This window comes from Periophthalmus magnuspinnatus, chromosome 13 (genome assembly GCF_009829125.3).
Source record: "Periophthalmus magnuspinnatus isolate fPerMag1 chromosome 13, fPerMag1.2.pri, whole genome shotgun sequence".
Lineage (NCBI taxonomy): Eukaryota > Metazoa > Chordata > Actinopteri > Gobiiformes > Gobiidae > Periophthalmus > Periophthalmus magnuspinnatus.
The window spans coordinates 12,001,192-12,289,549 of record NC_047138.1 but is presented as its reverse complement, the minus strand read 5'-3'; the positions used below and the strand labels follow the sequence as shown (position 1 = coordinate 12,289,549).

Below are 288,358 nucleotides of genomic sequence, written 5' to 3'. Positions count from 1 at the left end.
AGTGTGCTAGACGTCGCGTTCTAAATAAGAAGTGGTCATGGGCGCACTTCCAGCTTCATCGTCTCTGGCTCCAATTCACTTTACATTGAAAAATGATCACCCCTCTTTTTATAACTCCTGCAGTGAGCCTAGTCATTTTGGTCTTAAAATGTCAGTTTTAACCAGTGCTACATGATCCTGGTCTTTTTATTTTGCTATCGTGCCGATAAATCTACATATGAACATTAAAAACAGATAACTTTAGATACCTTCTTTCCCCGAGGTCACTCCTGCTAGCATTAGTACCAGGTTTGATCGACAGTATTGCTAATTGTCTGCCCCGTGCTAAACCAGTGGTGTGGGTGGGAAGGAGCGTTACCTTCAATAGCTTTGCTCTGGATTGATTCTTTGGTTGCTATGATACTCGCAGTCAGAATTCCAAATATGGAACTCGGCTACAAATTCGCCCCTATAACTGCTGGCCATGATGAGCTTCACTTGATTGTAACTGAACGCTACAGGTGACGTCACACTCCCGTAGTCCACTTCTTTATATAGTCTAGGAGTGAACCCCTGCGGTGATGTAATGTAACTAGTCCATTACATAGCCCTAACCTTAACGCTAACAGGTAAAAAGGACAATACACAAAGAAGTTTAAAATGTTTATTGATTGACTTAAGTGGTTGTGTAGCTAAAGTTGGCTTGTAACAAAAAACATGAGTAATTGCATCAGCTAATTAATTGCAATTGAATTGTTGGAATTTCTGCTTACCTATGTTGTCTGCCATCTTAGGTGTTCTGGCCAAATGAGTCCCCGGAGAGCCGGAGCACCTTAAGAAGGTTCCTGGGCAGACACCTGTGAGCTGAGGAGGAGGGGTGTCCATTGTATTTTAGCTTGTTGTGGCTTGTTTTGTTTTCCACAGTTGACACTAGTAAAATAATATAGAGCTCTACTTTAATAACAGGTTTGATTGAATAAAGATTAACACTGTTTTGCTGAAGATAAATTTTAACAATATTATTGGATTTGCTGGAACTTACCTGTGCTGCTGTGTGGGAGTAACCATTTAAAGGAGGGTTGGCTCTATAAAAGGAGCCAACCTCAGTCTGCTCCAAGAGGTTGCTGCAATGCTGATTTTTAAATTGTGCTATTTTTGTAAATATTTGTTGGTATTGGAACTAAATGCACTTGGGTCTGCACTGGACAAATCGTCTCATCTCTGCTCCGTTCCTTGTCAAAATCACTAAGGTTGCTATCTGGGTACGTGAGTTATAAAAAATATGTAATTATTTTCAATTGTAGTCTCATTTTGAGCACTCTGCCATTTGCACATATTTATTTGAGATTGGATGTTCTATGAAAATGAGAGAAAAATCTTTTGGGGAGCTATAGGGGTACATTGGCCATTTTAATAAAGGATAGTGCCCCCTCAAGCCCCCACCCTGGCACCGCCCCTGCTCTCACCTCACAGCTAAAAGGTTCAAGGCTGTTTGCAGATGCTTTCATGTTTGTCTATCTGATTTACCATCGGGTGTTCTAGTTTCTACCCTGTTCCCAAAATATGCTACACCTGACCATGGACTGTGCTCAGGATGTGGAGGAGGGTCCCCGGGCATTGCACTGTTGTTGCTCACTGCTCGTAGCTGATGTTACCCCAGATGCACTGGATGTCTTGAATATATTTTACAATTACGATTTATTGCTATGTGTTGCACCATATCACCCAAGCAAGTTCTGTGAATGACAATTGTTTTTGTGATTGTGACCATTTAGGATAGTTTAAACACCTCAAACCAACCCAACTTGTGCCATTTTGTCCCCAAAGCATGACTCAGCATTTTAGATTTACATGATAAACGATAATATTCAAACTAATTTAAGCCACATTTAAACCACAAAAAACATTCTAAATCTGCAATATTGTTAAAAAATCACAAGCTGCAATAAATAAACAGCAGAATGAAACACTTAAGTACTTAGTTTGCGTCTGTAATGAGTCATAGAAGTTATTAATTCAACCTTAAATCTTATCGTAGAGCCAAAAAATAACCAAAAACGTCCCAGTAGTGCAAACAAAAAGTACACACGATAAATATTGATTCCAAAAATATTGTTCCAACTTTCATGTATCCAGTAGAAGTACTCAGTTTTGTAAGTAAAAGTACAGATAGTGGAGAGAAAAAAAAAAAGTCCTCAAGTAAAGTATCACATGAAAAATCTACTTAAATAAAAGTATTAAAGTACCTGTTTTAAAAATGCACTTAAAGAGTAAAAAGTAAAAGTATTTTGGACAGATTTTGAGGTCTATAATAAAGCTTCTAATGTGACTTTGATAAAGATTTGTGCTGCATTTTGTTCAACAGAAACAACTGAATCAATATTTTTTTCTAACTGGTTTTATTTGTATATTTTGTTTGCTCAAATTATAAAGTTGGCAAAAATAAACTCCTCAGCCTTTTCAGCACGTCTCAAACTGTAATAAAATATACTTTTGCTTTTTAGTCCAGTTAAAATGTAGTGGAGTAGAAAGCGCATATACTTGCTCTCAAATGTAGTGAAGTAAAAGTAAAAAGTATTCAGTGAAGTACATATACTATATATATTAGATCGCTTCCTGCTTCTGAAGAGTGCAGACGCAAACCTTGCTTGCTCCTGCTGCTTCCTCCTTACTTTGCTTTTTTAATAATTTTACCTCTTCCATTGCTGGGAGATTTGTTTAGTTATGATTTTCTCTTAAGTAAACCAAGATTTTTAAACCATTTTCACTTTTTTTTTTTTTTTACAAAATTTTTGACGAGCCAACAACATGTCCGGAGGAAGAAACAAAAGGAATTCTTTCTGCGAACGCTGTCAGAACTATCAACAATAAATTATTGAGCTACAAGCACGGATATTTGTTTTAGAATCTGAAAAAGGACTTCACAGAATGCTCCCTGTGACCTCCAGTGGTAAGCAGCCTACAGTTACTTTCAGAGAAGAGAGTGAAAAAACTGCTACTTTCAACTTAAACCTGAGTGATACGGTGTCTTTTCCAAAACTTTGTAAAGACAAGAATTTCAAGCCAACGCGACAAGTGATAAGAGGCAATGCTAATATGGTTACATCACCCAAAATACAGCTTACAAACAGATTTTTACCACTGTCACAGACTGATGTTGATGTTAATATACAAACAGAAAATGGATTTTTGTCGCAAAACAAGAGCAATGAAGTTGGCAAAAGAGCGGTGGCAGACAGGCGGTCTGTGCCAAACGTCAAGGTCAGAGATACGCTGCTGCTAGGAGATGGTGCTATCAGAGATGTGACTCACAGAGGAATCCAAACTTGCTCGTACCCCAGTCACACTGTCTCTGAGATTACAAAACTCCTCCCAAAAGTTTTGTCAACACACCAAGGAGCTAAACAGCTGATTGTGCACGTGGGTGCAGTTGACACCAGAATGAATGAGACTGAAATCTTGAAAAAGCATTTCATTGAATTATTTGAGGAGCTTGATAAAGTGGAGGTTAAGACTTTCATCAGTGGACCTCTTCCTACCATAGACAGAAGGAAGATGAACAAATTTACCCGGCTGCTTCAGCTGAACACATGGCTGTTCAATGAATGTGCAGCCAGAGGACTGCACTACATTGAGAACTTTGATCTTTTCTGGAAATGAGAGGACCTGTTCAAGGGAAATGGCCCACACCTGAGCAGAGGTGGAGTAAGAGTGTTGACGGATAACCCCCCCCCCCAACGCTCTGAGAATCCGGCCTGGACAGGGTCCTGGACCAGTGAGAGAAAAGAGGAATGAGAGAAGCATTCCTGCTGCACCAACCACAGACCGAGCCAATGTGTCAGCACCACCAGCAGCACCACAACTACAACCACCACCTCCCCCAGTGAAGGAGTCACCACCAGCAGCACAACCATCTCCCCCAGCGAAGGATTCAGCAGCACCACCACCTCCCCAAGAGAACAAATCAGCATCACCACCACCTTCAAAAGTGAAGGATGCATCTCCAGCGTCACTTCCCTCAGGGCCCACATCAAGGCCTTGAACCTGTCTGTGACAGCCCCAGCAGAGGTTTCAGTCGCAACAGCACCCACGTCACCTCCCCTGCCCACAGACCAGCCCTGGGTCCCCTTTGCTACATCTACTCCCTCTAGGGACTCCTCACTCTCCTTTTCCTCCCCACCTTCACCTATGGCCCTTCCCGACCATCTAGAAAGTCTCATCAGATCAGGAATTAAGATGGCTCCCCTCACACCTAATATAGAGCGATCGAGAGTTCTGGCATCAACTATGCTGAACTCTTCCCTGTACCCACTTATCCCCCCTCGTCTTTCACCCAAACTCCCCCCTGCTCCGCCTCCTCGGCCCTCACCTGGTCCCTCACCCAAACTCCCCCCTGCTCATTCACCTGGTCCCTCACCCAAACTCCCCCCTCCTGGCCCTTCCCTGCCTTCCCCCAGAACTGTTATCAACAAGAGCTAGGACACACAGGGCCTCTGCTGTCTCAGGACATACAGTCATGATAAAGATAATATCATGCTGAGGCCCTGTGATGGAGCTACAGTTACACCACGTAGAGTGATTAACAGAAGGACAGTGAGACTGTCCAATCAGACATTTAGTTCACATTCCCTGTAAGAAGATAACATCCAGTCCTACTGAAACTAATCTGAAACTTGTTGTGCTCAATGTCAGATCTTTATGTAACAAGTCCTTTTTAATTAATGATTTTATTTGTTCTTTTAGTCTTGACTTTATGTTTTTAACTGAAACATGGCTCGACAAAAACACAGGTAATGCAATTCTAGTGGAATCAACTCCACCCAACTTCAAATTTGAATCTGAAACACGAGTAAACAAAAAGGGTGGAGGTGTGTGTGCATTTTTTTTAGATAATTTAGTTACTCACAGATTGTCATTTGGAGTGTTTTCATCTTTTGAGTATGTTTCATTCAAAATGGAGCTAAAACAATCCCTCTCCATACTCTACTTAGTCATATACAAACCTCCCCAGCACTGTCTGAGTTTTATTGATGATTTTACTGAGATGTTTTCAGTCGTATGCACAGACTTTGATGGTTTAGTCATTACAGGTGATTTTAATGTACATGTGGATAATGTGTTTGACAGAAATGCTAAAGAGCTCAGTTCTGTCCTTGAAACCTTTGGTCTGACTCAGCATGTCAGCGAGCCCACCCACAACAGAGGACACACTCTGGACCTGCTCATTACAAAAGGAGTAAATATTTCAAATGTCAATGTGGTGGATGTTGCTCTGTCTGATCATTTCTGTGTCTTCTTTGACCTGTCTGTTATTCCCAAACCAGCAGCTGGTCCTGCAGTTGTTCGAAGGAGACACATAAATGATAGAACAGGTGCAATGTTCATGGAAATGATACACTTTGAAAATGCCTCATGTTCTGATGTTGATGATTTGTTGAACTCTGTAACTTCGAGTGTTTTGAATGTTCTGGACACCATTGCCCCGATGAAGGTTAAAATGGTTAAAGATAAGCAGAAAGCGCCATGGAGGAATGATGACTTGGTCAGGGCACAGAAAAGGGAGTGCCGGAGGGCCGAGCGGGAATGGCGCAAGTCAAAGCTCCAGGTTCATTATGAAATTTACAGAGAAAAGATGCACATGTACAACCACAGTTTATGTAGAACAAGGCAAAGGTATTTTTCTGACATTATTGGAAGTTGTAGTAACAACTCTCGTATCCTGTTTGCAACTGTAAACAGATTAACAAACCCCCCAGCTCCACTGCCGTTAGAACTAATTTCCACATCTAAGTGCAATGAGCAAGCAGTATTCTTTAATGACAAGGTTCAGGGCATTAAAAATGCCATAAATTCCACAACGCAAATAACAACCCAGCACCCACCTAGACACTTAGAGCTGACTCACTTTGCACCTGTAACTGATAAAACTGTCCAAGAGATTGTCACCAGTCTGAGTTCATCTACATGCTGCCTCGATGTGTTACCCACTAAATTTTTAAAGTCTGTGCTCAACAGTTTGCTGTCACCACTCACTCTCATAGTTAATATGTCACTTCAATCTGGAACATTCCCAAGCGCTTTGAAAACTGTGGTTATCAAGCCTCTCCTAAAGAAGAGCAGTCTTGATGCCACAATATTGAACAATTATCGACCGATCTCAAATCTGCCGTTTTTAGGCAAAGTCCTTGAAAAAGTTGTTTACCAACAACTTATTAACTTCCTTGAAATGAACAACTCCTTTGATGTCTTCCAATCAGGTTTTAAACCCCACCACAGCACTGAGACTGCTCTTATCAAGGTGACAAATGACATCCGCCTGAACACTGATGCAGGCAAAGTCTCAGTCTTGATCCTGTTAGATCTGAGTACTGCTTTTGACACTGTGGATCATGGGATTCTCTTACAGAGACTAGGGGACTGGGTGGGCATCTCTGGTACGGCACTAAACTGGTTCAAGTCCTATTTAGAAAACAGGGAGTATTTTGTTGAAATTGGAAAATGTATATCAGATAAAATGTCCCTGACCTGTGGGGTGCCCCAGGGTTCAATCCTGGGACCCCTGCTGTTCAATCTCTACATGCTGCCATTAGGCCAGTTAATACACAGCAATAAAGTGTCTTACCACAACTATGCAGATGACACTCAGATCTATGTCTCACTAGCAGCAGGTGAATATGGACCAGTGGATTCACTCTGCCACTGCATCCAACAGATCAGTGTGTGGATGCAAAACAACTTTCTTCTGCTAAACTCAGACAAGACTGAAGTCATCATCTTTGGCCCACAGAAACATAGAGAAAGTGTCAGCAGTCACCTCCAGTCTCTCTCTCTAAAACCTTCAAATCAGGCTAGAAATCTAGGCGTAACAATGGACTCAGACTTGAACTTAACAGCCACATCAAATCAATAACATCTGCAGCTTTTTACCACCTAAAAAACATTGCAAAAATCAAAGGTATACTGTCAAAGCCAGACTTAGAGAGACTTATCCATGCATTTGTCTCCAGTAGGTTAGACTACTGTAACGTCCTGCTCACTGGCCTCTCCAAACGAGCCTTAACACAGCTGCAATACATCCAGAACGCTGCTGCTCGGGTCCTGACTAGAACCAGGAAGTATGAGCACATAAGTCCTGTGCTCAGGTCTCTGCACTGGCTTCCTGTAGCTTAAAGAATAGACTTTAAAGCAGCTCTGCTTGTGTATAAGTCTCTCCATGGCCTAGGTCCAAAGTATATCTCTGACATGTTAGTGCCATATGAACCATCTCGCAATTTGAGGACTTCAGGGATCGGCCTCCTGCTGGTGCCCAGAGTCAGGACTAAACATGGGGAATCAGCGTTTAAGTTTTATGCAGCTAAAACTTGGAACAGTCTTCCTGAAGATGTGAGACAGGCCTCTACTTTGACAATGTTTAAATCCAGGCTCAAAACGGTTCTGTTTAGCTGTGCATATGACTAAAAGGTTTTTATTCTGCACTCTTCTCTTTTAATGTTAATTTTATGATGATTATTTGTGATTATTTATGTTTTGATTTGTGTGATTTTAATGTCTTTCTTATTCTGTAAAGCACTTTGAATTACCTTGTGTACGAATTGTGCTATACAAATAAACTTGCCTTGCCTTGCCTTGCCTACTCAAAAATTTTACTTACCGTATAAGTTGCACCCGAGTATAAGTCGCACCAGACATTAAATACATAATAATGAAGAAAAAAACATATATTTGACATATAAATTGCATCTGAGTACAAGTCACACCCCTGGCCAAACTATGAAAAAAAAGTGCTACTTATAGTCCAGAAAATACGTTAACTACTTTACTACTTGTACTTTGTTTTGCTGCACCATCACACATTGAACGACAAGTCAATATAGTAATTATTATGACAGGTCTACTCACAGCCCTGAAAGTACTGCATTTTGATTGGTAGTTCAGTGTACTCTTTACTACTTTACAACATATCTTTCAAAAAAATTACATTTTAAGATCAAACAAAACCAATGTAATTCAGAGTTCATTTTATGGCTCGGCTCTTATAATGTGCTCTGCAGAAGTTCCCCGCGGCTGACGGAATATCTGACTGCTGCGCTGGTGGAACAATCTGTTACACTGTGCAGTAAACCTGATTGTATCCACTACACCACAGACGAATTTTCAGTTTGTTTTCTGGGCGCGTAGAAATTATATTACTCTGTGCATGTGAATACTGCATACTGCGCTTCTATGCAATACTTTTCCAAGCAGTCAAAATAGTGATGTGGCATTCGTGAACGAGCCGGCTCTCTTGAACAGTTCCTTAATGTGAACGGTTCTCATTTTATAAAAGAGCCAAATCTTTTTCTTTCTAATTTGTATGCAGTTTTATACTGAACCGACAAGAGGATCATATTTGGCATCATAATGAGTTCATAAGGACTTTTTTCAAATTTCAGAGACCAGAGTGGAGTTTTGCCATCATGATAATGCTAACAACTACCATGCTAACCGTGCTCTTCCTGATTCTCTGACCAAAAAAATTAAAAAATGCTTTATGATTAGATGCAGACAAGGCAAAACATGAAAAAAAAAAACATATTTGGCATCATATTAACAGTTAGTTTTAAAATTATTATCATTATAGTGCAACATTTTATTTAGAATATGCATAATTTGAAAGAGTAAACACTTCCACTCTCAGTTTGAACCAGTTTAAACACATTTAAGCCTTGGTCATTTCTCTCTTTGATTAGTTTGTTCTTAAATGAGTCTCACGTTGGTTTCTGTCACATAAATATATAGTAAAAGAGCCAGTCTTTTGAACGGCTCTTTGAAATGAACTGATCCAAAAGATTCGGATCCCATAAAAGAGGCAAATATTCCATAACTAGTACAAAATAGTTTATAATTATGTAGAATTTTGACCCTCAACTTGCTTGCTTGTCGGCTGGAAGATGATGCTAAACATAATCTCTTCGAAATGTTGCACAGATAGATTTGATAAATATAAAGATTGGAATTGTGATCAACTGCAGATTTTTTATTATTAGAAACATCTATTCTGTTGTTTCAGTTCTACAGTCATTACTTTTAAGTACACAACATCAAAAACGCATAAACAGAAAAAACACACTTAAGACTATTGTTCCAGCACAATGTCTTCATTCTTGGATCCTCTGAAATAATAATTGAAAAGTCTTATTCTTTTTAGCTTGATTTCACTCCGTTAGACTCATCCTGACTGAACGCAGCTCAACAATCCTCAATTTTTTCCATTTTTGTCGGAGAATTTTGACAAAGAGTTCTAGGATTATTCATTTACTATTATTTTTTTCTACAGCAGTTTCAATCTTCTTGTCTTGTCCACAAAAATGATAGCATTGATTCCAATTCATTTTTCTTAGCAGACTTTGTCCCTCCCACACACTTCCATAATGTCTTGCAAATTATACACGCTGTTAGCCCTTGCTGGTAGTTGTTGCCATAAATGGTATTTCTGCTTACTTACTGTAATCTGCAGTGCATTATGGGGAATTATCATAGACTGCATAGAGATTAAGTGAATGTGACGTCACCCATAGCGTTTGGCTCCAGTCAAATGAAGCTCATCGAGGGTAAGGAGTTATGGAGCAAATTTGGAGCTCCATATTTGGAATTACAATTGTGAGTATCATAGCAACCAAAGAGCCAATCTCGAGCGAGGCTGTTGAAGGTAACGCCCCTTCCCGTTGCACCTCTAGTTTGGCAGGGGGTGGCCGCTTAGCAACCCTGTCAATCAAATTTGTTGTAAACGCTAGCGGCAGTGTCCTCACATATCTTCAGTTACAGACACAATAGCGAAATAAAAACACCAGGGTCATGTAGAGCGGGTTAATACGAACATTTAAGACCAAAAGGACGAGCCTGACAGCAGCAGTTACAGAGAGGGAGGGGCAACAGTTTTCTAATGTAAAGTGAATTGGAGCCAGAGTTGATGGAGCTGGAAGTGCGCCCATGCTCGCTTCCTATTTGAAATGCGGTGGCTAGCAGGTTAGCTATGTCCATTTATACAGTCTATGCAAATAATACACAGATTGTTTTCAAATTTGTGGTAAATTACCAGTACCTTACAGTAAATTCCCACCATTGCAATAGCTCTAGCACGTCTACATTAGGTAACTTACAGTCAGTTTCTTCTGAGTATATTCATTTTACAGTAATATTTCTATTTTTTTCTGCCTTCCACCTCCCCTACCGCCTCCCTCTGTCTCTGGGCCACGGTTGGAGGTGAAAATTGAATGCAAGAGAAAACCCAGTGGAAATCCCATCAGGGCTGTTGGGTCTCCAGAGTTATTAATTAGCACAAATTTGTATCAGCAATAACCATATGGAAGGTGAAGTTTAGAATGTTCTGCTCTATACTGGTGAAATGTATATGGGCCTTATGTGCTGTGTGTTTTCCCTAAAGTAAATCAACTGCATCATTTCAGCTCTTAGTTCAGATTCTGTCATTTATGGTCTATTTCATTACATATTTAAATGGATTCTTGGTCCAACCTCAGCTTCACTCTACGGTTCAACTGATTACCGTAATAGAAAGCAAGTCAAACGAACCGGATCTTTAGTTTGGCATTAAAGTTTCATAGCAATACGTGAAACAGTTTTACCAGCCATTCAAAATAATATAACCTTTAGGTCACATGTGTCAAACTCAAGGGGCCAAATGTGGCTCTCCACATCATTTTATGTGGCCCTTGACAATTAAAAGGTATGATGGTCTTAAAAGCTAATTTTATCAGGAGATACGCAATTACACAACCATATTTTTACATCTAGACAAATGCATATGCAGTATTTGTGACTTCAATAAGTACTAATTCAGAGACAGTTAATTAACAAGTTAAAACATTAGTTAGATTTATTTGTCTTTTGAGAGCAGCCTATTTGTTGATATGACCCTTGGTGAAAATGTGTTTGACCCCCCTGCCCTAAAGCCCAAAATAAAATAATGATCCATGGCTGGCAGATTATAACTAACTAACCAAAGTATAATATGTCTTCTTTAAAGGGTTCATGTTACACCATTTTCCAATGTGTTATAATGTTTCCTCATCACAGACATACGCTGAGTTGGTTTTGTTTCATTCACACACATTTACCACACAAACCATGCATATTTAGACTAGACTTTAGAGTTTTTTTTCTTAAACTTAAAACACTCTGTTCCACCTTGTGATGTCACATGGTAATACAGGAAGTGCTCCACTGTGTTTTTAAACTCCATACACCTTCACTAGAATCATTTGGATAATTTCAGCCCTGGAATTGCCAATGTCTACAGAACTTAAGGTAAAAGGTAGCTGTTAACTTGAAACTACCACTACATGACATCACAAGGTGGTACAGACAGTTTTGAGATTTGGAGATGTAGACAGATTAATAATAAAGGGTTACTCAAATGTGTGAATGAAACAAAACACAACTCCGAGGATGTTTTTGGACCTTTTAGCTTAAGTGAATGTGGGGTGCCCTCTGAGTATACATAGTCTGCTTGTAGCTAGAACCGGCTCTGTTTACTGAAAAATACCATTATACCATTGTAAACATCTATTGCTGTCTTGTCGGATTGCCGCTATCCGCGCTCTACCAAATGTGAGGGGCTGGTTCTTAAGGCTATTGCTTTTGCCGATCAACTTAGCATACACACACAAACACTGCACCTGCATTTTCTTTTCCCTGTTAGCTTACCGCTCCATTGGTGCTGCTAACGTTAATTCCTTCCATTTCCAGCGCATACCTCCATCACGCTAGATTACTGCAGAGCATAATTAACCTCCCTCACCTGCAAATCCAGCTTGGTAGGACAGACCCTGGTATAATTTGTCGATCATTTCCACTGATATGAGTAATGCGTTTTGGTTAGTGCTGCTGCGAAATGCAAAAGCGTCCTGTAAAATGCTCTCTTCCTCCTTTTATGGCGTATCAAACTGCCAATGTTGTTATTACGCCCGAAAATGACGAACCTATCCAAAGATCGATGTCCTGTTTGACATAATTATCGCCGATGACGAAGGAGAGGTTGAAATTTTGGAGGTAATTGGATGAGCTATGGCTAGTGTCTACCGCGCTGATCTGTTTAAGCTAATCAACGCAATACATCATAAGGTGTTGACGAATGATTGATGGAGTCATTGTGGCTGTAGGCAGTATTCGCTAAACTTTCATGTTGAACTTTTGCAAGCCCGTCATTCAAAATGGAACTTAAAGGCCATGTACCCAATTTCTTCTCTTGTATTTATTTATTTTTTAGCTTAATTTGCACCAATAAAAAATATGCTAAATGTTTTTTTATATAGCGGTTTTCCACCTACAAGGCATTCTCAGACACACATTCATACACCAGTGTACACAGACACAGGAGGTGAGGTGGGTTAAGTGTCTTGCTCAAGAACACAACAACAGCATTTGTCTGTGGGAGCTGGAAAAAAAAATTAATTATACTGACACAAATTTTTGCCACTGACACAAAAGTGGAAGTAGAAGTATGAGAAAAAAACTATACTAAATGTACAATATGGTTAAAAAACAAAGTACAATAAATAAACAGCAGAATGAAACTCTTAGTAGTAAGTTTGCCATTTATTCAACCTTCTACAGCTCAAATCTTATTGTAGAACAGAAAAATAACAAAGCATTCTACATTAGTACAAATGAAAAGCCCCCACAACAATTATTGACCCAAAAAATGATTTTTCCACCAATCTTGTATTGAACGATAACTCAATATAGTAGTTATTGTGTCAGACCTTTGCTCTGGTCTCTGAGAGTTGTGAAAAGTGCTTATAAACTCATCGCTGGGAGTAATTAGGATGGTTGGAATGAATAAGTAAGTGAGGAATAACTTTGGACCAGTTCAGACAGTAAAAGTCATGTACTTTATCATTAAGTAAGGCACATTTGTAAAACAGTAGGATATACACGTTTTCCATGTGAAGTCATTAAACACTATTATTGGTTTGATGTTCGCTAACTACTGTTACAAAAATGCCCGGAGCTTCTTTAAGGTGAGCACATTAAAACTGATCAGAGAACAATAAAATATTTAGGTATTCTTTTCTGAAGTCAAGCGCATGATCAAAGCAGCAGGTTGCGGCGGGAGACAGCAAAGGCAAATGAGGATGTAAGTGCGAGAATGTGCAGGATTTTGAGTGAGAAGATCTGTTTTAAACCAAAAGGTTTATGTTGCCAGGTAAGGGAAGAATCCACCAGGTGCAGAGATAAACAATATGAGTGTTTTGCCCCCAGCATGTACAGTATGTGTATGTATAATCATCATCGTTTTTACTTCGTTCTGACAGGCAAGGCAAAGCTAGTTTATTTGTATAGCACAGTTCGCACTCAAAGTAATTCAAAGTGCTTTACACAATAAGAAAGACATTAAAATCACACTCCAAAAAAAATCAAAACATAAATAATCATCATACAATTAAAATTACAAGGGAAAAGTGCAGAATTATAACCTTTCAGTCATATTTTTTTTATTTATTTATTTAATTTATCTTTATGTATACAGAGAACCTAATGAGAGCACTTGGGCTAAACTTAGGCTTAAAAAATAAGTGCAGGTGTCTGTATTGTGGAATTTCTAATAATAAAAACCTTTAAATCAGCAGAGACGTTATCTTGAATCAAAAAGTCTGACGATTGTGCACAATTGATTCAATAAACAAAGATCTGTTGTCCCTAATAAAAGGGTTGTCTCACCCTCACCTGACAAATGAATGTACATACAGTGTATTTATACCATTATATATATATTATACCAGTTTTAGTCTAATCTAAGTGGCTCGAGACCGCTGCACACATAATCTCATAGGCTAACAGACAAGAGATACACCCGTGCGTAATAAGATAGTATCACAAAGGATGGGTCAAAGAGATCCATAACAATACCAGTAAAGATTTAGGATAAAAAAATGACATAACGGTATAAAAGTTTGATTATTAAATTGTGACTGTGGCACTATCATATCCTGTTTTGCTTTTCTTTGAAGTGTATTCCATTTTTCTGAAGCAAAACAGCTAAAAGCCCTCGTTCCCGTCTCAGTTTTGGTACGGCTGGTCCTTAGCCTTGTGCCGTCATGTGATCTGGTATTAAATGTTCCGGTATCAGTGATTGACAAGCAGGTGAGGTACTGTGGCAGTTTTTGAAGTCTCTTATAGATACATTTCATGCAGCGCTGTTCTCTTCTAACAGACAGTGATGGCTAACCCACCTTTCCAAAGAGAATACAGTGATAGGTTTCAAATCCATCACCTGTAATAAAACGAAGGGCAGAGTGAAAGAAAGGATCCAGCAGTTTCGAAGTAGAGGCTGAAGTCTGTATGTACACGACATCCCCATAATCCAATACGGAGATGAAGGTCGTTTGCACTTTTTCTTTTCTGTAATTTATTGGGACACAGTATTTGTTTCTGTAATAAACTGATAATTTAGATTTTAAACTGTTACATAGTTATGTGATATGCATTTAGGAAGTAGGATTTTTTTTTTTTTTTTTGAAGCCTACATTTAGGAAGTAGGATTTTTGAGGTATTTATTTGTTATTTTAGAAATATGACAAAACTAGCTCAAGAATCAAGACTTACAAATTCAGTTCACATTCTCTGATTTTGTTTTGCTTTGCATCCAGTTTGGTCCTGATGTGACTTGGTTTGGCTCTGGTCTAGTCTGGTTTAATCATAATATTAAAGTGGTGTTTGGCAAAAAAAAAGTGTCAAAAAAATCCCAAGAACATCTATCTATCTAGATTAATTTCCGAGTTCAAGTGATTTTAACTCGCTAATTGTGTTCCTGTAGTGTAGCATGTGATGTATGGCCCACTCACTTGAAGACATACTAGCATAATTATTTTTCCGCGGCTAACCTGATTTATGTCTGAACATTGCCAGGAGATTATGAGCCAGAGCAGACAGATAGGTGGGTTTGGATTACTGTTTAGTGAGTATAAATCCGTCATGGTTCATTGGTTGAGCTCATCTAATCCATGTAAGGCACTGCAGAGTCACCTTAGCCTCCCCACAGCCCCTCTCTGCTCTGTCGCTCACAGCTAGGTGCACTCCAGACCGGCCCACATGTCATCCCATTAGAGAGCGATATCCATGCATATTCACCAGTCCACACAGGGAAGAGGTACTGTGAAATATATGCCATAAAGTAAAATAGGATATGATCAAGTGGTGCTGGATGTTGAAAAACTCAAATATTGTTGGTACATTAATGATATTCTTATTACAATTGGTTTTCTTCTTACACACTTCAGAAAAAAATAACTGTTTCCCTAAATGCTACATGGTCAGATCTTGTTTTATTTTGGTTCTCAATTCTGGTATCTGACGCATTACCTGGCAGTATCTAGTATTTGGCGTGTTACTTGGCAGTATTTGTGGTACCCGATGTGTTACCTAGCAGTATTTGTAATATTTGGCGTGTTACCTGGCAGTACTTCTGGCACCTGGTGTGTCACCTGGCAGTATCTGTGGCACCCAATGTGTTACCAGGCAGTATTTGTAGTATCTGGCATGTTACCTGGAAGTATTTGTAGTATTTGGGGGTTACCTGGCAGTATTTGTGGCACCCAATGTGTTACCAGGCAGTATTTGTAGTATCTGGCATGTTACCTGGCAGTATTTGTAGTATTTGGGGGTTACCTGGCAGTATTTGTGGCACCCGATGTGTTACCGGGTAGTATTTGTAATATCTGGCATGTTACCTGGCAGTATTTGTAGTATTTGGGGGTTACCTGGCAGTATTTGTGGCACCCGATGTGTTACCGGGTAGTATTTGTAATATCTGGCATGTTACCTGGCAGTATTTGTAGTATTTGGGGGTTACCTGGCAGTATTTGTGGCACCCGATGTGTTACCAGGCAGTATTTGTAGTATCTGGCATGTTACCTGGCAGTATTTGTAGTATTTGGGGGTTATCTGGCAATATTTGCAGCACCCGACGTGTCACCTGGCAGTATTTGTGGCACCCAATGTGTTACCGGGCAGTATTTGTAGTATTTGGCATGTTATCTGGCAGTATTTCTTGTCTGGCTGTGTTACCAGGCAGTATTTTTGGCACCTGATGCGTTACCTGGCAGTATTTGTAGTATTTGCCATGTTACCTGGCAGTATTTGTAGTATTTGCCGTGTTACCTGGTAGTATTTGTACATGACATCTGCCAGTATTTGTGGAGCTCTGTAGTCTTGAATTAAAACTGAACATAAAACTGAACTGAAAGAATAAAACAGAACCTTAACATGGCCATTCATTTGTACTATGTCCTTTTTGTGACTTGTGTCTATGTGTAATATTTTGCATACCACGTCTTATTGTATTTACTTTACCACCTTAAGTGTATTCCTCTTCCTGCTACCATACCACGTTATGCAAACCATTCCCTAGTCCCCCTCTGACCCCACCCCCCTGCGGTCAATATTAGCATGACGATTACCTAACATGTCTGCAAACCTATACAATCTGTCAACAGGAATAATCATTTGCACTTAAACCCAAGTGGACGCTGTATTCCACTAAAGTACACTGTCCCATTTAACTTAAACTGTGTGGTTGTGGTAGTCAAACCCGATATCTGAAATATTCATATGGAGCCCATTTGCACATAGGCCTTACCAGATGTCAGTAAATTTGCTCTCTGGATGAATAGTCATTGGTGTGAAGCGGCTGTATCGACTTGGGGAGCGGTGCATATTGATAAGGCCATAAAGGAGAAGGCATCCTGGTATTAATAACTGCCTACAAAGCGGGGGCCCCTTTATAACACAGATATCATTAAGTGTTGCACCGCTGTCACACGGTAATAGCTATAATCAAGCTCCCAGCAGCGGGGAAAGTTGTGTTGTTGCGGGTGTTTATTCATCGCATCGTGGGGACTGAAATGTGTGTACATGCTAAATTCATGGGGACCTTATTCGCTTATGGGTCCCCATGAGGTAAATTCTTTATTATAGCAACATGTTTGAAAAATATGGCTTAGAATAGGTTAAAGTTGGGGTTTAGGTCAGAGGTGTCCAAAATTTTCTCATTAAGGGCCACATTTAAAAAAACAGACAAAGCTGAGGGCCAATTCAGGGCCATAGACTGGTCGCCGATACAGTGAATACTTCAAATCTGTGCGTTTATTACAAGTTAGACTGAACCGCTAGACCTTTATTCATGCTTACGTCCTCAATTGGACACATTTAATATTTGATATGGGCTTGTTAAATTCGATTTTCAGAAATGTAAGTAAAAAGTACAGTTTAAGGTAATATGGGCCAATTCACCTTGAAGCTTGAGGGCCAAGAAAAAATGATCGGAGGACCGCATTCGGGCCGCGGGCCACAGTTTGGGCATGCCTGGTTTAGGTTATGGTTAGGAAAGTAGCAACTATGGTTAATGTTACGAACAGACTGGGAAATGAACGTGTAAATTAGTGGGTATATGCTTTGCCTAGGATTCAGAATACACACTTTTTCAATACTACATCTCCCAGAGTTCAGATAGGCATGAGTGACACGTGAATCAGCCAATCAGGGACAAGTTGGTATCAAAACAAATGACAGCTTACAAAGGAAAAAAAAACAACGGCAAAAATACAGTATATACTACAGGAGACTGAAACAATGTATTTCTGCAGAATCAAAGAGCGAAGCACTGTTTTCTGTTAATCTTATGTGTGAGAAATTTGCTTTTATTCAAAATGATGGGCGACCAATAAGCTCTTCTCTTTCATATGCTTCACTAAAATAAAAAAGCTGATTTCCGGCTCGATACGCGACAAAGAGGTGCTTTTTATGATCAGATTTCTTTAACGCATGTAAACACACACCAAAAATCACACCCGAGGCAAAGTCCCCAGAAAGCACGGAAACTCAGGCGACGTGAGTGAGTGTGTCTGTGTGTGTGTGTGTGAGAGAGAGCGGATTGCGCCTTTGAGCCTTGTTTTGACACAGAATGGATAAAGCAGGCTTGTATGCGTGAAACGGAGGGCTAATTTTGTCTGATATGGCAACGAGTGACTTGAGTGTAATTCTACATTGGCGCCTGTAAGCTCTCATTAAAGTGCCTTCAAATACGGCCGCATAAGTCAGGGCTGTTTGTGCTTGTCTGCCTGTATCTAAGTGTACACAGTATATTAGCGAGTGGAGCCGTGTGCCCTGGATGCATGCCTTTTTATCTGAGGGTAAATAACAGTTATGAAAATACATGCAGGAGTGATGTGACTTCACATTGCATCAGGCTGTACCACAGATCATAATTTATGCATGCAACAATTAGGTGGGATCACGAGGAATACATGCCAAGAATAACATGCATACAGAGCAGTTGAACACATACTGATAGTGACTTCAGTAAGGTCACTTGCACATGTTTTTTTTTTTTTTCTTTTCTTATTAGTTTTTTATTTGTGACAATGGTGACAAAACCACGTCGTCCAAGCATTATTTCACATGCAATCTGCAGACTCTCACACTCCAAATTCCTAAAATGCTTCAAAAAAAATCACAAAACTAGCTGTAAAACATATGTTTGCATATTTTTCCACATACTAATAGATAAAGTACTCTATCCACAAAATTATTTCAGATTTTTTTAACCCCGAGAAAAAAAAAGAAAGAAAGATGTTTCTACATGTCGTACTTTTTATGATTGGGATGTTGTTGTTTTTTATAAATAGTAACAAAAAAAAAAACATTTTAACATCACTACATCACTAGAAAACCATCAGAAAAACAAATAGCATTGCCAGTACTCCCATAGATGGCAGAGGGATACATTATTTACATTAAAGGGTTAATTTGCAAGGAGTTGTTTGTGTATTGTTTTTCAAATGTCTTTAAATCAGTCCTATACAACCATCTACCCTACATGCGTCAAACTCAAGGCCCGTGAGCCAAATGTGGCCCTCCACATCATTTTATGTGGCCCTCGACAGGGTAAATTAAAAGGTATGATGGTCTTAAAATCTCAGTTTATTAGGAGATACAGTTACACAGACATATTTTTACTAGGCAAATGCATATGCAATATTTTTTAACTTGAATAAGTAATAAATACAGAAACAGTACAACTTATAAAATTAGTTAGATTTATTTTACATTTGGCCCTTTGAGAGCAGCCATTTTGCTGATGTGGCCCTTGGTGAAAATGTGTTTGACACCCCTGATCTACCCAATATTGCTCCCTCCCAACCAATTTAGAATCACATCTTAAGAGAATAGTGATATTTCAGTAACTACCATAGACTGTATATATAAATGGACATGGCTAAACTGCGAGCCAATGTGTTCATAAATAGAAGTGACCACGGGCACATTTCTGGCTCCATTGACTCTGGCTCCAATTCACTTTTTAGTGAAAAACTATCACCTCTCTCTTTAACTGCTGCTGTCAGACTCGTCATTTTCGTCGTAAAATTTTCGTAGTAGCCCGCTTATAAGAATGTCCGTTTCTGGTGTAAGAGTCTGAAACATAAAGTCAGAAGGTTTTTAATGAGTTCCACACAGGTAAAGTGTACAATAAAGCAACGGACTCTACGGAAAGGAGAGGATGAGAGTTCTGAAATGTGCATGTTGACAGTTTTCATAGTGTCTCTCGGTGTATTTGTCTATGTAAGTGTGTGTGTGTATAAGGCGGATCATCTTCTTCTGCATAGCGTCCTCATAAGTCTCCACGCTGGTCTGCATAGCGTCTTTGTGAGCACCCACGCATTCCATATGTCTGCGCTCCACTGGTGGGCACGTGTTTACTTCGGCATTAGTAAATCATGTTGTTTTATGCAGTGATAACGTGGGACAGTCTTCTCGAAGATGTGAGACAGGCCTCTACTTTGACAATGCTTAAATCCAGGCTCAAAACAGTTCTGTTTAGCTGTGAATATGAATGAAAGATTTTTATTCTGCATTCTTCTGTCTTAATGTTAATTTTATGATGATTATTTGTGATTATGTTTTACTTTGTTGTATTGTGATTTTAATGTCTTTCTTATTCTGTAAAGCACTTTGAATTACTTTGTGTACGAATTGTGCTCTACAAACAAACCTTGCCTAAATCAAGATACCAGTTTGATGTAGTGCTGCACTGCTAGATGTAGATACCGTACACGCTCTACACGATCCTCGTATTTTTACTTTGCTATCGTGTCCGTAAATCAAGATATGAACATTAATAATAGACAAATCAGATACCTTCTTTCCCTGAGGTCACTCCTGCTAGTGTTGGCAACAGCATAACCAGCATTATGGGTGGGAAGGGGCGTTACTTTCAACAGCCTCGCTTCGGATTGGCTCTTTGGTTGCTATGATACTCATGGTCAGAATTACAAATATTGAACTCGGCTACAAAATCGCCCCATAACGGTTAGCTTCGGTGAGCTTTATATGACTGGAGCCGAACGCTATGGGTGATGTCGCACTCACTTAGTCCACTTCTTTACACAGACTATGGTAACTACTCAACAATTCAAGCTGTTTTTCTCTAAGCAGTCCATTTAAGCCCTAACATCTAAATGCGCTTCAGGGTTTGGTGCTAAAGATGGACTTTTAGCTTTCACTGTTTCCCTTGGATTAAAAATGCAGAGATGACCACCCCATACTCAGAACATGGTTAGTGCATTAGTGTGAGCGTGTGTAAAACATATGACAGTTTCTATGTTTAGACAGGGATGTAGCTGAATAGTCTCTCACAATATGGCCTCACCTGACTGACTGCTGTTCTTAATACTCATCTGATTCATTCCATGCTGCAAAATGGAAAATAATTGTTAGTTTGGTTTCATCATTGGTAAAAAAAAAAAAAAAAATACCAGGAAAAGCAGGAGGAACTACAATAGCAAGACATAGGAGTGTTTTACAGTACAGTTGCTAAAAACACATGAAACTATATTAAAAAAAGCTTAACTTAAAACACTTTTAGCTGCATCTTTGACTGTTTTTCTATGCTAAATCAACACAACAGTTTGCGCAACAGGAAAACACAATATTTAAGTTCGTATTGCTAAAAATAAGACTTGGTTTGAGAGGTCTGTGTAAGCCCTTAGTCATTCAGGTATGATCCATAGTAAAAGAAAATGCAAATTTGTCAACTGGACAAAAAGTTGTAGGAGTGAAGACGTTTGGCTTCTCATCTTCAGTTCTCGTCTGACTGTAAATGAAGAAGCGGCTTGGATGAGCAGCCAAACCTCTTCAATCCTACAACTTTTTGTCCAAGTGATAGGTTTGAGAGATTAATTTGAGTGAAATTCATCCATCCATCCATTTTCTTCCGCTTATCTGGGGCTGGGTCGCGGAGGCAGCAGTCTAAGCGGGGACTCCCAGACTTCCCGCACCCCAGACACGTCCTCCAGCTCCTGCAGTGGGACCTCAAGGCGTTCCCACTCCACCTGAGAGACACAGTCCCTCTAGCGTGTCCTGGGTCTTCCCCGGGGCCTCCTCCTGGTGGGACATACTTCTTCTTATACTACTTATTTCATGATTAATCTTGTTTAAATTCTACTCAAACCAGGATAAAAACAAATCAGGCTCTTACCCCTTTTATCCCTAACTGTATTCACACGAGTGCCTCCGCTTGCAAGCGTGAGAGCAGCTTGTTACAGATGTATAGGCCAGGCCGCAGTGTCTTTAGCTGTAGAAAAGCAGCTTATTCATAATGTATGATCAGAAGCATTTGTTATGTCTAATTGTGTTTTGTTTTGAAAGCCGCTGCATCAAAGAGCATTTACTGGACAAAGTGCCTTTCACAATGGGAGTGCTGGCGTTTGTGTCGCAGTGTGTTTAAGCACATTGTTTCTGTTCCTTTTGATTAAAGTTTAAAAAGAGTTGAGGAGACGGTATGAAACTCCCTGTGGGATTTGGGGGGGTCCTGGGTCATGCTGTAGTTTTGTTGCTGTAGCTCTAATCCCACTAGGGACGATGGGATTTTAGACTCATTTTGCTCTGGCGTTATCAAATATCTGTTCATGCTTCATTAAGGCTTATTAAAGGGAGATGTTACACTTCTATGGGGTATTAAGCGGTAACACATAACATATTTAGTTCACCATACCTTTTTTGGTGCCAGGGAGAGATTGCTAGATTACTTAAACATGCATGGATGGTTCAGAAAACAACTTCAGGCATGTTTTTGATGAGGGAACAATGTTATAACATGGTAGAAAGCTGAAAGCTTGGCATAATATCCCCTCTTTAAGGTTTTAATTTTACCAGTACATGGGCATAAATAAATGGACTAAGGTTTTTTTATTGTGTTATTTTTATTTATTTATTTTTTTGTGTGAAAGACCAAATTGATAATTCGTAAAACATGTATTTATTTTCAAACTTTATTAAAGATACCAAAACAATGTTTTTTTGTTTTTTGTTTTATTAATGAAGACTACATCTTTATCTGACCTACACGTTTCTATTGCAGAACTTGTATGTGTAATTACAAACAAAGCACATTATACTTAAATACTTTGGCTGCTTCCTGCCTGTCTTCCAGTGCGGCTCTGTGGAGCAGAGGGTGCACGGTCCACCACTTACTTGTTTCCATGGAGAAGTTAATGAATTGTCTGGAATGTTACACAGTTAAGTTGTGCTTTGTTTGAGTAAGTAATCTCAGTGTATTTAGTGTATTTACTGTATTTTACGTACTATAAGTCACTCAGGAGTATAAGTCGCACCAGCCAAAAAATGCATAATAATGAAGGAAAAAATCCGGCACCAAGAACAGACATTTCATCTTTAAAGGCAAGTTAAAATAAAAACAATAAACTAGAGAATAACAGGTTGAATAGCAGTACAGCACGCTAACGTAACACTTATTCATTCAGCTACATGAAGCATAGACAACAAACTGAATTCATGTCTGGTATTAACAGTTAATCAGATAACTAAAGCATAAAAAACAAGCTAACAACTTTACTCTCGCTCTCACTCCAAATCACTAAATACATTCAATTCTTATAGTGATTAACAATTCAAAACAAAACATATCTTTTGAATCAAAAACACAGGAAAAGCGGGAAGATGAAACAATTGCAATTCAGTTTTATTTCTATTGAACATTTAAAAACTTCACCTGAACAAAGTGCTTCACAAAGGGAAAAGGTCAACAAAAAAGAAAAATATACAGATAACATGGTATATGCATGGAAAAATAAAACATAAATATATTCTGTCTAGTTAGTATTAAATGCCAGGGAGAAGAGGTGGCTTTTCAGTCTAGTCTTAAACTGCTTTAACTGCTTTAACTACTTTTCTATAGTCTGGGTGCTGCCAGAGAAAACCCTCTATCACCTCTGATCTTGGGCACAGCCTGCAGGAGGTGGTTAGCCGACCTCAGGACTCTGGCATGTGCAGACATTTAAACACAATCAAGAACATTTTAAATTGCACCTGATATGAGGCAGGCTGCACAGCACAGGCGTGATGTGCTCTCATTCTGTAAGCGCTGCAGGGAGTTCTGGCCCAGCCCCACATACAAACAGTTACAATAATCCAGACGTGACGTTACAAATGCGTGAATTGCTATTTCAAAATCCATATGTGGAAGGTAGAGCTTTAATTTAGCAAAAACATCAGCTGAAAGAAGCTGGACATCAATGAACCAACAGATGCAGTTCCAGCACTTTGTACATAATCATCATGCCATCTATGGTACCTATTACAGTACATTCTATCCAAATACATACTGTGCATTACTTACAGATACTACTGAGTCTAATTTTCCCAGTAGTACCATATACCAACAGGGTAGCTAATGTTGCCTCTATGACATTCTAATGCTTTTTGTTACATGTACGTATGGAATAAGACCTGCTCAGATCTGCCCAAACAGCAATAAGTGTCAATTGACTCCAGCCTTCACCCCTCACACTGCAGCTGACATATGGGTGTTTGATACAGTGGTTTGTGTTTGTGTGAGCATAACTCCTGGTGCCGTGGCATTGGGATATAAATAGAGTGAGTGTCACGCAGGTTAAAGGGAAGTAAACCTTAGCACATTTATTATGAATGACATGCCTGACCACCTGCTGACACCAGGAGCGTGCAGCCTTACAGACCAAAAAGAGGGAAAAGAATGGTGAGCATATCTGATGAATGCACTTCAGGGTTAGGGCTTGTAATATAAATGAGTATAATTTGCTCACAATCTGTAGATAATGAACAGTAATTTGTGTCCAAGTTTGATGCCTGTTAGTGTATGATAGGACTAAAAGGTAAAAAGTAGTTTTGATGGTATTTCCACCAACAAGTCATCTTTGCGGGTTTTTTTTTTTTTTTATATATAAATACAACTTAGAAGGGCTATTTTGGGTAATTCAGATAAAAATGTGATGATAATTCCAGATCAAGAGCCAGTTTCCTGATTACATTGTACTTTGGCATTAAATATCCAGATCATTTATATTATTTACTGTCGAAACCTACTGTATTACAACCATAGACTGTATATATAAATGGACGTAGCTAACCTGCTAGCCGCCACGTTCCAAATAGGAAGTGAGCATGGATGCACTTTCGGCTCCAATTCACTTTCTATCAAAAATCTGTCGTCCCGCTCTCCGTAACTGCTGCCGTCAGACTCATCATTTTGGTCTTAAAATGTTCATATCAACCCGCCCTACATGATCCTAGTATTTTTATTTTGCTATTGTGTCCGTAAATTAAGATATAACAGACAAATCAGGCACCTTCTTTCCCGCAGGGTCGCTCCCGCTAGCGTTAACAACAGGTTTGATTGACAACATTGCTTAGCGCCCACTTCCTGCTAAACGAGGGGTGCGGGTGGGAAAGTACATTGCCTTCAGCAGCCACCCTCCTGATTGGCTCTTTGGTTGCTATGATACTCAGGGTCGCAATTCCAAATATGGAACTTGACTCCAAATTCACCCCTATAGCTGCTAGCCTCGATGAGCTTCACTTGACTGGAGCCGAACGCTATGGCTATGGGTCCAGACAGGGATAAATGATTTGTTTTTGGTAGCGGGGTTAAAAAAAATACTGAAAATCAAAATGTGTTATTAGAAAAAATGCTTGTGCAGATGAATATTAGTCACCCACAATATCACCCATTTGTTTTATTGCGATTACTGGTCTGTGTGTGTGTGTGCAATCGTGTGTGTGTATGGGGAGCTTGGCAATGTGAGCGCTAATGTGATTCTGACCCACTGTATATTTATGCAGGGTGGGAGTTAGTGGCTTAGTAACTCATGCAACAGCATAATGCGGGGGGACCCTAGACCTTTGGGTGCCCCACCAATCCCTGTATCAGTCATACTGTTTACACACCATTACACGACAGCCTGTAATTGGCTATGCGGATAACAAGCGGACAACTTTTAATAGGTGCTTCCTGAGGACACGTCGGGCTTGGTGGCTTGAGCAATTACGTGCCTACACAATTCCACACAGCTATCCCACAGCAACACAGTGTACGCTCATTCGGGCATGGAAGGGTTCGACAATGACCTGATATCTATAAGGCAGCGTGTATCGATAGTGTTTTTTTTTTTTTTTAACAGTGTAACCTTTGAGGAAAGAGCAGAGGTCCCACCAGCCGAGGGGCCATCATTTATTTATAGCAGAGAGGGCGTGCAGAAGGCCACGTCCCGCATGACAACACCTAATGATCACATGCTCAGCTCCGAAACACTCACACAAATGGGCTCTTTACTTCAGGACTAAATCAGGGCCAATGCATCACTGTTGAGTAATGCATGGGTGAAACTGTGTGTACACTATCTTCAGTCTTTTATATAAGTGCGCAATTTATAATACCAACATCTGTCTTGCCTCAGTACAGATATATTTGCCCCAGTACAGATATATTTTAGAAGCAGCTCTTGAGGTCAAAATAAGTCCACTGTCCTCTCTGCAGCTAATCATAAAGCATGTTTTTAGTGTCAGAAAAACAGGAACTGCACAATTTCCCATGTTAGTAACTCCGCTCTGGTCTCTGACATTCGTGAAAGGTGCTTATAAACTCATCATGGTGAGTAATTAGGATGCTCAGAATGCATAAGGTAGGTGAGAAATAACTTTGGACCACAGCGAACTGTTTAAAATGTAAAAATCAGATACAGCGCCTTTAAAACTGTTGGGTATTGGCTGAGCAACTGCAGGATTGAGAGAATTTGATATTTTTGATGTTTACAAATTCGGTTGACTGTTAAAGAGCCATTTTCTCTATTTCTGATCTATGTTATAATGTTGTTTCCTCATCAAAAACACGCCTGAAGTTTGGTTTTGTTTCATTCACACATGTTTAACACACAAACCCTGCATAGTTAGACTAAGTTCTCCTTTCAAACTGAAAACACTCCATGTTCCACCTTGTGATGTCGTGTGGTAATACAGGAAGTGCCCCACCGTGTCACATCATTTGGATAATTTCACTCTGGGAATTTCCAAATTGGACTTAACAAAAGGTAAAAAGTAGCTGATAGCTTGAAAACTACCGCTTCGTGACATCACAAGGTGGAACGGAGCATTTTGAGCTTAAAAGATGCAGGCTAATAACAATAATACAACATTCTAACACGGCTTTAAGCTCACAGGAATGAATTTTGCGAAATATAGGACCCTTAACAACTAATATGATGCCAAATATGTTTTTTTCCACTGTCCTGTCTGCATTGAATCATGAAGCACTTATTTTTTGGTTAGCGAATCAGGAAGAGCACGATTAGCACGGTTGTGGTGGTTGTTATTAGCATTACTATGATGGCAAAAGTCCGCTCTGGTCTCTGAAATTTGAGAAACATACTTATAAACTCACTCAATCATGGTGCCTAATAAGTTTTTTGTGCTCAAAGTTCATTCGTCAGTTCAGCTTTAACCAGTATAAAAATGCATACAAATTAGAAAAGGATTCAAAAACGAGATCCGGATCCACCCGTTATCCACACGTTAAGGACCCCTTCCAGAGAGCCGACTCGTTCATGAAGTCTCTTTCCCGTCACTTCCATATGCACGGGGGTGAAGCGGAGCGAGCCGTCACTGTTTTAATTGAAAGATGTAATGGTGCAAATGGAGGCATGAAACATTGACGAGTGAGTGTGCATATAGACAGTGTACTTCTGAGCTTAAGCCGTCCCAGAGCCTCTGAATACTCAAACACACGCCCGGCCACTTCAAACCTCTCCAACCCGCCATTCACATGTTGTATTGTAAACAGTGTCCACCCCCACCGCCTCCTCTCAGTCTGTCCTCTGCATAGTTTTTACATTTGAGTCTTATACAACTAGTAGCAACGATATGTGTGATAAAGGGAATTCCAGTATTTTATTTTATTTTATTATGTTTTTTATTTAGTTAAACAAAGCAGAAGGAACTACACTGGTCTGTCTTTGTAGTGGAGTTAAATAGATCCCTTATATGTAGAAAGTTGTTTTTGTGATCACATTTTTATTCAAGTATTTATCTCATCTGCAGCTATACAGGTTACAGTCTGATTACATTTTTTCCCCCGCCTTTTTAAACCCCACATATCCCACCCGTGCACCGCCACCCCGTCATGGGCTTATACACAAAAATAAAATAATAATGATAATTGTTGTTTATTATCATGATTAATATTATACACAAAAAGGACAAAAAAGTAAAATAAATAACTATTATTATTACTACATTGTATTATTGCTATATGCATTTTAATTAAAGTAGATCTATTGTGCAAAATTGACCTTTCAGAACTTTTAACCATGCTATAGCTGTTTTCCTTTATTTTCCCTCTCGAAGTTGTTTCTTGAGTGATTCGTGCATGTTTGAGCAATCTTTAATCATCTATTTTCAAGACGCCATTTTGTCGATCAACTCCCATTTTCACCTCCACCGGCATAGGCCCACTGTGATGTGCTTACTTCGTTTTCCAGTTTTATTTTCTTAATCGGCGATGTGCATAGGATTTGCTAGCATTGCGTAGTCGTTTTGGTACAATTTTTTTTTTTTTTTAAATCCATTGGAGGTGCCAACTCTTTATTGTGATGAGGTTTATGGTGACGTCAGCTTCCATTTCTAACGTGAAAATCAATGGACTTGTTTCTTTTATTAAATAATTTTAGATGAACACCGTTGTCCCTTGCTATATCGCGCTTCACCTTTCCCGGCCTCACTGTTTCGCGGATTTTTGGGGTTTTTTTTGCTGAATTTTGCATGCCTTTTTTTACACCGTATGAACATGCATTGTGTTGTGCATCCTGATTGGCTAAGGGACTGTAGACTATTGTCAATCAGTCTCCTCCGTGCCGTGTCTCCTTTACAGTACAGAATGTGTTCAGCCAAGTTTACATAACTGTTTGATCGCAGTGACTCTGACGTGCTGTAGGTTTGCAAGTTTCACGACTAAACTCACCATGTCGATGAAACGCTCTGCACCGACAAAGGCACCTACAAAGGTTTGAACTTTGAGAGTGTTTAAACAAGAGAAATGAGAAAGAGAAATGTAAGAAAATGTTAATACCTGTCTGAGAAAAGTGTATAAAGTGTGTGGTGAGGGGTTTTACAGCCTTAAAACATGTATAATAATTGTAAAAAATAAAGCTGACTACTTTGTGGATTTCACCTATTGCGGGTTATTTTTAGAACGTAACCCCCGCAATAAACGAGGGACCACTGTATTGTGACTTAAAATATGCAAATTATAACATAATGATCCATGGGTGTCATAGATTATAAGTATATAGCAGACACAAGCACAATAGGTCTTCTTTAAACACATTTTGAATTTCAGTTATGAATGCACTAAAGGCTTGTAAGGGCATTTTGAGAGACCCTCATATAGAGCAACATATATTGTACCATAAAGTGAAAGCTGCTATAATATAGTGAGAAATTTGTGTCATTTTTATAACACACAACCGCATTAGACGCATGCATGTAAAAAGTACTATTATTCAACTTCAGATGATTTTATTCCTCAAAAGTACCTTGAAAAAACCTGCATTCTCACTGTAAGTGGGTTCGCCTCTCCAAAGATCTGACCTGTATCTTGATGAGGATAAGTTTGATGTCATACTGTGGAACTTTCCAGCAAAAATGACAGGCAACATACCCAAAAAAAACTTTCCTTCACTTTTTAAATTTTTTCACATTTTTAAGTTTTAAGTCACTCATATTTGGGCTCTTCTCTGTAAACCCAAGACATTTTTGTTTTATAGTCATAACTCTTAAATCTCTCTATTTTGAAGCCTGAACTCCCTGAGCGTGCTGGAACAGAGACCCAGGTGTACCCAATAAAATGGCTTATACTCGGTTCCAAGTATATATTTGTTTTCTTTTCTCTTACAAATCCCTTACATCGCCATCTCCCCTCCACTCCTCCATCATTATACACACTTTACTTCGATCACTATCATTTCCACCCTTTCTGTTACACTTGCTCTGAGCCAGCCTCTCTCAGCTCGGCCCTGTAGTAAGACTATTTTATGTCCATATGCTCCCCTGTGTACCATCTGTCTGCTCCCACAACTTTCACTTGTTCTCTGCTTGTTTGGAGCTGTTGTATACTGCCAAACTCGGAGGCATATGTCACCAAATCGCATGGGGCTAGTTAACACGTTGTATAGCTCTGTTAATATAATGACAGCACCAAAAGGCATACCTAAATATTAGTTTTCGCAAAAGTCAAAAAGTAATTGAGCTGAAGTGAAGCTGTCTTATACAACTTTTCCAGGGCGTTGCCACGGGCGATGCCAGAAATTGCACAAATAAGTTACCCAGAGAAACGGTTTATTGTTGATGTGTTGGCGTACAGGAAAATTGAACTTTTTGCTGACTTTATAACATATTTTAACTTTAGTTTCAATGGATAAGTAAAGAAACTAATGGGATTTCTGCTAAACAGGAAGTGCACAGCCAGATGGAAAAGTGGGCGGGGCAGAATAAGCTGTATGTTATTACATCAAAGTGAATCTGAAACAAAGTAGTTGCATAAGTAGCATTGAACCCATTACAAATCATTGCATTGCAGCTGTTAACCCTCTTTTTTGCATTTTATTTACACCAATACTTGAAAGTTGGCCTTCCTTACAGAAATGAAGGTCGTTTACTGTGACTCAAAAGCACCACTTCGGGTCAGGTTGTTGATTTCTCAAGAAGAACGAGTATACAGATGTTGTCCTTGTAGCTCTAGGCCCTCCAGCTTACTGCATATATGTAAGATAAAAATGTTCTGTACGATTTGTTTCCATGCTTAATACAGCTGCCTTTTTTATCTAGATTTCAGACTGGCACAAAGACTCAGCTGCAGTTTGAAGATGCTGTGACTGATTTTGAATTTTCTTAAAGCCATAGCATAGAACCCTTTTGAAATAAAATCATAAATTAAAATAAAAGCATTTTTTTTGCACTGAAAACTAGGAAAACTGTAAGTGGACTTGCATCTCCTTAAGCCTGACTGGTCTGGAAGATGCCTCAATTCAATTTATTTTTGCAAAGCCCATAATCACAACAGCAGCTGCCTCTTAGGGCTTAACATGAGAATTGATTTAACCAACAGAAAGTTAGAAAATCAACAATGAAAGAGCAAGCAAATTAATCAAGAGAAAACAAGCAAATGGATAACTGTCCCAGAACATCCCCTGTCCTTAGACCCTCCTTCTCGGCAAGGAAAAAAAAAAAAAAAAAAACCAAAATAAAAATAACAGTGGGGAAAAAGAGAAACCTCGAGGAGAACCGCAATGAGGGAGAGATCCACTCCCATGGACGGACAGGCTGCAGATGTGTCCAGGACAAATCCGCTTCCATTTGCAGAGTTCAACCTATAGGACCAGAGCCCACTCAACTAAGGGACAGAGAGGGGCCCACCCATGGCACAGGTCCACAGAACAGGATCTGGGCGGGGGGCGTCCAGGGGTCCAGCCATCACCGGGCGGTTAGCGGCCAGGCCTCCTCCAGCTTATTTCTATGGAAATGTTTCTTTGGCGATAATCAGATGTAGATTGGCAAAAAAAACCTATGTATCTTCATGGAGATTTTCCATTTTCTGTATTATGGTTTTAACTTTTTATTTCTATGGAATTATGCAGGTGACAAGCCACCTCCAGAAAGTTACATACATACTTTAACGATGTGAAAAACTCAACCTGTTCATTTCAAATAGTTTGCAATGATCCAGACTTATTCCTCTCTTTGGAAACATTCCTGTCATCCTGATTATATGAGATTATAAGCACTAATCTAACAGTTTTGTTGCCACATTAATACTAACACGTTTGCGGATGATAAAAATGCTTCAGAATTAGATGCTGACAACACACAGCGGTCTCATTTTGACCCAAAAACTGTCAAAGATTCAAAAAAAGTCAAAAGTCGCCAACCCAAAAGTGATCCTAAGGTTTACAGACAAGCTTTCATTCCGGCGTTACGGAGCAGACAGGTAGAGCTTCTGTTTACCAGCAAGGGGAAAAAGAGAAAAATCAAACTTTTTGCTGTTATTTGGTAGAAAAACAATTATCAAAGAGGCAGGTTCAGAGGCAGGTTCAGAAGCAGGCGGAGGTCCTGACTCCGGCTCTGTGGGCTGCTGTACACTGTGTTCATCTTTCAGGGTGAATGCTGTGTGCTGTCTGTCAGGATGTAGCACTGCTCATGAACAAAACCTACTGTTGTACAGAGCAAAGGGAACCAAGACCAAATGGACAAACTTTGATTCAGATGTCAGACATAGTAATACGAAATATACACAAAAGGGAGCAGTTTTTTTGCATTCTTAATATAAACTGGATCACCTTTCTCCAAATCCGTCTTGTAACTTTTCCTTGTGGTGACCCCTGATTGTCCCGTGGAAATAGATGCTTAATGCTTTAGTGTCGAACATTCCAGTCACAACATCTTCAAGGAGAACCACCTATTAGAAAGGTTACACGAGCATCTTTAAAGTGCACATAGAGACCAACGTTGCTTCATTTGTAAATCAGACGTTGCCGGAACAAAAAGTGGCTTCGGTGTCCAAACAAGGTCAGAACTTTACCAAAACACACATAGAAGGTGAGTGTAAGTTCTCAGAAATGGCAAAATACAATGCGATTGACCATCTTGCACAATTCGAATCCAAAAAAATGGTTTGTTTGTCCAAGCACATTTCATTCATTCTGACTCAAGTCACAGGGGCATCTGCCATTATAACCACGTCATCCGGATGCCCTCCCAAGCGCTCAATCCCTGTACAGTCATCCCATTCTCTCGCCCTCACCATGAATCTGCTCAGTCTAACTCTACAGTGCTACAGTTTGGAACAGCTCTTGATCGGTACAAAAGCTGCTCATTCACACAAGGATGTTTAAAACGCAGCAACAGTCTCAGTCTGATGGATGCCCTCCCATGCTGGCTCCCCGACCCCGCCTCAGAGCGCAGCCCTCCCCATGTTCGCTCCTTGTATCGGCTCAATCTGACACTGATCTACAGTAATTGGAACCAAAAGTTGTACAAAAGCTGCTAATTCACACGAGGCTGTTCACATCATCAGCCTAAAGCGTGTGACTTTACCTGTATTTAGTCCTAATGCTGCCATATTGGATTTCCTCACATCCTCGTCTGCATTTAATATTGTGAACAAATGAATCTGTCAAAACATTTACAGTGGAAACTTTTAAATAAATACATTTTAAATAAGAGCAGGTATCTGTACTTTCTACTCCACTACATTTTGAGCTGGACTGAAAATTAAAAAGTACTTTTCATATGATTTGAGGGGCTATTTTTACCGTGTTCATGGCAACATCCTGACTGAAGTTTTTGAGTTCAAGGTTTGGCTTTGACCAAACAAAAGTAAATACACAAAATGCATAAGAAAATTGAAGAAACTAATTCATATTGTTACTTTGACCAAAACGTGTATCTGTTTTTTATCTATATCACTAGATTTACACTTCAACAAATGAACAACACTTGTGTGAAATACTTTTACTTTTTACTCTTAAACTACCTGTTTAAAAATGTACTGAAATACTTTTACTTACGACGATTTTTTCATGTGAGACTTTTACTTTTACTTGAGTAACTTTTTGCCTCGGTATCTGTACTTTTACTTAAGTAACAAAATGCAGTACTTCATCCACCACTGTTCTCAGCACTGACTACTCCCTGATCGTCGTCTTTTGTAAGTCCATGAGACGTGCTCAGAACACCAAACTCACAGGAACTAGTCTTGTGACATTTGTAAATGAGTCATCTCTTTTGAACGGTTCCATAACGTGAACCGTTGCATCCGGATCTAATTTTTTTTGCATTTTTATACTGACTAACACTGAACCGACACAAGAATCAGCACAAAAGCAGAGCAGGCAACACGAGTGACAGCTTTGTGTGCAAAAAACATATTTGACATCATAATAACAGTTAGTTTTGAAATCATTTTTATTGTTTTATTTCGATGATGCATAATTTGAAAGGGTAAACACACTCCCACTCTCAGTTTGAACCGGTTTAAACGCATTTAAGCCTTGGTTGGTCCTCTTTGTGAGTAGATAAAATGAGCTCTCACATTGGCTTCTGTCATATAAATACAGTAAAAGAGCCAGTCTTTTGAAGAGCCCTTTGAAATTAACAGATCCAAAAGATTCGGATCCCATAAAAGAGCCAAAAGTCCTACCACAACATTTTCAACCATTAAGACCAGTTAGCCATAATAACTGCTTTTGTTAAAGTTTGCCATATACTGTCTAAAATTAACCTCTATAGACACAACTTTACTTGGCCTACAGAAAACTGCTTAGACCTCACAGCCAGCTCTCATAGATTCTGAATCGCTTTTCTCAGAGTACACACTGAGTAAGATCCAGTCCGGGAGTTTCCCAATAGTAATGACAAAAGTTTCCCTAAAGTGGCACTGAAGGATGGGTCAAAAACACAAGACAAACCTCACAATATCAACAATTTGAGTCGCTACCCATTTGTTTTAATGGAACGCATAAAGTCATTGTTTCACACGTGCCTATATTCACCTCCGTGCCTTTTATTAAACCTCTAACCCAAGTGTCTACGAGTAAAATGGTAAACGGTCAGAATTTTATATAGCGCTTTTCCACCTTCAAGGCATTCAAAGTGCTTTACATCCAGGAAACACTCATCCATTCATACACCAGTGTACACAGACAGTGGGGGGTTAAGTGCCTTGTCAAAGAACGCAGCAACATTCATCTGTGGGAACGGGATTCGAACCGCCACCCTCCGGATCAGCGACGGACACTCTACAAACTGAACAACTATAAAAAAGCTCCTTCCCTTCATCTGCAAATGCCCCAATAACATCTTAACTGCGTCTTCCTCTATGTGTTGTCATGATGTAACAAGCCATTTAATCTAAAGCATAATAAACATAATAACATAATTCCTCAAAAACTAACTAGACCTTTAGAGCTCCATAAATGATCTAAAAAGAAAGTATGTGAAAGGAAAGGGCATAAGACGCAGGGAGGATGAAAGAGTCCGAAGATAAAAGAAATGGGGCTGAGAGTGCAGAGAAATGTTGGCTGGGAAAAGCGTAATGATAATCCATAAAGGAGAAAAAGATTCCTGCAGGGAAGACTCCTTGGAGGGACCCACAGCTCGAGCGAGAGAGAGGCTTCTGAGAGGGAAGCGTCATTAAGGCAAGACGAGTAGATTTGGAAGAGACGCAAATGAAATAGGAGCAGGACAAGAGCTATTAAGTAATGGGCCGATAGCGAGCCAACAGAGTTCTTTCACGGAGGAGCGGTGGGGGAGACAGAGGGTCCAGACGCAGACTTGGGGAGTGGGTGTTTGGAAGAGGGGTGTTGCGGGGTGGGCTTCCGCTCAGCTGCACGCCTTGGCCCTCTCTGAAAAGCCTGTGTCTTCCTGTGAACGAAGGAAGTGCACAGGGACACATTGTACCGGGATCAAGACGGAGGACAGGGACTGCATGTGGAGGGGTTTCTGATGAAAGTAGGAATCATAACAAGGTCTAGCGTATTTTTTGGAATCTGAGACAATGAGTCTTGTTTGGGATATTCAACGATTCCTTGGATTTTGGTTTCAAACGCAGTGGGAAAAAGATTCTGTCTATGCAAATTTGTGTTTCACTGAGACTGTCAACTTAAAGCTTTTGTACCTGATATCCCATTTTCAAATCATAGCAGGCTTTGGAGGTTGAGTTTGAACTGTTAAATGTAGCCTCAACGTGTTACTAGCTCTTGCTAAAATTCTCCAAAACCTAATTTGTCGACGCATTCACAACTCTTTCAGATATCGAAGAATAGGGAGAGAACCATTTCTATGACAAAATGTGTATTGCTGCTTTGAACAGTCTTTGCAGCTGTTTTATTGCTTTTACTTAATACTTTCCTTGTGTTTTCTGATCATTTCCAGGCTTCATGTTAGATTGGGATTAGTTTTACCTGTTCACATTAGAATATGCCTTGTAATGACTGTAATTACAATGTTAGTAACCAGGTCTACCTTAGCTGGAGGATGTTGCCTATTGTGCAGGCTCGAGGTTGATGGGGGAACCAAACTGTTCAGAGGAAGCCCATCCAGACACGGGAAGAAACATGCAAAATAAATTCCTGCACCACACCAGGAATCTGTGATGAGAGAACGCTTAACCTCACTCCCCGTGCAATTAAAATAGTTTGTACCCCAATCAAATCAATACGTGTGCAATGCCCAATACGTAACTTGAAGAAACAACTGAATAACGAGTAGTTTTGTCATGATACAAACATTTTAAACACAATTTTGATACTAAGAAATAGAAAAACACACTCTCTTTAAACAATAGAATGTGGCTTTCCAAATTAAATAATAGTACTTTCTTTTATATTTCGATATGGGCTTATATCTGTGTAATCCTTCAGTTGTACAGGTATGTTACATCGTGGTCCATGGGCGTATATACCGTAGACTGTATATATAAATGGACATAGCTAATCTGCCCGGCATTTCAAATAGGAAGTGATCATGGGCACATTTCTGGCTTCATTGACTCTGGCTCCAATTTACTTTCCATTGAAGAACTCAACTCTGTCACCCCCTCTTTGTGACTGCTGCTTAAAATGTTCATATTAATCAGCACTACATGATCCTGAGGTTTTTAATTCTGATATTTTTGTCTGTAAATCCTCATATGAACATTAATAACACACTAATCAGGTAGGACTCTGGTTGCTATGATACTCGTGGTCGAAATTCCAAATATGCTCCAAATTCGCCCGTATAACGAGCTTCATTTGACTGGAGCTGAACGCTATGGGTGACACTCACTTAGTCCACATTTTTATACAATCTGTGGCGTATACGAGTCTGTGTAGTCTTATACTTGTTCTGATACAGTTCAAAGCTATTCAGAAAAGATCCATTTTGGTCCTGTTGATGTGACTTTTTTTAGCTGCTCAAATGAGTATCTAGTTTCAGTTTTAGGTTTAGTTTCAGGTTTAGGATCAATTAGTATCAGATTTTTGATACTTTTGATATCCCTAAAAGGAGGGGTGATAAGTAATACCTTCAGTGTCTGGTTGCAAACACTCAGCCTTTTTCCTTTTATTCTATTCTATTCTAGCCCTCACTCATTAGTCGCCAAGTCTCCGTAACCATGAGTGGTCTTCAGTCCGAGAAAACAAGCCCTTCTAGCTCTTCAGTCAAATGAGAAAATCTTTCATTTCACTTGTTTTTGAAAAGCAATGGAGCAAGAGTTACTTAAACAAAAAGAACTGCTCGCCATCGACTAGCACAGCTGCGAGCGCCCTGGTACGAGCGGACGTGTGAATCATCTCCCCTGACTCATTCCCACACCACCATATTAATTGCCCCAAATTGAGCATTATATGACAGACAGAATTCTTGTCATGTTTTGGTCTAACATAAGGATACGTTTTCATCAAGTAAAAGCCAAGATTTTATATGTATGTGTATGTATTTATACACATGCAATTTATACATGCATATATATATATATATATATATATATATATATATATATATATCTCAGTCAGCCAGTGGTGTGGACAGTTATGTGTTTACACCGCTGAGAAGAACCCCTTTCCATATCGGTGCATCACAATTCATTAATATGCACATTTATGCAAAATCTCCACTCATTTCGTATGCAAATGTATATCTTGTAACTCAACTCTGCATCCAAAGGCTAACAATAAATATCAATAATGCGGTCTTAAAACTCTCTTTTTGTGTCTGTTCTTTGAAGTGACCAGATTTTGTGCATCATTTAATGTAAATCTGATGTTACGTCCAGACTGTTTCTCTTATGCAACTCTAACTTGGATCACTACTTTGCACTTCTTGAGTAATTTGATTTTGAAGTAAGTGTATGCTTGCTTAAGTGTACACTTTTGGCTACTCTATCCAGTTCTGCATTTTATGACATAAAGAATTGATGAATATAATCCCACTTTAGTCAACTGAAACACATTGGAATGCACCAGAAATCTGTTATACTTGTGGCTATTGCTGTGGTGAGCCTTTGGAAATTTCTGTCTTTTTACAACTGGTTGAGCTGAATCTTAAGTTTGTCAAATATGAATATGTTGTGAGGGCCTCAACAGCAAATTCTGTGTTAGGGCCCCCTAAAGGCTAGGGCTGGCCCTGTGTACTGGATTATGGAGATATAATACACATGCAGACTGCAGCCTCACCTTTGAAACCTTTAGATTTACTCTTTCACTCAGTCCTTCACTTCATAACAGATGATGAATTTAAAGCCCATCACTGTACATTTTATGAAAAAGTAGGTTGGCCATCGCTATCTGTCAGAAGAGACACTGAATAAACTAATTTATAAGGGACTACTTGACAGATTGCCTGAATATAATATATTGTTTGTTGAAATTTGATATGAATAAATTACTTCTTTCACTCATTAGACACAAACTAATACTAAAGGATTATGCTGCTGTTTATTGCACCTCATTGTGCAATAAACAGAATAATGCATTTAGAATAATTTATTGGGGGAATAATCAATTAGTTTCAATATTATAATTTCTCATCTATATTTTATTCAGTAATATGTCGAACTTCAAAATGTGTTACAGGCCCAATCACATGATTGTATACGCACAAGGACTGACTGCACCAGAACTGAGATGGGGGGAAAAAAATCTTTTTTTAATACATTTCAAGGACACGTGAAGTTGGATACATTGGTGTCACAAATGCACTTTACCTGGTGATAAACATTTAGAATTACACCTGCTCCTGTTTTTAATATTTGAAATGGATTTGTCTACTTTTTTGTTTTGTTTGTTTTCTTGTTTGTATTATGTATTTTAACAGGGTGCCCATGAAAAGAGTCTGAGTGTGCTCACTGGGCTCTCTATGTAGAAATAAAGATAAATAAAACTTAAAAAATTTTTTAAAATTAAATATTATACAAAATTGACTTTTTGGAGGTTTTAATTCTATATAATTGTCCCCTCATCAAAAACAAATTACTGCAGTTGTATTGTGTCATGTTGTTTGTGTAATCCAGTTCTGTAATTCCAAATCCCAAATCACAGATAAAACTCCGGACTCCTCCTGTGCATTTTTTAAGTCCATAAGCCTTTACTGGACACGTTCTGTGGTCAAACTGTGTTCTATTAGCATTAATATCATTTACATAGCCTAAGGGCTTCATTTGTTTACTTTCTCATTTTGCACTGACAGCAGAGGGAGATCCAGCACCTAAACACCTCATTGGAAATGGAGGTATAGTTCAGAAAATGTGAAATGAAATAATAATAAATAACCAAAAGCACGTTTATCAAATGATTAAAGCCACAATAATGCATATGTGTCCTTTTAATGCCTTGTAGATTGGTTTTATTTGATCTAAACAAACAAAGCATTCTATAGGTGGATTCTGTCATAGTCCATTTCACATATACGCATCTTATCTCATACACTGCCATTAGACACATGCTGCGGTGACATGACTGCAGATATTATAGTAATTGGTAGCGGTGTGTGTTAAGGACAAGGGGAATCAAAATATGGGAAAATATTGCACAAACAAGTGGGTAAGTGAAGCTCCAAGCCTGCGAGCGCCCACAAACACATGAAGAGCTGATAAGCAGAAGAGGAAGAGGCAACACAGGCAGGAAGAAAGTGGAGGCGAGGATGAATTAAACATGTCTCAGCTAAGAAGAAGTGGGCCACGCAGTCTACCTCTGTCCAAGTCTGTCCAACACCACGGTAATTACACCTCTGAAGATGTGTTAGCAACATTTCAGCTCAAAATCATTAAAAGTAAGATTTTCTATTCAGGAAGTAGCAACAGTTATAATCATCCATGGTACAGATTCACAGATGTAACCTTTTCTGATCTCTCCACAGATCTGACCTGTAACTCCTGGTGGTCTGGTGGAGTTGCCTGCTTGTCTCCATGGTGATACATACATTTAATGCCGTACTGCAGAACATTCAAGATAAAGTCACAACATCTCCATGGAGACAAGCTGATGTTGCCTTTATCAGAAATTTTCATGATGCGCTTTTAATTAGGGCTGTAAATCTTAAAATAAACAGTTAAACTTAGCATATACTGGGAATAATATGGACAATAATAGAAGATCCAAAGTGAAAGTACTTAAAAGAGGAAAAATAAGGTAGGGTTAGCAGGGCCGGCTCAGCATATAAGCAGACTAAGCAGCTGTTTAGGGCCCCGAGGCCAGCAGAGGGCCCCTAAGAGCCCATACATTTATACTGAAAACAATATAATACATCACGTTTTATTGGACACAGGGCTTGTGTGTTTACAGCAGCCTAAATATCACTCTCAAACGATTACATTTGTTTTATATCTATGGTAGCAAAATATCTACTGCTGCCGACATTTGTTTTTGAGTCGGGCAGAGGTGAGGGCAGCTATCTGGTATAAGGACTGTTTATAATGTAAATTTAAGCCCTCTGTCGCCAACTGGAACACATTAAAATCCACTAGAAACAAAGAAAAAATGTGTAGAATTTAAAAAATCTTGACCCCTCCTTATATCTTTGTGTACTGTTCTTGTGTCTATTGTAGTTGTGACATTCTGGATGTTTTCAGTCTGATGTTGGTCATATAAATACAAATACAATTGATCAAGGTGATGAGAGCAGAGTTATAATATTGTCAAATGTGAATCACCAATAGCTGAGCCAAGTACATCCGCTGTCGGGGGCCCCAGAGACAAAGTCAGCTTAGGGCCCTCTGTAAGCTTGGACCGGCCGTAAGGGTTAGGTCCAACACTTCACAAACTTCACACAAAATTTATATAGTGCATCTTAAATATACAGAAGTAGATTAACACATTCTAACACATCTGACACATTATGATCTTTGAAGATAACAATAGAATGTAACTGGTTCAAAAATAGGACCAACTTGACTATATTACACAAAATGGATTCTTGTGAGCTTTAAACCATGTTATAATGTTGCAATTATTCAATTAATTCATATTTTTACTACTAATGAATGTGTCGTTTGGGCTCTCCTCCACATTTTCCAGGCTTCAAATCTTTGTCATGTTCAAAATTGCAATCAAATCCAAAAAAATAGACCCATTCCTAAGTTTTATAGATATCAATCACATGACTTCTATCTGTTTTGACTGACTTTCAGTACTTATACATGCACATACACTAATACATATTTAAAATTGTTAAGTGCTATGGTAACATCCCCAATTGGTGGTTTTCATACTCTGGAATGTGATGATGTCATAGTCCCGATTGGGGCGCAAGAGCCACTTTTTCCAACTGATTACATTGCACTTTGCCATGAAATATCCAAAAGGTAAATGCGCAAATGCTGAACCTGTTCATTTTAATTACTGAGTAGATTAGAGAACTCATTATATTTAATTCTGCATTTTAACAATATACATTATAGCTGCCTCCCATCTGTATTAAATATTACTGGCCTATAGAACTTCGGAAACGCAGCAATTCTTCATCACTCTAAAACCCATAGACATTTTATGCACAACCATTTGTATAAGTTATAAAAACTCATTCTGTGAACCCAAATTGAAAAAGCGTCCATATGTTTTCGCATTCCAAATTTTGTAGCTTCATCCGTAAAAAGAAAGAGGATCAGTTGTGAAGAAAATAGTATCAACAAAAAGAAGCCACCAGCACAATGTATTTTGGGGCAGGTTCCTGATTACAGATTTGTCTTATCTGCTCCGGCAGGCTGTCTCACACCCGAGCAGCTCCCATTCTCTCTCTGCACACTGGATCAGCGAACAGGGACCAGCCTAAGGATCAGAGTCCCATATATAGTCAATAACTCTTGTCGTATGGCACAGTCAAATCACAAAATCAATTCGAAAAGTCGCAGGGGGCCATGCTAGGAGGCCCGAGATAGTTTGTACTTCTGTAGCATAAAGAATTGGCAGCGTTGTCCTGCATGGCCTCACTGTTCATTTCTGAGCCAGCTCCTGTTCTTAGTTCCCACACTCCCAGGTCGGCTCTTGTCTTCCTCGCTATAGCTTCCTCCTTTAGTGGATTCTGTTCTTTTTCCATTTCACTTTTTTATGTGTGTCTTTTGTTCTCTTCTAAGCTGCTCTCTCCTTTCATCTCATCTTTCCATATTCCCCCGTGCTTCATCTCATTTTTGGTCTTGGCTGACCCATCCCACCCCTCCCCCCTGCCTGACGACGTTCCTTTTATAAACCCCCAGCTCCTCTATTTACTACTTTTTTCTTCACCGGGCATGGCTTCTCCTTTCATCTTGGATCCCCTCTTCCCCTGTCATGAACCATTGCTACCGTTGCTCCGCCCCCAACAAATGTCAGCATGAATCATTTGAAAGCAGCCCGTATAGCGCCTGTACGCCTTCATGGCTCTACACTGTACCAAGGATGCTTACAGTGTGTTCAAGCACAGCACCCCAGGCAAGGCAGTGAAAACATTTTTAAATGCTAATTTTGTGTAGCCGCCGGTGACTTCGGGCGCTAACCCTGCTGTGTATTGATATGTAACTCTGTAGTGGGCCTGTGCAGAGAAGATACAACATCCAGGACTGTAAGTATGGAGTTTAGCTTAATACATAGCAAGATCTGTCAAGATACCAAAAAGAGTTTCATTTTTACAAGCGTGGAAATATGTGTGATGAATGGAGTCTAATGCAAACTGTATTAGTAGTTGTAGTTCAGGGATTCACATTTGATGCCTTGGGTTACAGAGTTATTTAAAGCCAGGAAGGTTCATGAGGGAACAGCCGATTATAGAGATCCCAGAGATCCTTTTCCTGTTGATGCAGTGGAGCAGCGACTCTAGTCCAAGCTCCTTCCAGATGAACAAGCACATGGCGTTGTAGGGATGAGTTGCAGGGGCAGAGCTAGATATTTTTAGTTGGGGGAGCTAAGTTCTTCACTGTGGGTGCTCATTTATAGTCTTATACGGATGTAAGCACACCCCAAACCCGCCACCATGTTTGTGTCGCTGTTTGAAGCAAGTTTAAATGCAGTTAGCCCCCGTAGCGATTTATAAAATCTAATATGGAATTCTTGTTTTTATTGTAGTCTCCTTTTGAACAGTCTGTGGTTGCCGTTTGAACGTTTTTAGTCGAGATTGAATGTCCTATGAAAATGGCGCAAAAAAAGGAGCGTTGTGCCCCCTCAAGCTCCCTCCTAGCGTCGCCCCTGACGAGTGCCCTTTTGTTTTAAGGAGTATTTGAATGCAGTATTTGCCATTTATTAATACAATTTACAAAATGTTGGAACATAATACAGTTAATATAAACACAACTCAGTTTTCAGCATAAGCCCAGTATTGTGTTGCAGCAGATGCTCATTTGATAGACTATTTTAGCCCACAAAGCTGCAAATGAATCTCGTTCGCACAACCAGCCCAAACCTGTTGCAGCACTGCAGTAGAAAACAAATCACTAAAGACTTATGTTTTAAAATTACACTGAGCATGAGCTAGAACGATCAGAATACCATTTTCGATGAAGCCCTGTTACATGTACACTTAAAGTTCGGTGAATAATGAATGCCCCTCACCCCTCCCCCTTTCTAACACAAACATCGATGGACCACCACTGTCTCCCCATGCTCACGAAGTACATCCATGCTTCTAATGAATGTTTAAAGCAACATTGACTCCGCTACGTGTTCTGCATATCGTTTAAACCTGTGATGTAAATCTTGCAGCATGTGTTGTTGGCTACTGGCAAAGTTTACCTGTACAACACGCTCTACTACAACCACTCTCGCGTCTTCTAATCTCTGTTGTGTTTATTCTTTCACCACGGAATATGCTAATCGAGACCACGCCGACAACAAACAAGGCCGCGTGTTTTGTTAGCCGCTGTTTATCACTTGAAGAATGGAGCGGCAGCATCAACTTTGCAGTCAATTGAGGTTCATTTGGCACGGTTCGCTTTGGTATTAACTCGGCGTGTCATGTGTAGCATCTTAATTGAGTGTTATGCTAGCCAGCGCGCCGCCGGATGTGTCGCTGTGGCGTTGACAGGCTAACACAAATGCCTGTAGAGCCACATACGATGCCAACGCGCCCGCACTGCTCCCTGTCAGCCGCCATTATCGTCATGATCATTTATTAAACAGGGCACAAGGCAGAGTGGGTGCGGCGAGAGCGGGGATGCTCAGGGGAACGAGGGATTGCTTTCTTAATTAAACGAGAGGAGGAAGAAAAAGACAAGTGCAAAGCGCCACAGGCTGAGGTTCCTTTGAAGAAAAAAAAAAAAACATTCTCTCTGTCACTGCAGTCCCATGTGCTGTTGTGCTGTTTGGGGAAGGCAAAGCAAGGCAAGTTTATTTGTATAGCAGAATTCGTACAATAAGTAATTCAAAGTGCTTCACAGAATAAGAAAGACATCAAAATCACAATACAACAACAAAAAAATCATCATTATAAGAGAGTTCTGACTCAGAGCACCAGTAGGAAGAGCCATGGATTCACTTTGAAGCTTTTTTGTTGAAGTTTTGTTGAGTTTTTGAAATGCAAACCGTCATGTACTCTTGGTTAATTTCAGTTTTTTCCACGTCTAATTTATTTTAATTTATTTTTAGTGCATTGTGACTAAACTTGGCCTGGGACATGACCAGATCAATAGTTCCTCACACGTATTTGGTTGATTACAAAACTCTTGTGGTTAAATTGCACTGAAAAGCTGAAATGGTTTTGATTTTAGTTTACTTTTTGTCTACAACTCATTTCTTCCAGATCTATTTTTATTTTAACTGCAGTGTTTCTATAGTTGAGCCAAATTGTACAATATTTTTCTTAAAGATCTTATATTACGCAAAATTGAGTTGTGTTTTGTTTCATTCACACGTTTGAGTAACACTTTATTATTAGTCTGTCTACATCTCCAAAGCTCAAAATGCTCTGCTCCACCTTGTGATGTCATGAAGTAGTAGTCACTTAACAGCTACTTTTACATTTTTTATTCGTAGAGATTGGCAATTCCAGGGCTGAAAGTATCCAAATGATTCTAGTGTGAGGTGTCCTGTAAAGATGTCACTTTTCTTCTTGAGGATCCGCCACATGCTTGTCTCTATGGAGATGTTTGCATAGAATGTTTGGCATTGTTTTATGTTTTCATGTATGCTTTTTCTTTCTTTCTTAAAAAAAAAAAAAAAAAAAAAAAAAAAAAAAAAAAAAAAAAAGCTAACAAAAAACACAACACAACAATTGAATAAAGCAAATATCATACTGTGGAACATTTAGGGTAAAGCAGACCCTCCATCAGGAAAGTTATATAAATTGCATTTCTGTGCTGTGCCAGCCCTTCACAGCCTGCTCAGTCCTTGTTAACTTGGCCTACATCATCAGAGGTATAATACTCCTTACCGTGTCGTGAGAGCTCCTTGGGACTCCAGTCTGCTGTCCATCTCCATCTTAAAGCCACTAACCACGCCTTTGAACAGACTGAGGTCCAGATCTTTTTAAAAAAAATGGTTTGAGAGGGGAGTTAAATAAGCAATTTTTATCTCCAATCTATAACTCCATCCTCAGACCTATATCTACACAAAGAAAACAATAGGGTTAGCCAGTATGCTAATAAGTGTGAAAGCACTCATTAGGGGCATGAATGATTATGCTTAGTATTTCTCAGGTACAGTTCGCTTAGTGTAACTCATTAGACTTAGCCTACAATAAGTGTGCTAGTTTCTGTGTAGCTAGCTCCTCCATTAGATAGATATAAGGCAGTGTCCATCAGTAACTGACCAGAACTGAAGAAGCGTCTTGGATGAGCAGCGAAACATCTTCACAGCTTTTTGTCTAGTTGACAGATTTGATTTTTTTGTTGCACTATGGATCATACCTGGACGACTGAGGGACACAGACACTCGTTACAGTGGAAGCTAGTTTGGACTAGACTGGAATGGACAATACCACCATAATGTCTTTGGTTCATCTCCCCGGGTTATGGTTCTGCTCTGATGGTAATAAATGTTAGAACAATTTTATATGACAAAAGCAATGCATGTAAGCTAGCTAGTAATAGAAAGCAAAGTAATGTCAAACTACTTCCTAATGGACTTTTTGTTTATCACTTGACCAGCAGACTTCAGAATTTGCTGTATCCGGTGCAGTGTCTTCTTCATGTCTTCTGAATGGTTGCTCTGAGACACTAGACCAAGGACAGTACATAAAATCCCATTGAATCATGTTTAAATGACACTAGGGAACTGTGAGCATCACCACAAGCCCGCACTGAAGTACTGTTAATCGCATGAGTGCTTAACGCCAACTTAAAATGAAATCACCAAATCAAAACAGAAAAGCGTTTAAAAACCAGTTGAAATAATTGAGTCATTATCCAGCCCACAAATAGCGCCTTTAGTCACATAATTAGACTCCAGTGCTGAATAATTTAGTTTATTTGTGCTGTGGTAAGAACACCATTATAATGTAATATCACAAAGTGCCTCTAACCTAAAACCAGTATACTCAGGTGAATACGCACAAAACTGTTTTAAAGGTGTATCGGGTGAGTTTAGTTTGCAGATAAGATAATCTAACTGACTTGCAATTCCATCATACCACCTCAAGCATTCACCCCACAATGAGAGAGTTACAGGTAAGAGCAGGGGTGTCCAAAAATTTTTCATTAAGGGCCACATATAAAAACACAGACAAAACTGAGGGCCAATTCAGGGCCATAGACTGGTCGCCAATACAGTGAATACTTCAAATCTGTGTTATTATTACAAGTTAGACTGAACCACTAGACATTTATTCATGTTTACATCCTCAATGGGACACATTAAATATTTGAAATGGGCTTGTTAAAGTAGATTTTCAGAAATGTACAGTAAAGAGTACTATTTAAGGTAATATGGGACAATTCACCTGGAAACTTGAGGGCTCAGAAAAATTCATCTGAGGGCTGCATTTGGTCCCCGGGCCACAGTTTGGGCACGCCTGGATTAGAGTCTCAAACTTTTTTAGCTTTTGGTGTGAAGTCCGAGTCTCTTTCCCGTCTCAGTTCTGCTGCAGCTGATCGTTAGCCTTATGCAGTCATGTGATCTGGTATTAAATGTTCCAGCATCAATGATTAACAATCAGGTGAGGTAATCTGACGGTTTTGAAGTACTCCCTTATAGATACATTTCATACAGTGCTGTTCTCTTCTAATAGACAGTGATGGACATCCCACTTTTCCATAGAGAATACAGTGATGAGTTTCAAACCCATCACGTGTAATAAAACAAAAGACTGAGTGAAATTCACATTCAATATTCATCACGAGGAGTCATACAATTTCAACGTGTAAACATGAACATTAACTTAAGATTTGTTATTTTACACAGGTAGTAATGTGAGCCAGATCTTTTTGGTTGGAGGAGCTAAGGTTTTCAATGTGGGCTCTCACTTAATATGTAAATAGAGCCTTTTAACAGTGGAGCGTACCAACTACCATTTTTGCTTGGCTGTTTTAAACCAGTTTAAATGTAGTTAGCCCCGTTAGCGATTTATAAAACCTAATATTGTAGTCTCACTTTTGTAATTGCCATTTCAACATTTTTAGTCGAAATTGGATGTGCTGTGAAAATAGAGTAAAAATCTTTGGAGGAGCTATGGAGGTCATTCTAGGAGAGGCTAGGGCCCCCTCAAGTCCCCCAACTGGTATCGCCCCTGCTAATAACCACCACTGGACACATCCGCATAAACATGATCATTTTAGCAGCGGACACTCACGCGGTTTTTCAAAAGATACACAGGGTTAAACGAGAGCAACCGCGAGCCTGTGAACAAGGCTAATCTGCCCATAATTACAATTAGCAGCTAACACATCCGCACCGTTGGGTTAGGATCCAGTGAAAGTGTCTCTATTTCGACTCAAATGATTGGGATAAAAAAGGAAACGCCAACAGCAAACAGCAAAAGTCAGAACACTTAGTGGAAGCTGAGGAGTAGTGTCTCTCATTTAACAACACAGTTCCAAACACAGCTGGAAGCAATAACACTCCCAAACATTATGGAAGAAGTCATTTGGACCATAGCTCTTAAAAAAAGCATCTTCTCCCCAGCTCTACTCGTACTCTAGAGATTTTCAGGTCTGCCAATTAAACTCACTTGAAAACAGTCTGTCTGCTTCAATCTTCTGATGTAAAACATGATTCCTTTTGTGAAAATATGGATTTATACATTGCTATCATGTCAGGTTGAGTTGTTTTGCTGGTAATTATACTGATATTCACTGGTGCAAAACTTTTACTTTTACTTAATTGAAGGGGTACTTGGATACTTGGATTTCTTGTCACATGTTAGTGCCGAGAGTCAGGACTAAACATGGGGAATAAACTTGCCTATAGCACTTTAAAATACACTCAGTGACTTATTAGGTACTTATGGTTTTATTTGGAAGATACTTGACTGATAATTCCAGTTGTAGTTACTGTGGTACTTATGGCAGGACTTAGGCCTTTGAGCTACTTGGGTACTTGGATTACTTGTTATTGGACCTTACTGACAGGTTGGACAAGTTAAATGTTCTAGTAAATGATTATGCTTGTTTCTGGTATATAGTTTAATCTATGACATCCTTACTTTATATTAACTATGTTCAAAACTGCAGAGCTGACATCCACCTGTCCAGAGCAGTGGGCGGGGATAGGGGGTAGGTGAAAACAGGATTTTTTTTAGCAATGGCCCCTCAGTTGCTGTCCAATCAATATCACTCAAACATACATGAATCATTCCATTACCATTCAATTTTCTTCCACTTACCTGGGGCTGGGTTGCGGGGGCAGCAGTCTAAGCAGGAACTCCCAGACTTCCCCCACCCCAGACATGTCCTCCAGCTTCTCCAGCGGGACCCCGAGGCATTCCCAGGCCAGCCGAGAGACATAGTCCCTCCAGAGTGTCCTAAGTCTTCCCCGGGGCCTCCTCCCGGTGGGACATGTCCAGAACACCTCCAAAAATTGAGAGCTTTTAACCTTGTAGAGTCAATTTTCCATAAAACAACTCCTTTAAATACATATTAATATTTGGATTTTTTTCTCTAATTTTTCTCGTCTTGCAAAAAGGATTTAGATTTGAAGATGAAGTCAAAAGAGCAGGTAAAAAGAACCCAAGGACAGATAAACGAAATGCAAAGAGAGTGCTGTAATGAGAGGTTCAGAGCACAGACCACTGACTGATGGGTGGCATTTGGCTCCTCACTACCTCCACAGAGCACTAATTGAGCCCTGTGTGTGTGTGTATTTGTCTGTGTGTGTGTGTGTGTGCATCATGTGTTCGCGCCTATGACTGCATGGGGACATTGAACTGCCAGGAATAAAATGGTTTGCCAATTGTTTATGAAGCAGTTTAATTTGACGCCGTAAGATTTGATCTGACATGTAAATGAGAAAATGGTTTTGTAAACAGCATAAAAGTGTCAAAGCAGCTCTTCTCTCTCCCTTTTGGTCTAACATGAGAAAACACATTATTGCAATTCAGTGTATTCTTGGACAGCCCAAAATCCCAACAGCGGTGGCCTCAGTTGGATTATCAAAACTGTTGATTCAACCAACAGAAAGTTCAAACAGTGAAAGCAGATAAACCAACATTCTCTGGAAACAAGCAAATAGATAGGCATCCCAGAGCGAACCCCTGTCCTTAGACCCCACTTATCGGCAAGGAAAAAAACGCCAAAACAGCCCATTGGGAAAAACAAAACTGCAAAGAAACCACAGAAGTTGAGAGCCACTCCCATGGACAGACACATGGTAAATGTGTCCAGGATTGAAGTGTATCCATTTGCCCATAGAAATATAGAATAAGTATTGCCTGATAATGAGGTCCCTAGGAACTGAAAAGTACTTTAATGCTGCTATGTGACAACAAAATTATACGATACACACTGGTCTTTCACTAGCAAGGACCATGCCCAACAATAACATACGATAAAGATATTTATTGATGATATTAATAGATATGGAGGCTGTGTCTGTGTCTGTCAATGGTGAGGTATTCGGGGCTGAACGATGAACAAGAGACACGAGGTGGGACGGAGGGGACAAGAGAGTGGAGACAGTCGGTCTTGCTGGGATAAACTTGTATAAATAGGTCCTCTGGGTAATTAGTGGTGTGTTTGAGGTGAACTGTGGTTTGTTGGAGAGGAGCAGGAGGAGGTTAAGGCGTGGTCCTGTTCCTGAACCTCAGTCAATCATATTAACTCCATTTCTGCGTTACATAGTGACAAAACTGGCTGATGATTTGATTTGATTTTTCTCCCCTTAATTCAGTTATATATATACAGTGGTCCCTCGTTTATCGCGGGGGTTACGTTCTAAAAATAACCCGCAATAGACGGAATCTGCAAAGTAGTCAGCTTTATTTTTTAGAGTTATTATATATGTTTTGAGACTGTAAAACCCCTCACCACACACTTTATACACTTTTCTCACACAGGCATCAACATTTTCTCGCATTTCTCTCTTGTTTAAACACTCTCAAAGTTCAAACCTTCGTAGGTGCTTTTGTCGGTGCAGAGCGTTTCATCGACATTGTGGGTTTAGTCGTGGAGAAAACTTGCAAACATACAGCACTTTAGAGTCACACTACTAGCGGTCGAACTGTGATCTGGTGAGAAACAGCTGTAAACAGTTTCACTTTTATCTGAAGAACTTTCCTATTGTTTTCATGACATTATATGCAAGTACAACATTGGCAGCTGTGTTGTGTTTTGCTACAAAATGCTGTTGTTTAAAAAAAATAAAAGTTTGTTGTGAGAGTAATAGACTGAGCATATCACAAATTTGCTCAGCTGATGTTAAAGATGCTGATTTGTCTTAAAAACATGAAAAACTAGTTTTAAATTTTAAATGGTTTGCAGTGGTCCAAAGTTATTCCTCATTTATTTTATGCATTCTGAGCATCCTAATTACTCGCAGCGATGAGTTTATTAGCGCTTTTCACAACATCCTGAGGCCGGAGCGGAGTTTTGCGGCTAACAACTAGCATTCTAACCGTGCACTTCCTGATGATCAGACAATAAAACATTTTAGAATTTGATGCAGATATAGTACACAGTGGACTTATTTGGACGTCATGAGCTGTTTGTACAATATAAATGCACTGGGGCGGGACAGATTTTCTTGAAATACATTACAAAAAAAGAAGAAGAATTGAGAGTAGGGATTTTAAACGCAATACTATTAATGACGCAGGTCTGGTACTGGAATGATAGCCAAGCTGCCACTGTGTATGATAAGTATCAGATGTGCCGTAACCATAGGCTTATTTCAAAGACTCTGAGCCCCTCTACATCTGCTGCCTTGCCTTTTTTCATCTGCTCATACATAGAGATATGCCAAAGAGCTGCACGATCCCGAAAACAGCTTTTGTCTTACCCGTGAGAGGTCTGCACTGATGATCTATTAGCAACAAATACACCGAAACTGCACGGCAATAGCTTTCTTCCAAGATTTAGCTTCAAGGCCTTTAAACGAAATATCACCCGTTAGCAAAGTGCTTTTAGAAACATGGAAAAAGTTCAAGTGCAAGTGGGGAGGAAGATGCAAAGTGGCATGCAAATTCAGTTGAAGGATATAAAGAGGGACAGAAAGACAGGAGCTTTTATGTGGCTTGTAAAATGACAAAGTGTTGCGGAGAGAGGAGAGATGGAAACAAAGTGATAAGATGGGACAGGTACAGCTTTGTGCGGATACGTCACCAAAAAGACATTCTCCTCTGTCAAGCTATTATAGAGAGACCTTATACTTGAATGCATACTTTCTATAAATTTTCATATATTACACAAAATTGACTTGTGAGCTTCAAGCCATGTTAGAATGTTGTTCCCTCATCAAAAACAAACCCAGAGTTGTGTTTTTGTTGTCATGTTTGAGTAACCCTTTAGTCTGTCTACATCTCCAAAGTCCAAAATGCTCTGTTCCACCTTGTGATATCATGAAGCTGTTTTCAAATTAACAGCTACCTTTTATCTTTTGTTTAATAGAGATCGGCAAATACAGGGATGAAATGATTAAAAATTATACCAGTGAAGGTGTATGGAGTTTAAAAACACAGTGGAGCACTTCCTGTATTAGCCCATGACATCACAAGGTGGAACAGGCTGTTTTCAGTTTTCAGCCTAAACATGCAGGGTTTGTGTGTTAAACATGTGTGAATGAAACAAAACACAGCTCCAGGTATGTTTGTGATGAGGAAACAACATTATAACATAGATCAGAAAATAGAGTAATATGGGCCCTTTAAATATCAGGATTTGTTTATCTGAATTATTTAACCCTTTAAGGACTGAGCACATTATAGTCCAGTATAGCTCGCCTAGACTTTTTTTTCATTATTTTTTTAGCCATAAAAACCATGTTAAAGGTAGTATCAGTATGTACTACCTTTTTTCACACAACTACCTCTATTTTACATATCGAGCCTTATTTTTCCTTTGATGCATCAAATAACTGACTGGGAAAATCCCGGCACTCTGATTGGTCATCTTCGGGGGACAACATAAGCACTTTACCATAATGACAGTAACATATTTAAAGAGCACCATGCCTCTGCTTTGAGATGCCATTTGATTTTACATGATAGCACAATTGGTTGCGGAGTTACGGTAATGGAAAGTCCACAACAACGAGTATATCAGCGGCGATAGCATCCAACATACTATAGGTAACATATAAAACTATAACATAAGAACAGTATCCTACTTATACAGCAATGTGAAGATATTGATGCATGGCACATTTTGGTATATCACAGGCCAGCGGAACGCCTTGGGATCCCACTGGAGGAGCTGGAGGACATGTCTGGAGTGAGGGAAGTCCGGGGGTCCCTGCTTAGACTGCTGCCCCCGCGACCCGGTCCCAGATAAGCGGAAGAAAATGGATGGATGGGTATGTGTAATGAATGTTTATCTCATATACAATTGCAGATACTTTTAAACCCAAATCAACCAAACATACATGATTTTTAAAGCATTGTAAATGGTAAATTGTCATATATTACATTTTATATAGTGCTTTTTTTCACACTCACTGGGGAAGGACAGCCACCAATGTCTGTGTCGAGAGCGGGATTCGAACCGCCAACCTTCAGATCACAATTGCTCTACCAGTTGCAATTTTTAAATAAATTAATAAATAATCCTCCTAATAATCCATAAATGCATTCAACAAACATGAAACAGAGGGAGTTGCGTGTGAAAATCAAATACGCCATCTGTTTTCCTCCAGGAGCGTTGTCATTTATATATTGAATTTATGTACATGCTGAGATGTGTGCAGCCAGTATTGATGTTCAGCTATTTACCGTGAAAACAAACAGTAGTCCATTATTCATGTGGCTCCACTAACAAGACACACAACAGCGACAAGGAAAATGCCATTTGTCTGCAAGATCCCATAAGTACATTTACACATATATAAATATCCAAACACACACTGCACCGGGGCATACAGCTGTGTACAAATGAAAGGGTCTTATCTTGTTTTTAGTTAAAAGTTAAGTTTGCAACCTTCAGAATACCCGATACCCTTTTTTCTTGAGAGCTGAATAGGGCGCCTGTCTATCATGTATGCTCATTAACATGCGTTGTCCCCAAAAAGGTGGAAAAATAGCCTCATTAACCTAAAAAATAATCGCAACAGGTCGATCCTCCAGCTAGCTATCTGATTCAAGATCAGAAGCTCCTGAAACGTTGCCCAGTGCTTTTAAAAGATGGGTCAAATGCAGAATATAAATCCTAAGTCCAACAGTATAATTCCTGATTATCAAATGGTAAAATGCTTTATAATTAGATAAAGCCTAAGTCCATGGTTCTTTGACGTTTCACACCAAGTACAGTCACATCTGGCTTTCTAAGCAGAACCAGGACTGGACAGGGACCAAATTTGGACTACAGTGGTCCCTTGTTTATCGCGTGGGTTACATTCTAAAAATAACCCGCAATAGGCGAAATCCACGAAGTAGCAATTATTATATATATTTTAAGGCTGTAAACCCCTCACCACACACTCTATGCACTTTTCTCAGACAAGCATTAAACATTAAACACTCTCAAAGTTCAAACATTTGTAGATTTTAAAAAGGACAGAAGGTTTCATCAACATTGTGGGTTTTGTCGAGGAGAAAACTTGCAAATATACAGCACTTCAGAGTCACACTGCGATCGAACATTTATGTAAATCTGGCTAGCTGAACGCATTCTGTACTGTACAGGAGACACGGCATGGAAGAGATTGATTGGCAATTTTCTACAGTCCTTTAGCCAATCAGAATGCAGAACACAATGCACGTTCATATCCTGTAAAACGTATGCAAAATTGCACTAAAAAAATCCACGAAACAGCGATGCCGTGAAAGGTGAACTGCGATATAGAGAGGGACAACTGTAAATCAGGACTAGGACTAAGTTTATACCAACCAGGACCAAGCCCGACTCTAAACCAGAACTAAAACTAGAACTGGAATTAGACCCAATTTAACCAGAAGAAGTCTAGGATTGCAGAAGACATGCCTACCACCAATAGTACCTGAACCACAGTTTGAAAAGCATTTACCTTTGCCCTTCCAAGATAGACTGACTCACTAATGTAAAAATGTAAAATTGAATTATAGAAGTATAACAGGCAATTATTCTAAACTGTTTACTTGCCACAACACAATTAATAGCATTTAGCGGGGGGTTCTTGCTCACTTCCTGCGAGGCGACTCCTATAGGGAAGCCAGCAGTGCGTACGGATGAGAAATGGCAGCAGAGAGGAAGCTGTTTGGAACACTAATCAATACGGTTAAAGCACACACACACAAAGTAACACTGCTGCAGCTGAGGACTATCGCACATATGTATATAAACGCAAGATTATTTTTATAGTGTTAAAAGCAGATCACCTTCCTCCATGTGAATATTCATGAGCACCTGTTTGCCAAAACCTACATCAGACGCGAGGGAGCAGAATGTGTAACAAGCAGAAAATAGATGGAGAATGGTATGCAATAAGTATTATATCAAACAACTAAAAGCCATGCCCTCTATGTACCTGTCAAATGAACCCAGTCAAACTTAGACAGGGTGGATTATGATATGGGAGAAGGTTAATTGTGTACCACATTATGGCCAAGTGGTAGCACATAAGCTCGGTGCTGGTAGAAGTGTAGTGGGATCCAAATGGCTCTGACAATTTGCTGAATGTCTCTTCACTTCTATTATATGCTGCTTATAGTCCTGTTAACTATATTCCCAGCCAACAAAATCCTAAAACCTTTTTGTCCTAGCAACCCCTTTTTTTTATCAGGTGCCACGTCAGGTAGTCACATCAGGTGCCACACATATCTGGTAGTTGCCATGTCAGGTGAAGAACATATCTGGCAGGTGCCACGACAGGTGCCACTAGTATAAGGCAGGTGCCATGTCAGGTGTTACAAATATCTGTCAGGTGCCGCAAAAACTGGCAGGTGCCATGTCAGGTTCCACATATACTGTTGGGTGCCACAAATATCTGATAGGTCCAATGTCAGGTGCCACAAACACTTCAGGTGACAGAAAATGTCACAGCTGTTCCATGGCACCTGCCACTGTCAGCCTGCTGTCACCTCTGGGGACCCCCTGAGAATCTTGGGTGGGAACACAGATCTATAATAAGAACTGGATACTGGATCCCCCTCTGTCCCGTGTGAGGTTGACTAATGGCCGCGTCATAGGTACTGCAGCTCCCAGGATTTTGGGTCCAGAAAGAATTCTCCCAAAGAGCACAATGGGCAGGGCATCCACAGCTTTCACAAAGGTCAGATTTTGTAAGGATTCTTCTGTATTTTCACAACATTTAAAAATTTAAATCCTCAAAGCACCTAAAAGTTAGCTTTGTAAGATTTAGCCTAACCCCTTCAGAGCCCGCCATCATGCTGATTGGTTAGAACTGATCACATGGTACATGTTTCTGATATCACATGGTGGGAGGCATAGCCCATATTGATGAAGTAATGTGGAACTGAAATTAATTTGGGGCCTGGTGCCAATGAGCACAGGACATTGGTTGATTTATCAATGACCAACCAACCAACAAACTATTTACCAACAATCTCCTTAAAGAAATAAATTCATTGCATAATGCATCCAATTTGACCCATCTTTCAATGTCGCTGGGGCAACCTGTCAGGAACAGTGGGTGCAGCAGATCGTGTTGCCAGAACTGGAGCCTTGCTGGAGGATTGTACCTATTGTGCATATTTTGGGTTGATGAGGGAAACTGGAGTGCCCGCAGGAAACCCACACAGACACAGGGAGAAATATGCAAACTCTGCACAGAAAAGCCTGGCCATCAACTATTCAGCAAACAAACCAACAATAAATCGACCAAAAAGAAAAAGAAATTAAAATAAAATCCATAAACCAGCCAACAAATAAACAATCCAAAAAGAAACAAACACTAAACATCAAATTAACCATCAAACTAATCAAGCAACTAACGAACCAATCAACAGACCAACTATCGAACAATCATATTTTATTTCATCCCTCCTTTTTTAACCAATTGTCATATTTAAACTCTGGAGTTTTTCAGTGAGGATAGTTGAGCTTTGTAGCACATTGTTATGAGCAGAACTGAATAATGCAGAAAACCCTGACTCTTAGAAAAATGTAAACACATTATGAAGTATTCAAAACACAAGCACTAAGTAGCTCTACCCACACATCAAAATTCCACCAATGTTCAACAGCAATCATTTCACAATCCTTTTTCTCAGCGGGAGGCCTTTTATCACAAGCGCTAGACAAGCTTTGTTGGATATCGTAGTGTTTTTTTCCCCCCACTTCTGTTCAGTGGAAGTGACAAATCTTACTTATCTTGTCTTTGGTCTGCTGCACTGTGTTGGCATGACTGATTTTGTTTTGATACCCTTTTATAGCAGTTTAACCATAATCTAACCCTTTGTTCATTCATCTTCAACACTCAAAAATAGTTTAGATTTGTGTATACAGGCTGAAGCTATGGCCTATAGACCGAAAATAGATTTTTTTTGGTAGCGACCAGCATCTTCCAATACTTAAACATGCCATGACAACCAAACACTCACTGCATTTTAGCATCATTTCTCTTCCCCCCTTATAGATATAGGTATTATATAGGCAGCTTTTAAGGTTTAAGGTTTTTAAGCTTTTCTGTTCTGTCTCCATCTAATTATGAAACATTTTATTGTCCAAGTATCAAGAAATGTATAAGAATGCATAAGTTAAGTGAAGAATATCTGTGGACCATTGCAAACTGTTTAAAAATTAGCTGGATTTCACGTGTATAAGAGTGAAAATCAGGTACATCACTGTTTCAATCTGGATTTATTGCGCTGACTTTCTATAGACCTAGCATAGAATCTGTGCTAAGGTATGGAATAGTCATCTGATTTGGAAACCTGACTGTCAAGTAGCAAAAGAAGAAGTTTAAAATCTGCCAACTGGACAAATCGTGGTTGGAGTGAAGACGTTTCGTTTCCAAGCCGCTTCTTCAGCTCTCACTGACTGTCAAGTATAAACGGCGGATCTTTAGACTGGTCAAACTGGCTCGTAACATCACGGGTGTGTTTAATCTGTAGACTGGACTACTGACCGTCCTTGAACAGTTGTGAGAAGATCATCGGAGGTCCTTCTCATGTGCTCAAGACACACTTTGAACTCCGGCAGTTTGGGAGGAAATACAGGGTTCCTTTATGCAAAAATAACAGATATAAAACAGATTAAACACATGGACTGATTGTGCAGATGGGTGAAAACTGAGTGATTGCATATTGCCCAGTTCTTTTTGTCTTTTGTTGTGTCATGTCATGTCTGTATGTTAATGTCTCCAAGCCAAGTTTCAAAAATAAACAAAACCTCAACCTGAACCTGATTTATGTCACATTAATATGCTTATCTTTTGTTTATCAGGCTTTATAATGGGGAAAAAACAACACTAATCATGAAAAATCCCACTAATATATCCCCTAACATAGCACTTTAGTAGCATCTCTGAATTAAACGTTTCCCTTTACGCACCGCACGACATCCACCCACAACAATACAAGTAAACTCTGCCATTCGGAATGCTCTCCCTGTCTCTATGTACGTCATATTCAGCTGACACAAAAGCTTTGATACCTCCCCCACCATCTCTTTCCAATCCCATCTTTTTTTTTTTTTTCAGAGGCCAATTCTCCCCAGGCGTTTCCACATCACAGGGAAACATCTCCGCTCTCCTGCCTCTCCTTTCTCCATATGACACCGACACATGCGCGCAAACACAGGGGAAGCCATGATTCGGGTAAAGCCTGCGGGTTACTGCGGCGATGGGGTTGAATGGATGATGGTCAGATAACGCCATTGTGTGTTATGTATGTCCGTGTCTGTGAAGGATGGAGTGAGGGGTGGAGAGAGAGAGAGAGGGGGGGGATGAATGAGAAGAAGAAATGCATTGACAGAAGTTGACAATGTAAGGAGGAGAGAGCGGTCTAAGAAATTTGAATGTGGGGGTGTGCAGGTAATTCAATGCACTTTAAGATGAGTGTCTGCTCTGTATGAACTGAAGAGGACAATATGTATGTAGAAATATGTCATATATGGAGCTATGCGATTAAAGCTGCAGCGTGTCATTTTCAGATTGTGAAAGGAGGAAGTAGATATCGTAATTGAATAGGCAGGAACGAATTTGGTATATATCTGTGAATTTTTAGTCATATATAGCAGAAAACATGGGCGACAGTAGCTCAGTTAGGAGTGTTTGTCCACCGATCCGAAGCTTGCTGGTTTGAATCCCGCTGTCGACCTAAACATCATCGGTAGAAAAGTCAGATCTGCTGTCATTGTGTCCTTGGGCAAAACACTTAACCCACCTCACCCCCAGTTTCTGCATATACTGGTAATAAATGAGTGAGTGAGTGAATGGGTGTGTGGTTCTTTAGTATAAACCCCTTTGAGTGCCTTGAAGGTGGAAAATAAATAAATATAAATATGTTCCCATGCATAAAAATGTGACCTTTTTTATTACAAAAATAAAGTGAAAGTTAAATATGAAAATAAAGTTAAAATAAAATAAATAATAAATAAAATAATAAGTTAAGGAGGGGTTATTGCACGCATATTTAACATACTTGCATCACCGTGTTCCCTTTTATTGTTGAAAATGCTACACTGTCTGGCCAAAAAAAAGTTGCCACCTGCATTTAACTAAGCAAATTGGTTTGGGTTGCTGCAGTTGGTCAGGTCTAGGTTCAGTCTGTGCTCAAAGAATGAGGTCAGCTGACACCTGAATATACTGAATGACCAGGTTATTCCATCATTTTTTTTAATTTTTTTTTCCCCTGACGGCACGGGCACATTCCAAGATGACAATGCCAGGATTTTTTGGGCTCAAAATGTGAAAGAGTGCTTCAGAGAGCATGAGACATCATTTTCACACATGGATTGTCCACCACAGAGTCCAGACCTTAACCCCATTGAGAATTTTTGGGATGTGCTGGAGAAGGCTTTGTGCAGCGGTCAGACTCGACCATCATCAATGCAACATCTTGGTGAAAAATTAATGCAACACTGGATGGAAATAAATCTTGTGAATCTTGCAGAAGCTTAACGAAACAATGCCACAGTGAATACGTGCAGTAATCAAAGCTAAAGGCGGTCCAACGAAATATTAGAGTGGGTGACCTTTTTTTGGTGACGACTTCTTTTTTGGCCAGGCAGTGTATAATGGCAGAAAGCAATGTAATAAAATGTTTAATTAGTTTCAGTTTTTTTGCACTTGTTTTGACGAGTTTCCCCTCCCTTTGCTTAACGTGTTGATTCACTCCCCACTCCAGAGCGCTATCCCAACTCAACACAAGTGTGCACTCTGCTAATAGCACATAGCATCAGGCTTGTGAAGTTGTATTTTATTATTTTGTAGCCTGCTTTTGTAGATTGATGAAAAATGGTGCCTGGGAGAGACTGGTAGATTACTCAAACATGCATGGGTGACATATAAAACCAGTGCAGGTGAGATTTTTTGTAGAAATGTTGTAACAAGCTAATTTTTGCATAATATCTTTAAAAAATAGGTATCCTTTTTACATAGGATGGAAGAGCAGATATAATTATGCTCATGATCAGAAATAATCTAAGTCAAATCTCTGATCTATTTTCTAATCTTATAGAAACAGAAATGAGTAAAGGCACAGTGCAATGCCCTGCAATGCAAAGAGCTCCAATGCTGCTAAGCTAACAGTGGGAAATGGACAGTGCAGAAGGCAGAGGTTTGTGACCATTACATTAGCCTGAGTGCTAGTCTCCCTCCAGCTCTATTAGCATATCATTAGAAAACATCTGAACCCACAGATGTTGGACTTTAGCCTGGCAGGCTCGCTGTGCAGGCAGCACACTCACATACAGACACCCAGTAAATCTAGTGCACCCTCTTTCTCACACTCAGATCCCAGATGTTCAGTGCTGGCCCATGGCACTGGAGTCAACTGTGCTCAGACTCACTGCACCACGTACTCGGCATCTTTAAATATATGTGTTGACCTATGTGACCTATGTGACTGTAGTGATTATTGCTTGGGCTAGGATTCCTTCAAGATTTCAAGATGGCTCTCAAGACCAATGTAACGCCCATAGATTGACCTGTGAAACTGGGAAAAGCATGCTTTACTATCTATAATATCTCAATGCGGCGATACTATGATGATCAATATATTGCATTGCGTTTGGTACAATACATCTATATCATTGAAGAAACAAACAGATTTTAAATTATTGTGTAAAGTAGCACAACTGTCTTTTAATAATTAAGTGGTGTTATAATTAGCAAATCAACCAATTACTTAATATACTTATGTGCCTTGCCTAAGGACACAACAACACTAGCGGCTCACTGTGGCACCTGTGTTCCCAGCAGTGTCCCATCCAAGTACTAACCAGGCTAAGATCGAGATGAGGCTTTTGACCACTCAATTACCAATTTGAAACAAAATATAGTACTTTAAATGATGATACTGAAACCTATGGGTATAAATATAATGTTAGCGTCTGCCTCAGGTAAATTAGCATGGCGGGAACGAGCAGGCCCCATTTGAACGCAGATATATGTATGCGTGTGTGTGTGTGTGTATATAGTCTGCGCAGTTATGTTATTAGAGCTGTTTGCGTCCATCTGCCAGCCTGTGGGGACCGGCCTGTCTCTGATCTGTCACGCACACATGCATTCACACACACATACACACACGCACACTGCAGCTACCTCGGCCTGCCAGGATCCAGCCACGGCGTTTAGACAAGGTGTGTGTAGATCCAGGACTACTGCGCAAGACGGTCATCATTATCCGACAGCAGCCTGGGGACAACGTTTAATAGTTTGGGCAGGTAGCCAAGTCAGGCAACTAGCTTAGCATTAGCCTGCAGCTCCCTCCCCGCCAGGATTACTAAAGAACGGCCAAAACATCTCCAAACAAGTGCAGATGCAGGAGCAGATTGTGTGCTGTCCCGTGGTGCAAGCTGGGAATTTTTAAGAGGGATTTCAAACATGATATTTGAGCAAATATTGTCAAGGACCACTGGGTTATTTCATTGGTTTCTCAGTGGTATAACAAACAACACGTGATGCAACCTTCTGAGCTAAAATGCCTTTGTCAATATAACACAATAGCAGTAAAAGAGCAAGGCTTTAAAATGGATGTTTCTATAACGTTTAGTCTGAACAAAAAACACAAAAGTGCTTGTAGAAAACAACATTCCATTTCAATAATCCGTCTTTTTAAAGTGAACTTTTCCCATTAGATCTATACTACAACAACAACAATAGCCCCTTTTCAAACACTAAATAATTTCATCGTCTTTAAAGGTGAACTATAACTTTTCTGGGGAATGGTTGTTTCAGGAGGTGTTATTGGATTGCCTGGAGTGTTCCTCAGTATGGCATTTTGCCTGTGGTAAAGTACTGTACTTAAGTAGATTTTTTTAGATATTTGTACTTTACTTAAGTACGTTTTACAGTGGATATTTTTTACTTTCGCTTCACTACATTTGAGAGCAGGTATCTGTGCTTTCTAGTCCACTATATTTTGAAAAGGACTAAACAGCAAAAAGTACTTTTCATATGATTTGAGAAGTTATTTTACCATGTTCGTGGTAACATCCTGAAAGTTTTCAAATTTAAGCTTCGACTTTAAGCAAAAAAGGAAATACACAAAATTCATGAGAAAAAATAAGAAATTGATTCATATTGTAACACTTTAACAAATGAACAACACTTAGATGAAATACTTTTTACTCTTAAAGTAAATTTTTTAAACAGGTACTTCAATACTTTTACTTAAGTTGATTTTTTTCATGTGCCACTTTTACTTTTAATTGAGTAACTTTTTACCTCTATATCTGTACTTTTACTTAAGTACCAAAATTGAGTACTTCATCCACCACTGCATTTTACTTGGCCAAGTTACAGGTCAGATCTGTGGGGTTGACCGCACGCTCAATAAGAATGTATTTTATTCAAGGTATGTTTGAACTATAAAACCGCTTGTAATCGAATAAATCCAAAGTATGTTTAATGTCACACTATGGACCATTCCAGCAGTAAAGACATCTCTATGGAGACAAAACAGGTGGCAGACCCTCTGCCAGAAAAGTCACACAGTCTATCTTTAATTCTGGTCTAGGGTCATATTAATTTTGTCACTATTTCAACCATATTAGCGTGTACTTAAAAGCCACTATTGGCATAATCTGGACAGTCTTTTAAAGAGTGGAGCCTTTAAGCAGAAGAGCTGAACTAGTTCAGTCAATCAGCGCTGTAATCTGCATATTTCTAATTTGTCACACTTACTGTCTGCTCTTCTGTGTATTCTTTAAACTCTGTGCACAGCAGCGCCTGGCAACCTCACTGTTAACGTCACTTCTTCCTGTCCAGTTGTATCTCTGAGGTTTTTGCTGAGTCTCGCTAAAAACAATAAATATTTAATAAAGATCAGGCAGTGGACAGGGAGCTGCGGGTGGATGTTACTGACAACATGTTAAACTCTACACGAATAAAATGAATGCCGTATTTTCCGGACCATACGTCGCTTACAGTCCGGAAAATACTGTGTTTAGAAAGAGGTGTTTATGCCTCAATAGACATTAAAACAGCACCACAAACTGAAGGATACTACATATAAAAATAATCAGGTAGTCTTTATTCATCAAATTTTAGTTGATCGTTTATTTTATGCTTTTAAATTGTAAGAAAACTGACTGTTCGCTTCGACACACTGTGAGCTAGTTCCAATGCTGCTGTGCAAGAAGCCTATTGGTCTCTGATTCTTATTACTTTGGATTTATCTCTGAAAATGCAAGAACCATCAATAACCACATGACCGGACAAGTGGACAGCTCAATAAACAAAGCTCTTAACAAGAATGTGTCTGTGTAATCGTCTGCCTCGCAACTCAAGTATTTTGGAATGAGTCTGAACTTTCTCATTATTACCGTTGGTTTGTTGTAATGATATGTAAATTTAAATGGCTTTTCTACTCATTTGGCATTGCAATATGAAATAAAAAGCTGTTTGTTGACTCCACAATCTGTGACATTGTGTTTTCCAAATATTGCAATATTCCTAGGATATGTACAGTAAAATTAATAGCTAATTTTGGGTTTATAGTTGATATTTCATTAAATTAGCTGTTTTTTTCTGTGTATTTTATATCTGGCAGTTCTCTCACGACATAATTGTTTGTTTTCTCTCACGACATAATTGTTGCATAACCCAAACCAGAAACATTTTGGAATAAGTAAGGATTGAGAGTTAAGGACTGAAGTAATGTGAATTAAAGTACTTCATTTAGTGGGATAATACCTCTTGTAAATATAAATTATAGCTTTACACTAATCAAGAAGCGATTTTGTCAGAAAAATAGAAAAAAGAGACATCACATCCAGCCATCCAATCCAAACTATTTCATTTGCATTCAGTATTTGTTATTTGTTTACTGCGACAATAAACATCATATGAGGCTCATCTGCAGACATTTCTGCGCCAAACTTGAACTGTTCTGAACTGTTTTTAATCAGCTGTCCGTACAGTCTTTGCGGATCAACCAAGCACAGCCCTTGTGTTCAGTGGAAGTTCAGTATGGAGTAACTTTTCGTCCCAGGTGCACATACACGGCACACCAAACACCACCAGCTTTTTGATTGGATGTCAGTGGCGTCAGGGAGCTGTGCAGCACATCGGCGTAGATTTGACACTGAACCATAAACCAGCCTTTAGGCACAGTTTACACATAAGAAACAAAATAAAGGTGTTTTCTCATCTTTTTATTTGTCAAATTATCTGTTTACATTAGGGGTTTTGACCCAGTTTTCTCTATACCATGGCTGCTATAGGTAGTAATGAAATTCTCTAATGTGATTACATAAGATCCAATCAGGAAACACAATCTTAAACCTAAAAATATGGTCAAAGTGGGAAAAATCAATAACCAAACCAATCAATAACCAAAATCTTAACCAATGATCTTAACAGGTTTTTTTTTTTGTTTTTTTAGAAGAAAAGGCCTATATATATATATATATATATATATATATATATATATATATATATATATAATTTGTACATTTTAACATATCACAAACCCTCCCACTATCCCCCCTGCCCTATCGGTGGGCACCAGGCAAACATAGGAACTGAACACAACTGTTATTACATACAGAAATACGTTAGAATTAACACATTCTAATACATTCGTAGATCCTCACACACACACACACACACACACATACAAGTAAGTACAAACCAATATACAATATGAAAAATAAGAATACTAAGAATAGTAAAAAAAAAAAAAAAAATAGATAAATAAATAAATATATATTTCCATCTTTTTAGTAGCTGTGTTTTTTTTAAGTAGTTACTAAGTATAACTTCTATGAATAATAAATAAATAAACAATTTGTTCATTATGTTTTTATTATATGTAATAAACCTCAACCTTGTCACTCCCCTCATCAGGACAAAGCACTGAACCTTGGGTGACTGAGCCTTCGCTGGCCCCTCCCCCTCCCTGTGGTTCTCACTCCCACAACCCATCAGGAACTCTGACTCACCTCAGCACTTCAAATCACTACTAAAAACTCTCCTGTTCAACCTGGAATTTCTCCCATAAGTTACACCATCTTCTTCTACTGTTTTCTTCTTGTTTGTCTTGTGCTACATAAGTCTGATGTAATAACTATAATAAAGTATTTATCCATATTGAATTTGTAATTATTATAACCTTTGATTGTTCCAAATAGGACGTAATCATGTGCATGCTTACGGCTCCATCGACTCTGGCTCCAATTCACCAATATTGTGTCCGTAACTCAAGATATGAACATTAATAACAAACAAATCAGGCGCCTTCTTTCCCCGAGGTCGCTCCCATTAGCGTTAGCAACAGGTTTAATTGACAGCGTTGCTAAGCGCCCACCCACAGCCAAACCAGTGGGAAGGGGCATTACCTTCAACAGCTTCACTCCAGATCGGCTCTCTGGTTGCTATGATACCTGCGGTTGGAATTCCAAATATGGGGCTCATTCCAAATTCGCTAACCTCGATTATCTTAATTTGACTGGAACTGAACGCTCTTCGTGACGCCACACTCACTTAGTCCACTTCTTTATACAGTCTATGGATTTGACGCATGAAACTTGTATAACATAATTTAATTGCTTGTCACTAACGGACTATTCATTTAAGCAGTCCCAAGCGGCATTTTATTTCTCACTGCCGTAAATGTGCTGATAAAACACACAGCGTCCATCTATCCTGAACCAAGAAATTAGCCAGTGGTCGCGAGGTCCCAACAATTGCACCGGCCCTGTTATAAATGAACTGTTCACCAGCTCCCATTGACTCACATTGATCCACACCTTACTTAGAGTAATGTGACAAGTCCCTCAGCCTCTGCGTGTAGCACCATCAATTGATTCGTATCAGCTAATGCTCCCTTTTTTTTGTCTACTCCCAATAAGATAAGAGATCGCTAGAGGGGATGGATAGGTACAAAAGATCCTATTTGACATCATTTTTGCTTGAGCGCTGATGCCGAGCTGAAAGAATGAATAGCTCGGGGGGAATGAGATGAAAGGATAGATAGGTAATATTCAAATGTACGGCAAATGGCATTAAGGGTTAGAAAGAGGCGGGACCCAGTTAAAAGGGTTAGTCACAGGGCGAGCGGCGGAGGTGTGACGGGTCGCGGAGTGATGACACATCGCGAGGAAATGGGGAAGAAAAGTAGTAGCTGAAAGAGGATGTAAGAAAAGAAAGCGGGGGGGAGGGTGACAAGTCAGCTGACACATAACTACAACCAGGAAGGATCTACTGCATACAATAGAGCGTTCGCATAGACTGCTGTTAAGATACATGAATCGTTGTCGCGGTGTGTGGTCGTTCACATAAAAGGGTCCATCAGGGTAGTGTCTGTAGAGATAGAGGGTAGGACAACAGGAGGGCTTTCAGTAATGGCTGCACATTTGGCGTAGATAGATGTAAAAATAGCACAAGTTAGGCCAGGGAGAAGAACTAGGAGGAGGAGTTAATCAGTTTTGCATGCTTGGATTGAGTTGGTATAGTTTGGATTAAAGTGTGTATGACAGCTTAGACTAGTCATTATTTAAAACTCAGTTGGTAAAAATGGTAAATAGTCATATTTGTATATAGCAACTACATGGAACTCCAAGCTAGAGATGGGACGTTCAGGTCTTTTATGGGATTTGAATCTTTTGGATCTGTTCATTTTGAAAGACTGGCTTTTTTACTATGTTTTTATATGACAGAAGCCAATGTAAGAACTCATTTTTAACAACAAAATAATCAGAGAGAGAAACGACCAAGGCTTAGATGTGTTTAAAATGGTTCAAACTCAGAATGAGACTGTGTTTACCCTTTCAAATTATCCATCATCGAAATAAAACGTTGCACCAAAATAATAATGATTTGAAAACTCACTGTTATTATGATGTCAAATATGTTTGTTTTTTTGTTCACAGATCTTTCACTTGTGTCGCCTGCTCCGCTTCTGCGCTGATTCTTGTGTCAGTTCAGTGTTGATCAATATACAGATGCATACAACTTAGTTCTAAAGAGCCGACTTATCACTACTCAAAGCTCTTTACATCAAGGAAACACTCACCCATTCACACACCAGTGTACGCTGACACTGAGGGCAATGTGGGTGAAGTGTTTTCTTCTTCCCTCTCCATTTCGAGTTTAAATAAGAAAAAAAAAAAGTGAAATGTGCATTAAGTGTAGTTGATACATGTGCTTGAAATAAATACATGAAAAATTTAATGAAATGTGTCTTGCTCAAGGACACAACAACATTCATCTGCGGAATCTGGAATCACACCGCCAACCTGTGACTTAGTGCACTGGACAGATCTACCAATGATGTCGTATGTCGAGAGTGGGATTCGAACCACCAACCTTCGGATCAGTGAACAAGCGAACAAACTGAGCTACTGTTGTTTTTCTAGTTTGGTCATTTTGGTGAAGTTTATAATTTTACTTCCTGGTAGTGACATAATTATTACATAATTACATATAATTAATTTATTACAAAATTATACAATAGTTATGATTTGACAAATAAAAATAAATGACAGCCCCTTTGTTTTGTCAAATTAATGTTTAAACTCTCCGAACAGTCACTTTTATTGAAATCGGAAAACACAAAATAAACAACTTATTAAAATTCAAATAATTAAAATAAAGACTACCCAATTATTTTTGATATGTAGAGTACTTCCCTTTGTGGTGTTGTTTTAATATTTATTATGCCTCAAGATTAGCATTAGCATTAGCATTGAGACACAAACATCTCTCTTTCTAAACATAAGTCGTGTCCCAATTCAACGACTGCACCTCACAAATGCGGCCGACAATTGTGCCCTGCATTTCCGTGGAGATCGGCTGTGAATGAAGGGTACATCCGAACAGATTTTGCGCACTTCTATATCCCATCATGCACCGCGTGTCACTTCTACGGGAGAAAACGGAGTCGGCGGCCGCTACGGAATACACTTTTAAATGTAAGTACAGGTTTACCTCACCTACAACTGTGCTACATGAAACTGTTCAAATTTGAGTAAAAAGTGGCCGCCAGGGTTGCTAGGCGATGTAACGTAAACGATATAACATAGACAACGGTTGACGTACGCTCCTTGACCTTTGTGGTGCACGGAGGAGCACCCTCGGCCAGGCTCTTCGAAGGGCATTTACAAAGGGTGCAGCCGTTGAATTGGGACATGGCTATAGAGTCCACCAGTGAAGTTGTCATTTTATTTGTGCAGTGTGTAGCCATTTTTAGATTTTATTTATTTATTTATTTATTTATTTATTTGTGATATTATAGATGTTTTTGATTTGAGGAAATAGTGTAGTGAGTGCATATATGCAGGTTTGAAGGGGGTGACGAGACAATAAAAATGGCATCTGTTCTTATATCGGAGTATAAGTTTGTGTGTGTGTGCGGTAAAAAAAGAAAAAAAAAGGTAAAGGGTGAAAAATTTTGAAAGAAGAGAAAAAAATGATTGAGCGAGTTTCCGATTTTTTTCATTTAATTTACTTTTTTTTTTTTTTGTATGTTTTTTAGCTCGAGTTGGATTGAATTGGTCATCATTTCCCAATACTAAAGCAGAAAGCCCTAACCCCATAGTGTAACCCACCTCCATTGTAAACATACTATTGACTTTTCCTATTTGCTATTCGAACGCAAGGTCAACTGCGAGCGAAAGATAAGTAGCCACCATTAGCCCTATTGTTTATCGACGTTCAGATTGCACAATATGAATGTTGCCTTGTTACATCTGTTGGCCAACGCAGCACCGGGGATCCAATACCTCCAGTCTAGAGTGCTTTAGCAAAGCCCGAGTGAAAAGCACCACATTACAGCCACTGATATGATTTGAGCAGGAAAAGAAAGAGTTAATTGCGTCTTGCCTATAGGACTCCCTGCTGATTGGACGGTTTTATCAAAGTGATATATTGACTGTGAGCAAAGTAATTGACTCTGCTCAATCAGGCTGAAAATGAAAAGACTGGGAGACAATGCACGCTGCTACAAAAGTACTTATTTCTGTAATACGCCTGCTGGGTCAAACCATTCTTCGCTAATTCTTAACATGCAAAAGTGCAAAGCAGACTTGTTTAATTTTGAAAGATGGGAACGAAACGGAGGCTGGAAAATATCGTTTTCTAGTCAAGTTAGCATTTCTATACATGCGCTAACAACATGAAGCGTATGTAATTAATCTGGCTGAAAAATTAGATTGTACCAAGAATGTTTTGCTTAAAGCGTAATGAACTTTAGTAATGGTTCAACAAACGAAATTACTGTTAAGTGAAAGTGACTGTGTGCCTATGTTAAAGGGCCCATATTACGCTGTTTTCTGATCGATGTTATAATGTTTCCTCATCAAAAACATAAGCAGAGTTGTGTTTTGTTTCATTCACACACATAGTATTTAACACACAAACGCTGCATATTTAGGCTGGGTTCTTCTCTCCAACAGAAAACACCCTGTTCCACCTTGTGATGTCACGCGGTAATCCAGGAACCACCTTAATTTAAATCATTTCAATAATTTCAACCCTGGAATTGTTGATCTCTACTGAACAAAAGGTAAAAGTTAACTTGAAAAACTACTGCTTCGTGACATCACAAGGTGGAACAGAGCTTTTTTTTTGGCTTTGGAGATGCAGACAGACTAACAATAAAGTGAAAGCATGATTTGTGTTTTACCTGTTTTACTCTTAAAACTTGTGTTGAATACTGCGCGTTGCAAACATTGAGGTGAACTTGCTTCTCTGTAAGAATGCGACACATGCTTATTTTAAGACGTCGACGCTGGAACCTGCTACTTCGGTTACACGACACAGCTCTTCATCTTCAGGTTGACAAGAGACGGTGTAATACTTGTTTTCAATGACTGCAGGCATCTTTTAGTGACGTATTCTACCTTTCTGTAAACAGCAAATGTATCCATGTATGACCTTGTACGGACAGTATGTAAAATGAGTTAAGTCCTTATAGGATAGTACCTTTCTCAGGCTATAAGTACTGGAAAAACTCCCTTGAACTGTAACGCATGTGCCTGCTGCTTTTCCTTCACAATTACATAAAGAATTACTCAAACATGTGAATAAAACAAAACACAACTCCATGTATGTTTTTGATAACATGGCTTAAACATGGTTGTTATACACACGTGTTATGTATTAAGGGTCATAATGTGATACCAGTCAACGCACACATGCACACAGATGCTTTTTGGAGACATGACATTAACTTGCATTCATTTCCTGAAGGCCAATCGTAATCTTAACCATCCTTACTATTTGCCAAAACCAAACCTGACCTAATTTTTCCAATTTTGTGTATATACAGATAAGAGTTGCCACCGTGTGATAAACACCCGCCCACACAAAACATATCAAAACATAAGACTGAAACTAAAATGGGGATTTTTTTTTTATTTTTGTTTACATTTTACTATATAGTACTTGCATTCTTTCAAAGTAGGCTATGAGATTTCTTTCGTTTTTATTCCTCATAGCCTCCCTGGATGACTTCAAGTGCGCTGGCATTCAGAGCCTGTGTAGTGCAAATCAGGTGAAACACGGCAGCCTAGGAGACAGAGTATCTGCTTTTATCTACCCTTCTATCTACGCTATCCTCTTTGTTTATCCAGACCTGGGACTGGCTCAAAGTTCTGAGATTCTCACTAATGACTGGCAATGTTTAAAGGTGCTATACCTGATTTTTGCTGTTGAAAAACCGAACTAGTTCAACTTAAACCGTTTTGCAGTGGTCCAAAAATTATTCCTCACTTTCCTTATCCACTCAGAGTGTCCTAACTACTCACCTCAATGACTTTATAAGCGCTTTTCACAACTTTCACAAGCCAGGCTGGAGTGTTACAGCCACGGTAAAGCTAACAACAACTAGCATGCTAATGTTCGCTTCCTGATTATCGAACAATAAAGCGTTTTAGGCTCAGAAGCAGACAGCAGATTGAGCCGCTTATGCAAATATATGTGTGCTGGGACAAGTTTTGCTCAAATACGTGGGGAAAAAAACAGGTACAGGGCCTTTTAACCCTTTGCTGTGAAAAATACGCAAGCGTTTTTACCGACATTACAGCGACACAGTGTCATTTCGAGGTCCATTACGGCAACAATCTTGAAAATTTTGCTTACAGGTATATTTTGATTTAATACTAACCTACTCGATTCATTTATATGGTAATGTGTGGTCTGCAGCGTCTTTTCACAAGTATTTTCACACCCACTTAGTTCATTAACCTTGTAAAGAGAAAACATTCTATTTGCCAGTCCATACGCAGTGCAGCAGTTAAAGAACTCCATTTAGCTTAATTCACAACACACCAGTTTTTGTTTTTTTTGTGCGTCGCGCTGGTAATGAGCCATGAAGGCCAGTGAAGTGCCCCCTCGAAATGCCCCCACGTGACCACCACAACCGCCACCACGATACACGATGTCACTAATAAGCATAAATGAACCCGGGGAGAATGGGTGGATGTGACGCGGGAGAGGCGGGGTTATTTTAGGCAGGGTCCGTGGCAGAGCGGTGAAGATTCAGCTGCTGCTCCATTCATTCTAATAGCAGAGTTGGGGATTTCAGCACCATGGACAGAGACAGTGGAGAGCGGGGAGCCGGACTCTAGTGAATGCATCGCTTTGAACATGCTTGGATGTGTTTTAGAATCAAAGGGAGTTTGTAATTTGATTATAAGACTGACTCTAATCGTGTTATTGGTGTTATCGCGGCGGCTGATGCTGTGGCTTACTGAACCGCTGCAGTTATAGATGTCGACCTGAAATTGAATTATTTATTAGTATGTCTGGCTAAGTATTAAGTTTCAGACGGCACCACAGCGCTCTATAGGCCGATAATGTCTTAGAGATGCGGGTTGCTTAAATGAATATTGTTTAAATGTAGTTCTTTTATTGCAAGTTGTAGCGTTTGTCGTGAACAGAAATGACCAGGTTCAACATTTGCAAAATTACTGTTTAAATATTCAGGAAAGTACAGTGTTCAATGCAGAAATCGTACATTCAAGAATCTGTAAACTGCCAATAACAACTATTACAACTACATCTCATGTCATTTTAGGTAGGTTACGTAATGATGTTGCTATTACAAAAAGCACTGGACACTGCCTCAGTAATGTGCACTTGTTTTTATGCGTTTCCTCATGTTGTTTTATTGTTGGCCAGCACTCTCTTAAAACACGAGCTTTTTAATCTCAGTGGTGTTCTCCTGCTTAATAAATTCAGTCACTACTTTTAAAACGTCCTCCAATTACTTCTACTACTTTAAAGATGGGACGACATATGTTCAGTTATGATGGTCCTCACTCACAGAGCCAAAGGCGGGTGGTTTGATCCCAGCACCAATCAGTACATGCTGTTGTGCCTTTGGATAAGACACCTGTGTGGGAGGAAATGACTGGTGGCGGGTGGAATGGCTGTACAGTTACCATGGGCTACCCCAGGACAGCTATGACTACAGGTTATTCACCACCACAGAGTAGAGTGTGGATGAATAAGATGTACATATAAAGCACCTTTGAGAATCAGAAAAAAAAGAAAAAATATTATTAAAACATGTGATTGCTGCTGAAACAACCATTTGTATACATATAATTCTAAAAACTTGAATTCTAGTGGTGTAATTTATGAACTATTTGATGCTGAAATGCGCTCTGGATGCACACGAGCCAGCCCATTACAAATGTATGGAGCGCATTCTTCTCTGGGACAATCGGTGGAGCATGCCTTTGGTTTTGCCATCTGGAAAAATGAAAGTGTGCTCTCCACCGTGTAACTACGCCATCCCGTACCTCCTGTCGGCTTCACCAGCGCACTACAAGCTGGCTACCCAAAACAACTGGTACTAACATAATGCGCGCAGCTGTGGCCAATGCATCACTGACCCCGTGTTTCCCTGTCTAAGGTTCACCAAACTCACATTTATACGTCCTTGTTTGTAATGGTAGTCCCTGTGGTCTTTTGGAGTATTACCAAGATGTGAGTAGGTTTTTAGAAGAAGAAAGAGCGTAAGTCTGTTCAGCACCATGGACAGAGACACTCAGCGCAATAGTGAAGAATTTGTTACGCATATTTTTTTTTTTTGTAAATCTAATCAATATAATATGGGCGTCAGTAGCTCAATTGGTAATTTGCCCACTGATCACTGAAAGGTTGGTGGTTCGAATCCCGCTCTCGAAATAAAACCCCATTAGTTGAGCGGTCAGATCCACGGACCCACAGGTCGACGGTGCGATCCCAGCTCCCACAGATGAACGCCGTCGTTATATGCACCCACAGTGTCTGCGTCACCGTTGTATGAATACGTGTGAATGAGTGAGCGGTTCCTCCATGTCAAGCGCTTTGAGTGCCTTGAAGGTGTAAAAACGCTATATAAAAATGTGACCATGACCATTTTCCATATAAAATGTGCTATTCAAATGAGACGCTAAGAAGATTTCCTATTGGTGTCATTGGGTGCATTTACATAGATAACCCAATACTAAGATCTTTTATATGCCCTCAAGAGATCTGATCGCCAAAAATGCTTCTAATAATCAATATTTAACATTAATTTCTGTCTTAAAAGAATCAGATTGCTCCTATCTGATTTCTTGTGTGCAAAATACAGCCAGTGATATCTTACCTAATGGAGGATTATAGCTACTTTCCTTAATATGTTGCATCATCAGTAAGTAATTCTGTGTGCAGTCTTGCTATTGTGCTTTAATAGTAACTAGTTGTGTACTAATAATATTTTGTGAACGTGTAGAGGAACAGTTATGACCTCTTCTTCCTAATGGGTTTGTCCATGTTTAATATACAGCTATAGCCTTTATGTTGTTTCTGTTCATGCGCATTCTCAGCTTGTGTTTGACTGGTCAAGGTTTCTCTGATGTAATTTGCATTCCAGATCAGGATGCTTTTGGTGAGTCCCCTGGGTGCAGTGAGGGACGCGGTGCGAGCAGAGGTTCCCCAGAGCCCTCTCCCTCTCCAGGAACCACTTAAAAACATTGAGTGCGCCAGAATCCATTTTGGACCGTGGCTGACATTATTTTAACTTAAGCTCTGCAGCACAGACAGTCGCGTTCGGTATTAAATTCATTCCTCCTGGTCATTTCGCACATACCCACGCATTTATGTCACTTATCCCGGAGACTGGCTGTGAATCAAAACATTGGAGGCTGTCAGGTTAGATGCAGTCATCCGCTGAACGAGGTGGAACCGAGGACCGCGCGCGCAAACACCAAGTCACACCCTCCGTTGCCTTATCAATAGATCCGACGTTACACTAAGTTAAAGGAGTCAGACAGGCGGGGAAAAGTGACGGATGGTGGGAGAAGAAAGCGAAACGTACGTGTGAAAGACGAGTGCGCTCCGAAGAGGAGAGGGAGAGACGGGGCGCGCATGTCCAGTGGCTCCATGCAGGCTCCAATCACCGGAGCGAGTTTCCCTCCACTCTTTCTCTCCTCCATGTGCACCGGACGCACTGCTCGCTCCTGAGCGGACACTGCAGGGGCAAGGAAGCCGCGAAAAGCACCATGGAATAAGGAATACCACTGGATAAAACAAGAGGGGACAACCTCTTCTTCCTGGCGCCTCTTCTTTTTCTCTCTCTCCCTCTTTCTCTGCTGTCTCTCGATGTCTCTCAACAGTTTTTGAAGGGACTGATGGGAAGAAACATGAGGATTATTCTTATTTCTTGGCACTTTCTTGGGGTGTATTCCGCCCTTTGGGGTTTGGCAGCGGGGGCTTTTCCGAGCTCGGTGCAGATAGGTGAGTATGGAAGAACATTTTCTCTCATTTGAATATTAATTTAGTTAAATTTAACAGAGCGGGCAGCCACCGCTCAACATGACACTGTGACAAAATAACAAGTCACATTTCCCTTGTGGACATCACACATGTCCTCAGTTATTTTGATGATGTGTGTTCTGTGTGACTGGTGCTGTTAGTGTGGAGTTAGCGTAGACTTTTGCGTGTGTTGTGCGTCCGTGCATGTTACGGCGCGGTTTGTTGCCTCTTCTCCACTGGTTAGACACTGCAGTATTCTCCCTCTCTCGCTCTCCGCTTCTTGTCAGTGCGGGAGATGCTGTATAGATCACACAAAGTTATCCAAATCGCAAATGTCTTTGGATCGCGCGCGAAATCACACATGCGTAAAGAGGTGAAATCTTCTCTGTCTCCTTCTGTTAGACTCCGCCGGCACATATGCACAGAGCCGCGCGCGCACGGAGCCAGGCGCGCGTGAGACAGTAAATGCACTGCATCATTCCTCGCGGGGGGCAGATGGGAGGTCCTATAATGAGATTCAGCTCTTTGACTCTGTCTCCATACGTCTGCCAATAAACTTAATATGATAAACATCCTCTCTCGCACATGTTCTAAAACACATGAGCTGGTGCTGTATGGGCAGGATGGGCACACCAGGGCTGTAGCTGTGGCAAAGTGGATGGCCAGTGTAAATGCTCTGTCCAGCATGGATGAAGTTATATTTATGGTCTAGTTTTAGGGCTCCTCTTTAGTTTAGTGCTGTGTAGAGTCTTGGATGGAGTCCATTCTTCTGTTTGGTTTCCTCATGGCTTGCTGATATCTGTAGCAGGGGATTGCTTTCACATCAGCTGGTCACAGCTGAACGTCACTTCTGTGGTTTTGTGATTTATCTTTGGATTTTTGATTTGGCATTTCATTTTTATACTAAAAAGATTTTTTTATGATTTCAGTTTGAATATTCTTTTCAGTCCAAGGCCCATTGTTTGTTCACAGACTCTAGCTGTGTAAGACTCTATTATTACGGAGCTATGGTGAAATCAGTGTGACTTTATGTGTAAGTTATCACTAGAGCAGATTTGATTCTTGTAGGGTACAATATATGTCGTTTGGTTGGACCCGTCTCCAGCTCATTGCTGTGCTGTTCTCCTTGTTGGTGCACTGTTGGTTGTGGTCTAATGCATGTGTGCTGGATCCTCACATATTGTTGGAGTCACACACTTGGCACCAGGCTGAGCTCTGGGGCCATTCACCTGGAGGCATTTGCATACCTCTGCAATGCTCACAAGTGTACCCACATAAACAGGCTTTCTTGGTGCAATGTTTGGACTGTGGGAAAGAGCATAGGGCACAGCACATGGTAACAGTCTGTACAGTCTGCCTTTTTATTTTTACTACGAATATAAAAAAGAAAGTTGCGTACAACAATACACAGACTTGCAAAAAAGAGCAGATTTCTCCCAAGGCAGTGGTCATGGTTGCAATGGTAAATATATTGCATCATGACGTGTGTTGAAACTTAAAGGGACTGTATGTAGCATGCGTTCTTACAGTAAAAAAAAAAAAAAAAAGAACTTGGGTCGCCAGTGTCTAAACCTGCGTATAGAGAACAAAGCTTTTCTCATTCTCAGTATATGGACACTGGGCTACAGAGGTTGCACTAGCACTGATTCATGATTGGCTGCATGTACAGATAAAGATTCAGATCAGAGAGACTCCTTTTAGGATTTCAGCACAGGAACTGGCAACCCAAATAAGTGACTCATGTGAGGCTCATTTTGTTTTGACTGGATAATCATTTTGAGAACCATAACAGCAAATTACCTCATAAACAACATGATCATTATGTACAATGTTTTTTTTTGCTTTTTGTAAACAAGAAAATTCAGCATTACAGCATTAGTAAAAGATACATTTGATTTAAACATGTTTACCTCATATCTGGGGACACTGAAAGGTCATGTTTATGGAATTTAACATAAATATATGGTTCTTTTAAAGGTCATTTTGAACCTGGTGAACCACAAAATAATCACATATACAGCACAATACAAACAAAAGCAAATCAAATAACTACATAGACCCATTTAAAACGGTAAAAACAGGAGCAGGTGCAATTATAGATGTTTATCACCAGGTTATTAAAGTGCATTAGTGGCACCAATGTATCCAGTTTTGCATGTCCATGAAATGTAAGCAACATAAAAAACAAGCAACATAACCGAAAGCTTGATTTTCCCATTTCAGTTCTAGTGCGGCCAGGTTTTTTTTTAGACGCAGACAATCATGAACCCTTGTATTAAAAGTTCCCTTATCAACAAGCAAGTGAGATATTCAAGCAGTTTGTCAAGTGGTCCCTTATAAATGAATTGTATGCAGTGTTGTTCTCTTTTGGAGTTATGAAAACGAGTCAGCACGAACAACATAAACTATCAGGAAACAGTTTGAACGTAAAGGCTTCCTCTGCCATTTAGAATTTTATGCAGCCAAATAACATACAACAAAGCAGACCAGTACATTTTTGACATACTAAAATAAACTGAACAGAACTGACCATGGCTACACTGCAACTACTACTACTACTACAACTACAACTTCTAACACCACTACTTTTACACTGCGATATAATAAATGGTCATGGTCACATTTTTATACAGCGCTTCAAAGCACTCAAAACACTTTAAATCAAGGAACCACTCACGCACACATTCATACACCAGAGTACGCAGACACTGGGGGTGAGGTAGGGTAAGTGTCTTGCACAAGGACACAACAACAGCACTCGTCTTTGGGAGTTCAAATTGCACCGCATCTGATCGCCCAACCAATGATGTTTATGTCAAGAGCGGGATTCGAACCCCCAGTACCTTCAAATCATTGGAGAAACACTCAACCAACTGAGCTACTGCTATAAAATTTATGGAGTTATCTGAATAGAGTAACCTTCCGCAATCTAAAGACGTAAAGCTTGCCATCCATAATAAAACAAGTTACAAAGTGGCTGTCCAAAAAAGACTTTTAGCCAAATATGAAACAGACCTGAGTAACAGATGCATCTAACAGTGCTTATTTTAAACCCCATCTTTTTTATTTCTGTCTCAGTGTGATGGGAAATTCTGTCAGCTCTGTTCAATTCAATACAACCTAAATCACATCACTCTCAAACTGTGCCGAGGTGTTCAGCTACAAGTTCAACCTAGACATGCTCCAAACGGTTTTCAAGATCTATTCTCAGCTAGCCATGACATCAACAACTCTATTCAGCAAGGAGAGACCTGGCGTTTCACAAAATAGATGAATAAATCAAATTTGGTCTGGGGCTGTTGTGCACAAACACGCAGCCTGCAGTGGTGTAAGGATATTATGCGTTTTGGCTGTAGCCTGGCCATCTCACACATTCCCGCGTTGTATATAAAGAGGTGCTAAAAATGCTATTGGTAATGCTAATCCTGTACATGGTTAATTGGATTGATTAGTATTTTGGAACAAGGAAAGCGTAATCCAATTTTTCACCAATCAGACATGATAGTCTTCGTAGTATCTGTGAAGCAGCAAGTTTACGTATGGGTGAAGGTGCAAAATTGGACAGTTGGGGCAAAAATGTGTAAGTTCCATTGAGATTTACGAATCTCTTGCACAAAATAGACCTAGCAGCCAACCATAGACTGTATATATAAATGGTCATAGCTAAACTGCTAGCCGCCGCGTTCCAAATAGGAAGTGAGCATGGGCGCGCTTCCAGTTCCATCGACTCTGACTCCAATTCACCCTGGTGTTTTTATTTTGCTTTTGTGTCCATAACCCAAGATATAAATATTAATAACAGACAAATCGGCTGCCTTCTTTCCCCGAGGTCTTCCACTAGCATTAGCAACAGGTTTGATTGACAGTGTTGCTAAGCGCCCGTTCCCTGTCAAACAAAAGGTGCGGGCGGGAAGGGGCGTTAACTTCAACAGCTTCACTCCAGATCGGCTCTTTGGTTGCCATGATACTCCCGCTTGAAATTACAAATATGAAACTCGGATCCAAATTCCCCCCCCATAACCACTACCCTCGATGAGCTTCATTTGACTGGTGCCGAACGCTACGGTTGACATCACACTCACTTAGTCCACTTCTTTATACAGTCTATGCGGCCAGCACAGTCAATAGATTGCGGGATTAAATGTCTAAAAGTGATCCGTTATTGACAAAATCTATCCAAAAGCCATTTTGTAGCAGCTGTGCAAAACGTCCATAGAGATGCATTAGGCAAAACAATGTTAAAAAGTAAACAAAACAACTGTGGAACAAGCCTATAAGCTGCTGCCTCATCACCGGTAAATGCATTTATAACTCTGTAGTGTCAGGATGATTTGAATGAAAGCTAGATGTTTAATATTTAGTAGAGATATTGTTTAGCTGATATATTGGGCCGATATTTGTCCTTTACAGCGTATCGGCTATCAGCCTTAACTCTCTAGCATAGGCCGATATTTAGGTTAGATCGATTTGATGTCTAAAAAATGCACACAAAACTTTATACGAAGAGATAGCTGCACAAAACGTGACAACACAGCTCTCTTATAGGTTTGTGAGGGCTTGGGGGGAGTGTATAGCAAATTTAAATGACATAATTTGGGGAAAATAATCAAAATCGGTCCCACATATCGGCCCTGAATATCAGCAGTGTTTATGGGCCATCGGTTGCTCTGGATTCTAAACAATCATTATCAGCATCGACCATGAAAAAAGTAAAAACATATCAGTCGATCTCTACTGTTTATCATATTAAAATGTCTCTATACAGACTAAGTAACCACTGCATTAATTTAAATAATACAACATTTCAAATTTATCAAAACTTTTACAAGTTTTATGACTTTTTTAAACTTTCAATTCAAGAAAATATGTTTATTTTTGCGGTGAAAAAAAAAGTTCATATGCCGGTTTTTCATAATAATGATGAACCCAATTCACTGACACTGCAATGAAATCCCTACAGCCACACTACTTATTGCTAACGTCACATCATGTTTCTAAATTGAGGCTAGGCCAGCCGGGGCTAACACAGAGCTAACCAAAGACCAGGTCCAAACCAGGCCTAATACTAAACTAATATAAAACAAATATGCCGGCGGTCGTGATGTTATGTCTGTTCATTGTGTCATAGCAGACGTGCGCTTCCATATATTACAGAGCCCCATAGCCACACGTTTATTGCTCATTGCTAGTGGCCCGTGTCTTGATGGAGGTGACAGTCGTAGCCGGAGGCGTCGTGTTTTCATGTACTGTGTTTATCTGTCAAGTTTTTATGAATGCCATATCTCTGCTTTGCCTCCGGGGGCCGCCCTCAAATTTGGCAGCAGTTCTTCTCTTGTAGTGCTGTAGTGTGCAATAATTAGATTCAGCGCAAAAAAGGTCAAGGTCATGCGTTTACCTCAGTCCAGTCAATGATGGTTTATATCCGGGTTCAAAGTTCACCTTCTGTACTGATATTACATTGCATAACAACACATTTTAAACCGCTAGTGGTTCACATTATTAGACCCCGAGATCCATTAAAGAAGAGACAAAACCTGTAACAAAGTCAACTCCAAATAACTATTCATGGATTATTAGCTACAGATATAACTACATGTACTTTTACTACATCTGCTTGTACAAATACTGCTAGTACATCTCGAGCCATCACAACTGCAAATACAGTGCTCTATGCAGCTTTTCTAATGAGGCTCTCCATGGAGATGTTATTGCTTTGCCTGGAATGTTGCACAGTATGGCATTAATCCATCTCATATATTTGAAAAAAAACAAAACAAAAAACATGCAGTTCTGTGTGTGGGTTCACTTCTCCACAGATCAAACCTGTAACCTTATCTGGGGTCACTTGTGTGTCTCCTTGGAGAAAGATACATTTAATGCCATAGTAACATCGCTATGTATACAAGCAGGGGACAGAAAAGTTACGTAGTGCTAATTTAAATATAACTGACTGCATAAAATGATGAGTGAAGCTGGGCAGTTTGACGTGATAGTTCATAACTTCACACTTAAATGGGAAAAAAAAGAGCATATAAGTGGATTTGAAGCTGGTGGGATCACTGGACCGACGTGACACATGCATATTTGATTTGGTTTGCAGCTGCTTAGTACTTATCTATTTTTATCTCCCTTTGGTTTAGTGGCTGTATTAGATTACATCTGATCAATATCATTTATCAGGCCGGGATGATGGAGGAGCAAAGCTGCAGATATTGGACCTGTCATGGTTATCCTCTCTTTAGGGCCACTTCAGAGCCAAACAAATACGTGCTTCACTTATATAGGTAGTATTTCAATTCCTTGATCACTCTGTCTGCATTTTGAGTTGAACGTTTTACATTATTTAATACATGAACTGAATGGATTTTCCTATAGCACAGAATATAAAATTAGCTTCCAATTTCAAAGTCAAAGCAAGAATTGAATCAGATCTGAAAGAAACTGTAACTAAATCAAGACGTAAAAAAGGATTACTACAATACTTCCACTTTAGGCAAGACTGAACCAGGACTAAAAATGTACTAAAGAAGGTTTAAACCGGTGTTGTGTGGACTTGGTACACCTAAACCTACAAATGCAGCTGGGTCTGGAGAGTATATCGAGTCAATGAGAAAAATGGTATAGGTATTTATACTATGAGGCTGGTGATGTAGTACTTCAACGCCACATTACACCATTATAATGTTACTTACTCATACATACTTAGGTATTGTAGTTGGGTCCAGAAGTAGGCTTGTCATGATAACACATTTTAAAGTGTGAAAAAAGCATAGACGATACATCAGGGGTGTCAAACACATTTTCACAGAGGGCCATATCGGCAAAAGGGCTGCTCTCAAAGGGCCAGATGTAAAATAAATCTAACTACTTTTTAACTTGTTAATTAACTGTTTCTGTATTTATTGCTTATTCAAGTTACAAATATTGCATATGAATTTGCCTAGATGTAAAATTTGGCTGTGTAACTGTGCATCTCCTGGTAAAATGACATTTTAAGACCATCATATCTGCCATTTAACCTGTCGAGGGCCACATAAAATGATGTGGAGGGCCACATTTGACCCACGGGCCTGGTGTTTGACACATGTGCGATACATGATAAAACTATAAATATACCAGTAACCCAGTGTGCAGGATCTAAAGCAAGATCATCCTCATCTGTTAAAACATAAACTGTAATAAAGAAGAATGAAACGCTAATTAGTTTTCATCTGTAATCAGTCGTAGAAATTACTTGTTCGATCCTCAACTGCTCCAATCTTGTGGTTCTAAAAAAAAATAACCAAAAATTCATGCTAGCACTAAGAAAATGCACACGTGATATAGACTGAGCCCCAAAAATATTGTCCCAACTTTCACATATCGAATGAAAAGTTATTATAGTAAATATTGTGACATCTGACCCTGTTGCTAATCCTAACCTTGGACTGGACTAACTGGACAACTGGACTAACCCCGAGTTTGACCTAGTCTAAGCCAATCCAGATAAGAGGACTTAAGATGCACAGAATAAGGAATGAGCCAAACTCCAAAAGAAATATGTAATTCTGAATCTAAATAGCTACATATCACCAACCATACCTCAAAGAACACATTTAACTTTCAGCTCTAAACCTGCTACATGTGACTGCTCTCTCTAAGCCTACTCCTCCCTGGGACTCTTCTTCAGTTGTCGATGCAGCCGCGGTGTCTAAATGAGCGTTTTGTGAGTGCGTGTGCGTGTGTTTGTGTGTGCTTGTGTAAGGGATGCTAAGACAAATTGCCTTTTGTAACAAAGCTAATGAAGATGTTGCCTTTCTCTCCCCCCTCCCCCTCTCTCTGTTTTCCTCCACCCATCCTGCTCTATCCATCTTCCCCTCCCTTTGCCTTATTTGTCCCTGTCTCCCGTTGCACTTCCTCTTGACCCCTTGATAACTTACTTCCTCATCCCTCCATCATGTCTCCCGCCTCTCCCTTTCTACCCTTTCTAGGTGGATTGTTCATTAGGAATACTGATCAGGAGTACACCGCGTTTCGCCTGGCCATTTTCCTCCACAACACCAGCCCCAATGCCACGGAAGCGCCGTTTAACCTGGTGCCCCATGTGGACAACATAGAGACCGCAAATAGCTTCGCCGTCACCAATGCATGTAAGTGGAAAGTGCATGCGAACTATGGGAGAACACCGGGACCAATCGAGTTTGAGTGATGGCCGATACAAGCCAGTGTCTATTGAATTCTTTCACACAACTAACTGCTTTGAGCTCACAGACCACGCTAGATTAAGCCAAAATGAGATAACTGATGGAAAGGTGTAGGGTTATTTCAGCAAATTGATTTTAGACCGAGCGTTATGACTATATTGTTACTATTTAAGTACTTTTTGGGACTCTTTAGACACTTTAGATTGCATTAATATTTCGCGCAACATAAGGATGGTAAGTTGCCTTTGTAACCACAGTGGACCTGGGGTATATGATGGCCAGTTTGTTGGGGTGTACCATTGCCCCACCCTAACCATCATGGAAGACTTGGTTTACTCTAGAGCAGGAGTCTCAAACTCATGGTCCGGGGGCCAATTGCGGCCCACGAGACGATATTTTGTGGCCCGCAGAACAAGATGAAAGTTTAATGTTAGAGTGGCATTACCATGTTGCGTGTAGGAGGTTCAAAGGTCCAAATGGTTAAACCCCAAACTCACTCGCGTTGTGTACTCCCGTCACAAAAGATTCAACAAATAACCAGGTATATCCATAATTTCCACAAGAATTTGCATATTTCCCGTTGTATGTTGAAAAAAGCAATGACTTTTGAGAAGATTTTAACAAAGCTTTTTTTGTGGAATACTCTGCCTCCTGTGGCCCCCAGCTAATTTGAATTTGAGACCCCTGCTCTAGAGTAACTGTCCGAGCAGAAACCCTTCAGAAAGTGGGCAATCTGGTTTAACTTCCTGCACCAATTTTTTAACATCTAGTTATTTTAACACTAAAAACTAGATAAAAGTTTGGAATATGTTTTGTCATCTATGTAGCTTCTTCAGTTCTGACAGGGTTCTAGTAAGACACTGCTTTGTATCTGTCTGAAGGTAGAAGCTAACATTCCATCGTTGTTTACCATAAGGATGCGTTAGTTTCAGTTTCAGTCCTCCCTTCAAATGGATATAAGGCAGTGACTTAGCAGAACCCTGTCAGAACTGAAGAAGCTTTGGACGAGTGGCAAAATGTTGACAGTTGATAGAATTCAATTTTCTTTTGCTATGAAACCTACCTGGACGACTGAGGCAACACGCAGACGACATTGAAAAGATAAAACATGAAAATCACTGGGCAGTGTCTCCTGCATCTGCTCATAAACAATGGTTTGTATTCCTTGTGCTGTTTTCTGCAGTTGGATTGCACTCAGCAAAATTGGCACAAATTAACTTGTTTTGCTGTAACAATAGTGGCTGTTTTGTATTGCCGGCCACTGGAAATGAAACTTGCAATTCAAAAAAAAGGTTCCATTGAAAGTGCTCAGTTTGTTCAGAGTTTAAGTTTTCACTAAATTGCTGGTTGAAAATAAGTGTTTTGTGATAAGATTTTCCGCAACAATGGGAGGAATGGTGAGATGCTAATCACTTTCATTTCGAGGAAGAGACAAGAGGCAAAGCTGACTCAAATCCTATTCATGGGAACAACAAAGATGTTGAGTGTTTAGTCATGTCAGAGGTTTTGGATACTTTGAGAAGCCAGTTCTGACTGCTGTGGTGCAGAGCTGATTCAGGCTGTCTGGTTTAACGCATAGATCAAGGCCAAAAGTGACATTTATGGATTTACAAACAAAAGCGATCACATAATTGGTTGGTGTGGGAGAAGAGAATGTAGAAAATAAAGTCTAAAGGAGGAATGTGAAAGAAAGTTGAAAGAAACTGTAGGCAGTATTTAAATTAAACTAAATACCTTGATACGCATGGATTTACAGACCACGTATAACACTTTCTTAATTTCCATTTCAAGCATGCTTTTGGTCACCTTGGGATTAGTATTTCACATTTTCTAACTTAAAATAATGTCTACAGTTGGAAAACACATTTTTAAACCACACCTCAGTTTCCAATGAGGTATTTCAGCATTGGAGCTCCCTCTGCTGCCAGAAACTGGAATGAACAATAACAAAGTAAACACCTGAAGTCTGTATCACCTGTGAATGCTAGGCTAATAGAGCCATGCATCACTTATGAACACAATTTGAGCGTAAAAACGAGTCTGGTGATGGAGGAGAAGCTCGGACTTTTACCTATGACGCAACAATCTGGGGAAAATATAAATCGGATGCTTTTTGAGTGCTCAGAGAAGATGACTTGGGGTTAATGTATTGCTGAAATAAGCATGAATTACGTAAAATACAATTACAAGTATGTTATATTGTTGCCCCCTCATCAACAAAACATTTTTAAATCTCATAAAAGTCATAATATGTGTACTTTAAGTGAGTTATACCTTTGCACCGTGTTGAGGTGTCCGAGCTCTCCTTATCTCCCCATATTTGTAAAGTCTTTGTCATAAGTCTCTTTCTTATCCTGTACCAGAGTCGGAACATGAGCAGGAAGTCACTATAGCTGAGTCAATACATACCGCAAAAAAGTGGAGCTTGCAGAATTTTAATTACCTCAGTATATTAATTAATTCAACGTGTTTGCCTTCACAGAGAGACATTGATGTAGTCGGCTGTTAGAAAGATCCCCAAGGTCTAATATGCCACTGTGGTTTAAGCTTTGTTGGATCTGGAAGCTTCCTGGCCTGCAAATAGCAATTATTGTAGTAGTCAACTTGTCAGCGTTTGACTGATCCTGTGTGTTGTCCTGAAATTGAGGCTTAAGTGCTTAGAAAATGTCCGTCTTCACCTGCCCCCTGTCCCCTCCCACATCTCCGTACTTAGTGATTATTTGAAAAACACCAAGTTATCAACGAAAATGTTCAGAACTGAATAAACGTAAATGAAAATCCACTGCTCGCTACGCTGAAATGCCAGTGGGGTCTCTCGGTTCTGCAGTTTTGAGCAGGAAGTCAATGGACCTGTTTCTATTACAAAGCTGTTTTAGATCGATATTGCATTTTACAAAGAAAATATAAAATGGGGATATACTTATGTTGTAGTTTAAGACTAGCAGCAGAAAAAAAGCATAATTTGTCTTCTTTAAAAGGGTGACAGGTAGACAGGTTAGTCCATTGATCTGAAGGTTGGCGGTTCATATCTCACTGTAGACGTAAACATTGTTGGTTGAGCGGTGTGATCCACTCGCCCACAGGTTGGCGGAGTGATTCCAGCTCCCACAGATGAATGGGTCCTTGGGCAAGACACTTAACCCACCTCATCTCTAGTGTCTGTGTTCACTGGTGTATGAAAGTGTGTGTGAATGGGTGAGTGGCTCCTTGATGTAAAATGCTTTGAGTGCCTTGAAGGTGGAAAACTGTATAAAAATGACTATCTAAAGTAAAAAAAATAAAAATAAAAATACAGCTACAGTAAAGATTATATGAAAACTTGCTGACTTCATTCTGATGCTAAAATCCACGGTCTCTTTCTGAAGCTATTTTTTGCATCTGAACTCGGGTAGACCAATGTATGGCCAACAGTCTAATTTGATTACACTGGCATTGATCCAATCACTGACTAGACTTATCTCTATCTGGAAAACCTTTGCTAATACCCTGGACTTCCACCTAGATGACTATGTGCAGTAGCATTCTCAGATCTGTAATGTATTGGTACAGTGAAATAGCTAAAGTTGACAAGAGCCTTTTCCTGAGAATTTATTGCACATTTTAGCTACATTTTTATTAAAAGTTCCTGAACTCAGCTTTGCCAGACTGCATCTTATTTAGCAGTAAATAGCTGCCGTTTCATTGTTGCTCTAAAAGTAGATCCGGCTTTATTAGAGAGTGCTTTGGGAGCTGTAAAATCTGCCGTGGTTGTGTACTCAGTATGGCATGAATATTCACTGGGGGATTGTGTCAGTTCTTGTTAACACAGATCTGAAGAGGATCACTGCTATTCTGTCTTATTATAAGGACTTTATAAGAGCTGGGACTGCCGCAGTGTTTACCTTTTATGCCATTAACTTTTAACAAATTGGCTGCTGGGGCAGCTAACAAGGAGAGAAGAGAAATCAATACACCAGCATATAACCCTTCACATTGTGTGGTTGGACTGTACATCAATGTAATTCTTAATCGGGGTTCTGAAATGACTCTTTGATGTAAGCTCATTTAAAATTTTACACAAAGAATATCTGCTGACAGTTTGAAAGGTCAGCAAAACCACATTCACTTATGAAACAGCCTAAAACAATCCCTCAGAGAGATGGTAATATTTGGTAAACGGTCACGTTTTTATATAGCGCTTTTCCACCTTCAGGGCTATCAAATCACTTTACATCAAAGAACCACTCACCCATTCATTCACCAGTGTACGCAGACACTGGGGGTGAGGTGGGTTTAGTGTCGTGCCCAACAACACACGCATTGATCTATGGGAGCTGGAATCGCACCGCCAACCTGTACACAAGTGTTTCTGACCTCTCATCCAATTATGTTTACATCAAGAGTGGGATTCAAACCGTCAACCTTCGGATCAGTGGGCAAACACTCTACCAACTGAGCTACTGTCTCCCCGGTTGTTTGCTAGTTGTTGTGTGAAGTAAGGGCAAGCTGGGAGAGTGGTTAATGCTTATACGCTAAGCTAACAAGGCAATCCAAGTCGTTAATTTGTAGTATGCGTCTCACAAATGCAAAGATATCTCGTCTCATTCTAAAGTAAATCTCTATCTTTTTTTTTTTTTTTTTTTTTTTTTTTTTAGAATTTATTGCTTCGCTGGTTAATTTTGCAGTCCTTTGTGTTATTTATTTTTTTTATTTTTATTTTTTTACGCAAATTGTCAATCACAACCATCTGTAACTGTGGATTATATATACTTTTCCACACTATATATCTTGTAACTATTGTAAAAACATGTGGCCTTGGGCGTAGCTGTGTCACTGAATTGTGAAATACTACAAGTAATATTCCTGACTTTTTCCTCTCACAAAAACATGCGTACACGTGTATTCGAACAGTATCAATTGGTTGGCCGTATAGTAAGTTATAGCTTGTTAGTGCAATGTTTACTCTCCCTGCTGCCTATAAAAGCATTCATTATTAAGGAATTACGTAACAGAAAGAAGAAGCATATGGCGACTTTAAACACAGTTGATTTTATGGTTAAAATTGTTTCACCAGTTCAGTTATTCTGCTGTTATGGTTGGGTATGGGTTTGTGGCAATGTACAGTCAGACAATCAAACCTCAAAACCTCTTGCTATGCGGCGACTCTTAGCCATTGCAACATCAGTCAAAATTGAATCACCCCATTTTGCACATTGTTATTCTTAAAATGATTTCGTAACACGCCTCTGCCCTGGAACAATATCTTCAGGTTACCCCTCTTACAAACCAAACCACAGATTCAACATATTACTTCAAAAAATCTCATAATTCTTTCTGTTTACCAGTTTCCCTTTCCTCCTCCACTCCGCACTGATACTCGTTCCCTCTTTTGTCCTGTTTTTTTCTCTTATTTTTTTTTACTCTTTCTGTTTGCTTCTCACCCGTGCTGAATGGATCTCTAAATTAATCCGCGGTGCTCTGGGTGGTGAATTAGAATGAAGAAATTTTCACTCCTGACCTTGCATGCTTTGGAAGTGCACTGGTATTCAGGAGGCGTATACACACATCATAAAAAATCTGTGGCCCCTATCCACCAGGAATACAGCTCAATTTGCCTGTCCCCAAGTCACACGGCTGCACGCGACACCGTTGTCAATCTTGCGTATATGTGTTTGCTTCTTTTGTATTGTTTGAATGCATAAGATTGGTAGCGCTGCGTGCATTGTGACTACTACGCCGCTCTGCATCTCTTTCACAAACCTATGGAATATAATGCATGTGGATTAGCATGACCTAAGCCCTACCACATTACGTGCTTGTATATAATGTATATCAATATGTATGTACGCGGAATAGGTACATAGCCATGTCCTAAGAGAGATGCCTGATGGAGATCGACAGTAAGTGATGGTGAATTAGAGAGGAAAAAGAGAGATTAATTTGAACCAAGAAGTGGCTGACTGCTGAAGGCGAGAAACGCTCTGATGCCCTGTCACCGATGTAAATGTGGGCCATTATATGTATTATATGGGACTTCATTAAATATTCATCCATTTTTTTTCCTTTCGTTTTATCATTTATTTTGAGCGCTGCACAGAAAAGAAAACCTACATACATACAGATTACGCAAACAACATATTTTATTCACTCTTTGCTGGGTTTCAGATCTATGAGCCAATGATATTTATTACAGATGTGGGGCAGTTAAAATGAATTGTTAAAATCCAGATATTTTATGAAAGACTGCAAGTTGTGCGGTCTAGTCACCACAAAAGTGATTTCAACATTTCTGGATTTTTGTTATTGATATTTCATAAGAAAAATACCATGTGCTCAATAGGGAAAACTGAGTACACGGTACGTTTTACTACTTCTAAGACCTCTTTTTCATACCAAAAACTATACATTTGGCTAACTAACCTGTCTACTAAGTTTGTGAAAGATAAAATGCTTTGTAATTAATATCTGACAGTGCCCAGTGGTCTAATTTTGTTCCTGTAGACCTGTAGACTTTTACCTATGATGTAACAATCCCGGGAAATTTAAAATAGTGCGGTTTTTGAGTGCAGACTTTCAAAACAGGATTCATAAAACAATATTGAATACAAGCTAAAAGCAACTCCAGGTATGTTTCTGATGAAGGAACGTTAAAACATGATTCAAACTCACAGAAGTCCATTTTGCATAATACATCCTTTCAAACATGGACCCTCCCCTGTTTTTACTTCACTGGTGATGGTGCTGGTACTGTGCTTCCTTCACTAATAATTGTTTTGCCTTTCCAAAAGTACTTCCAAAATTATCATTGCAAGCAAATTATATTTTTGCAGCTTTTAAATAGCCAGTCATCATAGCAACAGTTTCAAAGGCGGCTCTGTTGAATTGCTACCAACTCGACTTCAGTGTTCAGCTGGCAGCTCAAATTGTTTTTCCATTTTCAATATGACGCTTGTACATGCAGTGAAAGGAGGTGGAAACACACATTTTGGTAGTAATTAAAACAGTCATGAGCTTTTGTCTCTTCAAATCTTAGGTTGTCTTTGAAATTCTCCCCCATTTTGGCTTGGATCCCACTGTTTTTATGTTGTGTATGTTTTCATGATCATGACTAATACAAAATGCTCTTAGGTAATGAGAAGAAGGCCCATATACACTGGTGATGGCTGGCTGCTTGATTATTGCACTGATGCATAAGCTCATTTGTCATTTAGAGTTTATAGAGATTGTGCCCATAGTGAATCATTTACTAATCAATACTGTTTATGTATTATTGACGGTGGCAGATTGCCTTTACATGCTTGGCGCACTGATTATCTGGGCAGTCTACCTGAATGCCAGTCATAGGCGTCTCACTTGGGTGCTGTCTTCTATCTGCGTTCGTGCTGTAAAAATGGCACTTTTGGCACGTTTGTTTCTATTATTATAAGATGCGCCGTGATATTACTTGTTTGCAAAGATATGAAGCAATAAGTTCGTCTTGGTTGCTATGGGTGACATTTAAGTTATTTTGATCCACAATGTAACTTTTCTGGTGGATTGTCTTTGTTTTTAGCCGCTTGTTTCCATAGACTTGTTGTCGCTTTGCATGGAATGTTCCACTAAAAGTATCTACAGTATCTCTGTGGAGACAAGCAGGTGACACAACCAGGCCAAGTGACAGTTGAGGTCTATGGAGAGGCGAGCCATTTCACAGTATGAACACATTTTCTGATCTATGTTATAATTTTGTTTCCTCATCAAAAACATACCTGGATTTGTGTTTCATTCGCACATGTTTAACACACAAACCCTGCATATTTTGGCGGAGTTCTTCTCTCAAATGGAAAACACTCTGTTCCACCTTGTGATGTAATGTGGTAACACAGGAAGTGCTCCATTGTGTTTCTGAACTCCATACACCTTCACTAGAATCATTTGGATAATTTCAGCCCTGGAATTACCTATCCCAACAGAACTAAAGGTAAAAGTTAGCTGTTATCTTGAAAATTAACACTACATGACATCACAAGGTGGAACAGAGCATTTTGAGCTTTGAAGATGTAGACAGAAGTTACTTAAACATGTATGAATGAAACAAAACACAACTGGTTTAATGAGGTAACAACATTTTAACATGGTTTAAAGCTCACAAGAGTCAATATAGGACCTTTAATGCCTTAGTGAGTAAGGCAGGCAAAGCAATAAGATGATGGACGCAGATATAGAAAAGTTACATAGTGAACTTTTACACACTGGCGTAGAATATATACATGTATGCATAAGCTTCTCACAGAAGACCATGCATGTATTCGATTAGATTAATATTAATAACATTGTAAATTATGTATAATCAATATGGAAGAATGACTGACCATTCCACATGTCAGTTTTGTTTAGTGTAGCAACTCGGGCTTCTTTATTTTTAATTTGTGTCTTATGGAATCACCAACTCATGTGTCTGTTTGTCCTTACATCAAATGCCTTTCCATACACAACATTTTCTATTTACCCAAGCATGTAACTAGCGATATGCTGGAGAAGTAGTTACAGAATGCATCATGTAAGTGAGTGCTTCTCTACAGGCTGGTCTATACAATTTCACTTTTGATCATGACGAATGTGTGGCTGGCTGTAGCATATTAAATCCCGCGCATTGTATGGGTAATAAATTGCTTTTGTAGATTATTAATCAAAAAGCTCCTTACTCTACAGGCCCACCACATAGATGCAAACACATTAGCTGTGTCATCATTTTTTCACGTCCACTCCCATGTCCAGCAATAATGCATTAATTAATTCCCGCAACCTTTTTAACCTTGCACGTGCTCAGTATGCCCGCAACTCTGACGCGCATATTCTGATTTTGTCATTTGTTAATCAAAAAGCTCCTTATGCTATATTCTAACCGTGCGGACCCACCACATAGATGCAAACACATTAGCTGTGGTCATCATTTTTTCACATCGACCCCATGTCCAGTGATAACACAATAATGAATTCCTGCAACCCTTTTTTTACCCTTGCACATGCTCAGTACGCTCACAGTTCCCACAAATATATTCTGTTTCGAAAACCTGTCCATATATCTCAAAATTCGACCAGTTTCCATACTGGCTTCTGCCTCCAAATGGCTCTTGTCGATGATTTGAGACGTTGAACATTAGCGCAGCACCATCATCTTTATTGGTGAGGCTTTGCATGGCTGTATGTCTTCTTTATGACCACGCCGGGCCAAATAGGCTGACGGATCGCCGAGGGCCGGGCTGGGCGAACGGATTGGTTTGTGGAGGAGGCGCTGGGTGGGTGTGTGCTATAGTGGAATAGTAGTGAGGCTGGCACTGGAGCTAATGCTTTGCCTGGCAGCGAGAGACACTACTCCATCTCCCTCACTCCGTTAGCATGATAGCGTAATTAGAATGGATTATTTGAAAAAGCATTTTATGGGGTTTTAAGTATTCTGCTGCAGAAGGTGGTCCACATGGTGTTTCGTGTGCAGGAATGGGCACTATCATGGCTTTTGGCTCTGTCATGACAACAAGTGGTGATATGTATATTGACATGGAATTGTTTTTCCAGATGAAGGTTTAGTTTGTTTTCATACTTAACGGGACTGCTCACTAGTACTCTTCCTCAAAGTGGTCATGTGATGTTGCTGTGATGTGGTCGGTCAGCTGATTTAAATGAATTATATAAAATTGATGAAAAACTAACTAAACCTTAGCGTAGAAAAATAATCTATTAAAATAAATTAATGAAAGGAGAAAGGGGGATGGGAATTGAAATACAGTGGTCCCTCGTTTATCACGGGGGTTATGTTCTAAAAATAGCTGGCAAAAGGCAAAAATCTGTAAAACCCCTCACCACACACTTTGCACACTTTTCTCAGACAGGCATTAACATTTTCTCACATTTCTCTCTCGTTTAAACACTCTCAAAGTTCAAACCTTCGTACATTATATGCCCCTTCCTCGATGATCACTTTAAATTTGTTGTTCACGTATGTCTCTGCTCCAGCGGTATCCATAGAGGCGGCCTCTCCGTGCAGAGAAACACTTAAGTCCAAAGCGTTTCTGAGATCTGTCTGTGCAGAATGTTTCATCAACATTGTGGGTTTTGTCGGGGGGAAAACCTGGAAATATACAGCACTTCAGAGTCACAATGTGATCGAACATTTATGTAAATTTTGTTGAATGCATTCTGTACTGTACAGGAGACATGGCATGGAGGAGACTGATGGACAATGGTTTACAGTCCCTCAATCAATCAGGAAGCAGAACACAATGCACGTTCATGTGCGCTAAAAGGCTGCGAAAAGTGAACCGCGTTATATTGAGGGACAACTATACAGAAACATGCCCACTGGATTTTAAACCAGGACAAGGGGGCTTTTTTAGTCTCACACACTTGGGATACTGTCTTGAAGAATTTGGACTACAGATGGCGCTGTCGTCCTGCCTCCACCGGAAGGAAGACAGTGCCCAAACCTGTTTAAATCAGATGACCGGACACATCACAGCAACATAATGTGACCACTCTGAGGACGAGTGCCAGTGAGCGGTCGAAACTGTCAGGTCTGAAAACAAACTAAACCCTGGTCTGGAAAATGAATCTATTAAAATAAATTAACAGAAGACCAGATGAACTTCATTGAACTGATATAGGATTAGTTTAGCGCTGTATGCAAATAACTTTTATGTTTTTCTTTTTTTTTCAGAATCACCTGTTTCTTCATCAAAAAGTGGATCAAATCGTCTTTTGTTTCCACACAGTTTTGAATTGTCAACCCTATACCTGCGGGGCTATGTTTTAAAAGTCTTTCTCATTTTGAATATTTCATCACTTATCTATATGCATGTTTTCCTCTTAGCCTTATTTTAACTGTTGAATTCTGCTTAAGGGTAAAATTGCCTTTACTTGTTTTCCAAAAATACACAACATTTTCTGCGTGTCCGTCTGTGAAATATCAATGCGAATGTGTCCAAAGGATTGTTGAAATAGCCTGAGTAATTCTTCATGTGGGACCTTTATCCATGCTGCTGTCCACTGCATCTTGCGCTATAGCCTGTATCGATCTATGAGTCTGTTAGTCACTCTTTGTTTTACTAAAGTGAAAAATGTGAACTTTTATTCAGCTGAAATCCGTCCAACCGGAGGAAAGATGTGCAGTTTTCGCATGTGAAGGTGCTGCTTATAGTCAGCCATGAATAACACATGACCATCATTACTAAACATCATCTGTCTAAATGGTTTTGCCCACACAACAGGGTTTTGGTCATACTTATCGATCAAATGTATTTTATGACTTCAGACCCACAAGGCAATTAATTTATTTCTCTCATAGGTTTTGAGATGCAGGGCACATTGGACAATTATGCCTATAAAATGCTAGAGACAAAATCTGACTACACCTCTCTCGTACAGGTTTGTGGTAAAAAAAAAAAAAAGACATAAAAACACATTAAATGACATAATTATTAAAATTGGCCCAGCATATCAGCTCAAAAATATCAGCAGAGTTCATCGGCCAAGTTTGAGCCATATTCTAAGCAATCAGTATCAGCATCGGCCGTGGAAAAAACCCATATCGATTTCTATGAACTGCATCCACTTCCTGTTATTTAAATCCACGTAAGTGTAGGCCTACTGGTTGGCTAGAGTTGGTGCTGTGCTTGTGTTTATACACTGGTGGTTTAACTGGTCCCACTGGGGTGGTTTGTGGGAGTATATTATCCCAGCTTCAGCAGTAAAGACCAAACAGTGACATCATGCAGAGCGCTCTAATGAATTTGTCTATTTGCTTTAGGTAATCGCATCAATCTCTCTCATACTACACATTGTGACTAATACTTCTGCTTTTATATTTTTACCTGGGCAACCACACTTTTTGTTAGGAAAGGGGAGTTTAACTGTCTCAGATTTGACTTCATTTTGTATATTTTTTTCCCCATTTCATTTTTATTTTCAACAATTTTTCCCACACTCATTTATCAACCAAGTAGTGTTTGAGATGTGACTGTTGCCATAGTGATCAACAATTTAAAACAAAATTCTGTATTTTTTGCATAACAAATTTTGAAGTTCGATATATTGGCGAAGTAAGTATAGACGATTAACGATAATATTGAAACCAAAGAACAGATTTAAACCACAAAAAATATTCTTAATATAAAACATTGTTAAAAAATATGAGCTGCAATAAATAAATAGTTTGCATCTGTAACTGGTGATACAAGTTCAACCTTTTACAGCATAAATCTTATCGTATCGCCAAAAAATAACCAAAACAGGCCTACGTACACCAAATAGGCCTGTCACAATAATAATAAAATGAATTTATACCACTTTCACAATACGCTTAAAGCAGAATAATCACAGTAAACCCTTTTCTAAGTGAATAATTTTGAACATAAAATATGACTAGTGCTATGAAAAACTAAAGTAGTTAGTTCTAGTGTGTCATGTAAGTTAATTATTGGATCATCGGCAAAGGAAATGTCATCGTAAAGGCCCAATACTACAGAAAACGTAGTAAGTTTCCCCACTAGTGCAAAGAAAAGCACACGCGATAAATATTGACCCCCAAAATATATTGTATACTGCACGATACATCGATATATTGATTATCTTGACAGGCCTATGTACACCAAAATACATCAACATCTGAAAGAATATGAAAACTCGCGTACACACATTGGTGCGTCAATCTATTTTTTTGTTTTTAATGAAATCATTTGCTGCCCTGCGAAAAAGACTCCCCACACCGTCCCAAGCAGATGAGTTTGAATACAACATAAAACTTAGGAAGTCTTGCAGAGCTGAGTAATTCCCCTGCAACCCCAACCAATTTTAGCTTATCTCGCTTTTTCCTACCTTAAAGCCTTTGATTTATTAATATAACTTTTTCCCACCTGGAGGCAAGATGACTTCAAATTATTGCAAGCTGGCTTTTGGAAATAACTATCCCCCAAGCTATAGAGCACATGATCAATATGAACGGCACACATGGTGAACTTACCACATTCTAAAACAAAGGCGGCATTAATTGTGTCTTATATTGAGTATAGGGAACGTGTATCGGGGGGGCTGGGAGGGTGTTGTCAAAGTCGATATGAATTCCTGGTCGGCGTGCTCTTTCATGTTTGCACAAGCAGTAATGAAGAAAGAATACCATCATTAGACCGTGCACGATGTCCCAGGGAATAGACACATCCCCTCCAGGTGATCGGACTTCAATAGAATAAAATATGACCTTAACCCATATACAGATGCTATGGCGTCTAATGTGATCAAACGGTCCTCCATGCTATTGTCAATTTGTAACACAAGGGGAGAGGCTGTAATATTGTGATTCAGGGCTAGTCGTCCCTCGCTTCCTGTCGGTTCTGTCATGCTCTGAGTGAGTGGCACGTGGGTTTAACCAATAGCAAGGAAATGTTACCTGTCCAGCCGTAACCATGCACTTTGACAAAACTTTACAAAGACGAGTGGGACTGGAAGCAGATCCTGTCTTCCCGATTTCAGACAGCGCTGAGTAACCAATCAGAGAGATGCATGGTCCGTTCGTGTCAAAAGCAAATGTAACCCCTTCCATCTAGGGTTACCCTTACCTAGTCAGTGTTTGACCCTGATTGGCTCACTCCCAATTGGTTGGTGAATAAATGACTGGAGCAGCTCTGTACCTGTCTGCTCCTCCGCCCCTCCCACTCCGCTCTCACTGTGTCTGTGCAACTGGCGTTTGGACTGGATGACAACTACTCGGCTTTAAACATTACTTTCCACATTCTTCTCACACACGACTCAATGGTGAGTTTTGCCAAAACGTTTTCGATCTTAAATAATCATTGAAATCCCCCAAATTCAAAGCCAGTGCCGAGTTTGGCGTAAATTAAGTCGCGGTTTGTTTCCGCATATCCGCGTGTTGAATTCCGCTAAGAATGCGAGTATTTTTGTGTTTGTTTTGAATTACGGCAATCATTAACTAAAATTTATGAATGAAACATCATGTTCTAATTAACTTTGATGTGTTAACTTTAATTCGGCAGCACTGCTATGCTGTTTTGATACATTCTGTTAATGTAATTGATATATATTGTCTAATTGCTCACTGCTGGCGGTATTGTCGGTGTAATGTGTAGTCTTGATTTGTTGCGCAACTGTTTTATTATGAATGTTGAAATGTTACGGTAACTGAACTGAGATCCTGTTTTGACCTTGTTTTAGGTCAGGTTTTTTTCATGGGACCAAACAGATTCTCTACTGATGGCGAGCTGGTAGGACTAATATATTTTGTTTTGCTCCGCGAACTGTGGATTACGGATTTGCGTGATTACAAACTGAACCTGAACTGAATCCTAAAAAAAAAAGGGAATAAACTGAACTCTTACACAAAGTCACACAACTTAAAAAAAAAACTGAACTGAACTCTCACACAAAGTCAAAATCTTTGACAAAGAACTGCCTTCTTTTTTTGTTGTTGTTTAAAAACGTTACTTTTGTTCATTGTAATTTGATTAAATGGTATGCCACTTTGTTTTGACTTTCACCAAATATATTTTACTTTATTCCAATCTGTTCTGTGTGTGTCATTCATGCACAAGCTCCCTGAGCAGCCTGTTCTTCTGTCGTCTTAATGCGTTAATTGCCATAAACAATAGCCCAACCAACTAAATATTTTATAGTGGTTACATTTGGCGAGCTAGCCAGGAGCTTGTGGTTATGAATGATATGGTTTTGTGAATTAACATTTATGTGAATCTTGGGTATATTATTTGAACTGCTTAAATCATGAATTTATCTGAAATGAATGCTGCAAAGTGCATTATGGTTTCTGGTGTCACTCATACGGTGAAAGATGATGAATTAATCAGTTTTCTAAAACAATATGGGTCCATTGAAAAGAGTTCCTATGTTAATGATGTATCAAGCCCATACTTTAAAAACCTGATCATTGAATTTTCTGACTCTGTTGCTTTAACTACTCTCGAACCAATATTGCCATATAATTACAGCCTAAAAGAAGAACCAGACATTTCATTCCGTATACAAACCTTTCCTGTAGAATGCACAGATACAGTGGGAGGGGCAGCGACAACCTCCCCTGACTACCTGGATGAGCTGAGATACTTGGCTCGAAGAAGTGGACAGAATTTTGAACTTGTACTGAAAGATGTCATGACTCAAATCAGTCAGCACTTGGACACAATTGAAATGAACCCGGATATGGGAAATGATGAGGATACTGAAGAGGAGGGAGATGATCAATTTGTGGATTTGTTTGCTCCCTTGCCTGGCCAGCAGGGGGCAGCAATCCAAAATGCTACATCTGACCAGCAGGGGTCAGTACCTGCAGCGCAACAAATCTCACTCTCCAGTACACAACTGAACCCCCCAGAAGTCCAAAAAGTGGTGGTGGAGCATATTGTCAAGACAGGGGAAATGTCAGCTCACTCGTTACCTTCTGTGAGACTTCGCACATTCTCTGGAAAAACACCCAAATCTGCAAATGAAAGTGAATATGAAGCATGGAGAGCACAAATTGAATCATTAATGGCAGATCCTGCTTTGTCCCCTCTGCACGTGACACGAAGAATATTGGAAAGTTTGTTGTCTCCAGCGGCAGATGTGGTCAGAGCATTGGGACCAAACACTTTGCCTACAATCTATTTGAAAGTGTTGGATTCTGCCTATGCCACTGTACAGGATGGAGAAGAGTTATTTGCTCAATTTTTGAATACTCTACAAGACCCCGGAGAGAAGCCCTCTGCTTACCTGCAGCGCCTGTCACTTACCTTGAACACAGTGGTGAAGCGTGGAGGGGTTTCTGCTCAAGATGTGGACAAACATTTATTAAAACAGTTTTGCCGTGGATGTTGGGACAATGCCATGATTACCAAATTACAGCTGGAACAAAGAAAAGCGAAACCTCCTGTATTCTCTGAGCTGTTGTTAATGTTGAGGACAGAAGAAGATCGGCAGCAGGCGAAAGAAACCCTCATGAAGAAACACTTGGGCTCATCCAAGCAGCAACGAGTGCAGCTGCACACTCAAGGCACGTGTTCTTGTGGCCACACCGATGCTGAAAGCGCTACTATTGCTGAGCTGAAACAACAAATGAGAAAACTTCAGCAACAGATGTCCACCCTTCTCTCACAACAAAGTAAAGGCTCTGTTGGAAAAAAATGTCAGCCACAAGGTGGAGCCAAGGGTCAACCCTCATGGCCCAAACCAGGGTTCTGCTTTAAATGTGGAGAGGATGGGCATATTGCCCCTAACTGTACCAACTCAGCCAATCCAACTCTGGTTCAACAAAAGAAAAAGATGTTGCAGCAAAGACGGGAAGCATGGGCCAAGAATAAGAACACCGGTCAGTTAAACTAGAAGCAGTCTCTGAGGGGGGACGAGCCGAGACTGCTGCCATCCAATGTCCCAAAATCCAAGGTCATCAACTACCGAAAGGACTTGTTGGTACCAAGTGTACAGGTCAGATTGTTATAGATGGAGTCACTGTAAATTGTCTGCTGGATACAGGGTCGCAGGTTACCACAGTTTCACAATCTTTCCACTCTGTCCATCTGTCTGACCAGAAGATCCAACCATTGAACAATCTGCTGGAAGTCGAGGGAGCAAATGGCCAGGCTGTGCCCTACCTGGGTTATATAGAACTCAACATCACCTTCCCTTCTGAGTTCCTGGGTGCTCCTGTTGAGGTGGCTACGCTTGCCCTGGTGGTACCAGATTTGAGGACCTCTACACCATCCATCCTCATTGGAACTAATGCGCTGGACCAAGCATATCAACAGTTCAGTGAGCTTGGTGTTGAGTTCAAGCCTGTTCAGCATGGTTATCAGATGGCCCTGACGGTGCTAGAGCGACGCCATAAATTGGCTCAAGACCGTTTTCATGGAGTTGTCAAGCTGAATACTGCTGAACCTCAAACAATTCCGGCAGGGCAGACTGTTGTTTTGGAAGGCATAACCATTGCCTGCTGTTTGCAAGGAGAGAAGTCGGTGACGGTTGAGCACCCAACCTCATTTGCACTGCCTGGGGGTCTGATGGTCAAGTCTTGTCTGGTCGACATCAACAGCCATCTGCCATGTGTGGTCCCTGTGCTTATCCACAATGAATCAAAGCACAATGTCACTTTATGCCCCAGAGTTGCCATTGCTGAAGTAAGTGCCTTCCAGTCCGTGTCTTGTACTCACCAGTTTACCCAGGACACTTCTGAAACGATGCCATCTGAAGCCAGGCCAAGATATGAATACAACTTTGGCAATACATCCCTGTCCCCTGAATGGAAAGACAGAATTATCAAGAACTTGAACAGCATTCCAGAGGTTTTTGCTCAGCATGATGTGGATTTTGGCAGAACAGGCAAGGTAAAGCACCAAATCAAACTTGCTGACCCAACTCCATTTAAGCAAAGGCCTCGGCCCATCCATCCTCAAGACCTTGATGCAGTTCGCAAGCATTTACAAGAACTCCTGGAGTCCGGAGTCATCAGAGAGTCTGAGTCACCATTTGCATCTCCTATTGTGGTAGTCAGGAAGAAAAATGGAACTGTCAGACTGTGCATAGATTATAGGAAACTCAACCTTCAAACAATCAAAGATGCCTATGCCTTACCAAAACTTGAAGATACCTTCACAGCTTTATCTGGATCACGGTGGTTTTCTGTATTGGATTTAAAGTCCGGATACTATCAGATTGAAATGGAGGAAACTGATAAGTGTAAAACGGCTTTCGTGTGCCCTCTTGGATTCTTTGAATTCAATCGCATGCCTCAAGGAGTTACAAATGCACCGAGCACTTTTCAACGGTTGATGGAGAAGTGTGTCGGAGAGATGAATTTGAAGGAAGTGCTGGTCTTCATTGACGATCTCATTGTGTTTGCTCCAACCCTCGAGGAACATGAAAAACGGCTAATGAGAGTGCTGCACAGATTAAAGGAGTTTGGATTGAAACTGTCGGTTGAGAAATGCATGTTCTTCCAGAATTCAGTGCGATATTTGGGTCATGTGGTTTCTCAGAACGGGGTGGAGACTGATCCTGATAAGATTGAGGCCTTAAAATCATGGCCTATTCCAAACAATCTCAAAGAACTCAGATCATTCCTCGGATTTGCAGGATATTATCGTCGCTTTGTCCAGGGCTATTCTACCATTGTGAAGCCTCTTAACGAACTTACATCTGGCTACCCTCCGCTTCAGAGACGACTGCGGAATTCCTTAAAATCTGCTTTGTATCTGGATCCCAAGCAGCCGTTCGGTGCTCGTTGGAATGCGGTTTGTCAACAAGCATTTGATACCATCAAGGAAAAGCTCACTACGGCTCCGGTGCTTGCTTTTGCTGACCCGCAAAAACCCTATATTCTGCACACTGACGCCAGCTCCATCGGATTGGGAGCCATTTTGTATCAAGAGCAAGGAGGCCACAGCCGAGTTATCGCCTATGCTAGTCGGGGCTTATCAAGATGTGAATCCCGATACCCAGCCCACAAGTTGGAATTTCTAGCATTGAAATGGGCAGTGACCGAAAAATTTCATGACTATCTTTATGGTGCAACATTCACGATAATAACTGATAGCAATCCACTCACTTACCTCCTTACCTCTGCCAAGCTGGATGCCACCAGCTATAGGTGGTTGTCGGCACTATCCACATACAGCTTCAAGATCCATTACCGAGCAGGCAAAGCAGACGCAGATGGTCTTTCCCGCAGACCACACGGTGAGCTGTCAAATGACTTGATGTCTCAGAAGGAGAGAGAGCGGATTCTGAAGTTTACTCAACAGCATTTGGGTGAACCTACCTTGATTACAATTGACCAGCACACAGTTCAAGCACTTTGTGACCGCCACCTGATCTACAGTTTGCCTGACGTGTACCCTGAAAATGCACTCATTTATTCGTTGTCTACTAATGCCACCAGCCTCCCGGACAGTTTCACTGCCGACACTCAGTTTACTTCCACTGTTCCGATGTTGAGTCCTGATGAGATTGCTACCAAGCAGAGAGCTGACCCAGCCATCCGACATGTCATTGTTCAACTGGAAACCGGAGCATCGCCGCCCCCCTCCATAAGGGAAGAATATCCTGAACTGCCACTTCTTCTGCGAGACATAAATCGAATGGAGCTCCAAAATAACATCCTCGTTCGAAGAAGACAGCTCGGGAATCAGACTCAGTACCAACTGGTACTACCTGTCGAGTGTCGTGCTGATGTTCTGAGCAGTTTACATGATGGCATGGGGCATATGGGCATCGACCGCACCTTGGATCTGGTCCGCACACGGTTTTTCTGGCCAAAAATGGCAAATGACATCATTGTAAAAGTGAAGACCTGTGAGCGATGCATCAAGAGGAAAGCTCTGCCTGAGAAAGCTGCCCCGCTGATCAATATCAGAACATCACGTCCATTGGAGTTGCTGTGCATAGACTTCCTGTCATTAGAACCGGGTCTGAGCAAGATAAAGGATATTTTGGTCATGACGGATCACTTCACCAAATATATTTTACTTTATTCCAATCTGTTCTGTGTGTGTCATTCATGCACAAGCTCCCTGAGCAGCCTGTTCTTCTGTCGTCTTAATGCGTTAATTGCCATAAACAATAGCCCAACCAACTAAATATTTTATAGTGGTTACACAAACATGGCTGCTTGCACGTACTGAAGAAGTGGTTTGGATGAGCAACGAAACGTTTTTACTCCTGCAACTGTCCAGTGGTCGTAACAATAGGCAGGAGGGACCAAAAAGACAGAACTCGGGGAAGGTTTAAAAGTGTTTATTTACAAAAAGTGTCAAGTGCAAAAAATGATGGTAGATCAAACGGTGAGTCAGGAGCGGGGTGTGTGCAGTGGTCCAAGGGTAGAGCATGAGTGGCGGAGTCTGACACGGAACGGACTGTACTGGTAGACAAGAGCAGGGTCGGAGGTGGGAAAGCTGAGCGGGTCCAGGGAGCAGAATCTGGTGAGGAGCAAAATATCCAGTTTAGCAAAGTCAAAAAGCAAAAACACATGAGCAGAGCCAAGCAAGGAGTATCACAGAGATACGCGAACGATCTGGCTCTGGGTGTCAGGTTCTGGCTCCTCTTATCCTTCCCAGGTGCAGCTGATTGTCGATTAGCCCCAGGTGTGCGTGGGAGGAGCCAAAATCTCCACCCAGCTCCAGGCTCAGACACAGGAGGGAGGGGGAAAAGTGCAAAAAAGGGCAGGACCGACAGGGATCATGACACCAGATTTGAATTTTTCGTTAATTATGGTTCATACCTGGACGACGGAGGGATTACACAGACACAGTAAAAACGGAAGAAAAAAAAATGTTATTATTTATCTCAGGTATAATATGTTATATATTGTTCTGAATGTTACGAGAATTCTTGCATTTGAGAAACTTGCTACAAATGAGCGATTGTAGTTGGACCGACGGAGGATTTTCACCTTCTATCGTCCAGTTCCAGACCCTCCTGGATTCGATCAGAATGTAGACGGAACTGGCTGGTCAGGAACATGGAAATGTGGACTGTCTGCCAGGGAAATGACGAGGAAATATACTTTCAAGCACATACATCCACAACTGACACGAGGAATATTCCCATGCTGAAAAACTGGAAAATTAAGTCATCATTATGTCTGACTGGGCCAGCTAAAGGTTAGTACTGACTCTTATGTGCCCTGAAGATTGTGACTTTATACAGTTTGATAAAGTAAACTACTGCTTTATACCTAGATGATTCATTTTATTAGCTTATTTCTTGTTTTCACTGGTTCACTTCCTCTGATGAGAATTCCTCTGTCTCTTGAGACCCCACACATTCACAGGGCTGATCCAGTCACTCAAAATAACTTTCTGGCCACCACCTTCAGTCAGGAGTGTTTATGTTATACTGTATGTTTAGATATTTTGTGACTGTGAGGAACAGCTGTAGCTCCGGATCACACACGGGATAAAAGGTCCACCGCCACTGTTCAGGTCTTCAGCTGCCACAGAAGCGATGGGAGTGCATATACATAGACGTTTCCCCTCCCTCTGTAGCTGCTGCTGTCAGGCTCGTCATTTTGGTTTTAAAATGTTCGTATTAATCCTGGTGATCCTGTTGTTTTTAATTGACAATTTTGTCTGCACATCAAGAAATTTACATCAATAACAGACCAATGAGGCGTCTTCTTTCCCTGAGGTTGCTCTTGATAGCCTTAGCAACAGGTTTGATTGACAGCGTTGCTAAGTGCCGGCCCCCTACTAAACCAGCGGTGCAGGTCTAAAGGGGCATTACGTTCAACAGCCTCGCTCTGGATTGGCTCTTTGGTTGCTTTGATACTCAGGGTCGTAATTCCAAATATGGAACTTGGCTCTAAATTCGCCCCTATAACCGCTAGCCTCGATGAGATTCATTTGACTGGAGCCGAACGCTATGGGTGACGTCATACTCACTTTATACCCACAGTCTATGGTTTGGTCTGAACATAATCCTCCAACTAGCTACTCCTGATCATGAACCTCAACATCTAGAGAAGGGTCCCCAGACGCTGCAGTTACCCATTGCTCTTGAAAAGCTGCCCCAATGGAGTTGAAAGATAGGTCAAATTCAGAGGACAAATGACCCTACGGGGACATTTAAGTGTACCATAATCCCCATGTATCCCTTAAAAGTGTTATCATGAATAGAATAGCAGATGAAAAAATGCAATGCCTGATTAATGTGTCTTCACTTGACATGAACGATTCAAAACTAAAACAAATAGCTGATAGTTTTAAGAGTCGCCTTAGTGAAATACGCTGTTTATTGAGAAAGGGGGCTGTTAGCTGTAATCGTGTGTGACATCCCGGTGTTGTTGTTAGCTCCTCGTACATTAAGCTGCTGTTGTTTCATGTTGTGATCAAAGCATTGCCATTACAGACCTGTGCTACTGCTTCCACTCTTTCAGTCTTCTCTCTTGTAATCATAGAAGCACATAAAAAAGATAGAAACAACTCCTCCAATTTGGCGAGTTTCTCGTCTTGTTTTGCGTTCAGCTGTTGTTGTTTTGTTTTTTTAGATCTTTTTACATAGCTGTCATCTATTTGGCACATTGTTTGTTTAACTGCTTTCATTGGAAGTCGCCACAGTTGTGTTACTTTAAACTGTAGTAGTGGATTTTCCCCGTCGGTCGTCAGCCTTTGTGGGCCAGTGTCGGGCTGTTTGATGCGAGACAGGAAGGATGCTAAAGGCTGTGCCCCTGTTGCATCTGGCCCCTCTCGCATTTGTCCCGTGTGGCACAGACAGGCTCTTTGAGGAGCTGTCAGTGGCCGACCCTTCCTGTGCGGTGCATCATTTCTTTCTGTCTTGTTTCATCGCTGTCTGCAGAGCTCCAGCAAGTCGTGTGTTAATTCCCATGTAGCCCAGAACCTTGGAAAAGTTTAAATGTGCTGCTAACATCAACTGAAGACTTCCCTTGGATGTTTCAAAATAAAACCTTCTGCATTATTGTGAAAAGGTTTTAAACAAATAATGGTGCACTAACTCCGCGGGAAACACAAAAACCTGTCCTGTCCACAGCAGCAGTGAGTTAATTTGATCTTTAGGTGTAAATAAACCATTTGATTGAACTTTGACTTGAAATAAATGATTGAAAAGAACAAGTAAAAGAACAGTACAGGACTATTGTCTGATGCATAGTAATAGTTATAGTAATAAGCACATTATTATTGACAAAACATAGTCACTAAAATTCAGCAGAATACAGGAATTTATGTGATTTTTTATTTTATTTTTTGCAAAATTCTCCTTAGGGATAGAAATCCCCCTGGTGGATTGGTGATGTACCGCTGTAATGCAAACGCTCCCGGTAGATGCCCCGTGGAAGTCGTCTTTAATCTTTCCTAGCTGCCTTATAGTTAGAGGGCAAACACTTACCAATGACTACACCACCATATCATTTGTACAAATACTCCATGTCTGTCTGGGGAGAGGAAAGTTTGGATTTCCAACCTCAAATAATGACAAATGCTGATGGATCAACTATGTGTTTTCTTTTCCCTCTTGTTTCATTTTAATGTAGGATTGTAATCGGAAGCAGATACTGAGATAATCACAAAAAGTTACCTTTCCTGAATCAGAGAAACTAGATTAAAAACTTTTCCTTGTGTTGACACTATTAAACAGGTTTATTTGGGCGGCCTTTGTCTGTTTCACTATAGCTCATAAACTTTTAAAACACCAAACACTAAGTCCATGTCCAATTAACTTTTTAAATAATAACCCCTTCTTAAACAAACATGTCTGAAACAACAGAGAAATGCATCCTATCATTAAGCGTCCTATCAAGAGTCCTGGCGTGGGCCCGTGTCTACTGGCCCTCTCTGTGTGACAGCTCTGCATCAATATTGCATTGTGCTCCACTCATCACTGGCACGTCATAAAAAACAGTGAGACGGAGGAGGAGGCTTTTGTTTGTGCAGACTTCATTGGAATGATAAGGCTTAGACCATTTTAAAGTCCCTTGAAACTAATTTATGCCACTGATACAACAAACCAAAAGCAGATTTAAACCACAAAAACTATTCTAAATCTACAATACTGTTAAAAATCATGAGTTGCAATAAATTAAACAGCAGAATGAAACACTTTAGTACTTGTAAATGGACATAGCTAACCTGCTAGCCGCGGTGTTCCAAATAGGAAATGATCATGGATGCGCTTCTGGCTCCATTGACTCTGGCTCCAATTCACTTTACATTTGAAAACTGTCGCCCTTCTCTCTGTAACTGCTGCAGTGAGCCTCGTCGTTTTGGTTTTAAAATGTTCATATTGACCCGCTCCACATGATGCTGATATTTTTATTATGCTATTGTGCACGTAACTTAACATATGAAAATTAGCAACAGGTTTGACAGCATTGCTAAACGTCCGCTCCCTACCAGGCCAGCGGTGAGGGCGGGGAGGAGCATTACCTTCAACAGCTTTGCTCCAGTTTGGCCGTTTGGTTGCTATGTTACTTGTGGTCGGAATTCCAAAAACTTGTCTCCAAATTCGCCCGTGTAACTGCTAGTCTTCATTTGATTGGAGCTGAATGCTATGGGTGACATCACACTCACTCAGTCCACTTCTTTATACTGTAAGGCACATGTGTCAAACTCAAGGCCCTTGTGCCAAATGTGGACCCGCCACATCATTTTATGTGGCCCGTGACAAGGTAAATTAAAAGGTATGATTGCCAGTTTATCAGGAGATACACAGTTACACAGCCATTTTTTTCATATCTATGCAAATCCATATGCAATAGTCGTAATTTGAAAAAGTAATAAATATAGAAGCGGTTAATTAACAAGATTAAAAAGTAGTTGCATTTATTTTACATTACATTTGGTCACATTTATTTACATTTATACTGTCTTATAGTTACATCTGGCCCTTTGAAAGCAACCATTTTGTTGATGCCGCCCTCAATAAAAATGAGTTTGACACCCTGCTGTAAGGTATTTACATCTAGCTGTGCAGCAATACATCAAATTGGTATCTTGATTTACCAATACTAAGGTAAATAACACGTGCCCAGCAGTGGAGTGCAGACGTATGGAATGTGCAGGGGCTCACAAAGAGGCTATGCAGACCAGTGTGGAGGCTTATGAGGATGCCATGCAGAGGAAGAGGATCCGCCTTATACACACACACACACGCACACACACCCCCACACACACATGCACGCACACACACACATTGGGAGACACTATAAAAAACGTGAACATGCACATCTCTTGACTCTCATCCTATTCTTTCCGTAGAGTTTGTTGCTTCATTGTTCACTTTACCTATGTGGAACTTATTAAAACCCTTCTAACTTCTTTGACGCTTACACCAGAAACGAACATTCTTACAATACAGTCTATAGCAGTGCTTCTCAATTATTTTCTATCATATCATAAAATATTGTTGTATTTTGATTGATTCGTGCATATTTGAGGTACCTACTATTGTCGTGCATTTCAGGGTTGGGTGCATACCCCATATCCCCGCCCACTTCTCTGTACTTACCACTGTGATTACGTCACACATGTCCTGTTCAAAAACGGCACATAGACTTTTTAGAGCAATAAAAACACCAAAATAGAAATCCACTGCTTTCCACGATGAAATTCCACTATTACGTTTTCTCAAGTTTGACGTCAATGGACCTGTTTGTATTATTAAGACGTTTTTAAACAATATTACAGTTTACAATGCACAAAATGTAAAATACTGATGTACATTACCAGTCAGAAGTTGTTTTTACTACTTTCTACATTTTTTATTCATACACAAGACACTAAATATTTGAAATAAGATATATGGATTATCTAGTAAAGAAAAAAAGAAAGTTAATAACTCTAAAGGATGGCTAAAAGGTTTACTTCATATATTTGACATCCTCCGTATGGCTCTAAAATATAGGGTAGTAAAAATAAAAAAAAATAAAACGCTGAACAAGAGGGTGTGTTCAAACATTTGACTGGCAGTGTAAGTCATATATTTTAACTAAATACTGATGCAGAAATGTATTTTTTAAATGTCTTAACAACATGTGTTAGTGACATTTTGCTAATATGACATGAACATTCTCAGTGAAAGTACCAGAGAAACACCTAGAGCCTTGTATGGCATTGCACAGTGACTAGTAATGAATATAGCTTAAAGCAGTGAAGCCTTAGGTTATATTTTCAGACCGGCAGGAGCCTCTCCCAGTGGACTGTCCTTCAGCTGTCCTCTAGCTGTAGGTCATCCTGTCCACGCCTGGTCAAGGTCTGCAGGTGAGTCCCTGGTTGTCCACTGGTCCCGGTAGGTTGCAGTGTTGAAGGATAGTGAAATGAACCTGCTCACACCAGACTGATGTGTGTGTCACTCTGAGTTCTACATGTTATCTGTCAGAGATGGCTCTCATTGAAAGAGATGAGAAAACATGGAACATCATGACAATTATTTGAATGTGACTGGTCGAAGAATCATAACAGTGGAATAAGACAAAAAAATCTAACTTTTGTTGCATCCAGTTGAGAGAAAAGCACAGGCATCTTCCCTGTCCACAAATACATAAAGCTCTGACCTTCTCCATGTTTTTCACAACTAAATCATCTGTATTGACGCTAGAATAGGCTGAAGTACGTTTTCTTGGAGTCACCATGTTTGCTTGAGCACTTCACCTTCGCTCTGTGATTGGTCGCCAACCACCTGTCGGGCCTGTCGCTCCAGTGAGACCACGCCAAGATAGATTCTCACAAATATCACTAGAATCCATCTTGCTGTGCAAAGTTAGGCTGAAATGTAGATGATAAATTTCCCCAGGGAGAATAAAGTACACACCCTCTAAACATCATTAACAGTGAAATCCCATTTCAGGCATTCAAAAGAACAGGAATACCGTACATCGCCAGTATTCTGACATTTTCTTCATCAACACATTTTCAAATCACCTTGGGGATATTTATGTTCCTAACTTTAAATGTTGGATTTGATTATGTATTAGTTAATTGCTGGGGGACAAGTGCTCACTTCACCTGATACCACTGAGACTTGATTTGTAATTAAGTCTAAACTCTATCATTAAAACACTGTGGCTTTATTAAAAAATTCTTTAAGTAACTGGAAATATATCCTTAAGGGGAGACGCTGTGAAACACTTACATTCAGAGATTTCATTTCTAAACCGCATATAACAAAACCACATGAAACTGCCATGAATAAGAAAAAAAAAAAGTTTTGCAAGTTTTTCATTAAAATAAAGTTTTGTACGAAAAATACTTGTGTACATGTGTTTGCGGGACATATATTTGAACAAAGGTTAAAGTCAGATTTAAAATAGTTTTTCTGTACTTTAGATACAAAGAGGGGATTTAGTTTTTGAGTACATGAGATTACTGAAAAATGCATACAAAACAAAACTGAGCAAATTACTTTTTTTCAGGAGTGGGGCTAAACACCTAAACTCCGCCCACTCACATTTAAAATAGACTTCATTAGAAACACATTCAAAGCTTGAAAAAGTATATTGAGAGAAACGTACATCCTACAACAAAAAGTCACATAGTTTAACTTCTTATCTTATACTTTCATGTTGTCTTTCACACTCTGCCATATTTCAACCCCGATCTGAGAGGAGCAGAGCCAGACACCAGTCCAAAGTCCACTATGTTTGTTTCCGTGGATTTATGATGTGGATGAAAGGAAGGTCATTGGTTAATATTGATGAGTGCCGCGTCTCTCAGTCCTTCTCAGTGAGGCAGATATAAAAGACGTGACCTATACCCTCAACAAACGCACACGAAAAGCCCATAGACACTGCATCACTCTTTCTAACTTAACCCTTATATGTATTTAATTGGGCCTATCGTCGCGTGTGTGTATGGATCCTCTCTCTCTCTTTCTCTCTGCGTGTTGATTTGGATCAGTCAGTCTGAGCCTTGAACCCACTGTTTCTCTAATAGCCTATTGGTATTCAGTGAAGGTAATAGATTCCTAGGTAAGCACGAGGTAATTAATCACACTTACAAACAGGAAGAGACAGATGAGGAATGCTATTAAAGGCATGAGGATCAGGCTGCTTAGAAACAACAAGAGCTCCGGTGTAAACTGCAGAAATTGGGTTAGAACTGTGACTAGTCGAGTACACAGGTTTGTTTTGTAAGTTTTATTTAGCTTGATTTTGTATTTAGATATAGTTATAGTCTATGACACCTGTGGATCATTATGTTATTGTTTTTTGGGCATTTAAAATCACAGTATTGATCTGACTACGCAACACCGCTGCATCCTACATGTACCACTGATTAAGGTCACTAAAGAACAGTGGGCGTGTACCAGCAGCGGTGAAAATGGGGGTTGAATGGAGCAATGTCTTGAGTGTAAAGATTACTCAAACATGCATACACTCTAAATATACGGGTATATGAGAAAAGGAAACTATAACATGATTAAAATCTCTAAAAAGTTTGCAATTATAGGTCCACTTTAAAGCATCACACTGAGAATGCACCCTATAATGCTTTATTTTATTATTTTTTTGTCAGACACACCAACAAAAACCAGAGAAAACTTTTTTTTTTTTACTCTTTGGAGTCATTGACAGAAGGAAAAAAAAAAGCACTTAAATAATGAAGAGTCTTTGCCTGCAGTTGAAATTGGGAGGAAAAGAAATCTGGACTGGAAAACGGTACATGAATGAAATGTCTTTTGCTATTCAAACTGGAGAAAAAAACCCATCTTTATCGATAGCCTCTCGGCGCTTCCGTAATTTGCAGGTGCACTGCCTAACTGTTTTGGGGGGAGCATTTTCCACAAACTTGTACATACTTAAAATGTATTACACATATCTGTCTTGCTCAAAAAGTACCTAAAAAATAAGCATCCTTCCTCCACAGATCTTCTCTGTAACTGTGGCACTGTACCTACTTGTTTTCATGGAGATAGATGAGTTTGATGGCATTAACTCACCTATTTGTTCATATTTGTTCTAAATGGTACATTCCTATATTCTTTATGTACTCAGCTGTAGCTGTGGCCACACACAGTGACTGAAGGAAGACATGTGACCTTTGGATGTGTTTGAACTGGAGTTTGTTTGTATATTTACTGACCTAAGAGGTCAATTTCTACCTGACAGCTTTGGTATTTATCTTCTTATCTGTGTGCTTCAGAAGTTCCATTGGCTTGCTTTATCCCATTCGGACTCACTGTGGGGTGGAGTGCATCAAATCACACACACACACACACACACACACATGCACACACATGCACACAGACAGCGTTGTGCAGAGGATCAATAGGGGACCAACTCAGACAGGCACAGTGATGGATGGATGCTCCCTTCACTGCTATTTTTACCTCACAGGACGACTCTCTACGTCTACGTTCTCATCAGGACCAAAACAGCAACATGAAGGGAATCCTAGCATGACAAAATGCATGAGTCACCTCTGTCTGAGGACTGTATCTGTGTCATTGTTAGGTGGCTCTGATAGTGGTTCTGTTTAGGTGCTTGTTATATAAATGTATTGGATTTCTGATTTCAAGCTGTGGCAGTTGAAACTTGAATAATGCCTCTTAGAGGAGCATTGTGCAAGTTACAGACTTTTTTGTAATAGTTTGCCACATCTGGCTTGAAGTAAAACTGCAACTGCAGCACTGTGCGTGTTCACTGTGGGCAGGCATATATGAGCACGAACCAAACAACTCTCAAAGAGACATCTTCGGCTTTCCTCTCCAAAAACAAATTGATCAGCTTCAATTCTATTGTAATTACATTACGCTGGCAAAGTCATGAGTTGCTAAAAATGATTAGCTTTCCTTGCAAACAATTGTTACTATGTCATCATGGCTCCCATAAATGCAGCTTGTGATCGAGTCTTACATTACTTCATAATCATGACTATATTGACAGTAACTCTGCAAAGACACAGAAAGTGACCAATTCACAACAAGCTGCTGTTCACATACTGCAAATAAACTAAATGCATAATGTGCAGTGCATCCGCCAAACCAAACCAAAACACCATATGCAGCAACACAAACTCAATTACTGGCTACCATCTAAAGATTAGCATGATCAATATAAGCCAGACACATTATTCCTTATTTCGTAACTATATCTCACCGTCCCATCAGAAGAAAAGCCAATTGTGGGTCCCTTCTTAAACCCAGCATAGGTCTGAGCTCTCTCCATTTCTCAAATGCTGCTCTGATGTTTACTCTTGTCTGACTCCAGCACCAACCAGACACTAATTTTGCCCTGTCGGTCGCACTAGATAAAACCTTTCTTTTCTTGATTTTACGTGAAGTCTCTGACGGTGTTTGGAAGCTCTGGAGGCTGCTATGATCGTCAAAATCCCCGCTCTGTTTAGTTATTATAGTTATTTTAATAGATCCATGGTCAGATCCAATGAACTGAGGACCCACGCTGTCTGAGCGGAAGTGATGCAGTGCAGGTCCTTGAATTTTTTAACCTGAATTGCCCTCATATAATTGACTGTGTAGGAGTGAAATATAGTCATTTTGAGCATTTGAACTTGCGTAATACATCTCTAAAGGGGCTATATCTGATTGTTTCATGTAATAAAGTCACATTTGTGCCTCCAGTACAGATAAACATTGTAAAATCAGCTCTTACTGTCTAAATTAGATCACTGTGTGTTGTCTGAATCCAACTATGAAGCATTTTTATTGTGTGTGATTCATGCTAATTCAATGCAATGCTAATTTCAGAAGATTGAACACAAAATGAGGAGCTGCTGTAAATAGTTTATAGTGAACTCATTCTGTTTTTCACATTTTTAAAACACTCAAGCCTTGGAAACTGTTATTATTGCAGTTTTGATCCCTAGATAGCTTCACGATATATCTAAAAGCTTTGTAACAAGGTTCTACAACTTCCATGTCTTGAACTGGTTACTTGGTGGCATTACGTGGTATTACATATTTAGCGGAACTGTTTCGCGCCAGTAAGCCTAGGCCTGTCACGATAACAAATTTTGAAATGTAATATATTGCTTGAGTAAATATAGTGGAGGATCTGACTGCTCTAAGAAATAACGTTCACGTCGAGAGCGGGATTTGAACCGCCAGCCTTCGGATCCTGTCGTATTAAATGATAAGTCGATATAGTGACAGGCCTAAGTTTGCCTCCACACGTTAGTCTTTACCACAGTATCCAAAGTTGCCTGGATAAAGTCCCTAAACCAGAAAAGATTCACCATAATCATACATATTGCAAATTACGTTTCACAAGGAGGCAGTTTACATATGGCCTTGAACAAATTCTCAATTACCACTCAAGGACAGAACTGCTATAGCGTTCCATTACTTCACTGTCAAATTGCCAGGAAAGCCACTCCAAACTGTGAAAGTTGATTGTCTGCTAATTAAATTTCTGTAAGTGGAGTAGGCGCGTGCTACATAAGTGTGGTAAAACCAAGTCCATACTATAATGACAGTCCTTCATGCTTGTATTTAGCTAGGCTTTGGGCATGGTGGGTCTAAGCTAGATGAGCATCCACTCTACCTCTTGGCAGTGCACTCGTGGTTCAGAACAAGGTCAGAGCCTTCCCATCTGGGACCCTTTCAGTTGGAGGAGTCACTGGAGGGTGCTTGCTAAATGGGATCACCAACTGCCTGAAGGACCCCACTGCTGTCATGTCCCCTGCTTCTGTTTAAGGTAATATGGCATCTCTAGTGTGGCCCTAGAGTGGTAAAATAGTGATTAGCATTTATTAGCGCAGAGTGGCTAAGGTGGTAAGATTATTAACTATATGCTTAGCCTGACACTAGTGAATAAGAAGCTGCGAGGTTTTATGAGTTGCTTTGTATAATAGTGGTCTTGAACTTTATTTAAAAATGGTTGAGTAGGGTTATCTTGCATTATTTACATTTTAATAAAGCAGAGAGATAATTTAGTTACTCACAGGTTGTCATGTTAGGGTGTTTCCTCTAAAATGGAGCTAAAACAATCTCCCTCCATACTCTACTTAGTCATATACAAGCCTCTTTTAGTCATATGCACAGACTTCGATGGTGGATAATGTGCTTGACAGAAACGCTAAAGAGCTCAGTTCTGTCCTTGAAATCTTGGGTCTGACTCATCATGTCAGCGAGCCCATCCGCAACAGAGGACACACTCTGGACCTGCTCATTACAAAAGCAGTAAATATTTCAAATGTCAATGCAGTGGATGTTGCTCTGTCGGATCGTTTCTGTGTTTCCGACATGTTAGTGCCATATGAAGCATCTTACATTCTGGGGGCTTCAGGGACCGGCTTCCTGCTGGTGCCCAGAGTCAGGACGAAACGTGGGGAATCAATGTTTCAGTTTTGGTTTTCCTGAAAATGTGAGACAGGCCTCTACTTTGACGATGTCTAAATCCAGGCTCCAAACGGTTCTGTTTAGCTGTGCATATGACTGAAAGGTTTTTATTACACACTCTTCTCTTATAATGATAATTTTATGATGATTATGTTTTGATTTGTTGTATTGTGACTTTAACATCTTTCTTATTCTGTAAAGCACTTTGAATTACTTTGTGCTTGAATTGTGCCATATATCATGCTTCAAACTTTGAAATGAAAGTGATCTAAACCCCGGTACCCGCTGGTTTGACCTGCATGGGTACTGGTTGTAGGGAATTGCACAGGGCATGTCTCTAAACAGTGTTTATGTTTGTTTTACCAATGGTCAAAGTTGATAAATCGCAAGTAGTTGGTCAATGTCTATGATTCCCCAAAGCACTGGTGAGAAATAGCTTTCCGTATACTACTTCTACTACAACTCCTCCTACTACATGCCTGCATTTAGTGGATCTATGAAGCGTTACAAAATGCTAACTCAAATGGAGAGCTTAAACTAAAGCGGCTCTTCAGCAAACTACCACCGTTACTACCGCTACGCTATGACTTCCACTACTACTGCTACTACAGGCACTTCGATGGATCTGTGAATCATTACAAAACCTTAACTCAATGCTCCCAAATCCCTTACTATCTGACTCAACTCATTCATAGAGTACAGACACCCACCCCATCATGTCCTACTCTCTCGTTCTCTCTCTCTCTCGGCTCTTTTTCCCACAGGCTTCGTTCTCCACACACACACACACACACACAAATTGAAGAGTCCCACGCTCCAGGGGCCGATGCCATGATAGTACAGATGGCGTACTAGAGTAATCTTGTCCATATGGGAAGGTAATATTGCCACAACAGTTATCTGGGGAGGAGAGGGAGGCAGGCACTGGGGCTAGCATTCTGTTGTACATGGCCACGGGATCTTACAAGCAGCCGCCCAGGTAATAGAGAAAAATGGGCCCTTTATATATACAGTAAATGTGGTCATAAAGTAAAAGATTAGTATGATATTGGTTTGTATGGAGCTGTTTGATGTTTTGATCTGCTATAGACGTAATGACGGGGATATAGTGCAGTGTAAAGATGCCCGTTAGGAGATGGATTGGAGTATGGCTTGGTTCTGCCTTTTCAAAACTGAAAAGTTGAAATAAATTCTGTGATAATATTGTCCTTGCATATTTAGTTATGTATATTTGAACAGCGCTCTCAAATGTGGATTAGTGTGAACAGCAAACAAACATGATGGCAGAGTGGTAACTGTTCCCTCATCACTGCAGTGCCAACAGATTACCAGAGTCATGGATTAAATGTGAAGTAATGATTTCTAGACAATGGGAATAATACTGTGTTTTAATCTGGTCAACCTTTTTATGAAAGAACTGAGCAGTGAGTTTAAAGAACACGTAATATGTCCAAACTTTTACCTGTGATGCAACAATCCAGGCAAAATGCAAACTGAGCTTTTTTGAGCGCTCAAATATTTTGGATTATCACATTAATAGAACAAGCATAAATGTAGCTAAACACAACTTCAGTTATGTTGTTGTTGTTGAGAGGCCAATGTAACATGGTTAAAAGTTCAAAAAGTCAGTTTTGCATAATGTGTCCTTTATGTATGAAAGAAATGTATCTATTGAGAAGTCTGACTTGGTGCATACATCGTGTGCTTGTCTCCATATTATTGCTTTGCCGCTGTGTTGCATTAAACAATCTAACCAGAATTTACTGAAAAACATACATTCTTACTTCAAGTGGGGTTCCATCTCCACAGATCTGACCTGTAACAGCCTTGTGGAATGCACTGTTTGTCTCGTTGGAGATGGAAAATAACTTCATGAGACAAGCAGGAGGCGGAACTGTCACCCAAGAAATGATCTAACGCAACTTAAACAATGTTAACAATTAGTGTTACACCAATACGATACTGTCTTTTTTTTAGTCTTTACTTGTCAGGGACCATGTACAAATTCATTAATCTTGCAAAAAAAGAGATGATTTGTACCAGATTTAGCTACTGCTGCTTTCCATCTGGTATCAAAAATTTGCACTGATCATGAAATTTTGCTGGATTGGGTATCGGTCCATGAAATCGGTTCAGTTGATATCTTATTTGGGCCTTTAATTTTATGTAACAGGACTTTGTACAGGCCAAGAACACCTCATAATGTTTGCATTTTTATTCATACAAAGCTGTTTAGTAGATGCTTACAACAGATACATACCACAGTTAGAGCCATTCTGTAATAAGTTTTTTTGGGGGAAAAGGCCATTTTTCTTCCATACACTGGTATCGGTTAATATCGGGTATCGGCACATACTTAAAGTCGAAGTATCAAGCTGGATCGGCGCGTCTCTGTTAAGTGTAGTTCCTTGGTTGTGTTTATAATTATTTATGTGGCTACTAAACTGTAACGGAGCCCATTAATATTATATCTGTGTGGTAAAGTGTTTGTGGGCCTGTTGTATTTTCACAGGAGCATCTTTCAAAGTGTGCTGCTACTATGGCCGGCCCGTGTGTTCTTTTTATAGAACAACTATCTATATTTGATGAGGGGCTTGTTTTGAACCTGTGGACTTTTGTGGATGATAGATCGCTGTGCCGTAGTGAGAGATGGGTGAAAGAAATGCATCCCACACGACATTAAAAACTCATTCAAGAACATGCCATGATATCTCAGGAACACCAACCATCAATCCAATGTTCCGACCCTGGGCACGGCCAGCGTATAGCAGCTAGCTCATTTGCAATTATCTGCTCTGTTTGTTTGTCCTTTTCAACATGGAAATAGCTCCGCCGCGAGAAAGAGGAGAAATGAGTCATTATCAAAAGGGGCCCCAGAAAAGTATATTTGCAGATATAAAACCGCTGTAATGTACTCATGTGTGGTGACGTGTGTGCCGTATGTTAATGCGCTAATGCAGGGAAACAAGTACACGCGACCTTGACCGGGCTCTCTCAATGTTTACTGCTAATGACATGCTATACACATCTGATAACATTAATTGGCTTCACGCAAAGAAACATGGAGAGTGTTTCATAATCCTAGTTATTTTAATGGTGTGTTTGTTATTGTTAGCACAGTTCTTTGATTTTATTTATAGGCCTTTTAAGTATTTGTATTGCGTGTTTAGAAGCGGGGAGTAGCATGAAAACGACACACCATTTACTATTAGCTTTTAAAGATGCTATATTGCTCAAAAAATGACTCTTGTGAGCTTTAATCCAGGTTAGCATGTTGTTAGCTCATTAAAAACATACCTGGAGTTGTGTTTTCTTTCATTCACACGTTTGAGTAAACCTTTATTGTTATCTGTCTACATTTCCAAAGCACAAAATGCTTTGTTCCACCTTGTGATATCATGAAGTGGTAGTTTTCAAGTGAACAATTACCTTTTACCTTTAGTTCGGTAGAGTTTGGCAGTTCCAGGGCTGATATGAGCCGTAATGAGTCTAGTGAAGGTGGATGGAGTTTAAAAACATAGTAAAGCACTTCCTGTATTACCACATGACATCACAAGGTGAAACGGAGTGTTTTCAGATTGAAGAACTCAGCCTAAATATGCAGGGTTTGTGTGAATGAAACAAAACACAACTCTAGGTATGTTTGTGATGAGGAAACAACATTATATCAGATCAGAAGATAGTGTTATAATGGCCCTTTAAACATATTTATCTTGTGTTTTCTGGATTGAAAGGAATTGAGCCACATTCGTACCAAGGCCCATAAAAACCATAATCACTGGGTATGTTGGTTCTATTCAGGGGCTTTGGCATGGCAAATTATTGCAATAACACAATTCAAATATAAATATTATATCTTTTGAATTGGGCAAGGTCCTCACAAAATCCTTCAAATCAGGAGGGAATTGTTTGCCTTAAACTAGATAGAAGTTCTTATTTCCAAAATGTTGATCGAAAGACAGCATTGATAGTATATAACAGGCGTAATCCATACAGCGGTGGTAAACTATAATGCACAGCTGCCCTGGGGTAGACTGACAGAGTTGAGGCTGCCAATCTGTGCCTTCTGTTCCTTCAACCACCACCAACATGTGCGCACACACCACTTTCATACTAAGCAATGCGGGTGAAGTGTCTTGCCCAAGGACACGGTGACTGCATCCTGTAGAGTCACCGCTGCCTCACTGCGGCACCCGGTATTCCCCCTCGGTCTCCAATCCTGACTTATCTTCTGAGACCAGGCTTTCTCAAAGTAGTATGGCCACAAGCTTCATATTTTTTTTCGAAACGCATATAGAAAAAAGACCAGTCGGACCAGAGTTCAATGTATGAACAGATTCAATTCACTAATTTACTCAAGTGTTCCTTCAGAAACAAAATGGAGTTACTTAAGGTTATGTTGTGTATGTTCTCTATGGGATTTCTCCTTTAAACAGTCCATCATTAGTTGCAGCATCGTCTGGACTAAATAACAAGTTTTCTTTCCAAAGTCTCTGTGAAGAAGGAATCCATTTTGGACTGCTAACTGGGACAAACAGCTGCTGTGCCGCGCTGATAAACTTTTCATATTGTTGTCTTTGGGCAAATCCTCCACACTAAAGTCTCCTCTTATAAATACTATAAAAACAGCCCATATGTTGAGCCAGTGCCCTGTGATGGTGCAGTCTCACATTAATAGCATTTTACATGCTTCACTGTGTAACATTAGCATATTTCTTCATTAAAAAATTAAAGGCTAAATGTCCCATCTTTTTTTTTTTTTTTTTTTTTTCATTTTAGAGTGGAAGCTATTATGCAAAATCGACTTTTAAGAGCTTTTAACCATGTTGTAATTGTTTCCCACTCTCATTTACACACTCACAAGTACAAGCCACACGTTTTATGTGTAATTCATGCATGTTGTCATAGATTATAGTTACATAAAGATAAAAACAGTCTTCTTTAAAGGTACAGTAACTTTCTGGAGGTGTAGAAAAGACAAAATTTAAATCTGTCAACTGGACAAATCCTTGTAAGAGTGAAGACTTTTCGCTGCTCATCCAAGCCGCTTCAGTTCTGGAGGTGGCACGTCACCTGCACGCTTCCGTGAAAATTGAAAGTTAAAACCACTTTGGAACATTCTCTGTGGAAATAAATACATTTTATGCCATACTGTGGAAGACAGCCAAAATAACAACCAAATAAGGCCAAATAAGAGTGAGGTTTGTGGAAATGCAAGCATGCTCACAGTAAGGACAGTAAGATTTTTCCAACATTTTTTCATTGCATTAAACACAACCAAACCAGCCAAACATGCTTTTCTTTTAGTCTGTTTTTTAGGCTAAAAAGCTACATACTCTGGCTTTAAATAGGCTGCATTTATCTCTTTTATCCCTCCTTGTAAACAGTACTTCTTTCATACGATTCTGGACACTGGTATCAACATGAATACACGTGCTAGCATATTGAGCTGCACACTAAATGCTGAAAACATGCAGACCTGTCTCGTGGGAATCCTGCACACGAGCACATTTATGAATCTCAAGAAATCATAGTCTGTTTGTCAGCGGCCCTTTATCCACTCTTCTCATACAAAAACATCCGGTCATATTCTCCTATAGCTTCCATGTATGTTTCATTTAAGTCCATGTCTTCATCCAGACTCGAGATGGTCCCGTCTCCACCGACTTGATTCATCTGTGACCTTTGGATGTTTATGTTTGCTCCGGATCTATCATTGATGCTGTTAGGTGTTATATATGGCAGCTTCATAGAATTCTATATTGCTCCACCCTTTGGGAAATCTATGGGCACACACGGACCGGGCATGTGTCTAATATAGTGTGTGTTATCAGCAAAGAGAGGCCGGCCCTTTGCTCCGCTGGCTGTAGACTCCCAGGGGGCTTCAGCAGTAGTTACAGTCGGCTGGACACGGCTGCGACTCTGGGCCCCGCGGAGCAGAGTGGAGGGCCGGGTCCCTGTGTCTCATTATCTACCCCCAAATGGAGCTGTAGTTTAGAGCGTTTTCGGGTAAATGAATTCCTCTCTTTCAGAATTTAAATGAGGGAGGTTGCATCAGGGACTTGCGGTTTGGCAGTCTAAAAAAGGTGTGGAAGGGTTTAATAGTTCATTCTGAATTTCAAAGTATTTAAATGTCTTAGGAAATACGTATGGCGAGATCTAGGGTATGATGGAGCATTCTCTTAAAGCTACGCTATGCAACTTTTCGGGCTACTTGCTTTTTTCCTTGCTGATGTTATTGCTTTGCTCAAATGTTCGACAGTATGGCAGTTATTTAAAGGTTATTTTTACATGGAAAGAAGGCATTAGCATTGCCTTAGCAAGCAGGTTACATGTCAGATCTGTGGATAGGCAAGTTAACGCAACTAGGGGCTAATTAGGACCTGACTGCAATGTTGACCAGATGTAGGTACGGTAGGGAGCCAGTGTGTGTGAATAAATACAACAACAAGGAATCTTAGTCAAGAATAATATATATTAAGTTCAATATTAATTACTTAGGCAGGTATGCAATAATAATATATATACAATGGATTATAAATATGAAATTACTTTATATATTCAGTAGATATGATTAATACAAAAAACAAAATGCAATGCAACAGAACCCAAAAAAAAAAAGTCCCGTTCCAGTTCCAGGTTCGAGTATTTGTTCCAAAGGTTGTGTTCAGTGTGTAATGTCTTTATAATCCAAAACTTGTTATAATCCAAGAAGCAGGAAAATGAAAAGGTTCGTTTGTTGCTACCAGTCTATGAAGGAAAAGGGTAGCTCGCCATCCAGGTTATTGTGAGGTTGTCGTTGGATTCAGTGCAGGGAAAAAAACCTGACCGTTGAGCGGATAGTGATAGCGCTAAGTATCTGTCGAGTCCAAATGTAGTTTTATGTATTTTCTTCAATGAAATTGCCGAGAGAAACAGCCAGAATCAGCCACAATCAGCCACAGCAGGAGCAGCATGAGACAGATCTTGGCGTCTGACGTCACCGCTAATAAAGGAAATTGTCCCGCCACAACCAACTCCTCACCGGAAGTGGGACATTATTTGACACGGGTTACACTAGCCCCATGCCTTTTCAGTAAGAACACATGTTTGTCAGGGTCGTTTTGCACTATAAAAACACCGTAATCAAATAAATGCAACATATATAAGTTAAATGTCATACTCTGGGTCATTGCGGACAAAGCAATAACTCTAATGATCGTCATAGAGACAAGCAGAGGCTGGACCGTCCACCTGAAAAGTGAAAAGTGCACCGTTAAAATGTCCTAATTTGTGAAAGGAAAGTTTTAAGCGTTATAGTTAATAGATATGAGGCATTTTGTTCTATCTGTATCATTCTCTGGTGGGTCGTTTGGATGTTTAGTTGTTTATGAATGCCTTACTTTAGCTTGTGAGGATTTTTATTGTTTTTCGTTTTAATTAAGGCCACTGTTGTGCTGTTACACATCTTGTAAAGAATAAATTGCCCTGTTCTGTCACAACAGCAGATTCTCAGAGGCCCAGTTGTCATTGCGAGTGCAGTTTGTTCAATAATGAATCCTAAAAAGATAACTTACAAAACACACACACACACGCAATCTGGCTTTTTAATAAGACCTTACGGAATTATATTGTGCTTAATCTGCCCTTCCGACCACCATTTTGCACCGACGCGCTACGTTCATAGAAAATAATGTGTGGAGTGTTTTGCCCAAGGACACAACAGCAGAGTCCATCATACGTTTTGTTTTGACAAGGCAAGATGTGTTGTATTTGAAGTAAGAAAACAGGTTAAAAATATCGGTATCGGCTGAAAAACCTGGAAACTCTGAACATTCCTAAACTTACAGAGCCTCCAAATCAGTTTTACCCTTGACAGAAGCACTCAGCAGATGCTTAGGCAAAGTGTGAGTGGAGTCACGCGGTTGCTATGAGACGACAGAAGTACACACGGCTTGGCAAAATTGGTTTATAACTTTAATCGCATCGGCACACTGAGTAAAAATACCCCTCTTCGCTCCATAAGAAGACATTACGGTTTTTAACTTAAAGGTGGAGGTAGTGCCATGTGTTTCTGCAGCACTTAAAGCTCCACTAAGTAATTTTTTATTGGAGGGATCGCCATCTACTTGTCCTGGAATGTTCCGCAATATTGTATTAAACTTATCTAAACAGGGTCTAAGTGGCGTAACCTGCTCGTTTCCTTGGAGATCGATACATTTATTGCGATACATACCAGTGGAGCATACCAGGAAAAGCAATAAAACAACAGAAAAAAAGCTACACAGTGCACCTTTAATGTGATAAATCAAAAGCAATGCAGGAGGATATTAGAAGTCAGTGTTCTACCATTGTGTCCTTGGGCTAGACACACATGTTGTCCTCAGCGTATGTACTGGTCTAGGCTATACACACACGATTCTGATTATGACTTATTGATGATCTCTTGCATTCAAGCCCCGAGGCCGACAGCTGAAATGAATTCCTCGTTTTTATTAGCACTTCTGAGGTTTTGCTGTCTGCGCAACCACATGTATTCCTTCTATGTTGTCTGTAGCCCTCACAGACCTCAGCTGGCCCTACTAATATCTGTAGAGCAGAAAAGTGCAGCGTTAAAGGTGCAGAATGTAGCTTTTCATATCAGTAGCATTTTAGTTTAGGGATCACATAGGCCTAGTATCCGGTAACGTCATTGGTTTGTTAGTTAATGGTTATTCTTGTTTTCTTCTGAAGCACTTCTTCATTAAAACAATAGTGTAGATATGGTCCAATAACCTCTAGTAAGTGAAAGAATTGGCTAAATAGGTCATACAGTATAACGGTCATATAATAAAAAATTCATTTATGGTAAATAGTCATAGTTTTTATATAGCACTTTTCCACGTTCAAGGCACTCAAAGCGCTTTACATCAAGGAACTACTCGCTTATTCACACACGCATTCATACACCGGTGTACGCAGACACTGGGGGCGAGGTGGGTTAAGTGTCCTGCCCACAGACACAACAACGGCATTCATCTGTGGGAGCTGGATTCAAACCGCCAACCTTCGCCTCAGTGAACAAACGCTGTACACACTGAGCTACTGTACATAATAACCTCATAACACTAACAAAAGTGTTCATTGCCATTATCCACCTGTTGCTCATTAGTATGTGTAGGCCTATCACGATTTGAAGTGAGATATTTTGCTAAAGTAAATATAGACGATAAACTATAACACTGAAACTAATTTATGCCACTGACATGACAAACCAAAGCAGGATTAACCCCCCCAAACTGTGAAATATTGTTAAAAACGTGGCTACTATAAATAAAAATCAGAACAGTAGTAGTTAGTTTGACTTTATAATGACTCATGAAAGCTATTTATCCATCCAGCTCAAATCTTATCTCACAGTACAGAAAAAAAACCAAAAAAAAACGTACCCACTAGTATAAAAAAGTACCTGCAATAAAGACTGACTCCATAAACTATTGTTCCATCTGTCATATAATGAATGATAAGTCCATATAGTATTACTGTGACAGGCGTATGTGGTCAATAAACTAAACTGTTAATAACTTATCTATTTCTCCAAAATACCTTGAAAAAAATGCATTCTTACTGTCAATATAGATCTGACATGTAACTTGGCCTGCTTATTTATCTCTCTACGGAGATAAGTTTCATGCCATACTGTGTAACATTCCTGGCAAAGCAGAAGTATCTCCATGGAAACAAGTAGGCGGCATACATATATTGCCCCTTAAATCACGTTATCAAAGCATCCGGTAAATAATTTGTCTTTGTAATTGTCTTCTCATTTTACTTGGAAAGGAGAAAGTCCAGTGCAAATAGAAAAACTGAAGGAGATAACAGGACAGAACAGTGGAAATTGGATGCTGGTTGCCATTTCCTGTTAAATTATCAGGCTGTTTACCCTGCTCCGTGAATCATCGTGCATGTAAACACTCGCTGGTGTGAGCTCTGCAAAATCACACTTTGCTTTTTGGAAATTCAGTATTTTATTTGTCATGATGGAATATGCTATAGACACATTAGTATGGTGTCTTCGGGCAGACCCTGGATCTCTGTGTCTCATTTAACTGCCCCCTTGGGAAACTCCAACCACTGCATTTGGTTCCCATTATATTTCCCTCTACTACTGCCTAATTGGGAAAAGAAAACATCGAATCTATCATAGAGAGGAAAGTGCCCTGTGGATGAGCGATGACATAATTAGAGTCACTGTGCCGTGCTGGATAGATACTTTTTAATCCGATCAAGTTGCATTTTTCTTAGTCGTTGAGTGAGTAATGGCTTGGGATGTGTATTAAAGCATTTTATGAATTATTGTTGCCTATCACGCTTGGTATGCTAACTATAGTTCAATAAAATCATTCAAATTGAGTTGCTGCGATTGTGTTGTTAGAAGTCATCATAAGGAGAGGTGAGGTCTTTAAAGTAGCCGTGTCCCAGGGGCCCGAGGAGCTTTAACCCTCCCTGCAGTGTGAGATTGACTGTGAAATGGACAAGCGGGTGATATTTACAGGTGTTTACGTACAAAGATGAGAGAAACGTGAAGAATATCCCTGAAGAATGAAGCATATTAATGGTGTGCTAGCGTGGCAGAGCAGTGCTGTGTGCAGGTCTCTCTGTACTGATTCCCCAGAGGCAGATGGATGTGAATACCTCTACACAGTACGAGCCCTCCCCTCCTCCTCCTCCTCCTCTTCCTCCTGTGCTGAAGAATGGGCCTGGTATGACTGTGCCTACGCATGTGTGTGTGTCTGTGAGCATATGTGTGTTTGTGTGTGATGAATGGCTGCGTTCATACCGGACAGGCCCATAGGGCTTTAGCTACTGTTAGTAGTGCTTAAGGATGACTGGAGTAAAAAGGCCCTCTGTCACATCTTCTCTCTCTGCCTCTGTCTCTCTCTCTCTCTTTCTTTCTCTCTCTGCCCCACTCTCTCTCTCAGTGCCTCTCGCTGTATCTCTCTGCTTCACTCTCTCTCTCTGCCTCTGTGCCTCTCTCTCTCTTCCTCTCTCGCTGTCCCTCTCTCTGTGCTTCATTCTGTGTCTCTCTCTTTTTGCCTCTCTCTCTCTCTCTCTCTGTGCCACTCCCTCTACCTCTCTCTCTGTGCCTCTCTCTCTACCTTTCTCTCTGTGCCTCTCTCTGCCTCTCACTGTGCCACTCTCTCTGCCTCTCTATCTCTCTCTTTCTGCCTTTCTCTGTGCCTCTCCCTTTGCCTCTCTCTCTCTGTGCCTCTTTCTGTGTCTCTCTGCCTCTCTCTGTACCTCTCTCTCTGCCTCTGTATCTCTCTCTTTCTGCCTCTTGCTGTGCCTCGCTCTGCCACTCCGCCTCCCTCATTCTGCCTCTCTCTGTCTCTCTCTGTGCCCCTCTCTCTGCCTGTCTTTCTATGTCTTTTTCTGTCTCTCTCTTTGTGCCTCTCTCTGTACCTCTCTCCCTGCGTCTCTGCCTCTCTCTCTCTCTGTGCCTCTCTCTCTCTTTCTGTGCCTCTCTCTTTACCTCTGTCTTTGCCTCTATCTCTGTGCCTCTCTCTCTTTCTCTCTCTCTTTCTGTGCCTCTCTTTCTACCTCTGTCTCTGCCTCTCTGTCTTTGCCTCTCTGTGCCTCTCTCTCTCTGCTTCTCTCTCTCTCTGTGCCTCTCTCTCTCTGCTTCTCTCTCTCTCTGTGCCACTCTCTCACGCACACAGACACACACAGACACACACAGACATACACAGACATACACAGACACACACTTTGTACATTTACAGTAGCTGTGTGGCAGACACAGATTAGCCTGTTAAAGATGCAGTCCTCTGGGTATACAGCGGCACACATAACAGTGACAGGTGACTCCAGCTCTCCCGCTCCCATACACCTCGCTTATTCTCCTCTCTTATTCTCATCTCATATACTCCTCTCGACTAAAGATCGGTTAGTCAACTAAAAAGGGGGCGTGGCAAAACCTCACAAAACTGTTACTCATCTCTATGTAACTGATCCACACTGCGCTCACAATATCACACCGCACAGGAGTTGCAAAAACTCATATAAATCCTTATCATCAAAATCAAATTCATCGACAAATACAAATTCTGGACGACTAAGACAGTGGCTTTTTGTCTTGAAAAGGCCTGAACTTTGTCAAAAAGTCCGAGTACCCCCTGACCCCCCTAACTCAAGTGCCCCCTAATTCGAGCATTTCCTAACCCCGTAACTCGAGTGCCCCTTAAGCCCCTAACTTGAGTACCATCTAACTCCCTAACTCAAGTACCCCCTAACTCGATTACCCCCTAACCCCGCTGACTCGGGTAATGGGGATTTTTCATTAAGTATGAATCTATTTGCTAATATAATATTGATCATTAACATTATATTTTCTAGTTTTTAAATTTATGTCCAAATCACTCACAAAAACTCCACAAGGAAGTACAATTGTCCTTCAAAGTGCATTTTATATTCAAATTATATTCAATTTGACCTTTTTTCTAAATCTGAAATCATTCCTGGTTGTGAAACGCTGGACTAAGACACCATGGACAGACTCATCGTCTAAAGGACTAAAGGATTAAAGGACTGAAGGAGTATAGCCCTATCTCACACCTCTCTCTTATACTCACCTGTTCTGTGTTTTGTGCAGTAGGAGATCTCTCTGAGAGGTCAGATGCCTGTAACATGTGTAAATGTAACACAAACACACGTCTGCGTACATGTGATACATGTCTGCATACATGTAACACACACGTCTGCGTACATGTAACACACACGTCTGCATATGTGTAACACATACATGGATGCGTACATGTAACACACACAGGTCTGTGTACATGTAACACACACACGTCCACGTACGTGTAACACACACACGTCCACGTACGTGTAACACACACATCTGCGTACATGTAACACACACGTCTGTTGGGGATGACACATGTGCTTGTGAGTGCATGTGGAGTACTGCATTAGGATGTGAGCAGATTGCATAGGGCTTTGGTTATGCTGGGAGCACCCTGCTCTGCTGTATACTTGTGTACAAGATTTAGTATATGCTCCAGTGAGCTCATGTCCTCAGGACATTTTGAATATTACTGAAAACAAGCCAGGCTCCTTACCTTAGAGGGGGCTCTGCTACAGAAAACAACTTGTGTGGCTTCATTTGAACTGCACACACTAAGTTCAGTGCAGTGTGGTCTACACTGTAGAAGTCAGTAAAACAAATGCCAGCAGGAATGGGATAATTGGATACACTAGTCGTTCTGTGCCATAGTGCCACCTAGATCTGTGTGGATGTGCCATCATGAGGTGATATGTGATGTCATCATCTTTTAAGTGGGGTCAGATTAAACACTTTGGGTGCAATTGGCCTTGTGAAGAGAACACCTTTCACGCCGTCCATATAATCATGCAGGATATGAAATAATCACACCTCATTGTGCTTTATGCAGCACCCATGGGTGCTGGGCGTCAGCAGCTTTGTGTATGGCTAGCAGCCAGTAGAGTGAGCGTCTGTTGCACACAATGCTGAGCTCAGATGGGACGTTAATGAGATGTCACATCTGTGGACATTCTCCTGACTGTTCAGAGCAGACAGAATTCAGAAGAGGATACAGTGACTACAGCAGCGTGTCCTAGTGCTGATTTCACATTCACTCTTTTCTTTTGACACTGAGTCAAACTTTACAAATATGCTTTGTTTAAAACTGTCTAGCGAAAGTACAGTCCTGTCTCACTAAGACGTCTTGTAGTATGAGTGTAGTATTTATAATTTAATATTTAGTGTACTTATTTACCATATTTATACATGCACAACTGTGAGTATAGGCTGTACAGAGGAATTCGATCCAGTAGTGCACTCACTCACTCATAGAATACAGAAAAAGCTTTCACATTTTTCATTCCAAATGGAGCAAACGGATAAAGTCATTCTTTGTTCGTCGTGTAATTCCTGTACAGATTGATTAACATTCTTGTTCTCTTGTGTAAGTCAGCAGAGAGCAGGGACCCCTTGTCACTAACCATTAGCATATCTACTGAGCGCTGTCATGGGTGCCCTCCTGTGGGGTGGGTGCCCTGGTCTCACCCTGTCACCACTGTTCATGAGGGAGAGGGGAGGAGGAGGCATTGTGGGAGAGCGTTCTGACAGTGGAAGATGTAATCAAACAGAATAGAAAAGTGACAGTGCAGAATCCCCAGACAGCCATGACCTTTGACCGTAGAAGTGAAACTATATCTGCCGCTTATGAGGGAACACTGTTAAACTGAGGAAGACACAATACGCGTTGTGACTTTGCAGTATTTTCCACTATAAATCTTTGGAAAGTTTGACAGGTATTTTAGCACAATATTCGGGTTGTCTCAAAACATACAGCAACCTCATGAAAACTTGTTGGCAATGTCTCCATCTGAATTCATTTGGAAAAGAAAAGAAAGCATGTAGGCGTGTATTGTGTTCACTCCAAAAAACCAAAATACAAAAAACTGTGTAAAGACATGATTACAGTCCAGTCTGCTGATTGCACTGTGGTGATTGCACTGTTGGCTCATTTCAAAAGTTCAGCCACAAAAGTTACGAAAAACTGCAAAATTTAGTGCCAAGATTCAGATGGTTGGTGAAGTCATCCGCAAAGAACACATGCTGTTTTTATATGCGAGAACAGCTCTGTTTAGTTATATTTGAGAGGATTTATAAAAAGAAAAACAAAATCCCCTTGTTGTTGCTTTGTCTTCATTTTCCTGCATATTAATTGTAACACAACATTATTACCATACCAAAAAATTCAGCCTCTTTTGACAGTAAGATAAACAATACTCTATACTTGAGTACTATACTGATTTAGATACAAGGTACGGCCGAACGATCAGATTTTTCTGACAAGCATTGCAACTAAATTTGCGATTTGTGTGTTAACAAAAAGAGTTAAAATTTTAAATCTAGGAGAATTGACAAAAAGACTGAAATAGGCCTATGAACTAACAAACTAATAGCAGTTTTTATGCAGAAAAAGACATGATATTTTGGTACTTACAGTCAAATTGCGATTTTGATTCGATTAATCTCGCAGTCCCAATACAAGGATAAAAATACACATATTCTGATAAACATAAAAAGTTGCTGTATTTGCACTATACTTATAACCCCCAGTTCCTTTATCATATACATATAATTATAAATGTAAACAATATGACGTAATTTTCAACAGAAGAATAATACGTGTGATCATAGTACTTCAAATAAGTTCAACAGTGTCAGTACTTCTTCACATCAGTATCTAGTTTGACAGTGTAATATATTTTCACCACAATTTCACCTGCCTCACCAACTTTTTAGCTCAAACTTTAGCTCAGATCTTTTATCTCCTTTGTTTCTCTCCCTCTTTCTGGCCCTGTGCTGGTCTCCTGAGTGAAACTGTCTGTAGTCCTTGTTTCTTGTCTGCAGGCACTTTATGAGGAGACAGGAAAATGACCAGCGCACATGAATGCACCACAGCACACAGTATACTATCTCAGCCTATAATCACGCTCCTGTTTATGAAGCTGTTCTCACAGCCGTGCTGTAAACTACCCACACGGGGAGCACATCAGATATGAAATCCATAAGGTGGCTGGACCTCCTGGCATAGCATTGATTTTCACGATTTATTCTGTATCTGTCTATGTGGAGCTCCCCATCAACATCTGCATTAACTCTCTGAGGATTACCCATAGCCTACTGTGCTAAGGTGTAATAAAGTTGTGTAAATTGGGTGTTTGTTGTAATTAAATAAGCAAGGTGAGCGGGAACTGATTGTCCGATCTTGGGGTTGGTGGACGAGTGCTTACAGAGTTCCCACAAAATTTGAGGTAGGTTGAGGGGATGGGCCGATATTAAAATTTAGAGTCACGATTATTTTGACCAAAATAATTGCAGACTCGGATGCAGATCCACTGCCTGCCCACTAGCCATGCCAGTGAATGACGGTGAAGAACATCCCCAATTCCGAATAGGCACAGAAGCTAACAAGTTTCATTGCTATGATAGAGGGCCCTCTTGTGGGCAAACACCACAACTAACATCTAAACATTGTGTTGAAACCGAAAACACGAGGCTGGTGCTGTTAAGGTGATTATAATTGTGTGTGATGATCACGATTACCAATATTATTGGATTGCGTCCAATCCCTAGTACGTAGCCACAGCTTCCCTGAGGCAAACTGATAGGGACATGACTGCCCATTTGTGCCAGTGGTATGATCTACTTACACATAACACCACATTCACATCTCCAAGGTCAGTTTCTGCAGATATCCACTGAATAATGAGTTATGAATCAGCGTTTTTGTTCAAATAGCTTTCAAATGATGTCTTTCAGAGTCTCATACATATGCCAAAACTAAACTCTTTTCTTGTCTTAAAGGCCCTATATTTCACAAAATAGATGTGTGTAAGCTTTAAGTCATGTTATAATGTTGTTACCTCCTCCAAAACATACCTGGAGTTGTGTTTCGTTTCATTCACACATGTTTGAGTAACAATTTATTATTAGTCTGTCTACATCTCCAAAGCTCAAAATGCTCAGTTCCACCTTGTGATGTCATGTAGTGGTAGTTATCAAGTTAACAGCTCCTTTTTACCTTTTGTTCTGTGGAGACTGGCAAGTCCAGGGCTGAAATTATCCCAATGATTCCAGTGAAGGTGTATGGAGTGAAGCACTTCCTGTGTTACCACATGACATCACAAGGTGGAACAGAGCGTTTTCTGTTTGAGAGAAGAACTAAGCCTAAATATGCAGGGTTTGTGTGTTAAACATGTGTGAATGAAACAAAACATAACTCCGGGTATGTTTTTGATAAAGAAAGGACATATAACATGGATCAGAAAACAGCGTAATATGGGACCTTTAAGTACATATCAAAGTGTGTGGCAGTTGAAGTTTGATTCTCATATTGTTCTTGTATCCTAACTGCCTTTGACTGTCTCTGAGGTGCGTGTTTTGTGAAAGTTATAGCGTAGTGGCTTAATATATGCCTGAGTGTGGAGGGACAAATATGAAATCCATACAGGGACAGGGGCTTGTGCCAGACGCTATCGATTCACATACATCGTCTTTGTCTCGTCTTCATCATCTGATACACCTTGTGGTTTAGCTCACACACTTCTGCTTTACATGGCTCAATCTTATAGTCTCTTGGCAACTTCAGTGTAGCTTATTATTACTATTCTACTAATATACCACTATAGTACTATACTGCTAATTGATTCAACTTCACTTTAAAATTAGTTTAAGTATATGCCACATTAAAGTACAAATAATTTCACTCTTTAAGTATATTAAAAAGTATTATAACTTTATTTATCTCAGCAAATACAAATCAGAAGTAATGTGTTTTCCCAAATCATTCAACTTAAAGTTAAATTTAATTTTTTGTTTTTCAAGTGTAGTGTCGTTTTAGTATTTTGCCCTTCAAGTCTTAATCTGGTTAACTTGGTTCACACTCTGGTTTGAATTAATGAAACTGTGGTTTTATTATAGAATTTGTATGTGTTTTTTTCAGTTGTTTGAGCTGTGCAGAGTCCCACATCAAAATTAATTAGGTTTTGAATTTTAGGTATCTGTATTTGACGTAAGTAAAGTGGATATTTTACTTCATTTAAGAGCAGGTACCTGTACTTCACTACATTTTTTAAACTTATTTTTTATTATTGTTTGAGACGTCTGCCTAATTCCTCAGTCGTCCAGGTCTGATCTATAGCAAAAGCCAAAGTTAAATCTGTGAACTGGACAAAACGTTGCAGGAGTGAAGACGTTTCGCTGCTCATCCAAGCCGCTTCTTCAGTTCGCTTCAGTTCAGTTACAGAACTGAAGAAGCGGCTTGGATGAGCAGCAAAACGTCTTCACTCCTGCAACGTTTTGTCCAGTTCACAGATTTAAATTCGGCTTTTGCTATTGTTTGAGACCTGTTGAAAAGGCTAGGGGGTATTAGATCTTTAAGTACATTTTTAAACAAGAACTTTAATACTTTAGTAGTATTAGATTTTTTCATGTGATACTTTTTATGTTTTGTTTTTTTTTTTGCTCTAGTATCTGTACTTTTGCTTAAGTAACAAAACTGAGTACTTTTTCCACCGCTACATGAGATAGTGGCTTTGCATTGGCTTTCCCTGTTACCATAGGCTCTTTCTGTCCAGCCCTGCATCAAGTGTTCCCCCTTTGACATGCAGAACACATCGAAATAGTCTCAGGTCAGTCAATATGAGACTTATGATTTGATACGGTGGGGCCAGCTGTAATATGGACCTCAAAATATCAAATCCTTATCTGAAGTCATTATTTTAGGTCATTCCAAATCTAAAAAAGAGGTGGGGCAAAGAAAATAAAAGATTAAATTCTACCAACTCATTCCAGGTCCCCTTGGGCCTATTTTAGTAAACAGCATATTAGAGATGCTAGACGTTCTCCCTGTGTCCTTTTCTATTTAATTCGTTGGTATTCTGTTGGTTTTAAAAGCACCGCAACCGAACTCTGAAGGGGAATTGTCAGAACTATCCATCAAATGAACCGTGTTATTTCAACTCAGAAAGCTGCCATTTTTCTATACTTTCTCTCAAATATCCCCCACAAACACACTGTTGGTTTTATTTGTGATCTGCAGAAGTGAAAAGATGGCCTTGGTATTATGCTGTACAGATTCAGTACAGGTAAACAGTATTTTGCATATGATTGGAAAAAGTGACGGCCAGACTGAGTTTTTCTTACAAAATGTGGTGTTTTAGATTTGAAATGGACTGTTTGTGAGGTACTAGCAAGGATTTCACAAGTATGTTTTTAGTATGAATATTAATGACAGAACGACTGAATAAAATGTGTTAAAAAGTCAAGGATTTACTGAGTTATAGAACAAAACACATGTTCACCCTCAGTGTCTTCAATGCGCTTTACATCAAGGACCACTCATCCATTCGCACACACATTCATCCGAACCGCCAACCTTCAGATCCGAGGACAAGCACTCACCAACGGACACCGACTGAGTTACCCATTCCTCGCTACCCGTGCATACATTTACCCTTAGCCAATACCAGATGTTGACCATTGTCCCAAGTATGTCAGAAAGAAATAATCACTTATTATTATTTGTTTATTTGTAGCTTCAAGAGCAGCAGTCCCTAGGGTTCACTGGAACTTCTGACGATCCTACTTGAAAGCCCGCTCTGTATCGTCGTGTTGTGAATATAAAGTGTCCGCACATGGCAGCTGATATCTTTCCCTATAATTGTTTCCCTCACAATAGCTTATTATTGGCATTTACCTCACTTCACTTCATATGAATCGCTATGGGACCACATCTGTCGGCCCTGAACGCTGACAGGAAGTAGACACCGCTATATAGCTTCTAAACAGCTTTGTATCCCTCATTCATCAGGTACTTCCTTCATCCTGGTCTTTCACTGGAGGTATAATGAGAACTAGCCATATTTTGTTTTCCGGGCTGTCTGGAGAATGTCTAGAGGGCTGTTATATTCAGACAAATGGATGCGACCACAGCCTAAGACAGAAGAAGTGAAGAATTGGGTTGGCAAGAGTGAAAAAGGGTGCCATCCTGAGTTGGTAAATGTATTTGTTATGTTGGGCTATTACGTTGGTTAAATGGGATTCACGTCTGCCTGGGCTGCCCGGGCTGTGAGGTAAACAGGTCCATGAAGCAGATGTTGTAGAGTTGGATAGGTGAGGACAGATGACAGTGGAATGAGACAAAGCCAGGACTGGAGGTAAGACGTTTGGTATCTGTTCACAAGCAACAAAATCTACAGCCAACAAAATTATTTACACTGGCTTGTATATGCATGTTCACAGTTTTGTACATTGAATAAATGCAAGTTATCAATAATACCAAGTCAAAATAGCAAGAGTGTTCTTACTTTGTTGTGATTATTATTATTATTTTTATTTATTTATTATATATTTTATTTATCAGGTAGAACATGACATTTTGGGTTTGGACCAGATTGGACTGGTTTGGACCGGTTCTGACTGGATTTGGACTGGTTCTGGATGGTCAAGACTCAGATTGGACTGGTTTGGACTGGTTCTGACTGAATTTGGACTGGTTTTGGTTGGTCAACACTCAGATTGGACTGGTTTGGACCTGTTCTAACTGGATTTTGACTGGTTCTCGATGGGCAAGACTCAGATTGGACTGGTTTGGACCGATTCTGACTGGATTTGGACTGGTTCTGGATGGTCAGGACTCAAATTGGACTGGTTTGGACCTGTTCTGACTGGATTTGGACTGGTTCTGGATGGTCAAGACTCAGACTGGACTGGTTTGGCCCAGTTCTGACTGGATTTGGACTGGTTCTGGATGTTCAGCACTCAGATTGGACTGGTTTTTGCTGGATGGTCAAGACTCAGATTGGACTGTTTTGGCCCGGTTCTGACTGGATTTGGACTGGTTCTGGATGGTCAGAACTCAGATTGGATTGGTTTGGCCCGGTGTTAGCCAAGGTTACATTGAGATACAATATCTGTAGTCCTATCCCTAGTCAGATTGCTGTCCAAGAATCTTAAGGAATTCTTCATTAAACTGTCCATTTTTTATGATGTGTACACAGATCATAGAACTTCATCCTCTAAGAAGTATTTGTCGTGAATGTAGAGAGGAAAATTAAAGATTCATCTCGACCTCAAAACATGGCTTTGTTCAGCCAAATTCTGCTCCTCTTATCAGTGGCAGCTCATCAACTAATCTGATAAAACAAGGACAACGCAGTGAATAATTAACTGTGTTGTTGTATATGCTGGCACTGCTATTATTCCTTATGCCGGTCACTGGAGATATGCAGCGCTAACATTTGTCAAGACTTAAAATACTTACTTAGTTTGTGAAAGATCAATGTAAATATGCCTCAAAATTATCTGGAACCAGGGGCGGCACCGGGAAGGGACTTGAGGGGACATTAGCTTCTGGGAGGGGGGTACGCTCCATTATTAAAAGGATCTAAATTAACGTTACGTGAGCACCCTCATTGAAGACTTTAATGAGAGTGCCCGTGTCCTCCCTGTCAGAAACTTGTGTGTGTCTCTGGACTTGATTGCTTGTTAGCTGTTATTAGTTTGTCTAGAATGTTCCACAGTATGGCACTGGTAAATATTTCAGGTGTTTTTATTTCTCAAAAATATCTTTGTAAACTTATTGTGAGTTGAGTCACCTCTCTACCAAATCTGATCTGTAACTTGGTCTGTTGGTAAGCAGGGGCGGTGCCAGGGGGTGCTTGGGGGGGGCACTAGCCTCCCCTAGAATAACCCGTCCTCCCCATAGCTCCACCAAAGATGTTTGCTTCACTTTTGTAGCACATCCAATCTTGACAAAAAGTGTTCAAATGGTTCAAATTTTGTGTGAGTGTTCAAAATGAGACTGCAATAAAAAAGTACAGGGTGCAAACTACATTTAAACTGGTTTCAAAAACAGCGAATCAAACATGGTAGGGGGTTATGAGTACACTCCGTTGTTCATAGACTATAAATTATCATGTTACGCGAGCACCCACATTGAAGACCTTAGCACCCCCTTAGCTCCTTCAACCGAAAATATCTAGCGCCGCCCTTGTTGGTAACCCCTGTTTGTCTCCATGGAGAAATTAATTAATGCCATACAGTGGAAGACTCCAGGCAAGCAAAGCAACAACATCTGCAAGGAGACTGACACACAGTCCACCAGAAAAATGTATTTAAAGTTTATATTAAAGCAAAAAGGTTAAAACGATCCTAATGGACTACGTTTGGAGAGTTTTAGTTTGCCACTTCTGTATTTAATTTAAGTTTAAATATCAATGCTTAGCACATTAATTTATTTTTTTATACATCAATATAGGTGCATGTTAAGTCACCAGTGTGTTGTGTCCCACGCACAGGAAAAACAAACAAACAAACAGCAGTAGAAGGTGGGCTGCTCTCTGGAGACCTATTGTACGGGAGCTTTTACCGAGGCGATGATGCTCTACATGCCGCGGGTCCATTCCTCTCATTAAAGCTTTATGAAGCCAGCTTAGTACACTTTTATTACAGTGACGCCATGCACTGTCTGGCACATCCCCGTCCTGCGGCTGGGTTAGGGGGCGGCCATCTTTAGAGAAAGAAGCTGTGAGGAACAAAACACAAGAATAATAGAGAAAATAGTCTGAGGTGATAGGGCACCAAAACAGTTTTTTTATAAAGGAAAAATATGGAGATGTAAGGCTGGATGTAGTAGTGGATGCAGCGATACCGATACTGGTAATGACACCAATACAGGAGATTAGGCTGGATCGGGTATCACAAATAACTGATCTGAGTGAAGACATTTTTAAATAGACACTATCATTAAAAGACGTGAGTAGCAACAAATAAATGGCAGAATGAAGCAACACTTAGCAATAGAAGTTACATTTTCAACCCTCTTCAGCTCAAATCTTATCATATTACAACAAAAATAACAAAAATCTCCCCATTATTGCAAGAAACTATACATACGATAGTAAAAGAACCATTCAAATCTGTCAACTGGACAAAATGTTGTATGGTATGTCTTGGTATGCCTTTGTATGTCTCAGCATGTCCTGGTATGTCTTAGTATGCCTTGGTATCGTGGTATGTCCTGGTATGTTTTGGTATGTCCTGGTATGTCTTGGTATGTCCTGGTATGTCTTGGTATGTCTTGGTGCGTCTTGGTGTGTCTTGGTATGTTTTGTCTTGTTATATCTTATCATCACTTGTCACTACTATATATGGCTGGTCACTATGTTTGTTGGTCTTGCATAAAAAAAAAAAAAAAGTTAAGTTGTATTTAGATTTATATTTAGATTTATAGGTACAGAGCTTTCTAAAACATCTAGGATTTATATTTACACAAATACAACAACAACAATACTTCATTTTACTCCTTCTCAAACATATTTTGTCTCGAAATATACCTTATTCAATTCAATTTTGCTCATATAGCACATTTAAAATACAACTTAAGCTGCCCAAAGTGCTTCACATAAACAACAACCAACAAAAACACAAACGACACAAAGGCAAAGAACAAAAAAAAAACAATAAAAGACCAAGATATCCTGCCTAGCTCGAACGAAACGCCAGGAAGAAGAGGTGGGTGTTTAGTCTGGTCTTAAGCTGCGCTCCAGACTGAGAGGATCTGACAGGCAGAGGGAGGCTGTTCCATAGTGTGGGCTGCATAGTTTTTTTGTGTGGATGTTTTAGACTAATAAATAAGTAAATACTGTAAAGGCAGCGTTTTACTTTGACTTAATGCATTTTTTTAACCTAATGCAATATTTTAGCTTGACACGATGCAGATTACAACGACTACAACAATTACAGGCATTTTATTACATGTTTTTAGAAGAGTTAGCAGAAATGTTAGCAGATTTCGGACACATTTTATTCATTTGCATATAATAGAAGAATATAATGGTACTTTATAATAACTACACCTGAATAACTCTTTGCAAACTATTTGTTCATTGTTATTTCTTCTTCATTCTTAGTTTGGCTTGTATGTAGTTATGGTAAATAGTCACATTTTTTATATAGCGCTTTTGAAGGTATCTAAAGCTCTTTCCATCAACAAACCACTCACACATTCATACATCAATTTGTAAAGAAGGGAAGGGGTGGGGTTAGGTGTCTTGCCCAAGGACACAACGATATAATTCATCTGTGGGAACTGGAACTACACCACCAACCTGTGAGTCAGTGGATCAGACCACTCTAGCAACAGATTTGTATATGTCGAGCCTGGGATTTGAACCACCAACCTTCAGATCAGTGGACAAACGCTCTACCAACTGAGCTAGTTATTTTAAGATGATTTAACAGATGATTTTTGCACTCGTAGTTGTAAAAATGGAAAATTGCCAGTTACATTTGTATCATGAGAACTCATACACAGCCGTTAAATTCAAAGTTTTATGCGAAAAGCTTGTCAAAAAGGGACATTTTGTGAAGTGAAAGCCAGACCGGCAGTGCAGGGCCAGTTGTAAAAGATCAACTGCTTTGGGAGTCGCCTTTTAGACCCATAACAAGTGTGTCAGCTCATGTGATCCTGCTTTCTTTCATTCTGCGTAACAGCTCTTGGCATTTGTCTTCCTCTTATTGACTTGAATCTTAATACAACGTCGGTTCTTTTCCTCAATGCCCTGTGCCATTTATCGTAGCGCACTGTCACTTCATCCGCCAGTCCAATCGAGGATAATTTTAGATTTGATTTCAGCTAAATCGAAAATGAAATACTCAGTGGAGAGTTTGTGTTGTCGAATCCTATTATATTCTACATGCCCTTTACCAGAAATCTCTTCAGTGATCATGCGGTGAACCCTGGTGGAATTAAAAGACAGGAAGGCTCAGTTACAGCTCCAAACTTGAGTATGTGGGGGAGTAACAGAGTTTACTATGGGACTGACTGAAATGCACAATGACTGCTCATGCGTAGCTGGCTGCAGTGAATCTCACCTCACCACAGGAGACTGGTTCTTTGTTCGCTCACTAATCAAGGAAGCTACGATCAAAACAAACACAGGAGGCAATACGTCATTGGTATGAATTAGTATGAAAACTAACAATTTGCTTATAAAGATCTTTACCGTAGACATCTTTTTACATCTTCAAGTGAAATAGAGGAGGCAGAAAAAGCATTTGACTTCATTCTCATGCATATTTTGTCTTGAAATATTTGGGGTTTTTTGGTTTGTTTTTTTACCTATTGCAATATTTTACTTTGACACAATGTAGCATTTTACTTTGACACAATTTTAGTAGACTCTATTTACATTCAGAATAGCATGACATAGCAATTCTACAAACGATCCATGCTAAATATGCCAGCTGTGTGAATGGGAGACAGTTAGCTGCTAGCTTAATGAGAGACTGGAGCCTGCCTTATCTCCTGCGGGGAGTGTGCGACCTCCGTTTGCTTAATTGCCCTGGGCCAAAGCTGCATCGCGCCTTGTGTTTACCCCCTCCGCGGCACACAGCTGATAATGGAATTACTGTGAGTCCCGGGAGAATGAAGAGAGGACCCAAAGAGGTGGAGATCAGAGGAGAAGAAGCCAAACGACAGAGCAGGAAGAGGAGAAAAATCAATCCTATCACACAGTTTCAGCGGAACAACGTAATGTCTCCAAATAGAGGTCTGGTTAAGTATAAACATATAACTATATGTGAAGATAGAGAAAATACTTGACTGGTTCGCCGGTTGCTCGTCTATATGGAGATGTTATTGCCATGTCTAGAATGTTCCACAGTTTAGCATTAAACTACAGGGGTTTTCATTGCTATACACTTTGAAAAACATGCATTTTTACTGTAAGTGGGCTCACCTCTTCACAGATTTGACCAGTATCATGGCTTGATGGCGTCCCTTTGTTGTCTCCATGGAGATAGATAAGTGTAATACCTATGTGCAGCATTACAAGATATTTCCTATTTTATATTGTTTGTGGGCTCACCCTTACTCCCTATTCTAACTATGTGCCCTTGTTGGCCAAAAGATGCAAATTCGTGCCCAGTAGGGGTGCGTGGTATATGGGTTCCAATATTGGTTTTGGTGCTATCAGTACTGGCCCATTATTGAACATTTTGCCAGTGTTTGGCTCAGATATTTTTCTGCACTGCCCCAGTATCCACGTGACCATGTGCCATTCCCAGTTTGTCCTTGGGGCGTCAGATGTGTCTTTTTGAACAACAACAACAAGTAACTGGTATGTTACATTGGAAATATAAGAGTAAAACATGGGTGTATGTTTTCATAATCATGCAACAAATGACAACTACATTTTGTCATGATTCTTGAAACTTAACATAATGTGTGGCCCTTCCTACTGGGTTTAAAGTTTTAATATCAGTGCTGGCAAATAGTGGTTATTGGCCACAGCAGAAAGACTGAGAAAGACTATTGGCTATCTGTATCAGCTCAAAAATCCATATCACACCATTTCTACTACACTAGACACACAACACACTGAGATTAAACTAGGACCTGACGCTGAAACATACAGTGTATAAAGAAGTGGACTAAGTGAGTGTGACGTCACGAATGGCCAGTCAAATGAAGCTCATCGATTCCAGTGGTTATGGAGCGAATCTGGAATCAGGCTCCATATTTGGAATTACGACCGCAAGTATCATAGCAACCAAAGACCCAATCGGGAGCCAAGTTGTTGACTGTAACGCCTCTTCCTGCCCGCACCTCTGGTTTAGCAGGGAGCGGGCGCTTAGTAAACCTGTCAGTCAAACCTGTTGCTAACGCTAGTGGGAGCAAACTCTGGGATAGAAGGGACCTGATTTGTCTGTTATTAACGTTCATATCTTGAAAAAAAAACACCAGGATCACGTGGAGCGGGTTAATACAAACATTTTAAGACCAAAATGACGAGGTTCACTGCAGCAGTTACAGAGAGAGGGGTGACAGTTTTTCAGTGTAAAGTGAAATGGAACCAGAGTCGATGGAGCTGGAAGTGCGGCCACGATCACTTCCTATTTAGAATGCGGCGGCTAGCACTTTAGCTACGTTCATTTACATATACAGTTTATGCCTTGAAACAAAGTCTACATCAGGATTAAATCAGGACCAAACCAAGACAACAGTGAAGGTGATTTGCTTTTAATCTACTTTTGATTTAATTCTGCTGAAAAATTTGGTAGACTTGGGAATGGACTGGCAAAAGGCACATTGAGTGATAGTAGCACGCTGTGGTCAAAGCAGTCTCGCAGTTTCTTCTTTGCTCCGACGTGACGTATTTGAGCTAAAATCAGCCACTGCCACTGAGATTCTGACTGCGAGGATGAATGGATGTGCAGAGAGAGAAATAGAGCCTAAGAGGATGAGAGAAAACCGCAGCGGACAAAGACAAAACATTCGGGGGCTTCAAGTGAAAAATTGAGTGACCATTTTTGAAAGTTGGGTTTGGGTGTCAGCTTCTATACCAACACACCAGGCACTTCCTCATGATAGTCTTTTTGAGATTTCTTTAGACGTCAGAAGATTTCACTCTCCTCTGTCATGGTGCGTAGCTGGAGGGGTTTTCGAAGGCGACTCGGTGTGCTGTAGTGGAAAATGACTTGGCATCTGAAGTGAGCTTGAGCGTCGGTCAAGGGCCCTTCGAGTGAGTGAGGGAGGGAGAGAAGGAAGGGAGAGTCGGAGAGTATTTTCAGGGATAGACTGCAGGCTTGTTTTAGTTAAGTGTGCAATGGTAATTTCCTTAACAACCCATCAAGGGGCAAAGGTAATTTTAGAATAATTTTGGTTAAAAGCGAACAGAGCCATAACATGACAAGAGACAAGCATAAGTATTTGATCATGTTCTATGTTTTAATTATTAATAACAAGATAGCTATATTTCCAGTTTCAATGCTGAAATCCACTTGGTTTAAACCTAAAATACTGTCTCTGGTCTAAATCCTCAGGACCTAAACTATATATCTTCTCTATATGCAGGTTGAGGTACAAGCGACCCAAGTTCTGTTGTGATTTGAAAACAGTAAAAACCCAGGCTACATACAGTCCTTTTAGCCTCCTGAGACCCGAGCTCTTGCATGCTTTATTAATTTATCTTTGTTATTTGGGCTGATTGGGACCTGATGAGTCTAAATACAAAGAATTATCTTTTTACATTATGTAGTTTCTGAGAAACAAATGTCAATCAAATGTCCTCATATGTGGACATTTTAATCATTTTGATAAAACATTTGAATAATGATTTGCAAAAACTATTTATTATGACCCTGATCACCGCAACATTTGTCCTGAATGTAAAAACAAAACATTTCCTGTCTTATACTGCATAAAAACCCCTAACCCTATCATTTACATCTGTGCCAACATGTTGTGAAATACATGTGGTTCTTGTCATTTTGAGAGGGGAGGTACAGAAAGTATTTTTGTTAGAAAAATACAATCATTCTTTAAACAGGAATGGGGGCCTGAGTCATAATCTCTCACAGGTCTATGATTCCATCCTCAGACCCAAAGCAAAAAAAAAGAACAGTAGGAGGGCCATTACAGGTTAAATAGGGTCGTTAAGGGTGAAACTGGAGACAATAGCTGTTTACAGTTTCAGTTAGTTAGTTCTTCCCTTCAGATAGATATAACGCAGTGTCCACCAGCAATTTAACCAGAACTGAAGAAGTGGCTTCGACGAGCAGGGAAATGTGTTCACTCCTACAACGATTTGTCCAGTTGATAGATTTAAACTTCGTCTTTTTCCTATGGATCACACCTGGATGACTGAGGGATTACACAGACTTCTTGTCATTATAATCGGATCATATTTATTTCATATTTATTTTTAGTCAATTCTGCTGGATGGATTTAAAATGTGAACTTTGAACAACATCCTATTAATAAAATGCAAATCATCATCAGAAAAATCGCAATAAGATGTTTTTTCTCAAATCGTTCAGCCTTATCATCCTGTTATAGGCCCAGTTCAAATATGGCGGTACTTGGAAAGCCAAATATTTTTAAGTGGTACTTGGTGTGATAAGACTGTGAACCACTGCACTTTCTCCTGCACTGATTAACCCCTCTCTCCCCTCTGTCCCCCAGTCTGTTCGCAGTACTCCCGAGGGGTCTTCGCCATCTTCGGCCTTTACGACAAGCGCTCAGTGAACACGCTCACGTCCTTCTGCGGAGCCCTGCACATCAGCCTGGTGACCCCCAGCTTCCCCACGGAGGGAGAGGGACAGTTCACTCTGCAGCTCAGACCGTCCATCCGCGGTGCCCTGCTCTCCATTCTGGATCACTACGACTGGAACCGATTTGTTTTCCTCTATGACACAGACAGAGGTGGGTCATGGGTGATGCCCTCTGCCGGAGCTCAGTACAAAAAAAAAAAAAAAAATCATTGTTTGTTGTAGGTGTGAATGTGTCAAGCATTACCGGGATTATATTAATGAGTAGTGTAGTCTTCATAGTGAAATGCAGAATGAATTTGCTTGCACGTACGTAACTGTCATTGACTACGTTTAATCATTGTTTTTTTACTTTGTCTTCAAAATACAACAGTCACTTTAAATATTCATAATTGATACTTTTGTGCACATAATCACGGACTGTATAAAGAAGTGGACAAAGGGATGTGACATTACCCATAGCGTTCAGCTCCAATCAGATAAAGCTCATTAAGGCTAACGGTTCTAGGGGTGAATTTGGAGCCAAGTTGGATATTTGAAATTCCAACTGCGAGGATCATAGCAACCATAGAGCCAATCCGGAGCAAAGCTGTTGAAAGTAACACCCCTTCCCGCCCGCACCGCTGGTTTAGCAGGGAGCGGGCACTTAGCAACAATGTTAACCAAACCTGTTGCTAATGCTAGCGGAAGCAACATTGGGGAAAGAAGACTTGTCGTAAAGGCCATTCATATGTTCATATTTTAATTTATGGACACAATAGCTAAATAAAAAGTCTCTGATCATGTAGAGTGAGTCGATAAAGTGCACCAATGATCACTTTCTGACGGATTTCGCGTTAGCTACATCCATTAATATATACAGTCAGTGATGTAAACGCACACAAATTATTGGGTTTCTGATTTCCCTAGTAAAACTTGTGCCTCAAATTCGTGGGTTGTAGGTGTTTCGGTGAGACAGGGACAAAGATCAAACTTAAAACCATTATACACCTAAAGATGAACTGCATGCCTGATATTTTGGAGTCTTCGTCGCAGAGTGGGCCATCCTCTCGCTGCGTCGGCCATCAATCTTTGTGACCAACAGTAAACACAAGCACTTCATCAAAGTAGCAGCAGAAGAGCTCCACCGTGAACACAGTCTCTCCCCTCTTCTCCCTTTCATTAATTAAGTTTTACAAATGTGAAAACACCATTAGCGTGTAACAATAGCCTCACCTAAACGGGACAACTTTGGTGACGTTACCCTCATATTCACTCAGAAAAACTCTTGTCATAGCCATGTGTGTTATTGTACGATTTCAATTCCTCACGTTGTGTAGTGTGGCATCCAAAAACCTTATGAGATCAAAAAAAATTGTGCAGTTATCACCACGCGTAAGAACTGTTGAAGTTTGGGGAACTGAAGTGAGTTTTTCAGCCCGAGTATAGTTTTTGTCGTCAGTGTATATCACATGTGTCAAACTCAAGGCCCGGGGGCCAAATGCGGCCCGCCACGTCATTTTATGTGGCCCGCGAGAAGATATACTCAAAGGCATGACTCTCATTTTAAAATAAACCTATACTGCTTTAATGTGTGCACTGACAATAAACTAATGAGATTTTCCCAACAAGTAGAACTGACAAATATTTGCAAATAATCATCACAAAATGTTCATGGAAAGGAAAATTGCTGGCACGGAAGGAATTTGGAAGGAAGAAAGGTGAAGGTGAATACAAGTTTGTGCTTTGAGGAGAAACACCTGTATGTTTTTGTGTTATGAGGTGGGGTCAGTACAATCTATGTCGACATTCGGTCACATATAGTGACATTTACCCTGCCGCTCAGTTACACCTGGCCCTTGATCGCGGCCATTTTGCTGATGTGGCCCTCGGTGAAAATGAGTTTGACGCCACTGGTGTATATGGTACAGATAAAACAAAACTAATAATATACTTATAATAATTGCTATTTTAACCAACAACCTCAGATTAGGCTAGCAGAATTGATCAAAAGACGCTACGCTGCAGTTGTCCGGTGCACTTAAGTGTCCCCCATTGGCATTAAAGGATGGCATAAGATACATAACTCAATTGTTAATACTTAATCAACCAGTCTGCTTTAAAAAAAAATATTTGTGGATAACATTTGCGCTCTTGACACTTTATTCAGTAATATGCAAAATGCTGAGGTCTCAAAGGCCACAGTTTTAATCTGTCTTGCTCTACCACATCTCCGGGCTAATATGCTAAATGCTGGTGCTGCGAATTAAAAGACAATTTTCTAATTAATCTAACTCCATGCATGAAAAATTATGTGTTAATTTGGAGTTTGGTTACTGCAAACAATGTCACATCATACAAGCATGATCATCTATTTCAAATAACATGTCTTTTCTTGTGTCTGGACTCATTTGGCTTGTACGGTGCCAGGGGTAAAATGGAGAGGGTAACTCAACAACATGAAGGATGGATGCAGGCTAGCTTTGCATTTGGCTAATGAGAGAATACTGTAATTTTAACCTGTCAGGCTCAAGAGGAGTGGGAGCAACTTGGACGTTAGCAATTGGCACTGTCTGACACGATTAACATAATTTTCATCAATCACACGGAACAATGCAGAGGTTAGCTTATGTCTAAATTTGGTATTGGGGATTTTGGAGGTTAAAGGGGGGTATTAACTGCTAAAACATAAAGTATTTGATCACCATGTTTGGGAAAATGGTTTTGACAGCGTGGATCCCGTTAATGAAGCTACTGCACACAGCATAAGGTTTGTAAAGTTGCTGTGTACAGTTTTGCATCATGTTTTTGTATATTTATGGACAATTGTTGTGTGGGAGCATGGGTGATTTAGGCTTGTGAGCTGAACAATGCACAGAATCTTATAGCTAATCGTAGGGAGGCTTTGAATATGGGGAGAATGAGAGATCGCAGAATTACTCATAGACATAGAGAACCTCTTCGAGCCTGTTTTTGATGAGGGAACAACATGAATACATGTAGAATACCTAGGGTGACCAGATGTCCCTATTTACAGTCCCAGTTTTGAGCCCTGTGTTCTGTGTCCCAGTAGATTTATCCAAAATCATTGATTTGTCTCAGTTTTATACCAGAAATGTCCCAGGTGTCCCAATTTTGATCAATGTGATCCCTGCCAACAGTAAAGAGGTGCATAAATTTGTTTAGCTAAAATACAGAAAAAACATGCTTGAAATTGACCAGGGGCCTTTATAAAGGATTGTGTAGGAATTTTCCTAAGCAAGTGTGTACTTCAAGTGGCCATAAGAGGAATGCACTACGCAAACTCCTGATTTATAAAACCCTCCGTGCGCTCTCCACCTGCAATCTGTGCTTTATAAATCCCACCTGCAGCTGGAATCTGCGCAGGTGAACCCACGTCGCACCACGTTCTCTCCATGCCTCCACCTCACCATAAAAGGACAGACCACGCCCTCTCCACATATCCACTTCACCATAAAAGGACAGACCACACCCTCTTTTGTATATCTCTATTTTCAAGTATGCCTAAGATATGTGCGTGAGGATCGGCCTTTTTCATGCACATAGATATGTGTTTACAGTGGTCTGAATGGTTTGAGGAGGGGGCTGTGAGCGCGTACAACAGATTCAGATGCCCTCCCTGAGAGAGTAAAAGGAGTGAGGGAGGGAAATGTAGATCAGCGGCTAGGGGACAAGCACTTTGGCGCCCAGCCAGAAACAAGTGCAGGTAAAACACAACAGACACATTTCAGGTGCTGTTATGCTGCCAATAAAACTCTGTACAGAACATCAAAACTCTGCTTACCTCTTTGAATGTGCGGGCCTTATGTCCTTTATTCAGAGAGGGCCCTTGAGAGCAAGCTCTAGTTTGCAACAACTTAAACTTAAAAAAAATGCAGGGGTAAACAGTAGTCTTGTGTGAGGACCCGAGCCACTATGGTGTGTGGTGCATAAAGGCAAATGTAAAGTGGAGCTGCGTTAAGTCCCAGTGTTTCATTAAACTAAAGCCTCACTCATGTGCTCTGTTTGAGAGAAAAGTTTTCACTCCGATCACATCGTTATTTCATCCTCGCTGTTGGATCACAGCAATAGACTGTATATAGACATCTATGGTCACAGTGCAGACTGAGGAAGATGCAGCGCTGCACTGGGAAAGTGCACGTGCTTATGGACGAGACATTGTTGAGAATAATGAGTGGAATAAACACTTCCTCAAACTCTTCACTTCTGCTCCTCTCCACGAGTGTTATCTTTTCCTCATGTCTCAGACTTCCTCACTCCGAGCTGGCAAAGAAACAAGCTCTGTGTTTAGTTGGAGTTTTAAAAATTCTGTGTCTGGCACAGAGGGCGCCTACGTGATGCGTAAGCAAGCCTTATAAATGAGGCCACAACACAAAGAAAATGTACTCAGTTGCACAGAGTGAAGTCCCTCAGATTATGTGCTGACTCCCAAGTGAGTTGTAAATAAGTCATGAATAGTGCATAACAATTCACCTTAATTACACACTTACAATTTGATTATTACCAACCAACCCCAATGGGGGGTGTCCCAGTTTTTCATTTTGAAAATCTGGTCACCCTGATATTAGTATAATTTGTTTTGAATGCATCCAGTCCTGAGTATTGTTTTGAATGTGCTTTTTCACGTTCATTCAAATGTACAGAGCCACAAATAATAAAAGGGGTTGAATGGAATTTGAATCCACAAGGTCAAATATAGCTGCTCAAAGAAATTCAGATGATGGGGTTGCCGTTAGGAGTTACGGTATTAGTTAAGTTAAGCCTGAAGCGTTCTTAATAAATTATTTGTAGGTTATGAATCAAGTCTTTGTTCATGTTTATTAAGGCTAAGGTGTGGTTATTATAAAGTGTTAGACCACTGTTGATTTAAATTAGCATTTTCACCTGTGGTTCAAAAGTCTGATATTAGTTCTAGAAGAAGAAGAATTTTAACCATCGTGCTAAGTGAACTATTACAGCAGTTTTATAGTCGTTAGCTACATATACTATCATTTTCATGATGCATTTAGGAAAGGCCTAATACAATACCATCTCTCCCTGTTATTTAGCGTAGCATAAAAACAGCAGAATTCAAAAAATCCACTGACTTTCACAGCAGGCAGCAGTGTCTTCATGTTGGCTAGACTCCTTGTTGTCTTGGTTACCACTGAAGGGGAGGTGCCTGGATGCTGGAGGGCAGGGGGCTAGAGGTGAGCTGGGCGAGGGGAGTGGAGCTGAAAAGTAGGAAAGACTGATGCGTTTAGTAAGAGCAGGGGCCAAAGAGGCAAAGAGAGGGCAGGGAAGGAGGGAGGGGTCTATGGATGTACAGTTGTAAAAGAGGCTGCAGATTAAGAGGAAAGAGGAGGAAAGATGGAGCCAGAGGATGGATTGGTAACATTTGGGTTGTGCTCACCCGTGAATTGGCCGAGACAGGGTCCTTCATTACGGGCTCCCATCAGGCCGTGCTGCGGCTAATGTGCTGGAAAATGGGCAGTAAGGCTGTGATCTGTTTTATGCTCTGTGGTCCACTCCACACAGACGCCTCACATGCGATAGTGTGCTTAAATATAGGCTCTGGAGGCAGTTTGTTATCCGGGCAGGGGTCATTGTAGGCAGGTAAGCAGGCCCGTCCACAGAAGTTTGGGGGCCCGAGGGCAAGAAGCCTCACATGTGCCCCCCGCTAATATATATTAATGGGAAGAGCGTCCCCAACATTGACTATTGAAGATAGAGCTTTCTACAGTTACAAGCTATATATTGCTAGCCACAGTACAGGTGCATCTATTTAAATGTTCAGAAATGTAATTTAGGTTAATATTTCTACCTTTAGTCACTTTAATTTTTTTGTTTACATTGACAAGTTAAAGATGTACTATGTAACTGTCTGGAATGTTCCATGGTATGGCATGAAGACAACCAGGCGATGCCATCAAGTCAAGTTTCAGGTCAGGTCAGTGGAGAGGCAAGCTCCCTCACAGTTGGAATGCACGCTATTCACGTTTTTGAGCTATAAAAACATGAATAATAGAATAAATGAAAGACACTCAAGTCTACTGCTACACTGTGTAACTTTCCGGGCAAAACAATTCCATAAGACAGTTCCCGTTTTCTCAGTGCAGTGTCGTAATTGATAACCTTTCTTGCAATATTGAAGTACAAATAAATGAGCATTTCATAACAATTTCAAATCCAATTGAACTGCTAAATCAATTTTTTGTTTGTTTTTTTCCCAGCTCACATTCTTGTAAAGGTATCTCATTTCTTATGCTGATCCTGTTCATTTTAAAGCATTAACTGGTCACTTCTTAGGTTTTTTTTCTGAACCGCTAGCTCAGTTGGTAGAGCGTTTATCCACTGATTTTGAAGATTTGCAGTTCAAATCCTGCTGTCGATATAAATGTCCTTGGTAGAGCGGTCAGATCGATTGACCTACGGGTTGGTGGTGTGATTCCAGCTACCCCAGATGAATGCTGTCGTTGTGTCCTTGGGCATGACACTTAACCCACCTTGCAATGTGTGTGTGAACGGGTGAGCGGTTCCTTGATGTAAAGCGCTTTGAGTGTCTTTAATGTGGAAAAGCGCTATATTAAAAAATGTGACCGTTTACCATTGTACAGTAACTTCTTGCCACTTTACAAATAATTACTTCCTGTTTAAATCTCCCAGTGGCAAACTACTTCTGTCTGATTGGCTGTTTCACTAGTTCAGGTGTAGCTAATAAAGCGTCCAGCGAGCTTGTGTACGTTCCTCATTAGCGACAGAACGCACCTCGGCCAACGCTTTACTTCCAACACCTGTGCTGTATTTGAGCTGAACAGATCCGGTCTTACTCCCGATGATCACTTTAAGACTGAGCGGCCTATTATTATTACCATTTCTCACTTCTTTGCAGTGAAGAGACAGCTGTTTGGTGCAAAACGCTCTCATTAATTGCTACTCTAGTTACCCCCTGCTGTTTATAGCTCCGTGTTATCTTTGTACGTCCATTTATTCTTCTCCTATTAACCGTTGCCCACGATCATTCAACACACACAACTTTTATGGGAGTTTTTTTTTTTTTTTTTTTTTTCTCCACGATCTAAAATTAATAACCTCTCAGAAGCTCCCAAATGAGTTATCTTAAAGTTCACTGCTAAAAAGAGCACTGGTGACACTTTCTTTTTCAATAAAATGTCAGGATTCATTTTGTCACGCCTAATAATATGTGGTTCATTTTTAAACTACTTCTTTGATTAAGTGCTTTTGTCTCATGATAAACGTTATGGAGAGAGGTCATTTGTCCAGTACTGAAGAATGGCTTTGGTTAATTTAATCAGAAACACTTAAATACCACGGAAGAATACTGCTCCATAGTGGACCTATGTGTAAGACTGTGTGATTTAATGGTGCACTGTGTAACTTTTCTGGTTGGGGGTCTCTCGTTCTGCTTGTCTCCATTTGCCTGGAATGTTCCACAGTATGCATTTAACTTATATATATTGTGTGTGTAAATTACATTTGCTTTTATTGCTTTAAGGGCCCATATTATGCTGTTTTCTGCTCTGTGTTTTAATGCTGTTTCTTCATCAAAAACATATCTGGAGTTGTGTTTTGTTTCATTCACATATGTGTAACGCACAAACCCTCCATATTTAGGCTGTGTTCTTCTTTCAGACTGCAAACACTCTGTTCCACCTTGTGATGTCATGTAGTGATACAGGAATTGATCCACTGTGTTTTTAAACATCATACACCTTCACTAGGATCAGTAGGATGATTTTAGCCCTGGAACTGCCCATCTCTACCGAACTAACGGTAAAGGGTAGCTGTTAACTACCACTTCATGACATCACAAGGTGGAACAGAGCACTTTTGAAGATGTAGAAAGACTAAAGGATTACAGACTAAACATGTGTGAATGAAACAAAACAGAACTCTGGGTATATTTTTGATGATGTAACAACATTATAGTATGGCTTAAAGCTCACAAGAATACATTTTGTTTAATATATGATCTTTCAGAAAATACGTTGAAAAAATATGTATTCAGACTGTGAGTATGGGCTCGCCTCTTCACAGATCTGACCTGTAACTTCACCTGGTGGCATTACTATAGTGATAGATACTGTGGGCAAAGCAGGTTGTGGATTCTTGGTTGGAAAAGTTACACAATACACCTTTTAACCAACTACAAAACAAACCAGCAGCAAAACACTGGCCATTTAATGCAAATACAAGAAGAAGTACTCAATTTTCTTACTTAAGTAAAAGTACAGATACAAGATACTGATACTCAAGTAAAAAACAAAACATCTACTGAAGTAAAAGAATTAAAGCACCTTTTGATTTTGAGGTCTTATAAGGCTTCAAATGTAGTGATTTTGATAAAGATCCAGCACATCCCCCGCTGTAAATATTGGGTTTGATTGTGTAGTTTTTAGTATTTTATGCCATCAATCTAAGTTCCTATAATCATTACTGTGGACAAACTTTTATCAGCTAAATATATAATCTGCGGGTTGTGTTTAAGTAGAAGTCAACCATTTATTTTGACATTGTCTGTTCTAAAGAGACGATTGTAAAGTGTGGAAATGCTAACTACACTTTTGTATTCACATAATTGACAATTACAGAAGCATTTATCTGAGCAGGCTCCGGTGATATGATTTTAGGCCATAATACCCAGGTCTAATACCAAGCAACAAAACTCATTTATTGTAAATTGTTTGGTTTCTATTATTACCCAGTGCAATTTGTGTCTAACGTCTTTTTCCCTTTCTTTCTCCTCTCCTCTTTTGTCTAGGTTATGCAATTCTGCAGGCAATTATGGAGAGAGCAGGGCAGAATGGCTGGCAGGTCAGTACCACTTTATCTGGAGTCAAGCCAAAATGACACACACAATACACCTCATGACTTTGTGTTTTACCAAATCTATAAAGCTAAAGCACAAATAAAAATCTTACCCATTTTTCCCAAGTTTAATACGTTGGATTTATGTATTTTCTCATTGGATATCGGCAACACATGTGACATAAGAAAAGATAAACATTCCAGGTTGACAAATAAAAGTCGATGCCAACAGTGGGCCAGCAGTAGCTCAGTTGTTAGAATCCTGCTCCTGATGTAAAAAAAAACATTTATAATTTAAGTAAAGGTGGAAAAGCGTTATATAAAAACATGACTGACTTCTTTTGTTTTAATAAAGTGTCGCTCTGTAACTTTTCTGCTGGAGAGTATGCCACTTCCTTGTCTCTGTAGCATTGTAGCAACCACCAGAAATGTTACATAGTGCAGCTTTAAAGAGCCTGCACACAATTTTCTCCCATGTATTTGAGCAAAATGTGTCGCTCCCCAGTAAAGATTGTATAAAAGCAGCTCTTGAGGGGAAGCATTTTATTTTCAGATAACCAAGTGCGCATTTGCATGTTAGTTGTTACCTTTACCGTGACAGCAAAACTCTGCTCTGGCCTCTGAAAGTTGCGAAATGTGCTTATAAACTCATCACAGTGAATAATTAGGATGCTCGGAATGAATAAGGTAAGTGTGGAATAACTTTGGATCGCTGTAAACCTTTTCAAATCAACTTTTTTCCATGTTTATTCTCTTAAAAACATGTTTTCCATGATTTTAAGACAGTAAAAATGAGGTACATCTCCTCTACGTCAGTATTTAAACTGTCAAAAAATTTGTTATGGATTGAATTGACTAAATTGACTTCACAACCTCCTTTTCTTCACACACTACCATCAACCTATCATAATTGGAAAACCTATTACATACACTGGAAGAGCTCATTTGCAAAAACAGATAAGTCTTAGTATGGTCATTTCAAAAGCCAAGTTTATTTTACTTCTATCAAAACATGATCCCATCCCTTCATGATAAAATCCACTATATCTGGTTATACATTGCTGTACTGTATCTGGTTTTGCTATTGAACTCTTGACTTTAGTGTTTGCTCGTATGTACAGGTAAGTGCCATCTGCGTGGAGAGTTTCAATGAGGCGGCCTATAGGAGGTTGTTGGAGGATCTGGACAGACGACAGGAGAGGAAGTTTGTGATCGACCTGGAGCCAGAAAGACTACAGAGCATACTGGAGCAGGTAATGCACTCACACTGTATATATGAATATGAAGTCTAATGTAAAAGAGAGAAGAGGCGTTCTGAATGTGTGCATCAGTGTCAGTATGGGTGTGTTTGCCGAAGCTTCTGCTGTTTTGTCATCGGAAACGGCTGTACACACATTTGAGAGTATAGATTTTAAGGCGAGGCAAGTTTTTTGTAGAGCACAATTTGTATACATATTACACAATAAATGTCAAATCAGCTTCCAGTCAAAAATAAATAGCTCTATAGGTAAAGCTAGGTAAATACAGTTCATATATTAGACTTAACAGACTTAGAGAATTCTTTTTTGCATGTAAAAAAATACCTGAATATAGTGTAATCCAAGTTGTGGTATTTTAATATGATAGACAGATAGATAGATGGATAAATAAAAAACAGCACTAATAATAAATAGGGCAACAGTAGCTCAGTGTTCGTCCACTCATCTGAAGGTTGGCAGTTCCGATCCCACTCTCGAAGTAAACATCATTGGTAGAACGGTCAGATACACTGACACACAGGTTGGCGGCGATATTTCTGCTCCTACAGATGGATGCTGTCGTTGTGTCCTTGATGTAAAGTGCTTCATGCGCCGTGAAGGTGGAAAAGTGCTAAATAAAAATGTGACCATGACCAACATATGCTTTATTATTCGGCAGTGCACCATATATCTGTGAAAAACACTATTTAAATATATACAGTACTTACAGTATAAAACTGAACTTCAACATAGCAGTCTGCGGTCAAATAAACTCATAGCATGTGAATCGTTGGTATAGTACAGGAAATATTTTACTAATTTAACCTGTCACTAACGGAAAATGGCTAATTTTTGAAGGAGCCCAGTGCCTACCCATAGACTGTTTATATAAATGGACATAGCTAACCTGTTAGCCGCCACATTCTAAATAGGAAGTGAGCATGGGCACGCTTCCGGCTCTATCAACTTTGGCTCCAATTCACTTTACATTGAAAAACTGTCACTCCTCCCTTTGCTGTCAGGTTCGTCATTTTGGTTTTAAAAGGTTCATATTACCCCACTCTACATGGCCCTCATATTTTTATTTTGCTATTGTGTCCATAAATCAAGATATGAACATGAATAACAGACAAATCAGGCGCCTTCCTTTCCCGAGGTCACTCCCGCAAAGCGTTAGCAACAGGTTCACTTGACAGCGTTGCCAAGTGTCCACTCCCTGCTAAACCGGCGGTGTGGGTGGGATGGGGCTTTACGTACAACAGCCTCGCTCCAGATTGGGTCTTTCGTTGCTATGATACTCGCGGTTAGATTTCCAAATATGCCAAATTAGCCCCTTATAACCGCTAGCCTCGATGACCTTCATTTGACTGGAGCCGAACGCTATGGGTGACGTAACACTCACTTAGTCCACTTCTTTGTACAGTCTGTTTGCCCACCTCACCCTCTCCTCTCAATAGGCTTCTCTTTGACGGGCAGCGATGCAATGTAGAGTGTGGACTGTTACTTAGAGACTACTGAATGCATGTTATTATGGACACTGAATATTTTAATAGCGAAAATGTAGTAGCGGACTGTCATTGGCAAGAAGGTGGGGAAAGGGATTCTGGTGTATGAATTCCTTGTTAATTTGTAGAGTGACCTTTCTCAGCCACAGAATTTGTAATAAAATAAGACAAATTTGAGTATATTTTTGAAGTACACTGCTTAGAACCAACCTTCCATCTTGAAAAGTGCTTCTATTATTTTTGCCTGTGCAGAAGTTAAGGCTCATCTGTGTGTGGGCAGATGAGGCAGACCTCTGGAGTTATTTTACTTTCCTAATATCTCCTATTTATTGACAACCATTTCAATGTACCACTGTGCTTCTCGTCCCCTTTTCTTTGAAGTCAGTCGGGTTTCTTTTGCACCTCGCTGCTGCGTTTCTGTTAGCATTTAGAATACGCTGTAAAAATCACATTTCACTGCAATGCTAAACTATATGGGTGAGCAGTTCAAACAGGCTGAAAAACATATGAGCAAAAGGGAGTTTGTGAGAGTAATTTTTTTTTTAATTTTGCCTGTCTGAGGGACCATTACGTTTTAACCATGTAGTAAAAAACATAAAAATACTAAAGTTTAAAGAGAGGAGAGAGGAGGCAGCCTAAGTTGATTGGAAGCAAGCATGCTCTGGCTTCAATTCACTTTCTATTAAAAAACCTTCTCCTCTCTCTCCGTAACTACTGCTGTCAGACTCGTCATATTGATCTTAAAAGTGTTGCATTAACCCGCTCTACATGATTCTGGTGTTTTTATTTCGCTATTTTGTCCCTAAATCACGATAGTAACTTTAATAACAGACAAATCAAGTGGCTTATTTCCCCGAGTTTGACGTTGCTAAGCTTCCGCTCCTTGCTAAACCAGTGGTGCGGGCGGGAAGGGGCGTTATCTTCAACATTCTCGCTCAGGATTGGCTCTTTGGTTGCTATGATGCTCGCAGTCGGAATTCTAAATATGAAACTCGGCTCTAAATTACCAGCTATAACTGCTAGCCTCAACGAGCTTCATTTGACTGGAACCGAACGCTATGGGTGATGTCACACTCACTTAGTTCATTTCTTTATACAGTCTATGGTTCAGACTTACCTGTGCTCACTGGTTGTCTTCTCTCAAGCTAAAGAAACTATCCAACAGCAGTAACGCAGGTAGCATCTAGTGGTGAAGCGTGAGAATACAGGTTGGCCAATCTAATTACAGATGCTAGCTTTAAAGTGTCTGTGTAATCCCTCAGTCGTCCAGGTCTGATCCATAGCAAAAGATGAAGTTAAAATCCGTCAACTGGACAAATCGTTGTAGCGGTGAAGACATTTCTGAAAGTATAAAGAGCTCCTGTCTCCAGTTTCAGCCTGAATGACCCTATGTAACCATTAGTGGCCCTTCTGTTGTTCTTTTTGTTTGCTTTGGGTCTGAGGATGGAATCATATCTGTGAGAGATTATGTATGAGGCCCCCTTTCCTGTTTAAAGAAGGATTGTCTTTCCTTAAAAAAATAGCTCTCATAGATCTATGATTCCAATGATTCCATCCTCAGACCCAAAGCAAACAAACAGAAACAAAGAGAACAATATGGGGATTGGGGCATTAAAGGTCGAATAAGGTTGTTAAGGCTGAAACTGGAGATAATATCTGTTTATCCCTTATGCTCAGGAAATGAACATTCAAAATAATCACGATACAATATTTTTGTAGTAGCATCTTAGCATTAGTTATAAGTCTTCCGCTAGCTTTAAAAACAAAAGCTTTAAAAACACATGTCAAAACAACCCCTGTAGTTAGCTTGTATTTCTGTACTCACTACTTACCATAATCCCAAAACAACTTCCCTCTTTCTTATTCTCATTCACAAATCTGAGTCGACACACGTTCAGACAGGCTTCATGCTAATTGGCTCGTGTGATGAGACAGGGCCCACGCTCACACAGAGCCCCCCTCACAGCAGCCCGGCCCTGCAGCGCCAGCTTTGGCTACTCTCCCCGATACCACAGACAGGCACCAGGATTGTCTACGGGCCTGCCAGCTGCACTGAGAGACAGAGAGAGAGAGAAGAGAGAGGAAGGAGTGCGAGAGGGGGAGGGAGAGCGGGGGAGAGGCAGAGGAGAAGATACAGGGGGAGAAGCAGTGCAAGAGACTGAGGATGAGAGAGGTGGAAAGAGAGTCAGGGATAAAGGAAGAGAGGAAGGTGAGTGAAAAGAGAGAGAGAATGAGACAGGGAGAGACGGAGGGTGAGGGAGAGAGATACTAAGGGGAGTGAGAGCAAAAGAGAGGGTGGAGGGGGAAAGAGAGAGAGAAAATGAGAGCAAGAGAGGGAGAAGAGGAGGGAGGGGGGGGGTGCAAGAGAAGGAGGGGGAGTTAAAGAGGGAGAGCGAAGGAGTGCAAGAGAAGGAGGGTGAGAGAGGCAGGAGAGGGAGTCAGGGAAAGGAGGAGAGGAGTGTGGGTGAAAAGAGAGAGAGGGAGAGAGATAGCAAGAGATTGAGACAAAACAGGGAGAGACGGTGGGTGAGAAAGAGAGATACTAAGAGAAGGGGAGTGAGAGCAAGAGCGAGGAGGGAGATGGAAAGAAAGAGAGAAAGGAGGGGAGTTAAAGAGGGAGAGAGACAGAGGTAAAGCGAAGGAGTGCAAGAGAAGGAGGGTGAGAGAGGCGGGAGAGGGAGTCAGAGAGAAAGAGGGAGAGAGGAGGGTGAGTGAAAAGAGAGACAGGGAGAGAGAGTGAGACAGCAAGAGAAGGTGGGTGAGTGATAGTGGAAGAGAGACAGAGAGAAGGAAAGCAACTGAATAAATGTAAGAGAGCAGAGGTCAGAGGGAGAGGGGAAGAGAGGAGGGTGAGTAAAAGAGGGAGATACACAGAGACATGGAGTGAGTTAGTGAGAGAATGAGAGAAAGAGGGAGAGAAGGAAGGTGAGGGAGGGAGCAACTAGGAGAAGGAGAGTGAGAGAAACAAGGGGGAAGAAGGGAAAGAGAGAAGAAATGAGATGGAGAGAATGAAAGAAAAAGAAGGAGAGAGAGTATGAGTCAGGGAGAGAGGGAGAGAGAGGGTGAGTGAGCAGTGAGGGGGTGGTAGACAGCTCTGTGGAGAAATCGATTAATTACCCTGATACAGAGTGGGGTGGGATTTTGATACAGCAAATGTGATTAACACGAGTTACAGTTGATTTCTGGTTGAAAATGCCATCGCTGCTCTATTGGCGTCAGCTGTATTTTGCTAGAAACACTCCAAAACATATTTACTGTTGTCCGCATTGGCAGAGTGGTTAGCTTATGTTTTATGTGGGCTCAGGCTTGCTTAGTGACCATGGGTGCTGTCCGCTAGAGCTGTCAAAAAAATATACCCAAATATGATATAATACTAAAATAAAATGTAAATAAGAACGACAAAATTGGTACTTTACTGAATAGTTTTAGAATGGTCTTGACCTATATCAGACCTAAGACCATATTGTAAAAAGAGGTTTATTTGATTATTATTGAGGTATCGATCCCATAGACCAGGGGTGTCCAAACTATGGCCCGGGGGCCAAATGCGGCCCTCAGACCAGTTTCTTTTGGTCCCCAGGCCTCCTGCTGAACCCGCCCAATTGATAAGCAGTAAGCAGTACTTTTAACAGTAAATTAAACTATTTCTATCACTATATCTTCAAACATCACATTCTTATTAATATACAGCGGCTCTGTCAAAGCTGTGTATAAAGCACCGCACTGAATTGATCACCGGTGTATGGCCCTCCGCTTCGAATATGTTTTGAGATGTGGCCCTTAAAAAGTTTGGGCACCTCTGCCATATACTGTGGAGAGGAGTGGACTAAAGGAGTGGACTAAAGGAGTGGACTAAAGGAGTGTGACATCACCTATTTGGCTGGAGTATTCAGCTCAGCGAGGCTAGCAGTTATAGGAGTTCCATATTTGGAATTTGGGAGCGACCTTGGAGAATGAAGGCAGTTGATTTGTCTCTTATTAATGTTCATATCTTGAGTTACGGTGAGTGGGTTAATACGGACAGTTTAAGGCGAAAATGACGAGCCTGACAGCAGCAGTTACAGAGAGAGGGGCGACATTTTTCTAATGTAAAGTGAATTGAGTCGATGGAGCCGACAGCGCTCCCATGATCACTTCCTATTTGGAACGCGGCACACTGGCGGGTTAGCTACGTCCATTTATATTTACAGTCTATCATTGATTCTCTTACTTATTGAGCCTGAAATTTTAGTATTGTGCCAACTCTAATGAAAAGATATGAAAAATGAAGAGTCTTTGTCTTATTTGTATATGCATATGTCCCTTGAACCAGAGGAATTTGAGTTGAAGTGAGTTTGATATGACTAGCTTTTTCACTGCAAAGAATGAATGGACCAGTCCGATCAGGCTATAGAATTTTTGCTCAGCTACAAAGGAGTTTATAGTGTTTTTATGTTTGAACATTCTCATTGGATAAGCGTATTGAACTCAGCGATTGCCCCAAATTGACTTATTACATGAACTAAACAACACCTGAAGTTTAAATAGTGTCTCACCCTGTTATATTGCATTAATAACAAAGATATGAATGAGTCCAGTAATGTTTCCTCTGTGTCTGTCTCCAGGCTGTGAGTGTGGGGAAGCATGTGAAGGGATATCATTACATCATCGCAAATCTGGTAAGCGCTCCCACTGCCATATGGGTTTTGGAATGATATTTTTTTGCCACAGTAACATCTAATACAACTGTGCCATGTTTTTTTTTTTTTTTTTATTGTGAAAAATGCATGTGCTGGAATGTTACTATACTATAACATGGAAAATGCAATATAGGCTTATTAAAGGGAACGTTTCTGACCCTTCACTATTAAGGTGAAGGGTCAGAAACATCTATTCTTTGTTTGAGGTGTTGTTTTGAATGTTTCACAAAATGACATAAAACTAGAAGTACGGGACCCCAAAAAATTTTAATTAAAACACCTGTAGCTGAAGAAATGAAAGATAAGTTTATACAAGGCAAATTAATAACGTTTCCATGGAGACAAGCACATACCAGGCCCTCCAAAAGAAATCATATACAATGCAACTTTAACGCTAATTAAGGGTTTATCTTATATTAAATTGGTCATGTTTTAGGGGTCTGTTTCAAGTATCATTGCAAGCTTTCCAGAAAATGTTGTTCCATCATAAAAATGTGTTAAATATAGTTTATTAAGTACATTTTTTTAAAGATTCCAAACAAAAACATAAACGTGTATGAGGGTACATGCATTCATTACTATGGCAACACCTAAATTAATTTACACCCTCCCAAGACTCCGCACAATAAATCTGCCCCCATAAAAAAGGTGTACAGTTTTTTTTTCTAACTTCTTACTGTTATTTATCATTGTGTCTTAAAAAAGTGCACTATGCCGCCCTCTGTTGGCCACATCGCCTATTTTAATTAAAACCATCTGTATCAGTCAGATCAGGTTTTAAACGGTTGTAGATGACACAAAGCTGTTCAATGGATGACCAACATATTTTGAGAAAGACGAGTCAAATCATATTAGAGGCCCTTTACATAATCAGTGTTTTGCATTTTAGCTTTTTTAGCATTCTGGACATGTTAGCTTTATATTCTCAGTTCTTCTCTGCCCACTCCCCAAATGGATCCCTCTTTCGGCTCTCCTCCTCTCTGCATGAGGTCTTAACAGTGGATAGAGTTGCATATAAAGAAAGGGTATACATAATCAGGCATACTGCAGTAGCATGTGGAGTTTGGATAAGAAATGAAGATGCGCCCTCTCTCTCTCTCTCTCTCTCGCCTATTGCCTGAGGCTGTGGGCCCACTCTGCCTTTTTTCTTTCACTCACTTTCTCCTCTCTTCTTTTTGTACCAGGGTTTTAAGGACATATCTTTAGAGCGCTTCATGCATGGAGGGGCCAACGTGACCGGATTCCAGCTGGTGGACTTCAGTAAGCCAATCGTTATTAAACTAATGCAGCGCTGGAACAAACTGGATCAGAGAGAGTACCCGGGATCAGAGAGCCCACCCAAGGTACTTAAAACATGACATCTTATTATCAAATACATGCTTTTGCCAGGGGGACTATGGCTCAAACCATTATTTTCATTTTTGCTCCTTTTTTTGCCGTTCTATTCTATTGCAATGCAATTAAAACAACCAGTAGCAAAAGGCTATAGCAATATCTCCACAGACCTTAGACCATAGACTGTAAAAAATGGACATAGATAATCTGCCAGCTGCAGGAACATGCTAGAAAGTGAGCGTGGGCACGCTTCCGACTCCATCAACCCTGGCTCCGATTCAGTTTCTATTGAAAAAAATGTCACCCCTCTCTGTAACTGTCGATGTCAAGTTCATCATTTTGTTCTTAAAATGTTCATATTATTCCCCACTTCATGATCCTGGTGGTTTTATTTTGTTATTTTGTCCGTAAATCAAGATATGAACATTAATAACAGACCAATGAGGCGCCTTCTTTCCCTGAGGTCATTCCTGCTAGCATTAGCAACAGGTTTGATTGACAGCCTTGCTAAGCTCCCACTTCTTGCTAAACCAGGGATGTGGGCGGTAAGGGGGTGCTACCTTCAACAGCCTCACTCCAGATTGGCTCTTTGGTTGCTATGATACTTACTGTCGGAATTGCAAATACGGAACTCGGCTCTAAATTTGTCCTTATAGCTGCTAGTCTCAGTGAGATTCACATGACTGGAACTGAACACTATGGACGACGCCACATTCACTTAGTCCAATACATTATGCAGTCTATGGTTCAAGTATCGTGCAAAACGTGAATGGACCACAAAATGTATCATATAGGTACAGAAATGTCACTCATGCTCATATATTCATCCTCCCAACTCTAGATGTATAGTTGTTGTTTTTTTCCATTTTGCTGAAGTCTTTCAATTACAGGTCCATTTTTATTTGAGGGGACTACTGTTAGGGCAGCACCAAGTTCTTCCCAAGTTCTTCAGGGTTTAAGAAGAACTTGAATTGGACACTAATTTTTAGCATTCTGGTGATTAACCATGCATTAGTTTATACTCATTGATTTGTTATTATTAGGTTGTTATTATAAGTACTTTTAATTGAAACTAAACTAAAACGAGGGTCTCCTTGAAACTGCCCCCCAAATATGTGGGGATGACATCAAAAATTGGTTGATACAGATACAGTATTGCGATCCAAAAAGGAACAACAGTGATTCAAAGATGGACGAACGGTCGTAATGTTTTTCATATAATTAGGTCCACTGAGGTGCAAGTGATGTATCGATTTGTTAGCGTTGCCTGACATACATCCTGTTTTTAATGTTCAGACAATATTTAGTTATTTTGATGCTTTAATCCATCCACATGTAACATACTTTAGCTAAGAACGACATTTGTATCCATCACTTCCTTATTCCTCCCCTCACACTTCTATTGACTTGTCCCTGACCTGAAGCAATTTGTGCATACATTATGGAGGAATATGTCCACCCACCTATTAAAAATACATAACGCTGCAGTTCTATGGCGCTCACGCTCGGGCTACAGAATGACCAGGGAGCGCCCGACCCTCTCTCTCTCCCCCGGAACATCTCCTCTGCTCATTAGCGCACGGGCTCCTTTGAAAGCTCCTTTATAATGAACCCTGCGCACCTTGTTTCATGTAGGCCTGTGGTGTATAGCTCATCTCATGCGCTCGTACTTTCTCTTCTTTCTAATTACACTGATGCCATGTGTTCAACAGAGCGAGTTGTTCTGCGGTGGGATGGTCAATACTAGCTCTCTTCGGGTCTCTGCGGTGATTCCAATTGTGGTTGTTGTTTGAGATATAGAGATTGGAGGGAAATGCAGTTGTTATACTGTTGGATCATTGCTTTGGTGTTTTGTTGTCGTTTAACCTAGTAAGTAACGCATAGGGATACTTGATAAGCCCATGTTGTCTACTATAAATGCAAATGGCTGCACAGAATGGGGAAATAACGTTGTGTAGGCTGTGGTTAAAAAAGTTGCGATGTTTTTTTGCCAAAGTGTTAGATATCTGCTAAGAAGGTTATGGGTTATTGTGACTTGTACTGGGTGTAGTCCAATTGTTCATATGTTACAAATAGGGCCATGCATTTCATCACAGCAGGGGTGTCAAACACATTTTCACCGACGGCCACATCGGCAAAATAGCTGCCCTCAAAGAACCAGATGTAAAATAAATCTAACTACATTTTTAACTTGTTAATTAACTGTTTCTGTATTTATTACTTACTCAAGTTACAAATATTACATATGTATTTGCCTAAATGTAAAACATATGTCTCACTGCATATCTCCTGATAAAATGACATTTTAAGACCATCATACCTTTTAATTTACCCTGTTGAGGGCCACATAAAATGATGTGGAGGGCCACATTTGGCCTGTGGGCCTTGAGTTTGACACATATGGTCTAAAGGTTTGCAGATTTTGTTCATCAGCCTGTGAGCTTTAAGACAATCCCGGGGAACTTGAAAGAATTTGGCTGTTGCTGAAAAGTGATGCCTTCTCTTGAACCTTATTATTAAAGAAGACATATTGCACCTGTATCTGCCATATACTTATAATCTGCAACATTGATCAATTATTGACTTCGCAAAAGAAGCTATTCCGCTGACTTCTGGATTTGGAAATTGTGTAGCCCAATGGGAGCCAGTTTATGGTTGTGTATAATTATCATCACAACACAGTTCCACTCTGCCAGGCCATGCTGTCGGCCAAATTGGAGTAAGTAAAGAGCAGTGGGTGTGTACTGACAGCAATGAAACATGCAATGAAACGTGCATGAATCACTCTAAATACAACATGGATAAATGAGAAGTGAAAGTAATTATAACATGGATAAAAGCTCTAAAAAGGCAGTTTCATGCTGACGTATTTACATTTTTAAATAAGGAAAAGCACAATTGAATATAAAAAGGGTTAAAGGGCACATATTATGCAATTTTTTAACTGTGTTATAATGTTTCCTCATCAAAAACATACCTGGAGTTGTGTTTTGTTTCATTCATACAAACCTCGCATATTTAGGTTGAGTTCTTCTCTCAAACAGAAAACACTCTGTTCCACCTTGTGATGTCATGTGGTAAGACAGGAAGTGCTTCACTGTGTTTTAAACTCCATACATCTTCACTAGAATCATTTAGCTAATTTCATCCCCAGAATTGCCAATCTCTACTAAACTAAAGGTAAAAGGTAGTAGCAGTTAACTTGAAGACTACCACTTCATGACATCACAAGTTGGAACAGAGCATTTTGAGTTTTGGAGATGCAGACACACTGATAATAAAGTGTTTCTGAAACATGTGTGAATGAAATAAAAGACATTTCTGGGTATATTTTGGATGAGGTAACAACATTCTAACATAGCTAGAACCTCACGAGAGTCAAGTTTGCGTAATATAGAACCTTTAAGCAATGACATGGGGAAAAAGTCTAAACTAATTTCTTGCTATGTCACCCAACAGACGAGAAAGTTAGCAGCTGTGTTTATAATCCTGACCATTTTTGGATCTGGAATAAGTGTCCCAAAAGTGCCAGTACATTTGCGCCCCCCGCTGGTTTATCTTATGTGATCCTTGGTCTTGTTGACTGACAGGTTGAGTGTGTCTGTGCCAGTGTGGAAATCATGTCCAACAGCCTGGCTCCAGTCTCCGGCCCCGCTCTCTGACTACACAACAGATGTTCAGCTAGAGTCCGCACCAGCCAACCATAGCAAGAGTTCTACTGCAGCCAATGGGATTATACGGAGCTGCAGCAATCCTAATAACATTTTCTGTTAGAAGAGATTTGACCTGGTGAGCCCTCATCTGTTATATGTATAGGTCTGTGTTTAATTTGTGCTCGGTCATGAACACCCGCAGTGAGAGAGAGAGAGAGAGAGGAACGGAGAGAAACGGAGAGGGACAGTAAAAGAGAGTGAGGGAGAGGGAAAGAAAAAGGGAGGGAGAGAGAGAGCAAAAGAGTGAGGGAGATAGAGAGAAACAGAGAGAGAAAGCAAAAGAGTGAGGGAGAGAGAAAGGGAGAGAGAGGGAGAGCAAAAGAGAGTGTGGGAGAGGGAAAGAAAAAGGGAGGGAGAGAGAGAGCAAAAGAGAGTGAGGGAGAAAGAGAGAAACACAGAGGGAAAGCAAAAGAGTGAGGGAGAGAGAAAGGGAGAGAGAGGGAGAGCAAAAGAGAGTGATGGAGATAGAGAGAAACAGAGAGGGAAAGCAAAAGAGTGAGGGAGAGAGAAAGGGAGGGAGAGCAAAAGAGAGTGAGGGAGAAAGAGAGAAACAGAGAGGGAAAGCAAAAGAGTGAGGGAGAGAGAAAGGGAGGGAGAGGGAGAGCAAAAGAGAGTGATGGAGATAGAGAGAAACAGAGAGGGAAAGCAAAAGAGTGAGGGAGAGAGAAAGGGAGGGAGAGCAAAAGAGAGTGAGGGAGAGAGAAAGGGAGAGAGAGAGAAGGAAAAAGAGAGGGAGCGAGAGAGAGCAAAAGAGAGTGAGGGAGATAGAAACAGAGAGGGAAAGCAAAAGAGTGAGGGAGGAGAAAGGGAGAGAGGGGGAGAGCAAAAGAGAGTGAGGTAGAGAGAAAGGGAGAGAGAGGGAGAGCAAAAGAGGGTGAGGGAGAGAGAAAGGGAGAGGGAGAGCAAAAGAGGGTGAGGGAGAGAGAAAGGGAAAAAGAGCGGGAGAGAGAGAGAAAGGGAAAGGGGAAAAAGAGAGGGAGAAAGAGAGCAAAAGAGAGTGAGGGAGATAGAGAGAAACAGAGGGAAAGCAAAAGAGTGAGGGAGGAGAAAGGGAGAGAGGGGGAGAGCAAAAGAGAGTGAGGTAGAGAGAAAGGGAGAGAGAGGGAGAGCAAAAGAGGGTGAGGGAGAGAGAAAGGGAGAGGGAGAGCAAAAGAGGGTGAGGGAGAGAGAAAGGGAAAAAGAGTGGGGGAGAGAGACACAGAGAGAGAGAGAGCAAAAGATAGTGAGGTAGAGAGACAGAAAGGGAAAAAGAGAGGGGGAGAAAGCAAAAGAGAGTGAGGGAGGGAGAAAAGGAGAGGGAGAGAGAGCAAAAGAGAGGGAGAGGGAGGGAGGGACAGAGAAAGAGAGAGAAAGCAAAAGAGATGGAGAGAGAGAAAGTGAAAAAGGGAGGGAGAGATAGAGCAAAAGAAAGTGAGGGAGAGAGAGAGATAGAGAAAGGGAGAGAGGGGGAGAAAGAAAGACAGAGGGAGAGACGGCAAGAGAAAGAGAAAAGGAGAGAGAAACAGACAGAGAGCTAAAGAGAGTAAGGGAGAGAGAGGGAGAGGGGGGAGGAGAGCAAGATAGAAAGAAATAGAGGGGGAGAAAGAGAGGGAGAGAGAGCAAAAGAAAGTGAGAGAGAGGGGGAAGAGAGAGAAAGGGTGAGAGGAATAAAGGGAGAAGAAGAGAGAGGGAGAGAGACAGAAACAGAAAAATGAGAGAAACAGAGAGATAGAGAGAGCAGAAGAGCGGGAGACAGAGAGCTAAAGAAAGTGAGAGGGAGAGAGAGGTGGAGAGAGAAAGGAATAAAAAAGAGAGGGAGAGAGAAAGAGAGGAAGAGAAAGGGAGAAAGAGAGAGTGAATGAGAGAGACTATAGGTCTATACTGGTCTTGCTTGACCATGTTCTTTTATCCTGTTTTAACACTTTAACATAGGACTTTGTCAGGTCAAATATTATCTGTCTATTGTCTATCTCCAGATGTAAAACTCGTGTCCTTCAGGTTATGGAGGCTTACACAGTTCTTTTCATAGAGAGCGGATTTAAATACATTCTCGTGTATGCTATCATAGGTTTGATATTATCTGGTGTTATGTAAGACATGCCTGTGATATGAATAAGAAATAAGTCTTTATTAAAGCAGTTTTTTATATGCAGAAGCTAACGTCCAGGTGTGTTGTTTTTATGGCATAATATTCCCTCAAAAAGACAAAGTTGATTCATCCCTACCAGAGTCATTTTTTTGTTGTATTTTTCTCTTTTAATAAGATCTGGATTACTGATCAGAAGGAGCATAGTTAGGTCCATAATCTTCTAAGTTAATGGATTCTTCTAAGGTTGTGCTCACACTTCACACAGCCTATTTTAGTCTGTTCTAGTCCTGGTTCAGTCCCACTCTATCTACAGTATATGTCCAAGGTGCTGAAGGCCAACCTGATTTTAATTGTCTTAAAAACTTGAAAAACAGAACTGGTTCAAATGCATTCCTCACTTTACTGAAACATTCCTTTTCTTTTCTTTATTCTTTTATTTATTCATTTTTTTTTTTTTTTTTAATTTAAATGTATTTATTTATTTATATATATTTCGCTTCAGGTTCCGGTTGAGTGAACGCTGGCGCGCTTTGACGCTGCTGCGCACGGGCAAATAAAACATTGTTTTACGATACTGGACACAGTGATTGTCTGTGGCTTACGGACTATTCTCATATCCTCTATAATCATCACTTCTCTGCCACTGTCATTTGCATTTCCACTCGCTGGACCTTCTGGGACCCCCCGGCTACTATACTGTAGCCTATCCATTGCTGGTTCCCGCCTCTTTCCTGTATCCCATCTTGGAGCTATGTGGATTTACAAAATAATGCGCTGGTTTGCACTCACCATACTCCTCGGATCCATTCTTCATCTGCAAACTAAAGCAATCATCCAGTATTCCGCTGTTGAACTGTTGAAATTTCGCCATGCCACTTTCACTCCACAACTCCCATCCGGGCTCCTTGTCCCACCTGACATCGCCTACCAGTCCCGTCTGAGGTATATACACCGTGGAACTCGCCGTAGTTTCCAATACAATGACTCCCACTGAATAAAATCCTTTTGGTCCACAACCCGCCGCCACCGCTCCCGATACGCGCCGCGTCACGCCGATCACAGTGTGCTCTTCACTCCTCCCCGCTCCGCTCCGGCTCCTGTCTGCTCCACCGACTCCACCTCAGTCAACTACTACTCAACATCCGCTCACTTAACGGCAAGGGGCATCTGGTCCAGGATCTCCTCGCAGACCGAAAGCTTGACTTTCTGTGCCTCACTGAAACGTGGCAGCAGCCCGGTGACTTCGCCGCTCTCAACGAGGCAACTCCGGCAGGTTTTGTTTACAGCTGTGAGCCCCGCGCACGTGGCCGGGGTGGTGGCCTCACGATGATTCACCGCGAGACCTGGAAAGTCCTGCCCGTGTCTGCCCCTGCCTTCTCCTCCTTCGAGTACACCGCTTCACTTCTCCCTGGACCTGCCACCACCATTGTTGCCACTGTTTATCACCCACCTAAATACAACAAGGATTTTCTGAATGACTTCTCTCATCTCCTCACTCATCTCTCTTTATTGTCTCACAATACTGTCATTCTTGGCAACTTTAATTTTCACCTGGACAATTTTAATAATTCTCATGCTAAAGACTTCTCATCCTGTTTAGATATCCTGTTAGCCTTGGTTTACAACAATACATTCACTTTACCACTCACTGCAAAGGTCACATTCTGGACTTAGTATGTAGCTCTGGTTTCATTCCCACTGACTGCACACCTCACACACTCCCATTCACTGACCATATGCTCATCACCTTCGGTCTCAAACTCACACTATCCAAACTCCTCCTCCCCCGCACCATATATTTCTGTAAGATAAAGGACATTCACATCAATACTTTTTCTTCTGACATTAATAACTTCCCCAGTACAGATCTGAACACGCCACCTGACGACCTGATTTCTCACTACAACAACAACCTACATACACTTCTGGACACTCACGCTCCCCTCAAAACAAGATCAGTCTCCTTCTCCCGCTCTGCACCCTGGTTCACTTCCGCTCTACGACAACTTAAAGCCAAAGAACAACAACTGGAACAACTTAAAAACAAAACTGGACTTACAATACACTTGGACATGTACAATAACCACATTCAACACTACAAAGACTCAATTTACACTGCTAAATCCACCTACTACTCCGGCCTCATTCACTCCAACAAACGCAACTCTAGGACCCTTTTCTCACTTCTCTCCAACATAACAAAACCCCCTGACTCTCTCCCCAATCACCTGTATTCCTCTGATTTCTGTAACTCACTAATGTCATTTTTTGTCTCCAAGATCACAACCATCCATCAATACCTGATAAGTGGAGCTGCAGTTTCTGGAGTGGACACCTTCTCTCCCCGCTTTTCAACAACATTTTCAAGCTTTTCTCTTCCCCCTGTTCTAGCTGTCTCTGAGTACATTCTTAATTCCAAACCCTCTACCTCCCAACTTGACCCTATTCCTACAGCTCTTGTTAAATCATGTCTCTCTTCTCTTGCCCCCGTCATTACTAACATCATTCACTCCTCCCTGATTACTGGTTCGGTTCCTTCATCTTTCAAAACTGCTTCTGTTACCCCTATTCTGAAAAAACTGGTCTAGGTCCTAATAATTTCAATAACCTTCATCCTATTTGCAACCTGCCCTTTATCTCCAAAATTCTTGAAAAAACTGTTGCTTCTCAACTCCACACCCATCTTGCCACCTACAGCATCTATGAACAGTTTCAATCCGGTTTCCGCCCACTCCATAGCACAGAAACAGCACTTCTTAGAATCACCAATGACCTCCTTCTAGCCTCTTTACTCTCCATTCTCATCCTCCTTGATTTAACAGCTGCCTTTGACACCATCTCCCACAACATTCTCATTCACAGACTTCAATCCATTAGTATTTCCCACACTCCTCTCTCCTGGCTCACCTCATATCTCTTTGACCGTAGTCAATTCATTCATCTCAAATCCTACAAATCCAACACTCTCCCTGTCTCTGCTGGTGTTCCCCAAGGCTCTGTCCTAGGTCCCCTTCTCTTCATCATCTATATTCTCTCTCTTGGTCTTCTGTTCCGTAAACACAATATTCACTTTCACTGCTATGCGGATGACAGCCAGCTCTACATCTCCACCAAACCTTCCTCATCTCTTCCTCCAACCTCTCTTATCCTCTGTTTACAGGAAATTCATTCCTGGTTCTCCTCCAACTTCCTCCAACTTCCTCCAACTTAACAGTTCTAAAACCGAAGTCCTCCTAGTAGGCACCCCCTCTACTATCTCCAAATCCAACAGCTTCTCCATCTCCATCCATGATTCCACTGTCCTTCCTTCCCCTCAGGTCAAGAGTCTGGGTGTCATCCTCGACAGCACACTTTCTTTCCACTCCCACATCAATAACATCACCCACTCTGCCTACTTTCACCTCCGCAATATCTCGCGCCTCTGTCCCTCTCTCACTCCTCACACCTCTGCCATACTTCTTCACAGTCTTGTCACCTCCCGGGTTGACTACTGTAACTCTCTCCTCTATGGCCTCCCTCTCCCAAAAGTCCGCAGCTCGCATCATCACCAGGACCCCATCTTCCCACCACATCACCCTCATCCTCCAAGAACTACACTGGCTTCCCACAAAACAGAGAATCCACTTCAAAATCCTCCTCACCACTTTCAAAGCTATCCATAACCTGGCCCCACCTTACATCTCTGACCTCCTCCACATGTCCATTCCCTCTCGCTCCCTCCATTCCTCTTCCTCTCTCCAGCTCTCTGTCCCCTCTGCCCGTCTCATCACCATTGGGGGCGGAGCCTTCAGCTGCTCTGCTCCCCAGCTCTGGAACTCTCTCCCTCCTGACCTCCGCAACATTGACTCTCTTCCACTTTTCAAATCCAGAATCAAAACCCACCTGTTCACACAATCCTACACCGCATCAGTCACTCTCACCATCTTCCAGTTTTGTATCTCTGTTTTATCTATAAATATGTGTTTTTAACTTTGTCTTGTACAGTGTCCTTGAGTGTCCTGAAAGGCGCTTCCAAATAAAATGTATTATTATTATTATTATTATTATTATTATTATTATTATTATTATTATTATTATTATTATTTATTTATTTATTTATTTATTTATTTTATTCCTAATCTTTTAAATATTCACTGTGATGAGGTTATATGCACTTTTTACAACCTTTAGAGACTGGCTAGTAATGCTAATGACAACAACTACACCATTACCCCCATCCCCCTCCCCTTCCATTCGCAACCTCAGCATCACCGTGGACCCTGCCCTCTCATTAAGAGCGCACATCAACCATATCACCAAAACATCTTTTTTACACCTCCACAACATCGCCAGTCTCCGCCCTCCCCTCCCTCAGCCCTTCTGCAGAAATCCTCATCCATCACCACCGGATTCGACTACTGCAATTGCCGTCTGTAAGGTCTACTCTCCGCCCACCTCCAAAAACTGCAATACATCCAGAACTCTACCGCCCATCTCCTCACCCATACGCGCTCTAGAGACCACCTGATCACCCCTGTCCTCAAGCAACTCCACTGGCTCCACGTGCAATACCTCATCCAATACAAGCTCCTCCTCCTCATCACCATAGACTGGATAAATAAGTGGACTAAGTGAGTGTGACGTCACCCATAGTGTTGATTTACAGACACAATAGTGGAATAAAAAACATGATCATGTAGAGCGGGTCAGTACAGACATTTTAAGACCAAAATGACGAGCCTGACAGCAGCAGTTACAATGAGTGGGGCGACAGTTTTTTAATGTAAAGTGAATTGGAGCCAGACTCGGAGCCGGAAATGTGCCAATGCTCGCTTCTTATTTGTAACGCAGAGACTAGCACGCTAACTATGTTCATTTATATCATACACTGTATAAAGAAGTGGACTAAGGGAGTGTGACGTCAGCCATAGCGTTCGTCGCCAGTCAACTTAAGCTAATTGAGGCTAGCAGTTACGGGACGAATTTGCAGCATTCTCCCATGGCTGAGAGTATCATAGCAACTAAAGAGCCAGTCTGGAGCAAAGCCGTTGACGTAATGTCCCTTCCCGCCCACACCGTTGGTTTTGGCAGGTGCTTAGCAATGGTGTCAATCTGTTGCTAACGCTACCGGGAGTGACCTTGGTAAAGAAGGAGCTGATTATGTTCATATCTTGAATTATGGACACAATAGTGAAATAAAAATACCAGGATCATGAAGAGCAAGTGAATACGTACATTTTAAGACCAAAAATGACGAGCCTGACAACAGCATTTACGGAGAGAGGGGCAACAGTTTTCTAATGTAAAGTGATTCGGAACCGGAAGCGCGCCCCATGCTCATTTCCTATTTGGAACACAGTGGCTAGCAGGTTAGCTATCGCCATTTATATGCTCATTACCTACAAGTCCCACCTGCCACCAACCAACACCAACCTTGTCACTCCCCTCATCAGGACAAAGCACCGAACCTTGGGCGTCCAAGCCTTCGCCGCCACCCCCACCCACGCCCGCCCTCTAGCTCTCACACCCTCAATCCATCAGGAACTCGAACTCACCACAGCACTTCAAGTCACTACTAAAAACTCACCTGTTCAATCTGGCATTCCCCCCGTGATTTCCATTGTCATCGTCTTTGTGTGTCCAAATATCACTGTAAATCGCTAACATCGTTGTTTCCCGATGACAAAACCTTTCAAAAAATTAGAGACAGCGCACGGCGGACTCAATTTGACTTTATGACACAACCCCTTTAATAGAATGTGAGCACCGTTGCCTTTGGTGCTTCTACAGCTCTTGCTCTTTCACGTTGTGTAATAGACTCGCTCTACGATACAGACCCAGGCAGCAGAACACGAATTGATGGCAAGACGCGCTGGTTATAGGCGTGCCATTCTTCACTCGGGGGACGTTGTTAATTAGGTAATCATCGCTCTTAGATCCACCTGATGGCTTCTCATCAGTGACTAGCAGCTGCATCCATGGCGCTCCACTTTATTAATGTGTTTACATTCGGATCACATTACAGCCAAAGTGGATTCTGAATTAGACCCATACAACACTATCTCTCCAGCCGCCTCGCCACAAGTTAATCAATGACCTTTTAATATCGCCTTTTTATTGTTACGGTTCAATTGGTTCACCTCTGACTTAGGATAAACAGTTTTAATCAAATAACAGAAATAAACAACAGATGCCCCGTACAGTGCTCGAGGCTAATTGGAGCTGTGTAAAAGCGTAAGCTAGGTTTGCCCTGAGCGATGCTGTAGCCTCGAGCGCTGTCTAACTTTGGTCTAATAATATTCGGCGTGAAGTGCACGGCTGGGACATGTCCTCTCCGCGCAGCCCGGCCTGGAATCTAGAAGCTATTCCGACCATCAATCAAAATCTCTTAACTGTGAGTCGCGAGTTGCCGTGGCCCGAAATGAGCTCTGGTATTTTTCATTTTGTTGAAGTGTAATGAAAGTGATCACTAGGCCGGTGAGGTGATGTATTAAAATTCCATGAAAATTCCGTCTCTGTCAAAGAACTTCTAATCAAAGACGATCCCGGGGAGATTTGCACGTTTTGGATAACTTTGCGTATGAAGCTTTAGAGCAAATGGGTAAAGTGTGTGTTCTTGTTAAGTTAGGATTTAAAGGATTTTGATGCGGGTGTGTCCGTTTTGAGCGTCGTCGTAGTCAGTCTGAATTTGATGAAGGTGGTAATAGTTCTTCTGGTCTTAAAGGGACAGTACCTAATTTTGACTGTCTAAAAATGTGAAAAATGGCGGAGACAGCATGCAGCTAACATATTTTGACCTCAAGAGCTGCTTACACAATGTATCTATACTGGGGAAAGATATATTTTACTCAAATACATGTGAAAAAATCATATTTCTGTTAGTTCGGGTAGAAGGGCATAGAATCATAGGGTACCTTTGTAATTCAATTTGATATAAAATACATGCAATACCAATACTGTTGTAATGTTGTGATACAGTAATAATCACCAGAGTTGCACAGGAAATAGTTACAAAGTATAGGATTACTTTAGTCAGATTTCTTTTTTAGTATCGCACTAATCTAACTAGTTCCACCTGAAAATTGAGTACTTAGATCACAGTTACTTGCCCTAGTAACTTTAGTCACTTTTCCCTGCTGAATATGTCTGTAATCCATAAATCTGTGTCGTGAAACAGTAAAAAAAGATAAAAAAGGAGCACGGGAAGTTGACATTGTCACTGTGTGAAGTTAGGTTCTACAACAGAGAGTGTAATCAGTTTGAAGAAAAGTTGGTTTGTGAGTTGTATGTTTCCTTTTTCAGAGTATTCGGTAATCAGTTTACTATAGAAAGCAAGTAATCGGAGTAGTAGTTAGATTACTTTCTGAAGGAGTAATCAGTAGTGAGTAATCAGATCTGTAATCTGACCAGTACTGATTGCTAATTATGCAGGCACTATGAGAATAAAGTCGTAGCATTTCGACATTAAAGTAATAATTTTACGAGAAAAAAGTCGTAATATTACGAGAAAATGTTGTAATATTATGAGAAAAAATTAGTAATATTATGAGAATAAAGTAGTATTTTTATGAGAATATAGGCTGCTGTGCTTGAATGAGTGACCTGTGCGTTATGAAGAATTTGGAGCATTTTGTTCAGATATAGCTTCTTCCAAATCTGTATGGTTCCTCCAACTAACCAAACTCAAATGATTGCAGTGTCCCTTCAAAATAGTTATACTAATGATAGTATGGTGATGGTGGGCTAAAAGACACAGTATTTCACAGTACGTAAACCCCAGTTGAAACAAAATGCTCCAAATTTTCCATCACGCATAACGCACTAGTCACTCATTCACACACAGCAGCCTATATTCTCGTAAAATTATGACTTTAATGTCGAAATGCTACGACTTTATTCTCGTAGCACCCTCATTTTTAAAAATTTTTTATTTAAGTGACCCTTATACACCTAAAAATCAGGTGGCCTACAGCAACTTTAACTGACCAATAGTAAAGCCAAAAGAATATACAGTAAAAGTTTGAGTTCCGGTTCCAAGTATATCTCTGGCCTCAAGGCGCTTGTGTCCTCTATGGGAAAAACAAAAACTCCTCGGATTAGAATTCCACCGTCGTCATGTGTCGAGTCCCGTGCCTTAAGGCTTCTTTAGTTTCAAAGGGGAAGATGAAAGAGGGGATCCGTAAGTAGAATCTTTCCAAAAACAGGGATAAGAATCAAGTGTGTGTGTGTGTAGAGCCGTGGTACCTGTACAGTCCTGCGGGGGCACCCATGTGTCTCCTCTCCAGCTACTCCTCCTTTTTGCTCGCAGTTTTTCTCCACGTAGCGGTTTCTGCCATGATGTGACGGGAGCCCGCAGAGAGCTTGACTGCATCTGCCTCTGTGTGTGTGTGTGTGTGTGTGTGGGTGGCCCTCTGGTTTCTCTAATGAAATCGTCAAATGTGTCTGGTCTTTATTTAAGAGCAGATTATGTCTGTGGAAAATTGCACATCTTTTTACAGTAGTGTATTATTTTTCAATTGCGCCCATAGGCTATACATCTGTACAGTTATATCAGAAGCTCTTTAAACTGCACTAACACGTCATGTCTGGGTACTGCTTTACATTAGTAGTAGGAGTAGTAGTCGTAGCAACAGTCGTTGTAGTAGTAGTAGCAATAGCAGTAGTAGTAGTAGTAGTAGCAGTAGGAGAAACAGTAGTAGTAGTAGCAGTAGTAGTAGTAGCAGCAGTAGTAGTAGGAGTAGCGGCAGTAGTAGTAGTAGCAGTAGGAGAAAAAGTAGCAGCAGTAGTAGTAGTAGTGGCAGTAGTAGCAGTAGTGGCAGTAGTAGCAGCAGTAGTAGTAGTGGCAGTAGTCGAGTAGTAGTAGTAGTGGCAGTAGTCTAGTAGTAGTAGTAGTAGTAGTAGTTGTACATAGGTCTACATATAACAAAACATTCAAATCTTTATGTTACATATGAGATACTATATTATATTAAAGTGACATTTCTGCACTTGTAGTTACTTTTACAGTCTTATCATGTCTTTAACCACTATTAATATGTGTCAACATCGCCAGCCTCTGCTACACTGCTGCCCCAAAAATAGTATACAAGAAGAATTTTGGTTCATCTGGTCTTCTGTTTATTTATTTGAATAGATTATTTTTTTCAGACCAAGGTTTAGTTTGTTTTCATACCTGACAGTTCCAACTGCTCACTCGCGCTCTTCCTCTGAGTGATTACGTGATGCTGCTGTGAAATATGGCAATTTCTGACCAGCGCAAAAGAGAGAAACATTATGGACATCAAAGGGACAGAGGAAAACAAAATCACTGGATCAAGAACGGAATTGAAACACGAAAACATGCCCACGGGACTTTAAACCAAGACGAGGGGGCTTATTTACTCCCACGCACCTTGGAAACTGTTCTGAAGAAGCCGGACTGCAGATTGCGCTGTCGTCATGCCTCCACCAGTAGAAACACAGCGCCAAAATCTGTTAAAATAAAAACTGTCAGGTATGAAAACAACCTAAACCCTGGTCTGGGTCTGGAAAAGGATCAATCAAAATTAAATAATTTAGGTTGACCTTAGCTGCATTAGCATTTCACTGTGGTCCGCTCAGGCTATAACCTAAACACCCCGAAATGTATGCTTGAATTAGCTTGTATGATAACCATATGCAAATTGCGACATTCAAATTGCAGCTAAGTGGTGAAGCGTTTGCTAATGTTTCCTTACCAGATTAGATTTGCACACACGCATCGTTTATCATATTTACCATCTAATGCTAATTCCTCTATTGAAAATGAAATATGGCCTCCTTCTAACACAATATTTTTTTTTTATGAAGGTGCTCGTTTTGTTTACACTGATTAGCTTTAAATTATACACCCACTTTTTCTCATCAATTGGATTCTGATCAGTCGCGTTTGATGAAGGGACAATAGAAGGTGTTTGTTTATGTCCCCTTAATGACTTTAAGATGCGGCTCAGGCTGTATTTGAGAAGTATAAGGCCGGCGGGCTCGGGCATGTTTACAGCCGTCTCACATTTTACACTGGTGTTGATTGATTTCTATGGTGTTAAAGTGTGGAAGTCAAATAAAAGTCAGACTGCTCCCATAGATTAAGGGCTTGTCTGCTGCTGCTGCTGCGGGGGCTGCTTTGCGTACTTCAGCTCTTTTCACTCTGGACAGTTAGATCAAATGGGGTCTTCCCGCAGATCCTTAAGAAGCTTAGTCAATACTTTTTTTTCTCTTTTATTGTTCTGTTTGTTTTGGTTTTGTCTGTTTTTTGGTCTTTGGCAGTGGTGGAGTGAAGTAAAAGTAGTAAAGTGCTATGCTTAAGTACATATTTTAGGTATCTGCTCTTACAAGTACAAGTGGATACTGTATTACTTTCACTTCACTACATTTGAGAGCAGGTATCTGTACTTTCTACTCCACTACATTTTTAACAGCACTGAAAAGTAAAAGATTTTTTATTATTGTTTGAGTCTCAGGGATTTATTTTTAACACTTTTGTATTTTTGAGCAAACCGAAATATCCAAATAAAAACAGCTAGAAAAAAATGATCTCTGTTGAACAAAATTCAGCACAAATCTTCATCAAAATCACAATTAAGCAATTATGTAATACTTTTACTTTTACATGAGTATTTTTTTTTTTTTTTTTTGCTTCAGTATCTGCACCTTTACTTAAATAACAACGTCAATGCAATTATAGAAAAGGGCTTCTATTCATATATTCTTTTAAATATTTACAGATATAAATGTTCTGAAATAAGGCAGTTCAATGCACTACAAGTGGCAGAAGTTCTAAGTTACGAAAACATAAAGGCCTTTTTAAATACTGCGTTTTTCTGTATCACTCTAATCAGACTTTACCTGTTACTTTCCTCTAGTACACGTCGTCCCTAACCTACGACGGCGTTCTCGTGATGGCCGAGGCTTTCCGAACCTTACGGCGGCAAAAGATTGACATCAGTCGCCGTGGCAACGCTGGCGACTGTTTGGCAAACCCGGCGGCTCCGTGGAATCAGGGCATAGACATGGAGCGGGCACTCAAACAGGTAAGAGCGAGTTTGGTTTAGTTATTATATATAAAAAATGTGGAGTTATTCATTGCGGTACTTTGTTTTGACCAAGGTTCGGATTCAAGGCCTCACTGGGAATGTTCAGTTTGATCACTATGGTCGCCGGGTCAACTACACCATGGATGTGTTTGAACTGAAGGGCAATGGTCCACGCAAGGTACAGCACGATTCTCTGTTATTATTTACACAAGACATATTTTTAAAAATCGACTTTCATGAGCTTTTAACCTTGTTCGATTCAATTTATTTTTGTAAAGCTTAAAATCACACCAACAGTTGCCTCTTAGGGCTGAACAAAAGCATTGATTTAACCAACAGAAAGTTAGAAAATCAACAGTGAAACATACATTGGATAATAACAGGCGAGCAGATTAAACAGAAAACAAGCAAATGGAAAAGTGTCCCAGAACACAGAACGTCCCATGTCCTTTGACCCTCCTTCACAGCAATGAAAAACTCAGAAAAAAAACCTTGTGGGAAGAAGAGAAACATTGAGAAGAACCACAGTGAAGGAGAGATTCATGCCCATGGACTAAACCAGAAGTAAAACAGGACAAAACAAGGACTAAACCAGGACAAACCCAGAACTACACCATGACTAAACCAGGACTAAACCAGAGCTAAACCAGGACTATACCAGAACTAAACCAGGACAAAACCAGGACGAAACCAGGATGAAACCAGGACTAAACCAGGACAAAACCAGGACTAAACCAGGACTAAACCAGGACTAAACCAGGACGAAACCAAGACGAAACCAGGACGAAACCAGGACGAAACCAGGACGAAACCAGGACGAAACCAGGACGAAACCAGGACGAAACCAGGACTAGACCAGGACTAGACCAGAACTAAACCAGGACTAAACCAGGACGAAACCAGGATGAAACCAGGACTAACCCAGGATGAAACCAGGACGAAACCAGGACTAAACCAGGAGGAAACCAGGACTAGACCAGGACGAAACCAGGACGAAACCAGGACGAAACCAGGACGAAACCAGGACGAAACCAGGACGAAACCAGGACGAAACCAGGACTAAACCAGGACAAAACCAGGACGAAACCAGGACTAGACCAGGACGAAACCAGGACGAAACCAGGACGAAACCAGGACGAAACCAGGACGAAACCAGGACTAAACCAGGACGAAACTAGGACTAAACCATGATGGGCAGGCCTCAGATGAACAGGACTATTGCTCATCCATTTGCAGATAGAGTTCAAGTCTGTAGAGCCAGAATCTACTCCACTAACAGAAGGAGGCCATGTTAGGGTAGGGGGTCATCCTAGCCGAGGTTGGAAGGGGAGGATTTAGATCCGGGAATCTAGGGTCCAGTCATCAGCGGGCGGTCAGCGCTGTTTACTCAGAGTTATAAGTTGATTAATTCTTGCATGCTTTTGTATTTTCTCAGTGTTTTTGCACCTATCCCTACCCCTGTGCACTTACTTATCATTTATTTGAAAAATCCAGACTCTGGGTCATAAATAAATGTTCAAAAATCAAAATTCTGCTACTTGTTATGGTGAAAGAAGAGGTGAGGCTAGCAACAGTATCAGAAAGTAAACAAAGTCAAGTCAACTGATCTGTAGTCGATGTTTATACAAGTAAAATATATAATATGTTAAAGATATGTTTGACTTAAAATGCGAATCATATTGGAAACTATTCATTGCCATTCATTCATTGCCATTCATTCAGTGCCAGTATGAGATTCTTTGCCAGATCTCTGCAAAAAAAAAGGAGGAGAAAACTAATTCAAAACCAGGTCTAGGTCATGATGCCTTATTTATTGCAAACCACCTGATAGGCTTCTTGGCGTCTGAATCCTAACTACGGTACTTTAAGTTCACCACTACAAGATACAAGTTGTGCAAAAACAAACTTTGAAATGCCAAACTTCAAACATGACCTTAAATAGCATTGCACTTTCTCACTAAACCATAGAAATAAAACTAATTTGCCAGAGGAGAAAAGTGCCCGCCCCTCCACCTGCGGCAGTACAAGATAACGCTGGGGTCAGGGTCCTTGCACAGTCATTTCTGCTCAATACTGAAAGGAACGCTGCAGGAATAACATCATGTTCCTAGCTCTCCAAGTGTTCCTCTGGCACCTATGTCTGTTTATTGAGAGTTCTTACCTCATTCTCAATATCTCTCAATAACTCCTATAGTGCCAATGGGAAATTTGCTCTGAACTCATCTCTCCTCGCTGTCTCTTTCTGTTTCATGTAGCACGGTCAGACTCGGTTAGATTCTCGTTTCTAACTACTAATCTATGTCGTGTTTTTCTGTTTTTGTTAGATTGGCTACTGGAATGACATCGACAAGCTGGTGCTGGTGCAGAATGAGAATGCTCTTTCCAATGACAGCTCCTCCATGGAGAACCGGACCGTTGTCGTGACCACCATCATGGTAATGCACTCTTTTAATATTGTAGTTTTCCCTAATTGAGTTACAGTAAAGTGCCATGTAAGTTACCCATTGCGTACTGCACTGTGTGAAATATGGGAAGATGTTTGTTGGCTGTGCGTAATAGAAGTACTAGAGTTACTATTACATCTTCTGGTTCAGCTCAGTTTGCTCTAATCACTTTGTCACATACTCAGTTCTTGTCAGTGGTGGATGAAGTACTTGATTTTGTACGGATACAGAGGTAAAAAGTAACTCAAGTAAAAGTATCACATTAAAAAATCGACTTAAGTAAAAGTATTTAAGTGCCCGTTTAAAAATGATACATATTTTGGTCAACGGTAGCAATACAAATCAATGTCTTATGAGTCTTCTATGAATTTTGTGTTTGTGTTTTAACTCAAAAACTTTAGTCAGAATGTTATGACGAACATGGTACAAATAACCCCTCAAATCATATGAAAAATACTTATTACTTTTCAGTCCAGTTCAAAAATGTAGTGAAGTAAAAAGTACAGATACCTGCTCTCAAATGTAGTGAAGTAAAAGTAAAAAGTATCCACTGTAAAATGTACCTAAACAAAGTACAGACACCTACAAATTCTACTTCAGTATAGTACTTTCAAAATGTTTTAGCTTCCACTATTGATCATAGTTTTAATATTATTGTCAGAAAGACTAGGAGAGACAATATTTATTTAAAGGCTATTTTCCCATCTATTATAATGTTTCCTTATCAAAAACATACCTGGAATTTTGTTTTGTTTCAAACACACATTTAATACACAAACCTTTAATATTAAGGCTGAGTTCTGAGTTCAGGAAGTGCTCCACAGTGTTTTTGAACTCCGTACATATTTGGATGATTTCAGCCCTGAAATTGCCAATTTCTACTAAACCAAAGATAAAAGGAGCTGTTAACTTGAAAACTACTGCTTCATTACATTACAAGATGGAGCAGAGCTTTTTTTTTTTTAGCTTTGGGGATGCAGACAGACTAAAAATAAAGGATTCCTCAGACATGTGTGAATGAAACAAAACACAACTCCAGGTGTGTTTCTGATGAGGTAACAGCATTATAACATGGCTGAACACTCACATAAATCATTTTTGTGTAATATAGAAGCTTCAAGCCAATGTAGAGATTCTGATAATTATTCAGACATTTTGTGCAAAGTCCTGAGCCTAGAAAAATATCATGGAAGCTTAATTTTAAACCAATCTACTAATGTATTGTTATTCTAGGATTTATAAATGGATAAAAAGATAAACGCTAAATGGGTTTTGGCTTCCTGATTATAGGCGCCATTTTCAGCACTTTTGACCATTCATGGCAACAGTACAACTTTTTCATCACTCTAAAATTCATGGATAAACATATATTAAAGACAACATTTAAAAAAAAAAAAAAAATATATATATATATATATATATATATATATATATATATATATATATATATATATATATATATATATATATATATATATATATATATATATATATATATATATATATATATATATAATTTGCTGCACTTATGGAGCTTATGGAGCCTCAAACCCAATCCAAAAGTATCAGAATATAAATATAATACGGTGGCTTGAATACACAATAATACACAATGTAACAGTTGCACCATACAGAGGTGGGTAGAGTAGCCAAAAATTGTAAAAGTAATGTTACTTCTAATATTACTCAAGTAGAAGTATAAAGTAGTGATTCAAGAAATTACTCAAATTACTCAAGTAAGAGTAAAAAAGTATTTGGAAAAAGTACTACTAACAATAACTTAAAGAGTAACTGTCAACGTAACATCTATTTTTAATGTATAAAGTTAATGTAAGTTGAAGGAACTAAACAGTACATAATGCACAAAATCTGGCATTTTCAAAGGATGGACACAAAAATGAAACAAACTAAATCACATCTGAAGGAGAACTGTTACTTCAATAAAATATTACGCAAGTAGGAGTAAAAGTATGCTGCTAGAAAAGTACAATTTCTTTAAAAAGTTACTCAAGTAAATGTAACTGAGCGCCATATTAGCTGATCAAAATATTATGCTTGATTGTTGTACATCCCGTTTTGTTCAAGACTCATAAAACTCAAAATAAAGTTTCATTTGTGACTTTCTGCTACATTTTAAAAACCTAAAGCGTTTCCGTGATTGTTCCGATGTAGCTTTCAGCAGAGGACCAGCAGGAGTGGCACTTGTCCAGCTGGAAGACTTCACTCATTTCTCGTTAGTAGGCAAATGTAACCGTGACCCATCATCCATATTCTACGTGACCTCGAGTCTTCGCTATTATAGGACCCACATAGACAGCACCAGTACACTGCTCTCATCACCCACCCCCTCCACAAACAGGGATAAAAGGGCTAATGGCAGGGTTGGTACTTTTCCTGTCCTTACATCGGATTCCACATCTGCACTCTTTGTATTGTAGCTGTCCTCTTCCTGTAAAGGCAATCACTCTAATTCAATTGAGCCTGCAAAATGATGCAAGTGAAAGCAACTCAAAAGTCTAATTTCAGCCGTCAGATAAAATAAGCCTGGATGATTAGGCTTAATCTGAAATAGCTGTTCAAAGCACATTGTCCAGTCTCCTTGAAGAAGAGCTAAATTATGAGATTTTGAAGCCAAGCAGGTCAAATTTAGCATCCTTTCAATTGGAAAATAGGAACGCTTCTCGAACATCTCTTACTTTGATTGTTTGGGAAAAGTTTGTGGTGTGATAGTTTGTTTCTTTTGATATGGACGGACCATGTGTTTTCTGATTGATTTATCTGCCCATCAATCACATCCATCTCAAACTGAGGAAAGAAAACCATGTTCCAGACTATATATCTTTGTATAGAAAAAAAAAGTGTGTAGTCTTTGCAGGCTATTCAGACCACAGTGAGTCAACCAAAACTAAATCAGGATAATATGAGCTAAAGTCAAAGCCAAAGAGCAGGACTACATGATTGTGGAAGAAAATCAAATTTGCAATATTTAACAATCTTTATTTTTATTTTATTTTATACAGTAGTTTTATTTTATTTTATTTCATACAGTAGTTTTATTTTATTTTATACAGTATTTATTTTATTTTATTTTATACAGTAGTTTTATTTTATACAGTAGCTTTATTTTATTTTATACAGTAGTTTTATTTTATTTTATACAGTAGTTTTATATTATTTTATTTTATACAATAGTTTTATTTTATACAGTAGTTTTATATTATTTTATTTTATACAGTAGTTTTATTTTATTTTATTTTATACAGTAGTTTTATTTTATTTTATACAGTAGTTTTATTTTATTTTATACAGTAGTTTTATATTATTTTATTTTATTTTATTTTATACAGTAGTTTTAGTTTATTTTATACAGTATTTTTATTTTATTTTATTTTATACAGTAGTTTGATTTTATACAGTAGCTTTATTTTATTTTATGCAGTAGTTTTATATTATTTTATACAGTAGTTTTATTTTATTTTATTTTTTGTATTAAGAATGATTTGATTTGCAAATAATGTGCTCTTTTCAAACACGTCCAGGTGAATTCACATTTGAGACAACACTGAATACAAGACTTATAAACTATAACAAGAATCTCATGAGTGTCACACATGGAGGTCTAAAGAGTATTTTTGTTATAAATACACATTATATTTTGTTGTTTACATTCTATTATCTGAATAACTGCAGCCTTTGTGATTTCATTATTGCACCTCAAACTGTGATTTTGATTTGGTTGCGATATATGTTGTGCCGCCCTTGCCATTACATAATTTAGAAAGTGTTTATTTTAGTAGTTTCTATTTTCAGACCAAGGTTTAGTTTGTTTTGACAGTGCTATCTGCGATTTTTCAGCACAATATCCCAGGTGTGTGAGAGTAGAAGGGCCCCCTCGTCCCGGTTTAAAGTTCAGTGGGAAAACAAATTAAACCTTGGTCTGAAAAAATAATCTAATAAAATAAATTAACAGAAGACCAGATGAACCTTATTGGACTGTTCAAATGTATTTGTATATTTGGCCAAATCAATTATAAACCATTTTCAAACATGACTGTGAATATACTGTACTCATACTATACTGCTCTTGTTCTTTGTATTTCAGTTCAAGTTGGAAATAAGTTTATGTCTCACAAGTTTTGCTCCTTTTTGTCAGTTCTCATTATAAACTCAGTGTCCCTCTGCCATCCCTCTATCCTCTCATCTTTACTTTTCCTCATTTGACCCCCTGACACCCGCCCTCCATCCCCCGCATATGTTTCTGTGGATGGTGACCTCAGCAGACCTTGGCTAACGTTAGCTCAGCCACCTCCTCCCTTTTACAGCGGCCGATGATGAGGAAGCCTCTGCTGCGGCACTGAAGACTGCACAAGACTTATAGCAACAGACTGGCTCAAACGCATCAGTGGCACAGCCCGCGGGACCCCACCCAGGCACACAGACTGACAGACTGTTGTCTCCAAAACCCACAAAGAGCAGTTCTGTTTGAGCTGCCTTCGCTTCATTGCTCAGCCCTTATGCTCCTGTCTGCTACCGCTGCGTTCTGAGAATATCTGCAATGGAGTGTAGCATAAATGTTGTTGTGAATCGCACAATTTGGGGACTAGCGGCTTGGGGACGCGCAGAGGACACCTGAATAAGGATGTGTGGAGGGATAAGTGGTGTTGAATGAGATGCGCCCACACAGCTTACGGAAACTTTCTACTTTGTCACTCTGCAGATTCCCTGAGTCATAGTGACCTGCCTTCATCAGTTCTTTTTGAGTTACATAGGCACTGCATCCAAATGAGTGATAATGTTTACTTGATATGTTCATTTTGTTCTGCACCAAAACACATTTTTGTGTGTTTTATGCTTATTTTTTTTTTTGAAATTGTAATGGTAAAATGTTGTGTAATCATTCTGCATCTCTAGACAAATGTGAAGAGTGGACATTGCCTAGGTTTTATTTAATTAAAGCAGAACTCAGTAACTTTATATATATATAGCTATTGGCTGTTGCCTTGGTAACTCTCACTGTCTGCTCAAGTCATGCACAATGTTTACCGTGGGTATGTTTTTTCTGTTTGGCTAGCATGCGGCAGTTTGGCATATCCTTTGCTGTAATAGGCCTACATATCACCCATAATGCACCATGTCTTTTTAAAGCACTTGAGTTTACATTTTGGAAGTTACTTTAGAGGAACACTACATGAGCTTTAGGAAACTTTTTCAGAGTGCAATTTGTATTAGAGCGAATAGAAATAACATTTATAGACCAAATGGCGTTAAGTCTTAAGAAGGCGCCGCGACAAAAAGCAAATGATGGCTTTATTTCTCCGTGTTGACAAGAGCAGAGCAGCCAAAATGCTGAAATATTTATTCTGACAAGCACAGACGAAAGTGAAATAAATGCCAACTGAGGAATTATCAACTGAGTTACACAATAGCGACAAAAGTGCAGTAAAAACAAGATAATTTAAGGAGCTGTTTTAAAATGAAAACCACATGAATGACTAACTTACATAACAAAGTACACTATTTATTTTATACTACAATATATTTGCCTAATCATGGGTTTACACTTCCTGTTTATAGGCAATATTTTAAGGGCATTTTTCCCATAGAGATCATTAGACATGGTGTTCGATGCTAATGCTATCATCCACTTCAACTCAGCTTGTCTGGAAAGATTTTGGAACACCGGAGCCAGTCCCCTGTATTTTTTTTTCCATATAGCCGTTAGCATTAGTCCTAAAAAAACGCAAATTCTGAATAATCCAGAGGGTGTCGGCCATAAACTGTATAAAGAAGTGGACTAAATGAGTGCGACGTCACCCGTAGCGTTCGACTCCAGTCAAATGAAACTCATCACCGCAGTTATATGTGCGAATTTGGAGCTGAATTCCATATTTGAAACTCTGACCTCGAGTATCATAGCAACCAAAGAGCCAATCTGGACTGAGGCTGTTGAAGGTAGCGCCCCTTCCTGTTTGCACCACTGGTTTAGCAAGGAGCCGGCACTTAACAACGCTGTCAATCAAACCTGTTGCTATTGCTATTGGGAGCAACCTCAGGGAAAGAACGTGGCGACTAGCGCATTAGCTATGTCCATTTATATATGCAGTCTATGGCAGCTGTGTCAAACACATTTTCACCAAAGGCCACATCAGCAAAATGGCTGCTCTCAAAGGGCCAGATGTAAAATAAATCTAACTTTTTTTTTTTACTTGTTAATTAACTGTTTTTGTGTTTATTAATTATTCAAATTACAAATATTGTATATGAATTTGCCTAGATGTAAAATGTGGCTGTGTGACTGTGTATCTCCTGGCAAGATGACATTTTAAGACCATCATACCTTTTAATTTACCCTATCGAGGGCCACATAAAATGATGTGGCAGGCCGCATTTGGCCCCCGGGCCTTGCGTTTGACACATGTGGTCACTGGTGTCAGCTGGTACTAACCCATCGATCACATTTACATGATGACAAAACCTTATTTGTTGAGTGTGTAAACCTTATTTGTAACTTCATTTTCATAATTACCGTGCAAAACTAGCATCTGAGCTAACGGCTAAGCATGGAGTTGTGATATCTGAACTGGAGTGCATCTAGTAAAGATCTAGTGACCTACCAAACATCTTCTTTCACATGGTACAGCTGATGAGACCAGATAAATTACATAAATTTGAGAAACATTTTATATATTTTAATAGGCGGTTGGCTTCACCATTCATTTGCGTGTGAAGGAGCATTCGATGTCTCGTAATTCCGGGTAGCATCGGCTAGCCAAGTGATCGAGTTGTAGCAACGGGCAGAGATGGAGAATTTTGCATCTATGAATGTCTATGATTACTCAGTTCAAAAGATATATTTGTTAATTGCTATGGCAATAGCAGTCATTTTTCATCACTCTGAAACCCATGGATAGAATCAAAGTCAAGGTTTGTGTGTTGCCTCATTTTGAGTATGTCCCTGTACGCAAAAGCACTCATCTTTAAAAATATATGTACCAAAATTGTTCTTATGATGCATGTATTTGAACAGCGCTATCACCAAAAGTACAGCTCCCTTATGTCCCATAGTGCTCAGGTGCAACAAAGAAAGCATCATAATTGCACTCTAGGCTACTCTTCAATTTTAGCGTCAGTCTGTTTCTCACTAAAAGATCAAGAGACGAACATGGAAACCTAACATGAACTATAGTGCATTTGATGTCATGGCCAACTGGCATTCATTTTGTTGCGTGACACGGCAACGCTATTCAGAGTTCAGAGTGTATTTAAAATTTAGCTTGAGGGTGAGATCGCTTGATAGAAGTTTTGTTTTGACCTATTGTCTGGTCTCAGTAATTACTTGTCAGAGCAACATGAAGGAAAAATGGTACAAAGGCCAGTGTCGTCTCTGTCGTCTCGAATTATGTTTTAATTATAATTTTCAAAATGGCGTGGCAAAATTCAGCGACAAAGGAGTGACTTTTTAGTTTTTTCCAGGACCCATTTGCTTGTGGACCCCATCGCTAACAAAAACGAGGTTAAGATAATGCAATTACTCAATGTTGGAGCACACAACCTGCTGGTTTCAAATTAGATGGCAAATGAATTAATTTAAATTACTCCTTGTGAATGAGCGAGTCGTGTGAATAACTATCGCTGGCTAAACTTGAAATTAAGACGGGTAGGGTTCAGTCACTCAAAACAGCTTATGCAATTTCTTTGGAATTGAATTTTTGGCCACACAGCGCCTTGGGTTAATTAATAGAATCGTAATATTATCAAGAACATATGATTTACACAAAGATGGCTCTCTGTCAGGGTTCAACTGGCAAATGTCTAACTCTATGTACTTAACAGATGGTGGGTTCTGGATGGGCCGTCTCTGTTTCCCCTCTTGGCCTCATCGCTGCGTAGTAAGCATGCTGAGTCACTGGCCTAAAGTGAGGCTGGATCCATGATTATCTTTGTAATTGTTGTAATTAATTAATAAATGGAGTGAATGGGGGAAGTGAGAGGCCGAAACAGGCTGTGACTAACTGATTGGCTGCATGCGCTGTAGCTCTGTGGGCCAGCCGGACAAGCGGAACAAGCTCTGATTAAATGACTTGGCTGATTATGGGATCGTCGGGTTTTAAAATACTGCACTTCAATTGGGGGGGTGGGTTTATTACTTAGAGGGGGTGGGTGTTTGTCTAACTGGTTAATATGTACGCAGAGGTAGTAAGTAAGATTACCAAATACCTATATAGTAACACTAGAAAAACTGTCAGGATGTAATGTCTTGTTTAATTTAAAGTGTTCCTAGTCATCTAGCAACTTAATGGATCCTCGTGAGCTTTAAGCCATGTTATAATGCTGTTACCTCTCCAAAAACATGCCTGGAGTTGTGTTTTGTTTCATTCACACATGCTTGAGTAACCTTGTATTCTAAGTCTATCTACATCTCCAGCTCTGAAAATGCCCTGTTCCACCTTATGATGTCATGAAGTGAAGTTAAAACCTGCCTTTTACCTTTTGTTTAGTAGAGATTGGAAATTCCACAGCTGAAATCATCCAAATGATTCTAATGAAAGTGTATGAAGTTTAAAAACACAATGAGCACTTCCTGTATTACCACATGACATCACAAGGTGGAGCAGAATGCAGCCTAAATACACAGGGTTTGTGTGTTAAATCTGTGAATGAAACAAAACAAAACTCCAGGTATGTTTGTGATGTGACATTATAACATAGATCAGAACATAGTGTAATATGGGCCCTTTAGGTGCAGCTTTGTGGTAAAAAAAAAAACAAAAAAAAAAAACACGCCTAAATCTAAGTGTGTGCTGCCTTCAGTGGCCTCTACAATTTCAAGTAGTTGGTGACATCACAAAAAACTTCCCTGATTGCAACCAGCTGTGTCTGATTACAAACACATGGCTGCAGGGATGGAGATTGAAGTGTGGATACTTGTTAGACCAATCACACTGTTGCTCATATGTCCAGACCTCACCCCTCCTCCCCAGGTCCTCCAGGCCCTACCCAGTTTAGCAGCTGTGGGCGGAGTTTAATTGTTTAGTCCCACTTAAATTATATCTGAATGCAATGTACAAAATCAAGACTGTGCCACTTATAGATTTATTCACAGTGGGAAAAGTAATACAACTTTTACTCAGCTGAGATTACTCTTACGTTAAAACAATATCACTCAAGTAAAAGTACAGTGCAACAAAAGTTAAAGTACTTTTCCCCTCAAAATTACTCACGTAAATGTAACCAGCGTCTTCTTTTAAGTCTGCCGTTTGGCAGCATTTTATGTCTTATCAGCCACCACCATTTGGCTGTACTGCTGCTCTGCTCCCTTTCACCTGCCTCTCTCCTGTCGTTTAGCTCATCCCCTCATTCTTTCTTTTCTTCTTTTCGTCCAGACTCTTATTCCGTTTTCCCCCATCGCCGCCCTGCTGTTGGTATTCTGATCTCATCTCACTCCCCCTGTGTCCTACCTTTATTTTCCTATCACCTTCTTAATCTCTTTCTCTCTTCTCTCTTCCCTCTATCCTTTTTCTTGCCATGTCCTGGTTTGACTCACAAAGCCACCTCAAAGAACTTCAGAAGAGATCACTTGCTTCCCCTCTCGTACTTGCATTTTATTTTTATTTATTTATTTGTATTACTATTTTCACGCTGGGACCAAAGTGCCTGGGCCAAACTGATAAGGAACCTTAAAGAAGCTTACATGTATTGGCGAAGTTAACATTGCACCATTTTTTGGCATACGCAGAAATGTTCAAATGTGCTCTCATCAGCTATTAGCAAAAACTGCAATCTTAAAGAGAATGTTGGAGTACTTAACCTTAGTGACTTACTCTGTTTAGTGACACTTGCTGGTTACTTTCTGTGTCAGCTGTTAAGTCAGGCATGTCCAAACTGTGGCCCGGGAGCCAAATGCGGCACTCAGACCAACTTTTCTTGGCCGTCAAGCTTCCAGGTGAATGGCCCATATTACCTTAAACAATACTTTTTACTGTATATTTCTGAAAATCTACTTTCTGCCCATCTCAAATATTTTATGTGTTCCATTCAGGATGTAAGCATAAATAAAGGTCTAGTGTTTCAGTCTAACTTGTAATACACACAGATTTTAAGTATTCACTGTATTAGCGACCAGTCTATGTGGCCCTTAATGAGAAAAGTTTGGAGTTTTTTTGTTAAGTGGATGTTGTTATAGTTAAAATATTTGAAAGGAGTGAAATGTGGCAGTTTATAAAGGTTAAAGAGGCTTAAATTTGGCAACACTTTAAGTTTAACAAGTATATCGGAGTTAAATTAAGAAGTATCGCATTAAAAGTGTAAGTTACAGCGAGCAATCTACTGTTTTTTTTTTGCATATACTACAGAATAAGGTGTCCTATGGGGAGCTTTTACATTGAAGTTATTAGTAATATTTTGAATTTCTTTAAATTAATAGTGAAAAAATCTATATATAAGAGCTGCAGATATGAAAAGTAATAACAACCTAGGCATAATCAAGAAGTTGAATGGGATTTTTACATCAAAGGGCTGACAGAGTGGCAAAAATGCACAATTGGTATGTTTCAGTTTCAGTGTAGTTAGCTCCTCCCTTCAGATAGATATAAGGCAGTGTCCACAAGTAATCTGACCAGAACTGAAGAAGCGGCTTGGACCAGCAACGAAAAGTCTTCACTTTTACAACTTTTTATACAGTTGACAGATTTGCATTTTCCTTTTACTACGAGCAAGTGCAGTCACTCAGTATGTTTTTTCTGCTTTAAATAAAGTTGCTGTGTGACTTGGTGGAGCGTCTGGCACTTGCTTATTTCCCTGGAGATATTATTACTTTGCCTGGAATATTCCAGTTAGGCATTAAACAGGTCTATGTTGTATTTACTCAATCACTATTACTAGGAAGCCATAACATCTGAATTTTGGCAAACTAAATGCTCCCTGCTGGGCCCCCAACAAACCTCCAAACAGTCGTGTTTCATGGCTATATGTATTCCAGCGCAGTATACAACTAATTAGTATTAGCGAACATCTGACCTGCTCACTTCATAGGCCCGTGGGTAATTTGATGGAGGAGGCAGGTGAGCGGTGCAGTTCGTTTGAAGTCGCTAGCTGCTGGTGAGAAATGACAGGGTTTATAAGGTGATGTTTAACAAAGATGAATGTTGAGACGAGCCCGCCGATCCCCATCCATCTCATAAGTGTGTAAATACTCAGAGTGCCTTTTATCACAGGAAGTTGGATGCCTCCTTGAGCAGGTGGTGTACGCTAATTATATGTATTAGAACGAGAATATCTGAGAGAGCGAGAGAGAGAGACTGGGGGGGGGGTCTGACAAAAGTATTTCGAGTGTATTTCAGTGGAACCGCAATACTTTGTTGATTCAGACAGCACATGTTGTACAACTGTCGAAGTAATAACATTTAAAAGAGCCAAGCTAAAGAGTCACACGCTTATGTAAGTAAGTCTAGAAACGAGGCTGCAACTCTGATACTTAGTGAAACTTAGTGTTTAATAGAAAAAATATATAGGGATCTTCTTTCATCTGTTTATCTGTTCTACTCCTACTAATGTAATAAATATATTTAACGGTAAAATGTGCGGTTACTCTTCCCACTGTGAGTAAGTCTAAGAGTGACAAAAGCATTAAGGCTAGTATCTGTTTGTTGGGCTGTCATGATGATTACTATATCAACTTATTATTCAGTATGTATATGTTTGTTTGACCAGCCAGTTCCTTCTGCGTTCTGTTTGAATCCAGAAGGTCCTGAAGTCGGACCATAAAACTTGGGACGGTCCAACCACAGCCATTAACTTGTATCATGTGCCTCTCAAATGCTGACGGCGCACTCATCTTTGTATAGTTTTGTCAAAGCGTGTAGTTCTGGGGGCCACCGGCAGCCAATGTATCCTGGCTCAGCTGTTGTTTCTTTTGGGTTGTATTGATTCTAGACAAGTTTCTGGTGGATTTTAATGTGTTCCAGTTGGCGACAGTGGGCTTACATTTACTTATAAAGGGTCCTTGCACTGGTTTAAACACATAGCTGCCCTCACCTCTGCCCGACTCACAAACAAATGTAGGCAGCAGCAGATATTTTGCTACTATATATATGAAACAAATGTAATCAGTTGAGAGGGATATTTAGGCTGCTGTAAATTTGCTGTAAGTTGATTTGATTTTTGGAGGTGATGTCTGTGCAATCCCTCAGTCGTCCAGTAGGTGGCAGATAGTTGGCGCAGTGTTTATTTGTTTTGTCCTTCCACTAACATTTCACTAGCAAGGACCATGGTATATGATAAAGATGTTTATTAATGATATGAACAGATATGGAGGCTGGGTAGAGACACAGGATGAGGTCTAAGGCGCTTAGCCCAGCCAAGTCAGGACTCCCACCCCCCCGTCTGGGACCACTTTGTACTTCTATGAGAGTAATATGTTTTAAGGTACTCTTTCTTGAGCTTTTTATTATTATTTTGCTCATTTTGTCTATTGCATCGACAGCCATTTTTTTTACATTCAGTCTAAAATGTCATGTGTTAGGTTCCAACGTTTTACTCTACTGTTCATTTATTGACTTGTGAAGTATTTCGTGCCCATTTGTACATGGTGCCCATTTGTTACACTGCATTTATGTCAATTATTGAATTACTCCAACCCCCGGTATTCCCCTGATTAGGTTTCTCATCCCAAACGCTCATATTGGGGTGTGTGTCTGTGTGACGCTGGCCTCATGGCTGTTGATCTATTGCGGTGAATTGAAAAGTGCTTTAGCTGTTCATTACCATTATGATTCATGCTGACTCAGTTGAGAGAGAGCCCGAGGCCTGCTAATGTCTTTCATAATGACATTTTAGCAGTGGCGGCTTTGTGTTCCTTGACAGTGTACACAAAAGTCCTTTCTTTGCTGTTCTTGTACTGGGCGCCGATGGTTTGTCGATAGAAGTGCGATGGCTAGGCTCATTTGTATGGCTTGTCGTGGGTGTGAATGTGTTATTTTTGGCAAATGCTCTTCCGATGCTTGATTAGGAGTTCACAAACAAATGGGGCTGTTTATATTTGTCAGCTTGCTATGCTGTTTGTAAGCCAGTGGAAGTAGCGTGGCTAGTCATGCACTGCAGATCAAATAGCGTTAATGTTAGTAACTTGGGAACTTTCCTGTAGACCAATCTTTCACTAGTAGTGTTTTGTTTATTGGTTGAATAGTGTGTTTGCGCTAAAGCCAAAATGTATGCATCTATAAATTAAGAGTTCTATAGCAAAACCACATAGCTCCGTTTTGAAAAATTGCCAAAAGTTTACCATGTTTTAGACAGTAATGCATGGATGTTATCAAGAAGGAATCGAATAATATGTTTGATAGCACTAGGCCTGTCACGAAAACAAATATACTGCTGAAGAAAATATAGACGATAATATTGAAACAAATTGATACCACTGAAACAACAACCCTAAAGTAGAATTATCCCAAAAACTATTCCAAATGCATAATATGGTTAAAAACATGAGCTGCAATGAATAAACAGCACAATGAAGCACTTAAGTAGAGAGTTTATATCTGTAATGAGTCATACACGTTATTAATTAATTACTTCTACAGCTCAAATCTAATTGTAGAACAGAAAAAAAAACAAGTAAAAGTTCCCAACTAGTACAAAGAAAAAGTACCCACGATAAATATTGACTTTCGTATTATTACAGTTTTTATCATGTCAGGCCTAGATAGGAGTAAAATACGTTTGGTTTTTGAAAATATGACGATACTAAGAGTAAACGACAAGCCTCCAATGACTTTTTCAAATGGCACTTATCTGTTTTTGAAAATGAGCTCTTCAAATGTTTTTTTGTTTTGTTTTGTTTTGTTTTTTGACAGTATTAATCCAATCCAAATGCATGATTTTACTGAAAATCATTGACTGGTCTATGTAACAAAGTATGCACTCGAAATGCAGGCTTTCTTTGATAAATGGCACTGTGTAGTCAGGTGTAGCTGCTAATGTTTTACTTGTTTACAGTGTAAAACTACAAATATAATATTGTCATATATTTTGTTGGTCATAAAAATGAAATAAAGTACAATGAATCTGTGTAATATGGCTTCCACTCTGAAATGAAGTACTCAAAAGATGCTAACATGTCATTGAGCCATGTCTTTATATTTATTTATTTTTTTTTATAACAAATGAGAACTCCACTTGTTTGGCCCAACCATTTACAAAAGTCTGCAATGAGCACAGTATTTCATCAGCCTATTAAAACTCACAAAACTGGTATTTGTCTTAAAATGTGTTTCTTTGGTGCATATTCTTCTTTTTTGGTTCATGTAAAGAAATGTACTATTTATTTTCAAATGCTTTTATGGCAAATGCATTCATCCTGCAGTCTGACTTCATAATAATGAGAATAAGCCTTTATACATATTGCATATAATCTTATTAGCTGTCCATCAAAACCCTTGTCTAATTGTGTAGAACATGCATTATTTGCATTACAATTTCTTATTCATTCAGTGTACGTTAGCATTGATAATTTCGCTGTTTCCTTTTCTGAGTCAATGGGGATGTTCCGAAAGCCTGGTTTGATTAATTAGTCCTGATCGGTCTTTGATTAAAAATGCTTTGATAGCGTTTTAATGGACTCATTTTAGTGGGATTACAGAGGGAGAGGCGCCGCGGGCACACTGCCACCTCTCTGCTGTGGTGATGGATGCACTGTCACTCACACATCTGCATCATCTGCCCCACTACACATGTGGAAAGTACTCACATGCTTCCCTGTCATTTCAGAATACCATCTAATTACACCCCATCAGCTTTGTCTTCATTAAAGTGGAACTAAACACCTGAACGCTGCCCACAAACACATTTCATATAGAGCTGGTAAACTGAAGAGTGCCTGGAGGACTAAAGGGGAGGGTGAGGGGGGAGGAGAGGCGGGTCTGGTGGACTAAGAGAGTAACGAGATTGGGGAGGGGCGGTGGGACAGAAGGAGAGAGTGACAGGGGAGAAGAGGCAGGTGGACTAAGTTAATGGCAAAATTGAGGAGTGGAGGTAGGACTAAAGGAGAGAGTGACAGGGCAGGAGAGGCGGGATCTGGTGGACTAAGAGAGATTGGGGAGGGGGAGTGGGACTAAGAGGGAGAATGACGGGGGAGGAGAGGCGGGGTCTCGTGGACTAAAATAGTGGCAAGATTGAGGAGGGGTGGAGGGACTAAAGGGGAGAGTGACGTGGGGAAGAGGTCACATAGCATATTCGTGAGGTCACATAGCACTTGAATTGTGTGTTTAATTCCACTTTAATGACACAAAACAACTGTTATTTTGTTGGCGAAGACTTGTCATCTATCTCGGTTGTGTTTTCCATTCTGTCAGAGTGAGGGCTGCTCTGAGGCGAGCGCAGGTCCCACCGGAGTCGCTCAAAGGCCATACAACAAGGCACTAAAATCAGAAACAATACAGAATACAGCCCCTCAAATGTCAGCCATGTTTGTTGTTTACTCAGTGTGGATGAGGTGTTCCTGAGAAAAGAGCAAATGAATTTCTATTGTGTTTAAAAGCTAACTATGGTTAATTAATTATGCAACAATTTATCTGTCTGTTATCTTTTGTTAATTTCTGCAAAATCCGTGCATCCATTTCAAACATTTTATTTTTCAGCAATATCCATCTAATAGAGGAAAAGTGTGAAATTGTTAATCTAAAAAAAGAAATCAAGATTACAGAGCTTTTCAAATTCAAATTTACAGTAACAGTCAACGGATTATTTTTCCTTTTAACGGAAATATATTTGAAACAGACCTACCTAGATCAACTCAACGATCCAAATTCGTTTTTATATCATTTGATTCATAAATAATTTTAGTTTTTCTGTACTTTTTTGCCAATTACCGCTGCCCTGTGCTGTCCAAACAGTTGTGTGTGTGTCTCTGTGCTTCCCGTGCAGGAGGGGCCATACGTGATGCTGAAGAAGAACTGGGAGCTGTACGAGGGGAACGAACAGTTCGAAGGCTACTGTGTGGACTTAGCCTCGGAGATCGCCAAACACATCGGGATCAAGTACAAGATCTCCATAGTCCCCGATGGAAAGTACGGAGCCAGAGACCCCGAGACGAAGATCTGGAACGGCATGGTGGGGGAGCTCGTGTATGGGGTGAGTAGGGGACTAAAGGGTTAAAAGGACAACATTAGCTTAGTTTTAGGTATGTTTTAGAAAATGTATTGAAAAATAAATGTGTTTTTTGAATTACGGTTTTCTATCTGCATTCTGGGTAGTTCTGAGTTATTGTTTAAGTTCTAAGAGTACTACTTTTTGCTCATATAAGCCTAAAAGGTGCACCAAAACCTAAAATAAATCTTGATAAAGTGTACAGAAGGTATTTAAAGCTACCATCTGTAAGTTTATTTGATTTTTTTTGCTTCCTTTGTTCTGGCTCACCGGTGCTTTCTGGTTTTCTCAGGCCAAAGCTGATACACTATCAGACAGCAGTATTGTAGATAGCATCTAGTGGTGATATGAGGGACTACAACAGAGGGATGGCGGCCAATAACAGATAGTAGATGTGAGATAAGCCTTAAGTTTAAGAGAATGTCAAAAAGTGGCTCCCAAAAAAAGTTATGTAAGTGAATATGTTTGCAGGGAGAACACTGCTTATTGTTCCAGGAGAAGTAAAAGTAAAATAAAAAAAAAAACAACTGGAAGGAGGAGTTTTATATAAATTGGAGTGCAGTTTACTGTGTGCTGTTTTTTAGTTTTGTTTGTGTGTCACAGAAATTGTACACGTGATCCCTTGTGGATAAATTTCCTCCAGTACTCAGTTTTTCAGAACACAGTGACAAGCCTTGCGAGTCCCACCTTTCTCCATGCCACTAGAGATCTTATTAAAACCCATTTCTCTTCGTAATGTCCTCGACTTCAAAACATCTCCAAACATCTCATCTTTCCGTATGCACTTTTTCAGTTATTTGCAAAAGCCCCATCTAATTACATCTCCTGCCTGCTCGCGTGAGGACCCCCGAATCTCGACGCGGTTGTCTGGACTGCAAACTTTATCAACATGCCCGAGACAATGTCAGTCGTCAGCGTGTGCAAGAGTGGAAGTGGAACAGAATTAATTAGGCCTGGATGTGGGTGGTGGAAGGTGACATGGCAGAACAGCACCAGTGACTAATGGAGTCTGATTTGTTCCAAACATTGACAGTCCTCTCACAAGACTGCACCAAACAGTCCATCCACACTTTGTCCTTTTGGTTTGCGTCCGTTATGCTTCCTTTCTATTTACGTAACTCCATTGTCTCTGCTTTTTGAAGTGAGAGACTTATGATATGCCAAAGCTGCGCAGTTCAGATAGTGTTGTTTGTTTAGACGAGTGCATCGACACAGCAAGCGGTCGGCCGTAACATTATGACTGCTATTAAAAGGACAGGAGCTCAGATGGTAGAGCGTTTGTCCACTGACCCACAATTACTGTCGTTGTGTCCTTGGGCAAAACACGTAACCCACCTCGTACGAATGTGTGTGTGAGTGGTTCCTTGACATAAAAGCGCCATTTACCATTGTGTATCTTTCTTGGTTGAGGGTCCACCACCTGCTTGTCTTCATGGAGATGTTACTGCTTTACTTGGAATGTTCTGCAGTACAGTGGTCCCTCGTTTATCGCGGGGGTCACATTCAAAAAATAACCTGCAACAGGCGAAATCCGCGAAGTAGTCTATATTTTTTTACAATTATTATATATGCTTTAACACTGTAGCGTCGGATGCTATCACCATCGAAAGATTTGCAGTTGTGGAATTTCCATTACCGTAACTTCGCAACCAATTGTGCTATCATGTAAATTCAAACGGCATCTCAAAGCAGAGGCATGGTGCTCTTTAAATATTTTACTGTCATTACAGTAATGTGCTTACGTTGACCCTCGAAGATGACCAATCAGAGCGCAGGTGCCGTGGGAATTTTCCCAGTCGGTTATTTGATGCGTCACAGAAAAAATACAGATGGATATGTAAAATAGAGGTAGTTGTGTGAAAAAATGCTGTACATTCTGATACTTCCTTTAACATGATTTTTATGGCTAAAAAAAGAATAAAAGTCTAGGCGAGCTATACTGGTCTATAATGTGCTCAGTCCTTAAAGGGTTTTATGGCTGTAAAACCCCTCACCACACACTTTATACACTTTTCTCACACAGGCATTAACATTTTCACACATTTCTCTCTTGTTTAAACTCTCTCAAAGTTCAAACCTTCATAGGTGCCTTTGTCGGTGCAGAACGTTTCACCAACATTGTGGGTTTTGTCGGGGAGAAAACGTGCAAACACAGCACTTCAGAGTCACACTGCAATCAAACGTTTATGTAAATTTGGCTGAACGCATTCTGTACTGTACAGAAGACACGGCATAGAGGAGATTGATCGACAATGGTCTACAGTCCCTTAGCCAATCAGGATGCAGAACACAATGCACGCCCATACGCTGTAAAAAAAAAGCATGCAAAACTGCACTAAAAAAATCTGTGAAACAGCGAGGCCACGAAAGGTGAACTGCATTATAGTGACAGACCATTGTATAGCCACTGGACCAAGTTACAGTTCACTATAAATTAAAGTTTAATGTTATGCCAGGCAAAGCAATGACATCTTCATATAGACACCTCAAAAGTTACACATTGCTCCTTTATCTAATATGCAACAGTACTTAAATATCCTCTGCATATGGATCGTGTAACGCTGGTGCAACCTATATCAAGTTGGATTAGTTTATTATAGTTTTTTGGTGATATTCCTTCATCAATAGCACACCCCGAGTTGTATTTTTACTGATTCATACATGTTTAAGTATTTCTTTAGAGTACTGCCCTGTTTGCAAGGTGTAACTGTTCAGAAAATGCCTGTTTTCATCTACCTCCTATCACTGCCCACATACTTTAGACATAAATTGGACTTTAAGACACACACAAAATGCTACGTCATCTTCCAAAACTAAGAGCTAAAACTAAAAATTGCTTGCTATGGTGAAATGCCACTATGAATAGGCAGGGCCATCTTCAGAGAATCAGTTCTGCAGTTTTGAAGTAATTGTAAAAAAAAAAAATAAAATAGACATTAAACTCTGTAATGTTATGGTCAGTTAAAGCTGTAGTATTTCTAGTATAGTGAATGAATCAGTTTTAGCGCCTTGCTGACTGCTTTATATTCTTGTAGTGTGACTTTCATGGCCACATATGAATAACTCCTCTGTTCTACTACTGGGCTTTCCTCTGTCTCATCAGTTTCTTTCAAGCAGCTCTCTTCTCTGTATTCTCTCCTTCTCCTTATTCCCATTTCTTTATTGTTTAAAACTCAAACTTCTTTTGATCCTCCTTCTCCATCCAAGCCCCTGATGGTTCAATTATCTCTCTCCTTCATACTGCGTCTAAAGCCACAGTTGATCACACATGATTTTAAACCTTTCGACTCCCGTTTCTCATGTTTTTTTTCAGAAAGCGGAGATCGCCGTTGCCCCGTTGACCATCACGTTGGTTCGAGAGGAGGTGATTGACTTCTCCAAGCCCTTCATGTCCCTGGGAATCTCCATAATGATAAAGAAGCCGCAGAAGTCCAAACCGGGAGTCTTTTCGTTCCTGGACCCTCTGGCCTACGAGATCTGGATGTGCATAGTGTTCGCCTACATCGGAGTCAGTGTGGTGCTGTTCCTGGTGAGTGAGGGAGAGTCAAGATCTGCTCAGAATGTCAAGTAAAGTTATTCATGCTAAGGGTATAAGGCACTTTCTATGTCTTGATATATGCATACTTTGAAGTAGGCAACGGGTCAGCTGCAAGGGTTCTGCATGATAAAAGAGTTAAAAAACAGGACATATCATTCAAAACTGGCTTTTTTGAGTTTATAACCATGCTACAACACGGTATATTCCTTCTTTTATGCGTGTTAATCTTACTTGCTTTGAGTACAAGTTCTAAAACAACAGATTGAAACGCCAATGTTACTCAAAGCATGTTTGAAATCCAAAAAAGGCCAAAATAAAGCATTATAAGTCATCTTTAAATCCCCACTCTTGACGACTGTACTATATATAACTTGAAAGTAGCAAACTCTACATGATAAATGCATTTAAATGTAAAACTGTATTATTTGTGTAATAGTTTCCTTGTATAACTCAGTCTTGACATGATTTGTACACCAACATTGACTGTTTCCAATCATCATTTGTCAGTTCATTCCAAAGATTTAAAACATGCCACAATTTGAGTACGTTTGGATGGAAACATGCCCAAAATATTTCAGTCATAAGGGGAAATAATGGATAATGGATAGGAGTAGTTTTGCTGTAGTACTGAGAAAAAACTTGCAAATACATCTAAAATACTTCTTCCTTTTCTTTCAGTACTAGAAACAAGTATTTCTTCACTGGCCTGATTTAGCTTCTTATTCCTCCTTCAGGTGAGCCGCTTCAGCCCATACGAGTGGCATGCTGAGGAGCCTGAGGAGGGGGCCGCGGAGCAGGGCCCGACCGACCAACCCCCCAACGAATTCGGTATCTTCAACTCCCTCTGGTTCTCCCTCGGCGCCTTCATGCAACAGGGCTGTGACATCTCCCCCCGGTGAGCTACTCCCTCCCGCCGTGGCCCAAATACAGCCATATAAAATCTACGGGTGCGTGTTGGACAGGGCTATGGGAAGATTTAGCTTTTTGAACCTTTGAGCCCACCATCCATGAAAAGTGTATGTCCGCTGGGATTTCTGTCTGCGTTGCCGTTTGCATGGTCGCTGGTCTTTCAAGTTGTTGCTGTTTTTACCACATTTTCTGCTTACTAGCCTGAGAGCGGCGTGACGTTCCAATGCAGAAGTTTGTTTACATTACCAGTCAAAAGTTTGGACACATTTTTTCATTTTTGTTTCTTGATTTTCATGAATATTGTGAGGTCTCACTGGAAGCACCAAAGCTATTACTGAATACTGGAATGTAGTAAACAAAAAATGAACTCAAAATCACTCAAAACTTTAGCTCCTTCTTCATTTTGATGACTGATTTGGACACTTTGGAAACTCCTTAACCCTGACATGACACACCTGTAAAGTGAAAACCATTTTTAATGTCTTCAGTATGTATATAAAATGTAGGAAGTAGCAAACACAAAAATAAACATTGAATGAGAAGATGTGTCCAAATTGTGACTGGTAGAGTAAAGACCCGGAGACATGGACCCTCAAGACATTGTTGATGCTAACTGTAGGCATGCTCTGTCTGAGGCTTGTTAGACTTTAATCTGAGCTTTATTTTAGCAAAATCTGACCAGAAAGAGCTGGTTAACAGGTACACAATAACAATATATATTTTTGGACTGTTAAACAAGTTTCTCACTCAAAATTACAGTCACAAGCTAGCTAGCATTAGCCAAACGTCACTTTTTGTTGAAAATCAAACAGCTAAACAGGACCGTGAAAGCTTCTTTTGATCATATTGTCCTGAAAATGTGTTTAAATCCATTTTGTATTATTTTTCTTAATCTTCTTAATCTTTACTGAAATCGGAATTGGTTAACGTGTGCGTTGCGTCACCATGGTAACCCTAGAGATACATGTGGAACGCCCCCAGAGTGATGTCACTGCAAAGTGTCAATTATCCATTCTAGTCTAGTCCAGTCTGGCTATGCTTTCGTTGTAGGGATTATTATACCTCAGATGACCTGGGCCAAGACTGAATTGGCAGTGTAGTGTTGGCACAGCACAGCCTAAAAATTATTTCTCTATCAACTAGTTTTTCTCAAAAGGCCCAACTCCAAAAGTACTAAGTGGGTTACAGCCATGATCATGTCTGCCAAGGTGGGAAGATTTAGCGAGTTAGCGAGGTGTGCATGAAACTTTAATGCTGCTCTAAAGAGGCAAGGGTCCAGCTGTATTTTTAGAATATTTATAAGAATATAGCATTTTATTATTGATAACCCGAGAATGCAGTTTAGTGAAAAATTCATAGACATCATCTTGGGGACCTTCAGGGACCAAGTCTGAGGAGAGATGAGCAGAGGAGAGGTTCTCGCCAAAACAACAGACGAGAAACAGAAGAAGAAAAGATGGAAGGATGATGGTGTAGGGAGGTGTGCAGACAGGGTTAGCATGTGAGAGATGGATTTTTTTCTCTTTTTTTTGTATTAATGAAAGCTTGAAATGGAAAGATAATTTAAAAATTCGTGCTCTGTGCATGAAAAAGTGTTGAAAAATGCTGAAAAAGTGAGTTATAGAGCTGATGATTAAAATGCATGAATGAGACCCCTAAAGTTTAGACAAGTTGTGACCTGCTTACGCCATCTGAAAAAAAAATAAAAATCTTAAACTAAGCACCCCCCCCCCCCCCCCCCCCCCCAAAAAAAAATTAATGCATGTTGATACAGATAATGTGCTAAAGAAGGCATGCCCAAACTGTGGCCCGGGGTCCAAATGCGGCCAATTTTTCTTGGCCCTCAAACTTTCAGGTGAATGGCCCATATTACCTTAAACAGTACTTTTTATTGTACATTTCTGAAAATCAATTTACTGCGCATCTCAATTATTTAATGTGTCCCATTGAGGATGTAAGCATGAATATACACACAGATTTGAAGTATTGGCGACCAGTCTGTGGCCCTCAATCAGCCCTCAGCTTTGTCTGTGTTTTTATATGTGGCCCTTAATGACAAACGTTTGGACACCCCTGTGCTAAAAGGATCATGAGAGCTAGGCCTGTCACTATAACAAATTTTCAAGTTTGATATATCATTGAAGTAAATATAGATGATAAAGGATAATATTGAAATTAAGTTATGCCACTGACACAATAACCCAAGAGCAGATTTAAACCACAAAAACTATTCTATCTACTCTAGAATATATAAAAATCATGAGCTGCAATAAATAAACAGCAGAATGAAATGATTTAATTAGTTTCCATCTGTAATGAGTCATAGAAGTTATTAGTTCAAACTTTTATGGTTCAAATCTACTTCCTCCTTCCAGGGAGTGAAAATCGTGCACCCCAGTTTTAAGCAAGGGTCCTATTGTAATTACTAGAGGTGTGGCTTTTGTGGAGTTGTAGTAGTAGTAGTAATAGTAGTAGTAGTGCTTTTTTCTGATAGATCTTTAACAATGCACTGTACCGGTTGCATATTGACCAGATTATAAAGTTATTTATAACCTCTAACATTATGATCACTAATAGATTTTTGTTTATTTCATTTCAACTTGCTGTGTTAAATGGGTTTGATTTGTACACTGTGTAAAATAGTAACCACCTCCACAATTCAAGATTTATGCACAAACACATAGCTCCTGACGCTGCATGAGAATTAGCACATTTTATATTTCACCTCTGTACTTTTGATTATGGCTGTGGCTTTGGTGGGAGGTTGAATCATGTTTTGTTTCTGCGAAAAGCACTTTCTGGCAACAACGCAAGCTCAAGCCCTGACTGCTTTTTTCTAGTCTAGTTTTCTCAAAATTTTAATCCTGTCTCCCACTTTATCATTAGCATTTAGAGACAGAACACGTTTTTTCACCAGCTGCCTAAACTTTACTTCTACCCTCCTCCCACTCCTCTCCTTTGCCCTTTTCATCTCTCCTTCCATCCATCTCTTTCACACTCTCTCTCCTCCGCTTGCTCGGCCGCACCTGTCGTCTCTCCCACTCCTCCCCACTCGCTTTTGATTGACAGACCCAATTCAGATGCACACACGCGGAGTCGAACGCCCAGTTTGCAGTCTTACCGTACACACGCATAAAGCTGTGCGCCGGTACTGCCCATAAGCTCCAATGCAGCTGTCATCGCCATAATGTGATACTTAACATGAGCCAGTGTCGGTCAGATAAATCAGCCGGCCTTGTCACTTCCCATACACAAGTACCTCTCAAAGTGTGACATTATAAAACCCACAAATGCCAGATAGCGCTGTTCAAATGGGGCACTTGTTGAGTTTAAAATGCGCTGTTTGCTGTAAAGTGAATTGTTTTGTAAGGAGCCTAAAACGTTTCATCAAATATCTTAACTTTCAACTCCATGACTTGCTTGTTTCCATGGAGATGTTATGTCTTCGCCTGGCACTCATCCATCGAGCATTAATTAAATTATGGGTGTTTATCTTACTTAAAAAATACCTTGATTTCACTGATTGCATTCTTAAAAGGAGCCATCAGTGCTGTAAAAATAACAAATTAATGTTTCAGGGCAGTAACCATAGACTGTATAAAGAAGTGGACCAAGGGAGTGAGAAAAATGAAGCTTGTTATACGGACAAATTTGGAGACTAGTTCCATATTAGGAATTCCGATCGCGAGTATCATAGCAACCAAAAACACAACCTGGAGCGAGGCTGTAAGGTAACGACCCGTCCGACCTGCACTACTGGTTTACTCGGGAGGGGGCGCTTAGCAACGCTGTCAATCAAACTTGTTGCTAAGGCTAGAGGGAGAGACCTCAGGGAAAAAAGGCGCCTCATTGGTCTGTTATTAATGTTCATATCTTCATTTACGGATCGTGTACAGTGGGTTAATACGAACATTTAAAAGCCTTCCATTCTAGTGTCTCCCATTATTCATATTGCCGTAACTTATACTATTGGATTCAAACTGTAAAACTACTGGAACGTCAGTCCTTTACAGTTCATTAGAGCGGTCCTTCACATCTTAATGCCTGTGTGATTTGAGGCAGTCATTGGGTGGGCTAATTCTACCTACAGCTCCATCAGCCCAAATAGTATCTATAATCACCTCATCTCTCCTGGCACGGATCACCTCTCATCTGTGCAGAAAGAACTCGAGTAGATTTGTGCAGAGTTGTGGCGGAGTCTTGACAGGCAGCTTGTGTGTGTGTGCGTGTGCGTGTATGTGTGTATGTGTGTGGGTGTAGTGATGCTCCCTCTCACATCTGTCACGCTCCGGTCCCCTCTTTGTTTGTTAAAGCTTCCACGGTGTTCATAGACAGGAACAGTACAGCAACAGCAGCTCTGCCTCAGCAAGCATGGATCACTCCCACTCCACCTGCGAGAGAGAAGCAGGACTCCAAACTAAAGCAACGACATGTAGCTTTTCTGATGGAGGGTCTGCCACCTGCTTGTTTCCATGGAGATGTTATCGCTTGTCTGAAGGGTTCCACAGTATGTCATACTCATCTTGCAGTTTTTCAGTTTGTAAGTGTTTTTATTGCACTAAAATATGTGACTCTCCATAGATATGACCTGTAACTTAATAATAACTTAATAATTCATTTCATACTCAGTGGTGGTAAGTGACTGTTGCCACATTTTGTTCTATCAGCACGTCTGTTGTTTCCATGGAGACAAATGATTTTAACGCTTTACTGTGGAACATTGTAGGCAAAGTAATAATATATTTATGAAGGCAAATAAGTGGTGTACCTTCTATGGGAAAAGTTCAGTCATGCACCTTTAAAATAATATTAATTATTATAAAACAGTGCATTTGATTTAAAGTGCTCAAAATGCTTGGTGGTGGTAATTTACTACAATATTGACAGCTGTCCTGGTGCTAACTGATTGAGATGTGGCTTTTAGACAAATATTCATAAATAAGCAAGGTCAGTGAAGTGTCAAACCCAAGGACACAACAACAGGAGCTGGAGTGAACCTTGTGGTTATAAGATCACTCCAGTGGCGTGTAGTCAGGGTTATCTAGGGCAAACAGTGCAGTCCAATAAAATGTAAAATCATCGTGTGTCAGAAATATAATTAAATGGCCTTGAAATATATCCAAATAATCCCTTATTCCCTTCACTTCTGCTTGTTTCTGACAGGCACATTTTGATGAGTGATTTCTAATTCATAGACATTTTAGTGATAAAGCCAAGTGGCAGATATAAAGTAAGAATAAAGCAGGATTGTTTCCAGGAGAATGTTTTCACTTCAGTTCATAGTTCCAACAAACAATAAGTGTTAGCACTTCATGCTATTTTTATGGCATAGTCAACCCCTGCTTTGTCAGTGGGGGGTTTACATCACTACATTTTTCATTTAACACTTTGTTCTGACTGTAATAATTAACCTTGACAAACTTTCTGGTCTCTATCAAATGCCAGATTGAATTGTTCTGTGATATCTTGAGACACCTTCACATAAGCCTTTTCTATATTTTTATTGTAAATCTGACAACTTTCAGCTGAAAACATATCATTTGTATGTCATAGGAGCACTTTACTCCCCCTGCCCTCTTACAGTAAACTCTAGTCTGCCTTTCTGCTGCTAACCTTTGTACTAAAGAATAACATCGAGTCCAATGCAAAGTTTTGACAAAAAACTCTGAGTCAGCGTCCAAATATGTTGACCTTACCTCAACTAGCAGAACTTGGAAAGGAGTTTGAAGAATGTGCATTGTAGCATGCAGTGTAATTGTGTTGTTGTACAGTTGGCTCATTATATCTTTTTAGAAAATACATGAAACCTCCGAAATGGCAAACTTTTAGGAGTTTCATGTTTGGAATGTTAAGTATTTTCATCTAGATAGCCCCCCCCCCAACTGTGTGACTGAAGAATATTTCATAAACCTCTTGAAGACATTATTATTTTGGCTATTACTCACACTATATTTGAGTATGAAATGAAAACATAACGGGCGGGTGCGGAGAGATCCGGGTAGCAGTCGAAGGCGGGGACCTCGACGACCGGATCTCCGGACATGGAGACTAGCTCTGGGGACATGGAATGTCACCTCGCTGGGGGGGAAGGAGCCTGAGCTTGTGCGGGAGGTTGAGCGTTACCGGCTAGATATAGTCGGCCTCACCTCCACGCACAGCTTGGGCTCTGGAACCCATCTTCTTGAGAGGGGTTGGACTCTCCATTTCTCTGGCGTTGCCCGCGGGGAGCGGCGGCGAGCTGGTGTGGGCTTGCTCATTGCCCCACAGCTCAGCCGCTGCGTGTTGGGGTTCACTCCGGTGAACGAGAGGGTCGCGTCCCTGCGCCTTCGGGTCGGGGACAGGTCTCTCACTGTTGTGTCGGCCTACGGGCCAAACAGCAGTGCAGAGTACCCGGCCTTCTTGGAGTCCCTGGGAGGGGTACTAGACAGTGCACCAACCGGGGACTCCGTTGTTCTCCTGGGGGACTTCAACGCCCATGTGGGTAACGACAGTGACACTTGGAGGGGCGTGATTGGGAGGAACGGCCTCCCCGATCTGAACCCGAGCGGTGTTTTGTTATTGGACTTCTGTGCTAGCCACAGCTTGTCCATAACAAACACCATGTTCGAGCACAAGGGTGTCCATCGGTGCACGTGGCACCAGGACACTCTAGGTCGGAGGTCGATGATCGACTTTGTTGTCGTGTCATCTGACCTCCGACCGCGTGTCTTGGACACTCGGGTGAAGAGAGGGGCTGAGCTGTCAACTGATCACCACCTGGTGGTGAGTTGGATCCGCTGGCGGAGGAGGAAGCCGGACAGACCTGGCAGGCCCAAGCGTATTGTGAGGGTCTGCTGGGAACGTCTGGCGGAGCCCTCCGTCAGGGGAGTCTTCAACTCCCACCTCCGGGAGAGCTTCTCCCTGATCCCGGGGGAGGTTGGAGACATGGACTCCGAGTGGGCCATGTTCTCCACCTCTATTGTTGATGCGGCTGCTCGTAGCTGTGGTCGTAAGGTCTGTGGTGCTTGTCGCGGCGGCAATCCCCGAACCCGGTGGTGGACACCGGAAGTAAGGGATGCCGTCAAGCTGAAGAAGGAGTCCTATCGAGCCTTGTTGGCTCGTGGGACTCCTGAGGCAGCTGATGAGTACCGGCAGGCCAAGCGTGCCGCGGCTCGGGCGGTCACAGAGGCAAAAACTCGGGGTTGGGAGGAGTTCGGGGAGGCCATGGAGGAGGACTATCGGACGGCCTCAAAGAGATTCTGGCAAACCGTCCGACGCCTCAGGAGGGGAAAGCAGTGCTTCACCAACACTGTTTACAGTGCGGGTGGAGAGCTGCTGACCTCGACTGGGGATGTTGTCGGGCGGTGGAAGGAATACTTTGAGGATCTCCTCAATCCCACTGTCACGTCTTCCGAGGAGGAAGCAGAAACTGGGGACCCAGAGGCGGACTCGTCCATCACCCTGGCTGAAGTCACTGAGGTGGTTGGCAAGCTCCTCGGTGGCAAGGCTCCGGGGGTGGATGAGATCCGTCCTGAGTACCTCAAGTCTCTGGATGTTGTGGGACTGTCTTGGCTGACACGTCTCTGCAACATCGCGTGGCGGTCGGGGACAGTACCTGTGGAATGGCAGACCGGGGTGGTGGTCCCTCTGTATAAGAAGGGGGACAGGAGGGTGTGTTCCAATCACAGGGGAATCACACTCCTCAGCCTTCCCGGTAAGGTCTATTCCAGGGTACTGGAGAGGAGAATCCGACCGATAGTCGAACCTCGGATTCAGGAGGAGCAGTGTGGTTTTCGTCCTGGTCGTGGAACACTGGACCAGCTCTATACTCTCCATCGGGTCCTCGAGGGCTCATGGGAGTATGCCCAACCAGTCCACATGTGTTTTGTGGATCTGGAGAAGGCATTCGACCGTGTCCCTCGTGGTGTCCTTTGGGGGGTGCTCTGGGAGTATGGGGTCCGGGGCTCTTTGCTAAGGGCTGTCCGGTCCCTGTATGACCGGAGCAGGAGCTGTGTTCGCATTGCCGGCAGTAAGTCAGACCTGTTCCCAGTGCATGTTGGACTCCGCCAGGGCTGCCCTTTGTCACCGGTTCTGTTCATTATATTTATGGACAGAATTTCTAGGCGCAGCCAGGGGCCGGAGGGGGCCTGGTTTGGGAACCACAGGATTTCATCTCTGCTGTTTGCAGATGATGTTGTCCTGATGGCTTCTTCAGGCCAGGACCTGCAGCAGGCACTGGGGCGGTTTGCAGCCGAGTGTGAAGCGGCTGGGATGAGAATCAGCTCCTCCAAATCCGAGGCCATGGTTCTCGACCGGAAAAAGGTGGTTTGCTCTCTCCGGGTGGGTGGTGAGTCTCTGCCCCAAGTGGAGGAGTTCAAGTATCTCGGGGTCTTGTTCACGAGTGAGGGAAGGATGGAGCGTGAGATTGACAGGCGGATCGGTGCAGCGTCTGCAGTGATGCGGTCGCTGTATCGGTCCGTTGTGGTAAAGAAGGAGCTGAGCCGGAAGGCGAAGCTCTCGATTTACCGGTCAATCTACGTTCCTACCCTCACCTATGGTCATGAGCTTTGGGTAATGACCGAAAGGACAAGATCGCGGATACAAGCGGCTGAAATGGGCTTCCTCCGCAGAGTGGCCGGGCGCACCCTTAGGGATAGGGTGAGGAGCTCGGTCACACGGGAGGAGCTCGGAGTAGAGCCGCTGCTCCTACACGTTGAGAGGAACCAGCTGAGGTGGCTCGGGCATCTGCTCAGGATGCCTCCTGGACGCCTCCCTAGGGAGGTGTTCTGGGCATGTCCCACCGGGAGGAGGCCCCGGGGAAGACCCAGGACACGCTGGAGGGACTATGTCTCTCGGCTGGCCTGGGAACGCCTTGGGGTCCCACCGGAGGAGCTGGAGGACGTGTCCGGGGTGAGGGAAGTCTGGGAGTCCCTGCTTAGACTGCTGCCCCCGCGACCCGGCCCCGGATAAGCGGAAGAAAATGGATGGATGGATGGATGGATGAAAACATAACATGCATTTCAGTTTTCCTAATAGCCCCTGGTGTTTACTTATCATTTTATTTGCACTACTACTGCTACTAAACTGCTAATGTTTCTGCTGCCAATGCTCCATATACACGGTTACACCTGAAGATGCAAAAGAGATGGTCTAGTATTGCTGGGTTTCAGATGACATCACAACATTCTATAGGCCAATAATATTTAATACAGATGAAGGTCAAGTAAAAATTCTAATTATAGTTAAATTGCAGGTTTTAGTTGTAATACAGAAAGTGAATGAGTCTAGTCAGTCACAGAAATGATCATATTCAGCATTTGTGTGTTTACGTTTCAGATATTTCATGACAAATCTGAAAGTAAACCCTGACCAAAAATGCAAAACAAAAAATATGTTGTAATCTGCAGCACTTATAGTTTTTGCCCAGTGCTTTATTCGCACCAATTCAATGTTTTGGATGGCCGTGACTTGTTTACTCAGACTTGGCTGGGAATAGCAGATCTCATATGATTTGCTCCCAGTGTATCATTTTTCACCCAGTTCAGTGCATTTCTGTAATCTAGCAATCAGTCATTTCCTGAGGGATGGCACCGTCATATTTGCTCTGTGTGACGTCTCAGAACTCAACACATCTCCGCTGTGGCCATGGTAGCAAAGGACTGACTGAAATAAATGTTGGTATGACTAACTCGGAGAGCAGTTATGACGTGAGTACTTTTATTTTATTTTTAATTATTTATTTATTTTATTGTGATGTTAGATACAATACATACAATAAAAGACATTAGACGTTTTGACTTAAATGAAAAGGGAGTGCAGGTCCAGGTTTGAAAGGGGTGACAAGACAATAAGAATAGAATCTGTTCTTCTTATATAGAAGTGTAAGTGTGTGTGTGTGTGTGTGTGTGCGCGCGCGCGCCTGTGTGTGTGTTTTTTTTTTTTTTTAATAATATGTATGACTACATTTTTAGTTATTTCACAAGATTTCTGAAAGTGTTTGTTCAATGACGTTATAGACATAATAACATGATAAATGTAGCATAATCCAAATCGTTGCCGTTTTATTGCAATATTGAATTTTGTAAGTTTAGTAAGTAGTTCATGAAACTCTGATTTTTTAAAGGGTGTACTATGTAACTTTTCTGGTGGTTTGCCACCTGCTTTTCTCCACGGAGATAGTATAGCTTTGTCTAGAATGTGCACAGAATGACATTAAATATATCCATCCATTTTCTTCCGCTTATCTGGGGCCATGTCGCCGGGGCAGCAATCTAAGCAGGGACTCCCAGACTTCCCTCAACCCAGACACTTCCTCCAGTTCCTCCAGTGGGACCCAAGGTGTTCCCAGGCCATCCAAGAGACATAGTCCTGGGTCTTTCCCAGGGTGTCCAGGAGGCATCCGGAACAGATGCCCGAGCCACCTCAGCTGGCTCTTCTCAATGTGGAGGAGCAGCGGCTCTACTCCGAGCTCTCATGTTACTGCGCTCTTCACCCTATCTCGAAGAGAGCGCCCAGACACCCTGTGGAGGAAACTCATTTCAACCTCTTGTACCTGCCATCTTGTCCTTTTGGTCATTACCCAAAGCTCTTGACCATAGATGAGGGTTGGAGCATAGATTGAGCAGGTGGGTGGAGAGTCCTTGCCTCAAGTGGAGGAGTTCAAGTATCTCTGGCTGTTCTTCACAAGCGTTAAACATATATTTTTTTGTATTTATTTTTATTTTACATCTCACAACAGCAATACATGTGAAATTCAATAAATTCAAGATCATGGAGACGAGCAGCGAAAAGTTACCAAGTACATCTTTAAGTAAACTTTTTTGGCTTATGTCGTAATCCAAAATATCGAGTTTTGTTTTATTTGCCTCCTTCTTGAGAGTTCAAAAAAGCTCCTCTATGTGTTTGAAGTTGCAGCCATACCTGCTTGTTAATGCCTGAACTCGTCAGATCTCAGAGGCTAAGCCGGGCCTGGTCGGTACTTGGATGGGAGTGTGCTGGGAATACAGGTGCAGCGAGCAGAGTTGCAATCATAGACTGTATAAAGAAGTGGACTAAGTGAGTGTGACGTCACCCATAGCGTTTGGCTCCAGTCAAATGAAGCTCATTAAGGCTAGCAGTTAAAGGGGCCAATCTGGAGTTGAGTTCCATATAAGGAATTCCGACCGCGATTATCGTAGCACCCAAAGAGCCAATCTGTAGCTCCTTCCTTAGCAATGTTGTCAATCAAACCTGTTGCTAACGCTAGCAGGAGCCACCTCAGGGATAGAAAACAGCTGATTTGTCTCTTATTAATGTTCATATTTTGATTTACAAACACAATAGTGGAATAAAAGCACCAGGATCATGTAGAGCGGGTTAATGCAAACATTTTAAGATCCAAATGACAAGGCTCACTGAGCAGTTACAGAGAGGGGCAACAGTTTTCTAATGTAAAATGAATTGAAGTCGATGGAGCCGTCAGTGCACCAGTGATCACTTCCTGTTTGATACGCGACGGCCAGCGGACATGTCCATTTTTATGTACAGTCTATGGTTGCGACGTATCCAAGGACAGAGCAGGCCCTTTACAGTGTCTCAAAGTCAAATTGCGTAATGATAAATCCACATCCAGTCGCAATCTGCAGTGTCCTCGTAAAGCTGAAGTAAAATAAATAATATGAACCAAACTCCACCAAAAAAAAAAAAAAAAACTTGGATAAGAGCGTAATGGGAATTCAGGTGCCAAAGTGCAGTAGCTCTAGTGAAAACCGACACAGCTTAGAAACATTGGTGTTAGCTATCGTCCGTACAAATGACCTCATGCTTCCGTCTTTCTACGCCACTTTATGTTTGTAATAGTTAGCGATGTCTGGATCTTGTTTTAGCACTTGTCTGTTTGCCATCATAAGTTTCAATGCCAAAGATGATAACCTGTTATAGAAGTAGACCCCAGGAAGAATAGCACCTGTTTTTTCAGTAGATAATGGAGATCTAAATAGAAACAAACAAACACATTGGCCCTTTATCCAACATAGGCTGAACCGGATGACAGGAACAGACAGGAACAAGTTTTACTCTGACAAAAACAAGCAAAAGTGAAAAATAGCACCAATACAACACCTTTACATGTGCATTCCTCACTCTCTCTCTCTCTCTTTCAACATTTTTACATGTGCATCTCTTGTTGTTGTCGTTCAGGGAAAAGACAGAGTATATGTAAAACAACAACACACTATCCCCACGTCTCTTTCTCTCTCTCTTTCTCTCTCCCTCTCTCTGTCTCTTTCTCGTTCTCTTTCCTTCTCTGTCTCTTTCTCTCTCTCTCTTGCTCTCTCTCCCCCTCGCTCTCCCTCTTTCTTGCTCTCTCTTTCTTTCTTCCTCTCTCTCCTCTCTCCCCCTCTCTCCCTCTCTCTCTTCCCCCCCTCCCTTCCTCTCTCTCACCTCTCTCCCTCTCTCTTTCTCTCTGTCTCTCTCACTCTATCTTGCTTTCTTCCTCTTTTTCTATATCTCTCCCTCTCTTTTTCTCTCTCTCTCTCCCTCACTCTTTCTCTCTTTCTCTCTTCCTCTCTGTCACCCCCTCCTCTCTCTATCCCTCCCTCTTTCTTTCTCTGACAGATTTTCCTGAGCAGGTCACCTCCACAGAGTCTTAATTACAGAGCTAACAAGTCTCATAGCGACACAATGATTCGGGCCACGCAGACAGGTGCCATTTTACACACACGCACACACACATCTGGAGCAGGGGCTGTGCAGCATCAGAGAAGGCTGACACATCATCCTCATCATCATCCTCATCATCATCACAGAACTCTTCCTCTCTCTGCATGTGGGACTACAGACTGACCACCTGTCCCTCTTTTTATCGTCTTGTCATTTAGACCATTGTAGAAAGTGTGGGTTTTTTTTCTCCAAAGAAATCAAAACTTTGCGCAGACTTTTTACTGCCGTTTGAGGTTGTAACATGTTTGTATACTCAGTCTCCCCTCCCTTTGCTCTCCACGCTAAGTCACTCCCCCTTCAGAGCGCTATCACAACACAAACAGCGTGCATCTCGCTAATGAACCTACTGCACATCACATCGGGTTCGTCGAGCTGCTGTGTACAGTTTTGCATCATGCTTTTTTGTAGATTTACGGAGCATTGACGAGCGGCAGAACGGGTGACGTAGGCTTGTGGGCGGAGCTTTGACGAGCGGGAGCACGGGTGACGTAGGCTTGTGGGCGGAGCTTTGCACAGAATCTTACAGCTAACCGTAGGGAGGGTTTGACTAGGGGTCTTTAAATCACTGAAACATGCATGGATGACATTTAAAACGTCTTCGGGCATGTTTTTTAATGAGGCAACTACATTATAGCATGGTAGAAAGCTCAAAGAAATCCATTTTGCTTAATACCCCATCTTTAAGTCCATCCTTCCATCTTCCACATTATTCAACAAATCTGTGCCTCTTTTACATATAATTTACATATAAGATTCCGGACATGCCCAAGTCTGCATATAAATGTTCCAATCAAGGCATTAAAGGTATCTATCACCATGAAACAAGCAGGGGACAACAAGAGGCCTAGTTACAGGTCAGATCTATGGAGAGGCGACCCTGCTCACTGTGAGAATACATGTTTTTCATTCATTTTGGGGTTTTTTTGTAACCCATAAAATTACAAAGTGAACTTTTAAGGCTGGCGGTTTGTTCCCAGCTCTGAATAATACATATGATTGTTGTGCCATTGAGCATGACACTCTTGATTAAATTTTCAGTTTTGTCCCTGCCCTCAGTCTGAAATGTTTATATTATATTTGCAATTAATTATAACCCTATTTCTCACTGGTTTGAGAGTGAATGAAACAATATAAAAGTATTTGTTGTTACTGCTGCTATAGTTGTAAATCCACCATAATATTTTCTTGTCCAGGGCACAGTGGCAGGAAGCATCCAGACTTCCACCTCCCCAGACACTTCCTCAAGCTTTGTCCAAGTTCTAACTTGTGTGCATTTATCACCTCCAATGTAACAGTTGCTTATGCTGTTTCAAAACAAAGTGATTCTGCTTGGTCAGGTAGAATTGATTTTTGGTCTCCCATGGCTGAGAAAGTTTAGAAGTTTGAGTATGGCAGGCCTCGATACTTTTTTTTTTTCTTGTTTACAGCAATTGATGTATATAATGTCCTTTGCAAAGAGGAATATATCTTATTTTTGTGTTGAAAAATCTTTATAGCTGTAGTTCAGACTTCAACAAACATATTCTGAAATGCGTGGGATTATTATCTATGCTCCATGTTATTGCTTCGCCTGGAATGTCCCACAGTCTGGCATTAAACTTGTCCCACAGCCTGATTGCATTTTTATATAGCTCTTTTCCACCTTCAAGGCACTCAGAGCGCTTTTACATCCATTCACACACACATTCATACACCAGTGTACACAGACACTCAGGGCGAGGTGGGTTAAGTGTCTCGCTAAAGGACACAAAAATATTATTCATCTGTGGGAGGTGGAATCGCACCGACACCTGTAAATCTGACGGATCTACCAGTGATGTTTATGTCGAGTCAACTGAGCTACTGTCTCTCTTATTAAATGAGCAGGTGACCCACTACGCCAAGATACATCAGATCTGTGGAGAGGGGCCCAGTTCACAGTGTTTTTTTGTTTTTTTGCAATAAAAATGCCATGCCATGCAGTGGAGCAATCTTGGAACATCTTTTTAAACCATGTTATAATGTTGTTATGTCATCAAAAACATACCGAAAGTTGTGTTTTGTTTCTTTGTTTCATTCACGCATGTTTGAGTAATCCTGGTTTATTAGTTTGTCTGCATCCCCAAAGTTCAAAATGCTCTGTTCCACCTTGTCATGAAGCAAGTTAACACCTACATTACACCACATGACATCACAAGGTGGGACAGAGTGTTTTCTTAACGCCTAACCATGCAGGATAGATACAAGCAAGTGGCAGTCCCTCCATCGGAAAAGTTACGCAGTGAACTTTTAACAATGAGCACTCTGAACAGTACTACACATATCGCAAATCTAATCCGAAAAATCACTATTAGATTATTTCCCAAAATCTCGCAGCCCTAATATAATTTACGTTATGCTGCATTTAAGGATAGTTTTGTTAAAGACGGTGCATCCTCCACTTTATTTAAAAGGTTACATGAGAAAAGGGTGCCAGTCTGACTCATATAAAAACACCCTGGAGCGGCGTTCGAAAGTTAATGTTTCAGCCGGCCGACCTTGTGCAAAGAAATAAAGCACGTTTATATTTTTGTGAAAAACTGCTACCGCTCATTTCTGTCTACATAACCTGTATTTAAGGTTACTGCCTCTGTTTGCTGTCATCTCTTTGCTACCTTTAAAGTGCTGTGTTGCGTCATAACTCTGCTTCACGTGTGATTTGGAGTCGGGACCGGCTCCTCTCTCTTTTGTCCTTCTTCCGGGTTATTCAACACAAGCTCGGAGGTTGACATTTACTATTGACTTGGGAATAGTGGCGCTGGGAGACTACCTTTGATTTCTGTCTTTTGTACTTTCATGTTTAAGTTTATTTCGGTTAACAGAGGGAGAGTGATTTTGCGGCGGAAAAACGTTGCAGTGATTTTAGCTCTTAGTCCAAGTTTTAATATGTTTGGGTGAGCTCATGCTGCACGAAATTCCGAAATCTGCCGAATAATTACATTTTCAGATTCATTTTTGTAGCAGTCTGAAGGTTAGTTATATTTTGTTGATTGGAAATTACATCACATCACTTAAATATTTACAGCCTTCTGCAAAGGACTAATTGGAAAAATTCTAATTTGCAAAAGAAGTCATATCTATCCATCCATTTTCTTCCACTTATCCGGAGCGGGGTTGTGGAGGCAGCAGTCTAAGCAGGGACTCTAAGGCTTCCATCACCCCAGACACTTCCTCCTGCTCCTCCGGTGGGACCCAAAGGTGTTCACAGGCCACCGAAAGTCTCCCCTGGGTCCTCCTCCCGATGGGTAAAAAAGTAATGAAGTATTAAGTTATATTTTTCGTTAAATGTTTACTTGCGGTCCCAAAGCTAATATTTTGGTTTTAAAGGAGTACTGTGTAGCTTTTCTATTCTTTTCCATGGAAATGTTATTGCTTTGACTAGAATATTCCACAGCATGGCATTAAACACATCTCCATCTCCATGTTACATTATGTACATTATGTTCATGCAGCCCTATTGCCCTATTTAGTTTAGTTCAGTTTGAAAATCCGTCTTTGACAAACAATGTGAGATAGGAAAAAAATAATCTCAGTAAGAGCAAACTACTAATTAATCTGCACACTTGTATTTGCTATTTTCAGAAAGGAGTTGAGTGAAGCCTGACTTTATAAACTGCCATCCCTCTTTTATACAAGTAATTATAATATAAAAATAACTTCCTATTAATACATTACACAGCAGTTAGGCCATAATCTGGTATTATGTATTTGTTACACATTAAGTCCACTCAATCATTTACTACATTTTTCCATCTATATTGAAAACAGTATTCCTTTAGACCCCCCCTTTAAACAAAACACAACTCTAGGTATGTTTTGATGAGGAAACAACATTTTAACAAACAGAAACTGCATAGTATAAGCCTTAAAATGTACCTCAATGATCATAGACATCTTCTGTTAAACTAAAGATGTTTTGAAGTGAATATTCTCTCTACATTTCTCCAGTCTGACCAGTAACCTCTCTGGGTGCGTTTGTGTCCATCCCGTTCACCACATTATAGTCCCGGCCTCTGCTTGATATTCCGGCTCTGCGCGTGTGCGTCGGGCAGCGTGCCCTGTGCTTTGTGTATTGAGCCGGCAGAGAGGGGCTCCATTGGTATTCAGCTTGGATCCTGGCTCCTCTGCTGCAGTCATCTCTGCAGTCTGAGACACAGTGAGCACACAGCCCCCTCCTCCTCTTCCTCACGCGCTCCCTCTTTCCCTCTTTCCCTCACCCTGCCTATCACCAGGAACACAGCTATCTATCCATTTATCTGACGTCTTTTATCTTCTCTATCTTCATCTGCAGTCCTCCTGATTTTCTCCTTCACCGTCCTCTCTATATGTGACGCTGCGTTTTGGAGAGTCTGTTGATATCTGGACCGCAGGTTTTAATAGACGGGAGAGTACAGTGTGAAATGGGGGAAAGAGTAGGGGGAGACATTCGGAAAACGCTGGTCAGGAATCAAGGCATGCTGGGATGATTGTGCACCATTACTTCTCAAAACCGCGGTATGGCACACGCTCTCCTTCTGACAATAATCAGGCTCTTCTGAGGTTCTGAGTTTACTTAAAGGCACACTCTGTAGTACTCATAGTATCGTATTTAATGGGAGTAGGAGTAATCCCGCCAGGCCAAGTTAGAGTTAAGATCTGTGGAGAGGAGACCCAGTTCAAAGTAAGAATACATGTTTCTTCCGTACAGTAGAACATTCCAGGAAGAGAAATGCGTGATTAGAGTATATGTTTGGTCTCTGTTGCAGTACCATTTTAGACCTAGTTTGGCCCCAGTATAGACCTGGAATAGGAAAGAGATTAGGATAAGATTTGGAAATACTCGGAAAGCCAGTCTGGTATGAAAAGTTTGCAAATCCATAGGCCATAGTGTGTTCTACTTACACTTTGTCACACTTGGGTATGAGTTTCTATGATTCAGTTGAGATTAATCTAACAAATAAGTGAAATGAATAACATATTTCAACTGCAGTGGTTTACCATAACTTAATAGATCAATAGTTAAGACATGCCGGCATAATAGGTGATTCAAAACTGCATATTTTGAGTGAATATTACCGAATGCTTGTACGGCAAATCCTGTCCCAGTCCTGTCATTAAAGACGCAGTGCCTGATTTTCAGTTTATCGTAAATGGTTTTCAATGGTCCAAATTTATTCTTCACTTTCCTTTTTTTTTATCCTGAGCAGTCTAAATATTCACTACAATGAGTTTATAAACGCTTTTCACAACTCTCAGATACCAGAGTGTTTTACAATGACAACAACTAGCATGCTAATGGACACCTCCTGATAATTAGATGCAAGCTTTTTGCGTAATTTGTTCTCCTATAAACTTGACACTACTATAGAAACAAAAAAAAATCTTTATATTCAAGAACAGCTAGTTAAGATTTCTGACCATCCTTGCCTTTGCCACACAACAGGTCTATATAGCTATGCACGACGCACACTCATGGCACTAACACTCCCTCCCTATGCACCCTTTTCACGTTTTCATCCTCACTCCAATCAAGAAGCCGCTAATGGCCAGACATGAGTGCACTTCGCCGGCCCAGAAATGACCTTGAGATGGCGAATCCCCAACATCGCTTTTATGCTCGGGCGTTGGCGTGTTTAATACTTAGGAGAGACCAAAGTGGCACATTTTATTTTTTAAAAGTGGCAATAAATTCACAACAAGACGTAAGGCAGGAAAATAAAAATGAGGAGCGGTAAACTGATCAGGAGCCGGCATCTCGGAGGGATTGGATGCGTCCTGGTCAATAAATGTCTGGAATTACAGCTTTGCTCCTGTGTGTGTCTGTCTGTGTGTGTATGTGTGTGTGTTGAGGAGGTTTGTCTAGTGTAAGTATAGTCTAAGAGGCCAAGGGTGTGTTGAATAGTTAATACGACGAGCACTGTATTTCACTAGCTACTAATGATAGTCTTCAGGGTGACTACTCCTACAAGCCAATAACCTCCTGTAGTGAATGACTGTACTGCTTATGTGTACAGTCAGAATGCTGCGTTAAAGCTGAACTGTAACTTTTCTAGTAGAGAATTGTGTTTGCGACCATAGACTGTATAAGGAAGTGGACTAAGTGAGTGTGACGTCAGCTCCAGTCAATTAAAACTCATCGAGGCTAACAGTTACAGGGACGAATTTGATGCTGAGCTCCATATTTTGAATTCTGACCACGAGTATTGTAACTACCAAAGATCCAATCTGGTGTGAGGCTGTTAAATGTTAAAGGTAAGGTCTCTTCTCGCTAAACTGCTGGTTTAGCTTGGAGCAGCGGCTAGTTAGTTTTCTCTGTGTCCATTTATCTATATAGTCTAAAGCAGGGGTGTCAAACACATTTTCATCGAGGGCCACATCAGCAAAATGGCTGCTCTCAAAGGGCCAGATGTAAAATAAATCTAACTACTTTTTGAACTTGTTAATTAACGGTTTCTGTATTTATTGCTTATTCAAATATTACATATGCACTTGTCTAGATGTAAAAATATGGCTGTGTAACTGCATATTTCGTGATTAAATGACATTTTAAGACCATCATACATTTTAATTTACTCTGTCGAGGGCCACATAAAATGATGTGGAGGGTCACGTTTGGCCCGCGGGCTTTGATTTTGACACATGTGGTCTAAGGTATCCATGGAAACAAGCAGATGACCCCACCCCACCCTATGCCAAGTTACAAGTCAGATTTGTGATGCAACCCCATTCGCACAAAACATATATGTCATTAAAATACCTGTATTTATTTAAGTACATGCACGATTCAATGCCTTACTGTGGAACATTTCAGGCTGTGCGATAACATTTCCATGTTACTGTGCAGCCAAGCAGGTAACGGACATATTCAAAAGGTTTACAAACATTTGTGATATTCTTGTTGCCGTACATGTTGCTTTAGCTATAAATGCAAAATGAATAGTCCCTTCATTATGCCTTAAATTTAAAAAAATTAATTGTAAAAGATAAATTTGGCGTGAAGTGGGCTTGGCAGACTCCGCAGAAGGAGCGACTTATCTCTCGGGGTGTGTCCCATTGGTTCTGCTTCACTTTCATTACCCACCTTATTATTTTATTTCATTATCCCTCTCATTATCGCGCCTGCTGCTGCTGCTAATCTTTAATCTATTCATCTGATTTTCTTTGATGTGTTGCCTTCTCTCTTCTCCTCCGCTCCTGCATTGTTCTGCGGCATTGTTCTGCCTCTCCCCATCAGCTCACTTTAGCTCACACCTGTAAAGAAGCAGAAAGAAAAGTCAGAGTAAAACCATTTTTTCCCCATACAAAAGTGGGTTTTCCCCATCAAAGTGGGTTAAGTGTCTTGCCCAATGACACAGTGGCAGTACGCAGAGGTGTTAGCGAGATAGTAGGTGAACACTGTCTATAAACCAATGAAGCTACTACCACAATGGATCAAATGCAGAGAGCAAATTAGTACAACAAACTATTACACCATATTGTACCCATACATTTTGTTCCTTAAATCTACCATCTGTAAGTTAGATTTTTGTAACTCCCCTCGCCTCGTCTTCGTTCAGACTCACCTGTGCTCTCTTTTCTTCTTCTGTCAAGCCAAAGCTGGAACATTATCAGATAGACAAACAGTAATAATAGATAGACAGCATCTAGTGGTGAAGTGTGAGAATACAACACGAGCGGATCAGCCAATCTAATTACTCATAGTAACTTTAAATTGATGACGAGCGCTTTCATCCACGGTCTGACTCACAGAATTGCATTTTTTATTTGCTTAAAAAAACATTAGCTGCTACATTTGCCAATAGCACTTTTCTTTAAGAATGTCCAATCTCTTATCGAGGGCAGACATGGTTAATATTAATAATACCAGTTAATTCTTCATTTTGAACAGAGTCTGCTTGAGGCTTATGTTGTTTGTGTAGCTTAAGCATTTTGGCTGTGCCAGGGCAGAGCAGACCTTAAACAGATGTATTAATCAAGTATTCACCCCAGGTAGAGTTGTCATGAAAGGGGCATGGAGCTCTGGAGACTGAGCCTGTCTGTTGGAGCAGGCTGTAAACATGTTTATTTCACTCGTAAACTCACCATTGGGCGCTGTTGAATTTCTTTTGCCTCAATTACAGTTTCTGCCTTCGAGGAATTTCAGGTTCTGCTGGCTCCTTTTTAGATCTGCAAAGTTTCCTCACATGGAAAATAAACTTAGAATGTATTGCCAATGATTCTATTTTCTTGTATGTAGACAGCTACTTTATACTCTCCCATTTCCAATCACTGTTTGAGAGCTATAATATTGTGTTCACTGCAAGGCTATTCAATCATTTTTAAAGCTACCATTTGTAACTAAATTGGCGCACCCCCCTTGTTGTTCTCACATATCACCGCATTACTGCTGAACTCCAGACTCCACACATAAAGATTATAGCTTTAAAGTTACCATCTGTATGTTTATTTCATTTTTTACCAGCAGAGGGCAGATGTGATTCATGTCCTTTTTCCGACATGCTAACAAAAGCATGCAGTTGCAGTAAACACGATTTGATGAAAGAAATGCTCCTCGTTTGATTTATGGAGACCAGGCGCGGAGCAAGAAATCTCACATGGGCCCCTAATACAAATTCGTAGGAAGAGGGTACAAAGGGGACAAAGTACAAAATTTTGTTGCTCTGGTAAAAGTACAGATACAGAGGCAAAAGGTTACTCAAGTAAAAGTATCACATGAAAAAAGGATTTAAGTACCCATTCAATAATGTACTTAAAAAATAAAAAAGTAAAAAGTAAAAGTGATTCACAGTATATTGATAAAAAAATAAATAAAAAAAATGATACAGATGTTGGTCAACAGTAAAAATAAGAATCAGAATTTCTTATTTTTTATCATGAATTTTGTGTATTTATTATTTTTTGCTCAAAACCGAAGCTTGAACTCAAAAACTTTAGTCAGGACGTAAAAATAACTCCTCAAATCAAAAGAAAAGTACTTTTTACTGTCCAGTCCAGTTAAAAAATCTAGTAGAGTAAAAAGTACATATATACCTCTCCTCAACTGTTGTGAAGTGAAACGAAAAAGTATCCACTGTAAAATGTACAGATACCCAAAAATTCTAATTAAGTACAGTACTTTGCTACTTGTACTTTGTTACCTTCCACCACTGTTTTTTAAGAGGATTAAGCTACATCATACAATCGTGAATAAAGCAAAATACAACTCCAGATATCTTTTTGAACATAGGGAACAATATTACAACATGGTTACAAACTCAAAAAAGCCAATTTAACCTCTGTTTATGAGCAGAGACTTATGGGACTGACAATATATTATTATCAGTGATGTATCAGTTTCAGAAATTTTCCCTGATATACCAGCCCAGTATTTTCTGTAACCAGCCTCTGTGTGTGCCCATGTATCACATCTGTCCCCAGCGAATCAGATGAGTCTTTTTAAAAAGCCTAGTAAGTTCAAATGTATAAAGAAAGAGAAAAAACAGAGGTGGCAGTACATTTACACAACCATCCTAAAGATACGTCTGTGTAATCCCTCAGTCGCCCAGATCTGACCCATAGTAAAAGAAAAATGTAAACCTGTCAACTGGTGGACACTGCCTTTTATCTATCCCTTCAGACAGATATAAGGCAGTGTCCATGAGTAATCTGACGAGAACTGAAGAATCGGCTTTGATGAACAGCGAAACGTCTTCACTCTTACAACTTTTTGTCCAGTTGACACATTAGAATTTTCTTTTACCATGCTAAAATATATTATATCCCAGACGTATATATATTTTTGTATAAAGGCAACGGCTATTTTGGAACTTTACTACAACTTTCCATCAAATATTGGCCCTGCTAGATTTTAAAATAATGATTTGATATCTGCAAATACTGGTCATCGGCCACTACGGCAAGACATGTATCTGATATCAAGCAAAAAAAAATCAATTTCACATTTACGAACGACCTAATTGTTTGAGTATAATATTCTGTCATAAAATGGACTCTAATTGAATCATGCATTTGAACAGTATGAAACACATTTGTCAGCCAATAACCGTAATCAAAGTCTAAAACCCAATTCACCCAAACACATCTAAAATTGCCCATGGTTATTGGCTTAGAAAATCACATGTACTGAATGAAAGTGTCTTGTATGTGTGTGTGTGTTGGGGGGGGGGGAAGAAAGGAGAAACGTTGTACCATTAATCTTTCACACGCTGGATTGGGGAAGGCAATCTGTTGGCTATCATAGATGATACATTGCTAGCTGTACAATGTCTTGCTTGTTGCATACAAAAGCACGCAGACATGTCACATACAAAACCAAGGACATGGCTCCGAAAGCTCACCCAAGGAGACGCTAGCAAAAGCAGCCCGTTGTACCTACGCGTGATGAAAAGGTATTGAATTTGAAGAAGGCAAAGGTGGTCGTGAGCGCTAACCGAGGCTAAACGGAGATTTCAAACTTCCACTCTGCTCCTCTGAAGAACTGCGAATCAAGGACATGCATCTAGTGATGGGAGTTTGGTTTCAAATCTGTATATTGTTGAGAGAGGTTGGAAAAGCCGGTAAAGCTTTATAGATCATTTATTGTGATGTCTTTTGGTCGGGTTAAACTGTTGGATTTGCCCCTGAGGAATAAGATTAGTGTAGTGGTGAGCATGAGGGTAAGTGGATACTTCAAAACCTGCTTTTATGTGAGGAATAGTATCATCAATATACAGTGTTGGGAAGTAACTAAATATATGTACCAAATATATGTCCTCTGTTTCATTGGGTGGTATTCGGATGGATATGGTTACTTCCTAAAATCAAAGGAATACTTGTCGGTCATCATACAGTTTTGGCTTTGAACTGCACGGTATTAAAAAAAAAATCGTCATAAATTAATGCATAAGAGGCCAATAAAAATAAAGCTGTTTTTACACTACACTATAATGTAAAAGTATTAAAAGTATTCAGAATCCAGTACTCTGATTGGGCCGTGTAACCGAATAAGTTGTAAAATACATCTTAATGCATGTATTCAGTATTATCTAAATACATTTTCAAAGTATTCTTCTCATCAGTCCCTATATAGGTTACTACTACTGCTACTACTAGAGCCACAATGGGGAAATAATGGGTTTTTTGGAAAGAAATTTGGAATAAGGTCCGTAAACTTGTGCACAAACACATAAAAAATTCATGCTTCTCTTACTGGAAAAGTAATAAGTCTGCATGAGTTAAAAATCTGTTTCATGCCAAATAAAAAATACTAAGAATGTATCAACAATTGTTTTATTATAGCAGAATGTCAAAAATCTAGGGTATTATATTGGCCAATGTCCTTTGCTACATTTATGAGTGTTTGTTCACTGATCCGAAGGTTGGCAGTTCGAATCCTGTTCTCAACAAAAACATCATTGGTTGAGCGGTCACATGAATTCTGCTGTTGTGTCCCTTGGCAAAATACTTAACCCACCTTGCCCCCAGTGTCTGTGTACACCAGGGTATGAATGTGTGAATGGGTGAGTGGTTCCTTGATGTAAAGCGCTTTGAGTGGAAGGTGGAAAAGCGCTATATGAAAACGTGACCATTTACCGTTTACAATACCTATACCGTATTTTCCGCACTATAAGGCGCATCGGAATATAAGGCGCAACTTCAATGAATGGCCTATTTTAAAACAAATTTCATATATAGGGTGCACCGCATTATAAGGCGCACAGAATATAAACTACTGTAGAAGCTGGGGTTGTGTTATGCATCCACGAGATGGAGCTGTGCTAAAGGGAATGTGAACAAAACAGATAAGTAAGTCAGTCAAACTTTATTAACAGAATAAAAAAAAAAAACATTCTGAAAACTTTGTTCACTCACAAAACAAGTTAATGCATTCACAATATAGTAACTCTTGAAATAGTGCAAAGCAAAACATTAATGTCCATATTCACAATATCTCCCAGCCTTGTTTAGTTGTAAACACGTGAAAGAAACACGTAAAGCCTCACTTTTTCAGTTCATTCCTCATTCATGAATCCGTCGAATTCTTCCTCTTCAGTGTGTGATTTGAACAGTTGGTCGAGCTCATTCAAAGTGCTCGATTCCGACTCGTCAAAATCGCCATTATCTGTGTCGCTGCTGTTGTCTGGCAGTTCAGTGACAATTCCTGCCTTTGTGAAAGCTCGGACCACAGTTGAGACTGATATATCAGCCCAGGCATCCGCAATCCATCGGCAGATTGTGGCGTATGTCGCCCGGCGCTGTCTTCCCGTCTCCCCGTTATCCCTATAGCGTCGGATCCTGTCGTCGCAGATAGAACACGGTTGCGGATTTTCCAGCAGCGTAACTCCGCAACCAGTTGTGCTCTCATGTAAATTCAAACAGCGTCTCAAAGTAGAGACATGGGGATATCTAAATATTTAACCATCATTACGGTAATCTGCCTCTGTTGTCCCTCGAAGGTGACGAATGAGAGCGCGGTGCTGCAGGGATTTTCCCAGTCATTTATTCAATGCGTAAAAGAAAAAATACGGATGGATGTGTAAAATAGAAGTAGTTGTGTGAAAAAATGCAGTAAATTCTGATACTTCATTTAACATGATTTTATGGCTAAAAAAGAATAAAAGTCTAGGTCTAGGTGAGCTATACTGGCCCATAGTGTGCTCAGTCCTTAAAGGGATTTATTACCGCTATTACTTCGGCAACGCCTCCTGACTACGGGTGTCATAATTGAACAATATTGATCCATATATAAGGCGCATTGGATTATAAAGCGCACTGTGGGTTTTTGAGAAAATTAAAGGCTTTTAGGTACGCCTTATAGTGCAGAAAATATGGTACTTCATAATATTGCTATGAATAGTCTTCCGTGTTCTAAATATTTTAGATTTAGACACATTAGACATTTTTAATTTGTGTTCTATATAGCCACATTTTTACTAAAGGCGTCACTATTCCCCAAGACCAGACCTGATTCCCACCCCACACTCACGTCTATCACAGGAACATGCAAACTAAACACCAAGGACATCATGCGTCACGTGGCGGACATGTTGTTAATCACGCTGTCCTCTCCGTGTCTCCGTTGGACCGTTGGAGGTATTCAGTCTTCATTTGGATTTCCTCGCTCGTGTGCAGCGCCGATCCGAGCTGGCGTCAAATGGCTCTGTTATGATGAAGCTGTTGTGCTGCTTGGTGTAATGAAGGCTCAGAGCATTTGTTTGGACAGGAAAAAAACAACATGAGGCGTTCTTGACAAAACTGAGATTGCAAATTTATTGATGCAATTAGAAGAAAAGGAAATGTTTGTTTCAAGCTAGTGGTTCAGAGTAATACAAGTTTCATGAGAGAATAAATGTGCGTTCTTCATGTAAGATGTAAAGCAGAACGCAGATGAAATTTTGCATACATGGCAGCTTTTTTGTTTTTTTCAAGGTCAGAATGTATGTTTTTAAAGGTATTATTGAGCAATGAAAACACTCAAAATTCAAGAAATACAAGTTACGTTTAATACCGTACTGTGGAACATTCCTGGCAACGCAGTAACATCTTCATGGTTGCAGACTTCCCACCAGAAAAGTTAGATAAGAGAGCCTTTATTTGTCCCACAATAGGGAACACACAGTCCAAGAACGACAAGAAAAAATAGAGAAAAAAAAAAATAGGCAACAACGTAGCTCTATGATTATGTACAGGGCAGTATATGAACAGGATCAATTACAACAGTGCACTTTTAACCAACAACTTAAATAGTATGAATAATTTTTTTATTTGGATTACTCAAGATTTGAATTATTTTTTTTCATTTGCCAAACTCCCTTTTGAACATGTACATTTGGCGTATTTGAGGGGTGAGATGTGTCGTATTAGATGTATGTACCATATGTTTACAGGTCTTTCATCCATTTACAACAAACTTATTTTGACTAAACATCAGCCTGTGCAGGGACTACAGGTGGAAATTAGTACTTTAGCTATAACCTGGCACCACACATCTTTCCTGTTAAGGTTAATGTAATATCGTGCACTGTCCCTGTTCAAATAAAAGCATACCATACCATATATAAGAATATAAGCCCTATAATCGCTCCATTGTGTTGTGTATATGACATAGACTGTATAAAGAAATGGACTAAGTGAGTGTGACGTCACCCATAGCGTTCGGTTCTAGTCAAATAAAGTTTATCGAGGCTCCGAGTTATACGGGTGAATTTGGAGCCGAGGCAAATGGTTAGCTATGTCCATTTATATACATATATATATAGTTTATGGTATATGACCACAGGTGCAGACATCTCCTGCTTAATACCTTCTTTTTAGTGTACTTTTAATCTGCTGTATTGATCTGGACTGTCTCCAAATAGAGAAAACTATTTGTCTTATTTTAGTGCATGTTTTTATTGGACTTGGAAACTGCAGGAGTTTGTAAAGTAGAAGAATTCAATAGACAAATTTCTCTTGAACAGATGGCTATTTGTAAAATGTATAATTTGTCCCACATGGCTCACCATCCAAATCCTAATACCACGAATACAAAGAGACACATTGTTTATCCCATATGCTCTCTGTAATGTATCAGCCTCTCAGGGTTAGAAAAACATATTGTATGGATATGCAGAACTGTACTCTTTAAATATATTCATAGGTTTCAGCTTTTTTTTATATCGCCACCATTTTGAGCACTTTTTGTCATTGTCCTGTTTTCACCTCTTCCTATCTCTGCCCACTGCTCAATATTTACTTGAATTGTGAACTGTGAAAATTCAAACTCCATGTCAAACATTTAGGGTTCAAAAATGTCACTTTGCCATTTTCAACTATAAAAATAAGTAAAGTATAATCAGCACTGAAATGCCACCATGAACTTTCAATTCTGCAGTTTTGAAGAAGAATGGACCTGTTTCTTTAATCAGGCCATTTCAGATTATAATGTGTCTTCTTTGAAAAGCCTATATGACATTACTTTTTCATCTGTTATAATGTTGTTTCCTCGTCAAGTTTTGTTTCATTTATACATGTTTAACACACAAATCCTGTATATTTCTTTTCTCAAACTGAAAACACTCGGGTCCAACTTGTGATGTCATGTGGTAATACAGGAAGTGCTCCACTGCGTTTTTAAACTCACTTCACTACATCTTCACTAGACTCATTAAAATGATCTCAGCCCTGGAATTGGCCATCTCTACTGAACTAAAGGTAAAACTTGAAAACTACCACTACATGACATCACAAGGTGGAATAGAGCATTTAGGAATTACTCAAACATGTGTGAATGAAACAAAACAGAACTCCAGGTATTTTTGGTGCGGTAACAACATTATAACATGGCGTAAAGCTTACAAGAGTCCATTTTGTGTAATATAGGACCTTCAAGGACTTACATTTGCATTTTTCAATAGTTTGCTGAGATGTGAGTCTAAGCACACAGGCACGTGTCAATCAAACATGCCAATACTCTCTAGTGCTGTTTAACAGGCCATAAACCTTCATTTTAATCAATACTCTTTCCCTGTCTGAATACTTAGCTCTTGGGACTCACATTAGCTTTCATAACACATTGTAAACATGTGCCTCTTCACAACCGCCCTCTGGGATAATTCTATGTCTGGAAACATTCAAAGCATTGCCATACCAAATGTTGTCGGTGTATCTTAGCTATGAAGCAGAGCATTGTGGGAATTTATACTTGCTTATACTGTGAACGGGTCAGATCACAAGGGGCGGGTTGTCCATTTCTGATCGATACAGTAACTTCGGCCTCCCCCATGAGCGTTTAGTTACAGCAATGCCTCATTGCGCTCAAATCAATGTTTCTTTCATGCTCCATTGGGTCACCATAAGGAGTTATAAATAATTGACTAAACATGCCTACGTCTAGAAATAGTAGTATGCTCATTATATTATATGAAGTACTATTAGGACTGTTTTCCCAGTGGTGAAAGGTAACAAAGTACAAGTAGTAAAGTACTGTACTTAAGTAAAAATTTTAGGTATCCTTACTTTACTTAAGTCAGTTTTACAATGGATACTTTTTACTTTTACTTCATTACATTTGACAGCAGGTATATGTACTTTCTACATTTTTGAGCTGGACTAAAAAGTAAAAAGTACTTCTCTTTTGATTTGAGGGGTTGTTTTTACCATGTTTGTGGTAACATCCTGACTTCCAAGTTTAAGCTTCTGTTTTGAGCAAACACAAATAAATACACAACATTCATGAGCAAAATTAAGAAATGTATTCCTGTTGCATCTGTTGACCAAAGTATGTATCATTTTCACTGCATTTAACACTTATTGATTAGCAACAGTTGTGTGAAATACTTTTACGTTTTACTCTTAAAGTGCATTTTTAATGGGTACTGAAATACTTTTACTTAAGTAGATTTTTTCATGTGATTCTTTTACTTACTGTATGTAACTTTTTGCCTCTGTGTCTGTACTTTTACTGAAGAAACCAAATTGAGTACTTCACCCATCACTGCATTTTTCTGACCCGGTTGTAAATTATGTTCTTGTCTGTATTTTCATCCATTTGGGAAAACAGATCAATACCGCAAGGACACTACAGTGAGGGATTGGTCCAAAACAAGCCAAACCGTCAGTATTTGTTATTTCTGCAATAATCCTAACACTCATAAGATATTTAAAGCTGCAATGTGACTTTCTGGTGCAGATATTTTCCTGAAATGTTCCACAGTATGACATTAAACTTACCGCTCTTCATGGAGACAAGCAGGTGACAGCACTGGGTTAAGTTGCAAGTCAGGTCTGTGGAAAGGCGAGATGCTCTTGTAGAAATGTATGTTTTTTAAGTTTTTTTAGTTTGCCTCTTAACAACTGTAAATGAATAAATGCAAGATGACTGATGTTTAATAGCATATATTGGAATATTTCAGACAGAGTATTAAGATTTCCATGGAGACAAGCAGGTGGTAGATTCTTTTGTTACCATGATAGCTCAGTCTTTATTTTTCTTATTTAATTTATTTGTAGGGACAGTACATATTAATGAACATTTAAAGGTTGATGTCATACTCACTATACTGTACATATAACACGTTTCCATACAATTATAGAACAGTTCTTTTAAAGTTAGAAGTTAAACCAAAAACCCCTAAATATATACATGTAATTTTGTTAAACAAGGTGGCATATTTGGCCCTTGAACAACTACTGTTCTAAAGCTTTTGAAAATGCTGCCAGTGTTGAGAGCTCTCTTTTATATAAACAGGGTAAATTGTACTGTTTATCCAGGGCCCAGTGCAGGGAGGGCCCATTACAAAGTATGTACTGGCCATTTTTCATTAGACAACATGTAATGGGGGCTCATCAAGATATTTTGTACCCAGGGCCTGAAATTTTGTGCTTTTTGCGCCTGTATATGAGCAGGCCGTGTCTTCTACTTTTCTTCTGATAAGCAAAAGATAGAGTTTTGAGGTTTTATTTTCTAATATGAGATCAGATTTGTGAAAAGAAATTTAGATGAATAGCAGTGAGTCAGATAAAGCAGGGGTTCCCAACCTTTTTTGCACCACGGACCGGAATAATGTAGGTTTTATTTTCAAGGACTGGCCTTCTACACGTGGCAGATAAATAAGTTAAGTGCATAAAAAATACAACTCACCATACCGCTGAATCAGTGGGAGCCCTCCAATTGTTTCTTCTGCCCTTCTTGTTCACGTTTGTTTCTTTCATAAAACTCTAAAGGCTTATCTTTTAATCCAGGGTGCTTACGTCTCCATGTGCCAAAGCAGTTTTTAAGGTTTCATTGCCTGTAGCGACAAACCCATATTTTAAGTAGGACTCCTGGTATTGTCTGTTAAATTTAGCTTTCTTTTTCTTGGAGGTCGTAGGTTCTTCTTCTAGCTCCTCAGTTGGCCTTTCCCCCTTTGCAACAAAGCTCTCCAAAGACTTGTTTTCGGCTCATTTTCACTAGCTTATGGGTCTACTTTTGGGTGACGTGTCTGATGCCTTATACGTAATACTTCATCGCGGAGGACAAGAGCATATCCAGCAACGATATAATCTACTTGCCATTATATCAAGTGGTTTTCTGTGGCGATTTCCTATTAAGATTTTCATTATATATCTACGGACAAGCTTAATAGCGTGTCATGAGGGACGGGCGAAAGTTACGTCAGAGAAGATGCGCTCGCTGATAAAGTATTTACTATATTTGTGCGGCCCGGTAGCAAATATGTAACGGACCGGTACCAATCCCCGTCCTGGTGGTTGGTGACCACTGAGATAGAGGGTTCCTTCTGGGTAGATATTTGTTAAGCAGACTTGGTAAACTTTAGTTAATAACACTTCTGTAGTGGCCTGGTTTAATTAGGTTAGCTTTGGTAAATATGACAAAAGCTAAATGCATTTTGAAGTCATTGTGGATAAGTGGATAAGTGCTTTTTGTGTTTTTTATAATTTGGTTCAGGAGCGTGGCTGGTGGTAATCATGTTCGACCACAAATGTATTACTCAATTATAATTAAATGCCTGTAATAACCAAGTTCTTATTAGAATGGAGTGACGCTGTGAACAACTGAGCATTTAGCATTAACATTTTAAACCATATTGCCAGCTTCATAATGTCTTTTCCACATGGACTACCACGCTACCTCCATCTACCTCTGACACAGCACGTTCCGAAGGCCGTTTTTCTTCCCCTGTTGTGCCCATTCAGATTCCAAGGCCTTTTACAAACACATTGCTATCTCTCCTCCTCCACTTTACTTTTAACGCTTTCACTTTGGTCTTTTCTCCTACACCTAATGAGTTGCCACTTCTCCTGAAATCGCCAGATAAGCCGGGTAAACACAGGCAAAGACAAAAGCTGGGATGAAAGGAAGCCCTAGATTAGATCCGATTCTGTTTGGTCTTTATTGTTCACTTAGCTTTTATTTGCAATCCCCGTTGAGTTAAAAGTGCTTTCTGTGTTGTCTTTGTAGATCTCTATCGGGCCGGATAGTTGGGGGTGTGTGGTGGTTCTTCACTCTGATCATCATCTCCTCCTACACGGCTAACCTGGCTGCCTTCCTCACCGTGGAGAGGATGGTGTCGCCGATAGAGAGCGCAGAGGACCTGGCCAAGCAGACCGAGATCGCCTATGGGACGCTGGACTCGGGATCTACCAAGGAGTTCTTCAGGGTAAGGATTCTCTTCTTATTATGTGGAGTCAGACATGTTTGGTACTGTTTTATTAAGGCATAGGGCTGCTTCGTATTTTTTAAAGTACCGGTGTCTTTGATCTGAAGCTTGGTGGTTCGAATCCCACTCTTGGCATAAACATCGGTTGAACGATCCACTGACCTACACCCTTGTGAGGTGAAAGGTGGAAAAGCGCTATATAAAAATGTAACAGTTTACATAATCATAATTATTTCAAGCAGTTATTCCTATATTGTTAAAATTAGCCTATAAAGAAAGTGCATTTTAAAGTTTTGTGGCATTTTTGTTTCAAAGTCTGAGATTAGAAAGATTAGAAAAGAGACTTTGCTCCAGATTTGACTGTTTTAGAATGTCCGAATCAGTTCATCACCGTGATCTTGAGAATCCATCTTGTTACGCTCTAGTTGAAGGTTTAGCTTGTGGTCCGTCCCAGATTGACCAATCACAGGGCAGTGTTGTGGTTCAGACAGACACCAGCGCCGAACGAACCAAAACAACCAGTGAAACAGATAAACATATTTCAGCCTATTTGAGCAGAAATACTGACTGTTTTGTTTGTGAAAAATGTGCAATTTTTGGATGGGTATGACTGTGCTTTTGTCTTAAGTGGATTTAACTAAAGTTTCTGGCTTGTTGTGACGTTTCGACCAATCAGCATGAAGTATTTGTTTGAACGTTCTAATCATTGGGAGTGTGGTGGGCTGGCTTTGGCGTACTCTGATAGAATTTATCTCTTGTGTATTCTTGGTGAATCAAATATTTGTGAAATGAAAACATTTTGAAGCCAGCACTGTAAGCCATAGCGTAAATGTCTAAAAGATGGAGAGGCAAAAGGCGTGACATATGGTAGATGACATTTTAGGCATTTATTAGCGGAAGACAGAATCGGAAGACAGAAAGATGGAGGTCTGAAATGGATAGCTTTTAAATGCTTTGAGAACCGATAATAAACAAAAGTATCTGTATTCAAATGTACATAGCTTTTTCACATCTAGTTTCCATGAATATCATTTCTATTTACTTACAGATGTGCGTTGGGGGTTGAAGGTGAGTATGGAGAGGAGAGGGGGGAGAGCAGACAGTTGTGAGCTGCACTGGCATCATCAACATAACAAGCCCACTGAAATCTGTGGAGGGTGAAAAAGCAATTTACTCTCCCCGAGCTAAAGGGGATTCGCCGGCGCCATTAATTATCTGTGTGTTCACGCCAATCTGTTTGCGTTTTTTAGGCCTACGCTGACATTTGTGTTCTATGTGAGTGTGCATGCAATCATCTAGATCGTATTCAATTGTATTTTTTTATTTTTATATTCAAATACAACCATGTCCGTTGTGCTTTAAAGCTAACCTGCTAGCAGCCGTGTTCCAGGAAGTGATCATGGGCGCACTTCCGGCTCCATAAAATCTGGCTCCAATTCACTTTACATTGAAATAGTGTCACCCCTCTTTCTGTAACTGGTGCTGTGAGCCTCGTCATTTTGGTCTTAAAATGTTTGTATTTACCTGCGCTACATGACCCTGGTGCTTTTTTTTATTTCGCTATTGTGTCCATAAATCAAGATATGAACATTAATAACAGAGAAAATCAAGTGCCTTCTTTCCCCGAGATTGCTCCCACTAGCGTTAGCAACAGGTTTGATTGACAGCGTTGCTATGTGCCCCCTGCTAAATCAGAAGTGCGAGTGGAAAGGGGTGTTACCTTCAACAGCCTGGCTCCGGATTGGCTCTTTGGTTGCTATGATACTCGCGGTCAGAATTCTAGCAGTTATAGAGGCTCCAAATTTGCCTCTATAACTGCTAGCCTCAATGAGCAAAAGATGACATTTTGTTGTTCAGGGTCTCATTGTTCTGGGTCATGACAACAATAGCAGGGTTGTTAGGGGCTGAATAGGGTAGTTTCAGCTGAAAATGGAGACAATAAATGTTTACAGTTTCAGTGTGGTTAGCCCCTCCCTTCAGATATAGACATAAGGTAGTGTTCACCAGTAATCTGACCAGAACTGAAGAAGCGGCTTGGATGAGCAGCGAAACATCTTCACTCTTACAATGATTTGTCCAGTTGACAACTTTGTCTTTTGCTAGGGATCAGACCTGGACGACTGAAGTTTTACTTGACTTTACTTGAGCCACACTCCCTTAGTCCATTTCTTTGTATGTTCTGTGTGTTATTTTCATTGTCCCCTTGTCTTGTCTGGGGCTAAATGGTGGAATCATGGCCGCCAATTTGCACCTTTAGCTCCACAGCACTGTATTAATGAAATGATGCGTTCAAATGATTAGCCTAACCCTCAACTGATATCGTTGAATCTGTACATGATTCACTGCATTTTCGTAGACTGGAGTCTATACTCTATACCAGTTTTCACAACCTATATTTAGATACGTAGTAAAAGCAGCTGTCCTAACATTGTTTTTTCCATGAACTAGGAAGTGCGTTGTTAGCATGTTAGTTGTTGTTAGCCTACCATGATACCTCTGAAAGTTGTAAAATGAGCTCATAAACCCATCCTGGTTAATAATTTATCAGGGAAAGTGAGAAATAATGGTGAACTGCTGCAAACTGTTTATAATGAACTCGTTCTGTTCTGTTGAATTTTTTAAGAAAGTAACAGCACCTTCAACACGTTTTTATTTAAAAGCTCAAATCATAAGGCATCATAAGGTGGGTTTGAGTGATTGAAAATGATGTCTGTTACCATAGCAATCAACAATTAAAAACTAATAATTGAAAAGTGTTATATCTTTTAAATATGAAATGTATTCAATTTGGCACCTATTTTTAGAATGATGAAAAATTAGGACTGTTGCCATAGCGCTTAACTATTTATATCTTTTAAATGAGTCCGCAAAATGTTGCAAATAACTTTTTTTTTCTTTTTGCATCATCCGTTATCATAGGCTTTGGGTCTAATTGTGTCTATTAACCTCTTAGTTTAGATGTATTGTTCCATCGCCCCCTGACAGTGTTGCTTGCACAGACAGTGGAGGGAGGAGCTTCTGAGATGGCAGCTGTATCATTATGGGATAGGTGTCCGTCACGCGCTGGCTCCGCTCCTACGCTGTCTCTCACATCCACACACAATGAGAGATGATGCAGCATTTGAGACACAGTTTGACATGTCTGCTTGTTATTTTCACCCTCCACTGCCCCCAAAACACATATCACTGCAAAAACACAAGCCCGCTCTGTTCTGATCTCCCCCATAGATTACCCCAGGTGAGTGGGTTCACACGTGCCCCGTAGCCCACACCAACATGGCCGCCACCGCTACCCTCGTCATAAAATCATTTAAAGTGAGATTGATGGCTAACCCATCATTGAGGCCATCGCGATATCTTTTTAAATGTGCTTGTAAATGTCGTTATATGCCAGGGCCTGGAAATGGAAGATGGAAGACAAAGGCTCTTCATCATACACATAATTTTCTTCAAGGACTTGATCAGGATGGAGATCTATAGGCGATTTGTCCCATATTATAAAAGGGGGCAGGGGTATAAGTATGAGCAGTGGTCTTGGGTAGGATTCAGTTACATTTCTCAGAGCCATTTTCAGACTGTACACATGAGTAATACATTTATAATAGTAACCGTAGTCTTTAGTAAAAGTTGTGGTTACTTTTCCCACTGTGAGTGAGTCTATAAGTGATAAAAGTGATAAATTGACAATAAGAAATCATTTGAATATTTGTGTTTCTTGCACCGCTCCTTCAGATATGATTTAGCTTTTCCATTTTTGTGCCTTTTAAAATACCACATTGTGTGCATTATGTAAAGACGGAGTATCTTCTATATTAATTGCAAATGCATAACATATTTAGATCATCATGTTACCTTTTATTGTTTTGGAAGTGCTATACTCACCAAAAACATTTTTTAATTCAGTTTCCGTTTTGTTTTTGACACCCTGAGCCCCCACCCCACATCCCCATTGGTCCCACGCTAAGTCACTACCCCTTCAGAGCGCTATGAAAACACAATCAGCTTGCATTCCTCTAATGAAACTACAGCACATTGCATCATTTTTGTGAAGTTGCAGTGTATTTCTTTGTATCTTGCGCTTGAATATATATGAAAAATGGCCATGATGTAAGCTTGTGGGCTGAGCATTGGACAGAATCTTACAGCTAACAGTAAGGAAAGTTTGAATAGGCCCCTGGAGAGATCGCTAGATTACGCAAACATACATGGGACATACTATAAAACCTCTTCAGGCATGTTTCTGATGAGGGAGCAACGATCTAACCTGGCAGAAAACTCCAAGAAATAGATTTTCCATAATATCCACTCTTTAGTGTTTAGTCCTTCCCATTACATTAACTTCAAATTATAAATCAAATATTTCATTCAAAGACTTACTCTTGCGGTTACTCTTACTTTGTTGAATTACTATACATTGCACTGCTACTTAAGTATTGTGTAGTACCTTTACACCTATGTGAGTACAATATTTGATACTCTACTCACCTCAGCTTACAACACAGGAAAATGCAGGCTTTGGTAACCAAGAAACCAAATCACTCATAATGAATTTCTTCATTGTGCACATTGTTGACTTGATTAATTGAACCATGCTTACGCAATATGGCAACCCTCTCAGGAGTGCACTGGAAAACAAACAGGGAGTATGTTTTGTGCCAGTCTTACACATATGTTTGAATGGCTGTTTGAAAAGAGAGCATTGTGTAGATGATTCTGAGGACATCTGGGATTCAGCAGAGTTCAGTCATATGTCATGTCACTACAACATCTGCTAAACGCTATTATTGGATCTGCAAACAGAATTTAAATATTTATATCATTTATTAATCGTAAACGTTATTGATGAGCACAATCGTGTGGGTAATGCATTTGGAAAAGGGCATTATTTTTTACCAATGAGGAGTGTGATGATGTAATGTTTTGGATTTTGACTTAAAAATGAGAAAACAGGATTAAAAAGTACATGTAGTGATGATGAGGGTAGGCTTTTTTCTGATTTGGAGTCTTTGTAGTTACCATAGAGACTGAGTTTAGCTCTGATGTACCTTGCTTAGAATATGGACTACATTTCACATGCAGTACATTCAGTTGTCATTATATCCCTGTTTTGTTTGTAATAAAGCATGTTTTATTGTGTTTTATGTAGTTTTGAAGGTAGAATGGTCAGTGTGTTTCCTCAGTACTTAAATGTTTGAATGAATTTTGAAGCCTGTGATAATATGAATGACTCTGTGTCTTGAGTCATTCCATTGTCTAAACCCCATAACTGATTTGCTCCAGTTCAAAAGTACAACAGTAAAAGGAGTGAAAATCATCAGTTTTTGCTCACCACTATAGTGGTTTGAGGTGTTACCCACAGGTGTCACCTTGGTGTGCTTGTGGGTTTGCTTTCTACCCACGACCATTCGAGGCGAGAGTAGCTCAGTTGGTAAAGTGTTTGTCCACTAATCTGAAGGTTGGCGATTCGAATCTCACTCTTGATATAAACATCATTGGTAGAGCGGTCAGATGCACTGACCCACAGGTTTGCAGTGCGATTCCAGGTCCCACAAATGAATGCTGTTGTTGTGTCTTTGTGCAAGACACTTAACCCACTTCACCACTAATGTTTGAGTGCGTGTGTTTGAATGGTTAAATGGTTCTTTGGTGTAAAGCGGTTTGAGTGCCTTAAAGGTGGAAAAGTGCTATTTAAAACTGTGACCATTTACGAATGCCCAATAAAGGCTTCAGGCCAGACATCTTTTTACAGCATTAGACCTTCCAAATCTTGCAATTATATCTGAATCATTTATAAGCTGGTTTAATGACATTCATTTGAGTAGTTTAGTGTGTTATTATACCAAAAATATACAGGTTTTCATTAAAATATGGATTAGGTTCATTGTCAGTATTATGAAATCACCTCAAGAACACCGGTTAAGTGCCCTATGAACACTCTTTTTGGAGTTCATTAAGAAACAAGTTGGTTTGACAGGGTAAAGGCTTAGAGAGAACATACAAATCCACACAGATAATTACTGCTAGCACAACATCATCAAATCCTCAAACTCTTTCTTTCCTCTTCTTTCAGCGCTCCAAAATCGCCGTGTATGAGAAAATGTGGTCTTACATGAAATCCGCCGAGCCCACCGTGTTCACCAAGACCACCGCGGAGGGAGTGGCCCGCGTGCGCAAATCCAAGGGGAAGTACGCCTTTCTGCTCGAGTCCACCATGAACGAGTACACGGAGCAGAGGAAGCCCTGCGACACCATGAAAGTGGGAGGGAACCTGGACTCCAAAGGCTACGGCATCGCCACCCCGAAAGGCTCACAGTTAAGGTGGGTGGAATACTGCGACAAAAGCAAACAGTAGCCGCTAATGGTACTGTGCTAGTGCCGCGATATTTCACCTACCCTGCTGTGCCTTTTTCTGCAACACTCTAACAAGCCTGCCACTGCTGCTATGTGAGATGTGGTCAAAATGTATCTCAAAGTACTGCGATAGCTAAAATATGCTAAAGTAACTGAGGATTTTAAAGTATTTGGAAACGTGTGGTCTCACCTAGCAGCAGTGCCAGTGATCCAGAGAAGTATATATGTTTGTCCTCATTGCTACGGTGTCTTGCTTGAGTCTTGTCTAGTCTGTGTCTACCATCAGTGTGTAATGGATAGGGGCCTGTTAGAGCCATCCCACTGTCTTTTGTCATTGTGGCGTTCTTGTTCATTCATTCAACAGTTGGTACATCCTAATTATATTTGATAAAAAGAAAAAAGAAAGAGAGAGAGAGAAAAATAGACAGGAAGCACATCTGAGAGCAGTTTGGTTTAACTGTTTAGTATTGTGAATAGTTCTGGTCGAAGTCCAGTTACTACTACTGTGATACCGGTAATCACAGCAGTAATATTCGTTATGGCATGTCACGATAATGCATTTTGAAGTTTGACATATTGCTGAAGTAAATATAAATGATAAACAATAATATTGAACTAATTTATGCCACTGACAGAACAACCCAACACCAGATTTAAACCATAAAAACTATTCTAAATGTACAATATTGTTAAAAAATCATGAGCTGCAATAAATAAACAGCAGAATAAGACACTTTAGTACTTAGTTTGCATCTGTAATGAGTCATAGAAGTTACTAGGTGGTAGCTAAACCTGAGCTGGTAGATTGTACCTTATGTGCATTGGTCATAAACCAATGAAATGAACTATATTTTATTGTACCAAAAATGTCTCTGTTGGAAATAGTGAATCGAAACTTAACAAAGAGACAAGAAGAACTGAACAAAAACATAAAACTGAAAAAACTTTTAGTCTAGCAGCAGTGTGTGCCAACAATAGACTTAAACCACAAGTGAAATAAACTTGGTCCATTGGGATGTACTTCCTGTCTGCTCCAATCATTGCTTCCCTCCGTTCAGTCTACTGTCTGTGTACACTCTCACTCAATGTATTTCTCCACAGGGACACCAGGCAGGTAACGTGTCCATCTGTCCTCTGTCTCCAATCACAGCCATCCTGTAGTAGCATCAGTTACTATGACAACAGTGATGATGATGATGATGACATTTATGAGTACGAGGAAGGGCCAGTACCACCGGCTGATGCCACTGTATTCACAGCCACAAACGGGGAATTGACAGAGGACCAGGAAAGCTGAGGGGCCTGGCCAAAGGGGGGACTAACGTCACATAATCTTACAAAAATGAACAATGAAATAGTCAAGATGGAGGAATAGGAAGGGAAGGTGCCTTGTTGTATTCCTCTTTTTGTTAACACATTCCTAGCGTTCTAATTATGTACCGAGATGAGTTTATACAAGCACTTTTCACAAATTTCAGAGGCCATAGAGGAGCCTTGCCATCACACCAATGCTTAAGAAAAAACAGCATGCTAACAGTGCAGCAGTGTAATTTCCTAGTTCGCAAGCGATAAAAATGCTTTATAATTACCATATTTTCTGGACTATACATCGCTCTGGAGTATAAGTCGCCCCAGCTAAAAAAAAAGGCATAACAATGAAGAAAAAAAACTATATATAAGTCACACTGGACTATAAGTTGCATTTTTTGGGGTAATTTATTTTACAACATCCAAGACCTTTTTATCTTTATAGGCAAGATATAATAACATCGATACAATAGAGAACAACAGGCTGAATAGCAGTACAGCACGCTAACGTAACACATGTATATTTATTCAGCTACATGAAGCATAGACAGTGAACTGAATACATGTCTGGTATGTTAACGTAAGATATTAACAGTTAATCAAATAACTAAAGCATAAAAAACAAGCTAACAAGTTTACTCTTGATCTCACTCCAAATCACTAAATCCATCGAATTCTTCATCCTCGGTGCCGCTTCTAAACTCCGTCAACTCCAAAAGTAGATGAAACGCCGCTTCCATTTTCATGTGGCTGTCATACTGGTAAACAACCCTAGAGTGCCCTCACACAGTCGTCAGTGTGACAATAATGAAAATGTGAAATTATATATTTTAATATTTCACATGTAAGTCGCATCTGAGTATAAGTCGCACCCCCGGCCAAACTATGAAAAAAAGTGCAACCTATAGTCTGGAAAATACAGTAAATGCAGAAACCACACGGCAGTCTCCTTTTAGAACCTTTTAGCATATATATAAAGCACAAACTACTTATAACAGAGACATACAGTTGTTTTATTAGAAGTGTTACAATTTAGGGAGAGTACAGGACCTGTATTTATTTTATTGCAATTACATTTTGTCTACTTATCAAGATGTTAATTGGCCTGAGTGAACCCGTTTTGGTCGGAGTTTTAAAACCAGATTCACATGACTTAGTTCCAACATTGTAACCAAAGACAGCAGGGCTAGCTTTACTTCTCTTCTATCCCTCCATCTTTCTTGTAAAAATTCCACTATACAACCATCCTGTCCTGTAATATTCCCCTGTGCACGGTGCAGACATCCCCGCTCCCCAAACCAAATTCACTATTCCGACAACGGCTATTCTGTTACTGAGAGAAAAGCCACAGACAGCGGGTGGATAGCTCCTTCATTCTATTTCTCCCCACTCTACTGCCACATTACCAGGACTGTCCTCGGTTGTCTCTGGCTTCTCCCTCTCCTCCGGCGGAACAGCCCCCTTACCAGATATGCACGCGTGGCTAACAGTGCGCACGCTAGGTGATGCTAACTCTTCCGCGCGCTAATCAACACGAAACGATCTGATGATGTTTACGCAATTAGGTGAATGCTGCGATAATTTCAAGTAAATGTGAAGTGTGGCTGTATTTTGCAAAGTGATTATTGATGTTTAACTGTTATTACCATGGCTCATGTTTGGACCTCTTTAGTAAATGAGATTTGTCATGGTGAATAGAAGAGATCCCGGGGAAAACTGTCTCTCCAAATCTCTTCATTATCTTGACAGGCCAAAAGATGGGTGGGTTTTATAATTAAGTTCAACCAAACAGCACAGTTGGGGACAATGAAACAGAAGCCAGTGCAGGTGACTCATCGTTTAGCGCTCGCTTCGCTGTGATTTGGGGAGATTATGATCCTTATTTGTCAGCTGGTTAATTTTAGAGACAAGTTCATTGACAAGCGTGGATATATGCCTCTATGTACTGTCTATGGGGGCACGATTAGCTTTAGCCCAGTTGTTAAAGTGCTTCTCCGCTGATTAAAAGGTTGGTGGCTTGATCTCCGCAGATGAATAATGTCATTTTGTCCTTGGGCAAGACACTTAACCCATCTTGCTGCGCCGGTGTTGCCAATTGGAGGTAAAGCATCACAATATAAATGTGCCTGTTATATTTTATTGAAGCATTTGAATGAAAAAAAAATTCAGATAGACTCCAGTGCTGACTCAAATTTTATGTTGCCATGATACTAAAACACAAGTTTGATACTAAGGAATAGACTCGATACAAATTCTGATACCCCAATCGTAATTAAAAACACTCTTTGTTTAGACAATAGAATGTGATTTTCAACATTAGATCATAGTACTTTTCTTTTATTACCATGTAATCTATTTTGATACTACTGACACTTTTAAATCTTCAATAGCTCCTATAATTCTTAAATTATACTCACCAAATTTTTGCAGTTAACCTTCTGAGATTTTTGGCAATATATACTGTTATAAATGTTCACTTACATTTGAACTTATCACTACTCAAACTAGGGGAAGTAAAAATTACCTCATTTTAAAAAATAATGTTTTGTGGGAGGACCCAGGACACACTGGAGGGACTATGTCTCTTGGCTGGGCTGGGAACGCCTTGGGGTCCCACTGGAGGAGCTGGAGGACGTGTCTGGGGTGAGGGAAGCCTGGAAGTCCCTGCTTAGACTGTTGCCCCCGCAACCCGGCCCTGGATAAGCGGAAGAAAATGGATGGATGAATTTTTTGTGTCACCATTTTCGGTTTCGCACTGAATAACCCGATCCAACACACTTATTTCATCCTCAATATCACGTTTTAAGTCATTTATTGTCTGAGGTTTATTCACAAATACCTTTTCCTTAAGATCGCCCCACAGGAAGAAATCAGGACTAGTCAGGTCTCGTGAGATCACATACTGCCCCCTGTCTTTGAAAATGACTTATTATTGCTTTAATGGCGTTTATGCTTGAGGCATTTCTGGTGTTAAAATGTCGAGGGTAACACTGCTGGGTTTCTGAATTTGACCCATGTGACTCAAAGCACCACTGTACAATGAGGGTTCATTCCTCGGTGCTATATTTGAAAACATAAAAGAAAAATATTTAGAAATAAGACTGTCAGTGACTTTTGGGCCATCCTGTAGTTTTAGTATCGATTAGTATCTGATTTTTGATACTTTTGACAGCTTTACTCAAAATACTCCATTTAAAAGCCCCATCTTCTCATAACAGGCCTGCAGTAGGTAGTAAATGTATGTGCGCTGACCATGAAATATATTTTAAAGTCTGCTTAAAGCTTCTTATTATGTGCTGAGAATTCCCCTTGTGAGTGAACTTGGCACCCCTGCGCTCCACCTTTGCGCGGTGCTGCATTAGACTTGAGGAGATAAGGCAGGTGCACAGACAAAGGCCCAGATTAACAAACAGGGAGCCAGCCACTGTACTGACCTTTGAGCACAGATTGGCCCTTCTGATTACAGCGCCTCACAAAAGGAACAGAAGGAGGAGGAGAGAAAGCTTGCTCTTTTACAGGTAGCTGCAGAAAGCTATCAACACGCAGGGAATCAACTGACAAAAGCATTGAGCTCCCGCGGTGCAGTGCTGTAGTCACAGTGGAGAGAAAACAGCCGACATATGGAAGCCGTCCAGAGATGGAGTTTGAACAGGGCTGAGTGACAGACAGAGGAGCAGCAAGACGAGCTTTTGTAACACGAGCAAGTCTTCTCAGTGAGCTGCCATCAAAAGAAACGGGGAATGCAACGACTTAGGATGCGTTTGCGCTTCGTTTTTTGGTCTTACCCATTTTAGACTTGATGTGGACTTGGTTTTTCTTATTCTCGAGCCCTTATTTAGTCTTGCTTTAGTCCATGTGGTTAATGTGCATGTGTGAACAGATCCTTAGACTTATTGCTCCATATGGGAAATTATCTCACAAATTAATAGTAACAAAGCCAAAAAAGCACATATTGTAAGGAGATTTTGAGTAATTAAAGACGTAAAAGTTCTTACAAGCTACTTCACTTTTCAACGCACCAGCAGATGCAGCCCTAGTGCCATCTGCTGGAATTTTAGATCCATGTCAACTAAGATTTTGAACTCAAATACAAGAAGTCAACAAGGGAAAGCTACAACAAACCATCCAAATCCTGCACGAGGAGAAAGAAGATGGTATAAGGGGGGAAAAAGGCATCAGCTACACTGGCAAAATAATCAGATTAACAAGTACAGCCTGACTCACCAATCACAATCTATTCTTATAGTTTGGTTTGCCTGAGACTTTTCTAATCAGATTTCTATTTTAAAGTTAACAGTAGATAATAAGTCCGAGCAGGTCCCCTTGCGGCTCTATGACTATTATAATTATAAAAAAGTATTGCCAAATCATGCGGGTGACTCACTGCCTTGTTAAAAATCAGGGATGAAAAGCTTATGCATATGCAGCAGAAGCATGAATGCCTGATGTTTAGCCTTTTGTCCCCGGATTGTGTTTGGAGGTCAGTCGCTTCAGGGGTGTGAGCAAGAGCACTGCAGGAGGCTAGACACACACACACACGCACATGTTAGGTTTCTGAGGACATTCCATTGACTTACATTCATTTCCTGGAGACCGATACTGACAGTCATACTTACTACTTGCTTAGCCTCAACTCAACCATAAATTGAACCTATTTTAACCCATATCTGAACTTAGAATAATGTTGTCGATCTAATAATGAAGGATTTATGTCATGGGGATCTCAGTTTGCTTGGCAGGTCCCCATATCCTGAGCAGGAGTAGATTTTAGTCCCGACATTGTGAGAAATACCTGCTCACAGACACATACATAGGCATACAGCGATAAATAAGAAAGCAGCGGGTAGAGAGCTGTAGGGAGCTGGTTAACACTGTGTATACCTGACACGCACACAACAGGACCTGTGTGCATGGTGCGCTCAGATCTGGTGACCAATCGGTGAAGACATCTGACTGGACTTGTGTCTCTGTGGGGACACTTTTGCACACGCTTTATGACAAACTTGGTAAATGTCAGTTAGAGTTAAAGAAACATGCTTTTTAATTTCATTTTACTCGTTATATGCGTTGTTGATTGTGTAATCCATAGACTAGTGACCCAGTAATTTAACAAGTAAAGAAATCTATGTGATAAAGCATATAACTTATTATGATGGTGTAGTCCCGCATATGTCCTGGAGTAGTCCAAGGCTGAAAAGGTTCGAAAGGTAGTCATTTGGACACTGTTGAAATCAAGACGTTTCGACGCCCATCAAGAAGTCATTTTCAATTTGACGGTTCTGGTCTGAGATTCATAAGGAGGGGTGAAAGAAGCTCTTTTGGGAAAATGGAGAGTTCCTCTTTGAACAGAAATGGGAGCTGAAGTACAACCTGTCAGCTGTCTACAGAAGTATCCTCACCTTGGTCAGCTACGGGGTCAAGCCAATCATAAGGTACTTTACAGCGGTGAAGGAGAGTCCGGCAAATCACAGTACAGAACGACCCATAATGAGGCTAGCATGTAGACAAACGTGGGGTCATTTCAGTTGAAAACTCCTGTTCCTTATTAAACTTAGTACATTATAAATCCTAGTTTCAGACCAGAGCCATCAAATTCAAAATGACTTCTGGACTGGACTGGAGTCAAAACGTTTTTCTACCCTATCACAGAATCACAATAATGCCTGCCTTCAAACTTTACAGTACCTTGCATTTTTTCAAGATAAAAACACAAAATATTGCATTATTAATTTTCTTTGTTTAGTGCTAAGCTACATCTGGAGCCACATCTGTATCAAGTGCCTTACCCAGACACAATATTAGTTTGCACTAGCTTGGGTTGGGATTAAACTGTTACATGAAACCCCGGGCTAAAACCCATTTTAGCCTCAGTATGGCCACTATAACTTTAACTGATGTACGTTCCTAACTACTACAGTCGAGTACCTGGTGATAATGAAAGAGAATGAGAGACAGAGTTATCCCGAGATCCATTCCCCCTCTCTAACCCATCCGATCCTTCCCCTCCCTCCCCTGTTGTGGTGTGCCTCTCTCCCGCCTGTGCTCCATCCAGTCTGTCAGCCCCTCGCACTCCTCTGCTCTGATCAAACTTATCTTATCTGTTCCTCCTTTTTTGTTTTTTTGTTTTCCCACTTAAAGAAATGCGGTCAACCTGGCCGTGCTAAAGCTCAACGAGCAGGGCCTGTTGGACAAATTGAAAAACAAGTGGTGGTATGACAAAGGAGAATGTGGCAGCGGGGGAGGGGATTCCAAGGTTAGCCCTCTCTGACTGCCCACCAACCACCACCAGCGGGACAGGGGGCAGCTCACCGGCCTCTGTGCCCGCGAACGCTGCCTGTCCCGGGGGAAGAGTAGCGCACGCATCTGCCCTGGTGCTAAAGTGGACAGTTGGCTATATGCAAGGAGGGAGGAGAGTGACACCGTATTTTAAATCTTTGAAATTAGCACAAAGTTGCATCTTCTGTCAGTGGTGTGTGCCTTTGAAAATGAAGGTATAGACCAACAGTGACAACGATACAGCCCTTGTGCTTGTTTTCATTGCTTCAAAAGTGCAAATTAGCTAATTAGAATTTGCATAAAGTCAGTTATTGTTAGAGTAATTGAACCAAATTAACCAAAAAAAATATATAAAGAAATCTATTGTCTTGCTGCCATGATAAAGCAGGTGTCTCAATGAGCAGTTTTAAGACAGGAATATTCGCCATCTAGTGGCAGTTCTGGGGAGAGACCAAGGCACATTAAGGCTGAAATCTGAAACTGTTAGCCTAAAACACTCTAAATTCTCTAGTGGATAAAACTGATACTTTAATGAAATACTAGATTTTTAGGGTTAACCTGAAGGAACAATTTTGTTATGAATAATTAATAGAAGCTTTGCGTTTGTATAACCAAACTAGTATTGTCTTATCAGTTCTATTTAGTTTTTCTTATATACTTTCTTCAATGCATATTTTCCTAAGCTCAAAGCAAAGATAAGAGCGGATGAAGGATGCTGGGAATGACATTCAGGAAAGGTCACGGGAACCACAGGAGCGAACCACGGTTTAACCACTCAACTATCACCCAGCTAGACATATATTGATTTTCGGATCCCATTTTTTCCGTCTCTCTCTCCCCCGGTGTTTACACAGAGCTAGCCCCGATGCTAACAGTCCTGTCTCACCCCCTCCTGCATGGCCAGTGACAAGTCGACTCGGGCAGCATGGGTGCGCTACCTGCAGTGACAAAGCTGGGTCCCACTCATATGTCTGTAGCTCGGACTATAGCTCCTGCTCCCCCCAGCCCCTCCATTATACGAGCCTACACACATGTACTCAGTGGGACCCACGCTAGGTCACCCAATGTACTACTATGCAATGCAACAAATGTGATATACCGTAATAACATAAAATAACATGTCCTATGATGTTATTTATGTTATTTTTACACGCGAAGAACCCCAGTAAACCTTGCAGTATTGAAACTGAGCGAAGCAGGCGTCTTAGACAAACTGAAAAACAAATGGTGGTATGACAAGGGAGAGTGTGGACCCAAGGACTCTGGAAGTAAGGTCAGTGCCACGCTGCTGCGGCCCACTGTGAACGCCCATCCCCAAACCGCTCCAGATTACTGCAACTACTGTACTCACATATCTGAGCTGTACACCATCACGCCCTCATCTGGATCAGTCAGATACATGGGTCCCAATTTCATACATTTCCCATGCATAAATAGTATGGCTGCTGTGCAATTTCCAGATAGTTTCAAGTTGATTATGGTGTAATTTCACTTTCATTTTCATTAGATTGGCTCACTGTTTCAAATTTAGTCAAAATAACAAGCTTTACTTTAAGGTTGAGTTAACTTTTTAAGGCTTCATATTAAGATACTGGAGAGATACGCAACACTGGAAATATGCTCAAAAACTGAAATCTTTGACTTCAAATATGTGTCTTATAGCATATTTGGTCCTTAATTGCATTTTAAAAGTACACTATGTAACATTTCTGGGGGAGGGTTCGCCACATGCTTGTTTTCATGGAGATGTTATTACTTTGCCTGCGTTGTTCCACAGTTTGGCATTAAACTCATTGTGTCTCTATGGCAGGGATGTCAAACTCAATTTCACCGAGGGCCATATCACCAAAATGGTTCGTCTCAAATTTGCAAAGATATAAAAAAAATATGTTTGTGTAACTGCATAACTCCTGATGAACTGACATTTTAAGACAGTCACTCATTTAAATTTACCTTGTCGCAGGCCACATAAAATGACATGGCGGGCTGCATTTGGTCCCCGGGCCTTGAGTTTGACACATGTGCTTTATGGTGACAAGCATAGCGGGCAGTAAGAAAGCATATTTTCCAAAGTAGTTTAAAGAAAAACAAAAATGCAATATGGAGAAGTTTAATGCCTTACTGTGGGACACCCCAGGCAAAACGGTCTCCATGGAGATAGGCAGGTAGCAGGCTCTTTGCAGAAAAGTTACATAGTGCACTTTTAGGTAGATTTAAAACAAGGCCATGGCATATATGACATAATACATTTATTTAAAGTCAGCATTTAGTGTGTGTACATGTGGTAAATCTGTGTCTGAATATGAACAGTTTAATTTGTTCATAACTGTATTTTGTATCCTAAAAAGTAATTCACAATATTGAGCACTTCTACAGCTAGATGTTACAATTTGAAAAAAACCCAAAACTGATTACTTTTTTCAACCCATGAAACATCTGATCCACATTGGGGAGCGACACCTCTGACAGCTTCTAAAAGCACAAATTTTCCCAGCACAACTTCAAATTTCATTCTGATATCCTTTGGTTTGTATACATTACTCCAGTTTCTGTAGCAATCTGAGGCAATCCCATCTTCACAACACCACATACTGAAATAAGCAACGTGAAACCATCAGCCAGTTGTCACTTTCATGCTTTTATTTTGACGGCCATTTTTACAAACTCATTACCTGATGAGAACACAGCTATTTCATAAGCTTTAAGATGCTCAGCTACCGATTACATTCAACAAATAGACTCCATTTAGCTCCTGTTGAAATTAGACTGCGCCCCTTATATCCTCTTCATCGCATTTATGCTATATAGTATACAAAATTCAGATCTGAAAGTGATGTAACTGTGTGTAACTTATGTTTATACTAGAGGTGAGGCCAAGTTGTATAAATTTTGCGTGAATTTTAACCATTTTTGTATTTATAATATTATGTTGCATGCCTTAGAATGTAGATATTTAAAGTACTATGAGCTAAATACATTAAATTTCAGTATAACATAGTTGTAGTATAAAAAGTTTGATTTCATATTGATTGCGATTAAGCTGTGTGTAACTATGTCTCCTCTTTGTTCTACGTCTTCTTCCCCTCTTCTTCTCTTCTCTCTTCTTCTCTTTCTGTTCCTCCCTCTTTCCCTTCCGTCCCGTGCCCTCCCCCCCAGGACAAGTCATCCCAAGCCCTCAGCCTGTCCAACGTGGCGGGGGTCTTCTACATCCTGGTGGGCGGTCTGGGCTTGGCTATGCTGGTGGCGCTGGTCGAGTTCTGCTACAAGTCCCGGGCCGAAGCCAAGCGCATGAAGGTGGACCTTAGCCCCCCTCACTGCCCCAGCCCCTCCCCCAGCACCCAGAACCTAGCCACTTATAGGGAGGGCTACAACGTGTACGGCTCCGAGGGGGTCAAGATATAGGGGTAGGAGATAGAGGTTGAAATGTGTTTGTGTCAAAACTAGGTGGGATCATGCTGTTGTCGCTCATGGTGAAGATTTTCATGTGCAAGCGGAAGAGCGGGTAAGCACTGTGGGGTCAACGCAGGAGAAATTTGGAGTTTGAAATACGCGCTTTGAATTGGCTGTTTCGGTTACAGATTTGGGTCCACAGTCCTTGTCCGCTCTTGATCATGATAGTGGTTTTGATGAAAGTGATGCTTCATGGTTGACTTGGCCATAGGCACCTGCATTGTTGGATACATTGGCTGGAAAAAGCATGGTTGCATAGCTGTTAGAATACAATATAAAAACATTATCCAAATACGTTGCTGATGAACTATTAGAGTGGGTAAATGTCTTCTCAATGGGGACTCGCTTTCCAATTATGAAATCGCAAAGGCTACAGTTATTTAGATAATAGAATGACCTTTATAAAGATTGTTGTGCGGACCTAATGGATGTGTACAAAGTATAGCCTTCAGTAACATGCAGTAGTCAATATTTAACCACTTTAACCACCTCAAAAGGCCTCTAGCTTGTAAAACATCTCTAAATATCATTATTACTCAACCTGGCCCATGCTAAAAATAGGAAGCTAGCTGCAATCACGAAGAAATTGTAGGTCTATACCAGGTCCGGGATGATTGTCCACCGCAATAGCACCGCTGTATTTTAGCCAGTCGCTAACACAAAGTACTCACTAAAACGGTCATTTAGTTTTACTACATAGTGCAACTTGGAGTGAAAGAAGCTCAAAGCCTAACAGTTTACTTTGTTTCACGTGTAAGTCTCTCAAAGTTGAAAGTATCTGCAAAGATGTGCCCCGATGTTACGGCTTCTCTGAAAAACATTTGCTCCAACAATTTTAAAAAGGCTATTATAGTTATTTTATAAAGATTGCACGGGGTTTCTTGCCTTTATGAAGTATAGTGATTCATTGTAAGCTTAAAAGGCCTACTTGCATTAGATACTTGCAGCTACTGTGGATTGATGCAATGTTATAATGCAACGTCATGGGCAACTTGAACACTATAGAATAGAACTGTTGAAAGTCTAGACACTCAAGTAGCATATTATGTGTGAAAGAATACAACCCGATATAAGACTTTTCATTATTCTCTCTGTAACGTTTAAGCTTTTCAGCAAGATTAACGACACATAAAAAGTACTTTGTCCTTCTCTGAGCAGTAGTCTGTAACTCCCTCTCTATAAATTTGACAAATCACTCCTGTTTTATTCTCCTATTTGTCCTTCCAAAAATTTCCCCCACTTTCTGAATCCCGTCCTTGGTCAGATCCTCAACCTTACTTTTCCAAAATGACTGAAACCTGGAATGGCATGGTCACCTCTGAAATGCAGATGTCTCTAACCTGGATGATAGATAGACGTGTGTGCATGTTTGTGTGTCCTCGATTTTGAAATGGTAGTGGATATGGAGCGAAATAATGAGTGGGTTTAGTCGGCTAAAACGTGCATGGTGCAAATTGTTATGTGCACCATGACTTCAGATAGTTTGCTAATGTTGCCAGTCTAATACAACCAGTTATAAAAGATCTGGTTATAAGGTGTTTAGCATTAAGATTAGTGCAAGTAACATAGAAGTACATATGAGCTTAGTTATAGACAGTGATGGTGAGAAATACTTAAAAATACAAACTAAAATAAACCTTATGGCAGTGGTGGAAGGGCACAAGATACAAGTAGTAAAGTGCTGTACTTGAGTCAGATTTTACAGTGGATACTTTTCACTTTTACTTCACTACATTTAAGAGCAGTATCTGTACTCTCTACCCTTCTACATTTTTTAACTAGACTGAAAAGTAAAAAGTACTTTTCATATGATTTGAGAGGCTATTTTTACCATGTCCGTGGAAACATCCTGACTAAGGTTTTCGAGTTCAAGCTTTGGCATTGAGCAAACAAATATAAATACACAAAATTCATGAAAAAAAGATAAGAAAGTGATTCATATTGTTACTGCTGACCAAAATCTGTATAATTTTTTAATTAATATCACTACATTTAACACTTCAGCAACAATTGTGTCTTTTAAGTCTTTTACTTAAGTAGATTTTTCCATGTGATACTTTTATTTGAGTAACATTTAACCTCTGTATCAACAAAATTTAGTACTTCATCCACCACTGCCTTATAGTAGAACAGGACAAAGATATTCAAAGGAAGACTACGCAGACTATGCAAGCACTGAATAGCCAAAATTATCTACCAGCATTTGGCGGTTGGCAGAGTTATTGCCAAATACCAAATATGCTAGAAATTTCCATTCCATAAAAACAGATCTAAATGAATCCAAAACCTACCATAATCCTCACACTCTCTGATGTTTTCACAGTCCTGGCATGTGCATGTTGTACCGGCGTGCATGTATACCCGTTCTCATTCACTTGTTCACTTTCCACTTCAAAAATAACTTGAAGCAGAATATTTATCTTGATTTGAGCACTTTTGGTTTAGTTTGCATACTTTTGTAGATGTGGATTTGGAGTAAGTACGTCCTGAATGATAAGAAGCAGTACTCACGCCAGTCTCTGTGCCAACTTTGGGACTGTGAGGTCAATTTACCGGCTAAATGTCCTCCTTCACCTCCATTATATGCTAAATTGTCCTGTCAAAAATAAACATTGTATCTTGAAATGGGGGAAATATATCCACAACAATAAGAAATAGACAAAAAAAAAAAAAAAATTAACTATTAAAAACTACTCAACTCAGTTTATATTCTGAATTGAAGTTATTTAAACTACTGCATGCACACACCTTTACTATCTACCTTGTCTCACGTCTCCGTTTTTGACCTACCTTTCTCCACAGTTGACTTTCACCGAAGCCATGCGAAACAAGGCGCGTCTGTCCATTACGGGGAGTGTGGGGGAGAACGGGCGCGTCCTGACTCCGGACTGTCCCAAAGCTGTGCACGCGCCCCACAGCACCCTGCGACACCCTGGCCTCGCTGTGGTCTCCTCTGGACTGCCCTGAAAACCAAAAACACCTGCCGTGCCTTAAACTTACATAACACAACACACATGCCTACATACTATAGAGGGACATGGTACAAGCTCTGGGTGGGAAACAGCAGGAGGTCAATGCAAAGGGAGGAGGCGTCTTAAAGGTGCCATATACCAGGACTTTTGCCTTATTTTTGACACCCAACACTATTGTTTGCATAATATTCAAATCAAATTTTCTTAGTGGTGTTCATGTTGATCTTAAACATTTGTATGGCCTCCTCTAAATATTAGCAAAACTAGGACTAATGGGTAATGCATTTAAATACAAACTGCAGACCAAACCAAGATTTGTCATTCAGTTTTTTTTATGTAAATTTAAATAATACATTTTTTTTAAGCTTTTAATCATGTTATAACACAGTTCCCTCATCTAAAATATACCTGGAATTGTTATTTGCTTCATTTTAAGCGCGTTAACTCTGAGCGGCAGAAAACATGCAATTTAAATTTTCCCAAGATTGTCGCGTCACTGGTAGAAGCCCTGAGCAGTTTAAATCATTGTCAGACTTCTAAGCACAGGGGCAGCCTTGCTCTTTTGGCACCCAAAGCAAGATTTCAGAAGGTGCCCCCTGCAACTAGCCACAGTAAAACATTAAATTCAATTTTGATATTTTTCGCCATGGTCGAAGACGGAGAAAATTTCATTTAATCTAGTGTTTTTAGATCGACAAATGCATATTTTATACACGATCGATTTATGTCATTCAGTCATTGTAGGCTACTTATCATACAATAGGCTTTGTTATGATATTCCATAGATACATGATTTGGTCAAGGATTGGAGAGAATTTGATATAATTGTTCCCTTAATTCAAGAAATGCTGCTTCACTATTGGTTGTTATTGCAAAGTTGAGTTTTACTTCAGAACCACCACGGTAATATTGACTTGAAAACATTCAAAAGTCCCTGTTTAAACTAGTCTCACATAGCTGATCAGTAATACAACATTCTTAACCTTGATCTGAAAAAGTCTAAAATAGTTTGTAAGAAGTCCCTGCAGTGGTCTCTTGTATTTCCATCCAGAGCTGTGTATTTTAGCATATCTCCAACACACATCGCACACCGTCATCTCACTCTCTACCGCTGCCATTGACTTCTTTGGAAAAACAAAATGGAGTCGGGGGGGGAAAAAAGAACTTTACGGACTTTTCTCATGCTTGCCTGCAGTATTTTTACTTCCGGGAAGAAGAGCAACACGCCAGCACAGACTCCTACATGAACCGAACTGTGATAGCAAGAACGTTTGAAGTTTAAAAAAAAAGACAACCAAACACTCAGTTCTCGCCCCGTTCCAACTTTTGACAGCGCCTTACGACAAATCTTGTTTTCACCATTTTCACGGTTGTCTTCATCGAATATATGAATTGCCTGCAAGGACTGAAACAGGTATATCAACCATTATAGAAGACCAGAATACTGTAAGCTTGGACTGTGTGAAAGCCGCTCTACTTTACAGTGGACTCTTCAATGGAAAAAAATCTGCTTTCTTATTACAAATATTATTATTATGATTATAAAAATGATTTCTCACAACCAGTGGGGTTATCAGCCAACATGAAACAGGAGTAAACAGGAGTAACCTCAGCCAACCCCCGGATATATACACAAAATATACTTTGTAGTAAGTAACAATAGATTCCTCATTCACTAATGGATTAAAACACGTGCAGATCTCAAATGGCAACCTAACACAGTGCTTCTCAGTTTTAGATACGATTAAAACGCAATTTGAATTCAGGGGTTTGTGCTATGTTCACGCCACATACGCTCATTGTTTAACCTGTCATACCCATTTACTTATGGAAGTGGATATAAGCCTGCTATCTCTTCACATTCAAATCAACAGTCAGTATTTTCTTTTACCAAAATATCCAAAACTGGGCCAATCCATTCAGGAGCAGGTGTGAATATAAATAAATGGCCAGTTGGTGCTTTATCTCACTTATAACAAAATAAATGAACAGATGATTAGGGGTGGCTGGCCAGGCTCTACATATCAAGACTCATTCATGCAGAGCATGTTCTGTTGTCGTGGCGGTCATGGCGGTCATGGTGATAGTATCCGGCCTTGTTTGGTAGAAGACATCTGTGAATATATGGTTTTGGGATGCGTTCATACTTATCCTTCTTTGGTCTTGGTTTGAGCTCAAATTGAATCCTAATATAGATTTAGTTTGACCCTGTTCTAGTCCTGGTTTAGTCCTGGTCTAGTCCTGGTCTAGTCCTGGCCTAATCCTGGCCTAGTCCTGGTTTGGTCCTGATCTGGTCCTGATCTGGTCCTGGTCTAGTCCTGGTCTAGTCCTGGTTTAGTCCTGGCCTAGTCCTGGCCTAGTCCTGGTTTCGTCCTGATCTGGTCCTGGTCTAGTCCTGGTTTAGTCTTGGTTTAGTCCCAGTTTAGTCCTGGTCAATCTTGGTCTAGTCCTTGTTTAATCCTAGTCTAGTCCTGGTTGATTCCTGGTTTAGTCCTGGTCTAGTCCTGGTCTAGTCTTAGTTTAATCCTCGTCTAGTCCTGATTTAGTCCTGGGTTAATCCTGTCTAGTTCAGATTTAGTCCTGGTTTAATCCTGGTCTAGTTCAGGTTTAGTCTTGGTTTAGTTCTGGTTTAGCCCTGGTCTAGTCCTGGTTTAATGCTGGTGTAGTCTTGGTTTAATCCTAGTTTAATCCTGGTTTAATCCTGGTTTAGTCCTGGTCTAGTCCTGGTCTAGTCCTGGTTTAATCCTGGTCTAGTCTTGGTTTAATCCTGGTTTAATCGTGGTCTAGTTCAGATTTAGCTCTGTATTTAGTTCCACTTCAGCACCAGTTTAGATGAACACGTATGAACGCTCCTCAGACTGGGGCTGTTTCCATGTGGTGTGAACATAGCCACTTTCAAAATATTGCATTGCTCTTTGCTCACTTTTTAGGCAATGTAGTTATGTAGAAAACTGGAGAACCACTCGTCTCTAGCGCCTGCACTTGACCTCTGCATAGTTTTTCTGGATTCGGGGCAGTGATGACGGGGATCATTTGAGATATACTATAATGAAAGCTTGCTTTTTAAACTGTTGTATATACCTGCGTAGCAAAACACATGTCTTTTTTAATCATCTTAGATAACAAAAATCATTGCAATAATGAGTATAAAAGAAAATGCCACTTGTAATTAAGATTGACTCTTTTTTATAAACCTACATATTATATCTATAATACAAATGAATATATATCTATACGTCTATAGAGAGTTCTAGAAAACATTGATCACTGATTGTCAGAGGCCATGGCATACATTCTGTTATATGGCTGTTTTTTGATAACTTGAGAATCCACATGGTCTTTGTATGTCCCGCTCATCACTATGGGGTTATTATAGTGGCAAAACATTAGCAACACTTTGAAATAACTATGCTTTTAATTAGTCTTAATCAAGCAAGAACAAAGACTTTATTTTAGAAATATTCAGGTTTCATAACTGGAGATCCTGATCCCAATCCTTCATGAAGTAGTTACTAAGTGAACGTAATTAAGTTTAAATGTAATAAATAAATAAAAATACTTAACAAAAGCTGAAATTATTGCAAATAATATTAACAAAAAGCTGGGCCCAACTGGGGTCAGAGGTGTTTAAATATAAGAGGACTAACCCAAATTAAACACAAGAGGGGAGTTCTACGCTAAAAGATAAACTAAAACTACTAACTTAGGCAAAGTAACAATAAGATAAACAATTCTAACTATACAGAAATAATAACAATGATTCCTAAAATAACTTTAAGCAAACTAATTTAGTAAAAAAAAAACTTAATAGTGTTCCCCCCTTAGTTTTGGTCCAGATGGTCTCTGCCAGTGTGTAAGTAAATTTAAACAGATATTAACTAAAATGTTTTAAATAATGTAAAAAAAAAAAAAATTTAAATAAAGAAATCAAACTAAACTATGTATTTTAATTTAATGACTATGTGCAAGGTTAAATATAAAATAAATGAAACAAAAACACTGACACTATGTATGACACTGAAGCCTGAATCATCTCTAATACACTGTTTGTTCTGTATTATTTTCCTCTTTGTTCATGCTTTATTATGAAGTAGTCAGTGTAGTTATTATAAAGTGGAGCCAAAACATATGCGAGTGCACGTAGAGTTCGAAAAAAATCAGACGAGTGCGTGTTATGCTATGTTGTGGAGGTATCTGGAAAAAGAAGGCCACATACATTTAATCGCTTTTGTCTAATCTGATCTGAGTGCACACCACGGGTCTATTAAAATAACACACGCACCGTGACAAGGCCTGGTAGTGTCAAATCGTTCCACTATTTTGACAATTAATGCCTAAAGTCATTATCCTCTTATCTTAACAGAGTTCAGTGCAATTAAAAGTTTAGATATAAGAAGGAACAACCGCCTCAACGGTGTTTTCTGGGATGAAAATGCTGCACTTAATGTTATTGGATCCTCATTTGTATAGTGATATAGAAATGAATAAAATCCGGTGAACAAGAGCGTATAATTTTTGCCCATTGGTGCCATTTTAGCCAGAATTTGAAAAACACATAATTTTGGTTTGATGGCACTTTCCTTCAGGATTTCAAACCAAATTTAAAACATTTGTCATCGTGTTTTTGCTACCATAGTAACTCCACATACTCACTGAATGTCCATCCGCACTCACATAACACACACATTAAAATACACCTTGTTGCATAGTATTAAACAGGGTCGGCACATTTAGACCTTTAGTTAAATTTCACTGTTACTTTCTCAAGTTAAACCCACAGAGCGAACGGGCCACTGTGACTACTGCACCTCTTGGATATAGCGCTGGCAATGTAGTATTTGTACTGCATTTGATATCGCTATGCCTGCAGGTTTTCTGTCCTACCATCAGATAAGATTGAAATCCACTCAAGAGGTCACACCAAAGTGGAATTTTTGTGTCATGCTATTGGAAACCTACGAAAAAAAGTTCCCGGTTACATTTGTTGGTTAAATGGAATATTTTTGTATATGCTTTTGGGATTTCGGCACATACGGATAAACAGGATGCAATGTCCTTTGTTACCTCTCCATTTTCAACTTTTGCTTTTGTCTCCCTTTGCGCCAACAAACTCCGAGCCCTGTAATGCAATATAACATTTGCTCTACAGTTTTATATCCCATCATATTTGACGAAAAAGCATTGCGTTTGGGAGAAAATGATGGTAATGCTGGTTCCAGTCCAATCGTTTTGTTGGCACCTCCAGCACAGCAAACGCAGTCTCTGTCACACACTCTGTCTTGTTTATTTCTTTGTTTGTTTCTTGATTTTGTTCCATTTGGTTTGGTTTTTCTAGTAAAAACATCAATGAACCTTGCTTTTTTCTGTGTGGTTATTTATCGAGTCGCAAACGTAGAGGCTTGTGCAGAGTCTTTTTTTAGCTCGACGGGGAAGAATTGGGGAAACTTTTATTTGGGGTTGCTTATTTACCAAAGTGTCTACAAACATGCCACAAAGGTGCATGGTGTAACTTTCCTGATGGGTCTACAACCTGCGTGTTTCTATTGAGATGTTAATGCAGTATGATATTACATTTTTGCATTCCATCTTGCATTTATTCACAATTTTTTTTCTTAAATCACTAAAAAACACCTTGGAATAACATCCATTTTTACAGTGAGTGCGCTTGCTTCTCCACAGATGTGACCTTACCTTTAATTTGACCTTGCCACATCACTTAATTGTCAAGTTTATGTTTAATGCCATACAGTGCAGTGCTTTTAAGGCAAAACAATAATGTGTCCATGGGAAAAAAGCAGGTGGTGGACCCTCCTCCACAAAAGATACATATTGTACCTTTAATAGGCTTAGTGGATTATGCATTTTTTTTAATTATTATAAAAATACAAGTGAAAAGTGAAATACGGCTTTGACATCGACCACTTTGCTCATTTCATATCCTTTCTGTACAATCACAGAAACCGGAACACATCACCTCTTTTTAAATCTTAACCAGCATCTATAGAGTTAAAGCTCCCCTTTGTGATCTGATCATTAGTGCTGCTGTCTCCAGTCCACTGAGACCTCACATTCCTAAAGCAGAGCATCACCTGACATGCATTTGCCATTATTCCCCTCTCGCTCTCTCACTCACTCACACACATACTCATACTACCTCATATAGACAGACATGTTCTCCCTGCTGGGTTATTACAGACAAGGATTTCCCATTTCCCCAAAGCTCAGTCCAAATGATGATTGGCACCCTTTTAACCTTGATGTGAGAAAAATGTTAAAGGAGCCTTGCCTTCGGCCTGCTTATTTCTGCAGAGCTGCTGACTAAAGGCAGTTTCTGTTTTAGTTTGATTGCCTCTGTTTATCTCCTCTTCCTCTGACGTGAGATACATCCCCTTTTTACTTTTGTTATCCCACTACCATCAATTGTCTGTTGTCGTATGTCTCCTTCAAGTATACCTAAAAATGACCCAAAAACCTCGAGCCACTCGTAACAACATGGACATTTTTAATATAACATAGCAATTTAAAGGTCCACAATGTAACTTTTCTGCTGGACTGTCGCCTACTTGTCGTCATGGGAATTTTATCACTTTACCTGGAATATTTCACACTATTATAACAGACTATCCTGCATCTATTCAACTACCGGTACATGTTTTGTTTTTTTGTCTATTACTTAAAAAAGATATCTTGACAAACATGACGACTGTGAGCATATAGCCGCCTCTCCACAGACCTGACCTGTAACATGGCCTGCTGCTGTCACCATGGAGATACATAAGTTGCTAATGATAATACTGCAATACGTTCCAGGCAGAGCAATAAAATCTCAATGGAAATGAGCAGGTGATGGATCAGAAAAGTTGCATAGTGCAGAAAAGGATATTCAAAAATAAGGCTTTGTAGCATTAGTCTAGTAGTTCAATGTACAGGGTGTCCATAAAGTCTCTTCACAATTTGAAAAAAATATTACAAAGGCAATTGATAAGATATTTTAATGATACTTGTTGATGATACGATTATATTCAGTGATTTCCAAAGTTGTCTAATACACCTCTATATGGGCACCATTAGTCGCACGGAACGCATCAAGTCGGCACTGAATTCTGCAATCTCATGTGTTATCTTTTGCTTTAGTTCAGTTATGCCCGATATCTTTGTTCGATAGATGATATCTAACACAGCCCCACAGAAAGAAATCTAGAGGTGTAATATCTGGTGAATGTGTTGGCCACGGAATCGGTCCATCTCTTCCCAACATTCTGGAAATGTTTAATTGAGGAATTCATGTACATACAGATCCCAAAACTTTTATAACCACTGAGTACAGTAGAACAAATCTAATTAATACATCTTATCACTTGCCTTTGTAATTAAATGCTAAAATTGTAGAGAGGCTTATGGACACCCTGTATATTAATATGCATTTCCTCCCAATCTGTGCTTAAGTAAATGCACTTTGAATCTAGTGAAATCGGCAGCTTTGGCAGAGTGCATTTGTATATCTTGCTTTTTACGCAAGTGAATCAGCAGCCTCTTGACAACATCAATATTTCTTCAATCAGGCAAAGACACTGCACTTCTTATTACTTTCATTTGTCCTGGCTTTGTAAAAACAGTCACAGATAAGGAAAAGACTTTTCAGTGCATAAGGCTTCCATCTCTAACAGACAGCCAAATAACTTTGAGACAGAAAAATAAACCTATCGTTATGAGCGGATTGTCACATCGCACAAAGATGTGACAGAGCAGAGGAGCGCAGGTGACGGCTTCAAATCGGCATAAACATTGCATTCCTATAGTAAACTGTTATAGGGGTTTCGAGTAAAATAAATATCCAAATCTCACAGTGTCACGGTGTTACATCACTTCAAATTGTTCTTTTATGAAGTTCGCAGAGCCTAATGCCGTAAGCGTTATGCTCTCAAAGTGATTTAGAACACTCACTCTTTCCATTAGCCGGCATAGATCTGATAATAGGTCTGCAGCAGTGTGAAATGAAAACAAAAACACAATCACTCTGTCTGGAAATAAAAGAGCCACATAACTTTATTTACAAACTCGGACCCTTACAAAATGACAGAGAATGAGTAAATGGTACAGCCAACATTACTTTCACTTGATCATATAGTTATTCAAAAAACAACCAGTAAAATGTGTTCTAAAAGACAGGCAGAAATGACAACAAAAACATTAAAATGGCATACATCAGTTCATAATAATAAATACATTTTTGCTCTTTAGTTTTCTGGCATGCTCACTGTCATATCATCATAAAGCATTACATCATATTCATTTTACTCTGACAATAGAACATCTATAGACTGGACCACTCATGTAAACACTGGACACAAAGAGCACGTTACTTTTCTCTCAATAAATTATATAACCCCAAATACTTTTATATACGTGTGGGACGTGTGCTTTCATGTAGTTTAATTGACAAAATATAAATGCTTTTGTAATTGGGCCAACAAATGAAATATAGCGATATGCAAACAAAGTCTAAAATGTCACTACTGATACTCTATCAGTGGTGCAAACTAAACTGTGTTTTATATATATATATATATCTATATATAATATATGATTCATGGATTTTACATCATCATTATAAAAATTGTGCTCTGTTCTCGGTGTTGGTTTAGAACCATATAAAGTATTATAGAAAAGATTGATATAATAACAGCTTCTCTGTGGTATGCAGATATTAAAACCTGTTAGCCTCTTTTTTTGCTCAGTATTCATCTAAAAGAGAGGTCATTTGCAAACACTAGAAGAAGCTTTTTACATATATGATACAATTCTGAAAACTAAAATGATGAAAAGAATCCTCTGACTGGTGGGATGAGAGAGCTCATTTCAGTGCAAAAATGAAAGCAAATTGATAAAGCATTAGGAAATGCACTGATCCATTTCAAAACATGCCTCTAACATTAAACAAGACACTAGAGACTGTCTTTGATTAAATCAAATACACCATGGTTGAACGATCTTCAGCCAATCAGCTTTGTTTGCATATGTTGCTATTTCCATCTTGCACATCATTTGAATACTGAAAAGAATGGCCATTTCTTTCCTTTTACATAACCCTTCTGTCAGTGGTTCTGATGGTCCAGATGCAGCTGCATTCTCTCCTTCTCCACATGCAGGCGCTCCCTCTCGATCTGCAGTCGACCCGACTCAAACTTAAAGAACTGCAGTCTCTCCTTCTCCAGCTGGAGCCTCTCCTGATCCAACCTCATCCTCTCCGCCTCCAGATCCACCAGTGACAGCCAGCCTCTGCTCTCCTTCCCCTCCCCGTCCCCAATCGACCCGTCCGGATTGGAGGAAGTGGAGGATGTGGGCGGGCCCTGTTGGGGTGGCAGGTTGAAGGACGAGTCAACGTGCTCTGATTGGTTGATGAGCATGAGCCTGAGTCTCTCCCTCTCCACCTGTAGCCTCTCTTTCTCCAGCTGCAGGCGTTGGTGTTCGATTTCGTGTTGACGGAGACGTTCCTTCTCTACAGCTAACCGCTCCTTCTCCACCACCAACCTCTCAGATTCAACGGCCAGACGCTGCTTTTCCACCTCCAACCTCTGCTTTTCCACAGCCACCAGGATCCCACCGGGCCCCATGCTGTCGCTCAGAGTGGTCCCGGGCAGAGAGTACCCCAGCAGGCTGTTGAGAGTGACATCTCGGGTGGTGGGGGTGGTAGAAGTAGGGCCCTTGGATGAGCTGAGGATGCCCTGATCACCGTTGGAGTAGATCTCAGGAGCATGGCCCTCTCCGCGGGACTCAATGTCACTGAGGAGGGAGGGGATGTCGTCATCGTCTATCTCTCCATCTCCCACTTCTCCATCGCAGTCCAGCTGGAGACACAAATAAAAAAGTGTTAAGGTTTTGTAGACACTGAGATGTTACTTTCAAATGAATCCATGCACAACTGAAATCTGGTTGAACCCAATGGAACATTCAACAGTTTACAGTAATTCATCTCTATACATTACTTATAAAGTCCCCTTTGCATTTATTCTATATTTTCTGAAAATAACAGTGACATGTTTTTTTCAAGCTGCCTTTTGTAATGTAGAGTTTAAGTGGGGAAGTGGGTCAGGACTCCATCTACTGGTTCATAGGGAAATGACAGGTTTGACAAGCAGAAAGCATACAAAATTTACAGTCTTTACAAGTCTTTTATATAACCATTTTAATTTACATTCAACCTAGATTGAGATATTTATATTTATTCAGCTGTTTTGCATGAACTTGACTTGAAATGTTATAGTGTTGGTGGTTTTCGCCTATCTTCAAATATATTCGCTAATCTTATTCCTGAAATCCACTGGATACTTCATTATTTTTAGCGAATTAAAACACAATAACACCAATTTCTCTGTATCTAATCAAAAGACTGAATTAAAATGGCACTTGAGCTCCATAATGCGCTGGCATAATCAGTATTACGTATCTAACATCACTGGCCCTTCACACATTAATTAAAGTGATTATCACATTAGGCTCTTGCATCAATAAAGCCTATTTGTCTTCTAATAAGTGAAAGAGCAGACTGAATGGATCAAATCAAATACAGTTTATCATAGTTTACCCTCATTTATATTAATTTAGTTTAATCAGCAGTTCATAATCAGGTGTTCATGAACTAGCTGTATAAAGCAGTACTTACCCTGTATTCACACACATCCTCCTCCATTTTGACACCCAAAGGTGGTATCATGGACTGGCTGCCTTGGTCACCCAGCGTGAGCTCAGGCCAGTCACAGTGGCTGTCTTTGGGCAGAGCTGAAAGGTCTAACAGCTGGTCCCAAGACGAGGTGAGGGACCCAGCCTCCGGTGAAGACGGCTCATACTCAGACTTCAGAGTGAGCGAGGAGGAAGAGGAGGAGGAGAAGGAGAGTTCTGCTTGGAGCTGTTTCCTCTTCATCAGGGAACGCCAGTCCAGATAACGTCGTTTTACCTGGGAATCAGAAAATGCTTAGACAGAATAATATGAAAATATACAGACCTCAGCACTATGTAAATTGTTTGGTGGACATTCAACCAGTTTGACTTTATGTAAATATTATTGCTTTGCCTAGAATAATCAACATTATGACATCTATCTCCATGGAGACAAGAAGATGACACCAGCAGGGCAAGATACAGGTCAGATGTGTGAAGAGACGACCTCATTCACAGTAAGGATGCATGTTTTTCAAGGTATTTTTGAGCAATAAATTGAATCAATGCTAGATATATTTGTTTAATATCATACTGTGGAGCATTCGAGCAAAGAAGCATCCCCATGGAGATAAGCAGGTGGTGGACTCACTAGAAAAGTTACTAAAGGCAAGATGTGAAAGAATTTGCAGAGTCACTAACCTGAGGACAATCTACGTTAGAAGCTTTGAATAATAACCTCTATGTGATGAATGTCCCTAATGAGAATCCACTCACTTCAGCTGCAGTACGTAGCTCTCCTTCACCAAGTGAGTTGACACCTCGGGCCACTTCCTCCCATGCTTGTCTCTTCAGCTCATTGATGGCTGTATTCTTTTGGGAGACAAAGAGAATACACAGGGACATTACGTGTGTTTACTAAGTACATGACTACAGTTTGTCCAAGGATGTGATATTCTACCTGCTGTCTGGAGAACAGGACATTACTCCTCTTGTGGATTTCTCGGATGAGAGTTTGTGTCTCTCTTACACTGTAGTTACTTTTCCTCTTCCTTTTAAGATGCTTCACTTGCAGGAAATCCAGCTTGGCAGCAAAGACCCAGTGCCAAATACCAGAATCAGGTGGGAGGAAAGAGTGCTCACAGGTCACTGGTGGTATTTGAGGTAAGAGTGTGTTTGTTGCTCACTGAAGTCCATATAGGTCTAATAAATCTGCTGTTTTTGTGTAGCAATGTGTTCAAAAGCTTGTGTGATAAAAATACATGTGTAAGCAGACAGTTAAGGGCAATGGGCTACTGTAGGCAGATGTGACACAGGCACAGGTGGAAAGGCAGAATAACCTATGGGGGAAAACAAAGAAACAAACATTAACTTTCATAATTAGAAGTGGCACATAATACCATTCAATTGACATACGACTATATTATGGAAAATGAATGAAAGATAATGACCGGTATGTTCATAAAAATATAAATATAAGTATCTGAGGACAAACGATTTCTATAGTGTTTCAAATATGGTAACGGATGCAATCGTGGTATTGCCAGCAGCAAAATTAAGGCGCGATTCTCCTTCGTGTATTTCTATTTTTCCACAAGAAATCGACCTTTTACACAAAACATCTACATATATACCGTTAGCTGGATTATTTGCTTAACCATTGCACTCATCTCTATAGAAATTAAATGATTATAAAGTGAAAAACGTGACCATATTCGTAAAACTACTCACCTTACTCATCGTAGGTTTACCGCAATCAAAACATCGTAGTAGCAAGGCAATTTTAATGCCGCCTTATGCGAGACTACGTGATATTTTCTTTGGGGAATTTTAAGCAAATATTTTACAGTAACGATGCGATGTATAAATATTTAATTAACCACAGTACTTTAATAACATTTATTAAATAAAAATAAAACAAGTTCAGGGGTTTTAGTGTCCTCCCTTCATTGATTTGTCTTTTATCTAATCTGGTATTGCTGTATAGGGCGCTTATCTTAATACTACTTTTTTCTGAGTAAGTGAAGGCATCGCCAGTGTCGCACTACTAGACTCGCTCTCATTGGTTAATCCTCCACCGCGCCCACGTGTGACGACATCACGTCTTGTCGGGCTCTTCCGGGTGTGTGCGCTCGTCGTGTTTGAACTTGATTTACCAACAAAATATCACAAGTTGCACAAAGTAACACAACTGTGACTGTTCAGATATGCTTTTGAGTGTGTTGGCTAGGTTTGGGGTTAAGTGTCAACGTGAAGTATAAGTATGTGTAGATGCAAGACAACTCTGAGAGATGAGTTGTGGCGTTCCGCTGCAGCATGAGAGGAGACCATGAGGAGATGGGCTCGGTTCGGTGGGCTTTCCGTTGTGGGCCGTGGACACCAACCAGGTGTGAGTGGCTTTTTGCTGCTCGGTGCATACAACCCGAAGAGAAAGAGAGGATTGGGCAGTTTGTTTTTACCAAAGATGCAAAATCAGCTATGGTAAGCATGTATTCTTCTCACCTGAAGTTAACACTGTTGGAAACTGTCCTGATGATGCTGTGCCGTGTGCTGCTCAGGCGGGCAGGTTACTGCTCAGGAGGTTTGTGTGTGAGAAGATGGGATTACCCTGGTCCCACTTCAGACTGGAGCGCTCTCCAAGAGGAAAGCCCTACCTGGCAGCTCCTCTGCAGGTAAATTATCTTCTTGTCTTTTCAAATACAGGCAATGACTGAATAACTCATATTTAAGACATAAAGGTAAAGTAAGTTATAGTAGAAGCACTGATTAAGAATTATTGTTATATCTCCTACAGTTCAGAAAAATACTGGTTCAAGATTACAGTGTGAGATTTATCGTTGTAATCATCCTATATTGTACTTTATAGAACAGTATATTTGTCCTTTCAGTATTACTCAGTGATTAATGCTATTTCTTTACATTTCTAAACATATATATCTATGCAAAATTGCATTTATGGAGAAAAGTATTTTCATATCTCCAGTGTATTTATACCCAATGTTTCTAAATTATTGTTAAACATTAAATGGTAAAATAAATAAATCATCTTGAGTTGTGATGGAGATAAAATGCAATTTGTTGCTATGACTTTTGCTATGATTAGTTGTCCATTTATTAAAATGAAAAGTTGTTATTGTTGTTTTAAAGGTTTTTGCTTGGATTTTTGTGTCCAGGATGGCCCAGCCTCTCTCACCTGGAGTTTTAACCTTTCCCATCAAGGAGACTATGCAGTGCTTGCAGCAGAGCAGGGAAAGCAGGTTGGCGTTGATATAATGAAGACAGTAATGCCTGGTAATTACTGTAGATGGAAACTATATTACAAAATCTGTAATAGCACGTTTATCCACCAGGTGTCAGTGTTGCCTTATGTATAAGAATAAGAAAGACTGCTGTTGAGTGCAGGTGTCAGCATTGGTGTTTGTATTTTTCTGTGTGGGTGATGTTCTTAATCTGAGCCAATAGATGATTTGTAAAACGGCTTACAATAGATAGCTACTTTAAATCTTATTTAACGTGCTTGTGTCATGCATGTTTTCTCGTCTTTTCTGACATTTTGTTTATTCCTGTTTGCATTTGCTGTGTCTTGTGTTTCTTGCAGGTAGCCACTCCGTGCCTGAATTTTTCCGCATCATGACTCGTCAGTTTACCCCGTACGAGTGGAGCATCATCCAATCAGCCGGCTCAGAACACCAGCAGCTCGCCGCGTTCTACCGGCACTGGGTAACCATGGCAACCACAGTAGCCTGTAGTCACATTGCATGGCTGCTTGTCTGTGCCCTGCATGTGGTAGTCTAAGAGAAAAAACTCATGATAAAATTACATGACTAAAATGCATTTGTTCACGCCAATTTCTTTAGAGTGGTAGTTACGGTGTTGCTAAGTAAGGATGCTGTGACACTGAGAGGGTGGCTCGGAGACGTCATGCTCTGATCTCATCATTGCACCGTTGACTAATGGCAGAACGCAACGGTTGCCATAGTGATTAGGCTTGTAATACTGTTATTGTTGTTCATTGGCTGAGTCAGTTTTAGCCAGTCATTCACACACACACACATTGACGACGCATCCTCTTGCACACACCAATACTGTAATCCTCTTTGTGTACCCACTGTCGGACATGTTTTATGTCAATGCCCATCTGTTCTACTTTCAAATCATCACTCTTTTTGTTATATATATTTTTAGCACGTCCTCCGCTATTCTCTGTATCTAGGTCTAATTATATATTTCGTCTGCCGTTCCACATAGGCCCTGAAGGAGAGTTTTATTAAAGCTATCGGCACAGGGCTTGGATTCAACCTGCAGCGGGTGGAGTTTCACCTGTCACTTGAGCCACCCACACTTGGCCCACCAGTGCGGTTGACAAAAATGCACCTGGACGAAGAGGAGCAGGATGACTGGGTATTTGAAGTAAGTTACAAAAACAGGCAGTTTATTGGTAAATTATAAATATATATTGCCTGGAGTTAGTAGGCAATTGATTAAAGGAGGTTTGGGAATAGGCTTGATACACAATACAGATTTTGATACCACAGTAATAGTAATTCTCTTTTTTGTGAAATTTCCAACACAAAAACTAGTACTTCCTTTATGTTATCATGTGGGCTTATACTAGTTCTGACAGAGCCTAGGCTCATTCTAAAACTATTGAAAGATCTGGTTTTGATAGTAGTTTTACTATTAATTAGCATCTGATTTTTGATGCTTTTGACAACCTTAGTTTGAGATACGGATGCAAGATTAATTGTTATCTAAACGAAACTGCAGTTGGAATGGACGCAATTAACAAGTTGCACAGGCTGCCATTTTTGAAGTACCCAAATTTTCTGTCTTATTCTGCATAACAACTGCAAAGCCTGTAGTTTAGATCTGCACAAACATGTTTTGAAATTAGATTCTTGAATTACTTTATCAGTTCATATTTCAGTCTTTTTGTCAGTTCTTTTGTATGCGTTTAATATGCGAACTTTCAACAGAATCTTATTATTAAAACATAAATCACAACCCCAATCGCAACCGCAATGCGTGTCAGAAAAAGTGCAATTAGAGATTTTTTCCCAAATCGTGCTGCCCTAGTTTGAGACCAGCATATTGAAAGTCAGAGTCACTGCTTTCTCATTGAGTGAAGCCAACCTAAGCAGCCTGACTCCTGGATGTCTTTCTGTTGAAGTTCTACCAAGAGGACATGCCTGAAGGACTATGTCTCCTGGAAGCCTGGGAACAATGCACTAATCTCCAGTAGGGACTGGTCTCTGGGGAAAGGATGTCTGTGTCGTGTCCTCCCCCGAATAGGAAGAAAAGCTAAAAATGAGAACGGTCAAGTGGATCACTCCAAATGGGGATTAGTCACACTAAAAGTAAAAGTTACAAGTGGCCTTCAATTTCTGTATGTGCACTTAATATTTTGGTATTTTACTCATATAAAACTTGTATATTATAACTTCATAACATAAATCACTAATTGGGGTTTTGTAACTATACAGTTCCATTTCAATAACAGCAGACATTGGTGACAGGAGTAATGGCAGTATTAGTATATGGATTTCCGATCACATCACAACATTTTACTGGCCAATAATATTTAATACAGTTTTGGGGCAATTAAAATCAATATTGTTAATATAGTTTTCTGTTGTAATATAGTGAGTTCTCTGGTCTTGTCATTATTAAAATGATCAGGTTCAACATTTGTGAATTTACTTCTTCGATATTTGATAGAAAAGCTTAATTAAATGAAAAACTGGCTCTCACCCCCCATCTGGGAGTATGACATCATCGCATTGTACAATCTGAAAAACATAAATTGATAACCACAAACAAAGGTTTTAAGCAACATTCAGATCTTATTCAGGTTCAAAGTAAGTTGTATCAAGCCCTGGTTTGGCACACTCCCAACTTATAAAAGTGACTCACAGGTGGTCATTGGGAGACATGGGCTCTGGAGACTGATGGGAGCCTGAAGTGGCCCTCCATTAAATGTGTGCAGCTCTCTATTCGCTCTCTTTTCATTTCCACACTCCTCTACCATCTCCTCCACATCAGTCCTGTCTTTGATCTGGTCATATAGATAGATCTTTTTGGTTCTGCACATCGACAATTTTTACTCCACTGAACAAGGGGATTTACAAGAGGCTGGTGGTCCACTACAGTTCTCCCAGGATGACTGTAGTGTCCATGATTTCAAACCAACTGTATATCTTCTTGTTTATTACAATCACTTAGTTGATTCTAAATAATTATTGAGAAAAGTTGTACTTGTTTTAGAATGATTTACATGCTCAAGACTTTCATATGATACAGTTGAACCGTAAAGGGCAATCTGTACACTCCATTCTTGTTTTGATTCCCATGCAGTCATTAATACTGAGGCCCAGAGGTCGTACATGGAGTCAATTTCATTGAGAGACATGAGCTGCGAGGTGAGCACATGTCTTTGTGTGTGAGGGTCAGACACACATGAGCCTGTTTTTGAAGTTCCTGTGTATAAGGGTGAAAGGATAGGTGAGTAGACCTGAAACACTGTCATTACATTTACATGTGTTTTACAGGAGTGCCTGCTGGATGAGGACCATCATGTTGCCGTGGCTCTTGGTACAGACTCATTGGTAAGGGCACATTTATTTCTGATTCATAAAAGAACATTCATTATTAAGAAGATTCTGTCTATTGATAGATGAAAATATAATGGTCATGATTCCCCTTTAAAGTCAAATCTAAAAGGAGCCTCACTCATTGCTGAAAGTGTGGTCACATGTGTTTCAGACTTCACCTGCTCCTCTGCCCCCTCCCTGCCCTTTCACCCTGCTGTCATTCTCTGAGCTGATTGGTCCGGCCTCGCCCCTGACAGAAGAGGACCCCACCTATTGGGAGAGCTTCAGCACCAAGGTGGACTGTCCACAGAGACAGAGAGACGGGCACTGACAAGCCTCAGACACAGCGCTGTGCACAGCAGACTAACACACCTTTCACAAGTGCCAGTGTCCAAAAATACTCTGACAAGGAGCCTGCTTCTCATTCAGCTCCAGTCCTGCTCAGACAAAGCCCGCATCACAGCTCGCTCTCAGGGGACGCACATAAACTTTGCACGGCACCACAACTTTTGTACTTACACAACCACTACCTGGAGGTTCGGCTCTAAATATAACCTAATCTACATAAATCTATGAAATTATTTCCATGAACTTATTTTTGTGTTTTTATGAATGATGAACTGATGAATTTGTTATTTTGAGCTGAAACTTAAGTTCCAATCCAATTAAAGGTTGTAATGCAAATCTTTATTATTAAATGTCATTAGCCTGAAGTGTTTAGGGCCAGATTTCAACACACACAACTGAAAATGATAGATGTACCTAACGTATTTACCATTTGGAAAAGGACACAAGGGCTGATGGGTTGGAGATCAGTTGAGAATGTGAAACCGCATGCAGGTAGGACTAACCTGAGGTCAGCGGAGAAGTGGTGAATCTTTGATCTGAACAATAACAGCACAGAGCCAAAGGACACAGGGTTAAAGCAGACACTCACCTTTAGAGCCCCCTGCAATTATTCAGTGGACACAAACAAAGACATGTCAAGTTTAGACTGCTGTATCTCACATACTTATGACCAGAAAGGAACCACAAGCATGAAAAGTGAAACAGATTTTTTATTTTAGTGAGTGGGATGTCAGAGGAATCCAAGTCGGTGCCGTGGGGTGAACCATTATGATCCTAAGTGGCCATAATGTCCCAGGAGATAGTTGTCTTTATAAAGGTAAATACAAAAGGTAACCCTACTTTACATATTATACTGTTTTGGGGTTTTTTTGCAGAGAGCTCCTGTTTGACCACCGACTTAATTTAGGCTTGGATCATATACGCTGTATTCATCCAAGTCCGTATTTAAATGGCCCATATTATGCTATTTTCTAATCCATTTTATACTGTTGTTTCCTCATCAAAAACATGCCTGGAGTTGTGTTTTGTTTCATTCACACGTGTGTAACTCACAAACCCTGCATATTTTAGCTGTTAGTTCTTATCTAAAACAGAAAACATTCTGTTCCACCTTGTGATGTCATGTGATAATACAGGAAGTGCTCCACTGTATTTTTAAACTCCATGCAGCTTCACTAGGATCATTTAGATTATTTCAGCCCTGAAATTGCATCTCTACAGACAGACAGACTACGGTTACCCCTGTCACTCCATTTGCCCCTGGTCTTCTGTTTTATTGGCTGTTGCTGTGGTGATGTGTTGTGGTTTTACAAGACAGGGCTGCACAGAGTTCAGATTAAAAATCGCATACGAGAATCCAAAATCGGGTCACGCCTCTCCGAAGTCAGAGAGAAGCAAATCGGGCAAATGATCCTGTAGTGTGTGGCGGGCTTCACAGGGCTTAAAGCTGACAAGAGTGAATTTTAATGAGCCATTCCATCCCTTCGTTTTGCCCCCTGATGAGCGGTGGTGAAATCATTGGTTTCATTGACAGGTGTGTAACTGTTTGAACTGCCCGGCCCTCACGCTGCAAACCCCACCACTGATCCCACCACAGACCCCACTGCTCAATAACACACATCACACCTGCCCCTGCTGCTCACTCTCACAAACTATAGCTCTTTATCTCACACCTTTGGGCTTGTTTTTTCCAACACACTAATTAAACTCATACATCTATATCATAGTATTGTTAATGTCATAGTTTCATATGATACAACACTTTAACTCCTTACGCCAAGTGCTCTTGGTAAAACATTTTATATGGTCACAGGTGCAGTTTGGTTTCCATGGCGATGCAGCTGGTAGAGAGCGGGTGGCGGTGCCTACAGGTGAATCGATTTCGTGCGGCCCTATGAACTCTAATGAACTGTTTCTAAGTACAGCTATCAATCAGATCAGCCTGAAGGACAAATGTATTGGCAGTTTGAAGTTTATTCCATAGATTTCCGGTTTCAATTACTCATTTTTCACCTTCTGCCCCAGTCAAGCCCCATCCGAGTTCCACGTCACTACTTGGAGGTTCAAAATATAGTTTTCTTATGCAATACCTTGGTTTTCAGAATAGAGTTCCTAAAAGCAGTGGAGACTTGACAGCTTCTGTGTGGAAAGGATGTTTGGTTTGAAGCAAAAAAAAAAAAAAAAAAAGTAATTTCACGGTGCTCATGCCAAGTTTTTACACGGATCTGCGAGCAACTGTTTTCTGACTGCAGGGAATAGATATTTTAAGGTATTTTGTAGTTTATATATTCTAAGTTTGTGGGTTTTGTACAGAGACAGGTCAAGTAGCTCTGTCAAAGGTTTTAATATGACACCTTTATCATTGAAGCCAGTTAAAGTGAACAGGTTAAAGGTGTACTGAGTAACTTTTTTGGTGAGCATGTCCACTTCCTGCTGTCTCCATGGAGATGTTGTTTTGCCTTGAATGTTACAGTATGTTGAAGCCAAACTTATCTATGTTGTATTGTATTCTAACAACAGATAAAGTAATAACATCACTATGGAGACAAGCCAAAAATTCCATAGTGCACCTTAAAATTATACTGATGCTACTTTTGGTGTTTTTTCGATTCCCTTTCGTTTCGAGTGTTTACATATTAGTGATGTGATGTTCGTTGACTCTTTTGAACAGTTCCTTAATATGAACAGTTGGAACCGGATCTCATTTTTTAAAAGAAACAAATCCTGATTAACGCCAAATCAACACAAGAATCAGCACAGAAACAGAGCAGGGAACACGAGTGAATTTGTGCACCAAAAAACATATTTGTCATCATAATAACAGTTCATTTTTAAAGTATTATTATTATAGTACGTTTTACTTTGATTATGCATAATTTGAAAGAGTAAACACACTTCCACTCGTAGTTTGAACCAGTTTAAACACATTTAAGCCTTGGTCGTTTCTCTCTCTGATTAGTTTGAGGATAAAATGAGTTCTCACATTGGTTTCTGTCATAAAAATAAATATTAGAAGAGCCAGTGTTTCGAACGGCTCTTTGAAATGAACGGATCTAATAAAAGACCTGAAAGTCCCATCACTATTGCACATGAAATTTTGCCCTTTTTTGAGTTACTCCTTGTCTAAAACTGCAGATGGTGTAACTCTAGATTTGCCCTGTTATAGGCCTGGTTTATCTGGTGGTACTCATGAGCTTAAATATATTAATACTAGTAGTACTTCATAGTTCATAGTACATGTTATGTGCTAACTCATTTTCAGGAGTAAAATAACTTCAGCCTCTTGATGCACATCCCCTCCATTTATTTAAGCTTATGATTGTTCTAGAGCTTTTTTTGTATACTCCTACCAGTTTAAAGACGCTCTGTGACTCATGTGGACCGGTGAGACAGCTCTGGATTCCAAAAACAGTCTGAGTGCAGGCCAAAACCATTGTGCCGTGACTGACTCCTGGCCCACACTTAACCCCTTCTGTTCCCCTTTATTTATCTATCTCCAGACTTTAACACAAGGTACCTTAGCTAAACTATATTGTTAAAGGTTTGTCAATGTTTCACTAAACCGCCGGCTTTTCCAATTAAACTTAATCTGACTTTGGTCCTTTTTATGCATCAGTCACTACCATAGACTGTATATATACCGTATTTCTGGACTACAAGTCACACTTTTTTTCACAGTTTGGCCGGGGGTGTGACTTATATGTGAAATTATTAAAATATATAATTTCACATCTTTGTTATTGTCACCTTGACAACCATGCGAAGGCACTCTAGGCTTGTTTACCAGTATCTACTCCTCCTGTACCACTGAAATTTAAATCAATATTATGGTAATTTAAAAGACATGTGAGAAAGACTGAACAAAAATGCTGCCTAAAAAAATCGTATTCTGCTGAGTCTGATGACATGGAAGAGGAAGAGGAAGTGGCGCTTCATCTTCATCTGAGTTGGCGGAGTTTTGCAGAAGCCACACCAAGGATGAAGTATTCATTGGATTTAGTGATTTGGAGTGAGATGCTTTTTATGCTTATCTGATTAACTGTTAATATCTTACATTGACATGCCAGACACTTATTCAGTTCTCTGTGCTTCTTGTAGCTGAATAAATATAAATGTGTTATGTTAGTGTGCTGTACTGCTATTCAGCCTGTTGTTCTCTATTTTATTGTTATTATTATAACTTGCCTTTAAAGAAAATGTCTGTTCTTGGTCTCAGATTTTGTAAAATAAATTTCCCCAAAAATGCGACTTATAGTCCAATGCAACTTATATATGTTTGTTGTTCATTATCATGCATTTGGTTGATGCAACTCTGGAACGATATATAGTTTGGAAAATACGGTAAATGGACATAGCTAACCTACTAGCCGCAGCATTCCAAATAGTGAAGAAGTGAGCATGGGCACGTTTCTGGCTCCAATTCACTTTGAAACTCTTGCTCCTCTCTCTGTAACTGCTGCTGTCAGGCTCGTCATTTTGGTCTTAAAATGTTCATATTAACCCGCTCTATGTGATTCTGGTATTTTTATTTCGCAATTGTGTCAGTAAATCAAGATACAAACATTAATAACAGACAAATGAGGTGCTCTCTCCGAGGTCGCTCCCACTAGTGTTAGCAACGGGTTTGATTGACGGCGTTGCTGAGAACATCTCCCACCTCTAACCTCCAGCACTAGGGGCTCCAGGATGAGTGGTAGAGCCCTTAGCTTTGCCCTGGTGACTGCTGCTCCCCCGGCTTTGGCCTGTGTTTGTGCAGATGGATGAGAACACACATACACACACACACAGAGTCACACATTAGCACAGCTGGCTGCATGGACGTGGCCCACTTACATATGGAAATAGGGCAAAGGAGACACAGCGCTGTAGCTTGTTGAATGTGTATGTGTTTTTAAGGGCAGCTGTCTGTGTATATGCACTGCTGTCTGTGGATCGGGCTGTTTGGGAAGAAATGCAACCTGCAAATTATAATGTAAAAAAAAACATTAATAACCTTTGCTCTAACATATTTTAAAGGTCCTATATTACACAAAATTGACTCTTGTGATCTTTAATGTTGTTATAATGTTGATACCTCCTCAAAAACATACCCTGAGTTGTGTTTTGTTTCATTCACACATGTTGGAGTAATCCTTTACTTTTAGTCTGTCTACATCTCCAAAGCTCAAAATGGTCTGTTCCACCTTCTGATGTTTTCAAGTTAACAGCTACCTCTTATCTATAGTTCAGTAGATATTGGCAATTCCGGGGTTGAAATCATCCAAATGATTCTACTGAAGGTGTATTGCATTTAAAAACACAGTGGAGCACTTCCTGTATTACCACATGACATCACAAGGTGGAACTGAGTGGTTACTGTTTGACAGAAGAACCCAACCTAAATATGCAGCGTTTGTGTGTTAAACATGTGTGAATGAAATGAAATAAAACTCCAGGCATGTTTGTGATGAAGATAGTAAAGCTGAAGTTAAATCTGTCAACTGGACAAAACGTTGTAGGAGTGAAAATGTTTCGCTGCTCGTCTAAGACGCTTCTTCAGTTCTGGTCAGATCGCTGGTGGACACTGCCTTATATATATCTGAAGGTAGGACCTAACTACACTGAAACTGTAAACAGCTATTGTCTCCAGTTTCAGTCTTAATAGCCCCCATTCAACCTTTAATGGTCCTACTCACTCACCCTATATCTCTTTTGTTCCTGTTGTTTCCTTGGGGTTTGAGGATGGAGTTATAGATGGGGGATAGATTATGTCTCAGGCCCCCATTCCTGTTTAAGGAAGGATTGTCTTTCCTAACAAAAATAGCTTCTTTAACTCCCTCTCAAACCGTTTCATTTCTCTGGCTAAGATCTGTACCTCACTGTCTTCAATGTAGTGGTTAGAGGCTGTGAGATGGAGATGTACAGAAGACTGGGGTCCAGAGGAGCTCTCACGACGGTGTTGGTACATCCTCTTATGAAGTGGCTGTTTAGTTTCTCCAGTGTAACGCTCACTGCACTCTTCACTACACTGAATGGAGTAGACCACATTACTTTGTTTATGGTTCAGGGTTTTGTCCTTTGGGTGAACCAGTTTCTGTTTTAAAATATGATGAAGAAACAACATAGATCAGAAAATAATGTAATATAGGCCTTTTAACTTACAGTGGCCACTTTATTTCTGCTGTCGATATTCATAGGGTTTCAGCTTCCTGTAATGTGCAACATTTTGAGGACTTTTTCTCATTCAGAAGATATAATATTTTTGTTTTAAATTGGTAAATGTTATAACAGTGCTTAATTTGTTGTCATTGTGAAACCCCTGGATGGTCTACTTTGTCATACTGTTCAGAAATAGTTTTAGATTTGATATGTTTTGCATGCTTATTACCATCATTCTACGTTATCTTGCATATATTTTGCCACTTTTTTTCATATTCAAAATTTTCAAAGGTGTTTTATTGTGTACTTTGCTGCTGCAACGATGCAATTTCTAACTATATCTTTACATTGCATTATTCATTCACTTGTGTTACTTTTGTAGTCATAGCTGCCTTGGGGTAAACTGACATTCATCCACACACACCTCATTTTTACATAGGTGTGTCTGTAGTGTTTTGCCCAAGGACACAACAACAACAGCAGCAAGTTGATGTGTCTAATCAGTGCCATCATTTCTAAGATAAACACGTTTCGGTTCTACTTCACGTCTAGTGGCTGAATGAGACTCCGAAATTGCCCTTGAGGTGTTGTCTTAAACACACAAACAAACATTATGAGAATCCGAATAGCCTTTTTACCTTAACGAAATGTGACATACAATAACACAATCACAATACAACGCAGGGAAAGTTTCACGCTCGAATAAAACTCAATCAGTATTCACGGTTTGATTTGTAATTAGCATAAAACATAAATTGGTGCAGCTTATGGTTAATTACAATATTGACCCGTGTGATGCAAATGGGGCTATAAATAAGTGAGTTGCCTGCACTGAAGCCAGATTACTCACAAATCTGCTCATTTATGCAGCTGGCCAAGCGCAGTGACATAACCAAATTCAAACTAATGTTGTGATGAGGAATAATACGAGGATTAGACACAGGAACACAGTCTGGGTGCATTGATTGTGAGAGGACAGGGACAACAGCAGGGACAGAGGGAGAGATGGGTCGATTAGAAATGATAACACCGAACAGGGTTTTTTTCAGTTATTGGAACAACGGCTTAAGAAGGGGATTTAAGTATTATTGTCAGGGAAAAAAATCAACTGACATTTTATACATCTACTCAATATAACTTGGCCTCGTTTTTGCAAATCAGGCGAAACTTTTTGGAGAAACAACTAGGCTTGCAGTTATGGTGAGATATAAAGGTGCACTGTGTAACTTTTCTGGAGGGTTTTGGTCTTTACGGCATTGTTATTGCTTTGAAGGAGCGTAGTGTTAAACCTATCTCTATCTCTATCTCCACAGAGACAAGCAACACCAGGTTAAGTCACAGATCAGATCTATGGAGAGATAACCCCACTCACAGTAAGAATGTCTGATGTGCACAGTGTTTTTGAGCAACAGAAAGACCGGTCATGAAATGCATAAAAGCAGCACCAGTTTAATGCAACACTGTGGAACATTTTAGGTGAAGCAATAACACAGTGATGTTACACAGTGCATCTTGAAAAGCAAGCAATGACTTATTATTGGCTTCTTTGATCAATGACATGGCGCAACGGCCAAAAAACAAAAAAACAAAAAACAACAACATGCAATTCAAAGTCCAACCATAACTTTGTAAAATCGAGCTAAATGGATTTGGTCAGTGCATCTTGTTTTATTATAACACTTTTTGAAATACAGTGCTGGGAAGTAACTGAATACATGTACAACAAATATGCGTTCTGAATACTTATTTTGAGTAACTGTGTTTCAGTACAATTACTTTCATTTGGTCAGTGGTGGATGGAGTACTCAATTTTGTTACATAAGAAGATACAGAAATAAAAAGTTACTCAAGTAAAAGTATCGCATGAAAAAATATACTTAAGTAAATTTTAAAATGTAATGTATTTAAAAGAGTAAAAAAGTAAGTCTTTCACACAAGTGTTAATATGTTAAAGTGTTAAATGCAGTGATTAAAAAAAGAAAAAAAGATAGGCTACATATATTGGTCAACAATTCAATTTCTCAATTTTTTAAAATTCATTTTGTGTATTTATTTTTGTTTGCTCAAAACTTGAACTCAAAAATTTTAAAACAGGATGTTACCACGAACATGTTAAAAAATAACCACTCACATTAAATGAAAAGTACTTTTTACTTTTGAGTCCAGTTCAAAAATGTAGTGGAGTAGAAAATACCGATACCTGCTCTCAAATGTAGTGAAGTGAAAGTAAAATGTACCCACTGTAAAATGTACTAAAGTAAAGCACAGATACCGAAAAATTCTATTTAAATACAATACTTTACTACTTGTACTTCGTTACATTCCACCACTGCATTTGGTGGGATTTAGAACACGGTTACTTTCCTAAATTGAAAGGAATACATGGTAGTACTTTATCATGCAATTTTGGCTTTGTACTGCAAGTTATTAGTGAGAAAATGTACACTTTTCCTTCTCTAATTAGACATAAGTTAATGCATAGCAAAGAGTGAAACAAAAATAAAATATAATGCAACATGTTGTAAAAGTATTTTAAGTATTCATAATACAGTACTCGGATTGGCCCATTTTTTCATGTATCTTTATACAGGGAGAGCCCAATGAGAGCACTGAAATAAACAGAAAACAAAAACAATAAGTGCATAGGTCCATTTAAAACATTAAACTAACTAAAATAACTGAAAGTGTCCCCCCCCTATTTTAGTTCTAGCGCGACCAGTGCAATCATGTCAATTCAATTCAATTCATTTTATTTTTGTAATGCCCAAAATCACAACAACAGTTGTCTCGAAGGGCGTTCATGTTTTGGTTGTTGGGGGAAACCGGACTACCCGGAGGAAACCCATTCAAGCACGGGGAGAAACATACAAAACTCCACACAGAAAGGCCTGGGCGACCCGGGGATCGAACCAAACCTTCTTGCTGTGAGGCATGAGTGTTGCCACTCAGCCACCGTGCTGCCTACACACAAAAACAAACAGGAAAATCAAACAACAGGAAAAATCAGACAAAACAAGAAAAATCGGCCAGGCGAGGAGGAGGGAGGGGGGCGGAGGAGGGCCAGGCGAGGAGGAGGGAGGGGGGCGGAGGAGGGAGGGGGGCGGAGGAAGACCAGGCGAGGAGGAGGAAGACCAGGCGAGGAGGAGGAGAGCCGGGCGAAGAGGATGAGAGCCAGGCAAGGAGGAGAGGGAGGCGGGTGGAGGAGGGCCAGGCGGGGAGGAGGAGAGGGTCCAGGTGTCATCGGGGCATCTGAAAGAGTTACACTCCACAGGGGGAGTGGGACAGGGGACAACATGTGAATAGTATTGCTGATGAGAAAATAGGAGGAAGCAGAGGGTAGTGCTCAGGTTGCCATACTTCCCCAGCTAGTTATCTCCTACTGCAGCCTATCTTATCCCGGGTTTTAATGTCACTCCCTAACTCCCTCACTAAGTAACCTGGTCATAAGCTATACCGAAGAGGAAGGTTTTAAGCCTGGTCTTAAATACAGAGACTGTGGGGGCCTGTTTAACATCAGCAGGGAGTTGATTCCATAGCACAGGAGCTTGGTAACTGAATGCTCTCCCTCCCACTGTACTTTTGGACACTCTAGGAACCACTAATAGTCCTGCATTTTGAGATCGGAGTGCTCTGTTTGGCTGGTACGGGACAATAGCATCTTGCAGATAGGATGGGGCCATACCGTTTAGGGTTTTGTATGTCAGGAGGAGGACTTTGAATTTGACTCTAAGCTCAACAGGAAGCCAGTGCAGATATTTTAGTACAGGACTGATGTGGTCGTGTGATCTTGTATTAAAAGTCCTTGTATCAAAGTTCAACAAACAGGTGAGATATTCAGGCTGTCTGTTAAGTAATCCTTTATAAATACATTTTATACAGTGTCTCTTTTGACAGATAGCGATGGCCAACCTACTTTTTCATAAAGTGTACAGTGATGGGTTTTTGATTCATCACCTGTTATGAAACGAAGGCCTGAGTGAAAGAGTGGAGCTAAAGGTTTCAAAGTAGAATCTGAAGTCTGCATGTGTATTATATCTCCATAATCGAGTAAAGGAAGATAGGTTGCCTGAACAATTTTGTTTCTGTAATTCAATGAAATACAAGATTTGTTTCTACAATAAAATGATAATTTTGATTTTGCTTTCGACATAATTCTGAGATATGTATTTTAAAGTTTTCGTCAAGTCAAAACCCAAGATATTTACAGGTGATGACACTTTTGATCAGTGTACCATTTAGTGTATAGAGATTTGTAGCTTGCACATCTCATATAAAAGAATACATTTTAACTCATCCATCCATCCATTTTCTTCCGCTTATCCGAAACCGGATCACGAGGACAGCAGTCTAAGCAGGGACTCCCAGACGTCCCTCACACCAGACATGTCCTCCAGCTCCTCCGGTGGGATCCCAAGGCATTCCCAGGCCAGCCGAGAGGCATAGTCCATTCAGCGTGTCCTGGGTCTTCCCCGGGGCCTCCTCCCGGTGCGACATGCCCGGCATCCAGGAGGCATCCTGAGCAGATGCCCGAGCCCCCTCAGCTGCTTCCTCTTGATGTGTAGGAGCAGCGGCTCTACTCCGAGCTCCTCCCATGTGACTGAGCTCCTCACCCTGTCTCTAAGGGAACGCCCAGCCACCCTGCAGAGGAAGCCCTTTCAGCAGTTTGTATCGGCGATCTTGTCCTTTCAGTCATTACCCAGAGCTCATGACCATAGGTGAGATTAGGAGCACAGACAGACCGGTAAATCGAGAGCTTTGCCTTTCGACTCAGCGCCTTCTTCACCACAACAGTCATCACTGCGGACGCTGCACCAATTTGCCTGTCAATCTCACGCTCCATCCGTCCCTCACTCGTGAACAAGACCCCGAGATACTTGAACTCCTCCACTTGAGGCAGACATTTTAATTCAGGCATTCAGTGTTCAGTAACTAAAGTATTTTTGCATATTTTTGTTTGACTCCATTTGTAACTGAGCTCAGAGCCAAGACTGTAGAAAGAGATTAAAGCGCAGTGATGATGAAGCCGGTGATGATGAAGCCGGTGATGATGAAGCCGGTGATGATGAGGCTGGTGACGATGAAGCCGATGATGACAAAGCCGGTGTCTCCCTTCTGACTCTGCACCACCGCTCACATCAAAGAGGACCAGCAGCTCTGAAGAAAGACTGAATATAACCACACAACAAGTCCAGCACCAAAGCCTGGATTATGAGGATTATGCTCAAATTTAGATTCATTCAAACGTAAAATAAATGCATTTATTTGACTGTGTTGATTCTGTATTGGTGGGTAAATATAGTATAGCACAGTTATTATTCTACAATATTTCAAAAACATTAGTCTTCAGTAAACATTTTAAAGTCAAACATGGATTTTACTACTTAGTTAATACCCTCACTTAACTCTTAACCCTTTATTAGGCCAATCTTTTATAAAGTGGACCAATAATAGTTGTAATGTTGGTTTATTCAGTAACAAAAATAATTGGCATGATATTAAATGTGTTTTGGTTCTCAAATCAGAAAGGAGAATGAGCTTCTCACTGTGCGTTGCCAGAATCATTTGACTAAAACCAGCTTGTATACGAACCCAAAAAATGTCTCAGTATGGTATGAAGTTATAGCTAGACCTTTGATTGACAGCTGTCAGTAAAGTAAGGGGCAGGGGATTGGTTTGCCTGCCAGACTGATATCTCTATATATTTATACAGTTTGATATGAGTTTTGTCCCTAAGTCCTTCGATGCATCTCAAGAACGGTCAAACGTGATTGTGCAAACAGACCATGCCTGTCCCTGGTTGGCGAATCCACCTGTCAATCACACTCATCTGAAAACAGGCAGATTTACCAGTGATCAGACTCAGATCTTCATAAAATATTGAAGAAGTGTGTGTTCTGGACCCAGGCAAGGAATTGGTATGCTAACGGGCAAATCGATAGTTGGTTTCTGAATAAAATAACAGTTGACTGAAAGTAGCCACATAAAATGGTGCCCTCTTCCCATTAAGAATATTCTCTACGTTCAGCTCTATCATTATTAAGAAAATAAAAAGCACTAAAAGCAATTAACCACAATAAATACGCTGTTAGCTGCAAAAATACAGTAGTTTGGGGATTGTGAGCTTGCTGTTGTTTTGCGGTTGCCAATAACTTTATAACCTGATCAGCCAGTCCCGTCAATGTTCAGTTTGAATCGAGAAGCGTCTGCGATCGGACCGTAGAGCGTGACTAAGGACGGTCTAACCACAGCCTCTAATTTGTCACATGTGACTCTCAAAGGAAGAACATATCTCCTCTTAAAAATAGTTTTGAAGTTTTCGAATGCCGCATGCATCTCTCTGATTGGTTAATCTACCTGTCAATCACACTCTCTCCGAAGACAGGATACAGTTCCAGATCATAGACGGTGTAAGAATTGTTCGTTTCTGGTGCAAGCGTCAAAGAGTTTAATGAGTTCCACACAGGTAAAGTGAACTATGAAGCAATGGACTCTCAGGAAAGGATAGGAAGAGAGTCCTGAGATGAGCATGTTGACAGCTTTTATAGGGCTTCCCAATGTATGAGTTTGTGAGGTGGGTCTTCTTCTCATCAGCATGGTGTTATACATTAAGAAACTTTAGGCCATGTTGAGTGTTTTATGACCCTCTCAGAATGGGATCACACATTCTTTAGGAAGAGGGGCTACAGATAAGAAGTGGCTTTAATCACAAAACCAGAACTTTGGTGTTAACTTCTTGTCCACACATCTTTGTAAATCCCCACGCTGGTCTTCATAGCGTCCTGGTGATCTCCCATGCATTCCATATCCACAGTTGGGCACATGTTATTTACCTTAGCAAGAGTAAATCAAGATACCAGTTTGGTGTAGTACTGCACTGCTAGAAAATACCTTACAACGGTACAAAGAAGTGGACTAAGTGAGTGTGATGTCACCCACAGCGTTTGGCTCCAGTCAAACGAAGCTCATCGGTGCTAGCAGTTACAGAAACGAATTTGGAGCGGAGTTTCATATTTGGAATTCTGCTCACGAGTGTCATAGCAACCAAAGAGCCAATCCGGAGAGAAGCTTTTGAAGGTAATACCCGCTTGCACCGCTGGTTTGGCAGGGAGTGGGGGCTTAGCAACGCTGTCAATCAAACCTGTTGCTAATGCCAGTGGGAGCAACTTCGGAAAAGAATGTTCATATCTTACTACCAGAATACCAGAATCACATAGAGCAGGTCAATATGAACATTTTAAGACTAAAACGACGAGCCTGACAGCAGCAGTTACAGAGAGAGGGGCGACGGTATTTCAATGTAAAGTGAATTGGAGCCAGAGTCGATCACTTCCTATTTGGAACGCAGCGACTAGCGGGTTAGCTATGTCCATTCATATATACACTCTATGTTACAGACCCGCACATTTTAGTAAAGTTTTGTCAAAGTGTGTGCTTCTGGCTGCCCATATAAATAAGTTAACATAAAATTGCAATTAAAAACAATTAAAAGATTATCTCAAAGGCAGAAACACAACTGAATGCATAAAAATGTAGTCAAAACAAGACATGCTGCCAGATATTATTAGACAGAAGTGATCAGATTACACTTACAATGGTGTATTCCAGATGTGTATTTTTCTTAACACAACACTTTGAGATTGGATCCTTTCTCTCCTCTGCGATGTGCTCCTTGCTCCCATCTCCTTCCCACATTGTTCTATTTTCTGCGCCCTGTCTCTGCACCGGTAAACCTGCGTGTGCTAAAAATGGATCTCTCCGAGGGACGCCTGGGTGACACCAGTCTGACCCTCTGCCTCCTCTCTCTCTTCTCCTCCTCCTCCTCCTCCTCCTCCTCCTCCTCTTCTTCACCACGGCATCCTTCTCAGCTGAACAACACTACAAGTAGAATGTAAAGTGTGTTTTTACAACTTACGATTCAAAACACGACGGTTCTTGAAGTTGAATAGATTTTTGCGAGTGTCTAAATAAGTAAAAGTACTGTGACGTTGGCTGTGTATAGATGGGCACCTTGTCAGTTCTCATAATAATTGATTTGTGTAAAGGGCCGAGGGTGCAAATGTGAAATCGATAGTGAAAAGAGAATATTTCCAGAAGAAAAGAACTCCATGTGTAGTTAAAAGGCTAATGATTGTACACTCAGGTTTGATAGAGAATGTGTCAATACTGTGTGGAATGAGATGTGAAGTGCATTTGACAATCAGAGTATTTATTTCAATAAAACATAGCATCATTAAATTGAAGATTTTACGACTGCTACTACTATTGCTACTACTACTACTACTACTACTACTATAGCTACTACTGCTACTATTACTACTACTCCAACTCCTAGTGCTACTACTACTATTACTATTATGACTACTACTACTATTGATATTACTCCTACTACTACTGCTACTACTATTACCACCACTTCTACTCCCAGTGCTACTACTACTATTACTATTACTACTACTACTCCTACTACTACAGCTACTACTGCTGCTATTACTACTACTACTACTCCCAGTGCTACTACTACTACCACTACTTCTACTCCTAGCGCTACTACTATTACTATTACTCATACTGCTACTACAGCTACTACTGCTACTATTACTACTCCTACTGCTACAGCTACTACTACTATTACTACTATTACTACTCCTACTACTCCTACTACTACTGTTACTACTACTACTACTACTACTGTTACTACTGTTACTACTACTATTACTCCTACTACTCCTACTCATACTGCTTCTACTACTATTACTATTATTATTACTATTACTATTACTACAACTACTGCTTCTGCTACTGCTACTACTATTCCTATTCCTACTGCTACTATTACTATTACTACTACTACTACTACTACTACTACTACTACTACTGCTACTACTACAGCTACTACTATTGATATTGCTACTACTCCTCCTACTAATACTGTTAATACTACTACAGCTAGTACTAGTACAACTTGTCCTACTAGTACACCTGCTCCTCCTCCTAATACTACTACTACTCCTACTACTAGTACTCCTACTATTACTACTACTACTACTACTACTACTACTACCACTCTGCTTTCAACTTTCTGTTTTGGTTTGTAAGTTTATCATTTTTAAATGGTTTGCCAAAGGGAGCAGAGATTGTCGAGATAATTTCATAACCGTTTCCTTTGAAGCGTAATATTAAAATGCTCTAAATGGTACTATATGATTAGACTATTAAAAATACATGACAAGACCTTCCCTGTGTGTAAATTGTTCCTGCATTTTGAATGTGATGGTACTGCCGATACACGAGGTATTCCATTTTAGAACTCACCGCCAATTCCTGTATTTTTCTATGCTACTTTAGTACTTCTCTTCTCAACCTGTAATTGATAGACATTTAGCTTCTATAAATGTTTACAACAGATACTATAGAATAAACCCGTCAAATACACCTTAACTGTGCAATGTAATAATTATACATGTAGTAAAAATACAAAAATACAAATAAAAATGTACTTTTACAATCTCATAAATGAAAAAACAAGCCACAAAATCACACATGTGCACTGTAAGCTTCAGTAAATATTTGCTGAGCTTCAACAAAATACACACATGGAGCCCCGGGTCAGGCAGTCTTATACAGACATGGAGTGTTTTGACAGGCTGGGATCCTGGGGGAGAGAAAACATCGAGCCTCCCCATAAAATAAACCTCACTCTTGGGTAGGATGGACTCGGCAAGAATCCTTCAAGGCAAGTCTAGTACTATTTGAGCAAAACATCATTCATTTTTTATTCATTCATTATTAATTCTAGCAAAACTTGGCTGCCTATAATAAAACAGTTTTTCACCAGTGTTGTACATTTCTGCTCGTGGTAACATGTCGTTTTTGCTCACTTACATTGGGATTTACTGCAGTGACCTCCAAATTGTACATTTGTAGCCCATCATTTCACTTTTACATAAGTTACCAGTTTTCCAAATGATATATGATCTAAAAAGTACTTGCAGAAAAAAAAGTCGCTCCCAAAGTGTGTATATTAAAGACCCAGTACTACAAAAACATTGCACAGGAGGGCCAAGTTGTTGATGTTTATCTTCGGTTTCAGAACGAGTCAGAAAAAGTTTCACATTAGCCTCTAATTCGGGTTACCAGTTCCTTTCTGAAATCCATTGGGTTTAAACCTAAAAGTACTCTCTCTGATCCGAATCCTCGCTAAACCCCAGCATCTGCAGCCAATCGGGAATCAGCGCTAGTGCAGCCTCCATGAGTAAATTCTGGAGTTTCTGAGCTTTCACATGAGAAATACATATACTGAGAATGAGAAAAACATGTGCAGGTTAAAGCACTGGCAACACAAAATTACACACTAGATAAATAATTTAGCTTTTAAGGAAATTATATTCAAAAATATGCATCCTCTACTCCAAAAAACCCATTGCTTTGGTACGTTTAAGCAGTGGTTGTTGTGTTATTCCTATTCCCACTACTGTGTCTTTTTAGAACAATTGCTGCGCGTATACTGTGGACAGAAGTACTCCCTGAGCCTCCTCCTCCTGCCGCTGTCTGCTTGTCTTGCCTGTATCACTTGAAGCGGATTTCACCTCACAATGGAGCCTCTTGACTCCCAGAAGGTGCAGCAGAGCAGACATAAGAGCCTTTGACACAAAACAACTGGGTAGTCTCTCCGTGTCACTCTTCAACCTGCAACTTTCTCCTGTGCTCTGCTGCTCTGCTCACAACAGCAGGTGCAAGAACATATAAAGGAGAACTATGGAACTTTTCATTCAGATGTTATTATTCTGTAACTATCGCCAAGGTAACAAGCGGGTTATGTCACGTTACAGGTCAGATCTGTGGAGATAATAGGTGAAAGGTGATGTGAAAGATCAATTACTGGAACATTCAAGCAAACCTGACATCTATGGCGACAAGCAGGTGGCAGAAAAGCTACATAGAGAGTCTTTAAGAGTTGCACATAAACCACTTACTTGAAACTAGTTAAAGAATATTAGACATATTATTCTTTTTGTTGGGTATTCCGTATTAAACTATAACAAAATAATATGTACATTTTATTCATTGTAAACCACAGAATTGATCTAAAATGTCTTAATAATCAAATCCATTAACTTTTAACTGCTGCAGAACTGATAGACCACGTCTCTTCATTCTGGCGTTTCACCATAGCAACCAGTGCATTTTCATTTCCAGCTTTTTATTGTTGAAAGATTTCTCTGTGTTTTAATCATAACAAAATATAGAACATTGGGCAGGGGTAGGGGGTAGGTGAACACAGAATTTTCAAAGCATGCATGCCTCGATTGCAGGACAATACTCGGATTACTCAAACATGCGTGAATCTGTCAAATACAACTGTGGGTGAGCTCCTGATCAGGGAAATATAAATCATTTCAAAAACTACCTCGGCTATATGTGGTGCAATATCATGCAATATATCTAATTGTCAGACTGCAAACATTTGTAGGCAACAGCATGTGGTTTAAAGGGCATGTACCCACCAATTTGAGCTAAATTTGTCTTGGCCCTCTACAGTCTTATTACAGTTAATACAAATATTACAAAGGGAGTTGATAAGCTATCTTAATCACACTTGTTCTATTGTACTCAGTGGTTTCCAAAGTTTTTTTGTTGTTACCTTATTCAAAACACCTCTATATTGGCACCATTAGTCGCACAAAGCACATCAAGACAGTACTGGTTTTCTTGCCGTGTTCACTGTAGCATAGCCTCATCAATGTTTGCAGTCGCATGTGTTATCATTTGTTTTAGTTCAGTAATGTCCCGTATCTTTGTTTGATACATGATATATTTACCATAGCCATGATATACATTGTGCCTTTTCTTGAGTAGCCATTTCTTATGGATTCATTAAAAAAATCCCTCTTTAATCAACAGGATGCACATAAATACAATGTGATTAAAAACTTCTATAACCACTGAGTAAGATAGAACAAATCTAATTAATATATCTTATCAATTGCCTTTGTAATTCAATTTTAAAATTGTAAAGAGACTTATATGGACGCTCTGTATTATATACGCAGCTCAGGAGGTCAAAATAAGTCCACTGTGTGCTGTCTGCATCTATTTATCTATTTATATGAGCATTTTATTGTTTGAGAATCAGGAAGTGCAGAGTTAGCATGCTAGTTGTGGTTAGTTTTTCCCGCAACAGAAAACTTTGGACCACTGCAAGCTGTTTAAAATGAACTTGCTTTGACAGTAAGTATTTTTGGCAGCTAATTCTTCAGTATCTACATTTAATATTATACAAGAGTTGGTTTAATTGCTCCATGT

General features: G+C 40.2%; 3 protein-coding genes across 5 annotated transcripts; 2 read left to right on the top strand and 1 right to left on the bottom strand.

Annotated features, from left to right (window-relative positions):
* Nucleotides 1-74,089: 74,089 nt before the first annotated feature.
* On the top strand, nucleotides 74,090-252,318 carry gria4a (glutamate receptor, ionotropic, AMPA 4a). Of its 3 annotated transcripts, none has more exons than XM_033977145.2 (18): nucleotides 74,090-74,195; nucleotides 82,184-82,342; nucleotides 142,681-142,920; nucleotides 151,528-151,580; nucleotides 152,696-152,827; nucleotides 158,922-158,975; nucleotides 160,181-160,339; nucleotides 176,972-177,139; nucleotides 177,216-177,320; nucleotides 179,467-179,577; nucleotides 195,505-195,711; nucleotides 199,040-199,255; nucleotides 199,999-200,159; nucleotides 231,768-231,966; nucleotides 238,037-238,284; nucleotides 245,764-245,878; nucleotides 249,058-249,195; nucleotides 252,154-252,318. In XM_033977145.2, the coding sequence occupies exons 1-18, from the start codon at nucleotides 74,090-74,092 to the stop codon at nucleotides 252,316-252,318; spliced, it is 2,736 nt and encodes a 911-aa protein (XP_033833036.1). The 3 variants fall into 3 exon arrangements, with proteins under 3 accessions (XP_033833036.1, XP_033833035.2, XP_055081955.1); XM_033977144.2 differs by lacking the exon at nucleotides 245,764-245,878 and adding an exon at nucleotides 247,060-247,174 and having other exon boundaries at nucleotides 74,102-74,195; XM_055225980.1 differs by lacking the exons at nucleotides 195,505-195,711; nucleotides 199,040-199,255; nucleotides 199,999-200,159; ... (3 more) ...; nucleotides 249,058-249,195; nucleotides 252,154-252,318 and adding an exon at nucleotides 183,909-183,944 and having other exon boundaries at nucleotides 74,102-74,195.
* An 8,815-nt stretch (nucleotides 252,319-261,133) lies between these two features.
* Nucleotides 261,134-264,162, bottom strand: msantd4 (Myb/SANT-like DNA-binding domain containing 4 with coiled-coils; the record flags this gene model as incomplete). The annotated part of the gene is made up of 4 exons (XM_033977674.2): nucleotides 261,134-262,171; nucleotides 262,987-263,277; nucleotides 263,757-263,852; nucleotides 263,941-264,162. Coding segments are annotated over 4 exons (1,362 nt in total), but the record flags the coding sequence as incomplete, so codon positions are not given.
* Nucleotides 264,163-265,068: 906 nt separating this feature from the next.
* On the top strand, nucleotides 265,069-270,255 carry aasdhppt (aminoadipate-semialdehyde dehydrogenase-phosphopantetheinyl transferase). Its single transcript, XM_033976953.2, has 7 exons — nucleotides 265,069-265,460; nucleotides 265,538-265,651; nucleotides 266,153-266,270; nucleotides 266,578-266,699; nucleotides 267,228-267,389; nucleotides 269,528-269,584; nucleotides 269,742-270,255. The coding sequence occupies exons 1-7, from the start codon at nucleotides 265,296-265,298 to the stop codon at nucleotides 269,898-269,900; spliced, it is 897 nt and encodes a 298-aa protein (XP_033832844.1). The 5' UTR covers nucleotides 265,069-265,295; the 3' UTR covers nucleotides 269,901-270,255.
* The last annotated feature ends 18,103 nt before the right edge of the window (nucleotides 270,256-288,358 follow it).

Excerpts from the sequence above, each read along its gene's own strand:
- gria4a (XM_033977145.2), top strand. The coding sequence starts at position 74,090 with ATGGGAAGAAACATGAGGATTATTCTTATTTCTTGGCACTTTCTTGGG. Across the intron at positions 142,921-151,527 it reads CCTCTATGACACAGACAGAG|GTTATGCAATTCTGCAGGCA; the intron begins GTGGGTCATGGG and ends TCTTTTGTCTAG. Across the intron at positions 151,581-152,695 it reads CAGGGCAGAATGGCTGGCAG|GTAAGTGCCATCTGCGTGGA; the intron begins GTCAGTACCACT and ends TCGTATGTACAG.
- aasdhppt (XM_033976953.2), top strand. The coding sequence starts at position 265,296 with ATGAGAGGAGACCATGAGGAGATGGGCTCGGTTCGGTGGGCTTTCCGT. Across the intron at positions 265,652-266,152 it reads ACCTGGCAGCTCCTCTGCAG|GATGGCCCAGCCTCTCTCAC; the intron begins GTAAATTATCTT and ends TTTTGTGTCCAG. Across the intron at positions 267,390-269,527 it reads AGGATGACTGGGTATTTGAA|GAGTGCCTGCTGGATGAGGA; the intron begins GTAAGTTACAAA and ends TGTGTTTTACAG.